The sequence below is a fragment of the Jaculus jaculus genome, chromosome 12, assembly GCF_020740685.1.
Source record: "Jaculus jaculus isolate mJacJac1 chromosome 12, mJacJac1.mat.Y.cur, whole genome shotgun sequence".
Taxonomy (NCBI): Eukaryota; Metazoa; Chordata; class Mammalia; order Rodentia; family Dipodidae; genus Jaculus; species Jaculus jaculus.
In genome coordinates this window covers 3,982,539-4,208,558 of record NC_059113.1, presented here as the reverse complement: position 1 = coordinate 4,208,558, position 226,020 = coordinate 3,982,539, and the positions used below count along the sequence as shown (strand labels likewise).

At 45.2% G+C, this 226,020-nt stretch overlaps 1 protein-coding gene across 1 annotated transcript; it reads left to right on the top strand.

Annotated features, from left to right (window-relative positions):
- Positions 1-2,276: 2,276 nt before the first annotated feature.
- Snx24 (sorting nexin 24) lies at positions 2,277-165,280 on the top strand. Its single transcript, XM_045131923.1, has 7 exons — positions 2,277-2,389; positions 87,229-87,312; positions 105,454-105,558; positions 155,527-155,621; positions 157,049-157,081; positions 157,918-157,982; positions 163,883-165,280. Exons 1-7 carry the CDS (start codon positions 2,330-2,332, stop codon positions 163,948-163,950), a joined length of 510 nt encoding a protein of 169 aa, XP_044987858.1. The 5' UTR covers positions 2,277-2,329; the 3' UTR covers positions 163,951-165,280.
- Positions 165,281-226,020: the final 60,740 nt, after the last annotated feature.

Genomic DNA, 226,020 nt, shown 5'->3' with positions numbered 1-226,020 from the left:
TTCATATATATATATATATATACATATATATATATAGTCTTTTTCTTTCATATATATGTATTTATACATGCTCTTTTTCTTTTGTTTGCTTTGCTTTTTTTTTAGTTTTTCAAGGTAGGGTTTCTTCACTCTGGTCCTGGCTGACCTGGAACTCACTATGTAGTCTCAGGGTGGCCTTGAACTCATGGCAATCCTCCTACCTCTGCCTCCCAAGTGCCCAGCTCTGCTTTGGAGATAGGGTCTCCTCACGTAGACAAGGATGGCCTTGAACTTCCTGTCTGTCTTCCCAAGTGCTGGACTTAGAGGTGTGCGCCACTGTGCCTGGTTGCTACTTATTTTTATGAATGTTGCTAGGAAATAATAGTTAGCTTATGTGTCATAGATTATAAAGTCAGACTAAAAGTACGCAGGAACAACAGAATGTTTGCTGTGTTCTCTTACTTTGGTGCTGTTTTTATCTTCTTTAGTGGTTGATTCATGGAATTTGGTTAGGAAATTAGCCAGTCATTTCATAGTTACTTATTTCTGAACCTTTATTTTGCCATATTTAATGGTCAATATTGTAAAAATACTAATTATGTCTGTGCTGATAGGCCTTGAAGAACACCTCACTTGTTCATAGCTTCTATAACTTTCACGCAAGAGAGAATTTAATTATACGTAGTTTTTACTGACACAGAAACAGCTTTCATTTGAACTACCTCTCAGGTCCTCCTAGACCTCCACATCTTTGTCTCCAAAGCCCAGCAAGGAACTAGTTGAGCAACACCATTTCAATACCATATGCATGTAACCAGCAGCTCATAAAAGAAGAAATGCTGTAGAGAACCCACATGGATCCATCAAGCCAGTTGACGCTCCTTTGGGGTCCTCCAGCTCGGCAGGCTGGGTGAGGAGGATGCCTGGAGACCAGGAGCCCCAGACCAGCTGAGTCACACAGCGAGACCTATTCAAACAAGAAAAAGAAAGGACAAACTAACCTAAACACACCAAAAACTTAATTAGCACCTATGGTTAAGGATGTCATGAGTATGTAGCCATGGGTTACAGGGCCTGCTTTAAGCAGTCTCTTGTTGGGAAGCAGGGGTTGTTGGCTATCATTATTTTCAAAGTTTAAAAGTAGAAACCTGCTGGAGAGGTAGCTCAGTTGGTAAAATGCCTGCCTGGCAAGCGTGAGGACTTGAGATGGACTCCCTGAAGCCCACATAAAAATGTGGGGCTTCAGCCGGGCATGGTGGCGAACGCCTTTAATCCCAGCACTCGGGAGGCAGAGGTAGGAGGATCGCCGTGAGTTCGAGGCCTCCCTGAGACTACATAGTGAATTCCAGGTCAGCCTGAGCTAGAGTGAAACCCTACCTTGAAAAAAACACCAGTGGGGCTTCGTGGACTTGTTTGTAACCTCACTGTTGGGAGTCAGAGAAAAATGGATCTCTGGGTCTCCCTCGGCAAGCTCCAGGATAGTGAGAGACCCTGTCTCAAAAACACGATGACTGAGGACAGTCACTCAAGGTTGACCACTGACCTCCACAAACACATGAGTGCGCGCGCGCGCGCGCACACACACACACACACACACACACACACACACACACACAAATTCAAAGCTGCATATGGGACTGGGGAGATAGCTTAGCAGTTAAGGTACTTACCTGCGAAACCTAAAGATCCAGGTTTGATTCCCCAGTACCCCCAATAAGCCTGACCTACAAGGTGACACATGCATCTGGAGTCCTTTCGCAGCAGTGGCTGGAGGCCCTGGTGTGCCTATTCTCTCTCTCTCTTTCTCTCCTTTTCTCTCTCCGTGCCTCTCTGAAATAAACAAAAACAAAATGCAAAAAATAAATACAAGATTTGCGTGCCTCTATTTTGTCTCGTGGTTAGAAAGTGATTTCAGTTTACTTTGCAGGCAGTATTTTAGAACCGCAGCCCAAATCAAGAATTCACAGTCCCCAGCAGTCAGCCAGTGCAGGACCTAATTCCCAGGTTCGAGGGTCCGCAGAGCCCGCAGAGTGTTGGGAAAAAAAGCAGAAGTTGGGAGGGCTTCCCTGTCGCCCGTGGCAGCCAGCGCACCAATGAGCGCGGCGCATTTCCCGGCTCCATCACTTTCTCCGGGTCGCCGCGCCGCCGCGCGCGGGGGGCCTGGGCACCGGCTGCGGCCCTGCGTGGGCGCCCGTCCCCGCGGCGGGCTCGGGTTTCCAGGCCCCGCCTCCGCCGGGCCCAGCTGATCGCGGCCGCCCACTAGGCCCGAGCGCGGAGCGGGCAGCGCGGAGCCCCGAGCGAGCTGCCCCCGGCTCCGGGCCGCGCAGCCCCGGGCCCGGCGGGCGCGGCCATGGAGGTCTACATCCCGTCCTTCCGCTACGAGGAGAGCGACCTGGAGCGCGGATACACGGTAGGCGCGGGCCGCGGGCCCTCCGCCCAGCCCCCCACGCCCGCCGAGCGCCCGCCGCCGCCCCGGGCCCTCCCCGGCGCCCGCCCGGCCCGGCCCTGCCCCCGCGCCCGGGACGGGGCGGGATGCGGTGGGCAGCGCGGCGCGGCGCGGGCACGGGCGCGGGCACGGGGCGGCGTGCGCTTTCGGGCACCCGCGCCCCTCCCTCTCCGTCCTGGCGCCGTCAGGCCGGCTTCCAAGTTCTGTAGGATTCCTGCAGAGGGAAAGCGGTGTACTTAAAATTAAAACGACGAATAGATGAAAACCGACATTTGTAGGGGCTTAATTGCCAGGGTGTTGATTTTTAGGTAGTTCTGGAGTTTTTCTCATGCACTTTACTTATTTATTTTTAGTTCTGCAGTAGCATGAAGAGCAAAATCAGGTGCCTAACTGAGCACCTGTCCCGTACCTAGAACTGTGGTCGCCAAGAACTGTGAGACAGGGCTCCTTTTCGGAGTTCGGGGCCAGCCCCGGCCAGCATGGACTCTGAGTAACAAGTTTAGTGCGTGAGCTGTTGGTTGATTTCCAGTAATGTGCGCATCTGTCTACACAGATACTGCTAAGGGGAGAAATGCCTAACATTGCATAAAACAGTACAACATGCGAGAGTTGTTTCTTTTCTTTTCTTTTTTATTAACTAGTTGTTGAAGAATACATAGGGTTCTTTCTATTTTTATTTTATTTTATGTTTCGAGGTGGCCTCTCAATCTATTTTTTTCCCCTACTGAATAAACTTAGTTCTCCCTCTTCCTGTCTACTATCAGTACCTGCATTCTTTGCCTTATTGCATTGGCTGGGATCTCTCACTGAATGCCAAACCGTGGCTGTGATGAAAGCTCCTGACACTGCTGAGAAGCTTCTCCTGTGCTGGGGGGAAGGGGCGTGCGGTGGGGCTGGGGGGGCCTTTAACACACTAGGATAAGGATTAGGAATAGGTGCATGGCTTTGTGATGCTCTTTCTCGGATCTGTGGAGAAATCTGGGTGTGGGGAAAGGTCCCAGAGAGCAGCCTGGAAGGCTGTTTTACCCACACCTCACTCCCTCTTAAAGCACCAACTTGATTAGTTTGGCGGAGTATGTTAACCCTTTTCCGCCTGCTACATACTGTTTGTATTGGGTGACAGTCTTGGGTAAACCCTTGAGCTTTTATAGTGAACACCACATCCGAATAGATGATATTTAAAGCAGTGATTGGAAACAAAAGAATCTAGGGTGCATATAGGTTTCTCCAGTTAAGCAGGCGGCTTGTTACCAGTGTCACAGAACAAGGCCTGAAAGTGCTTCTCGCGGTGAGGAAACCGCGGGGAAGGAGCTGTGTTCCACAGAAGCCCTGATGTATGGAAACCCTTCTCAGGATTTGCTTAACTATGCCATCTCTCCCTCTCTTTCTCTATCTTATCACATTACAGGGTGGATATGTGAACACATGCATAGCATGCACAAAAGACAAAACAACACAAGAAAAAGAAAGAAAGAACAGAAAAATCAAACTCATCTCAAGGAGCTTAAAACCTTGCCTTAGTCTTCCACGTCTCTTACTTTCTCTGTTATGTGTCCATGGAGCCTCGCACGTGGGAGGTGTGCTTTAGGATTCCTTAGGGACTTTTGTCTTTAGAGAGTCTAAGCAAAAATCCATTACCTGTATAAATATATACCTCACAGTAGATCACAAAGTTCATTCTTTGCTACTGATTTTATTTATTTATTTATTTATGAAATGGAGGCTGGCCATGAGTTCACTCACAGTGATCCTCCTGCCTCTCTGATGCTGAGATTACAGGGCTGAGCCAGTGTACCTGGCCCAGTTCTCTTTTACTCCAGCTTCTTTTCTTAAAACCTCTCTCCAGAGTTTTCATTTATCTTTTTATAGCTGAGTGAATATATTTGTGTCTTAAATTTAAAGCGCCTTACGTCAGCGTCTAACAAACTCAGTGACGGACAGCGAAGCAGGAAGGGCGAGTGAGGCCGGGAGGAAAGGTGTCCATACAGAACACAGCTCCCACGCCAGAAGGATTAAAAGGTCGTTTATGCTGAGCCAGAGGCTGTGTCCTGGGAACACGGGTTCAAATTACTTTGAAGGACGTGGTTCACCCTGCAAGTGGTGATGTGCACGTTTACTGTTGGAGAACAAAAGGCAGTCATGAACCCAGCATGCTCCAACTCCATCCGCAAGGCCGGTCGCTGGGAAGGGCAGAAGTCCGTGCTTCCCGACACTGTTGGATGCCAGTCTTAGCCTTTGGGTTGGTGAAAGGTGGGATTGGTTAATGCCCTCCCAGGTTCTTTTATGCCTCATGGTCAGCGGGCATCAGGCCAGGTACCGAGGTTCGCGTCGGTGGGAACGAAAGGTAGGTTTGGCTGTGGGTCTGCAGCATCTGCAGCCTGCCGCTGGAAGCCCTAACCAGCCGTCGGTCTGCAGGGCCTCCGGCGTGGACGTGGCCTTTCCAGGGAGCTTTAGTCCACAGTTCAGAGGCAAGGCCCTTGCATAGCATGCCAGAGGGCCTGGTTCAATCGGGTAGCATAGGTGGTTTCCTCCTCCCAGGCAGCCACAGTGCCCTGCCTCCAGAGAGTGTGGGCGTGGGGGCTGCGGAGACCTGGGACTTTCTCAGGAATCCCTTCCCTGGGCTCTGAAGACACATATATGTGCGTTTGTGCAGGATTGCAGCTGACCTGTAAGAGCCCTTTGTGGGGTAAACTTGGTGGTTTGAAAGCAGTTGATACAATGAAAGTTGATGCACTCTTTAAGAGCTTACTTTACACAAGTGTTTCTGAAGTGGTTTCCTCTGAGCAACAGGACTTACCACTGTGATTCACTCCGCAAACAGGGGCCGAGGCCTGCCCCGGGCTGCTTCTAACACCGTCGCAGGCTGCTTAAAGGCTCTTGCTCGTCAGTTCCCCAGGACCTACGAAGAGCCAGATGTACAAAGTGCTGCATGCATCTGGAGTTTGTTTCTAGCAATGAGAGGCTCTGGTGTGTTCCCCCCTCTTCTCCTCATAAAAAATAAGTAAGACTATTAAGAAAAATACATTCAAACCTTAGTGATTATGTTTCAAATTTTAGGACACATTACTTGAGACACCACCCCTCTCAGAGTGGCCAATGACGGCTAATGGTTGTGGGGAGCGGTGGGGAGTCAGGTCCATCAGTGGTGCAGCCACAGGTGAGTGGCCCATTCCACAGCAAACGACCTTCCACCCATGATCACACACACAACCTTAATTTAACTCAGTGTGTAAAAAAAAGGCGTAAAAGTAAAATGGGAATTAGTGAGGAAGAAGGGTGTTAATAGGAAGAGGATAAGAAAGGGTAATTGAGGGCTGGAGACATGGCTTGGCAGCTAAAGTGTTTGCCTGCAAAGCCAAAGGATCCTGGTTCGGTTCTCCAGGACACACATAAGCTGGATGCACAAGGGGGCGCACGCGTCTGGAGTTCATTTGCAGTGGCTGGAGGCTCTGGTGCGCCCATTCTCTCTCTCTCTCTCTCAAAAAATAAATAAAATATATTTAAAAAAAATTAAAAAATAAAGGGTAATCAAGGAGAATAAGATCAAATACATTACATACATGTATGAAAGTGTCAGAAATGAATGAGAATAAACAACAACAACAGTCCCCCCCCCCCAGAGCATTGTAACAAATTCTAGCACATGATGAAGCTTGAAGTAGAAAGGGACGCATTCAGTGATGACCTGTTGACTGGCTCTGGTTCCAGAGGGAAAGTTAGAGGTATGTTGTTAAAAACATGCCCAGAGCCATGGAGTAGTTGCACTTAGGGGCACCTCAGGGACTCATATATGTGCATGAAACGCCGTACATGCCATGCCCCCACCACGGCATAGTACACGTGCATGCACACACAAGCAAAACATTCACGTCACGAAGGACGGGCTGTGGCACGTGCCTGTGTCTGACAGCGCTAGAGGTTGAGGGGTTGTGTCAGGTTGCTCTTAGCTACGCAGTGAGTTCAAGGCCAGCTTGGGCTACATAAGATATCTCAAAGGGCAAAACGGGCCGGGGATATAGTTCAGTGGTAGAGTACAGCCATAGGTCCAATTCCCAGTACTGCAAAAATAAAAAAATAAATACATGAATAAATATTCTGTATTAAGATCCCTACTTTTGGTAATGAATAAGACAAATTTACTACAATTGTCACCTCATATTTTTTTTTTGAGACTGGGTCTCATGTTGTCCAGGCTGGCTTCAAACTGGCTATGTAGCCGAGGATGGCCTTGAACTTCTAATTTTTCCTGCTTCTGTCTCCTGAGCACTAAGATCACAGGCCTGTGTGCCACCGTGCCAAGTTTATGCTTGCTAAAAGTATATACAAATTTATGTGCAATGTGCAAAGGAATTTAAGTTAAACCAGTAAAATTGTTCCCTTTAAATGTGAACTTTTACCATAGCTGGATGTGATGGCTCATGCCTGTTGCCTTAGCACTTGGGAGGTGGGGAGAGTAAGATGGAGTTCTAGGTCATCCTTGGCTGCTAATGAGTTCCAGGCCAGTCATTGCCAGGAAGAAAAGACAAAACCAACATGAAAATAAGAAGAATCATACACCTTGGGCGTGCACTGTGTTGGGTGGGGAATGAAACTGGAAGGGTGTGATTTCACTATAGGGTTGTCAGATCATCTCGGAGCAGCTTGAAGCAGGCAGGCTGCCTGAGGGTCACTTCTGTTCTGAACTGAAGGTGCTGAGGAATGCTGACTCGGAAATCTGCTTAGATCTTTGCTAGCACGTGAGTTTTACAAAGAGGAAATGCAGGCAAACATGTCAGCACAAAAGCATTTTGTACTCATAGCTGCACCACATAAAACAAGTGAACTGAAAAAGTGACTTCAGCGTCCTCCATGGAGAAGTCGGGGAGGTGACCAGCATTAAGTGCAGATAAGGTCCAAGGTTGCTTCCCAGGGAGACTGTTCTCTCCTGACTCCTCCTTCCTAGATCGCTTCATGTCTCTGTCCATATGGGGCTGTGAGCTCTTTGGGGCTTGGAATAGTGTCTGTATCTACTGCTGTTTCCAGGTGCAGAGTTGTCACAAAATCAGAGTTCAGCATGTATCTGTTGGATAAGTGATGAGCTTGGATCCTCCCCTAGAAGAAATGCCATGGTGACCTTGGGCACGAGCAGCTCAGTGGATTAGACAGCGCTGGGTAAGACCGGAAGGAACTTCAAGTCATGAGCAGAGATTATGCAGAGATTCCTGAGGGAGGAGCACAGAGACCAGGCCACAGGCCAGAGAGCCATAAAGGGAGCTTGGACCTTAACCTCTACCCGTTGGAGCTGTTTAAGGAAGGAAGTAACATGATAACATTTAGGAAGATGACTCTGTCTGTCCCTTTGGGCGGCAATGACAAGAATACTGGTAAACTGGCATGTTCATAAATAACAAATGCGTTTTCCACACTTCTAGAGGCTGTGAAGGCCAAGATCAAGGTGCCAGGAGAGTCATTGTCAGGGGAGAGCTCATAGCCCGCTTCATAGCTGGTGCCACTGTGTTCTCACCTGTGGACGGGGCAAAGTACTCCACTGGGCCTGTTTTGTAAGGGCATTAATTCCATTTAGGAGACTTCCTCTCTCACGATTTCATCACCTCTAAGAGGCCCCGCTTCCTATCCTGCTTGCTTTCTTTTTTTAAAAGTTTATTTATTTGAGACAGACAGGGAGAGAGAGAGGTAGAGGGAGAATGGGCGTGCCAGGGCCTCTAGCCACTGCAAATGAACTCCGGACACATGCACCCCCTTGTGCATCTGGCTTATGTGGGACCTGGAAATTGAACCTGGGTCCTTAGACTTCGCAGGCATGCGCCTTAACCACCAAGCCATTACTCCAGCCCCCATCCTGCTTCCTGATACTGTCACCTTGCAAGTAGATATATTTCCTTTCTTTCCCTCCCCCTCCCTCTCTCTCTCTCTTTCCCTCCCTCCCTTCTCTGGTGGTTTGCCACCGATGTGCCTCATGTACTTATGTGTTTGAATGTTTGGTTCCAGGCTGATGGCAACTTGGGAGGCGGAGCTTTGCTGGAGGAGATGTGTTGGGGGCCAGGCTCAGGAGTGTTATAGCCACCTCCCCTTTGCTAGAAGCTGGCTAACTCTCCTGCTTGCCACCTGCTCTGGCAGAGGTGATGTCCAGCCTCCGCTCTACCATCTTTCCCCTGCCATCTTGGAGCCTCCCCTAGAGACGGCAACCAGAATAAATGACTTTCATCCCGTAAGCTGCTTTTGGTAAGATGTTTGTCCAACGACAAGAAGGAACCTGCAACCCCTCTCTGGTGGGGAGATGACAGACCATGCGCAGTTGAGAGGTCGTATTTCAGCGTACGAATTAGGAGAAGACAAAGATTCAGACCATAGCAATGAACGTGAACTCTTCATCATGGAGAGGCCTTTGAACGAGCTGGAGTTCAGTGGTAGAGCACTTGTGGAATGTGCTCGAGGCCTTGGGTTCAATCCCTGTCAACCAAAACAAAACAAAAACACACAGAAGCATGAACCACAGGACAAAACCGTGAGAGCTATTTTCAGATAGCCAGGATGGAGAGGAGGAGAGTGCGAGGTGGGCTTTGAACTAGGGGAGGAGATCCAGCTGCAGAATCTCAGGGCTTGGTGACCAGGCACGAGGCAGTGGAGTAACTCCCGTGGGTGCGGTGACATGGCACTTGGGGACCTGCTCAGGTTTGGGTGGTGGGTGCAGCTATTTGATTCTGGGCTAGAAATATGGCTGTAAGAGATCATTCAGCGTAGGGGATGCCTAACCTTGAACTTGTGATTGTCCTGCTTCAACCCTCCTGGTTTGGGGTATTTGGGGCTCACCAATCTAACCGGTGCCAAGATTACGAGGGGAACCACCTTGCAGTTATTTATTTTTAAACTTTTTTATTGTGCAGTTTTTTTGAAACATGACTGAAAAGTAAATACTTGGCAAGGTGGTCTTGGCATGGTGGCTCACTCTTGTAATCCCAACACCCAGGAGGCCGAAGCGGGAGAATTGCTGTGAAATCTAGGACAGCCTGAGCTGGAGTGATACACTGCCTCAAGAAAAAGCACTGGGATTAGCAGTGAGTTGTACTTTATCGTCATTGCCATTTTATAAACATTTTGAGCATGAGGCTGAGAGGTTGAGTGAGGGCGCCTGGCTTTGAGAGAGCAGCTCTTCTGTCTGCTTTGATCCACGCAGTAGATTCTACCTGGTGACAGAAGTTGAACAGTTTTCGTTTTCACGTATACAACATTCAGAAGTTAGGGCCCTTCCTAATCCTAAGGGTGCTTTTCCCCAGAAGCTCAGAACAAACCCATCTTCCTTCATATCTCGTTATCATTCCTGTTTGTCAGTCAGTCTTGATGTCAGGGGAATTCTGTGTGCTGATGGTTTGAGGCCAGGGTTCCCTGAAGCAGTCACCACCAGGCAAGGAGAGGTTAGCCCGAGGAGTGAGAAGACGGAGCCTCTCTGGAGCTGGGAATGGGGTCAGGCCACTCCTGCCGCAGCCCACCTCCTTCGGTGGGCTGGCCCTGGGTGGGAGGAGGGCAGAGGGCTGTCCCGAGACCACAGGGTCCACCACAAAGCCCTTCAGTCAAGCACTGTCCGCAGGCATGATGAAGGAGGTCTTTGTTAACAAGGACTTAGCTGGTAAGCTCACAGCAGAGGCACACATTAAACATTGGTTGAATGATTAACTCAGCATGTGTGAGCCGTGTTCCTCCCCTCAAGACAGAAAATGCACTTTAAAAGTTCCTGAACACTAACAAAGTCAAACATTCTTTTTTCTTTCTTTCTTTCTTTCTTTTTTTTTTTTTTAATTTTTTCGAGGTAGAGTCTCCCTTTAGCTCAGGCTGACCTGGAATTCACTCTGTAGTTTCAGGCTGGCCTCAAACTCATGACAATCCTCATACCCCCCAAATGCTGGGATTAAAGGCATGCTCCACCATGCCTAGCTCTTTGTTAAAAAAATATTTTTATTTATTTATGAGAGACAGAGATGAGGTAGAGAAAGAGAGGGACGGAGAGAATGGGAACATCAGGGCCTCCAGCCCCTGCAAACTCCAGATGCATGTACCACTTTGTGCATCTGGCTTACATGGGTCCTGGGGAAATAAATCTGGGGCCTTTGGCTTTGCAGGCAAACGCCTTAACTGCTAAGCTATTTCTTCAGCCCCAAACTCAAACATTCTCAATAGTCTTAAATGGGACTACTGAAAGCCTGGCCTTGTGGTGTACACCTTTAATTCCAGTACTCAGGAGGCAGAGGTAGGAGGATTGCCGTGAGTTCGAGGCCACCCTGAGAATACAGAGTTAATTCCAAGTCAGCCTGAGCTAGAGTGAGACCCTACCTTGAAAAAAAAAAAAAAGGGAACTATTGATATAGGTCAGTGGTAGAGTACTGGTCTAGCCTGTATGAAGCTCTGGGTTTCATTTCCAGCACAGCAAAACAAACAAATGAAGTAACAATAATCAAAGCTGCAGCATGCAGGGGTCCTAGGCTAAATCCCCAGTGCTGTAAAAAAGTAAATAAATAAAATAAAAAATACCAACACCAACAAAAAAACCCTGAAAAAATTGGTAATTGGGGATTGAACTTTGTAAATATGGTACTTAGAAATTGGGGAGTGTTTATTTTCATTGAGTTAGAACTACATCCTTTTTAAAACATTTATTTATTTATTTGAGAGCGACAGAGAAAGAGGCAGATAGAGAGGGAGAGAGAATGGGCGCACCAGGGCCTCCAGCCATTGCAAACGCACTCCAGATGCATGTGCCCTCTTGTGTATTTGGGTAACGTGGGTCCTGGGGAATCGAGCCTCAAACTGGGGTCCTTAGGCTTCACAGGCAAGCACTTAACCATTAAGCCATCTCTCCAGCCCCTACAACTATATCTTAATTTTATTATAACTATTTTCTGCTTTTATCCTTTTAAAACTAGTTATTTATTTATTTTTTTATCACGATTTCATCACCTCTAAGAGGCCCCGCTTCCTATCCTGCTTGCTTTCTTTTTTTAAAAGTTTATTTATTTGAGACAGAGAGGGAGAGAGAGAGGTAGAGGGAGAATGGGCGTGCCAGGGTGTGTGTATGGGCGCATGACGGTCTCTTGCTACTGTAAATAAATGCCAGACACTTGTGCCACTTTGTTAAGTTTTACATGGGTGGCTTCTGTTTATCCTTTAAACTAAACCTTTAATTTTAAAGTTTTTTTTTTTTTTTTTTTTTTTGTTGTTTTCCTAGGTAGGGTTTCACTCTAGCCTAGGCTGACCTGGAATTCGCTATGTAGTCTCAGGGTGGCCTTGAACTCACGGTGATCTTCTTACCTCTGCCTCCTGAGTGCTGGGATTAAAGGCATGTGCCACCATGCCCAGCGCTTAAAATACTTTAAAGGTCACTGAAAAGTTCTAACTTAGTACATAGAGTTCCTCTATATCTCCATCCAGCTTCCCCCTTGTAACGTACTGTATCACAGTGGCACATTTATGAAAACAAGCAGACTCGTGCTGCGACTACTGACTGAACTCCAGCTTTATTTGGGTTTTACCCCTCGTCCTAATCACGCCCTGCCTGTGTTTCAGCATACAATCCAGAACCTTCCAAGTGGCATTTACTATTGTCTACTCTGATCGATACTCGTTACTGTTCCAAATTATGAACACCCTGGCTAAAAAATGAGCACAGCAAGTTAAATGCTGATGCCTCTCCGATGCCTTTTGGGTGATTTTTGCCGTTTGGCCAGAGCGGTCCAAGTTTATGATGGAAGCTGGAAGCTGACCTCGTCCGCTGCAGAGCCACGTGCCTGCTTAACCCTTGTCTGCATCAGTCTTGCAGCACCAGCACCTGGCTGTGAGGCGGACGGTGCCAGCCCAGGGTAGGGTCTCCATAGCTAGCCCAGAATCTGACTCTGGCAGGTTACTTGACCTGCTTCCTTATTTTCTGGATCTGTATTTGAGGCTGCTATTGGTTTTTCTTTCTTTTCTTTTTTCTTTTTTTTTTTTGGTTTTTCAAGGTAGGGTCCCACTCTGGCTCAGGCTGACCTGAAATTCACTCTGTAGTCTCAGGGTGGCCTCGAACTCTCAGCGATCCTCCTTCCTCGCCTCCCGAGTGCTGTGAGGCTGCTATTGGTAATGGCTGCTGGATTGGGCTCATTGGAGGAGTGAGAGAATGTTTGCAAAGCGCCAGCAATCGTGTGTCTAGCTATGTTTGTGACTCATGGCTGTTATTTCAAGTAAGGACTGCCTTTGAAGTTTTAATTTCTTGTTTATTTAATTTTTTCTCTCCCACTTTCTCCTTCCCACCCTCCTTTTCATTTCAAGTAAGGACTGCCTTGAAGTTTTATTTATTTAATTTTGTCTTTCCCTCTTTCTCCTGCTTTGCTTTCCTTTCCTTTTCTCTCTTCCCCTCCCCTTCCTTCCCCTTCTTTCCTTCCTCTCCTCTCCCCTCCCCTCTTCTCCTTTCCCCTCTCCTCCTCCTTTCTTCCCCATCCTTCCTTCCCCTCCCCTCCCCTTTCTTCCTTTCTGCTTCCTTCCCCTTTTTTGCTTTCCCCTTTCTTTCCTTCCCCTCTCCTCTTCTTTCTCTCTCTCCTCCCTCCCTCCCTTCCCCCTCCCTTCCTCTCTCTCTCTCTCTCTCTCTCTCTCTTGACAAAGTCTCATACATTCCAGACTGGGTAGAACACACTTTGTAGCTGAGGCTAATCTTGAACTTCTGGTCCTTCTGCCTCCGTTTCTGGATTCTGGGATTACAGGCATGAGCCACCATGCTGGCTTGGCCTATGTGATTTGGGTGGAACCAGGGCTTTTGCTGCTAGGCAAGCATTCCAGCTGAGTCCCAGCCCTGGCCCCAGACAGCAGTGCCTGAAAAATCATTCCCTCTCTGCACATGATATTAATTACCCCATCTCATTTTATTTTGTACTTTTAAAAATTACTTATATATGTTTGTAGTACTGGGAATTGAACCTAGGGTCTCACATATGCTAGATAAGCACTCTATCACTGAGCTCTCATTTCTACTTTTTCTGTGTGTGTGTGTTTCACTTGCTATATGCCTTTTTAAAACAATATTTTTATTTACTTATTTGACAGAGAGAAAGAGAGAGAGAGAGAGAATGAGAATGAATGCAGGCACATGTGCCACCATGTGTATCTGGCTTACATGGGTCCTGGGGAATCAAACCTGGGTCCTTTGGCTTTGCAGGCAAGCACCTTAACCGCTAAGCCATCTCTCCAGCACTCCCCGCCCCACCCCACTCTCTGCCTTTTCTGAGAGTGTCTCTCACTGAATCTGGACCTCACCTTTAGCCAGACTAGCTAGCCAGCAGACCTAAGGGCTTCTCCTGTCCCCTGTACTGGGATCACAGATGCACGCCACCACCCCTGGCATTGACCCGGGTGCTGGGGATCCATTCGAGCTTGTGCCTACACCGCGCACCGCCCTCGGCGGGCATCTCCCAGCACATGCGGGTCTTGCTCGCAGAGGCAGATCTCCCGCAGCTGTGCGGCCCTTGACTTCTGAGCCAGTGAGCCTCCTCCACAGCCTGCTTACTGTCGGAGATTACTGGCCTGGCAAGGGATCTTTAAAAAAAAAACAAAAACCAACAAGAAAGTTAAAAAGTAAAAAAACACTAATTTCTGCCTGCGGTGGCATTGCACAGCTGTAACCCTAGTACTAAGGGTGGTGGACACGGAGGTGACGCGTGGCAGGCTCAGCTGGAATGTGCGCTCAGTTCCAGGCCAGCCTGGGCTCCGTGGGAAACCCCGCCTCAGAAACAGAAAGAGAACAAAACACCTTCGAGGAGCATTTGCAGGCTGTTAATGTTTACTGGAGAATGGAGAGGCCTTTGGTTCAGTGGAGTGGCCACTGGTAAGTTGTCCCAGTAGACAACCCCGTTAACTCACTGGGACACCAAAAAAAAAAATAACCCAAACAAACAAACAAACAACAACAACAAAAAACCAGACAAGAGAAGGTAACGGTGGGTGAATATGATCAAAATACACTCTATACATGTATGAAACTGTCTAATAAGTGAATTAAAAAAATAAAGCCAGAAAGTCCCAATAATTATGTTTTATCCTTGGATAAAGTTTGTACCTGATGCTGTCGATTACAGGGCGTCCCGTGTGCTCGTTGCAATCCTCTGTTTATGGCCTCCTAGCCCTCTTTCCTTCCTCTCTCACGCATTCCCATCTAAAAATAAGTAAGTCACCCATGCAGGCTGTCGCCAGCCATTCTACCAGTCATGAGAGGTTCTTTTCTCCTGTGATCAGAAGGACTTCCTGCTAGCGGCTTTATGGAACCAAAGGTAGAATGGAAAACGCACTGTAGTGTTTGCTATGTGAATAACGGGTTTATCCTTCCACTTGGACGTACGTTACTACATGGATGTGCGCTCCTGCTCAGCAGCACACGGCAGCATCTCCCTCCTCACTTCCATTCATCTGGTGGTGAACTCTGGAGAGTCTGAGGCAGTGGATACAAAGACGCCTCCGTTGCTGTAGCCACGTTGCTTTTCGCGTTGCTAGGGTGCAGTCAGCCAGCTTGCACAAGTCGTTTTCTTTTGTACTGCTTTTACCTTTGTTTTTAATGTGTGAGGCAGGGTTTCATGTAACTCTGGACTCTGGCTTTGAAACTCCTGATTATCCTGCCTCAACCTGCCAAGTACTGGGATTACAAACATGTGCTATGCATAGACCTTTATTTATTTAAGCTTATTTTATTTTATTTTTGGTTTTTCGAGGTAGGGTCTAACTGTAGCCCAGACTGACCTGGAATGCACTCCGTAGTCTCAGGGTGACCTGGAACTCACAGCAATCCTCCTACCTCTGCCTCCCCAGTGCTGGGATTAAAGGCGTGTGCCATCAAGCCTGGCTAGGCTTTTACTTTTACTGAGTGCATGGGCATGAGGTCAGCGACTGTGTGCTGTCTTTTAGAAATAGCAAGGAAGCCAACGGGGTTGGAACTAAAGAAGAAAAGGAGGGTAGTAGAACGGAGGTCCTAGGTAGTGGGGTGGGTAAAGGAAGAAGGGGTAATGGGGCAGGTGAGGCGTAGCCATTAAGTCACCCAGGTGATGACAGAGACATTGGTTTTTGCCCTGAAAAATGGGAAATATAGGGCTAGAGGGATAGCTTAGCAGTTAAGGCGCTTTTATGCAAAGCCAAAGGACCATGGTTCAATTTTTCAAGACCCACATAAGTCAGATGCACAGGGTGGCACATGCATCTGGAGTTCGTTTGCAACAACTGGAGGGGAGGCTCTGGTGCACCCATTCTCTCTCAAATAAATGGACAAATAAAAATAAAATATTTAAAACGTGGGAAATAAAGGCTTGATGTGATCCCACAAGTAGTTATTAAAGTCGGGCATGATGGCACATTCCTTTAATCCTAGCACTTGGGAGGCAGAAGTAGGAGAATGGCCATGAATTTGAGGCAAGCCTGGCACTATAGAGTGAGTTCCAGATCAGCCTGGGCTACAGTGAGACCCTACCTCAAAAAATTGACAAAAAGACACTACCTACACAAGACCATTGTAACAGGAGGAAAAGATGATGACATCAGAATAAAACAGAGACTGATTGAGAGGGGGAGGGGATGTGATGGAGAGTGGAGTTTTAAAGGGGAAAGTGGGGGAGAAGTACCATGGGGTATTGTCTATAATTATGGAAGTTGTCAATAAAAAGTAAAATGAAATAAAAATTATTGATAACCAATCCTGTGCCAACCACTGCGCAGATGCTGAGGCCGCAGTAGAGGAGAAAGGCGGTGATAACCCTCTGTCCTCCTCGGGCTCTGTGAGCTACATGGGTTGTTTGCTTGCTTGTTTGCTGCGTTGAGTAATTGTGACAGGGTCTTGTTGTGTCAATCAGGCTCACCTCGAACTTACAGTGTTGGGGTGTAGGAATGCAAACACCAAAGCCTGCTTATGGGTTGCATTTTAAAAGGATGACTGTCATTTTTCTCTGGACAGACTTGAGGCCTTAAGGAGGGTGGTGCACACAGCACCTTCTAGCCATCTTGGTAGCAGAAGGTGGTGAGGGCTTAGAGAAGTTCCGTGGTGGAAGTGGAGCCAGGTGAGGAGATTCCGGATCGGCGCTGAAGGTGAAGACCCCTCCCTTGCCTGTCGCCAAGGTGACAATCTAAACCAACCACAGTCTTTAAGGTGACAGTCTCAACCAAGCACTGTCTTCAAGGTGACAGTCTAGACCAACCACTGTCTTCAAGGTGACAGTCTTGACCAATCACTGTCTTTAAGGTGACAGTCTAGACCAACCACTGTCTTCAAGGTGACAGTCTTGACCAACCACTGTCTTTAAGGTGACAGTGTAGGCCAACCACTATTTTTAAGGTGACAGTCTCAACCAAGCACTGTCTTCAAGGTGACAATCTAGACCAAGCACTGTCTTTAGGGTGACAGTCTCGACCAAGCACATGCAAGGGTTAGCTCTGAGATGCAAGGAAAAGTGAGGAATAAGGTTGAGTGTAAAGTTTTGAGCTCAATCAGATGTCTGCTAATAAGTGTAAGGAAGTTGGTAAAGATTTTAGGAGAAAGATCAGATTGTGTAGAGAACAATCTTGCCTTGGTGCTAACCCCCGTGATTTGAAATGTTTGGCCAAATATGTGGGCATTGTAGCTCAGTGATATTTAAAGACAGAATTACCTCTAAGTCTAACCCTTCTCAGCCCAGCACCCACATGAAAATCCTAAACTATGGTTAATCTTCAAATAAAGATAATAACAAGGTCATAATTCTGTGTGATGTGGTACAGATATTCTGTGTGTAATGAGAAATGCACTAACCCCTTTCCTAGAACAGGAGATGGTGTTTTGGGGTGATTTTTACTCTTCTGATATCCCATAACCCAAGGTTTTTCTTCCTTTGCCTGTTGGTAGTAGGGAGTTTCCCAGGAGGCTGGAAGAAAGGTTCTACATGAGAGATGGGACTTCGGGCCCTCGGGCCAGTAGCATGTGACTCGTACTCTTGGCTTCATGGGCTGATCTCTGCATACACCACCTTCACTTGATGGGGGTGGTTGTGGGCGTGCCCACCTTCACAGTTTAGTGGGTCACATATCACAGTGTGCGTGTGGTCAGGTCAAGTTGCCATGGTGAAAGCGCCCAGTCTCTGTGAAAATGGAGACCTGCTAACCAGAAAAGTACTCCCCACCGAGACCGCAGGGCTGCACTCCGCAATTCCCAGGGCCTGTGAAATACTTGGCCTATGTGACCCTGCAGAGGCCCTGGGTAGCACCCCTGCCCACCACTGCCCCTGCCCACCTTTGTCTATACTGGACCACACGGCCTGATGGCAAAGCTTTTCTTCTGGCAACCTGGACCTGTGGCCATTGTGAGCCTCCCGCAGAGCTAACACCTGTCCAGGCCACTTTGTAAACGGGCTGGAGTAACATACCCCAGTGAGAAATACATTGTCTCTGAATTTTTCCTTTAAAAATTTTTTTTTTAATTTTTATTAACATTTTCCATGATTATAAAATATATCCCATAGTAATTCCCTCCCTCCCCAAATTTTTGTTTTTTTGAAGTAGTATCTCACTCTAGCCCAGGTTGACCTGGAATTTACTATGTAGTCTCAGGGTGGTCTCGAACTCACAGCGATCCTCTTACCTCTGCCTCCCTGAGTGCTGGGATTAAAGGCGTGTGCCACCACCTCTGGCCTGTCCCTGTATTTAAAGAGGCCTCCCCACATGATGAAAGCTGACTGCCTTAGTCTGTAGATTTAAGTTTAAATTTCATCCAAACATACCCCATAGAAACACCCACAATAATGTTTGAGCAAATATCTGGGCCCTGGATGGACGGACCAAATGGACACATTCAGATTCTGAAGGAGAAGTACACTCTCGGTTCATAAACATTGTATTTTTCTTCCTTTTTACTTCAGATAAGTGTGTCATTGAGAAAGTATGTTTTATTTCATATTTAGTTTAATTCTTACCTTCTTGCAGTTGGAAAGTTTTTCTTCAGTCAGCAGCAGTGGGTGTGAGCTGGAGGGAGACATAGTCGGCAGCATAGCCTGAGTTCTTTGCATGGTCTGAAATACATGCATTTGAAATACATGTAACAGCAACCTTTATAGCCAGTGTGAGTTGTGCTGGACTCTGGATTCTGGGCTGGCGAGAGGCTCTGGCCAAGCTCCACAGGGCAGGCCCTTTCCCTCTCCATCTACGTTCCTCATTTTCTCTTTGTCTTGCCTCATAGCTACAAATTTTTTTGTTCCAGTGCCCCTGAGTTATTATTGTTGTTCTTGTTGTGTTGAGATAAGGTCTTACTAGGTAGCTAGGCTGGCATAGAAGTTTCTGGGAAGCTCAGGCTGGCCTACAGCTCACAATCCTCCTGCCTCAGCCTCCAGAGTGCTGGAATTGCAGGTGATCAGAGGTATGTGCCACGTGACCTGCTTGGCATCCTAGTTTTTGAAATGTGATCCTAGTGTAGGGAATAAAAGTTTACAGGAGGTGTCTGTTTTCCTTGTTTATTAATGAACATTGGACCTCATTGTCAGTAAAAAATTGATGTCTTCACTTCCCAAACTAATAACCTGTGATAATAAATGCAACAGTTGTTCATACTTTAGTGGTAAATGACCTTTAAATGTAGCCATTTATGGAAGCTGTCCGTGGGGAACAACTGAACTTCCGAATGACACCCAGGAGTACGTGTCATCACTTAAATATGCTTCCTCTTGTCAATAACAGAATAACAAATACTAGTTGGATTTCTGATGTTGATTCAGATACCAGGAAACTGTTGAATAAATTAGTGTACATTTGATTTATATTGACCAAAACTTTTACTCTGCTGTGTTCCAGGTCAAGGTGACATGCATTTAAATGCACCGAAGAGCAGAGGTCATGCTTGACTGACGTGAATGCTTACGCTGTTTTTAATTAACTCTTAAATAGTATCCTTAAATTCTTTCTCAAGTTATTAGAAACAGGATTGAGTTAAGTTAGAAATTCATGGCGAGACTATTTTAAGAGTCAATAATCTTGATCTTTTTCATAAAAGTTATGAGAGTATATTATGGCTTTATTTTATCTCATAATTTGTATGGAAATGAGATCTTTTTTTTTTTTGTCAGACACTGAATTCATTGTCTGTGGCTTTTCTGATTACTTTACAAAAATAATCTGAGATAGCATTGGAATACAGCAAAATAGTGGACAGAGTCTTCCCCCCTCGGGAAGTAAATGCGTTTTAAGTGCTCTGAGGTTTTTTACTGATAATGCCCTATGTGGAGGGAACATTGTTTGCGGGGGGGGGGGGGGAGGGTGCGGATTAATTCTGCCAGCCATTCATTAGTATTCCACCTTGGTGTAGTGAGCGCTGTAGGAAAGCTTAGTTAATGACCTCTGATTTGCCCTTTGAGAGAGCATCTTGACACAGAATGTGGCTTTGTTTTCAGTGTTCAGTTTCTCATTTATGCCCAATGGAAGAATGTTTACATAATTCCAAAGTTCAGCCTGGAAATAAATTTTCATTCTTTATTTAATATTTTATTTTTATTTATTTATTTGATAAAAAGAGAGAGCGAATGTGTGTGTTAGGGCCTCCAGAGGCATGCGCCGCCATGTGCATCTGGCTTATGTGGGTCCTGGGGAATCGAACCTGGGTCCTTAGTTTTTGCAGGCAAGTGCCTTAACTGCTAAGCCATCTCTCCAGCCCTGAATTTTCATTCTTTTCTCAACCATGATGATGTTTGTGGTTTGTTTATTTGTGTGGGGGAGGGGCGGCATGGTATCATACACTTACAACCCCAGGGTTGCTTTAAGTTAGAAGCCAGCCTAGTGAACTTAGTGAGACCCTGTGTTGTTAAAAACCAGAATCAGGGCTGGAGAGAAGGCTTAGCAGTTAAGTGTTTGCCTGTGAAGCCCAAGGACCCTGGTTTGAGGCTCTGTTCTCCAGGACCTACGTTAGCCAGATGCACAAGGGGCCGCATGCATCTGGAGTTTGTTTGCAGTGGCTGGAGGTCCTGGCGCACCCATTCTCTCTCTCTCTCTCTCTCACATAAGTAAAAATTTCTCTCAAATAAGTAAAAATTTAAAAAACAATCAGAACAATCTTTGTTTTTGACGAAATGCTAAGTTTGGCTTTGGGAACTCAGGCTGACTGTAGTAATGATGGTTGCTGCATCTGTCCCTCTGTCAGCACCATGCCGGGCCAGCAGAGGGAAGGAGGGAGGCGGGCAGGAGGTCGCTTGGTAAGAGTTTCTAGGGGAAGAGTTGCGCCTAGGCCCAGCTACATGAGAGAAGTCATCACGGGTGACAGAGCGGGAGATGAGGCCTGGTCCTTCAGGTTCTCTGAGCAGGGAGGGGTGGTCTGGTCCTGTAGCAGGGTGGGCGTTTGCTGGGAGCAGGAAGGCTCCTAGATCAGAGAGTAAAGTTATAAGCTGAGGTTGCCTCGGCTCTGGCAGCAGGAGGCTGGACTTGCCCTTCTGGCCTTGGCCTGCAGCAGCCAGGCGGGGCTCTTCGAGTGAACACGTCTGCATTCGGACTCTAACCTGCACGTTGCGTTTGGAGGAGCTGCGTGTTTTCAGAGGGCAGCATGTGCTCATCAGGACTGAGGCAGGTGCAGCCTCCAGAGCAAGAGAAGCCTGTGGCTTCATGCCTACATCTGATGGATCCAGAACCATGCCAGCATTAGAAGTGGCAGCGTGGACAACTCACAAGAGAGAAGGAGACAGAGAGATTAATGAAAACGGCGGGAACCACTAGCCTGGCACGTGCCTCCAGAATGCAGAGCGCACGGCCTGACAGAGCTGGGGAAAAGGCTGACCACTGGGAAACATTTTCAGTGTTAGCACCAACTTAGGGGCTAAGGAGTAAGATGAGGAGGTTAAGGAAAAGTTTCACTGGCGAGGTGGTGATGTCACTGAAACGCCATTGCTAGGCCAGCTAGGGGCTTTGAGCAGCTGACCCTGGTGCTCAGACTTGGGAGGACCATGGAGAGCCTCTTGACCTGCTGATGCAGTTTGAGGGTTCTGGCGTATGGATTGGACATCAGACTTGCTGGGAGGAAGGGCCTTGTGCATGTTAACAAACGCTCTACCACTGAGCTACACCCTTAGCCCCACCGTGATTTCCAGCCAGAGACAAGAGCTCCTGGGTTAAGGTGTCCCAAGACAACTGTGGCCATCATTAAGGTGGATGACTTGCCCAACATATCTTAATAAGGCAGATAAGTGGTTCTTGGAAAACAGTTGCAAATACTGATTTTCTGGGCTTTGCCCAGGAGAGTCTCATGTAATTGGGGTTCATGCCATGGTACTGTTTAAAAGCTCTCAAGGTGATTTTAATTTGTAGCTAAACCTGCACATTATGAGGCAAGTGGCTTCTTATTTTGAAAGAGAGGTTCTGTAGAGCGTGTAGTTAGCATGGAGGAGAGATGCCAGCTTTGTTTTATGTCTTTGTAGGGCTGGTCCCATTCTGATTCAGCAAAAGTGGATCCTTGAGACTGGCTTCTAGGCAAATGAACTTCAGAAGAGCCCTTCTGACCTCAGCCTATTTGAGGAACTTCTAAGGCATGTGATCATTAAGCTCAGAAACCACACGGGCTTGGTTCCACAGCCCAGCTTGGTGGCCAGTGAAGGAACTTGCGAAAGTTATTTAGTCTCGCTGAGTCTCATTTCCCGCAAACTTCTCTTAAGGCTTTGTGTTAGTGGCAGGCACGCAGTAAGAACTTGCTTGTGAGCAGCTGTGGTTATTTCCAATAATGATAATTAAAATTTTGACAGTTGAGCTTAAGGTCTCATATATTTTATCTTTCTTCCATCTTGTATAGGAATTGTCTTCTTACCTTTGAATAGTTCCATATTTAATTCATTGCCTAAATGAAAAATAACTTTTTTTTTTTTTTGAGGCAGGGTGTCAGGTAGCCCCGGCTGGCTTAGAACTTGCTGTGTAGCCATGATCTGTCCTGTCCTGAACTTCCTTATTTCCTGCCTCAGCTTCCTGAGTGCAGGGATTACAAACAAAAGCCAACACACAGCCTTCAATGAACTTTTACTTTTCTTTAATTTATTTCCCCCCCCCTCCCACCACCAGGTAGGGTCTCACTGTAGCCCAGGCTGAATTAGAACCCTGGAACTCACTCTGTAGCTCCTGGCTGGTCTTGAACTCTCACGGATCCTCCAATATCAGCCTCTCCGTGCTGGAGTTAAAGGAGTGTCCTCCACCTTGCCTGACTTAAATTAATTTTTTTTTTTTTTTTGAGGCAGGCAGTAGCCTATGCTGACCTGAAATCCACTATGTAGTCTCAGGCTGATCTTGAATTCGTAGCAATCCTCCTACCTCTGCCAATTAATTTTTTAAAAAGAAATAATTTTAATTTACTACTGAGGAGGGAGACAGCTAGATGGAGGGAGGGAGAGAAGATGAATATGGGTGTGCCAGGTGCCAGGGCCTCTTGCCACTGCAAATACACTCCAAGTGAATGTGCCACTTTGTACATCTGACTTTATGTGGGTCCTGGGGAATCAAACTGAGGTCCTTTTGGCTTTGCAGGCAAGTGCCTTAACCACTAAGCCCTCTCTCCAGCCCCACAGAGTTTTGTTTTTTGAAGCTTTTTTTTTTTTTTCCAGAGCTTGCTCTTAAGAGTGAGTTATGGCTCTAAAAATATTCTGTGAAGTTTTTCTTTCTGTGGGCCAGAGATTACTAAATGCTGGGTGTGGAAGCTAGCACTGTTTAATTGGGAGCTCAGCTCCGTGTTCACATGATGTGCTGAGAGTCTGGTTGTGTGGCGGGTGCTTGGGGGGCTGGAGGGGCTGGCAGGGAGCCAGGCCGAAGTGCTAGGCGGGAGCTGTCACACGGGCAGTGGATGAGGACTGGAGAAAGCCCAGGGAAGGGAGCGTGAGACACACCTCTGTGAGCCCTGAGCTGGAATGTAGCTCGGTGACTGAGCACCCCTCTCACCACAGTCCCGCGTTTATTTAGCACAGCCAAAAATATATGTAAGTCATGAACATCAATATTTATTTAGAGTCTTTTTTTCCCAACTAGTAGTTCCTGAAGGTCTTCAGAACACTAGTACACCAGGCACTGTACTGGGTTCCTGGGAATGCTTTCGTGTTCAGGGCTTTTCTGAGATCCTCAAGAACTACCAGGACTCTCTTAAGGACTTCTTTCTATGAAATAATGCACACTAGATATTGTTTCACCCATTTATTGCTCCAGAGAGCTGAACATATACTTATGTCAGCAAGCATACACACAGTTAGGCCCAGTTCCCTGACCTTTAAGAAGGGCTACAAGAATCTCTAGCTGTTTTGGTTTATTTAATTAATTTATTTTTATTTGTTTACTTTTTTGATGGAGAGATTCCAGTAGGAGGCGCTTACTGTCACACCCTGTCACACTGGCTGACCACCTGGCTCTTACGTAGTTCTCTTGTTGCTTCGACAAAATATTTGACAAAAGCAACTTAAGGAAGGGAGGGTTTGTTCTGATGCCCACTTTGAAGGGACAGTTCCACCATGATGGGAAGGTATGGCAGCAGGAACTGCTCCCAAGGGAGCCGCTCACTTCGCATCTCGAGTCCGGAAGCGGAGCGTGAGAAGCGCTTGTGCTGGCAAGTTCTCTCCTTTCTGTCTGGCCCAGGACCCCAGCCCCGGAATGGGGTGCTAACAAACCAGGTAAGTCTTGCCATTTCAACTAATTTACTCTAGGAAATCCCTCACAGACGTGCCTGGTTATTTGTCAGCTCAGTTCTAGATCCCATCAAGTTGACAGTAGAGATTAACCATCACACTAACTCATAAGGTCAGTTTCAAGGTCACGTGCAATAGTCGAGGGGAAATACTTGGCCAGGGTCACTGTTACATTACAATCAGCCCAGTTATGACCAGCTGTGATTAGGCGGGTCTCTGCCTTTTACAACCTCGGCTGTGTCCCTGTAGGCCAAGTGTTGAGCTACAGTCAAAAGTACTATGCGAAGAGTGGAATAGCAGAAAAGCTGGGAGAGGTAACCTGGAGGGAGACATCTCCGGGGACCCGGGCAGGTGTGGTGTGGAGGGGACGGCTTGTGCGTGACCTTGGCTGCTGATCGTTTGGGGTGCCTAACAACTAGAGGAGTGGAGCGCACTCTTATTACTGAGAAGGAAACCACGGTTGAGCTCATTCTCCAAATGAATGGGGATAGCAGCTCCATTGAAAACTGAGGGCCTGGAGATGTGGCCCAGTGGTTAAGGCCTGCAATGCCTAATGACTGGAGTTTGATTCCTTAGTTACCCATGTACGTAGTGGCACATGCATTTGGAGTTTGTTTGCAGCAACTGGAGGCCTTGGCCTGCCCATTCTCTCTCTTTTTTCTATCTCTCTCTGCTTACATACATATATATATATTTATATTTTAAAGAAAAATGAACTTAGCAGGCAATGAGATCCTGCTGAGAGGTGGCTGGTCCTACTTGGGCAGGCAGACATAGGAAATAGCAGAGGAACCTGGGGCTCAGGGAGCCCACACACACCCTTTCCTAACAATGAAGCTCATGACCAGCTGGGAGCCTGGGACCCTCATTGCATCAAGCCGCCCGCACGCCTGCTTTAGACAGCGGGGGTGAAGTTCCTCCCGGAGCAGTGTGTTGGTAACGCCCATTTCTGTTCACACATCTTCCTTGTGCTTGTATCCAGGATCAGAAGGTAAGGGGCCAGTCTGGCTTGGACTGCTTTTGGGTGCATGTGCAAAAAGGCAAACTGTGTCCTCTTGAGTAATTTTTGGAGGAGAATTTCCTACTTATCATCACATGTATAATTGGGCCTACATATGATTAAAATCTAGTGGAAAGGACATGTCACATAGAGAAAAGCTTGCAGAGCCCAAGCCTGTCAATCAGAACAGAGAAACACCCAAACAAACCCTCTGGTAACCGGCTCTTCCTTCTTTACCATGCAAAAGAGGAGCCACAAGTGAGGTGTGGTGGTAGCACTCTGGAGGCAGAGGCAGGAGGATCACTGTGAGTTTGAGGCCAGCCTGAGAGCATAGCGTAAGTCCCAGCTCAGCCTGGGCTACAGTGAGACTCTCTACCTTAGGGGGAAAAAACCAAAAGACTCCCAGACACGTCGCAGGTCCTTCTGAGAATGCTGTCACTCAGGGGGCGGGTCTAGAGCATACGCTTCTTTGAACGAGGCACCAAGAACCCGGAAATCCCCAGACAGAGACCGCAGGGCGCAATGTGCAGGGCGGGGACTGCTTGCTCTCGGCCTGGAGCTTGCCTCCCTAGGCTGGAGATCATAGAGGCAGGGGTAACATCTCCTCCGTCAGGTGAAATGTTCCGAGTAAAACCCAGAATGCACAACTGGTCCTCAGATAGCTAGTATGGTAGCATTGGTCTTTGTTTCTAAAAATTATGTTTTTTTTTTTTTGAAACAGGATATCACGTAGCTCAGGCTGTGCTGTATAGCTCTACATACTCTGCCTTTGTCTGTTCTTCCTCCCTCCTTCTCTCCCATCCCTCCCTCCTTCCCTCTCTGCCTTTCTCCCAGGCTTGTCTTCAACTCAGAATCCCCCTCTCTTAAGCTCCTGAGGTTACAGGTGTGTACCACTATGTTGGGCTATGTGAGATTTCTTTAGTGAGGTCTCTGAGCTGGCTTTTGTGAGATTTTGTATCACGCACCTCATAAAATCTCCTCTTCTTCCCCGTAACGTCAAAACTGAACAACAACATCGATAAAGCTTTTTATAAACACGCGATAGAAATCCCAGGATGACACAGGGATTTGGGCTACATAAAACTGAAGTAGAATGTGATCCATGTTTATCTTATCTATGAACTGTTTACATTGGCTTCCTATGCTCAGTATAGACTGTTAAAACTGATTCATGATATGACTTTAGAATTTCAACAAATCAAATATATGATGCCATGAGGAAAGATGAGGCAGGACTCCGCAGAGCAAGAGCTTGACTAAGGGCTTCATGCATGTGGAGGAGGAATGACGGAGGTCTTATGGTCAGCCTGGAGGGATATGCAAACATCACCCTGTGTGGTTTGCCAACATTTTTCCCGTGTGTGTGTGTGTGTGTGTGTGTGTGTGTGTGTGTGTGTGTGTGTATACGCTCTGTCTACAGAGTGTGTAGCAGACAGCAAGGGCCCGACTGGGACGCTGACTCAGGTTCTGAACCTCCGTGGGCCTCTACCACCCAGTGAAGAACACGATCCCTGTGCAGGAAGGGTGTGCACTAAGACCAGTTGCTAGCCTGGGTCTACAGGCAGGAGAATGTGCCGTCTGTGTGGAAAGTGGGGTGTCAGGAGCACTTATTTAACCCTTTCTTTGTGTGTGTGTGTGTGTTCGAGAGTGAGTGTGGGCACACACGCCGTGGCACACGTGTGCCCAGAGGACAACTTTTCAGGCGTTGGTCCTCCCCTTCTAGCTCATTGGAGGCAGAGAATCTCATGGCTTTTCGCTGCCGTGTTGGCCAGGCTGGTCCGCTAGTGTCCCCTTGAAATGCTCTGGGGAGTTCTACCTCTGCCTCTGTCTCACCGTATCCTGCTCCGGCTGTAGAAGCCGTGGGGCTTCCTGCTTTTATGTGCATTCTGGGGATCTGAACTCGGGTGTTCATGTTTGTGTGGTGAGTGCTTTATCCACTAGGACATCTCCCCAGCCCCTTTTTTACCCTTCCCGTTGCAATTTCTTTCTTTTTTTAAAAATTATTTTTATTTATTTATTTGAGAGTGACAGACACAGAGAGAAAGACAGATAGAGGGAGAGAGAGAGAATGGGCGCGCCAGGGCCTCCAGCCACTGCAAACGAACTCCAGACGCGTGTGCCCCCTTGTGCATCTGGCTAACATGGGTCCTGGGGAATCGAGCCTCGAACCGGGGTCCTTAGGCTTCACAGGCAAGTGCTTATCCACTAAGCCATCTCTCCAGCCCTCTGCTGCCATTTCTACCTCTGGCCTGAGGCATCCCCCTCAGGGGCCAGAAGAGTGTTGGAATTTCGTTTCTGTAGAAGGAAGATACATGCAATTTAACTTGTGAGGTAAATTCCCGTGTTTCTAATGGCGTGAGATGCTCTTCTGCTGGGCAGTTATTCTGCTGGGCAGTTATTCTTACAAAAAGAGGGAGAGAGAGAATTGGCATGCCAGGGCCTCAGCCACTGAAATCGAACTCCAGATGCTTTCAACACCTAGTGCGCATGTGCGACATTGCACTTGCCTCACCTTTGTGCATCTGGCTTACATGGCATCTGGAGAGTAAAACATAGGTCCTTAGGCTTTGCAGGCAGTGCTTTAACCACTAAGTTATCTCTCCAGCCCTGGTAACCAGAATCGTAGCTGAGACAGGATCCCAGAGACCTTGCCTTGCTGTCGCCACAGAGAGGATCTGGTAGGTCCTGTTTAGGATGTTCTTGGTCATATAAGGGAGTCGGATCAGATTTAAAATATGAGCTCAACTAATTGAGAGTTAAGTATGACAGTAATTAGACTTTTCCTGTACTGTCACCAAACCCCAGAGAACTTAAAACTAAAACTGATTACTCAGGACGGTCTATGGGGCAGTGGCTTTGGTAATTTGAGGAAGTATTCTGTGATGTCCAGTAATGTCTCAAGTTGAAGGATGAGAAATGCCCGGGAGCCTCGTGTTTCCAGTGTCTCTCTATCAGCCGCGTCGTGTGGCTTCTGCGTCTCCAGCGAGCCTCGTGCGCGCAGACACAGCAGGCCTCGGCCGCTTTCCGGGAAGTCCGGTTCTGCACGGCAGCGCGTGTCTTCTCCACTGTCTGTTGTTTATTGGAGCTTTTCCTATCCACTTCCCTGTCCAGAGGGTGTCCACGGGCTCAGCCTCTCCTCTTTGGACATCTCCCTCCAAGGCACTGGCCCTCCGCCTTCCCTTTTTGCACCTCACTTCCGCTGGTCACTCAGAGAAGACCACAGTAATGAGGTGGCTGAGGGCCTAGGGGAGTGCACGGGAGGCTTCTGTATGTGAAACTGGGTCTGTAGACACTGGAAATCTTTAAAGATTGTTGTTTCCTTTGAGACTTTAAAAAAATAGTTTTTATGGTAGAGTGAGAGACATAGATGAAGAGAGTGAGGGGCTGGAGAGATGGCTTAGCGGTTAAGCGCTTGCCTGTGAAGCCTAAGGACCCCGGTTCGAGGCTCGATTCCCCAGGACCCACGTTAGCCAGATGCACAAGGGGGCGCACACGTCTGGAGTTCGTTTGCAGTGGCTGGAGGCCCTGGCGTGCCCATTCTCTCTCCCTCTCTCTATCTGCCTCTTTCTGTCCCTCTCTGTCTCTCTCAAATAAATAAACAAAAATAACAAAAAAATTTAAGAAAAAAAAAAGAGAGAGTGAGGATGGGCGCACCAAAGCGTCTTACTGTTGCAGACTCCAGACACGCTCTCCACTTCGTGCATCTGGCTGTAAGTGGTGCTGGGAAATTGAACCCAGGCTGGCAGGCTTTGTAAGCAAGCATCTTCAACCACTGAGCCATCTCTCCCAGCCCCATTATATTGAGCTGTGATATAAAGGCTTAAAAATAAAATAATTGGCATGGTGGCACATGCCTTTAATCCCAGCACTCGGGAGGAGAGGTAGGAGGGCCGCCAGGAGTTCAAGGCCAGCCCTGACACTGCATAATGAATTTTAGGTCAGCCTGAGCTAGAGTGAGATCCTACCTCAACCCCCACCCCCAAAAATAATAACAATAAAATAAAATAGACCATAAGAAGTGATACTGATGCTTACAGCTTTGAGAACTTTGTTGCTGCCGCTGATGTTTCACGGTTTTAGTCTGAAGTTCCTGGCGATCTATGGTACGTATTTTTACGCTTTTTTTTTTTTTTTTGTGACTCCTTCCTTCCCTTGGCCCTAACCATGCCTTTTTCCACCAAGCACAAATTATAAACTTCACTTATAGACTCCTTAGTATAATCTGTGGAGAACGTACAGAAATTAAATGCATCAGTCAGTAGTTTAGCTATCACTGAAAAAATATGGAAACCCTTTCTTATAAACAACTTACACAGAAGCTGAAGCGCTCGAGCATGGCAGTGGTGGTGGAAAGTGTTTGCTGTGCCTTTTAGATAGGCCGTGGTGGTGAAAAACTATTGATACACTTGTATGTATAAACTGAATGTTAGGTTATTTGAAAGGTTCATTTAAATACTTCTATTTCTAGCTTTTCCAAGTTCTCATTCCTTTAGCTCTCCTGGATCTATGCAAGAAGCATTTCACTGCACATAGTAGTTTGAATTATGTCCCCAATAGACTCAGGTATTTTTTTTAAGCTTGTCTCCAGCTGCCTGGCTGGAGGAGGTGTCGCGCCTCTGGGGTGGATCTGAACTCCAGCCGGAGGTATGCAGAGTGAGCTCGCCATGGTGGTCCCCGTGGTTTAGTGCTGGCTTGTGGCACTTGTGGTTTCTTTCTCCGTCTGGATCTGTGAAATGGAGCCAGCTTTTTCTGCCTTTGTGGAACTTCCCCTGGATCTGTAAGCCTGCCATAATCCCGTTCCTCCTGTAAATTGTATCTGGTTTGGAGGCTCTTCCCAGCGGTGGGGAGCTGGCTACGTTATATAATGGGATATTATGAAACCCTGAACTTTTCTCTTGAGTTTCTTGTGGTCCATTTTCTTTGGGAAGCCTCTATAACACAGCTCTTTGTTGTCCTCCCCTTTCTCCTCCTGGTGCTTGGGAGACTGAGGCAGAGGATTGTAAGTTCCAGGCCAACCCAGGCAACGTAACAAGATCCAGAGATACATAATATGATCCTGTTTCAACCTCCCTGGCCCCGAATCAGAAAACAAAACTTGAAAAAGCCCAACAAGCAGCCCACAAAACTGCCTGGAGCTAGTCGTTTAGAAGGTGTTAGTGTCCTGATTCCTGTCTGTCTGCCTTTCCCTCAGCATGCCCTGCCCGTCTCTGCGCTCCAGCTTAGCGCGTGCTCTCGGCCTGGGGAAGTCTAGTCCGCCCTGTGCCCCACGTTGGTTCACTTGCTTCCCTTTTCAAGCCAGTCCACTCCACGCTCACTTCCTCTTAGTAGAAGGCGGTGAGGCCTTCACTTTTGCTAGGTGGCTCCTCATTCCTTTGGTCATTGCCAGTGGGCAGTGATCCCACTGGACCCCTTCTAGTGGCCTTGCTTGAGTGGACAGGAGTCCTGAGGCTGCTGCAGGGTCTGTAAGCCCACCGCCCTGAGAAGAGGCTCGAACCCGTTCTGGCGTTTTCTGGACAAAGGGGATCCACGGAGCCGCGTGCGGCTTACCCGGGAGACGCGCAAACAGCTCCCCTCCCTAAGGTGCGAGAGCTCCAGGGGAAGGCGAGAACCACGCTCCTTGGAGCAGGGCTGGAGGTCCCAGGGGCGCGGCTGCTCCCTTTCCTGTCCACACCCCTTGTTCCTTTCCTTCCTCACCAGCAGTTGAGGCCCACCGTGGATGAGGGGATCCGGCAGCTTCTGGAGCTGATGGAGCGGCCGGAGAGCGAGGCAGAGGGGCCGTGAGGGATGGAGGCTGGCCGCGGAGGAGTCAGGAAGCGGGGAGAGAGCCAGGGCTGCCCCAGGGAGAGGCTAGCGCGGCAAGAAGGCAGGCTTTCTCTGGGAGGGACAAGGACAGGGGCTGCCTGTGGTCAGGGAGAGGAGGCAGTGGTGAGCCCCAGGGCTCCGAGGAAGATGGCAGTGCCAGTGGGAACGGGTCCTGGGAGCAGGCAGCTGTGTGTTGGAGCTGCCTTTCCTGGCAGGGTTGCAGGTTCATGTTGAGTTCGGAACAGCATTGCTTAATGGAAATGTAATACAAGCCCCAAGTGTGAGCCGCACAAGAGACTTTTCCAGTAGCCATGGTAAAAGAAAAAGGAAAAAAGCAGGTAAAATGAATTGTAATGGTATAGCTTATTTTAGTCAATTTATCAAAAATATCATTTCAACATATAATCAATATTAACAGTACTGATGAGATTATATTATTTTGTAATTCTTTGAAATTTGGTGTTTTAAAAATGTATTTTATTTTATTTGAAGGAGAGGGAGTTAGCGAGAGAGGAAGAGGCAGAGAGAGAGAGAGAGAGAGAGACAGAGAGGGAGAGAATGGGTGCGCCAGGGCCTCCAGACACTGCAAATGAACTCCAAATGCATGTGCCATCTTGTGTATCTGGCTTATGTGGGTCCTGAGGAATCAAACGTGGGTCCTTAGACTTAGCAAGCAAGTGCCTTAACTACTAAGGCATGTCTCCAGCCCTGGTATTTTGTTGTGGTTGTTTTGGGGTGGCTGCTTTGTTTTCTCACACTTCTGGGATAGCTTTATCTAGAGGAGCCGTGTTTCTGGTGCTCAAGAATAATGCATGGCCGAGTTTGCTGCAGCTGACAGGGAGACAAAGGGAGCAGGAGGGGCCTCTGAGGGCGGTGCGTGTCAGGAGGCAGGAGTGACGGCGCTCAGCTTCAGGAGCTAGGATCTCCAGCTGTAGCTGTTTTAATTTTTTGAGAAGGCAGTCTCACGTAGAATTTATCTACCCTGTGAACACAGTTCCCTATGGGTTCCTGGTTTCAGCTCAGGTGGTGTATATTGTGTCTGTGGTCACCTGGACTTTTAAGTACATGGGATTATGAACTACAGACACACACAGAAGGAGTTTTTTTTGTTGTTATTGTTAAACTCTGGATTCAGGTCACATTTCTATAATTTATTAGCTGTGAGACACTGAGCCAGTTACTTAATCTCAATGTACCCCAGTTTCCTTATCTTATGGAGATAGCAATAACAAATTTTTTTTTTTTTTGGAACATCATCTCATATAACCAAGGCTGGCCTTGAACTTGTGATCCTCCTGTGCTCTACCTCCCAAGTGCTGACATTACAAGTGTACCCTACTCCTGGTACTAATTTTAGTTAAATGAAATTCTTTATGATTATTGGAGAGTAATTGCAAAGATTAAATGTAGAAGACTTGAAATGGCCAATAACAACTCAAAGGGAAGATTTAACAAATATTTTAAGCTTTAAAAGAAAATGTTTATGTTACTTTTTTGTTTTGTTGCTTTTTAAGGTAGTATATCACTGTAGCCCAGGCTGGCCCCAAACTCGTGGTGATCCTCCTACTAAATTACTTACTTTGAATCAATGTTAATAATTACTGCAGATATTTCAAAAGAAGCCTTTAGGGACTAGCAGTTGTCAAAATATTAAACTGAGGCTGGGATGTACCTCAGTTGGTAGAACACTTCCATACATACACAAGCACCTGGTCTTCACCCCCAGCACCCCATAAGACTGGGCATGGTGGGACAGATCTGTGATCACAGTACTTGGGAAACGGCAGGAGGATCAGGAGCTGAAGGGCATTCTCCACTACATCGCAAGTTCCAGGCCATCCTGGGCTACATGAGATTCTGTGTCAAAGAAAAACAAAACCAAAATATGAATACCCAATTGAAAGTCAGGTGCAATGATACATGTCTATAATCTCAGAAGTAGGCCCATGAGGACAACAACTTGGTAGTTTGAGGCCATCCTAAAAAGTGACTTTCAAGCCAGACCCACTTAGCTAGTGGGACATGTCTCAGTGGGCCCCTCCTGTGGTGTGTGTGTCTGTGAACATGTGTGTATACATGTTCTATTAGAATGAAGCTGGAAGACAGGAGGGCAAGGGAATTATAAACCATCTGAAAGCTGTTGCTCGTATGTCCTTTATCTGTTCGTTAGTGTTCCATTTTTCAAATGAGCTTTTACACAAATCCAGATAGTTGGATCACGTCACCTACAGAGGATGTATGTGCCTGCCTGCTTCCGTCCAGCGGAACCCTTCTAATGGAGCAGGGCTGGTTTTTTTTTGTCTATAAAAATAGAAAATGGACCTGATAAAAATGTTTAGTCTGCAAGACCTCCTTTTATTTATCATATCAGAAAAGAACAATGTTTTGTTGTGCTGTGGTCAAAATAGAAGGCGACCTTGCGTGTTCACAACAGCTCAAATCCTAGAGATAAGGGGGCAAAATAATAGAGTACAATGGAAAGAGTGGAGGGTAATTATTTGTAGCTTGTCAAGTGAAGCCCTTTTAAGCCCCAAGTGATTCAAATCTGGGAACTCGGCACAATTCCGCAAACTACCTATAGGCAGCATCAGAGAAATCTCCCTGGCCTGCAGACAGCCTGAAATTGCCTCGGTTTGTCATGCACCAAACACGCCAGCCTCACATAATATCATTTGGTTGCAAATGGGCCTGGCCCCGGAGCCCTGAGACACGTCCTGTGGTATCTGACTCTTGGCCTGCGATTTGTCATGTCCCTGCTGCTATAAGGGTGCAGTAATTTTAATAGATTCTGATGGTTTCCTTGTCGAAGCACAAGATGTATCTGGTTGGGACGTAGGACATAGGAGGGACTCTTCTAGCCAAAGACAAACAGAAATGTGTAAAGGAAAAATGGAGATTCATTTTATTTCATTAAATATATACTTTTAGATTATAGAATAATATTTTTAAGTTAAAAATTAGGAGCACAGCTTAATATTTATAAAACACATTTTTTTCTTTAGTTGTCTCTTGCAGTATATTATTGTCAGTGGACTACACTGGACTTTTAGCTCTAAGACTGAAGTCAGTGTAACGTAATGGTTAATTTAGCCCTTTGAGATGTGAAATTGTAGTTTGTAGTTGTATGGTAAAACCCCTCTGCATTGAAAGGTGTAAACAACTCTTCCAGCTTTTTCAAAAGAAGTTGGGACACCTCATGAGAGAAGCAGCTTCAGGCCCTACCTGAGACCTAAGGCCACCCTTGGGCCGGCTTTGTGCACCAACCCATGTAAGGGGTAAAAGATCAAGGAGCAATGAGTTCCGTCTAAGCGGTTTCTTTGGGGTCTCATGCTTTGTGGGTAAGCCCTCACCTCAGGGTTGAGGGAGGAGCATTTGTGGGGAAATCCTGGGGCAGGGAGCCCCACTGAAGAGCTGCACTGTGTTTCCATACTCCCAACAGGGCCAAGGAGCTTGTGGAAGTAGCCTCTGGCAATTCCCCATCCAGAGGAGGGTGAGATTTCGTGGGCTCCCAATGCTGTGTAAGTAAGCCCTCATTCAAGGCTGAGGGAGGCACATCCAAGTAGTAACCTTGGCACAGGGACCCCCATCAGAGTGGCTATGTTGGGGGCCTACATACTGATAAATAACCCCTCTCCATGGTCTGTCAGTGATCCCAGTTCACTGAGCTGGTATTGGTGTGATTGTACTGTGGTCTGCCATCCGAGCCCCTCTCAGGGTGTGTGGGGAGACTTGTGTTCACATCTCCCCAGGAGAGAAGGTTCCCACACCAGGGGCCCAGCAGCATTGCTAAGGATGAGTTGGAGACACAAGCTCCCAGCTCCAACCCCAGATCTGCAGAAGCGTGCCCGCGTTCTCCATAAATCCGCAGAGAATCACATGCACGTTCATGTTTGAGGAACTTGTGGCCCAGGCTTTGCAGATCTGTGATGAAATCCGCTCTCAGCCTTAGTCTGTTTGACTTTGGGCACTTTGATCAGTCATGGCCAGCTTTTGGTTTTTCATCTACAGAGTGGGGATTATAGCAACTCTATAATGTGATTATTTTGAAGATTAAATAATGTTTGCTTTCGTCCCAGTACCTGGCAGACAGACACCAGACAATAAGTGAAAGATGTGTGTGTACTTTTAACTCCATGGACTTTGCCTTAAGAACATTAAAAATTGTGTAATTGGGTGAAATAATGCATCTGCAAATAATTTCGATGATACAGAGTCTGTGGGTTTTGTAGGTGAACTTTAGCCGTGACGGAAATTAATGGCAGGATGCCAACACTCCCAGTTGGTTCACTTTGCCCTCCAGCATTTTCTGTCAGGTTTCAGTTACGGCTGAGCCATGGCAGGGCTGGTTCCCTGCAGAGGCGTGTGGCGGGCAGCTGCTGACTCTTGGACCTGGTTCTCTCTTAGGATCGCCTACCTTCTTCTGGAGCCCTCCTGCCCCCCTGCCTCAGCCTAGCAAGACCTACGGGGCGGGAGGGAAACACAGGCGAAGAGGAAGGGCTGAGGTTGCAGTTGAAAAGGAGCAATGACTTCTGACTGTCTACAGCGCAGTTGGGTCAGCGCTGTTGATAACAAAATGAGTATTTCAAAACAGCCGTTCGCGGAATGTGGATATTTCCAAGAAAGAAATGATAAACGCCTAAGCTGATAGTGATGCCGGCTTCCCTGAAGGACCATTATGCATGTGTACGCTTAGTGACGTGTCACACCAACCTCTAACATGTGCAATGACTGCGTGTCAAAGTTGAGGTGCATTCAGAGTAGAGTGGATCTCGCCAGAGGCCAGAGAGGCTGGGAGCGGGTTAATCTAGATGCCACGTTACTATCAGTAGTGGGAGATCTGGGCGGGTCATTGGTCAGTAGGGTGGCTGTGCTGTGCACACAGCTGGAAGCAAGAGTTTGGAAGTTTGCATCATCAGGAAATGATGTGTTTGAGGAGACAGACTCCCGATGTATACATTGTATGATGTATACATGACATGTGTCGAAACAGTACATGGTACTCCTGTAAATATATACAATCTTAAGTTTACGTGTCAGTTAAAATAAATTTAAATTAAAAATTAAGAGGAATAAAGATAACTAATTTTTTCTTTCCTCTTTTTTCTTCAGTCTTTCAATCTCCAACCTGTCGGTCAATGAGTGTTTAGCTCCCTGGTTTGTTCATTATTTACTTATTTATTTTAGACAGAGTCCCACTCTGTAGTCTCAACTGGCCCTGAGTTTATGACCCTCTTGCTTCAGCCTCATGAATGCTGGATTTGGATGTGTGCGGCCGTACCTTTTTGACAGTCATTAGCCATGACTAAGACATTAGGCTAGCTGAGCACACTTGTTTGCTTTGAAACTTGTAACAGTTGAAGAAACGGGACAGAAGGACAGGTGGGAGAATGGGGACAGGGAGGAGTTGAGGAAACCTGGGACCCAGACACGAGGGAGTGTAAGAATGAACAGAGCAGTTAAGGAAGAGAAGCACAAAGAAAAGAACCAAAAGTACAAACAGCGAAAAAGGCTAGAGACCACTGGGAAGAATCCAGTTGTAGTTGACACTAATTGAATTGTCACTGTCAGTGGTGTGCTTGTGTGTGCTTGTGTGTGTGTGTGTGTGTGTGTGCATATGTGCATGTGTGGTTATGTGTGCACTCATGTACGCACTTTCTTTCCTTACCCTTCTCTCTCTCCTTCCTTCCCTCCCATTCCGTAGACATTCCAGGATGATTATACACTCCTCCCACATGTGCCACATTCCCAGCTTCATTTATTTGGTTTTTTAAAAAAATATTTTATTTACTTCCTTATTTGATACAGAGAAAGAGGCAGAGAGAGAGAGAGAAAGAGAGAGAGAGCGAGAGGGGGGGGGGGGAATGGGCGCTCCAGGGCCTCCAGCCACTGTAAACGAACTCCAGATGCGTGTGCCTCCTTGTGCATCTGGCTTACGTGGGTCTTGGGGAATCAAACTTGGATCAAATGCCTTAACCTGTAAGCCAGCTCTCCAGCCCCTGTTTATTTTTAAAAGATATTTTTATTAATGAGGAGAGAGAGGGAGAGGGGAGGAGAGAGTGTACGGGCTTACCAGGGCCTCTTGCTACTGTAACTCCAGATGGATATGTGCCACCCTGTGCATCTGGCTCCATGTGGGCGCTGGAGAGTCAGACCTGGGCCATTAGACCTTGTAAATAAGTGCCTCCCACCACTGAGGCTCCCCTGTGCTGGGATTAGAGGTGCACCCACTATACCTGGCTTTCACATGGCTACAGGGCATGCACCTGGTCCTTATGCTTGCACAGCCATCTCCCCAGCCCTTTACCTGCATTGCTGTAGGAGTAGCTTTTTGCTTCTTTTATTGCTATATCGAACTGCCTCCAGTTGTTTTCTCTCTCTGACAAAATACCTCATGTTATCAATTTCTTTCAGTAGTCATCCTCAATAACTACACCCTAATAGCAGTTGATGCACTTTACATTTTAGTGTTGAGAATCTTTATTTACATACTTTATTTATTTACTTATTTATGAGAGTGAGAGAGGGAAAGAGGCAGAGAGAGAAAGAGAATGGGTGCACCAGGACCTCCAGTCATTGCAAACGAACTCCAGATGCGTGCGCCACCTTGTGCATCTGGATTGTGTGGGTCCTGGGGAGTCGAATGGAGGTCTTTTGGCTTTGCAGGCAAACGCCTTAACCACTAAGCCATCTCTCCAGCCCCTGACAAGAGACTCTTAAGTATGCCAAGTAAACATTGCAAGAAAGCAGAAAGCTTCTCACAGACTCGTGGGGTGCGAGATGGAATAATGGGTGCCTGGAGCAAGGGCTCATGTGCCTGCTGAACAGAGAGCGTCTACCTGCCGGCTGAGTGTCTTTTCTGGGGAGAAGTTTGCAATCCCGAATGCAGGGCTAAAGCTTTCTACATTCCTCCTCAGAGTATCACAGTGCAGAAAGCAAGCCCACCTGTGTACACACTTCCGATGTCTGTATCAGGCATACACATACATCTTTAGAGACCCATTGGCTATTTTAGAGGCTTGTTTACCTCTATATTCTTGTGATATAAGCAGTTAACAACTAAGACATTTTCACTTTTCATTTTTGCTTTTTGAGTTGGTCTTCTGTACTATCAGCTGGCTTCAAACTCACAGTGCAGTTGAGGATGACATTGAGCCTGATGGTCCTACCTCCGTCTCTACGAGGATTCCCTGTGCACCGCCATGACCAATTTAGACCCGGTTCCCATTTATTTATTCATTAATTTTGGTAAGCTCTCACTCTAGCTGCGGCTGACCGGGAACTCTCTCTGTGGTCTCGGGGAGGCCTGGAGCTGCGGTGTTCCTCCTACCTCTGCCTCACTTAGTGCCCATGCCTGGCCTGAGCCTTGTCTTCTTACCACAAGGTCTTGAAATGTAACTGAGGCTTTTCGTACATTCTAGGTCACCTGCCTTCACTCCCCGCGTGCGACAGGCTTGTGTTGCCACCATGCCTGGACTTAATTGGACCCAGGTTCCATTCCCCAGTACCCTGGTAAAGCCAGATACACAAAGTGGCACATGCATCTGGAGTTCGTTTGCAGTGACAGGAGACCATGGCGTGTCGATACTCACTTTCTGTCTTCCTCTCTCAAATAAAAATATTAAAATAAGTACTTGTAATTTGGTTCTTGTTTTTATTTCTTATGTTTCTCTTTTGTTACACACACTTGTCCTTAATATATTTTTAATCACATGGTATCTTATTTCTTGTTTTTTTCTTTCATAAGTAAATAATACCATATTATATATAAGCTATAAATTTTTGTAATTTATTTTGCAAAAATGCAAATAAACTTCATATAATCAGGGATGGAGAGATGGCTCAGCAGTTAAGGTAGCATGCCTGAAAAGCCTAAGGACCCAGGTACAGCTCCCCAGAACTCACGTAAAACCAAATGCACAAAGTGGCACACGTGTCTAGAGCTCGTTTGCAGTGGCTGGAGGCTCTCTCTCTCTGTGTGTCAAATAAAATAGGCTCGGTTCCCCACGTCCCACGTTAGCCAGATGCACAAGGGGGCGCACGTGTCTGGAGTTCGTTTGCAGAGGCTGGAAGCCCTGGCGCGCCCATTCTCTCTCTCTCTCCCTCTATGTCTTTCTCTCTGTGTCTGTCGCTCTCAAATAAACAAATAAATAAAAATTTTAAAAAAATATTTTTGTTTGTTTTTTTGAGGTAGTGTCTCACTCTAGCTGAGGCTGACCTAGAATTCACTATGTAGTCTCAGGGTGGCCTCGAACTCATGGTAGTCCACCTACCTCTGCCTCCTGAGTGCTGGGATTAAAGGTGTTCACCACCACGCCTGGCTTAAATAAATATTTTTAAAAATTCATATAAACACTGGTACTACAAAGTATGGGACAGAAAGGAAGGGAGAAGGATGTGAACCTCTGTAAACTCTGCTAATACTCCCTCACCAAGACCATGACCCTCCCTCCCACAGTCAGCCATGGGCATAGTAAGCCACAGAAAAGGCCAGGGGTGACGGAAAATACCAGGGACATCAAAGCAGGAAGATTGGAAGTTCAAGGTTACCTACTACACAAAAGTTTGAGGCCAGCCTGGAATACATGAGACCTTGCCTTATTAAAAAAAAAAAAAAAAAAAAAAAAAAAAAAAAAATCTAAAGGGGGAGAACTTAGAGAAACATTTCTCATCACCAAAATCTTGTTTTAATTTTACGTCTTGCTTTTTTTTAAAGGATATTTTATTTATTTATTTAATTGAGAGACAGAAAGAGGCAGAGAAAGAGAGAGAGGGGAGAGATTGGGGCACGCCAGGGCCTCCAACTGCATGTGCACCCTTGTGCATCTGGCTTATGTGGGTCCTGGAGAATTGAACCCAGATCTTTTAGCTTTGCAGGCAAACGCCTTAACTGCGAAGCCATCTCTCCAACCCCGATCCCTTGCTTTTTTAGACTTCCACATTGTACTTAGATCACTGCATGGTAAAAGCAAACACCTGTGGCTCTGCGTGTCTGGGTGCCTTGTCTTTCAAGGTGTTTGTTGAGTTGTGAAATACTGTGTTGGGGGCCAGCTGCGGAGCGCAGGGGTCAGGAGGGTGGGGCTCCTGCGCTTCTGCAAGGTGCCGCTGGAGAAGCGCGCCGGAGCCGCCAGGGTGTTGGTTTACTTTTGTTAAAAAATTAATATGTAAAAGTTATGTCAGAAAAATATACAACAATAAACTAAACTAGATTTAGTAATTATCATATCCGTGATTAACTTTCTTGTTTCAATAAATTTTAAATTGAACTTTAAAAAATATTTTATTTATATTAGAGGAGAGAGGGAGAGAGAAAGAGGCAGGCATACACAGAGCGAGAAAATGAGTATGGGCATGCCAGGGCCGGCTGCCACTGCAAATGAATTTCAGCTTTAGTGGGAAGTGGACAATTGAACTTGGGGTAGTCAGGCTTAAGCTTTCAAAAGCGGAGCCAGCTTTCCAGCCCTATATGACACTTTTTTTTTTTTTTTCCTGAGGTAGGGTCTCGCTCCAGCCCAGGCTGACCTGGAATTCACTATGTAGTCTCAGGATGGCCTTGAACTCACAGCGATCCTCCTACCTTTGCCTCCCATGTACTGAGATTAAAGGTATGCACCACACCAGGCAACTTTTTTATTTTTAATTTAGTTATTTCTGAGGAGGAGGAGAGAGAGAGAGAGAATGGGTGGACTTGGGCCTCTTGTGGCCACAAATGAACTCCAGACACAGGTACCACTTTGTGCATATGGCTTTACGTGTTTACTGGGGAATCGAACCCTGCTGGTGGCAGTTTTGTAAGCAAGTGCCTTTAACTGTTGAGCCCAGCTAAGAACACTTTTTTTATTATTATTTTTTTTTTTTGAGGTAGGGTTTCACTGTAGCCCAGGCTGATCTGGAATTCAATCTGTAGTCTCAGGGTGGCCTCGAATTCACGGTGATCCTCCTACCTCTGCTTCCCAGGTGCTGGGATTAAAGGCATGTGCCACCACACCTGGCTCAAGAATACTTTTTTGTTTGAATATTTTTTATTTTTATTTATTTGGAGAGGGCAAGAGTGAGAAAGAGAGAAAGAGAAAAGCAAATACAGAGAGATACAGAATGGGCAGTCCAGGGCCTCCTTGTTGCTGCAAACAAACTCTATATGCATGCGCCACCTTGTACATCTGACTTACATGGGTCCTGGAGAATTAAACCTGGGTCTTTTGGATTTGCAGGCAATTGGCTAACCACTAAGCCATCTCTCCAGCCTTGTTTTATTTATTTTTTATTTTTTGAGGCAAGCCCTGCAGACTGCCTTTTAAAAATGTGTGTGTGTGGGGGGGGGAATTGGCACACTAGGACCTCCAACCCCTGTAATCGAACTCCAGGTGCGTGTTCTGCCTTGTGCACATGTGTGACCTTGCTTGCTTGTGTCACTGTGAGTTTGGCTTATGTGGGACCTGGAGAGTTGAAAATGAGTCCTCAGGCTTCACAGGCAAGTGCCTTAACTGCTAAGCCAGCAGAACACTGTTTTTTTTTTTTTTAATGTTTTGTTCATTTTTATTTATTTATTTGAGAGCGACAGAGAAAGAGGCTGATAGAGAGAGAGAGAGAGAGAGAATGGGTGTGCCAGGGCCTCCAGCCACTGCAAACGAACTCCAGACATGTACGCCCCCTTGTGCATATGGCTAACGTGGGTTCTGGGGAATCGAGCCTTGAACCAGGGTCCTTAGGCTTCACAGGCAAGCCCTTAACGCTAAGCCATCTCTCCAGCCCCAGAACATTGGTTTTGAATTGGTGTTCATTCATTCACTCATTTTGGTCAACTTTTAACATGAGCAATTTCTAGCTAGTGGAATGTATGAGAGCCAAATTTGGAACTCAAGTACTTTACTGGGAAAGCATTTACTACTATTTAGAGTTAGGACTCAGCTTCCTTTGTATTATTTAACAACCTTCTCTATCTTATTTCTTGGGCCAAGCGTGCAGGAAGACTTAGGTGCTGTTGGTTTGACAGAGTCGTACGTAGGCTGTGTTCTTTCTGGTAGAGGGTAGTGCTATTTTAAAAACCTTCACCTGGGAGTAATCAACCTCCTTGCTTAGAGGGGCTTCTGCACAGTGCTCCAGGAATTGCTAGCAGCCCTGCCTTCCTGGTGGTATGAGCTGCTTCACCTCTGTCCCTGGCTAATCATCCTGTCTCTGCAGCCACCTACAGGCAATCTCCATGTGAGGATTAACCTTGATTGTCAACTTGCCTGCATCTGCAATAACCTGGGAGGCAATCCCTGGTTATGTCAGAGAGGGAGCCACTCGGTTAGTTTAGTAGAAGTGGGCAGACCCACCCCAGCAGTGGATGCCGCCAATCCATGGCCTGGGTCAGGATTAACTGCAGAAAGGCAAGCTAGCTGGGCGCCAGCACTCATAGCTCCTGCCCTCGTCTCCCTCCATGGGGGCCATTTCTCTCAAACTAAGCTGGAATAAGTTCTTCCTCCCTTAAGTTGCTTCTTGGCAGATGTTTTGTCACAGCAACCATGAAACTAACGAGTACATCCCCCTTCTGTGTATCTGAGCCATTAATATGTGAGGATCTGTTTCCAAAAGAGATTTCATTCAGAGCGAAGAGTAAGCTACACAAATAAAAAAAGATGGGAATATGTACTCAGTTTACAAAGCAGAGAGTTCTGTTAGTTTATTTTTAATCTTAGAGTAACGAGGCTGCAGGCCACTGGCACATGTGTTCTCATTTCCCCTGTCCTAGATCCACAGCAGACGTCGCTAATTGATCCCAGCGCTGTTTTGTTGATTCTGCCTGGGAGACCTCAGTGGTAGAGTATAGGACAGCCCTGCTTGTCAGTCAGATTTGGCATGTGAGGCGCACATCCTATTCTTTTAAAATATATTTTTATTTATTTTAGAAAGAGAAGCAGAGAGAGAGAGAAAGCGGTAGATACACAGAGAGAAAATGGGTGCACCAGGGCCTCTAGCCATTGTAAGTGAACTACAGACCCACATGCTGCCTTGTGCATCTGGCTTACGTGGGTATTGGTTAATCGAACCTGGGGTCCTTAGGCTTTGCAGGCAAGCGCCTCATAACTGCTGAGCCATCTCTCCAGCCTATGCTTCTATGCATAAGGTCATTGAAATGTGCCAGCAAGTTGGCTTCAGAGGCAGAACTTGTCATACACGTTCATGCCACTCAGCTTGGTCTGGCTTGCCTAAGGCAGGTTTAGTTGCTGTTGGCAAAAGCTCACAGGTTCTGGAAAACTCTGGGCAACTGCCATTCCTGTCATCTTGGAACTTCCTGTCCTGTCTTGTCCCAGACGATTCTCTTTTAAAGTTAACTAGGTATAATTTACTAGATTTCTGTGGCTGCTCTACCCATTTACCCATATTTTTTCCAGCTGCTTGGCCTTGTGTTCCCTCGCTCTCTGTGGCTGAGTTCAGTAGTAGCCCAGGCGCAGTCAGGGGAGCGGGGAAGTCTTTCAGTCTTGCCTTGTTGTTGTGAGAGCCCACAGCTTGTTTATAATCAGCCACGGACTGTTTGTAAAGCAGCTGACCCTCCCTAACTTTCTTTTCTTGGTTTATATGATTTTTAAAAAATTATCACATTATGTGACCACCCTCAGCCAAACATACCGACCTCAGTTAGTCTGAGGCTTAGCAGGAACCACCAGACAGAAACGCTCACGGCTTTTGGAAATTGTGAATGGAGCGCTGGGGTGAGACCTCCCGACGTCGCGTGTGTCAGGCCCCAGCGTCAGCCCTCGAAGCAGAAAGGCCGACTTTCCCCCATTTCTTTCTAGTGTTAGTTAGGTTGTCAGGACATTTTAAAATACTATGCTTAAGGTAAACTGCCATAGAACAGACCTGTCTACGCGAGGCTTTTGCCTGTGCAGGAATTCCCCATCTTTATTGCCTCATCAGTATGCCAGTAGGTGTCACTGTGTACATTAAATGGAAATCAGAGATATGATTAAGGAAATTTCCGGAATTAAGCATTATTGCAGATTTTTCTAAAAAAGAATAAAAAACAAACAAAACAGCTCCCAACAATAAGCAAGCAAGAATAATTATACATATTTCCTTCTTATCTTTTTTAAATTGGCCTTCAGTGGCAGGTGCAAGAAAGTGTGACGTTGCTCTTTCTCTATGTTCTTGAGGCCTGGTTACCTGTGTGAGCACTCGTGTTCCTGGGAAGGATGGGTGCTGGCACCGCATAAGCTTCAGGACACAGAATGTGGACTCACCTGCTGACCCGAGGAGCGATCGCTTTGTCCCTGTGAACATCACGCTCCTCCTGTAGAAGTTTTTCTTAGAAACCTTTCTTCTGATAGGGTAGACTTCTTTACTACCAATCTTTATTGTGACAATTCAAGAGAATTAAAAAAGACAAATCAGTGAATAAGCTTGCTGTCTGAGAATGTTCTCTACATGCATTTTCATGTGTTCTATGTACTTATTAGATGACTGTTCAGATTTTTTTTAGTTTTCCCAAGACAGGGAAAAAAAGTATCTAATCATGTTCCATGATTCTAATCATGTTTTTTTTTTTTTTTTTTTTTTTTTTTTTTTTTAGTGGAACTGTATTTAAGCATCCAAGTGGTTTTGCTATGAGTTCACTGTCATCATTGTTCTTTCAAAAAAACTGTAGCCAGGGCTGGAGAGATGGCTTAGCGGTTAAGGCACTTGCCTGCGAAGCCAAAGGGCCCAGGTTCAATTCCCTAGAACTCACATAAGCCAAATGCACAATGCCTCTGGAGTTTGTTTGCAGTGGCTGAAGGCCCTGGTGCACCCAGTCTCTCTCTATATATATATATTTCTCTCTCTTATAAATAAATAAAATTTAAAAATGTTTCCTGTTGCTTTGAGGAAAGGTAGTGCTACGCTCACCCAGTTATTTCACCGTTAAGATAAGCAACCAGGGTAAGACTTTCCTCTGAGGTATTCTGGAAAGCTCTGTTTGCATGGGGAAGGGGAAGTTGGCACTGGAATTGTGATTTCTTAATGAAACACTTATGTAAGGTTTTCACTTCCCAACAAGGCCCTGTTCTTTTTGTGATGAGCCACTCAGAGAAGGTTTGTGGGCACTTAAGAGTACCTGGGTAAAGCTTCAGCCAGGGGCACCCAAACTTTTGGCTTTTCTGGACAACCTGGGTGAATAAGAATCATCTTGAGTCAGAATTAAATACAGAAGCACTAAAAAAAACTGAGGAGCAGAAATATAATTTTCATATTTAACACCACAGATAAGCAAAAAAGAAGTCCTCACATAATAATCCTAATTATGTGATAACTCATTTGGCAAATCTTTTGACATTGTTGAGCAAGTACCAAGTTTGGGTTCCTCATAAAGAAAATGGTCATACTAGGTAATAAACGTCACCCCTTGGCTTGTTTAGCATATAGCAAAAGGTCAACATGCAACTAGTGGGGTATTTGACACTGAATTGTATTCAATAAACGTTTGATAAACGAATGCACCTGGTTCTATGGAAGTAGCTGCAATTCTTCTAGATCCAAAAGGTGCTCATCAGGTGTTTTGAGATTTTTTTTCTTGTGTGGTGTTTGGGGCGGGTAGGTGTGTTTGTCCCCTTGCCGCACTTTGTGAACTCACCTGCAGGGGGTGCTGTCCCCGTCGTGCTCCACTGCTGTTGTGACTTGAGCTGGGATCGCTTACTGATCCTGGAGCTGGCTGTTTCTTCTCAAGTCCTGGCGAATCTCAGGCCCCTGCACCCCTATGGGACTGGTGTTACCACATTACATATTTATACATATACGTATTTATCATATGTATAACGTTTATTGATTTGTGTATGTTGAACCATCCCTGCATCTCCAGGACAAATCCCACTTAATCAGGGTGAATGATCTTTTTGATGTGTTCCTGTATTCTGTTTCCAAGTATTCTGTTGAAATGTTTTCTTAATCTATGTTCATGAGGGAGGTAGATTTGTAATTTTCCTTACTGGCTTCATAAAAGGATTATGGTATTATTCCTTCCTTTTTTTATTTTATGGAATAGTTTGAGAAGCCTTGGTGTTAGTTCTTCCTTGAAGGTCTAGTAAAACTCACCACGTAATCCATCTGGCCCTGGACTTGTTTTAGTTGGGAGATTTTTAAAAAATATCTTTTATTTATTTATTTGAGAGAGAGAAAGAAGCAGAGAGAGAGAAAGAGAGAGGGAGAGAATTGGCACACCAGGGCCTCCAGCCACTGCAAATGAACTCCAGATGCATGCGCCCCTTTGTGCATCTGGCTTATGTGGGTCCTAGGTTCTTTGGCTTTGCAGGCAAGTGCCTTAATCAGTAAGCCATCTCTCCAGCCCTCTTTATTTTATCATATTGCCAATGTTTAGCATTGAGCCCAGGTCTTAGAGCATTTTCAGTAAGTGCTCTACTACTGAACTACACCCTCACCTCTGTGTTTATTTGATTAGTTTTGCTAAGGGATTTTTACCATCATGTTTATTCTTTGAAAGAACCAACTATTTGTTTCATTGATTCTTTTTGTATGTAAAAAGCATATATTTATTTATTCAATAGAGAGACAGAAAAGGCAGACAGAAAGAGAATGAGTATGGGTACACCAGGCTCTCCTGCATGGATGTTGGGAAGTTGAACTCAGGCCATCTATCCAGCCCCAATCTTTGTATTTTTTGTTTGTTTCTATTTTATTAGTTTCTGCCCTGATCTCCATTATTTCTTTCCATCTACTGAATTTTGATATGGTTTGTTCTTCCTTTATCCAAGCCTTAAGGCTTGTCACTCAATTATTTACCTGTGACCTCTCTAATTTTTTTAAAAATATTAGTTGCAAGGAGAGAGAAAGAGAGGGAGAGAGAAAGCATGGGTGCACAAACTATTAACACATGTACCATATTGTGCATTTGTCTTTTTGTAGGCACTGGGAATTGAGCCGGGGGCTGTCAGGCTTTGCAAGTAAGGACCTTTAACCACTGAGCCATCTCCCCAGACCTCTAATTTTTTAAATATAGGCACTTAAAACTATAAATTTCCCTCTTTAATGGATTCTACAGGTTTTGGTATGTTGTGTTTTCAATATCGTTTAATTCTAAGAATTAATTTCAATGGCCCAGTGTCAATCAGCATTGTATTGTTTAATTTCCATGAGTTTCATCCTTCTTGCTGTTGATTGTTAGTTTTATCCCATTTTGTTCCTATAGAATACAAAGAATTACTTCAGTTTTCCTGTACTAAGATTTGCTTTGTATCCTAATATATGATCAATTTTAGAAAAAGTTTCATGTGCTGCTAAAAATAATGCGTATCCCATAGCATTTGGATGGGATGTTCCATAGATGGCTGTTAGGTCCATTCGTTCTGTGGTTTCATTTAATCTAGATGTTTCTTTGTTTATTTATGTTTTCTGGGATGACCTGTCAGTTGGTGAGGTTGGGTATTGAAGTTACAACTATTGTGCTGAGGTTAATCTGTGACTTCACATCTACGAGTGTCTGTTTAGTCAAATTAAGCGCACCCATGTTCAGTGCATGTGTGTTCAGAATTGTAATGTTGGCTTGTTCTCTTAATTAGTACAAAGTGACCTTCTTTATCTCTTCTGACTAATGGTTTTGTCAGACATTAGAAAATCTGCTTGTATTCTAGACCCATTTAATTGAAATACCACTTTCCATTCATTTACCTTAATATCTTAGAGTCTGTTACCTGTCTGTTATGAATAAATGAGGTTTTTGTTTTTGAGGAAACAAATAGGAACATTCTACCTTTTAATCTATTCTGCTAGTCCGTGTCTTCATTAATTAATTCAAGTTATTACTGAAAGGTGTGTATCAATTCCTACAATTTTTGTTAATTTTGTAGTGCTTGGTGTTTTTCCATTTATATCTTGCATTAATTATTATTCAAACATTGTTTACTTATTTCCTATGGCCCCATGAATGTGCTGTTTTTTTTCAGGGTAGGGTTTCTCTCTAGCCCAGAATTCACTATGTTGTCTCAGGGTGGCCTCAAACTCACAGCAATCCTCCTACCTCTGCCTCCCGAGTGCTGGGACTAAAGGTGTGCGCCACCATGCCCGGCTGATGTGTGTGCTTTTTTTTTTCAGTGTAGAAGTTTCCTGTTTTCTGTAGAGCTAGCTTAGTGGTTGTATATTCCTTTAGCTGATTTTATCATGGAGAGCTCTTCTTTCTCCTTCAACTATGATAGCTAGTGTTGCTACATGGTTAGTAGGGTTGGGCTGGCAACATGGGTTGGCAATTGTCTTTCAAAACTTGAAATACGTCATTGCACACTCATCTGCTTTCAGCGGTTTTGTTGGGAATCTGTGGTCGCTCTCACGGGCTTGCCCTTGTCAGTGGTCGGGTGCTTCTCTCCTGCTGCTGCGGTGTATTCTCTTTGGTCCGTGTATTTAGTAGTTTATACTATGACAAGGAGAGTCTGGACTTGCTCACTTAGTGTTCTAAACACCTTCTGTATCTGTATTGATGTCTCCCTAATTTAGGGAGGTTTTCTTCTTCAATGTTGTTGAAAATGCTTACTATGCCTTTAGATTGCAATTCTACCCCTATGCCTAGAGTTTTTAGATTTGATCACTTCATAGTGTCCTGAGTATCTTAACATTTTTGCTCATACCTTCTTATTAATGTATCTTTCTCCTTGTTATAATGTTCTAAATCCTCCACCTTGTCTTCAAGCTCAGTTACTCTGTCCTCTCCTTGATCCCATGCTACTGGTGAGACGTTATGCAGAGTCATATACTTGACTTACTGTGTTGCTCATTTCTAGATTTTCACGTTGTTTCCCCGCCAGCATGTCTCCTTACGCTTGTCTTCTCATCACTCTCCTATTACGTGTTAGCTACTGTCCTGTGCTCCCGTGGGATTCCTTCAGAAGTTTTTTGTCTTGTTTGACTCCTTTATTTTTTTTCTTTGATTTTTGAACATATTATAATCAATTTTTTTAAAATTCTCTGGCATTTATTCTAATTAGGTCTCACTGAAAGTCATTACTGTGGGATTCATCATTTTTGGAAGAGTTATGTTTTCTTTTTTTAATATTACTGCATTAGACTTTTGCATCTTAAGTTATTATTTTTTGTTTATTTCTTCAGCTTTATTCTTATACTTGTAGGTCAGAAGTAACATCTTCAGGGTAGGAACTCAAGGTGCCGGGTGTGACCACTCTATCACTCCCAGAGCCGAACGCTGACAGCAAGAGTGCTCCAGGCCGGGACATGCCTCTGTGCAAATGCACCAGAGCCAACTAAACAGCAAGGGTCCTCCGACCTTAGTGACTGTGGGTGGGTCGATGAGAGAGGCTGGTGGATAGATGGGAGGATTTTGGCCACTTAGCACCGAGAGGGTTTGGAGGGGGTTGGAATGAGTACTAGTGCTGACTTCGAAGGAGGTGGAGGCGACACACGTATCTGGGAGAGAAAATTGAGATATTGTTTGGTTCCATAGATTTTGGGGAGTTGTTGAGGCTATGAAAGGTTATAGTTTATGTAGAATAAGGCGGAGTAAAGAATGTGGAAATGAAGGAAAGAGAAGCAAAGTACAGGAGTCGTCTATAGGACTAGTAATAGTTTCCATCAGTACACTGGGTGGAGATAAATCTTCTGCCCTAATTTTAATTATTTCTTGCATATACTGGGTTTGGGACTGGTCTTTTGTTGTTTTTCTAGTATCTTAGATTCCATCATTAGTTTGTTAATTTGAAATCTCTCAGAATATTTAATGTTTGCACATATGGCTATAAACTTTCCTCTTGTGACTGCCTTGGTTATTCCTCACAGGATCGGGTGTGTTGTTGTTATCATTTTATTAATTTCTAGAAAATTCCTCATTTCCTTCTTGATTTCTTCAATGACCCACTGTTCATTCAAAAGTGTATTGTACAGTTTCCAGGTATTTGTGTCATTGCTCAAGCTTCTCTTACTGTTGATTTCTAGTTTTATTCTACTGTGGTGTGATAGAATACAAGGAATTATCTCAAAGTTTTTGTTATGGCTTGCTTTGTGGCCCATGAGGTGGTCAATTTTGGAGAAGCTTCCATGTAACACTAAGAAGAATGTGTATTTTTTATCTCTTGGGCAGAATGTTCTGTAGATATCTGTTAAATCCTGGTGTAATTTAGCTCTGAAGTATTTTTGCTCGTTTTCAGTTTTGTAGACCTGTCTAAGAATGAGTGGGATATTAATGTCTTCCACTACTATGGTATTTGGACCTTTGTGACCTTTTATGCATTTTAGTATTTGTTTTATGAAGTTGGGAGCCTCAATATTTGATGCATAAATATTTATAATAATTATATCTTTTAAAATATTTTTATTTATTTGCATGTCTCTGTGTGTGTGTGTTTGTTTATGAATCTCTTGAGACTGCAAATGAAGGCCCATCTGGCTATATGTGGGTGGTTGGAAAATTGAACCCTGGGCCCAACAGGCTATTCAAGAAAGTGCCTTACCTACTCTGCCATCTTCCCCAGTATCTTTTGTATCTTTTTCTTAAAGATTATTTATTTATTTACTTGAGAGTGACAGAGAGAGAGAGAGAGAGAGAGAGGAGAGAGAGAGAGAATGAGAAAATGGGCGCACCAGGGCTTTTAGCCACTGCAAACGAACTTCAGACACATGCACCCCCTTGTGCATCTGGCTAACATGAGTCCTGGGGAATCGAGCCTCAAACCTGGTCCTTAGACTCCACAGGCAAGCGCTTAACCACTATGCCATCTCTCCAGCCCCTGTATCTTCTTTTTAAAAAATATTTTAATATATTTATTTATGAGTAAGAAAGAGAGAGAGAGAATGTGGGCATGTAGAGTCTCCTGCCACTGTAAACACACTCTAGATGCAAGTACCACCATGTCAGTGTGGCTTATGTGGGTACTGGTGAATTGAAGCTATGTCCTTAGGCTTTGCAGGCAAGTGTCTTAACCACTAAGCCATCTATCTCTCTAGCCTTCTTTTATATCTTCTTGATGATTTGTTCCCTTTATTAATATATTGCATGCCATCCCTCTTTGACTCTTTTGATTACCTTTGGTTTGAAGTCTGCTTTGTCAGATAGAAGAATAGCTATGCCTGCTTGTTTTCTGTTTTCATGTACTTGTAGATTTGCTCCCTACCCTTTGGCACTCAGTTTGTGGCTGTGTTTGCCAGCTATGTGAAGTTCTTGGTGACTACAGATAGTTCGGTCTTGTGTCTTAATAGTTCATCACTGATAGCTATTTTCTTTGTGGGTGAATTGAGATCGTGGACATTTATGTTACTGGGGAGTTTTCCTGATTTTTTTTTTTTGGTGATTTTCTGGTTGTCTGGGTTGTTGGCATTTCTTTTTTCACAACCCCTGTTGTTTTGGCAGGGTGCTGGCTAGCTGTGCAAAACAGAGTTGATGCGTTCCACTTCTTTTCTGTTCCCCTAATTCCTCCTTTTTTCCTTTTTTTCTTTTTTTCCTTCTGAGGTAGGGTCTCACTCTAGCCCAGGCTGACCTGGAATTTACTGTCTAGCTTTAGGCTAGCCTTGACCTTACAGTGATACTCCTACCTCTGCCTACTAAGTGCTGGGTTAAAGGCCTATGCTACTACCCCCAGCTCCCCATTCCTTTGTTGGTGGGCATTCTTACACAAATTAATATGGATGAGACTTCTCACTCTAGCTTAGGCTGACCTGGTGACCTGGAATTCACTATGGAGTCTCAGGGTGGCCTCAAACTCACAGCGATCCTCCTACCTCTGCTTCCCAAGCGCTGGGATTAAAGGTGTGCACCACCATGCCTGGTTAAGACTGTTTTTTAACTTATATTGTATTCCTTTAAGAATTTTCTGGTTTGGTTGTTATGGGTTGCCTTGACTTATGCTTATCTTGAAACATCTTTATTTCTCTCTCAATTTTGAAAGATAATTTTCTAGGTTGGAAGTTCTTCACTTTCAAATCCTGAAATATATTGTTTAGTGCTGATTGAAAGATCTGAAGTTGCTTTGATGATTTTGCCTTTGTATGTGAATTGGAGTTTTTGACTTAGAGCTTTCGTTTTGTTTCTCTGCATTTCTGACATCTTGGCTGTGTCATGGAAAGGGGCTTCTCTGATCACGTGACACGGAGGGCCCTAGTGCCTCTTTTGTTTGCATGTTGACCTCTCTCTCTATGTGTCATCTCCGTTCCTTCTGCTAAAGTCTGTCCCTTTAACTGCATCCCCTTCTTCTGGTAGTGTTGGCCTTGAAGGCCAGGTAATGGGGCCTGTCTGCCACCTACCTGTACACACAGGCCAGCCAGCCTGTACCCACTGTCCTAGGGTTCTAGAGGTCTTTGTGGACTGGGGCACACAAGCCTGGCTACTTCTTGTTGATAACTTGCCTGATGTTATCTTACTTTTACATTATCTATTATGAAGGGTTTTACACATAATTTTTCTTGAAACTGTTTTTTTCTTTTGATTGATTGTATATGGGTACACATGCCATGATGCATGCGTAGAAGGTGAGGGACAACGTGGAGGTGTCTGTGTTCCAGTTTCTTTGAGACAGGGTCTCTTACTGCAAATGAACTGTTGGGCTGCCCAGGAATAGTGGGCTTTCCGTGGGCTTCAGACTCTGCTGGCTGTGTCTCCCGTTGCCATAGGAGCAGTATGTGCACAGATGCCAGTTTGCATCTAGCTTTACAGGGATGCTGAGGAATTGAACCCCAGCAAGCACCCTCAATCACTAAGCCATCTTTCTAGTATTGTACATACATTTTCTTGGTATCCTGTGAAGTGAGGCTTCACTGCACATGAGCTTTTTGGCAACAATTGCTTTATCTTATATTAATTTTCTACGTCCCTCTTTTATCTGCTGTCACCAGGACACCATCAGTTACTATATTAGTTATGTTGATAGTGGACAAGAAAAATCATATGAACATATTTTTACTGCTTCACATAGATCTCTTGACTTAGATGTGTCTTCTAATGGCATTAATGAGGCCATTTCCCTCTAATAAGAATGGAAAGGGCGGAGAAATGGCTTAGCAGTTAAGGCACTTGCTTGTGAAGCTTGAGGACTCATGTTTGACTCTGCAGGTCCCACGTAAGCCAGATGCACAAAGTGATGCAAGTGCTCAAGATCGCACATGTGCATGAGGGGCCACACATGTCTGGAGTTCAATCGCGGTGGCCAGGGATCCTGGCGTGCCAATTCTCTCTCTCACTCACTCTCTCACATTAAAATGGGCCAGTCTGTTGCACTTGCCTCAAAAAAAAAAAAAAAAAAAAGGAAACCTGAGCTGTGTCTGTAGCGTAAGTGGTGTCATCCATTGCCAAGTTAGTGACTCTGAAATCAAGCTGAAACTGAGCTGAAAGCTTCCTCCCTGCCGTCTAGCCTTCATAGCGCTAGAAAGTTATTACTTCACTAGTAGGAGAGAAGAATCGCTAATAATTTTACCCAGTAAGGACCCTGCGTCATATACTGCCTTCCAGGCAAAATACACCCACGAGTGCAGGAGTGGCATGCTTGATTTCGAGGGGGCAACCAACTGCTTTCTGACTGGATTTGAGACTTACTGTCACAAAGGGGAGCTCATGCCCCGTACTGCAAACATGGTCAAAAACACAGGGGTAGGGAGGACGTAGCCCGGGGAGGGGCCACCGCTGTTGTCGAGATAAACGTACGTGTTGTCAGTTTCCCTCTCAGCACGTGCATTAACACCGGCCATCTCCACACCGCCAACTGTCCTCTACACATTTATGTCTGCGTGTGTAGATGAGTGCTCCTCTCGGCCTTGGTCGGAGGAGCTTCTTCATGCAGTGGGCAGTGGCAAAAGTGGAGACCCTTGAGTGGTCAACGTTGTGAGACGTGCTCAGCCCGAAACACAACATCTGCACCACCACCTCCCAGGCTCATGGGACTGGTGGACGAGGGGCTAAAGAGTGTAAGAGCCAGAGGACAGGGGGGCGCTGTGACATGCCGTCTGCTGGACCGGACGTGGCTGCGGCACCCACGGGCGGCAGGTGTGATTAACCGCCTAAGACCTGCTCAAGACTCAAGACCGGGCCATCCCGTGTCCATCATGGAGGGGACTGGGACCAGAGGCCTTGCTCCTCCATGAGGAACTATTGGCAGTTGACATTGTTCAGGGGAGGGAGGTCATTTTCTTTCGTGGGTTCAGAGGGAGAAGAGAGGGTAATCGTGAATATTGTGAAAACACACTACTTGTACATGTGATTTGCATCAGTAGTTTTTCTTTTGGGGGGATTCTTCTTCCTTTTGAGACATTGTGGAGGCTATGCTAGGACTGAAAAATAATAGAAGACAAAGGACTATGTTTACTTTTATTCTGAAAGCAAAATGTGTTGAGTCAGGCTGGAGAGACTGATCAATAGGGAAAAGGCACTGGCTGGCAGAGCTCTGTGGCCCAGGTTCAGTTTGCAGGTACGTGCATCTGGAGCTTATTTACAGAGGCAGGAGACCCTGCTGTACCCATTCATTCTCTCTCTCTCCTTCTCTCAAATAAGTAAATAAAATATTAAAACAAAGAGCATAAAGTTCACTCAACACTTACTGGGACACCGCTCTGCCCACCACATCTCTCAGTGTGGAGTAGCCCATGGGTTCTAGGAGAAGCATATGCTGTTGATAATTCTCACAGAGCAGCGCAGGACTTTCCCCTCACAAACAGGAAAACTAAAGGCCTTAAGAGAAGGGTTTTTGAAATCTTGCTATCCCCTGTCATTTTTCCAGCTTTGTTGTGGTATAACTGACAATTGTATGTATTTAACATATACCGTATGATGCTTTTGATATATATTGTGATCCACAACCAAGCTAATTAACATATCCATTACCTTACATTGTTACTGTATGTGTGTGCATAAGCAATTTTTAAAATGTGAAATATAAAACCTCCAAAAATTAGGAACAGAAAAAGCAAGTCTGCAATGGAAAATATGCTCAAATTTCAAATTTCAGTTCTGTATGGCCATATGGAAATGGGTATGATATGGCACAAAAAAACCCCGCCATTGGGGAAGGATAAAATCTTGTCAAAAACCTGTTCCTCTACTAATATGAATAATGGTCCTTTTACCTTTAAAATTTGTTTTTAAAAAAACAGGTGGAGAGTGAAATTACAAAGACCAGAAGTTTTAAGTTAATTTATTTATTTGCAAGCAAGCGAGTGCGTTCACCCGCGCGTGAGAGAGAGGTAGAAGGAGATTGAGAATGAATGGGTGCACCAGGTCCTGTAGCTACTGAAAATGAACTCCAGATGCACGTGCCACTTTGTGCATCTGGCTTACGTGGATACATTGGGGAACTGAACTCAGGTCATTAGGCTTTGAAGGCAAGTACCTTAACTGCTGAGCCATCTCTCGAGCCAGACATGAATTTCTTCTTGTGGAGCAGACCTCAAATCCAACCAGAGAGCAGCTGGTTACCCCACAACCGTCAGGTCACTACTGCACACTTGGCACATCTCGCTTGACAAGTCAGTTGTACAGCACAGAGTCTGCAGCGAGCTCGTGACACTGGTGACGACTTCCTTCCCCCAGCAGCCTGCATCGGCCTTCCCAGCACCGTTAAAGTCAGTTGGCACGGAAGATGCTTTCTCCTTAATTCCGGCTGATGTCTTTTTCTTTTTTCCATTTTGGTTTTTCAAGATAAGGTTTCACTCTAGTCCAGGCTGACCTGGAATTCACTATGAGTCCCAGGGTGGCCTCGAACTCACAGTGGTCCTCCTACCTCTGCTGGGATTAAAGACGTTTCTTTTTAAGGTGGGGGGGGGTCTCGCTCTAGCCCAGGCTCACCTGGAACTCACTCTGTAGCCCCAGGCTGGCCTTAACTCACCATGATCTTCCAACCTCAGCCTCTGCAATGCTGGAATTATAGACATGAGCCACCACGCTGGTCTTCAACCTGAAGTTTCTGTGTCCCCCAGCTGAAGCACGTGGTGTCTTCAGCAACAGGGTCTTACTGTGTAGTTGTTGTGCAGGTCCTTGGTTTCGAACTCAGGTCCTCATGCTTGCAAAGCAAGCACTTTACCAGTTGAACTGTCTAGCCCCAGCCCCCTCCTCTCTTTTCTTTTCCCAAGACAGGTTCTTAAGTATCTTCAGCTGGCCTGGAACTCTCTGATCCTCCTGCCTCCACCTTCCAGGTACTGGGATCACAGAAATGTGTGCCACCACACCTGGTTTCTGTGATGCTAGGGACCGAACCCAAGGCTCTGTGCATGCAGGCAAGCACTCTGCCGACTGAGCTACATTTCCAACCCGCTCCGACTTTCTAACATCCAGTTCTTCTCCTTTTAATCCCAGCCGTCCCTGTCCTCAGAGGGGCTTCACTCACAGCAGCTGGTCAGTGTGACGGACACCGGTGTCCTAGCAGAGCTGGAGCTGGGTCCTTTTTTTTTTGATTTTGTCATTTCTTAGGCCTGAGAAACCCCCCAGCCTCTGGGCTCTCATGTCCACACTGTTACCAAAGAGCCCAGGCCCCCGCTCAGAAACTCGTCCCTGCGTGGGCAGGCTCCGGTGGAGCAGACGGCACCACTCTCGGAACTGTCCGGGACGCCCGCTTTGGCCCCTGTCTGCTAGTGTTGGTGACCCGCACGTCGTGTGCGGGCCTTCCCTCCGCTGGCCCGTGAGGTCCCAGCAGCAGAAACCCGCTGTCGCTGTCGGCGTTCGGTGACCTCGCGATGCCGGCGCTCACCAGCTCGTCTGCTCTTCTCTGTCAGATGAATGACGGGCCACGGAGAAACAAGGTTAAAACTGGATTTTGTGTGTGTGTGTGTGTGTGATCAACATTGATATAATTATTTTGAAAAACCTGATGTTTAATTTGACTTTTCAATTCCTCCTCTTTATGTGAGCTTTTGTAAAGTTCATTTTCATTTTGTACATGGTAATGTGTTCCGTAAGAAGACATCACACACCATTGTATGTGGCGTGTACTTCCCCTCACACACACCATCACTTTTCCTCATCCTCCTTCTCCCATTCATTCCATGTCATATGATTGCATGTGTCCATATAAAATCTAGTAAGCACAAATGAGAGAAAGCCTTCAGTATTTGTCTTTTTGAGACTAGCTTAATTCACTTAATATTGCTATCTTTAGTTGCCTCTATTTTCCTGCAAACGACAGAGCTTCATTCTTCTTAATGACTTAAAAAAAAATTCTACTGCTGGGCGTAGTGGTGCATGCCTTTAATCCCAGCATTCGGGAGGCAGAGGTAGGAGGATGGCTGTGAGTTCGAGGCCAGCCTGAGACTACAGAGTGAATCCCAGGTCAGCCTGGACTAGAGGGAAACACTACCTCGGAAAACTAAAAAAAAAGAAAAAAGAAAAAAAATTCTGCTTTGCGCGTATGCCACTTTTTCCTTAGCAACATCTTCTGTGGTTGGGTAGTTTAGGTTGGTTCCACACTTAGAGGTTGTGAATGGTGCTGCAGTTAGCATTAATGTACAAACATCTCTGTGATACGTTCACTTAAACTCCCTTGGGTCTCTGCCTAGGAGTGGTATAGCTGGATCGCATGGACATGGTAGTTCTATTGTTAGTTTTTTTTAAAAAAGTATTTTATTTATATATCTGAAAGACACACACACAGAGAAAGAGGCAGATAGAGATAGAGTGAATGGGTGCACCAGGGCCTCTAGCCACTGCAAGTGGTCTCCAGATGCGTGCACCACCTTGCGCATCTGCCTTTACACGGGTACTGGGGAATTGAAACTGGGTCCTTTGGCTTTGTGGGCAAGTGCTTTAACCACTGAGCAATCTCTCCCACCTTATTTTTAGATTTTTGAGGAGCTTCCACATTGATTTCCATAGTGACTGGACTAGTTTGCATCCCACAGACAGTATATAAAAGTTTACTTTTGTCCTTGCTAGAATTCCTTACACTCTTAATAACTGCCATTCTAAGTAGGTAAGATAAAATATCAGTATGGTTTTAATTTGCATTTATCTGGTGGCTAGTGAAATTAAACATTTTTTCATAAGTTTATTGACCATTTATATTTCATCTTTTGTAAACTGTCTGTTCATTTCATTGGCTCATTTATTCATTGAGTTTGATTTCTTGTTTAGTTTTTGAGTTATCTTTATATTTTAGATATTAATCCTCTGTCAGTATGTAACTAGTAAAGATTTTTCTCCTGTTCTATATGTTGTTTCTTTGGTCTATTAACTGTCTGCTTCTTGAAGTCCCATTTATCAATTGCTGGCTTTATTTCCTGAACAATTTGACACCCTACTCAGAGAGCTCTTGGTGATATCTACACCCTGAAGTGTTTTCTCTGCATTTTCCTCCATCAGTTCCAGAGCTCCTGGTGTTACACTGAGCTCTTTAATCCATCTGGATTTGTTTTTTTGTGCAGGTGAGAGATAGGGGTCTAGTTTCCTTCTGCACGGGGCTGTCTAATTTCCCCGGTACCACTCGTTGAAGAGGCCATCTTCTCTCCTGTCAACAGTCACCTGGCCGTGGCTTGTTTACGTCCGAGTCCTCTCTCCTAGTCAACCAATCTGCACCCCGGTTTCTGTACCAATGCTATGCCTGTTTGTTCCTGTGGCTCTGTGGCGTATAACTTGGAATCAGGTATGGCGATACCTTTAGCATCATTCTATGTGCTCAGGGTTGCTTAGTCTATCAGGATCTTTTGTGCTCCCATATGAATTTTAAGATTGCTTTTTTCCCCCTGGCATTGGGGTTTTGATGGAGATTGCTCTGAAGCTGAAGCTAGCTTTTGATAAGATAGTCATTTTCACAATGTTAACCTCTCTAGTTCACGAGCATGGAAAGTCCTTCTATCCACTGATCTACTTTTCAGGCTCTCTCTTGACTATACAGTTCGCTATGGAGGTCTTTCACTTCTCAGTGAGGTTTATTCCAAGGCATTTCTCCTTTTTTATCAGTGGCAATTATAAATAGGATTATTTCCTTATCTTCTTCCTTGGCACGTTTGTTACTGGCATGTAAGAAGGCTACTGATTTTTTGAATGTTAATCTTGTGTCCTGTCACTTTGCTTGACATGTTTATTAGATCTAAGAATTTCCTGGTGAAATCTTTTATATATGGAATAGTATCATCTGCAAATATGACTTCTGCCTTTCCTATTTATATCCCCTTGATTTGATTCTCTTGTCTTAGGGCTCTAGCTAAGACTTTCAGTACTATATTGTTCCTCATTTTAGTCGAAATACTTTAAAATTCTCTGAAGGTATTTGGCTATGTGTTTAATTTTCAGTTTTGTTTCTTCATCATCCTTAAATTTTAATTTAGTTTACTAAAACACTGTATGTACTATACCAACATGTTCTAAGTTATTTTCATATCTACCCCCATATGCCTGTAATTTAAAATATAATTACCATTTAAATATGTTTAGAAATGGTATTTAAATTTTTTTATGCATTTAAAAGTATGTACTTTTAATGTTGTTTTGCTACTTTTTTTTTGGTTTTTTCGAGGTAGGGTCTCACTCTGGTCCAGGCTCACCTGGAATTAACTCTGTAGTCTCAGGGTGGCCTTGAACTCACGGTGATCCTCCTACCTCTGCCTCCTGAGTGCTGGGATTAAAGGTGTGTGCCACCACGCCCAGCTATTTTGCTACTTTTATGATTCATCCCTTCATTATGAACTCTTGTTTCCTATTAAAATACTCTATTTATTATACCAATATGTTCTAAGTCATTTTCATACATATATAGTACTTACCAAGACCACATAACATACAGATATAAATATTATATCTATTAAAATTTAAAACAAATTTATAAGTATTACAACTAATTATTCCTAGACTTAAATGGCACAATAGATATAGGAGACCTTATGTTTATTTTTCTTTTTGAGATGGGTTTCACTGTGTATCCCAGGTTGGCCTTGAACTCATAGTAATCCTCCTGCTTCAGTTTTTGGAATGTTGGAAATATAGGCCTATTCTACCTTGCTTACCTTGCTTGGACTTAACATCTTTTTTCTGGTTAAAAAATATTAAAGCAGGGCTGGGGAAATGGCTTAGCAGTTAAGGTGTTTGCCTGTGATGCCTAGGGACCCTGGTTCAATTCCTCAGGACCCATATAAGCCAGATGCACAAGGGGGCACATGCATGTGGAGTTCGTTTGCAGCAGCTAGAGGCCCTGGCCTGCCCTTTCTCTCTATCTGCCTCTTCCTCTCTCTCTCTCTCAAATAAATAACTAAAATATTAAAAAAAAATTTAAGGCAGGTATAAGTGGTACACATCTTTAATCCTAGTACCATGGATGCTAAGCATTGTGACTCCAAGGTCAAACCGGGTATACAGTGAGCTCTTGTCTCACATATTATTTTTTGTCGAGGTAGGGTTCACATTATTTTTCAACTGAACCACAAGAATTGTACCTATTTATGGAATTCCATATGGTATTTTCATTCATGCACATATGGTGTCATGCCTTAATCAGGATAAGTATATATGTCTCCTAGAATTTTATCATTCATTCGTTTCTTGTTGAATTTGTAGCTTCTTACTAGTAATTTACATAGTTATTGGATAATTTAACTTGATGTATTTAGCTCCTGCTTAATATACTCTTAAAACACACGCACAAACACACACACACACACATCTGAACATGCTTAAATGCAAGTTCACATGCAAAACTGTACTGCTTATAGTAAAGCATCCCAGCTTGCCTCCGAAACACCGGACTGGAGATTTACCTGAATGATCTTTTTTAAATACTCTTATTCATTATTCATTTGCAAGGGGGAAGCAAGAGCGAGAGTGAAATCAAGATGGAGAGAGAGAGAGAGAGAATGTGGGTACACCAGGGCCTCCTGCCAAACAAACTACGGATGCAAGCACCGCTTTGTGCATCTGACATTATGTGGCCAGTGAGAGTAGTATTAATATATGACTATGAACATTGAGTGGAGTGCTTCCAGGGAAATTTGGTGAGAATAATATATGCATTTATCCAGACAAAAGTAGGCTTTATACCCCTAAGGCTCATTAGGTTTTCAGTACTAGGCATGTATTCCCTCCCATAGAGCAGTTCTTCAGTCCAATTAGAGAGCAGTTGGTTTCCCCCAGAGCAGACATGCCACTATTGCACCTGTTCAGTCATTTGGCCTGTCTGGCCAAACTTGAGGCCTCCAGTGTCCACTGTTCACTGTTCACCACTGATGACTTCTGTCTCCCATAGGGCTGCATGCAGTGCAGCTTTTCCCAGCTTTCAGTTAGCTGGGCTACAGAGGGGAGGTTTTCTGCTCAGCACCAGCTTGATTTCTCAGTGACTCTGCCAATCAGGCCTGTCTGCATGTCTTCAGCAATAGGGTCTTACCATCCCTTTCTCAGGGAACTAAGGCAGGCTCAGAGTCTTTAGCAAGAAGTGTAATTCAAAAATCACTCCGAAGTTGGGCGTGGTGGCGCACACCTTTAATCCTAGCACTTGGGAGGCAGAGGTAAGAGGATCACCTAAGTTCGAGGCCACCCTGAGACTACATAGTGAATTCCATCCAGGTCAAACTGAGCTAGAGTGAGACCCTACCTTGAAAAACAAACAAACAAAAATCACTCTGTTTTGTAAGTTCACCTTTTATTCCTGGTAAGTGACATTGGCTTTCTGTGTATGATTATGACATAAAAATTTCTTTAAATCATATTGAATTAAAAAGTCTACTTAAAGAAAATGCTAAGTGTAGAAAGGATGCAGATGTGGCTGAGTTGCATAATTGTAGTTTGAGGAAATCACTCAGGGGAGGAATTCAGGAGTAAAGATAAAAGCCGCCAGGCTCTCAGGTAGAGCTTTTCTGTATGTTCTACCTCCTTGAAGCCCAAGGGCCTGCAGTTCCGTTCCGTTTGTCCCCTTCCTTGTGTCTGAGGAAGTTCGCGGCATAACAGTAAGTCTGTCTGCTTTGATATCCTCTGCCATAGACATTTACTGTCTTTAACTGCATAGCCCTATGCCTGCATGGACAATGGAAATAGGAAGTGGTTTAGACGGTTGTCTTTAGAGACAACTAAATTCTGCTATTTATAAGTAGATTTTGACTGTATCTCAAATTATCACTTTTTTGTTTGTTATCCTGACAATGTCACAAGAGTGAAAGAGAAACCATTTAAACTTCTTTAGGCAGTGGTGTAAGTTTCCGCCTGACCAGTTGTAGCTCACTAAATGGTGATTCTATTTTTTTTTTTTTAAAGGCCATTGCAATTAGACTTTGGTAAGATTGAGACTTCAACATCTCTTGGTATATTTGTCGGGACAGATTCACAGGTAGTTTGCAAGTGTTCGTGAACAAATCAGAGGGGTGATACATTGATACCAGCACAAGTAGATTGTCTTCACCGCCGCATAGACAAAACAGCCGGGGGCCACGCTGGGCGCCGTGAGCACAAATGGCATGATATAATGAAGTTGTATTCCATTAGGCTCCTGTGTGTGGGAGCGAAATGTCATCACCTGAATGTGGCCGCATCTCTGTGATACAACCTCATCTGTTCCGTCAACTAGTTTTGCTGTGATCAATAAGCAGTTTTCTGTGGCCTTTCAGTGCTGTCAGATGTCATTGAGTGATGTAAATGCACGTCAGAAACTAGAAAGTGGACAGCTCGCCCTGAGTAGGCAGGAGAGGAGGGAAGCCATTGCCGCAGATGAGGTGACAGCTGACAGGGCGTCTCCGCGGGGTGACTGATTGGACACGGTGGGGTAGTCCCCTCTTTTCTCTCATAAGCTGAAGAGGAGGCTCTGTTGTGGGTAATAGACAGAGCAGATATTTTGCAGTAATCTAAGGGAAGAGCTACTTTTTTAAATGGTAGTGTAGAGATTACATAGGGTATCTGTGTAAAAGATTGCAAAAAGGGGTGCTTTTTTTGGCAAAGGGACAATTCATTCCCTTCACTACTCAAAGTATAACTGGGGATGTTCTTCAGTGATAAAACACTGTAGCCAGAAAGACTTCCGTTGTAACAGCGTTTGTGCCCCACTAGGAAGGGAGGTCGGCGTCTGATGTAGGAAGAGTCCACTGGGAGTGAAAATCAAGCGAGGCTGGTCGGTGCCCACTGTGACCATCCAGAAGGGCACAAAGCATAGCCGGAAGGGCCAGTTACCAGGGAGGGCCTCGAAGAGTGAGCGGAGGAGGCGGTGGGGGCCTTGCCTGGCAAGTTATAGGAAAGCTCTGTCTGTGAAGACATTTATTCCACTTGTGAAGTTCCCAAGTACTTGAGATGAACTATGTGTTTCTCTGCTACTAAGGACACATGTGCTGAGAGCGTGCGGTTCTAAAGTCAGACCAACTAGTGAAGTACATACTGTCGCCAGTGATGTTACTGTCATTAATTAGAATTCAAAGACACTTAGGCCCTGAAAAATACAAAACCTGTTTTTATTGAGTTCTTATTGTATATTAGACACTATACTCTTTGACTTGTCGATATGAACTTATTTAAAGCTTCACAGAGAAGAGTATTATGAACTCCACTTAACAAATGGAAAAGAAACCCAAACTAATGCTTGTAGAGCTTAAGTAATACTGTAGGTCATCTAGCCAGTAAATGAGCAAGTGGGATTTGAGCTCAAGTTTTCAGAACCCAAGGAGGAGTCCAGAGTGTGGAATAAGTGTCAGGCCCAGCCAGGCATGGAAGTTTCAGCTCTTAAGGGGTTGAGGCTAGATGACTGTAAGTTCAAGGCTAGCCTGGGCTATGCACAAGGTCACCTACGTAAATAAATGAACAAAAATTAAAATAAGGAAATAAAAGCTGGTCACAGTCCCTCCTCCACACATGTGCTTCGGGGACAGTTGCCTTAGCCTGGCTGTGCCATTAAGGGCGCACTGCGGTGTGACGTCTGGGGTGGTCCTTCATTGCTAGGCTTCTCCGCTGAGGTGACATTTGCACATTGTACATTGTAGTCATGGTTGCTTGTTTATAGCTGGTTAACCTGTGTCGCCTGCCTGAGTTCTGTGGAGCCAAGATCAAATCTGTGCTCCTGCTTGCCGCACCGAAGCTCAGCCTTGCCCAGAGAAAGTGCTTAATAAATACAAGCGGAAGGAAGGACTCAGCACTCCAGGCAGCAATGTCTTATAGCAGTGACAAGACTGCATTCCACTGGCGATTTTTCCACATAGTACTTGGTTGACTGATTCCTTCTAGTTCAGGCTTTTCACTAATGAGAAGTGCGGCCCAGAGGCCATGTGGATCAGGAGCTTGTAGCTTCTGAGTGAAAGGCGAGGTTATTTTATAAGTAGTAGGCCACTATTTACTATGAGCAGTAGGAACTGTAAAGAGAAGAGATTGGGAAATTAAGATCACCAGAGATCAAACTGACTTTGAAAATGGGAACCATAATTGAAACAACCCATTAGAAGGAAGTTGCTTCAGATCTTTGATTCTCCTCCCCCACTGCATTATTCAGGCAGAGGCTACCTCATGTCCTGACGTCTTGAGATCTCCTCCCTTCCAAACACTCTCCTGGGGTGGAGTCCAGGCTACTTCTCTTTTTACAGCCACCTCTTCCATGAACTCTTTGGTTTTCACTTTTTCTGTGGAAGTTGTTTTCCCACGTATTTAAGGGCCAACGGTATAAGAATAGAGAGAGGACTTCACAATTTAGGTCATCCCCTGCTGTTCCTACCAGGGAGAAACGGGCTTCTGAGGGTGAGCAAGTGAGCAGTGAGTGAGTGAGTGGGTAAATGAGTGGGCAGGAGGCATATGCATGGGCCAAGGCTGTTGAGGACGAGGCTCGACGGCACAGGGATCCTTAGATTTCCCTGCCACCTTTGCTGTGGTCAGGTGGAGGCGGAGGCAGACGGATTGTGACAATAGAGATGAGGAGAAGTGGAGACTTGCTTTGGGCATTACTGTTGCACCCTGCTCCTTCCTTCCCACAAGGCTGGCTGAAGACTCTCCTCTGACCTCACTCACCTTCCAGATGCTTCCTGCGAGCTCTGGCCGGCTGTAGATACACGTGCCCTGGAGCCTGGCAGCTTCTCCCACTCCTGCTTGGGACAGGAGACTCGAGCCAGGTTGACGCCTCCCTCGTAAGCTTCCCAATCCTGCCCACAGCCCAGAGGTGCAGCTCCCGCTGGAACCTGAGGTTGAGCATTCCCACAGGTGACCCCCAGTCACAGAGTTCATTGTTTCAACCTGGTGGACCTCACTTAGATATTGTCGCTTTACCCTCAGGACACCTTGGCATGCAGAGTTAATTTAGGGACCACACAGGTTCCCCCAGAACTGTCCTTTCTTCACAGGACAGCTGAAATTATTTGACTTATTTTGCAAAATTCCCTTCCTCGGTGGCATTGGTCAGTCTGGGACCCTGGTATGTTTTCCTCGTTTCCTTTTTTTAAAAAAATAATATTTTTTTATTATATATTTATTAGAGGCAGAGTGAGGGAGAGGAGAGAGAAAGACAATGGATGTGTCAGAGCCTCTAGTCACTACAAAAGAATTTCAGATGCATACATCATCATGTGCATCTAGCTTATGTGGGATCTGGGGAATTGAACCTGGGTCCTTAGGCTTTGCAGGCAAGCAACTTAACCACTAAGCCATCCCTCCAGCCCCCCTTTCTGTTTGTTGTAAGCAGTCTGCCACCTTCACCCTTGGCCCTGCTGACACTCCTAGCTTCTCACCTTTCTCTTTAAGCTGACCAGTATAGTATTCCTGCCCTCCTCCTTTTTGATTTCTTTCTTTTCTTCTGGGAACACATGCCAAGCTACATGGCTTTCTCTGACCTAAAGGGAGCACCCTGGCTATCTAGCTCTTTCCCTCTTTAGACCAGTACCCCACAGACTTCATGTAGTTCAGGCTGCCCTCAAACTCCTGGTCCTCCTGTGTCCAGTCCCCAAGTTCTGGTACTGTCGGTGTGCAAACCATGCCCAGCTAGAAGACCGTTCTTACAAGCTCCCAGTGACCACTCCTTCCCTCCCTCCTTCCCTCCCTCCCTCCTTCCCTCTCTCTTTCTTCTCCTCTCTCCCTCCCCTCTTCTTTTCTTGCCAAAGTCTTTCTCTGCAGCTCAAGACGGCCTGAACTCGATCTTTGTACAGTTCTGGGATTACAGGTGACTGCTACCAGGCCCCGCAACAAGACTGTTATCACTGGTTACAGTGTTTCCATCTTTGCAGCATAGGATTGCGCGCAGAAGTTATCAGTATTTTGTTTTTGTTCAAGGCCGGGTCTCACACTAGCCCGGGCTAATGTGGAGCTCTCTGTAGCCCCAGGCTGGACTCCCACTCACAGCAATCCTCCTATCTCTGCTTCCATCAAGTGCTGGGATTCAAGGCATATGCCGCCATGCCTACTGCGATTAGCATTTTTAAATTCTATTTTTATTTATTTATTTGCAATCAGAGAAAGGCAGAAGAGAGACAGATTGAGAGAATGGTGTGCATGAGGGCCTCCAGCTACTGCAAATGGACTACATGCATGTACCACTCTGTGAATCGGGCTTAGGTGGGTACTGGGGAATCGAACTTGAGTCCTTAGCCACTGATGGCAAGCTCCTTAACCACTGAGCCATCTCTCCAGCCCAGTGATCAGTATTTTTTTAAAACCAATTCAATAGCCTGCTACCATGACTAAATTCAGGAGTGAAAGTTTTATCCAAATGGCACGATCCTTTAACATCAGAATTAGAACAAAATCCGTAGCACTTTCCACTGTATCTGGCTTTTGTCTCTTCCCGGGTTGTCTGGGCTCCCACGTGGGATGGGTTCACTCTAATGGCAAGAGGAAATGTGCCCTGACTGCTTCCCGGAGCCTCGAGCCTCTGTGTCGCTGCGCGGTCTTTCCGTGGAGCGTGTTCTCTGGACCGCGGCCTGAGCTCCTCCGCGAAGCTCGCCACTGAAAGCCCACTTTGTTTCCTGGCATCAGGCAACTGGGAATTGAAAGCCTCTCCCTCTTCTGAATTCCCTCAGATGATGGCTTCGAACTTTCTGTTTCAATTTCCCTGTTCGTTTGTAGTTTAGAGGTGTTCATTCTGACCATTCATGCTGCTTCGTTGTCCAAAGTCTCTTCTCCTTTGGTAGCGTTGGAGGTTGAACCTAGGGAACTAACGGGCCAGGCAAGAGCTCTGCCAGTGAATCCTCTCTCACCCCTGAACCTCAAACCCTATGTCAGTTGTTTTCAGGGCTCCCTCACTGACACCCCTGCTATCACTGACTCACTTTAAAGAAAGAGGCTCCCCCGTCCAAGTACTAACCAGGCTCGACCAGGGCGCATGCCTTTAATGCCAGTACCCAGGAGGCAGAGGTAGGATAGTGCCATGAGTTCAAGGCCACCCTGAAACTACACAGTGAATTCCAGGTCAGCCTGGGCTAGAGTGAGACTCTGCTTTGAAAAACCAAAAAAGAAAAGAAATGAAATGAAAGAAAGAGGCTGTCCACCCGTCAGTGGACTGTGCTCCATCTTCCCTCATTACGGAATTTTTGCAGGGACTGGCCCGAGTACTAATCCTTCCTCACAGAGGCAGCTTGGGAATGGTCAGGTCAGTCTTTCCAACAAGGATTTGGGATGCAGGCTCAGTATGAATGCACGGCATGGTCTCTCAGGGTCTTTTATTTTCCTCAGCCCCAGTCTACAGAAAGCTTGCTAGCTGGCCTTAATTATTGTCTTCTATAAAACCTCCCTGTCCCTGTGGTATAAATAGCTCCCCAGCCCCTCAGATGCCACGGGGAGGAGAGAAGGCCTGGTCCCACTGGGCCGGTCCACCGAGAGGACTGCGTCATTCACGGTGACCTCCGAGGAGTGTGGCTTCCATCCTGGAACTGAGAACAGGTCGCCGTCCGAGTAAGCCTGGCGTAAAGGCTTCTAACCCCTCAGAGATCGCCGATGAAGCACGTTGCTCGCTTAATTCTGTTCCCCTTTCTCTCCCTGGCTTCACGTTTGACACTCAGGCATTTAAGAAAGAGGACGTGGAGGAAACCACTGTGGTGTGGCTTCAGATTCCCCGTAGTGGGGGCTCTTTACAGATCCCCAGGCGTTGTAATAAGGACCTTCCCCAGATTTCATTAGCACGGAGTCTAGAAGCCATGAAGCTGTATTCTTCAGGCAGCCGGGAGCCGTAGGACAGTGGTCAGCTCCTGGCACTCTCAGCAGGGTGCCCTCCCACTCTGCATGGTGCCCACAAGCCAGAGAGGCACGGAGGGCCACCGAGCTTCTCCCCGGGAGAGAGCAGCGCTCATCCGGCTCCGGGCTCCTCCCGCCGGCCTTGTCTAGAATCCCAGGGGACAGAGCACTGTTTTTCTGGGAGGCTTTTGAAAAATCTTTTCTTTTTTGGATCCTCCTTTAAATTTCTTGTTGTAAAATGACAATAGTAGACTTCTGCTGGCGTTGCTCCTGAGCTGTTCATTGACATCACAATAGTCAGGTCAGGTTGGCTAAATGACCGTTGCAGGACTGTAAATGGTGCAGAGGTATGTTTTCCTGGGGAATGGGTTGGTCAGCTCAGGCTGCCCTAGCTGGGGTGGTTTAGACAACAGGCGTCTGGAAGTCTGGAAGGCAGGTGTCCCCAGAGCGGCCATCCAGTGAGGCCTCAGGGTGTAGCCTTCCCCATGTCTTCACTTGCCTTAGACAACAGGCATCTGGAAGTCTGGAAGGCAGGTGTCCCCAGAGCGGCCATCCGTTGAGGCTTCAGGGTGTAGCCTTCCCCGTGTCTTCACTTGCCTTGTCCTGTTTACATTTGGAAAGAGCTGGATCTTTGTTCTCTCTTGGTGGTGACGGCGGCTCCTTTCCCTTCTCCTGTTCTTTCCTTGAGATGCTCTTGTTGTATAGCCCAGGCTAGCCTCACGTTTGCGGGCCTTTTGCCTCGCCCAAGTTGTGACCGTCCTGCCTCAGCCTCCTGAGGGTAGGAGCCAATACACTGGTTCTTCCTCCTTTTGTAAGGACAGCTGTCCCGTTGGATGAGGGCCCCTCCCTTACTACCTTATTTAACCATACTTACCTTCCTAAAGAACTTAGCTCTGCAACAGCTCCTTTGAGAGTCGGAGCTTCAGCCCAGGAATGGAGGGCAAGGTTGCATTCAGTCTGTGGTAAAGGATGGGGAAGAACCTGTGACCCACTTACATGGGCAGTTTGTGTCTCAGACCTTTTTTGGAGAAATAATTGGTTTATGTCATTAGGTAATTGAGAGAGACTTTCGTATGTTGCTTATTACATTATTGAAGTTATAACATAATATTGTAGCTAAGTACATGTTTTAAAACTGCTTCTTCTGTTTGTTTGTTTTCAAGGTCTCACTCTAGCCCAGGCTGACCTAAAATCAACTCTGTAGTCTCAGGGTGGCCTTGAACTCATGATTCGATTGGATACTTCTACCTTTGTTTTCCTAGTGCTGGGATTAAAGGTGTGCACCACTGCACCCGGCTTAGCTGTTTTGAGTCTCTTGAGGCTGTGTGTAAGGGTTGTGTTACTCTGCTTGTGTCTGACGTGGAATAATGCGGAGGTTAGTGATGGAATAAGTACCTCACAGACTTCGGGAGCTGGGCGAGTGTGTGCTTACACCCAGTTGGCATTCTGATGCAGGTGCAGCTGGGTGGGAAGGCGTTTGTTTCAAGGAAACCAGGTGTTTCCTGGAGTCCCATTCCTCAAGGGCAGAGTGCCTTTCTGAAACAGGCTACCTGCCCACACTGCCTGTGGGTCAACTTTAAGTGAAGTTAAAAGTTGTGACTTAAGAGGGGCTGCTTAGTATACTGTTTTAAATATGTCTGTCCCTATATAAATTCAAGGGTATATATGTGTACTCTATAGAAAAATTTATTTTATACTCAGTGCAGTTACAACTTTTTGCCACTTATTAAGACTTCAGAGATACAAACCAGTAGCTCTGTAATTGCTTTCTTGAATCTGCCTTTAATAATTACATTTAGTAAAGCTGTATCGAAAATTAGGAAGGCAGAGACTAATGGAAAACTAGATTTTTCACTGAATTAGAAAGCAGGACAATCCATATATTGACAACACTTCAAGTTGAAACAGATCAGGAAAACTGTTTTAGACTGTTTGTGCAGAGAGGCAGACCTGCGCCTGACGGCAGCGGCGCCTGCGTTTTGTGGAAGCCGAGAAACTCTAAGAGATTTCCTGTAAATCGGCACGTTGAGAGAAGAGAGTCCAGGTCTGATTTAGGCACCAGTCATTTGAATCTTTTAAACCTGGAATTTCTCCTCGGTACTAACAAAGAAGTAGAAAATAAAGAATTGCGTTAATGAAGTAGAAATATCTTTGAATAAGAAAAAAGTACACAGCTGACTTGGGGCTCACGTCATGAAACCAGATAGAAGCCTGAGCAGGGGATGACACTCTTGCTTACTTGGTAGTATTTTCATGGCCAGAAAAATGAGTCACTTTAGTTTTATTGCAGAAAGCATATTAGATCCCAGTAGCAGATCAATTCAGCATTGGTTACATATTAGGAGAGTTACTGAGGTAATCATCATAATTGAAAAAAAACAAACCCAAACACTGACATGTCTTACTCACCTGACGGGGCGGTGTGTTTGCCCAGCGGCCAAGAAGGCGCTCAGGGCCCCCTGCACAGCTCACACGCCTCTGGCCCATTGAGCCTTCCGTGAGCACGGTTATCCCAGAGAGTCAAGGCTTTCTCTTGGTGGCCCATTAGCTAAGTCCACTTCTTCCTGGGAATGCGTGTGAGCATTTGCTTTGGGCTCTGGGGTGTTTTATGTGTCCTTCCAAGGCACGAGAAAGCAAAGTAGAGCAGTCACGTGGCAGGCAGTCTTAGGAAGCGCTGTCACGTGACTCTGCGCTGCAGGAAGAGAGGAAAGAGGCAAAGAAGGCAGCGGATGAGAAGAGGAACAGACAGCATGTGGGAAGACTCTAGAATCACTTGTGGCCCAGACACACCGGAGTCTTCGCTCAGCTGGCACTGCTGATTTCACAACAGAAACTGCATCCAGGCAGAGGGGCAGAGCGGGCAGGCAGAAGAGAGCACGGGGTCTTTCCAGAGACCCGAAGTTGCTGGTGGGTGCTGCTCCTGGGCACACGTGCAAACAGCGAGGCCAGAAAGCAGTTAGGAAGGGTCGCTCACCGCAGCGTGTCAACCGCCACCACAGGACGTGCGCCTTGGCCACGGTCTCGGCTTGGGGCAGACTCACCCCTGATGAAGCGTACGGCGTCGTCTGACCTAGGGATGACGTGCAGAGGTGCAACCCCACCGCACTGCACACAGTGGAAAGGCACACGTAGAGCTGAAGCAATGACTTTCCTGTCTTTGTTGACAAATACGTGTTAAAAACATAGTACTGAGGATTTCTGATTCATAGCTATGTTTTGATAGAATATTGTCAGAGAGGTATATATTTCATATGCTGGAAAATCGGGAGAAAAAAAGAAAACTTTGAGAAGTACAAAGAAGGAAAGAGCCCTTACAACTCCTTTAAAATGTCTGGCAGTTTTCTTTCTTTCAGTTGTTTTCTCGGGAAGGGTGTATGAGTGAGCCTGTGCATGTGCACTATTATACACATGTATTTACTAAATTGACAAATGAGTGTACTCTCGCTGTAGCCTTTTAAAAAATGTTTGTTCATTTTTTATTTATTTGAGAATGACAGACAGAGAGAGAAAGGCAGATAGAGAGAGAGAGAGAGAATGCAAAGGAACTCCAGACGCATGGGCCCCCTTGTGCATCTGGCTAACGTGGGTCCTGGGGAATCAAGCCTTGAACCGGGGTCCTTAAGCTTCATAGGCAAGCGCTTAACTGCTAAGCCATCTCTCCAGCTCTTGCTGTAGCTTTTTTATAATTTAAAAAATTTGGTTTGACAGCCATGTGAACCTGACTGCAATACACAAGAAGCCATGTGTGGTGGCACATGCCTTTAATCACAGCACTTGGGAGGCAGAGACAATGCAATATCTCTATCACACCTTCCAAGGCTCGGGGTCCATTGTGAAACAGGTGGCGGAAAGAATGTAAGAGCCAAAGGAAGGATAGGACTTCTGACAATGTGCTCCTCCAGACACAAAATGGCCTGGGTATTCATGACCTCACAGTGCCTTACACTACCTACACAAGACCATCATAGTAGGAGAAAAAATCATGACATCAAAATAAAAGAGAGACTGATTGAGAGGAGAAGGGGATATGATGGAGAATGGAGTTTAAAGGAGAAAGTGGGGGGAGGGAGGGCATTATCATGGGATATTGTTTATAATAATGGAAGTTGTTAATAAAAATAATAATAATAAATTTTTTAAAAATTTGGTTTGATTTTTTTTAAATTTTTTGTTTATTTTTATTTATTTGGAGTGACAGAGAGAGAGAGAGAGAGAGAGAGAGAGAGAGAGAGAGAGAATGGGCACACCAGGGCTTCCAGCCATTGCAAATGAACTCCAGACACGTGTACCCCTATGTGCATCTGGCTAACGTGGGTCATGGGAAACTGAGCCTTGAACCAGGGTCCTTAGGCTTCACAGGCAAGTGCTTAACCCCTAAGCCATCTCTCCAGCCCTGGTTTGATTATTTTTGAGAGGATGTTAAAAATTATTTTCATTTTTGACATTTTAACAGATGTATGTATTTTTATTTCATTCTTTTTGTTTGTTTGTTTTTTGAGGTAGGGTCTCAATCTAGTGCAGGCTGACCTGGAACTCACTATGTAGTCTCAGGGTGGCCTTGAACTCATGGCAATCCACCTACCTCTGCCTCCTGAGTGCTGGGATTAAAGGCACGTACTACCACACCCGGCTTTATTTCATTCTTACCAATTAACTTCTCCCTCTTCCCCTCCCATGAATACACTTCTATTTTTGTTGTTGTTGTTGTTTTCTTTTTGTTTTTCGAGGTAGGGTTTCACTGTAATCCAGGCTGACCTGGAATTCGCTCTGTAGTCTCCTGGTGGCCTCGAATTCGTGGCGATCCTCCTACCTCTGCCTCCCGAGTGCTGGGTGAAAGGCGCGCGCTGCCGCCTGGCTTCTTTCATATTAATCCTAGGCTGACCTCAAGCTGTTGTCGTGGCTTAGCTTTCTGAATGCTGAGATTACAGATATGTGCTACCATGCCTGGGGTTATTTTAAACATATTCTTATTTAGTTACTTTCAAGGAGAGAGAGAGAGAGAATATGAATGAGAATGAAAGAATGAGAATGGTGTACTGCAAATGGATTCCATATGTATGTGCCACTTTGTGCATCTGGCTTTATGTGGGTACTGGGGAATTGAACCCAGACCATCAGGTTTTGCAAGCAAGTGCCTTTAACCACTGAGCCATATTTACAGTCCTTATTTTTATAAATGTGCTTCTGAGAGTCATTTCAATTTTGGTTTGAAAATAATATTCTGTGTTAAATAATTTATATACTTAATATATTATGTGACTATATGTTAGTTGAAAAATAATTACCTTTGATTATGTACTATTTCAGACAAACTTACTCTGGAGATCGAGCCCATGAAAAGCCACAGTAAAATGGTTACAGCTTTTCTTTCCTACCATCACTCCTATTTAAATTTGATCCACTCTCTATCTCTCTGGAAATTTCCTTTTTCTTTTCAGATTTTAGTTTTTTCAAGGTAGGGTCTCACTCTAGCCCAGGCTGACCTTGATCTCATTCTGAGGTTGGCCTTGAAGTCATACCAATCCTCTTTCCTCTGCCTTCCAAGTGCTAAGATTAAAGATATGTGCTACCACTCCTGGCTGGATTTTTTTTTTTTTTTCCTGAGGTAGGGTCTTGCTGTAGCCCAGGCTGACCTGGAATTTACAATGTAGTCTCAGGGTGACCTTGAACTCACAGTGATCCACCTACCTCTACCTCCCCAGTGCTGGGATGAAAGGCATGTGCCACCACGCCTGGTTGGAGGTGTCTTTATCCATTCATATTGGAGTGATATTGCGAATGTAAACTGAGTAAAGACAGGCTTGACCAAGCCATGCTGAGGGGTGGACTGCGCGGACCTGAGGCAGCAGATGAAGGAGGCCATCGTGGTTGGAGCTATTGCTTCTTCATCTTGTGGACCACTTTTGTCTAGAAAAGGACTTCATCAGAAGTTTTCCTTTGTGGGCTGGGGCACTTGCTTGCAAAGTGTTCCAGCCTGGGTTCCATTCCGCAGTACCCACACAAAGCCAGCTGCACAGTGTGGCACATGTGTCTGGAGTTAGTTTGCAGGAGCAAGAGGCCCTGATGTTCCTATTCTCTCTCTCTTTCTCCTTGCAAATAAATAAATAAGAATAAACTTCCCTTTATGTCTGTGTGCACTGACTCACAGGGAATGCTTAGCAGGAGTGTCCCTGTGCCTGCATGCGGAAACACTCTGGTGAGGAAGGGAAAGATGCTACATCCTGGTGAGACGGGAGATTTGTGATTGTGTAATGCAGTAAACTTAGCGGTAAGGCTTGTGGAGCGGGCTGGCCCCCTGCACTGGGGAAAGAGCTTTCCAGAGCTAGCTGCAGGTTCGATGCAGGCTTCTGGGATGGCCTGCATTGAAGCCTTCCATGTGCAGTTTCTCTAGAGACGCCACGTGTTGTATTGCTCAGGATAAGCATCCCTGCAGACAGCTGCAAAATGATTATGTTTTTTGCAAGTCAACACCTTTTCTTAAATCCATTGTTCTATTTTAAAGCAGTCTGACAAATTAAGTGATTATGATATACCATGTAACTAGGAGAATCTCTTTGTTTGGGGCAAAAGAAATCGATGGAAGAAGCTCTTTGAATTTTTTTTTTTTCCCATCTCTCTCTGTGTTAAGCAACTTCTCACATATGGGATTAGAACTGCTGATTCTTCGTAAAGAATGACAGTGATTCGTGCTGGGACCAACCCTCATTAGTCTCCTGACTTCTCTTGGAGTCTTTGGCATTTTATTTTGGTAATATAGAGCTGGAAGAGGTTGTAATTGGTTTAATACAGAGATTGAGTTGTAAATTTTTCATTAAATAAATAGAGTATTTAAGTGGTGTAGCAGTGTAGAGTTTTCTAGTGAGTGAATTTACATTTAAAGGAAACAGCAGGGCTAGAGAGATGGCTTAGTGGTTAAAATGCTTGCCTGGAAAGCCAAAGGACCCATGTTCAACCCCCCAGGGTCCGCATGAGCCAGATGCACAAGGTGGCACATGTGTCTGGAGTGCAGCGGCTGAAGGCCCGGCGTGTCCATTCTTTTCTCTTCAGGTGAGTTAATCTTTCTGAATTTTGGAGGCAGTCTAATAATTCTATGATCTTCAAGAGCTTGCCTTCTTCTGGCCAGAGGGCATTTTAAAACCATCAGTACATGCCCTTAATCCCTGTTTGTAGCTTAGAGAAAGCCATGTTCCCCTTATCAGGAGCCTGGGCCACCTTCCTGGGAGAGGCCTTAATTTTAGATGCCACTGCATTCCTTCATGGATGCAGAACCTGCCTGTCACCGCTCTGTCCATCTTTGGAGGTGAGCAGCAGAGCTTGGAAGCTGGCAGTGTTATGGTCAACTCTCTCTAATGAACTGTCCCTTCCCAGGGTCCCGTAAAAGCTAAATTCATCCAAGCAAGGGGGCACAGTCCTTTAGTCCCAGCACTCAGGAGGCTGAGGTCGAAGTGTCATTGTGAGTTTGAGGCTATCCTAGGGCTACGGAATGAACTCCAAGTCAGCCTGGGCTACAGTGAGACCCTGCCTTGAAAAAACAAAAACCAAACAACCCCCCCCCCCCCCACACACACACACAAGTTCAGTAAGATAGAAAACAAGCACAGCAAATACTAAATCCTGTAGCTCTACGTCTGGCATATGAGATCTCTGATGTGATGTTCTTTGCCTCCAAAAATCACAACTCCACCCCACCACTGTGCTGCTTGCTTTCCTGGCAGATCCTTCTCAGGCCAGAATGAACAGCTTTCCTTGGAGGCCATCCCCATGTCCTGACATCTTCAAAATCCCAGGGTCTCCATTTAAACTCACGGTTTATGTTCACAGCTCCATGCAGTAGAGCCGGCCTCCACCCAGAGACTATGAGCCTGCATCACATTGCTGCATCTTAGCAGCTCCTGGAACCATAGTTGCATTTTGTGATCTTATTTGCTGCATGTGTCATGCTTCTCAAACCAGTACCAGGTAGACATTGCCATCAAATTTGTATATCCACATAGGGATGATGTTTGCTCTTAAAGAGCAGAAACCTTCTTAAGTATTCTTTCATTAAGCCCCCTCTTCAAAAGAATTTACATTCTTACTAGCTTGAGCCTCTGATGGGCTAGGTTTCACCCTCAGGGCATCTTTCCCATTGTCCTCGTGAAGAACAGTTGGCCCATCTATAGTGGTAATCATCTTTTTAGCAATAGCCGCTTAGTGTCCTAATGTGACTCTCCCCTGAAACTTCAAACTAGCTTACATTTCTTTTTCTTTCAAACTTTACACCTTTCATATCATTTGCTCTGCATTTTATTTTGTTAAATACACCTTTCCATTACTTTTAAACTTAATTTTGCTCAAATTCTCAGTACATGGGCAGAACACAGGCAGCCTCTAGCCCAGACCCAACAAGGTCCTTTTTTCCTTGCCTAACCTCTTAAGCCAAACCCTCACAGTCCATATTTCTCTTCACATTTAGCTCTTTTAAACTCTCACCAGAATGTCCCATCAAGCTCTGCTTACAACACTGCAAGACTTCTCTGATCCAAAGCACCAAATCATTCCATGTTCCTCCCTCCCTCCAAACAGTTCCAAAAGACCAAAAGCCACATGGTCAGGTTCATTTCAGTGACCCCCACTCCTGGTACCAATTCTTTTCTTTTATTTCTTTTTAAATGGATTCAAATTTAAATAAAGTGAGCATAAGTTTAGATGCCTAAGTTACCAGGGACATGAGAAGGGGGTAGTTTGCTGTGATGGAACACTGTAGTATTTCAGTTTGTTGGTGGGCTTGTGGAATTCAGAGGACAACCTAGTGGCATTTGTCCTCCCACTTTCTGTTTTTCTTTTTTCTTTTCTTTCTTTTTTTTCTTTTTTCAAAGTAGGGTCTCACTGTAGGCCAGGCTGACCTGGAATTCAGGAATTCACTATGTAGTTTCAGGGTGGCCTCAAACTCTCGGCGATCCTCCTACCTCTGCATCCCAAGGGCTAGCATGGAAGGTGTGCATCACCATGCCCAGCCTCCTTCCACTTTCTATTTGGGACAAGGTCTCTCATTTTCCAGTGTTTGTGCCATTCTAGCTAGCCAGTAAGCTTCTTGATTCTTCTGGTTCTGCCTCCTGAGGTGGTCACTGACATATCCAGCTAATGCTGATTTTCTGTAGCAGTTATCCTCTCGTTGCTAGGACAAATACCCAGCCAGAAGCAGCTAATGTGATGAAAGGGTTTATCTTAGGCTTATAGTTTAAATAGTTCCAAGGTAGATTTCACCATAGTATAGAAAGCATAGCAACTAGATCACATACACCAGTAACAGAGAGAGAGAGAGAGAGAGAGAGAGAGAGAGAGAGGAGCAAGACACACAGAGAGAGAGGATACACAAGTGAGCAAGCTGTTTCTGAACATTCAGTGGGATGGACTAATAATCCCAGCATCTAACAACATAGCTCTAGCAAGGCTCCACCTTCCAAAGGAAGCTGAGCAGTGACAATTAGGAGTAAAATCACAAGAAATTGCACTGGAGCATAGGAGGTGTATGTATATTTCCTGAACATATCTCCAGGTGAATCAGCTTTCCCAAGGGTGGTCTTCTAGACAGATAACTGACGGGCCAGCTCAGTTGGCTCAACTCTTAAGGAAGTGGGCAATAGTAATATGATTTTGTAAGCTTGTGTTTTGCATAGCTTAGAACCTATCTGTCAACTCATGGCCAGAGGCAAAACTCAGATTATATTCTTTGATCAGGAGGGGCTTGCCCGTAATGGACCTTAATACAGCCCTGATACCTCTACTCTCCTCCCTGTTTTATGGTGTTTTAAATCTTAAGGAGAGGCAAAACTGATTATGACAGAGATCATAATCAATGGCCTTCAAGCCTGATAATACCTGTGTCTCTACCTAATACTACAGCCTGCAGTATGGTACTGCAGATACTTTGGGTAAAATATTATTATAATTTATACATATTTGGGGCAAAACTGATTTCCCCCACCATGCTGGACTTAAGTCTAACTATCCTTCATAATGATGCTATGGGATAATTTGTATTTTAAACTACTTGAAAACATGGATTTGGGGGATACCATGTGCTTGTTAAGTTTGGAATGCTAGTATTTCATTCTGTCCTGGACTCAGTGTTTTGGAGAGAATATTGACGAACTGTATTTTATCCAGATGGTGGTCAGTAATAAAAGATCTGCAAACTAGGTCATCTGGACTTCTCAGGGAGTGAAAGAAGCTTAATTTGGAGAAGGAATAATAGTAAAACAAAGTGGAGGCTTCTTGCTGCTGAAATAGTGAAACTGTAAATCTTGTAAGATCTAAATATTCCTAAACAAACTCCTTCCGTGGGATCAAATCCGGTCATGTGGCCTTAAAATAAGCTCGTATTCTGATGGGTCCCAGCTTGATGTTTGTGGCTTAAGACCGCCCCATGATGTCTGGACTTGGAGATTCAGTCCTATTCCGCATCTCTACTGGGCATCTTACTATGCATCTCACACATAACAGTACTGAGTTCCTGTTTGTTCCCATCAGCTGGTTAATAATCTCTTTAAAAAATATCCAAACTGGGTGTGGTGGCACACACCTTTAATCCCAGCACTTGGGAGGCAGAGGTAGGAGGATCACTGTGAGTTCGAGGCCACCCTGAGACTAAAGAGTGAATTTCAGGTCAGCCTGGGCTACAGTGAGACCCTACCTTGAAAAAACAAACAAACAAAAAGATGTAGAGCCCAAAATGATAGGTTTCATGATGACATTTTCATATATGTAGAGAGAGCAGTGCAATTTGTTCATAGCCACCCTCCATTACCCCTCATTCCTCAGTCCCTTTTACTCTGGTCCCCAGCTCCACTCAGATAGCTTACCTTTTAGTCTTCTGTGTTGTAGATGCCATGTGTGGGCTGGAGACATGGTTTAGTGGTTAAGTGCTTGCCTGTGAAGCCTAAGGACCCCGGTTCAAGGCTATATTCCCCAGGACCCACATTATCCAGATGCACAAGGGGGCATACGCATCTGGAGTTCGTATGCAGTGGCTGGAGGCCCTGGAGTGCCCATTCTCTCTCTCTCTGTCACTCTCAAATAAATAAATAACTAAATGAAGATAAAACAAAAAAAATGAAAAAAAGATGCCGTGTGTGTGTATGTGTGTGTGTGCATGCATGTGTCTTACATTCCATGTTTGAGAGCATGTGATGTCTTTTCCCCCATTACCATCTTGTTCCCCTTTCTCGTCTGACCCCTCCCCCATACAGTACCCCTTCTTTCATACCATAAAAATACGTGAATTGTGTGTGAGCGCTCATGGGTGTATAAATCTAGAGCTACATATGAGAGCAAATACAGTTTTTTTTAAGTCTGGCATATTTCATTTAACATAATCTACAATTCCACCCACTTTCCTGGAGATGAAATAATTTAATTCTTTTTGATAGCTAAATAAAGCTACATTGTGTATACCACAGTTTCTTTATCATTCATCTGCTGAAGAACATCTGGGCCAATTTGATATTTTGACTTGGCTTTTGTGAATAGCACTGCAATAAACAAGACTATACACGCATCTCTGGTATGCTGACTTAGGAGTTAGGTCATATTGTAATATTATAATTCTTTTTCTTATTTTTACGTGTGTGTGTGTGTGTGTGTGTGTGTGTGTATCCATCCACTGTAAGCAAATGTCAGACACCTGTGGCACTTTTCCCTGTTTATTCTTTTCTACTCTGGTCATAATTACCTCTCACCGCCCTCTCTTGACACCACTCGGATATTTCCCTCTCCGCTGAGTAGTTCTACTTATAGGGGTTCTTTTGTTTGTTTTTTCATTTTATGTGGGTTTCTTTTTTGCTTTTTTAAAATGTGTGTGTATTTATGTGTAGTGTGCATGCACGTGTGTGTATGTGTGTGTAGGCCAGAGGTTGGTGACAAATGTTGTCATCTATTATTTTGAAACAATGTCCCTTACTGAACCTAGGGCTCACTAATTCTTCTGGACTAGCACTGGAGATTCCGTCTCTCGCGTTGGGCCCACACCCAGCATTTTCATGTGGTGTTGGGGATCCAAATTCAGGCCCTTGTGCTTGGATGGCAAATGCTTTACACACTGAGTCATATCCTCAGTCCCTTTTTTATGTCCTTTAAGGAAACTTCATTGATTTCTGCAGTGGCTGTATCAACTGATGGTCCTACCAGCAGTGTGTCAGGGGGCTTGGCTTTTTTTTCTGAATCCTCACCCAAATTTGTTTGTTTTATCTTGAGACTAGGTGGAGACAGGAGGAACCCTGGGACTGATCGGGTGACTCTCAGTGTAATTTTGATTTGCGCTTCCCTAATGGCTAAAGATGTTGAACATTGCTTTCTATATTTATTTTCCATTTGTATTTTTTGAGGACTGTCTGTTCAATTTATTTTCCTATTTATTGGATGCTTGGGGAGTTTTCCAGTGTTTACTTTTTTGAGTTCTTTATGGATTATGGATATTGATCCCTGTCACATGTATAGTTGCAGAGACTTGCTCCATTCTGTAGATGCTCTTCTTTGATGATGGTCTCTTTTGCCATGCAGAAGATTTTTTTTTTTCATTTTATGCAATCCCACTTGTCAGCTCTTGGGGTGGTTTCCAATGTTGTTCTAGTCTTTGCAAAAAGTCCCGTCAATGCCTATAATCTTAGATCTTCTCTTATGTCCCTCCTCACAGTTTCAGATTTTTAGGTCTTGCATTAAGGTGTTTGATCCATTTTGAATGGATTTTTCTCCAGAGTGAGAGATTGGAATTTAGTTGTATTCTTATACATTTGGATATGCAGTTTCCCCAGCACCATTTGTTAAAGAAGCTGCATTCTTCCCAGCGCACGCTCTTGGCATTCGTTCTGGAAATCAGGTGGCCGTAGCCTGAATCATCTATCATCTGTAACTCTGAGTTCTTCCCAGCACATGCTCTTGGTATCCATTCTGGAAATCAGGTGGCCGTAGCCTGAATTGTCTATCATTTGTGTAACTCTGAGTCAGCTGTTCTGTCTCACTGGTCTAAATTTCCGTTTCTGAGCCATCACCATGTTGTTCTTGTTGCTGTGACCTGTGTATAACTTGAGGTTGGGCATTGGGACACCCCCAGCTGTGCTCTTTCTGCTCAGGTTTGCTTTGGCTGTTTGGAGTCTTTGGTGTTTCCATATGAATTTTAGGACTATTTTTGAGTTATATGAAAATTTTCATGGCAAATTTTTTGGGAATTGCATTGATTCTGTATACTGATTTTGGACATATAGTTATTTTCAAAATGTTAATTCTACTAATTGTTGTGTCTGTAAGGTCTTTCCTTCATGTAGATTTTTTTAATACTTCTCCTTTATAGCATATTTTTCCCGGAAGCAAACCCACAGTCTCAGCTTTTATGGTACTTCCGCTATGAAATTAGACAGTGAGATAGTTATCAAAGCGATTTATAACGTGTGTTAGCTACTGGTTCTGTTATTAATACAGTGCATTGCTTTGAAATAGCTCAATAAATATCTGTAGAAATACACAAATGAATTTCCTAAGACACGTATAGTTGTATTAAAAACAGGTAATTGAAGCCCGGTGCTGGCAGGCTCATCATCCCGGTGCTGGGGAGGGCGGGCAGGAGGACCGTGACTTTGAGGACTCCCTGAAGGACCCTGCACTTACATGCTTGTTCTTCACACAAAACACCTGACTAAAAGCAGCCGATGGGAGGAAAAGCTGCATTTTGGCTTACCGTTTCAAAGGGAAGGCTCTTGGTGGTGGGGAAGAATGGTAGAGTGAGGCCAGGCGTCATGTGTTTCCACATGAGGTGGAGGAGAGCAGCAGGAGTGAGGTTAGCCGGACCACTCTAAAGCGCTCCTAGCCAGCACAGCCCTCCACGGCAATGCTTCCCAAGTCGTTACGGCAGGGAACCAGCAGTAACATACATGATGCCATTAGGGACAGGATACTGTATTCAAACCACAACCACATGACCAGACATTGTCTCAAAAAAGAAAGTTGTCATCTACTACCTTTATTTTAGTGTAATTTAAAAACTCAGAACTTTGATTATTCCTTTCCTGATTTTATGTATATTTCTGTTATCTTTTTGTACATAATTTATGTAGTCGGGGTAGTATAAATTATTTCTTGCTGCGTAGGGGAGATGGGCAGCGGTTAAAGGCACTTGCTTGCAAAGCCTTCCATCCTTGTTCCAATTCTCAATACCCACATGAAACCGGATGCACAAAGTGGCACATGCATCTAGAGGAAACAAGAAGTTGGGAAAGGTGAATTGCACAGTTCATACAACAGTGACCTTCTAGAAGATTCCTTGTTTTACACGTGTGATTTATTACCACAACTCAGGCAGGCAAAGAGCTATCAGCCTTCATATTTTATTGAATATCTGAGTCAAAGTTAGAGGCTTTTGAAAGTAATGAAAGCTGTGTAGCCAATCAGCACATATGACCTGATGTATTTGAATGCATTTTTTCCTCACAACGAATTGATTGATTTGTTTTGTGTCATAATGATGGTGCAACCTAAGAGGAGAAGAAAAACAAAGACTTCCATAATCAAATAATCAGTCCGAAAGTGGCAGCTACAACTCGTCACAATGAAGACTTAGATTGAAAGCCTGGAGTTATAGATATCTGTAATCCTACAAATATCAATCAACTCAAGAAAGCTTTTTCTTCTAAGCTGTTCAGAAAGATTCCAGACATTCAACCTGAGTAGTGTCATTTTTAGGATGTCTCAAAGTAAAATATGCACCTGGGACAAATCAAATGGTACAGAAACATGAAAACAGGAAAATAAGATGCATAGAGCCTGACAGAACCAGAAGTTAGTGGGATGTTGTTTAAAACACCACGACTCTCATGTATCTTCATATCTCATGACTAAGTCTTTGAAAATCTCCATTGCCTCCCACTGTGAAAGATGAACTGTGTTAATCCTACCCATGTCATTCCTACCTTCCTCCCTCAGCTCTCACCAGGCCTATCATGTCGATTTCATGGAGTTTATTATCAATTTATCCCACTAGGGACTTTGCAACCTGAACCTCTTTCTGCATCTACTAACTTTTTATTTTTATTTTTTATTTATGCTGTTTTCAAATGCAGTTTAATTTTTGTTGATTCCCATCCCCCCACTTTCCCTCTCTCCTCTTACCCCACGGCCAACTTTTTAGCAGTGTCTTTTAATTATTAGTCACACCAAATGAGATAATTTGCACTTCAGTATTTTTTCACCCTATTCCTTTCTAATTCATTTTCCATCTTCTGCTTATTTTACCATTATTTTTTTATAATGATAAAGTTTTAAACTATTTGCAGCCTGGTATGGAAAGATGATGGCTTTCCATGCTGTGTAAATTGATTCTGAAAAGTAAAGACATTAATGAATATCTTTATATTCACCTATAATGTCTTTGTGTATCCTTTGTTCCTGCGAAGTCCTTTTCAAAGACAGAACCTTGAGACAATGAATAGATGATACTGTCTCCACTCCAGAATGTCTCTGGGTTTCTTCCATCTCCAGGGGAGACTTGGACTGTACGGGGGACAGTGTTGAGAGACAGTGTTGTGCAATGGGTAAGGTTAATGCTGGAGCCATATTGTAGGTTCAGAATACAGCTCTTTGGTAGTCAAGTTTTACAATTTCTTGGTTTCCTTCCTCAATCTTTCTCCTTACCAGCAAAATGGAGATCATGGTAGCTATTACATAGGGCTGCTGTGAAAATTAATCGAGTTGTCCCTGTCAATGAAGAACTTTGGCCAGGTGCGGTGGCACACACCTTTAATCCCAGCACTCAGGAGGCAGAGATAGGAAGATTGTTGTAAGTTCCAGGCTAGTCTGAGACTGCATAGTGAATTCCAGGTCAGTCTGGGCTAGATGGAGACCCTATTTTGGAAAAACAAAACAAAACAAAGCAAAAAAAAAAAAAAAAAAAAAGAGAGATGTTGAAGCAGTCTTTGCATGTAAGTTCTATGAAAATCTTTTAAAAATGTAATTTAAGTATATTTATATACATTAAGCCTTGGTTATGTATAATAGTTTTGTTTTATCTTTGTATGTGTGTGCACGTGCTTGCGCCTGCCTTTTATTCCCCCTGCCTGTGGATCAGATTCTTTTCTCCTGACTTTAAACAGTTTGCTTATGACCTGCTTTGAGTTTGTTTCATTTTTTTCTCCTTTAAGTTCTTTGTGAGTGTTTCCACTGAGCTTGGCTTTGTTAGGTTCATAATTTTCATTTAAACCCTGAAGCGTTTTAGCCGCCATTTCCCCAAATACAGTTCTCTTGCTCTCTAACCTTCCTCCTCCCTCAGCTCTCCTCTCCTTTGGGGACTCCAGTGTATACATCTGTTTACTGTTCCCAGGATCAAGAAAAATGTTTTATATTTTTATTGGTTATGTTGTATATACTTTTTAAAAAATTTTTTGTTTATTTTTATTTATTTGAAAGTGACAGAGAGAGAAAGAATCAGATAGAGGGAGAAAGAGAGAACGGGTGTGCCAGGTCCTCCAGCCACTGCAAACGAACTCCAGACATGTTTACCCCCTTGTGCATTTGGCTAACGTGAGTCCTGGGGAATTGAGCCTTGAATCGGGGTCCTTAGGCTTCACAGGTAAGCGCTTTACCACTAAGCCATCTCTCCAGCCCTGTTGTATATACTTTTTAATGACAGTGTAATACAGAGTTAAACTTTCCTTTTGTCTATATGCACCCTGCACTCGCTGCCGCCCACTGTGAATTTGTTGTTTGTGAAGAGTAATTGAAACTTGGTGATGAAACCATCTGACCAAGAGATGGCAAGGCGTGGCATTCCCTGAGGTAGTCATTGCATAATGTACTATCCTTGGACTTGAAAATGGGCTGCGTGGGGGCGACCAGTAGGTGGAGCCTTGCTGAATCTGTCCTGCGGATTCTGCAGCAGACCTGTCAATAAAAGCGATGGATTTGGCCTGGAGAATGGCTCAGTGGTTAAGCGCTTGTCTGTGAAGCCTAAGGTCCCCGTTTGAGGCTCGATTCCCCGGGACCCACGTTAGCCAGATGCAGAAGGGGACGCACGCATCTGGAATTTGTCTGCAGTGGCTGGAAGCCCTGGCACCCCCATTCTCTCTCTTTTTGCCTCTTTGTCTGTCGCTCTCAAATAAATAAATAAAAATAAACCAAAAAATGTTTTTAAAAGGCGATGGATTTTGTGATGCAGCATGAAATAACTAGACCCTGAGCACAACTTCATTTATTCATACAGCTTAGCTCATGGAAGCCACTTCTTTGTTACCACATTGTCCTGATGCAAGTCAGGAATCTGTTAATGAAGGCGGCTCTGGTGGGCATGGCGGCGCATGCCTTTAATCCTAGTGCAGTACGGGAGGCGAAGGTAGGGGGATTGCCGTGAGTTCAAACTCACGCTGAGACTGCATAGTGAATTCCAGGTCAGCCTGGGTTAGAGTGAGACCCAACCTCGAAAAAATTTTTTAAAAAGATGGGGAGGGGGCGTTTCTGGAGCCAGTGGCCCTGGTCGCCCGGTAAACTGTGTGGTTCCCATCAGTGTTCCTGCAGCGCGATCCTCCACCTCTTTCTGACAGGCTCTTTGAAGAAGAGTCCTTTCCCTTGGTGAATTAGTAAACTTTTTTTTTAAATAAAATGTCATGGATATAGATCTAAAACTTTGGAATATGATATATCTCTAGAAGAAAACATTTTCATTAATTCATCAAAGAAAAATATTAAGGAGAGAATACTCGAAGAATGAAATACTAATGAAAAATACGTTAAATTGGTAAACTCTCCTCACTCATCCAAAGACAGGTTATGTAAGCCAGAGTACTGAAAGAGTCTGTGAATGATTCAAAGAAGTATGATTAGACATTTGTTTATGGTTTTTAAAATTTGTATATTTATTTTGGTTTTTCAAAGTAGGGTCTCGCTCTAGCTCAGGCTGACCTGGAATTCACTATGGAGTCTCAGGGTGGCCTTGAACTCACAGTGATCCTCCTACCTCTGCCTCCTGAGTGCTGGGATTGAAGGCGTGCACCACCACGCCTAAACTCTCCTCACTCATCCAAAGACAGGTTATGTAAGCCAGAGTACTGAAAGAGTCTGTGAATGATTCAAAGAAGTATGATTAGACATTTGTTTATGGTTTTTAAAATTTGTATATTTATTTTGGTTTTTCAAAGTAGGGTCTCGCTCTAGCTCAGGCTGACCTGGAATTCACTATGGAGTCTCAGGGTGGCCTTGAACTCACAGTGATCCTCCTACCTCTGCCTCCTGAGTGCTGGGATTGAAGGCGTGCACCACCACGCCTAACTAGACTTTGTGCTTGATAATAATTTCTGACTTTCTAACATAATCATATTTACATCTAAAGCAGAAATGTAGGACTATAGGAATCAATTTTCACACTGAAAGTGTGTAACAGCCTCTTATGTCCCATTTGTTACATTGAGTAGTTCTTTTTTTCTTATTTTAGGCTTAAAGTAGGTATGCCTTTTACATTCCTTGATATCACATGACTTCACTATTACTTCTATGTTTTCCAAATGACAATTAAGACTGGAACTTGGGCCTGACAGGTTTTTTATTTTTTTATTTTTTGTCTTGCTGATTACAGCCTATCTCATAGCAAAACAAGTGGGTTCAAACTCTTACAACACCGGCTCTTGATTTCCTGCCAAGCATCCCCCTTTGCCCCTAATGCTAGATTTCCATGAGCAGTTCACAGTATTTCTCATCCCTGTTCCCAGTTTGACCCACTGACCCAAGAATCAAGAAAACGTCATGTTTGTGCCTACTAATTAGTGCACCCAAAGAGCCTCTGCATCTGGCCTTTCGACCCTCTGGAGGTGGGAGCCCAAGCTGTCACTTGCATCATGCAGGGAAAATGAGCCTTTGCTTGGGTCTCCCTGTTTTGCAAACAGCAGAATAGGCCCAGCTGAGGCAAGAGATGAGGATGCGGGCTAGGGAGAAATTAACCTAAAGGCACCGCTGTTGGCTTGATAGTCTCCACCGACTCGGCACTGCCTTCAGTGGAGCGCCCATCAGACAGCGGCTGGCAGTCCGGCCAGTCTGCTGCTTATAAGACCCACTGCGGTTCTGTGGGTCACGTCACCTGGTGAAGTCATTTTAAGGGCAGGCTATTCTCTGCATAAGGAATGAAGTAGCATTTTGGCGCATTGAGGGTTACCTTATGTTTAGACACGTTTTTTGGAGCATGCCGGACTTTGTTAGCTAGCACTGGGTTGTGTGCTCATTAATCAGTGCTATTGGGCCAGGGTCTCCTGAGCCTTTTGGGTTTGGGGAGAATCAGCTACTGTAATTAAAGGGATGAAATATATCATGGTCACAAACTCAGCACTTCAGATAATTGAAGGTTTTGAACTGGTAGAATTAATCTCTTTAATTTTTTCCTTAGGTGTTTAAAATAGAAGTGCTAATGAATGGAAGAAAACATTTTGTTGAGAAAAGATACAGTGAATTCCATGCCTTGCACAAGAAGGTAACCATTGGTTTTATTCTTCTCCTGTTTTCTCTACATGGCTGGGGGTCTCACGTTAAGAATTTGTACTATGATTCCAAGAGCCTCACTATGTCTTGTACATATGGTTTCTTTATTATGACATATGTTTCTTTTAAAAATAGATTTTCAATGTGTTAAAACTGAGTTTCTTGAGTAAATGGTTTCCTTTTAAAATTGTTTACATGTATATGCAAGTTGAGGCTGCAAGCTGTTTGCAGTAAATTACATTGGGCATTATAGGTTTAGAAAGAACAAGACCAAGATTCTGTTTGATCCATGAAGTACGCTTAATGGTGTTTAAAGAAAGGAGAGAAAAAGCACAGTGATCATTTATAAGAAATTTATAAGATGATTTATAAGAAACATTGTGTATTAAATTTCACTAACACATGTACATAAAAAGCACATGCGCGTGCGCTCTGAGGCTGGAAGTCACTCACAGCCTTTCTGTGAGCTGTAAAGGGTGGCGTCGCAGTGTGACGCTAGGACCCCTGTCATTGCGGTGGCAGGTGAAAGAGACAGAGATGCAAAAGAAATAAGCAACTTTCAGGCAGAAATGGTCGGTCAGGAGCAGGAGAGCAAGGGCTCTGGAGACGGCTCAGGTGTGAAGAGCGCTTCCTGAGCATCAGGCCAAGGAGGCCCGAGACTGGCACTGGCGGAATTCGAGTCTCTAGATCCCGCTTGAGCAGCTGGGCATGGCCCTGAGGGTCTGTAACTGTCCTGCAGGGCCGCAGAAACACAGGAGTCATCAGAGCCTGGACAGCTCTAGAGTCAGCAAGAGACACTGGGTCAAAACAAGACCAGGCAGGAAAGCCATGGATCTGGACGCCAGAGGTTCCGCTCCAGCCACCATAGGCAAGTGCTCCCTGTCACAGGCAAGCGTGGGGTCCCACACCACAGCACACACACCATACACAGCATGCTATAAGACACACCCTCACTCACTCACACACCCTACCACAGCACAGCTTATCATGACACACACAAACACATCACACCATACCACACTATACATCACACACACTCACTCACTCACACACGCACACATACACATACTGTTATAGTCAGGTTTGCATTGCTGGCAAAAATCACCTGACCAAGAGCAGCTTTTGGGGGAAAAGGGGTTTATTTTAGCTTACAGACTCAAGGGGAAGCTCCACGATAGCAGGGGAAACAATGGCATGAACAGAGGGTGGACATGACCTCCTGGCCAACATCAGGTGAACAACAGGAGAGTGTGCTAAACACCGGCAAGGGGACACCGGCTGTAACACCCATAAGTCCGCCCCCAACAATGCACTGCCTCCAGGAGGTGTCAATTCCCAAATCTTCATCAGCTGGGAACCTAGCATTCAGAACACCTAAGTTCTAAGAACACCGCACACACCGTACAACACCCCACCACACACACACACCACAACACACAACACCACAGTAAAAACGTGAATACTCTCTTATTTTCAACCTAACCTAGATTGTTTTGTAGATTGCATATTATTCAGGTGCTAAATTATTCTTAGTAACTAGAAATGTATCATGAGATTGCCTAGAACAAAATCACCACTTAAGAGTCAGCTCAATATGATCATTCTGCTTTCCCATGTGTGCCTAGTAGTATATCACGTATCTAGGAGATATGCACGTGCACACAATGCATGGCATAATTAGATTTCTTCATTTCTTTGTTAAGAAGTTGGGTGGTTACATGTTCTCTCTCATATGTGGATCCTAGCTACAGATGACTGGGCTTCTGCGTGAGAATGAAAATACTTAATAGCAAAGGCCAGTAAGTTGAAAAGGAGACATAAAGGGAAGAGAAAGGAAGGGAGGAGGGTACTTAATAGGTTGATATTGTATATATGTAATTACAATGATTGTAATGGGGAGGTAATATGATGGAGAATGGAATTTCAAATGGGAAAGTGTGGGGGTGGGGAGGGAGGGAATTACCATGGGATATATTTTATAATCATGGAAAATGCTAATAAAAATTAAAAAAAAAACAAAAAAATATGATCATAAAAGTTAAATTATTATGGCTAAGAAAAAAGAAAGACGTTGGGTGGTTAGACACGAAGTATGCATGTAGTAGCAGCAGGTAAGGAGAGCTCTGTCCTTTAGCTTACTCTACGCCTTCCCAACATTTCTGGGATATCAGTCCACAAGTAATGTCTAAGTGTTAATTCTGGATTAAAAAAATTCTTGGTCTGGAGAGCTGGCTCAGCAGTGAAGGCACTTGCCTACAAAACCTAGCAACCCAAGTTCGAGTGCCCAGTACACTCCTAAAGTCAGGTTAAACACTGACACATCCATCTGCAGTCTGTTTGTAGCAGCTATAGCTGGAGGCCCTGGCATGTACATTTTTTTTCTCTCCTATCTCTCTCTGCTTGCAAGTAAATAAATAAAAATATTTTAAAAAATAAAATAGAGCAAAATATATTTTTCAGCACTTTTTTAAAATTACATTTTCCCAGCTTATTTAATCATGAGAGTAAAGAATTGAGTATAAAATTAGAGGATATGAGAGATTGGTGCGCCATTTTCTTGTTTTATGGGGAGCTCTAAGTTATCTGTACACTTCCTTTTGGGGGATAGTTTAGTTAAATGAACTTAACTCTCCAGTTAGCATTTCATCAAGCTCCTGGTCACTCAGCAAAGCAGGCATGCAAGTGAGGACCGACAGAGGCCAGGCACTGCCAGCAGCGTCCCCAAGAGCCCCAACCTCAGGCCGTCCACGAGGCGCCCACCCAGAGCCCGCTCACTCCTGCCTGTGGAATTCTGTTTGTTCGTTTGTTTCCTTGCTCGTGTGGTTTTGGAGGAAGCAGACTCTAGGGATGCTGTTCCTAGATACCTGGTGAACTAGGTCCCCACAGGGAGCTTGAAACCAGTTCTCACCCCACCACCACTCAGCTCTCCCAGCCAGTCTGACCTGGGTGTCCTGGCACGCGCAGGTCCCTTCCCAACTCTCAAGACAACACCCAGGATTCTATATGACCTGACAGCCCAGCTGTCCTCTCTAGGTACTTGGGACTAACTCCATAAGAGGCACAGCAGGTGACTGCCAGTTAGATTGGCCCTGGGCATAAGTGGAGTGGAGGTTTGCTCACCTGCTGCTCTAGGACAATTGATTGTCTTGTCTCTCAGTGATCATTGTGACCATTGACAGGTCTTAGTTATGTGAGGTCCAAAAGATTCCTGGAATTTTTAGGACTTAGTCATCTCTCAATTTCTATAGTTCCATTAGTAACTTCATCCAGTCTTATATGAATAATGAGGCTGGCCAGAATTAATGTAGTAGACATTCTCAAATTGCTATTAAAAGTATTTGAGACGTCCTTCTAGGGCATGGAGATCACCACGGCTTTTGAGAGGCAGAATTGGTCAGGGGCACCATGTGACCCTCACTGCTGCTAGAAATCTGCTTTGCCTTCTCCATTATGGTTATATTAGATTTGGCCAACAGATAACTATAAGAGACAAATAGAAGTACAGGAAGGTATAAAAATAAATATCATTCTGTAACCTTGGCTGTAAAATTACATGCTAAGGATTAAAACCAATGAAAAGTGTGTGGGAACACTACACTGGCCTTACTGATGGCGGCTGCACCATGGAGCAGCCTTTTCCTCTTGCTTCTGTACATGAATTGTGTGACAGGCTGTGACAATGTTTACATGAAATGCTTTCCCTCTAAATATAATGGTGTCTATTGTCATTAATTTTCTCAAATATTAAACTTTCTACAGTGTATGCAAATTTCTCCTACCTGCCCTGATTTTTCTTACCTTTTGTATTATATTTCTCTCAATAAATATATTTATGCAGTGTACCCAACTTGAGTCCCAAGTAGAATGTAGGCTTTCAGCAAGTGCTTTTCAGTGCATAGCTACCCATGTGCTGTGGTTGCACACAGGTGCTTTGCTGTTGATGGACGTTGCTAATTTTGAGGACTAAATTATGTGACAGTTTGTCTAGTTAGTGTTAAGAAAGTCTCTGGGCCGGAGAGATGGCTTAGCAGTTAAGGAATTTGCCTGCAAAGCCAAAGGATTCTGGTTCGACTTTCCAGGACGCACGTAAGCCAGCTTGACAAGGGGGTACATATATCTGGAATTCGTTTGCAGTGGCTGGATGCCCTGGCATGCCCATTCTCTCTCGCTGTATCTCTCTCAAATAAATTAATTAAAAATATATATAAAGAAAGTCCTTAATGATTATTATTTCTCTTAACCTTCGGTAATTGATAATATTATTAAAGTATTATTTATTCTTTCCCTATAATTTCTTTCTATCTATGGACTGAGGTTTTTTTGGACAAATTTAAGAATTTTTTCTATGCTTTGTGTTTGGGGGGGTCAGGGGAAGGTATTGCTGGGGATCCAACCTTGTGTGAGCTAGGCAAGTGCTCTACTACTGTGCTAAAGTTTCTACTAGTCTGAATTTTTCTTTATTTTCATATTTTACTGATTGATTGATATGCAAGGAGGGAATTAGGGAAGGAATAAAGGGGGGAGAGAGGGAGGAGTGTGGGTGCACCAGGGCCTCTTGCTGCTGCGCGTGAAGTCCATATGCATGCACCACCTTGTGTGTCTGGCTTTGCATGGTTACTGGGGATTTGAACCTGGGCTGACAGGCTTTGACAGCAGGTACCTTAACTGCTGACCCATGCAGAGCATTATTTTCCTCTTATGGTACTTTTAGATAATCAAGATAACCCTCGAACTCACTCTGTAGCCCAGGATGGTTTTGAGTTCGTTGCAGTCCTTTGGCCTCTGCCTCCACCTCCGGAGTGCTCGTATTGTGGGCCTGAGCCGCCATCACACAGGGCACAAAGATAAATCATACAGCAAGTGGAAATGAGTGCAGAAAAAATAACCTGTTGTTATATATCAAACTCCTGACTATCTGGCTTCAGCCTCCTGAGTAGCTCAGATTATAGGTGTTTACCACCACATCTGGCTGTTCCTTCAAACTTTAAGCCAGATTTGTCATTTCATCTAGAGCTGTGATGAATGGTTGAGTCCATTTTCTTTGTAGATTTTTTTGTTTGTTTGTTTGTTTTTTCAAGGTAGGGTCTCACTCTAGCTCAGGCTGACTTGGAATTAACTATGTAGACTCAGGGTGGCCTCGAATCCACGGCCATCCTCCTGCCTCTGCCTCCCGAGAGCTGGGATTAAAGGTGTGCACCACCATGCTAGATTTTTTTGTAGATTTTAATCTTTAATATTATTGCTGTAGGAATTTATTTCACCATGCCAAGACCATTTTCTTTCACTTGTGGAAACCAAAGTGAAGATTTCCGGTTCTATCCCAGCCACATTGAGCAAGACTGTGATAGAGTGTGGATATCTCTGTGTGACGCCATCTGCCCACAGGAACTCTGTCATGTTGTTGCTTCTGAGGCAGGGTCTCATTCCAACTCAGGCTGACCTGGAACTCCCTCTGCATCCTCAGGCTGTCTTCGACCTCATGGCCATCTTCCTCCCTCAGACTCTAGTGTGCCGGGACTCCATACCGGACATGCCCGTAGTATTTTAACGCTGGTTCAACTTTGAGAATTTATTTTGTGTGTAATAAAGACATTATTTGGACAGCGCCCTCCCCACCTACCTCCATCACCACACAAAGCACAAGGTTTTGAACTGAGCATGTCAAGGTTCAGAATCCTGCTGGTCCTTTTACAGCTGCCATCTTCCAGAGCGTCACCGTGCTGCTGGTTTATCCAGGCACATTTTGGTGATAGGGCTCACTCAGTTTCGCCTTGATGCTCTCTCCATCCCAGCTCAGAGTCAGGCCACTTTGTATTAGCATTTCCACACCTGCCTGGTCTTTGATTCTTGTCTTTCTCTATGCAGGGCAGTGTTCCTAAAGCTCTCTTTACCTGTCCACATTCCTGCTGGCTATCACAAAGGTCAGAGTTGTCTATGGAGTCACAGACATTGACAGCAAAGGACACTGTTCTCAAGATGTATGTCAGTTTCCTAGTGATATAGTAACAAATTACAAAAAAAAAAAAAGGCTTACAACAATACACTTTTATTATCTTGCACTAAAGGGCAACAGGATTACATTTCTTCTGTAACAGCACAGGACAATCACTTCCCTGCCCTAATACAGCTCCCAGCGAATGCCCATATTTGTCATGACTCTTCATGCTCAGGTGGAAAACACATCTCTCCAGAGTCTCCTCCATCTCATCATCTCCTGTCCTCACATCCCTCCAGAGTCTTCTCCTTCTCAGCAACTCTTGTCCTCACATCCCTCCAGAGTCTCCTCCATCTCATCAGCTCCTGTCCTCACATCCCTCCAGAGACTCCTCCATCTCATCAGCTCCGGTCCTCACATCCCTCCAGAGTCTCCTCCATCTCATCAGCTCCGGTCCTCACATCCCTCCAGAGTCTCCTCTATCTCATCAGCTCCTGTCTTCACATCCCTCCAGAATCTCCTCCATCTCATCAGCTCCTGTCCTCACATCCCTCCAGAGTCTCCTCCATCTCATCAGCTCCGGTCCTCACATCCCTCCAGATTCTCCTCCATCTCATCAGCTCCGGTCCTCACATCCCTCCAGAGTCTCCTCCATCTCATCAGCTCCTGTCCTCACATCCCTCCAGAGTCTCCTCCATCTCATCAGCTCCTGTCCTCACATCCCTCCAGAGTCTCCTCCATCTCATTAGCTCCTGTCCTCACATCCCTCCAGAGTCTCCTCCATCTCATCAGCTCCTGTCCTCACATCCCTCCAGAATCTCCTCCATCTAATCAGCTCCTGTCCTCACATCCCTCCAGAGTCTCCTCCATCTCATCAGTTCCTGTCCTCACATCCCTCCAGAGTCTCCTCCATCTCAGCAGCTCCTGTCCTCACATCCCTCCAGAGTCTTCTCCATCTCATCAGCTCCTGTCCTCACATCCCTCCAGAGTCTCCTCCTTCTCAGCAACTCTTGTCCTCACATCCCTCCAGAGTCTCCTCCATCTCAGCAGCTCCTGTCCTCACATCCCTCCAGAGTCTCCTCCATCTCAGCAGCTCCTGTCCTCACATCACTCCAGAATCTCCTCCATCTCAGCAGCTCCTGTCCTCACATCCCTCCAGAGTCTCCTCCATCTCAGCAGCTCCTCTCCTCACATCCCTCCAGAGTCTCCTCCATCTCATCAGCTCCTGTCCTCACATCCCTCCAGAGTCTCCTCCATCTCATCAGCTCCTGTCCTCACATCACTCCAGAATCTCCTCTATCTCAGCAGCTCCTGTCCTCACATCCCTCCAGAGTCTTCTCCATCTCAGCAGCTCCTGTCCTCACATCCCTCCAGAGTCTCCTCCATCTCAGCAGCTCCTGTCCTCACATCCCTCCAGAGTCTCCTCCATCTCAGCAGCTCCTGTCCTCACATCCCTCCAGAGTCTCCTCCATCTCAGCAGCTCCTGTCCTCACATCCCTCCAGAGTCTCCTCCATCTCATCAGCTCCTGTCCTCACATCACTCCAGAATCTCCTCCATCTCAGCAGCTCCTGTCCTCACATCCCTCCAGAGTCTTCTCCATCTCAGCAGCTCCTGTCCTCACATCCCTCCAGAGTCTTCTCCATCTCATCAGCTCCTGTCCTCACATCCCTCCAGAGTCTCCTCCATCTCAGCAGCTCCTGTCCTCACATCACTCCAGAATCTCCTCCATCTCAGCAGCTCCTGTCCTCACATCCCTCCAGAGTCTCCTCCATCTCATCAGCTCCTGTCCTCACATCCCTCCAGAGTCTCCTCCATCTCATTAGCTCCTGTCCTCACATCCCTCCAGAGTCTCCTCCATCTCATCAGCTCCTGTCCTCACATCCCTCCAGAATCTCCTCCATCTCAGCAGCTCCTGTCCTCACATCCCTCCAGAGTCTCCTCCATCTCATCAGCTCCTGTCCTCACATCCCTCCAGAGTCTCCTCCATCTCAGCAGCTCCTGTCCTCACATCCCTCCAGAGTCTTCTCCATCTCATCAGCTCCTGTCCTCACATCCCTCCAGAGTCTCCTCCATCTCATCAGCTCCGGTCCTCACATCCCTCCAGAGTCTCCTCCATCTCATCAGCTCCTGTCCTCACATCCCTCCAGAGTCTCCTCCATCTCATCAGCTCCTGTCCTCACATCCCTCCAGAGTCTCCTCCATCTCATTAGCTCCTGTCCTCACATCCCTCCAGAGTCTCCTCCATCTCAGCAGCTCCTGTCCTCACATCCCTCCAGAATCTCCTCCATCTCATCAGCTCCTGTCCTCACATCCCTCCAGAGTCTCCTCCATCTCATCAGTTCCTGTCCTCACATCCCTCCAGAGTCTCCTCCATCTCAGCAGCTCCTGTCCTCACATCCCTCCAGAGTCTTCTCCATCTCATCAGCTCCTGTCCTCACATCCCTCCAGAGTCTCCTCCTTCTCAGCAACTCTTGTCCTCACATCCCTCCAGAGTCTCCTCCATCTCAGCAGCTCCTGTCCTCACATCCCTCCAGAGTCTCCTCCATCTCAGCAGCTCCTGTCCTCACATCACTCCAGAATCTCCTCCATCTCAGCAGCTCCTGTCCTCACATCCCTCCAGAGTCTCCTCCATCTCAGCAGCTCCTCTCCTCACATCCCTCCAGAGTCTCCTCCATCTCATCAGCTCCTGTCCTCACATCCCTCCAGAGTCTCCTCCATCTCATCAGCTCCTGTCCTCACATCACTCCAGAATCTCCTCTATCTCAGCAGCTCCTGTCCTCACATCCCTCCAGAGTCTTCTCCATCTCAGCAGCTCCTGTCCTCACATCCCTCCAGAGTCTCCTCCATCTCAGCAGCTCCTGTCCTCACATCCCTCCAGAGTCTCCTCCATCTCAGCAGCTCCTGTCCTCACATCCCTCCAGAGTCTCCTCCATCTCATCAGCTCCTGTCCTCACATCCCTCCAGAGTCTCCTCCATCTCATCAGCTCCTGTCCTCACATCACTCCAGAATCTCCTCCATCTCAGCAGCTCCTGTCCTCACATCCCTCCAGAGTCTTCTCCATCTCAGCAGCTCCTGTCCTCACATCCCTCCAGAGTCTTCTCCATCTCATCAGCTCCTGTCCTCACATCCCTCCAGAGTCTCCTCCATCTCAGCAGCTCCTGTCCTCACATCACTCCAGAATCTCCTCCATCTCAGCAGCTCCTGTCCTCACATCCCTCCAGAGTCTCCTCCATCTCATCAGCTCCTGTCCTCACATCCCTCCAGAGTCTCCTCCATCTCATTAGCTCCTGTCCTCACATCCCTCCAGAGTCTCCTCCATCTCATCAGCTCCTGTCCTCACATCCCTCCAGAATCTCCTCCATCTCAGCAGCTCCTGTCCTCACATCCCTCCAGAGTCTCCTCCATCTCATCAGCTCCTGTCCTCACATCCCTCCAGAGTCTCCTCCATCTCAGCAGCTCCTGTCCTCACATCCCTCCAGAGTCTTCTCCATCTCATCAGCTCCTGTCCTCACATCCCTCCAGAGTCTCCTCCTTCTCAGCAACTCTTGTCCTCACATCCCTCCAGAGTCTCCTCCATCTCAGCAGCTCCTGTCCTCACATCCCTCCAGAGTCTCCTCCATCTCAGCAGCTCCTGTCCTCACATCTCTCCAGAGTCTCCTCCATCTCAGCAGCTCCTGTCCTCACATCCCTCCAGAGTCTTCTCCATCTCATCAGCTCCTGTCCTCACATCCCTCCAGAGTCTCCTCCTTCTCAGCAACTCTTGTCCTCACATCCCTCCAGAGTCTCCTCCATCTCAGCAGCTCCTGTCCTCACATCCCTCCAGAGTCTCCTCCTTCTCAGCAACTCTTGTCCTCACATCCCTCCAGAGTCTCCTCCTTCTCAGCAACTCTTGTCCTCACATCCCTCCAGAGTCTCCTCCATCTCAGCAGCTCCTGTCCTCACATCACTCCAGAATCTCCTCCATCTCAGCAGCTCCTGTCCTCACATCCCTCCAGAGTCTCCTCCATCTCAGCAGCTCCTGTCCTCACATCCCTCCAGAGTCTCCTCCATCTCATCAGCTCCTGTCCTCACATCCCTCCAGAGTCTCCTCCATCTCATCAGCTCCTGTCCTCACATCACTCCAGAATCTCCTCTATCTCAGCAGCTCCTGTCCTCACATCCCTCCAGAGTCTTCTCCATCTCAGCAGCTCCTGTCCTCACATCCCTCCAGAGTCTTCTCCATCTCAGCAGCTCCTGTCCTCACATCCCTCCAGAGTCTTCTCCATCTCATCAGCTCCTGTCCTCACATCCCTTCAGAGTCTTCTCCATCTCAGCAGCTCCTGTCCTCACATCCCTCCAGAGTCTTCTCCATCTCATCAGCTCCTGTCCTCACTTCCCTCCAGAGTCTCCTCCATCTCATCAGCTCCTGTCCTCACATCCCTCCAGAGTCTCCTCCATCTCATCAGCTCCTGTCCTCACATCCCTCCAGAGTCTCCTCCATCCCAGCAGCTCCTGTCCTCACATCCCTCCAGAGTCTCCTCCATCCCAGCAGCTCCTGTCCTCACATCCCTGTCTCTGAGCTTTTATTTCTATCCTTCTACTCCATTAGGCCTACCCCAGTGCTAATCCAGGAGCACCTATCCATTTCACAATCCTTATTTTATGTCCCTTCATAAGACCACCATTCTCATGTGTAGGATCACACTCATATGTTCTTGGGATTAGAGGTTATTGGACGTCCATGAAGGTTCCATTCTGTGCAGCTATGTACTTCTGGGCAACCTATTTTTTCATGGCTTCTTCTGAGAAAAGGTAATGTGAGCCACACCTCCACGTGTCCTGAGAATGTCTCCTCCTCCCTGTCTTGGCAGGCTGAATCTCTTTCCTTTCCTGTGCTCACAAGATGAAAGGAGACATTTCTTCTTACATGTTAGCTTCCATTTCCTCCATCAAGGCTCCACTTCCTAAAGAATCCTAAAGTACAAATTTCCCCCAAAACACTGTTAGCTGTGGAAGTGGTTTATTCAAATGCATGAGCCTGTGGGAGATGTTCTTCATTTAAACCACAGCCCACGGCCGTCTTTTGCAGCTTCTGTGCTGTGTGACTGTCGGGATCACATTCAGCACATCGACTCTGGTCAGTGGGTACTTGGAGAACACAGCACGTGTCTGGTGAGGGGCCTGGCATTCGCTGGAGGCTGGACCTCTGCTCCCAGGCTTCTGGCTCCTTTGTAGCTGTTTCTCTGCTCAAAGCAAGTGGGAAAATGCCCTCTGCACTGGAGCAAAGCAAGACCCCTCATGTACCTCACTGTGATAGGGGCCCCTTTGCAGCTCAGCCCAGGTCTTATGGTGGGGTGAATCTTGAAGCATGTAAAAGGGCTCCATTTGTGCCCCAGCCGCCCCCACCGAGTACTAATGTATTACTTTCAGTGGCCGGGTGCGCAAAGGGTCCTTCCGCAGGCCGGGACCTCACGCGCAGGCAGGAAACCCTTCCCTGTACGCGCTGCTGAGCGTCTTGTCTCTCTGGAGCCTCTCCAGCTGTTTTCTGTCCGTTCCAGCCCACCCCTGTGCTCACAGCGTTTTCAGTGAAAAACCGTGCTGGTTCATTTTAAAATGAACTGAGCTGTTCTCATTTTTGTTATTGCCTCCTTTGAGTTTGAGTCAAATACTGCATTCCCCTTCTACTTAATGAAATACACATTTCAGTCGAGCCAGAAAATGGCCGCCTGGGCTTGCACCAAGAGAGCAGCAGCCTGTGCGCTGCTCCTGGAGGACCCTGCGATCAGGGGCGCCCTGCACCGAGGAGTGTTCCCCGCGGCTCACAGTCATTTCTTCTCCATTCTTTCTATCCACGTACTTAAAGTTCTCATCTTCCCTATAGGAAATGATGGGGTTTCCTCTCCACTGTATTTGCTGGCAGATCTGTTTGATCTAAGGTCTGTGTGAGCTCTTATGGCATCAAAAGGAAAGGGGAATGATCACACCCAGGACAGGGGATTGTGTGTGTGTTACCGTGGAGTCTGGTACTTATCTGTGCCCATCGGAGAGGCCACTTGCCTGGACACTGCATGGCCCGGACAGTTAATCACCAGACGAAGTGGCAGAACAGTATTTATCTTGTGAGCGGCTGAGTCCTGCTGGAAACATATTGTCTTGGGTTTGTCTCCCATCTCGAGCCATTCATTACTCACCTCCCAACGTGTCACCGGCCCTCAGCTGGGCTGCCCCACCTCCTCCACACTCTACATGCAAAACGAAAAGGAGAAATGTCTTCAGGGTCTTGTCTTTCAAGAGAAGAAGGGAAGGAGACACGTAACAGCTGATTTGCTACTCTGTGGGGCGACACATGATTCAGTCGTTTTAAAGGATTTTTTTTAAATTTAAGTTCAATTGAAGTTTAATATGCTTATTACCATAGAATATATAGCACTTGCCCTTGTCCCTATTGGGAAATATCTCAGTATGTATGGAAGTGACACATACATGTGCATTCCCTCACAGACCCTTCCACCTTGACTCTCTTGGATTTCAGCTCCCGCCCCCAGCGTTGGACCAGGCACCTCATAAGTGAGCATGCAGCAGCAGTTTCCTTTAACAAGATAAATGCAGGGTTTGGCCGCACGTTCCCTTTCCTGCCCATCATGTTACACAGCTTCTCTTTAGATGGCCTTGACGGATGAGCTTCTTTCCCCACGCCCCCTCACCATTGCTCAGTGCGGTCCCACCACCCTTCCTCACACACTGTCCTGAGGGAACTCTCCCTCACACCGTCCTCACTACCCTGCCCCTCGGGTGAATGTGAGCTTTGGTCCTCACAGTTTTTCACTGTAGCATAATAAATGACTAGATCCATGCACTTTTTTTTTCCTCCTGTGGCTGCAGGACTGAGGACCCTCTTGCTGGTTGCTGGCAAGGGCAGCTCTCAGCTTCTAGAAACTGCTCTCAGGTACTAGCTTTGTGGCCCTCTCGTAGCATCATAGCTGAGCTCTTCAGGGTCAGCACTGCTAAGACTGAGGCATACAGACATTGTTGTCATGAAAGTGACTCTGCTGCCACACTGAAAGGCCCAGTCTGCACCTCAGGCGGGACGTTTGAATAGGTGTGAACTCTAGGGTGCCAATGTTTGAGTCCTACTTACGATAGCCGCTTTTCTGTATTAGACCTAACTCCCAATATTGTCTTATTTAGTTCCATATCTTTTAATTTTTTTGCTTATTTATTTATTTGAGAGTAAGAGAGAGAGAATGGGTGCATCAGGGCCTCTGGCCACTGCAAATGAATTCCAGATGCATGCGCCACCTTGTGCATCTGGCTTATGTGGGTACTGGGTAATCAAGCCTCAAACTGGGGCCCTTAGGCTTCACAGGCAAGCGCTTAACTGCTAAGCCATCTCTCCAGCCCTAGTTCCATATCTTTAAATATTACTTACACTGTATTTGAACTTCTAAGTTTAAAGAATCTTCCACATTTGCTTGCACATCATCTCCACGTGGATGCCTAGCAGTGCCCCTGGCTCGAAGCACAACAGTTGATTTGCTGTGGTCTGGTCTGCCCCTGTTGTGCCCCCATTTTCTTCCTGCTGGAATGGGAGTGTTTATTCTGTGTCCTTCTATGTTGGAAGTGTGTAGCTTGTGTTTTGGTTTTTATGTAGGGGTTACAATTAAGAGACTGCCTTGAGTCACCCATGAGACTTTTGAATAGAATTGGAACTGTTAAAGGCTATGAGGATGTTTGAAGTTGAACTGGATTCATGTTGCATTATGAGATGGCCATGGAATTGAGAGGACAAGGGATGTCAGGCTATGACTTAAATGTGTCGAGTTGACAAGGAGTAGACCTGTGATGATTTATGTTCCCTGCCATGATAGACTGCAACTGCAAGTTGAAATAAACCCTTCTCCTAAACTAATTTTTTTTTTTTCAAGGTAGGATCTCACTCTAGTCAAGGCTGACCTGGCATTCACTATGTAGTCTCAGGGTGGCGTCGAACTTACAGCAGTCCTCCTACCTCTGCCTCCTGCGTGCTGGGATTATAGGCATGCACCACCACACCCATTATTTAAACTGATTTTTGTCAGGTGTTTTGTCCCAGCGAGGAGTTGACTAATATACCCAGCCTGTCCATACTATGTTCTGTATGAGATCAATCTTCCTGGGGAAGGTTTGCCTTTGCAAAATCACTCCCCTCAGCCTCCAAACCCCGCTGACAGTCTTCCAGACCGCTGGGCCCGGCTGTCCGTGGAGCTCCCTCCCCGACCCCGCTGGAGTGGCTGTGAGTCCCCATGCCACTTTCCCCCGACCTTGCTTAACCTCTGCTTTCTCAAATTATTTCTTCAATTCCCCAGAGTAAATGAATGCAAGGAAGAGAAATTTCTTGAGCCCTTAAAAGTCTAGAAATATCTTTGTCCTCTCACATTGGAGTGGTGGTATGACTGGCCATCTGTGTAACCCAGTGTGGCCTTGGACTTTCAAAGTTCATTTTCAAATTTGATCTGTGAAGCGTTGACCTTCCAGCACCCACGGATGCTGCACACAGTTGTTGCTGCAGTTTTGTTACCTTTGTGTGACGTCATGTACCTCTCTCTGTTGTTGATCCAATGGTCTTCTGAAGTCTCAGCAGCCAAAGGCAGGTGAGTGTAGATCTTTAAAAGAAGTGCATGCGTCTGTGTGCATACAGGTAGATACAAATTGTCATTTGATGAGCTCTTACTCTGAAGACATACGTGTCTTTGTCAGAGTTTATGAAAATAATGTCATCAGGGCTCTAAGAAGTTCTTTTATTTACTTATTTTTAAGAGAGAGACAGAGAAAGAGGCAGACAGAGAGAGTGAGTATGGATACATCAGGAATTTCTGCCACTGCAAAAGGACTTCAGACACACGTAGCACTTGGTGCATCTGGCTCTACGTGGGAGCTGGGGAATCTAACCCAGGCCATCAGGCTTCTTAAGCAAGTGCTTTTATCCACTGAGCCATTTCTCCAGCCTGAAGTTCTCTTACTCTTAAGGAAGTCCTTATTGATTTTCATATTAAACATCCTGAATTATCCCCTTTGTATTTTTCATTTCTGTTTCCTTTTCTGTCTTTGTTCTACATTCCCAAAGTTTTATATAATACCCCTTTAAACTTTTCACTTGTATCATGGTTTTTAACTCCCAAAAGCTTCTTCTTCTGGTTCTTTTATTGCAGCGACCTGTTCTTGTTTAACAGAAGCAGCGTCTCTGAATGTTTTTGCAAGTGTTAGGGAGACATGCTAACGGTCTCTTTTTGTTATCTGATGCATCTGTCTACATTGGGATCAGTTGTGCCATTGGTTTTTCTTGCCATTTTTTACATTGTTGTATTTTCTATGAGGCTGAACCTTGAATACCATTCTTGATCATTTTGGGTAGATATCATTGGCATCGGTCCCTCTGCCTTGAGTGCATAATTCTGGCCCCTCTGTAGGATGTGTGGAACGGAGGGCTTCTGGGTAGGGAATGGCAGGGAGAGTTGTATTGAGGCTGGGGTCCCAGGGTAGAGGCTCTTGCTTAGCCCACACACTTGGTTTTCACTGGAGTCACTGGCCCCTTCCTGTAGATAGGTTGTGAGTGCGGGGAATAGGCACGAGCTGCTGTCATTCTGCTAAGGAGAATGGTGGGTGAGGGGCCACAGAAATTATCCCCATGCTGCCTCCTCACTCCCGTACAGCCCTGTTGCCCGTGGTCCCTTCCAGTGCTGTCCTGGGAGGGGGCGGAGCTTCCTCCCCTGGACTTTCTTCACTGATGCCCTCTTGAGTGGTGCTTTCCCCTCCTTGACCCTCTCCTGCGTGCTTTGGTCTCATCATTGTGCTGGGTCTGATTTCCCACAGCTCCTTCCTCTGTTCCAGTTTCTTAAAACTATTAATCAAGATTAAATTCAGGTATAAAAAAGTCCTGATAACAGTAACCTTTCAAAACGTAGGGATCACCAGACACTGTCCACAGGAAGCCTGGAGACGGGTGAGAGGCTGTGGTCGCGAGTCCCCTGCCTGGCATCCTGGCTCTCTGCTCGGAATCCCTCGTAGGTACAGATGGCTGCTATCGTCAGGGTCACATGCCAGGAAGGAAGAAGGCTAAAAGCTCGTAGACAGCAGGGATGGCACAGAGTCTGCTGCACTGTTAAAGGGTTTCTAGTTCACTTCTTCACCGTCACTTCTGATCACAGTCACTGGCTTCCGCCGTCTGCAAGAGGAGAGGGAAGTTTGTGTCTTAGCCAGCTGTCGTGGAACTGGGAGCTACTCCCAGTAACCCAGGAGCCCGGGGGGGGGGGGGGTTGCAGCTGCTTCTCCCCCTCCAGCATCAGTGGGAGAACACATAGGCTCCTCCCAATGGCTGGAGCTGGTGGTTCTGCTCTTCCGAATGCAGGCTCCTTTGTGATGCACTCCAGGGTTCCGCCTAGAGTGGTTATAATGAAGATTTCCCAAAATGGACAGTTTTTATTGCCTTTTGGGGACATTGCTTTACTGAATATTACGTTGCTTTGAATGTTTTATGAAGAAGCAAACTTGGTGTGTTTCAAGCTCCTAGTTAGGACATTAAGATTGATTCTAGAGCTGGGTCTAGTGGCTTTTGCCTATAATTCCAGCACTTGGGGGGCTGAGGTAGGAGGATTGCTACAAGTTCCATGTCAGCCTGGGCTACAGTGAAACCTTGCCTCAAAAAACAAAACAAACAAAAAGATCAGTTCCATGGGTAGAGTCCAGTGTCCCTTTACAAGCCCTCTTGAGCCGAGTACCAGAAACTGAGCAGCTTAAAACAGTACAGCTTTCTCTCCACATCCTGCCCAAGTGTGGTTCCCTGGGCTCCAGGCCAGGCGGTCAACAGCATGCGTTCTTTCTAGAAGGCACTGTGCAGATCCTGTTCGGCTTCTACCAATTGCTTAAGCCCTGATCCTTTCTTCTGCCATCAAAGCCAGCCACCTTCTTCCATTTGATGACGAGATTTAATTATTTATTTTTCTTTTATAATTTTGTGATCTTGTGCACCAAGCCCGGGGCCTTGTGCATGCTAGGCACGTGCTCTTCCACTGAGCTACGTTCCCAGCCTAGAGCAGCCGCCAGAGTATGGTCCTCTTGCCTCAGCCTCCCAGGTGCTGGTATTACAGGCATAACTCCAACGTGCCTGATGCTTTTTAACCTTTTTTTTCTGAATTTGGTTCTCTTGCCACCCAATTGTAAGGATCCTTGTTGATTTAATTGAAATATGCAGAGGGTCCAAGATCATCTCTCCATCATGAGGGCACTCATGGAACCAGATGAGCGGCCCCTCTTACATGAAAGGTTGACTTGGGGCTACTCTGGAGGTGATTTTGCACACTTATGCGTCTCTAACTTAACTTTGAATGGTTTTTGTTATGTTATTCCCTAAAACTATTTCCCAGAAAATCCTAAGAACTTCCATTCAGTCTGCATGAATAAACTTTGCACCTAATAATTAGGAGTGTTATTAACAGTAGCTTCTTCAACCTCCAGAAAAATAACTTTTTTTTTTTTAAATAAGAAAAGCAGAGCAGGGCTGGAGGGATGGCCTAGCAGTTAAGGCACTTGTCTGCAAAGCCAGAGGACCCTGGTTCGATTCCCCAGGATCCATGCAAGCCAGTTGCACAAGGTGACACTTGCATCTGGAGTTCATTTGCAGTGGCTGGAGACCCTGGCATGCCCATTCTCTCTCTCTACTTGCTCTGTTTCTCTCTCTCAAATAAATAAATAGATTATATACATTAAAAAAGCAGTTCAAAACACTTTTGTTAGGCTGGGGAGGATGGCTCAAAGGTTAAAGGTGCTTGCTTGCAAAACCTGCCAGTTCAGGTCCAATTCCTCAGTACCCAGGTAAAGCTAGACTCACAAGATAGTTCATGTGTCTGAGGATGGTTTGCAGGAGTCCTGATGTGTGCATAATCTCTTTCAAATAAATAAAAATGCTTAAGGAAAACACAAAAAAGCTTTTGTCGTATTGATTTTGTTTTGAAATAATTGATTATGAAACTATATGCTTTTCTTTTTAACTCAATAAAAATAACTTTAATCTGAAATATCCATGATTGAAATGGAGTGTTATGGGCTTAGGAAATTTCTTAAACCCGAAGCCCTAACCACTGAGCAATCTCTCCAGCCCTCTTCTACTTTCTTGAGTTGGCATTCTTTCTCCCAATTATGCCGTTATTATTAACATATTTTTTTCTTGTTTCTGTCTTTGAAGCTTAAGAAATGTATAAAAACTCCAGAAATCCCATCTAAACATGTTCGGAACTGGGTCCCAAAGGTGTTGGAACAACGACGACAAGGCTTAGAAACGTATTTACAGGTAAGATATATTTAGATCCTCAGTTAATATAACTTAAATAATTGTTTCTCTCTTATTGTTTATCTCAGTACATAAGATTGTGATACCAAATCCTTACCAAGAAACCAAAAGATACATACCATTTTAAAATTATAAATATTTTATTGGTTGGTTCATTTACCTTTAATTGGATGCTTATAAAATTGGTTTATGAATTGGGGAAGTGAAAGTGTAGTACAATTGGAAAAACAATACTGATCTATTTCTTTCTTTTTTAAAAAAATAATTAATTTATTTGAAAGAGAGAGAGATACAGAAATAGGCAGGTAGAGAGAGGGAGAAAGAGAATGGATGTGCCAGGGCCCTCAGCCACTGCAAGTGAACTCCAGATGCGATGTGTGCGCCCCCTTGGCTTATGTGAGTCCTAGGGAGTTGAACCTGGGTCCTTTGGCTTTGTAGGCAAGTGCCTTGACTATTAAGCCATCTCTCCAGCTCAGGATCTATTTCTTAGTTCAACTGTTCAGATTACTTTGTACTTTAGAATAATTTTGTTTTCTGTGTTTAGGTTTGGGGGCTGGTTGGTTTCGTGGTAGGAAGTAGATTTTTTCGTGATAGGAAGTGTGCTCTGCTGACATGCTGTGGCTCATTGAGGATGGGGGTGGACGTTGCCTATAACAAAGTACAGCCTCATGAAAATTGGGATGCATTTCTCAAAAGAATGCAGCAGAAGCTCTTTCTGCAGCTGAGAGGGCAGCCTGAGGCGTATAATGAATCTCTCCACCAGGTGACAGGGTGTGGGCGCACCTTCTGGTTGCTGGCACACAACTCTCAAGCAGAAGTAGTTGAGGATAAAGGAAACTTACGTCTAGGGAGAGGTTGCCTCCATTGCAGCGGGGAAAGCAGAGCAGGAAACAGGCTCACGTCGCCACATGTCACCAAGCTGGTAACAGAGAGCGCGCGCTGCGCCGGGAACTTCCAGTAGATGAGGCTGATCAACCTCAGGGTCCAGCCCTGGTGGCACACCTCCTCCAGCAAGCCACCACCTCCCGAATTGCCACCAGCTGGGAACCAAGTGTTCAAAGCCCATGGGCTCTAGGGGACACTTCACATTCAAGCACCACAGAAGGCAAAGGAGAAGGTGGCATCAGCTTTTCTGAATGATCCCGTCCTACCCACCCCCCGCCCCATGCTGAGGCCTGGTGACTGTTGTGTAAGTCGTCACGAAGTCCACGGGCACTGCTCAGGTAAGGAAGGCCCAGCCATGCACTACACCTGAGAGGAGACGTGCAAGAAGGCTCACGGTCGATACAGCTGTGGTGGACAGGGGCCGCACTTCTCGAAATCATCATGTGTACCCAGTGGGGCACATCTGCAATCCCAGAGCTTGGGAGGTTAAAGCAGGAGAATCAATAATTATAAGTCACCTTGATGAACTCAGGGAGATGCTATCTCACAAAATAAGCTGGGCGTGGGAGCACATGCCATTCATCTCAGTTCTAGGGAGGCAGAGGTAGGAGGGTCGCCATGAGTTCGAGGCCACCCTGAGACTCCATAGTGAATTCCAGGTCAGCCTGAGCTAGAATGAGACCCCATTTTGAAAAACCAAAATAATAACAATAACACATGTTATAAATAATGAGCAAGCAAAATAGAAAGGAGGAGGAGAGGATGATGGCGATGTGGAATTCACGTACGAGTTAAGAATCCGTGACTGATCCTTCTGAGGTGGTCACGTCGGGGAATGTGGCTGCCTGACAGTGTCTGCTCTGGTGTCTCTGTGGTCCTCTAAGAGGTATCAGCCTTGGGCGGAACCTACTGGGAGCTGTGAAGCTGGCGTTATTGTCCTGCTCCAGAGCTCTAGCGGAAGGTTGGCTGTGAGGCACTGGAGACTGATGCCAAGGAGAGGTTGCCCCCACAGGCCTGAACACAGTCCAAAGAATGATGCCAGGAGTCAATGCCAAGCTTGCTTGGTGTTCTGATCTCTACAGTGTTCAAAGTGGAAGGTGGCCGGCTGGAACTGGCCAGGGCTCGGGGAGGACCCCGTTTCTGCCCTTTTGCTTTGGGGCTTAGTGGAAGGGCTCTTCACTGTGTCTTCCTGGGAGCGAGAGTCCCAGGAATGGGACCACAAATCACAGGGATGTGTGTGGCCTTCCTTGGGAAGTCTTACATGGAGCCGTGAGACTCTGTAGCTTCAGGCAGCCCTTCATAGCAAGCACCAAACCAAAAACCAGAGAGACTCAAGACGTATGCGAAGGGGGAAATGCACGCTCTCTGTAATTAAATGGAATAGGTAAACAGTGCACTTTCATTTGTACGCCAGATTTTCCACAGATATTGTGTCTGTTCAAACTTCAGTTCTGAAGAAAGCTCCACTCACCCCTCCCCCACTGCCTTTGACACATGACTTCCATTACTACTCAGTGTAAACGTTTTAAGTTGTCTGTACTTTGTATATAAATATGTGGATAAAATCATCTGGCACAGGAAGGAGTTTACAGTTATACTCAAATTGAGCTTAGAATTTTCTATTCTCAGAAACGGGGCTTGGAGGGTGTGGAAGGGCGGTGAGGGCTGGCCTCCTGGGGTGCATTTCTTGCTGTTTGCTGCCACTCGGTCCAGCCCCGTGCAGGCCCTTTTCTTCTCTCCTGTCCTCTGCGGGGAGCGGAGCTGGGCGGGAGTCACAGGGAGATGCGCTGGTGAAGACCGACCCGGCCTTGGTGCTTTCTTGAGTCTGAGCATTTCAGCAATTTTTTTTTTTTTTTTTCCCCAAGGTAGGGTCTCGCTGTAGCCCAGGCTGATCTGGAATTTACTATGTAGTCTCAGGGTAGCCTTGGACTCACGGCAGTTCTCCTACCTCTGCCTCTCCCCCCCCCCCCCCCGAGTGCTGGGATTAAAGGCGCCACCACTGCTGGCTTTATTTCAGCATTTAATGCAATGGATAGTCCTGCCTTTTTCCACCCTCTTTTCTGCAGTGCTCCTGAGCCTTGGAGAGGGTGCTAGAGACATCTCACTTGTGCTCAGCCCTCCACTGTCACTCACCCGCAGTGCTCTGACAAGCTTTGAGCCCCCCCCCCCCCCGCAGTCACACCATCTGCCAAGAGAAGCCTCTCTGACCACAGGTGAGAGCCGTGCACATCAATGGTCAGACGCATAAAGATTCAGAGGTCAGTTTGATGGGAACAGCATATTCATTTAGCCAGACATCAGTACATCTTCCCCACGAGGGCCCATGACCTTCCCAGCCATAGGATTTGGACCAGGTTTTCTGTACCAGGCGTGAATGAATTCCTTCCTCTGCAGTATACCTCAGAGTGTGCCCATCAGAGAGCAGTTGGTTACCTCCACATGACAATTATGTCACTATTGCACCAGGGGCCATCTCTTGACTGGCTGGCTGGCCAGCTGTGTAGCTCCCAGCAGCCACTACTGATGCAGACTGTGGGTAACTCTTCTCCCGCAGCCCGCGCCACGCTTGTCAGCGCTGTGACCGCTGGCCAGCAGGAAGGAGGCTTCCGGCACCATTCCCGCTTGATTTCTCAGGAAAGCATCCATTTCCAACGTTAAGTTTTTCCTTTCTTTAATGGTAAACAAAAGAAGGACCCAGCCTACCTTGACAACTGTGTTTTAAGTTCTTTTCCATTTCTTTTCTGGCCACCAGTAGTTTGACAACGAGAGTCAGAGAAAACCCACATTTACTGTTTATTTGTCTATACCTCAGAAGTCATCACAGAATATTAATTTATGTGTACTTTATAATTAAAGGCTTTATAAATTTATAATTAAATTTAATTTAAGTATGTTAGTCTTTCTAAAAAATAATATTGTGGCAGAGATGTTGGATTTAATAACCTTTCCTCCTGGAAATTTTAATACTTTTTATTTGAGGGGGACAAGTGAGAATGAACTCCAGATCTATGCACCACTGTGTGTATTTGGCTTTACATGGGCACTGGAGACTGGAATCTAGGCAGGCAAGCTTTGCAAGCGAGTACCTGTAGCTGCTGAGCCATCTCAGTTCCCCCTAGTGCCGGGCGTTTGTGTTAGTTGTCCCAGAGCTCCAGGAGGCCGAGACAGGATCCTCACTTAAGTCCAGGATGCTGATGTCAGCCTGGTCTAGCAAGAGAGGATGGGAAGGGAGGAAGAGAGAGAAAGATGGAGAGAATATTAGAACAAGGAAAGAAGCCACTTGATTATCCCACATCATTTCCTTCTTTTTTTTTTTTTTTTTTTTTTTTTTTTGAGGTAGGGTTTCCAATCTAGTCCAGGCTGAACTGGAATTCACTAGTTTCAGGGTGGCCTTGAACTCACGGCGAACCTCCTACCTCTGCCTCCTGAGTGCTGAGATTAAAGGTGTATGCCACCATGCCCGGCTATTTCACATCTTAAGGAGGAGCAAAGTCAACATATTATGATGGTCAATGCCTGATTGTCAATCTGACAGTATTTGGAATTACCAAGAACGTCAATCTGTGGAGCATGTGTGAGGGATTGTCTAGATTAGATTAATTGGCATGGGAGGATCTACCTAACTGTGGGTGATCAACCAGATTCTATTCCTGCCGCCATGCCTCCCTCCCCCATGGCTGGGCGGAAATAAACTCTTCGCTCCTTGGACTGCTTTCTTGCTGAGTATTTAGACACTGCACTGTGGGTCTCTTGAGCGCACCCCCTGTAAGCAGTCTGCTTCTTTTGTTGTGGCTTCTGGTTTTGCTTATTGAGACAGTATCTAGTTACACGTCCCTGCCTGGCCTCCCCATCGCTGAGATGGTAGACACGCCCTTCTGTGCTTGGAGAATAAGATCTCATCACGTCAGCCTCCTGCCTCGCCGTCTCCAGTGCTGGGATCTAGACATGAAGTTCCATGCCTAGATCTTAATTTAACTTTCTAGGATCATTGTAGGGGTACTGAAGGAGAAATGTCGGAGCGCTTACTTACCGTGTTTCATAGCTCTTCCCTTATGTAGTGCACTCCAGCAAAACTGGGATTTACAAGTGGATGTTTTGTTGTGTTAAAGTAGACTTGAACAAAAGAAGATCTTTTGTACATGAATGGAAGAAAACAAAATGGTTTTCATTCTAAGAAAAAATGCATGCCAAAATGTTTTTTAGCAACAAGCTTTTTACTTCCCAACTCATAAAGTTGTACTTCAAGTTAGAAAGAGGTCATATGTTGAGAACCAACTGCAAGTTGAAAATTCCATGAGTGAAAGCCCACTCAGTACCACAGCTGAACACCTCAGCTGATCACATCACTAGAGAGTGCCCCCCCCACCGAGAAAATATCAAAACCCAGGGTTTAAGGTATGATCTCTACAGAATGCCCACGACTTTCATACCATTATAGTTACATAATCTCAAGTTGAACTACCATAATGGGGCATCTGCACCAGAAATTTGTCTGCTTTGGGGAATATCTTAACTTAAAAATTTAATAACAATCTTAATATTTCCATGCATGCACATACATCTATACATAGTTTGCTTTTATTTATTTATTTGTTAGAGTTAGAGAGGGAGAGAGAGAGATTGAGAGAGAGAGAGAGAGAGAGAGAGAACGAGAGCAAGAGTGAGAATGGGCATGCCAGGGCTTCCAGCCACTGCAAACAAACTCCAGACACGTGTGTCCCTTTGTGCATCTGGCTAACGTGGATTCTTGGGAATTGAACCTGAGTCCTTTGGCTTTGCAGGCAAGTGCCTTAACCACTAAGCAATCCTTCCAGCCCCATAGTTTGCTTTTTATGATGAGCATTCATCAAGCCTTGCAAGGTTTGAGGCAGGAGGATAAATCTAATTTCAGAGAAGCCTTGAACCCAAGTTGACTAGTTGGCTGGTCTCTCTGTTTTACTTTCCATGGTGTGATGGTTGTCAACTTGATTGGATTTAGACGCTCCTAGGAGACAGACCTCTGGGCAGATCTGTGAGGTAGTGTCTAGATGAGGTTAAGAGAGGAAGCCGGGCGTGGTGGCGCATGCCTTTAATCCCAGCACTTGGGAGGCAGAGGTAGGAGGATCGCCATGAGTTCAAGGCCACACTGAGACTACAGAGTTAATTCCAGGTCAGACTGGACCAGAGTGAGACCCTACTTTGAAAAAAAAAAAAAAAAAAAACAGAGGACCCACCCTAACTATGCCTTGGGCTGGGGTCCCAAGCTAAGTGAGAGGGAGCTAGTGGGTGAGCGCAGCGTTCATTGCCCCTGCTTCCGAGCCGCACGTGGAATGTGGCCAGCTGCTCTGTGCTCCCACCAGGACGGGCTGTCCCCTTCCGACCTGTAAACCAGGATCGGTCCTTCTCTTTGCATTTGCTTCTTGCCACTTCCAAGGAACTCCAGATTCATGTGTCCCGTGGATTCTAAGGTATAGAAACTGGGCAGTCAGGCTTTCCAAACAATTACCTTTAACCACTGAGAAATCTCTCCAGCCCCAAATGATCTTAGTAAAAGAGAACAAAGTGTTCAGAAGATGAGTGAACAAGGAGAGAGCAGCTGTCGGAGGCCTCTTCTGAAAATAATGGTACTCCATTTGTGACTAGAAACACACTTATATATGCATTATATACATATGAATAAGCCCCAATGAAACCCACTGTTATATGAATTAATATATACTAATACTTTTTTTTTTTTTTCGAGGTAGGGTCTCACTCTAGCTCAGGCTGACCTGGAATTCACTATGTAGTCTCAGGGTGGCCTCGAACTCATGGTGATCCTCCTACCTCTGCCTCCCAAGTTCTGGGATTAAAGGCGTGCGCCACCACGCCCGGCTTGCTAATACATTTTTAAAGGCAAGGAAAAGAGACAGTACTCGAAAAGGTTGAGGGAATTTGCCATGATCTCAAGAAGGCTGACATTTTGTGACTAAGGGTGCTTGTCTGTGGTACCCTCATACAGCCAGCGCACACAGTGATGTGTGTGTGGAGCTCGTTTGCAGTAGCAAGAGGCCCTGGCAAACCCATATGGGCCCTCTAAAATAAATAAATAAAAAATAAGGGCTGGAGAGATGGCTTAGCAGTTAAGCGCTTGACTGGGAAGCCTAAGGACCCCAGTTCAAGGCTCGGTTCCCCAGGTCCCACGTTAGCCAGATGCACATGGGGGCACACGTGTCTGGAGTTCGTTTGCAGAGGCTGGAAGCCCTGGCGCGCCCATTCTCTCTCTCTCCCTCTATCTGTCTTTCTCTCTGTGTCTGTCGCTCTCAAATAAATAAATAAAATTTTAAAAATAATCTAAAAGTGTACAGTAAGTATTGTCCGTTAGCTAATATAGTTTATTTTTATGATTTTTTTTTGTATTCCCTCATTCTGTTGTCTTATCATTTGTCGTTTATGGTGTTCATAAGGAGTGAACAGTGAGCCCGCGGACAGCGGTCACTGCAAGCCGGGCAGAAGTGACTCGTAGAAATGCAGACTGGGGTGCCCTGAGCTCACGGTGAAAGTTGTCCTCAGAGTTCCAGCGAGCTGGTTTGTGTCACAGCAGTTGATGCAGGTCATTGTCTTCAAAGGACCCTGTCGCCTGAGCAGCCAGCCGTTCTTTAAGTCAGTGTGCGGGGATGTTCACTGCATCAGCAGCCTGCAGTGAGAGAGTATCTTATTCTTAGATTTCCAGCAATACAGGAAACATTTGCTGAAGTTGACTGCATGTGTTTGAAGGTGTGTACTATTTTTTTTTTTTTAATTTTGGAGTTCAGTAAGCCATATATAATTGGCTCACGGTTGCTAAGCATACTGTTTACATTTCTCCCATCTTAATTTGGCTGCTTGGTATAGGGAAAGATGAATTCAAGTAACCGCCTTGAAATATAGTATTGCTGATATAATTTGGCTTAGTTCAACCATCTTTGCTTTTCATTAATCAATCTTTTTCTGTGACTTTTTTTCATTTTAGATTAACTACAGATTTTCCCCTTTTCCTGCGCACACACATTTATGTCTGTTCTTTTAGTAGTTACCTGTTATTTTCCATCTGAACTTTAATAATTTCTTAATTCTGACCACCTTTGATATGACTCTGTGGGCTGATGGTTCTTTTCTCTCAGCACCTAAGAAATACTGTGCTTTTCCTACCCATATCCCTGGTTTCTGATAAGAAAAAGCATCAACTGCCATGTTACTCGTTCTTCCCCTGTGTATGAGATCTTGTTTTAAAGCACAATCATCAGGGCATCATCCCTGCATTTTGTTTCAGAATTTTTGAGGTTTTCCCCCTTTGAAGTTCTCTCAGCTTCTAGAAGACACGGGCTTATGTCTGTTGCCGGATTCAGAGGTTTTTGGCCCACTTTCGGCTTCCATGCCCCCGCTCGCTCTCTCCTGCTCACAGGATTGCAGGGATTAGGCAGCTTGGAGCCCTGCTCCTGCTTTTTGAGGTCTTCTCTCGCCAGAGCCGAACCGAGGATTCATCTCTGTCTTCTGGCTCACTGATTCTCTGCTCGGCTCTTCCCTGCTTCTGTGGAGGCCAAACACTGATGGGTGTTGCTTTCAAGTTCTAAAATTCCCCTTCACTATTTCTTTGTATCTTTTAGTTTTTTGCTGAGACCCATGTTTGCTGAGTCATTCTCTTTTTCACTTTCAAATGTCTTCATAATCATTCCCTGAAACATTTTTTATGGGAGCTGCCTCCAAATGGCTTTCTAGTAAGCCTTTCTTCACGGGGCTTGTTGACTGAATTTTCCATTTAGTTTGATATCTGCTTTGCCTTGGCATACCAGAGCAATCCGATGGACTCTGGCCCGTCTTGTGTTCTGGGGCTCTATGTCTTACTAACCTTTCTGGGGTAGCTGTTTTTCTCTAATAGCTCTGCCGAAAAGGCACCACCTTGTTTTTGTAGGTTGAGGTGAAGACCATCTTCTCCATCTGGATAGGGGTAGGGCACGCTCCTTAGTACTGCCAACATGTAAATGCAGTCTCTACTCCTACCAGACCTTCTTTGATGCCACCATAGCAGGACTCGGGAGGAGCATGTAGCTGCTGCCAGGTGGCTGTGGAAGTCCAGGCTCCTTATAGGATCTTTGCTGCTTGGGCAGGCGGACACAGAGTGCCAGGTGGCGGTGGAAATCTGTGGCCTCTGGCCAGAGAAACTAAGCTTAATGGGGCTTGCTTGGTTCATTCACTCACTTATGATTACATTAGGGAGATCTGACTATTTCCTTGTTTCTAACTTTTCAGATTCAAATCCTGGGTGTGGGAGCTGGGGACATAGCTCAGCAGGACAACAGCTTGCTTGGAAGCATGAGGCTTCGGGTTCCATCCTCAGTACCCACGTGGCGATACACACGTCTGATCCCCGTGCTGGGAAGGCAGAGGCGCCCGCTAGCCTGACAGTCTGGCCTAATTGGTAATCAGACCAGTGAGAAGCTCTGCCTCACACAGAAAGGGGGACAGCGTTCCTGAGGATAACACGTGACACTGTCCTCTGGCTTCCACATGCAGACAGATCTTGAATGTGCGAGGCAACACGAAATAAAGACGAGATCTATGTCTCTTGGAAACTTTGCCTCTTTTTCTGGAGCCTTTTGTAACCTTCTTAATTTTTTTTTTTTTTTTTTTTTTTTTTTTGGTTTTTCGAGGTAGGGTCTCACTCTGGTCCAGGCTGACCTGGAATTAACTCTGTCATCTCAGGGTGGCCTTGAACTCACAGCAATCCTCCTACCTCTGCCTCCCGAGTGCTGGGATTAAAGGTGTGTGCCACCATGCCCAGCTCCTTAATTTTTGTTTTATGCACAGTGTCCAGTGTTTGCTTGAACTGGGGAGAAGAACAAGGTCATGCAGGTCTAAGCCGTCTTCCCAGCCTTTTGCTGGACTGTCTCCCTTCCCTCCCTCGGGCCCCTCCTCTCTGCGTTGAGTTCCTGTGTGCGGGCTCCTTAGCGGCCGGAGGTCCATGTCAGCACAGAGGTGTTGCTCCTACACTGTCTCCTTGCTCCTGCTAATTGTTTCCTTTGCAACCACGCAGCTTTTTGGTTTGATTCAACCCCGTGTGTCTCTATTTGCTTTTGTTTCCTGAACTTCGGGGTCTCCGCTACATAATATTACACTTCTGCTATCCTCAAGCATCTCGCCTGGGTTCTCTTCTCGTAGTTTCCTAGTTTCAAGTCTTACACTTAAGTTTTCTCACGTTCGGTTTGGTGACCGTGACCACATTCGTCCGCGCAGCGCCATCCGTCTTCCGGGAAGTCATCTTCCATGCGGAATCCTCATCCCTGCGCGGAAACTTGCCGTCCCTTCGCTCGGCCCTTGGCGACCACCACTGCATCGGCCTCTGTGGCCCTGCTGAGCCGGCACTGCGAGCAGGTGGGGTCCCACAGTGCCTGTCTTTGGGGTAGCTTATTTCACTTAACACGGTGTCCTTACGGGTTATCTGAGTTGCAGTGTGTGACAGAACTTCCTTCCTTTTAAAGGTCGAATAATACTCCGCTGTTCGTGCGCATCACGTTTTGCTTACCCAGCGGTGGACATTTGCATTGCTATGTCTTGGCTGTCTTAAGCATCGGTCAGCATGGATCCAGGTGCTTCTTTGAGACCCTGCTTTCAAGCGTGTCATTTCTTGTGGGGGCTTTCTACATCCCTTTCATTACAGTGCGTCGCTTTCTCTGATGAAACTAATTTGAGTGTGAAGCGTCCCTCACAGGGACGTGTGTTGGGGCACTTGGTCACCAGATGGAGGTGCTGTCGGGGAAGGCTCTGGATCCCATAGGAAACGAGGCCCAGCTGGTGGAAGGGTGCTTCTGGGTGCCGGCTTCATGAAGCACAGCCCTCACACTTTACCGCCCCATGTCCCCCCTTCTGCCGGGTGACACGCAGCTCTCGCTCCCCTCCCACGGAGCCCCCCCCCACTTCTACATGACCATGGGGTATGCCCCCAAACCGCGAGCCCAGATAAACCTTCTCCCTCAGTTGTTTCTGGTCAGGAATTTGGTCAGAGCTATGAGCAGAGTAACTAAAGCAGTCCCCTTCTTTTGCAGGTTTGTTTTTATTGCGAAGGGACACTGAAATTTGACATGTGCTCTGTTTACTTTAATTGAAATGATAGTTTTTCTCCCCTTAGTTGGTATTTTGTTATTTTAAAGTTGTTTATTTATTTATTGGAGTGTGTGTGTGTCTTGATGCTACCAATGAATACCAGGTGCTTTCACCAGTGTGCATCATGGGTGCTAGTGAATTGAATCCAGGTGGCTGGCTTTGGAAGCAGACACTTAATTTTTTTTTTATTTTTATTTATTTATTTGAGAGTGAGAAAGAGGCAGATAGAGAGAGAGAGAACAAGTGGGTATGCCACGGCCTCTAGCCACTGCAAACAGCAGATGCATGCGCCACCTTGTGCATCTGGCTTATGTGGGTCCTGGGGAATCGAGCCTCAAACTGGGGTCCGTAGGCTTCACAGGCCAGCGCTTAACTGCTAAGCCATCTCTCCAGCCTGGAAGCAGACACTTTAGCTGCTAAACCAACTTTCTAGCCTATTAGCTAATATTTTTATGTTGGACTATTCTTATATTTCAGGAATAAACCTCCCTTGGGCATAGTTTATAATCTTTTGAATACTCATAGTTTGATTTCTATTATCTTGTGAAAATTTTTGTATGAAAGTTCATAAGGGATTTTGTAATTTTATTTATTTATTTAAGAGAGAGAGAGAATGGGCATGCCAGGACCTCTTGCCACTGAAAACAAACTCCAGATGCATGCAACACTTTGTGTACCTGGCTTACATGGGTACTAGGGAATTGAACCTGAGTCCTTAGGCTTCACAGACAAGTTCCTTAACTGCCATTCCCATCTCTCCAGCCCTGTAGTTCTCCTGCATTGTGAGGTCTTTATCTAGCTTTGACAGGAGTACAATGCTGGTCTTATATAGTGTGTTAAAGAGTGTTTCTGCCTCTTACAGTTCTTTGGAGGATCATGAAACAGATCAGTCTTAGTTGTTGAAATGTTTGATAGAATTTTCCAGTGATACCATCAGGTACAAGGATTGCCTTTGTCAGGAGATTTTATTGGTTTGATTCTTGCTGTTTTGTGGGTGTTTGTTTAAGACAGGGTCTTGCTATGTAGCTGAGGCTGGTCTATAACTCTCTAGTCTCTTGCCTTAGCCTCCCAAGTGCCTACTGTCAGGAGATTAGTTTCTGCGTGTGCATGTGTGTGAGCGTACATGTGCACGTGTGTGCGCCAGAGCACGGAGGCCGGAGGCTGACGTCACGTGTCTTCCCAAGTGCTGGGATTAAAGGCGTGCACCACCATGTCTGACTTACTTTTGAAAGTTTTTGATAGTTAATGATTAATTACAGAAATGGAGGCATGATTACAGAAAATTTGGGGGCTTTTCTAGAATATTTTTATTTTTAGATTTGCAAATACCTACTAGCATAGATAAATGAAATTTTTTCTTTTATATTAGTGTTCTCCTCTAGTCACCTTTCTGTAGAGTTTTAATAAAGCAAAGTTATAGATTTCTCAAGTATATTTTGATGTACAAATATTATAAGAAATAGTATTATTTTTGAGACAGGGTCTTGTGTAGCACAGGCTAGCCTCTGGCTGTGTATCTGAGGCTGACCTTGAATTCTTTTTTTCTTGTTTTGGTTTTTTGAGGTAGGGTCTCGCTGTAGCCCAGGCTGACCTAGAATTCACTATGTAGTCTCAGGGTGGCCTCGAGCCCACGCGATCCTCCCACCTCTGCCTCCTGAGTACTGGGATTAAAGGCGTGTGCCACCAGGCCCGGTTCCTAACATTGAGTTCTTGATCCTCCTGTCTCCACCTTACAAGTGTTAGGAATATAGGCATGTACCACTGTGCATGTCTAGTGTAGATGATTTAAGTTTTTCTGAGATAAAGAAGCTCTTGTTAGTTTTACAGATCCAAGAAAGCACCGCAATGCCCTTTCCCTCATTAATTTTACCTATAGAGAAAATCCCTCCATGATCTGATCATCTGAAGTCTCATGATCTGAGATTTTGCAGCTTTACTATATATTGTAATAATCATATGTAGGTATGTTGCACTTGAATGTGTATAGTTTGAATCAAGAAATTCTGTAAATATAAAACCACAAATTTCAAAATTTTAGTATAAAAAATGAATGTCAACTACTTTCAATTATGAACTAAACAGATGCTAAACTAATATTGTGTATATATTGGCTTAAAGCATTTTATTAGTTAGCTTTACCTATTTTTACAAATAGAACTGCCTAATTTTAAAAAACTTTACATTTTTTATTTACCACAGGCTGTCCCTGTCACTACTGGAACCTCACAGTTTGCCATTTTAGGATATTGCATTTCATTCATGAGAATGAGCAGTGACTTGTAATGTCAGCTTCAGTTCTTCTTAACTGAATATGAAGGAAAGCACAAGACCTTACATGTTAGGAGAAAAGAGTTTGCTGGTAGGAAGAGAGTTGCAGCTTGAAATTCACAAAATCACCATACAAGGGCTGGAGAGATGGCTTAGCAGTTAAGGTGCTTGCATGCAAAGCTAAAGGACCCAGGTTCGAATCCCATGTTAGCCAGCTGCACAAAGTGGTGCATGCGTCTGGAATTCATTTGCAGTGGCTGGAGACCCTGGCATGCCCCTCATCCTCTATCTCTCTCTCTCAAATAAGTAAATAAAAATAACTTTAAAAAAATCACCATGGAAACATATAGAAGTGACACTGCCTAGGAAGACCCCACTCAAACACGAGACAAGCTGTTCTTTGTTCTGGTTAAAGACCGTGAGCACTCTGTTAAATAATATTAATGGCTGGGATTGTCAGTACTTAACAGTACCTTCCTTCTACAAGTGATTTTATTGATCGATGCAGACTCAATGTAACAGGGGCAGATTATTTTTACTGATTTTATCGAAACCTTAACCAAGTTTGTTAGTGCACCACATATCTTTAAATAGATCTAGATGATGATGTAGATTAAGAAAAGCAAACCACCATCCATCTCTTTTTGATCTGTTAATAACTTAAATCCATCATTGCTAGCAAGTGTTTTCAGATTCCGTTGTGTGTAAACGTTTCTGCCGTGCGGGGTTAGATGTCCTGTAGCCTGCTCCCAGTGGCTGGTTTTCATAGAGGACGCTCTAACCACTAATCTAGGATTTGGCAGATCAGTTTATCAGCACAACTGGTGAAATGATGGCCAAAAGATGAAAAAGTGAAAGACTGCTTTACAAGTTTGTTCTTTGAATTTAGTTTTGGTAGGTAATCTGTATCTCTGCAAATTTTTATAAATCTAAATTTCTATCAGTTTGGCAGGTAGATGTATGTAGATTCTTACATTCTATGATAGTTCTATGAGACTTTTTTGTGTTAAGTTGGAGGTACAATTTGTCGTATTTAACTTATTTTTAAATTTTCTTTTGTGTGTATGGGTGTGGTGTGTGCACTATGGTGTGTGTGTGTATGTGTGTGTGTTTGTGTGGTGTGTGCACTGTGGGGTGTGTGGGTGAACTGTGGGGTGTGTGTGTAGTGTATATGCGTGTATATGGCTGCATGGTCCCCATGTGTGCATGTGTGGAAGATAAAGAAGATTTCAGGTGACCTCTGATATCACTTGGCCACATGTTTCCTTGAGATCATTGCTCACTGAACCCCCAAGCTGCCATTTTTGGTCAGACTGGGTGATCAGTGAGTGGTCAGCCTCTGCTCCCCACAGGACTGGGGTGACAGGTACACATGACCATGCCCAGCTTCTCACTTGGGTGCTGAGGAATCAAACTCTGGGAGGCTCAACACTCTCAGGTCTTGCTTGTGCAGCGAGCACTCTTAGCCACTGGGCCACCTTCCTGCCCTCCTCTCGTGTTTTAAAGGCGTGTGTTGAACTGCGGAGGACTGGAGTGTCGATTGCAGACTCATTTTATTTTTCTTTGCTTTCCTTTGATCTCAAAGTGATACAGACATCATTTGTCGTTCCGAGAAGCTCTTACAGCTTCTAAAACCAGCCACAGGAAAACTGTATGCTTCCCCTTTCTAGAGACCTGTTTGTTCATGCGCACACTGCTAGACATCGAGCCCGGGGCCTCATGCAGGTCAGCTAAGCACTGTGCCGCCAAATTGCACCTTCAGCCTCTGAGGCGCTGCTTTAAAAGTTCAGGTGATCTGGTTTCTGCCAGGTACGGCACTAACCCCCCAGTTTGCCATCTTTCCAGCCCATATGGAACTTCTCGGTGAACCGAATGTCCAAGGCTCAGCTCAAGCAGACGCCCAAGCAGTGGGACATGAAGACAGGGGTCAAGCTCAAGGGAGGAGTTCGCCCCTCAAAAGCAGTAACTCCCAGCTCCACGAGAAGGAAGGAATTGGGTTGACAAGAGCTTATTTCCCACCTTATGCAGAGCTGAGCCCCTCTGTACAGTTAGTAGCCAATGGGAAGGTTGGGTGCACCCCAGGTTCCATTTCTGCCACTGGCATACAGTTCTCAATTTGCCTAATTCCCTTAGTTTCATACACACACACACACACACACACACACACACACACACACACACACACATATACAGGGTCATTTCTGTAAGGTTTTTTAAAATTTCTGATTGCTTTATAAAAAATTTTTTAAAGGTAGGGTTTCACTCTAGTCCAGGCCGGCCTGGAATGCACTATATAGTGTCAGGATGGCCTCAAACTCATGGCAGTTCTCACATCTCTGCCTCCCAAGTGCAAGGATTAAAGATGTATGCCACCACGCCTGGCTGCATTTGTTTTAATGTTAATTTCACTATTTTAGCTGCTGCACCATACATTTGTTTTGTACCTGAGTAAGGAGCTAGTTTTGTACCTGAGTAAGGAGCTAGTTCCTTCATGCTGGGATGCAGGTGTGCTTTGAGAGTTCTGAGCTCTTTAGCCTCAGGCTGACTGTGACAAATACGCACTGTCCCTCCCTTCCCTTTTGTGACCTTGGAACCTGGGCTGATGCTGAGGAGCCTCGTGCCAAACGTCAGCCCGCAGCAGCTCTGTCCCGGCCACCGCCTCTGGTTTCCGGGCTGCTGCTTTAGGATGGTGGTTCACAGTAAATAAGCCTGTAAGCACATCCGGGTGACGCATCCTCACCCATCCTGGTGGCAGCTTAGGCTACAGAACTGCAGCTCTGGAGCCGTCAGAGATCAGCAACGGTGGCCTCAGTAAGGAATGGCCGTTGAAAAGCTTCAGGAATCTCAAAGAATGTTTGTGGTCTCACAGAGAAGACTGTGAATGGAATGGAATGCATTGTGGCTCCAGAATTTTCATCAAGGTCCAAACTTAAAGCTCAGGGAGTTTTTGAGCCAAGCGATGATCACATGTTGATCATCAGTTGGACAGTGTGTAATGATATAAACCAATCCTCAGCAGACGTTTGTTAAGGTTTCATTTCCTAACCCTGAGCCCTGGCTCAGATACCATGAATATCTAAGGCTGAACTCTCCTCTAGTTCTGGTGAAAGCGTCAGGGCTGGTGGCAGATACCGTGCATGTTACAATCTGCCCCTCTCAAAGCAGGTAGGTGCTGATGCCACTTCATGTATGTGAAGAGAAAAACTACATACGCCATTTCCTCTCAGTCAAGCCTCTGTTCAAAAGGAGATGGTCTGGGAGCCGGGGATAAGACCGCCAGCACGAAAGCCTGAGTTCAGTCCCCAGCAACCACATCAAAAGAAGCCAACCACGACTGCCTGTCTGTAAGCCCAGCATTGAACAGGGCTGAGGCAGGAGAAACCCAGCGTTCCCTGGCACACACAAACAAGTGGAACCTTTTAATAAAGAACTTGGTAAATATATATATATTAATATATATATATATATATATATATATATATATATTAATTATATGGTTTTGTCTAAGCTGGAGAGATGGCTCTGCAGTGAAAGTGCTTACCTGCAAACGCTAAAGACCTGAGTTCCACTCCCCAGCAGGCACATAAAGCCAGATGCACATAGTGGCACATGCATCTGGAGTTCATTTGCAATACCTAGAGGCCCTGGTGTACATTAGTATTCTCTCTCTCCCTCTCTCTGTTTGCTCTCTGCTTGTTTCTGCTTGAAAATAAAATAAAATGGAAAACTGAAAAATACTTAAAAAACCATCCTGCCCTGAGCAAGAATGCTTCTATGAATATTGGTCCCTTTGCTCTTTCCTCAGTTTTGCGGGGTTTCGTTTAGAGAAGATTTTAGGAAGGCAGACATTATTCCTGAGAAACTTTGGGTTAGCACTTTGTCAGGTTTGTGAGATGGAATCATATTTCTAAAGAATAACCTCTGTGGTCAGGTGGCTTTTAGCTTGGTGACTGCTGCCCGGCCAGGGAGTGAGCCCGGCACGTCTGCTGCACGGCCGCTTGCTGCATGACATCAGTTGTCTTTTCTTCACGGTGCCTGCAGGGATACTTTCACAACAGTATGTCTTCTTCTCCTTCTGACTTCTCGTAGATGTGTTCTCGTATTCACACACCTTGACAAAGGGCACACGTCATCTGCACAGTTCATCCTCTTTGATCCGTGGTTTTGAGCCATTGCTTCACAGGGATCTATCTGTACTGAGGCGGTTGTGGGAACGGGCTGTGGGCCGGTAGCCGGTAGGAAGGCGCGAGCTGTTTGACGTCCTGTGCCCAGCGCACACCTCCAGCGAGGATCGGGTGTTTGCTCCCGTAGGGGCAGGTTAAGGAGCTGACTCACACGGTTCAGGGTTGGGTGGCATGTTTTTTTGCCTTGTGGGCATTTGTTAAGTCGTGTGTAAGTGGGATTTTTGTTTGTTTGTCTGGTTGGTTGGCTGATTGGATTTTTGAGTTATGATGTCACTGTGTAGCCCCGGCTAGCCCCAAAATCACCGATGCAGACTCGGCTGCTTTCCGGTGTGCAGAGATCTTCCTGCGCCTGATTCTCGAGCTGCCACTACAGGCATGGGCCACCACACCCACTCATAAATCCTAGTTTTTAAAAAATATTTATTTTGTGTGTGTGTATGAGAGAGAAGAGAGAGCTAACGCGGGCATGTCAGGGCCTTTTGCCACTACAAATGAGCTCCAGAGACATGCAGCACTTCGTGCATCTGGTTTTTCTTGGATACCTGACCAACAGGCTTTGCAAGCAAGTACCTTTGACAGCTGAGCCGTCTCCACAGCCTATAAATCGTAGCTTTAAAATGTTCACTGTCACATTTATAATGCTTTCTAAGCTCTTCTTTCAATTAAAATGTCATAAGCATTTATCATATATCAGTTTTTTTAAGTCTTAACATTTTGTTATAGAATTTTTTAATATATGAAAAGCCTAAAGAATAATGGAATCCCAAGTTGCCATCTCCACCTTCAATAGGCACCAATGCAGAGGAAATCTCATCTGTTTCCATACTTTTCCCCTCTCTATCATTTTGAATATATTCCCCCGTATATTTTCAGCCACGAACATTTTGGTATGAATCTGAAACATGGTCTTAGTAGTGACCACACAGTGTTCTGTCTTGTAGCTATAATGAGCCTTTGAGAGCTTGTTTGAATTTCAGGGATGTTTTTAGTTTTCCCTCGGAATCTCTCCTTTTGCTTGACTGGGGTTGTGGCCTCTTTCCTCATGCTCTCCGAAAGGTGGGCCGTCCCTCTTCCACAGGTGAAACAGAACGTGTGTAAACGAAGCAAGGCAAAATGAGCACAGGCCTTTAATTTCATTAAACACTGTGTAACCGGGAAAGATTAATGTACATCTCTTGCTAATTCTTTCCAATTACTTAGTTCATATAAATCCCCCAGCCTGGTTAATTATGCTGAAGTCAGGTAGCAATTTTGCGCCTCGTTCTGACAACAGGGAATTTTCCTGGTGTAACCTTGCCCTCCTTCCCAGGCTCTCGGCAGACCCGGCCCTCGGCCCCCAGCCCATTCGTTTTCTACTCAGGCCTAATTGGTGCCGACTGGCTGCCACAGGTACCCGGATAGCCTGTGTCTAAAGAGGCAGGGGCCTCAGAGAACAAGTAAGAAAAGATTAATTGTTTGCTTTGTTCCCTCCCAAGAGAAATGTGGGTGCTTAATCAAGAAAAATAATTTCTTCTGTTGATTTGGCTTATTTGGAGGAAAGATAATTGTGTAAAGATAGGTGCAAAGCGATGCCTTTTATGAGCGGTATTGCCACTTGCCTACACAAGAGACAGGACATGGGAGATAAGCGTCCGTCGCAGACACAGGGGCTGGGGATGGCACGCGTTTCTCATGGTAAGCGCCCCGGCTGCCGCGCTCTCATTTGTACCAATAGTCCTGGCTAGTATTGCCATTTGTTTTGTCTGGATCTTCGGAAATCTAATCAGGGAGACAATGGTGTAAAAAAAAAATCAACAGCACTTTTCCAAATTGTTCTTAATTGCTAGAGTACAAAGTGAGGTAAATGCTGTGATGTTTCTAATTAAAGGACCTGTTTCCAACAAGCACTATTAAATCTATCTATCTTTCCCAGTCTGATAAATAAGCTATCAAAGAGCAGGGCAGATTAATTGAGAGCAATTAGTTCCAGATTTCTTATAATAAGGAACGTGAACCAACATTATTAATGAATCTGATGAATTTTGGCATGGAAACTGTTACTTGTACCTCTAGCTAAGAGAAAAAGAAAATTGACTAAACACTATCATTCTGCTTAGAATTTTAGTACCCAAACCATTTTCCTTCCAAAATCTATATTTATATGAGAAGGATGTTTCATGTGTTCTAAATCAAAGTTGAACCTTGAGTTTGGGAGGAGAAAGTGATTAAATTAAGGGTGATAGGCTTTGCCACTCTAGCAGGAAGGGATAGACTTGGAACAGAGTGTGTCTAGAAGGCAAGAGTTAGCAAACTTTCTACAGACGTCCAAGTGGACTGCAAGTCATTTGGCTCTGTTACAGCTGCTCCGTTCTGCCTTTGTAACATGAAGGCTGCCACAGGCAACCAGAACCAAAGGGGAGGGCGTGCTTCAGAAAGCCTTCCTTTAGAAAGGTGGGTAGCCACACCATGCAGTGGAGGCTGCTGGTAGCTTGGGAGGAGGAAGCACTGGAGAGCTGGCATGAGGAGTGTGGCCATGCATCAGGCAGACATACAGGTGTGGAGTTCTGAGCTATTCCCACTCTCTGTATAAACTAAAGCAGCTCCATACCTTCTCCGACTGCTGGTCACCTTTCCTGTGAAAGAGGAATAAAAAGATATAGCTCGCAGAATTGTTAATGGTGATTCAAAGAACCAGCATATATACATCATCCAGGTCCTGAAGTTTCTCAGACAAATGGTAAAAAGCATTGTTTCCCCACAGATCTGGGCAGTGTATGCCATATATGTCTTATCCACATTTCCTCCAAATCCCTGAGCATCCCTGGGATTCTAGGAAATCACAGGGATTAATGCCTAACCTTAGTTATTTAGCCATGAAAATTAAATTGGAAAATATTTTCTTCAGGCACCATCTGAGCAATTCAACTGAAACCATGACTAACGTAAAATGCTGTTTGGGACCAGACAAGGCAGAGATTTTAAACACAACACAGAATGCTGTAAACAAAGTTCTAATGAAATCTTTTATCCATTCATTCACTCATGCACTAATTCACAAGTGGCCCTCTCTCAGGGATGGTTCTCTTGGCATTTTCTCATCTTACGCTCACCACCAGGCTGGCTGCCCAGTACCCTTAGTCAGCCTAACGGAGGGCCATTTTCTTTAGTGCATGCACTCATCCTACTGACGAAGGTCTCGCTTTTCTTTACAAGACAACATAGTTGTGACCAGCCTCAAATCCTTTGAATTTGAAGACCTTGGCCACCAGTGGAGCTGATGACGGGAGAGCCGGGAGCTGCTGGCCGAAGGAGCAGCGCTGGCTCCAGCATTGCAGGTGCCCGAGGTGGAGGACAGGCCTGCTGGCCGAGAGGCTGTGAAGGAAGTTGGCTGTTGCTGGAGTTTACACCGGTGTGTCATGACCGTGCCCAGAACCAGGAGCTGGACCCTGGGTCCTGACTCGCTTGTGTCTTGTAGTCTACTGCAGTTACAGAACCCAGTTAGGTGGGGTTACGGTCTATGGTGCCCGTAGCTAACCCTCAGTGGACGGGTGCCAGGTCTCCGCACTGCTGCTGTGACGATGGCAGCAGACCCTGGACGGAGTCCTCCGGGAGCCGCGCTGGCACGGTGCCGGTGCGCCAGGCTGGCTCGTGCCTCGGCAGCCCCCTTTCACACACCCCGTCGCCCGAGGAAAGGAAGAGGACGAGGACAGAGGGACAGCAAGTGGCTTTAAAAAGAGCTCAAGTTTAGAACATCTCGAGCATGGCCGTTTGGGGAAGTCGCTGTTGTTCTGAGTCTTGAGTGATGTGTGTAAATCTGTACCTGGAAGCTGAGGTTTGGAGCCTGTTCAGAAATCTTTCATAGCAAGAGTTTCAGCTGGTCTTTGACGAAACGTTTATTAAGTATAGCATTTTCCCGTTGTTCTGTGACTGACGTCAAGCAAAAGGGGGATTTCCTGGCCAAATCTCATCAAAGAGTCTTTGCATTATTGGTGAATGGGACTGAAAAAAAAAAACCACTCTGATGATTTAGCGAGAGCAGCTGTTGAGTCAGTTTGCCTTGGTGGAATACAGTCTTCAGCACGGCAGTCGCGAAAACCAAATCTGAGTGAAAGAAGCGGGGCTCTCAGTCACCTTTCCTTGTGAGGCAAGCCCAGGAGACTGGCCTTCGTTTTAAGAGAGAGACCAAAAGCTAGAGCGAGAGTGAGAACTGGCACACCAAGGCCGCCAGCGGCTCTAACTGAACTCCAGGTGCGTGTGCCACCTTGCACGTGTGGCCTTGCCCACGTGCCACCTTGTGCATGGCTTATGTGGGATCTGAGGGGTCGGACAAGAGCCTTAACCATGGAGCCATCTCTCCAGCCCCTCAGTCACTTTTGAGGACAGTGAAGAGAAGCTGCTGTGTTCCAGTCTGCTGGGGTTTGCAGCACCAGTGGCCACATGTTAAGAGGCCACCACTTTGTCGTTTTAAGGCAAGCGACCAGGTGCTGAGGTGGAGAAGACGGCTCGGGAGGTACAGGCACCTGCTTGCAAAGCTGCCCACCCAAGTTCAATTCCCAAGCCACCCACATTAGCCAGATGCCAGAAAAGCGGTGCAATGGCCAGTGTTCGTTTGCAGCAGCGTACACACGCAAACAAACAAATAACCATTGAAAGAAAGTGGCAAAGAGCTTTATCCTACTACTAAGTATGAGACAGGAAAACTTGCTTTTTACTTTACTTAATAATATATTTATTTGATCTCTATATTAACATTTTTTGAATCATGGCCTCACTATGTAACCCAAGCTGAGCTGGAGCCTCACGATCTTCCCATCTTAACCTCCCGAAGACCAAGACTACAGATGTGCCCCAGCGCCACCTGGACACACTTTATGTGCATACGCTGTATGACACATAACAGGCATGGCAGGACCTTTAGATCAAATATAAGTAAATAAACGTCTGTTAGGATAAGAGCTCAACCATTCTTCCTGTGAGAGGTGTATGTTAAGGAATATTTGGGAAACACTGATCCAAAAATGCTCATTCTGAGTCAGTCCACCAACTCACCCATGCAACAAGTAGTCTTTAAATAGGTGAGGCAGGCTGGTGGCGTTTTGCTTAGCGCTTTTAAGGAGGTGCACAGTGTCCAGTGACATTCACACTTCATTAGATAACATGTTCTATTCTCCTCATACATGCCAGGCAGGGTTTCCACTGTGAGTTACACACCCAGCCCATTGAGCCCTCAGTTCACAAGCCCTTGTCCAGGCTGTGCAGGCAGTGCACACCTGCAGACACACTACTCTGGACGCAGAGCCAGGAGGGTTACAAGTTCAGGGCCCATTTGTCCTATATGGTGAAACCTCACCCCCAAAATATAAAGAAGAAAAATTCACAACTTGCAAACTCTCATGTGTGGGAAAAGAATGGTAGTTATTTGAGGCTGGATGAAGGGCCACACTTCTATGTGTCTGAAGCCAGAGTGAACTCGAGCTGTGGCCATGGAGTCCAGATCTTAGATCCGGCTGCATCTAAACATTCCTTGTTTTTTTGTCTCCTTTGCTTTTTCCTGCCTCCATTTGCAGAATGGGTATCAGTTTGTTTGTTCTTATCCCGGTGGCATTGTGACTTCACTCATTTTCCTCTGGTCCCCAACCTTTGCACTGACCACGGATGGCTTGCCGTTGTCATGGCTCCAGAGTGCCCTTCACCAAGCAGGAACGCAAATCCACTTTCTCCTTTTATCTCTTCTACACCTGAGCAAGAGGCAGGGCCCTTGCATTAGAGCCATGTAATAAGGTGTTGGGGTCTAATAGTCTTTCTCCATTATTATTATACCATTCATTGGGAACTAACCCTGGAAGCCTCAGCTTCCATTGAGGCCTTTTCTGTATTTCACATTCATAGCCCAGTTCAGCATCTTCCTGCCCAGGCTACTGCTCTCGGCACTCATTTGTGAGACATTCCTGCCTCACCACCTCCCTGTGAAGACTCTGCACACAGGCCCTGTGGACATTCCTGCCTCACCACCTCCCTGTTGAAGACTCTGCACACAGACCCTGTGGACATTCCTGCCTCACCACCTCCCTGTTGAAGACACTCCACACAGACCCAGTGGACATTCCTGCCTCACCACCTCCCTGTTGAAGACACTCCACACAGGCCCAGTGGACATTCCTGCCTCACCACCTCCCTGTTGAAGACTCTCCACACAGGCCCTGTGGACATGCCTGCTACTTGAGAGAAATATGGGTCCTTTCTAGACTCCTTTATGCAATCACTGCCTTCAACAGAACTGTGCCCTGGAAGTCATTTGTGATTTGGCAAAGGAGTGCTTTCCTTCCGTGTCACACCTGTGTCGCTGTTGACAATGGCCTGTTCCCATGTCCGGGAGTGGTCCATGTTGGCTCTGGCTGTGCTCGTTCACCCTCGCTTTCTCTGAATAGTCAGCACAGTTCAACTTCATCTCTGGCCTTGATGCCTTCCTACCAGTAAACAATCATATGGCTCCCCGTCAAGTACCAAGTTGTGATGCCTTCAGCCACCTAGTCAGAATCCAAGAATCATTTGTGTGACTATTGTCTGCCCCACTAGCTTACTGTCCCATGCTTTGGCCCATGTGCTGATCATACCCAGTCATGTCATGAGAGACCCTACCTAGGAAAACCAATAAATAAAACTGGAAAAATTTACTTATTCTAAAAGTAATTATCAATGTTCAGTAAATCAAGGGAAATATACTTAATTAATCAGAAAGTGGTCAATTAAAATAACATTTACTTTTAGATCCAAGAAGGTCAAAACACAACCCCTATACTCATCATTGGCCAGGGTGTGAAGAAATGAGTATTCCCATATCCCTTGACAAGGGCTTCAAATTGCATGAACATTTTGGGAAAACAATTTGGCAACTCCTTCTTTCAATCTTAGTCATAATCACTCTTCCATAATTTGGCTAGGTAGCATCTAAGGTATTTTCATTGCAATATAATTATAAAAGTTGTCCAGTGAGAAGGGAGTTGATTAAAAATGTCCACCCAGGGCAGGAGAGATGGCTTAGCCATTAAGGTGTTTGCCTGCAAAACCAAAGGATCCTGGTTTGACTCTCTAGAACCACATAAGACAGATGCACAAGGGAGCGATGCATCTGTAGTTTTATTACAGTGGCTGGAGGCCCTGGCATACCCATTCTCTCTCTCTCTTTCTCGCTGCCTCTTTCTCTCTCTCAAGTAAGTAAATAAATAATATTTTTCAAAATGTTAAACAAAATGTCCACACAGTAGAAACATTTATGAAGTCCTCCATAGTGGTTCAAAAGAATACTTAACTCTGTGTAGCTCCATAGGAAAAGATATCCAGCCCTCTGGACTGTCACAAAGAAATGTTGAAAGTCCCCCAAAGATAAGTCTAAAAACCACTGTGTCAGTAACTTTCACAATACCTAGCTCTTTGACAGCCTAAATGCAGAAAGATTTTGAAATCATCCAGTCATAGAAATTGGGCAACTAAAAGATATTTTTAAATCTTTTAATGGTTGGAGTTTTTAAAGTATGAATTGCGTCTTATTTTGCTCTCAAAATCACATTTTTCTCACTGGTAAGACAAATCACATGAAGTTAGCAACCCGTTTGGATTGTCATTACTCAGAGAAGAGGGTTTTCTGCATGGGTGTGAGGCTAAAAGTGCTCCTGTGTGTTGCTGCTATTTCTTTTCCACTGGCACACACGAGGTTGCTGAGCACCTCTGTCAGGTCTCCCAGGCTTCTACGCCAGTAATTGCATTGTCCATGTCTTTATTGAGAAACCTTTGTCAGTGAGTTTTTGGGAGGGACAAGTGTCAAGGAACAAAAGACACAACGCAGTCCCAGTGATTGAGCCAAGCTTGCACGGCTCGGGTCACGCTGCAAAAACTTGTCAGTTTGCTGCCCCCAAATAAATGCCTAGGGTGTGTAAAACGCAGAGCACGGTGACCCCAGGAAGAAAAATCAATTGCAATTCATATTTCATATGTCTATAATTGCTTGGGAAAGCCTGGCAGCGGTTTGCAGGCCACTTTTCCTCCCTGTTGTTTCCTTTCTTTCCGTATTTCTAATGCTGAGCCTTCCTCAGGCCCCGGTCTGCAGCGAGGTGGAATGCCTTCTTTCTTCTGGTCCACATTACCACTCCTGTTTCCGGTGCCATGTCCTGACTTTAATAAGCGCACTGGGCTGTGGACAGCCACCGGCCATGCACCGAAGATGGCTTCCTTGCATTGAGATTCTTGAAGGTTTGGGCCGTGTACTTTGGTTTGCTTTGAAATGAGGAAGTGGGATGTAAAGGGATTCATCTTTCATTAGGACAGGTTCTTTATTAGGGGTTTAAATACCAAATATGGATTTTCATTCATGGCTATGATGGTAAATTTTTTTTTTTTAATTCAGATAAGGGATTCTTCATTCTCGCTAGTTTTGAAAATGACCCAGCCTGTCTATCCATCTGACTTTCTCACTCCAGGCATGCCATCTCCCCCCGCCCCCCGACACACACACACACACTGCAGACACACATGCTCGCTGTTTCTCACACAAAGCTACTTTTGGATTCGCGGCCCTTCCGTGGACTGAGATGTCATAGGGATAGAGAAAATGCTGCTCGCTTTATGGATTACTGTTAGGTCAACAAAACTTTGGCAGCATTGATTAACTTGACAGTGAGTATAGCAGTACATTTATCACTTATGGCTGTGCTGTAGAAAATCTAATAAGAGGCAAACAATTCCCTTTAGAGCAGTAACAGGTTCACTGTGGCTAACGGTGCATGCACTGGAAATTTCTGCCTTTAAATTATACCCTTGCTGCTGGTTGGGTCATTGGCTCAAAGCTACTGCACTCCTGTGGTCATGCTGCTAGTATTAATTTCATCACAATTATTTGACTTAAATATATATATTTAAATTTTCATTTGTGTATAGTGTTTTTAATATCTGAGTAGATGACTTAGGTATAGTTCTGTAATGATGTTTTTAAAATGATATCTAGACAGAGGATCCCATTGTTGAGATGTCGTGAAGCTAGGAATATCACAAGGAGATTCTATTCCATAGTCAATGCTTTCACATTTGACCTGCTTCATAATGAAGGTTGAGAAAATTGAGTATCAGTTAAGTATGATGTAATGAAAGGGATTTGTAATAGTATTTGATGGGAATTGGCATGTGAGTATAAATTGCTAAAATTTGGTGCTATATTCTTGTTGCAATGTTTATATTAATATTTACTTAATACTTGAGTAAATTATATTAAGTATACCCTGGCGGGGCTTTGCAGGTTCCCTTCCTTCTGCCTAAAGACCAGCACTGTGCCTTTCCCCACAAGCCACCTGGGCCTTCAACGGTGCGCTTGGGTATCCGCGTGGAGGAAAGAGGGTAACGGATTGCACGCAGCGTGGAGAGGTGTTTACAGCTGCAGGGGATTCAGCCGGCAGTGAAAAGCATGCCGAGCGCCGGCTTCTCAGCAGTGCTCTGTGGCGATCGGGCACCGCGAGGCGTTCACTCGTCGAGTGAACAGCAGCCTGGGCGCAGCACAGGGCGGTCTGAAACCCCGCCCGAGGAAGAGCCAGCGGCTGGCGCCCTGCGTGTCTCCTGTGGCCAGGCCTGTCTTTGTGGGCCTGCTTGCTTGACTTTCTAGGAAGACACCCCACTTATTCTAATCTCATTTTTATATTCCTGTACTACACTAACGTTCATAGTTCAGCGCAGGAGATGCAGTGCAAGGGGGTACACTTCCCAGCTCATCAGGCGCTTTGCATTTTGCTGACGACCAGCCTTGAGTGGCGGCTTTGGCGCTGGGGCACGTGTGCCATGACGGAGTTTCCTTTGTTGGGAGAAGAGCGCGCTCCCTGAATCAACTGTCAGGAGGGTTAATGCAACAAGGCAGCTTGTGGTATGACTACCAGAAGCATGTGCACAAGAAATTCCCACGACACTTTGTTTTGAGAAGAAAAACTGAGTTCACCTGAAACATGAATACATTGAAACCGAAGACTTAATAAGGCAGTGTGCTCAGGCAGGGCAGAAAGGGGTGCTGCCCGGAGGCGCACGTCAGGTTCTCATCCTGCGCTTGTCTTTGAGATTCCAAACAGCAGAGGAACCAAAATTACTTTTTCTTGAGCTTTGGGAAGTACTGGCCTGCATCCATAACATTCAAGCCTGTTGATGTTCATGTTTTGATTGAAGTTGGTCAGAATGTATTCTGTTTAATCTAAACCTCCCTGCATCTCTCCCCCCTTTAAAGCAGCCTTTTCTGAGGGAGCTCTGTCCACTGCCCCAATCTTGCAGGTTACAATGAGAGTCCCCCACCCCTTGCCCCAGTGAGCAGAGGCCAGGGATTGATTAACTATCACGCTGGCATCAGAACTACTCTTAGGATTCAATTTTTTTGTTGTTTTGCATATTTTATTGATCAAAGTGGTAAATGAGCATCAAGCGTGCAAGAAGACGATGAATTGTTTACTTGCATAAAATAACCTTTCAATAAGGGAAGATGCATGGCTCACACTTCGGCTCTGTTCTGCGGCCCGAAGCAGATGGCATTCAGCTGCTATTGATCTGCTTCCATAGTTAAGGAGCAGCCTGCAACCCGGCGTGCCCATTGCATTGTGAAAGGGTGCAGATTTGGGGCCAGAGTGGAAGCCAAGCACTGAGTGATCTGCCTCAAAATCTTAAGGAAAAAAAAAAATCTTTGGAAACCATACATATGCGTTTAAACTAAAATGTGAATTAATATAATCGGATGTGATAGGACTGCTATATGCCCTCCTGCTTTTAAGGGAAGAACATTTGTGGCCATTGCTGATGCAGATGTCTCCGGTGAATAGCAAATAGAATAATAATCCCAGAATACTAATTTTGAACATGTGGCATTTAAAGAAAATTAAGTGAAACCTTTCCTCCTGCCTTTAGGGTAAGCTTAGGTAATGTTCAGCTGTGTCACGCAATGCCCGCTGTTGAGCCCGCTGACCCGAAGTCCAGTGGACAGACGGTCCTGCCGGCAGCCCACCTCTCACTTGCCAACTGCCCCATCCCGTCTTGCCCAGCTCCCCCGTGTCCTCTGTTGGCAGTCACATTTGGCTTTAAATGTCTTTTCATAATAGGTAGTTACAGATGTTGAATTTATAAACATTTTCCCTGAAGCTGTGTCTAACAATGACTTTAAATCATAAAAGCCAAGAATAAGGGGCTGGGGGGCGCCGCACAGTGGTTAGTCGCTTGCTTGCAAGCCTGCTGGCCCAAGTCTAACTCCTCAGCACCCACGTAAAGCTGGCTACAAAGTGGCACACATGTCTGTGATCCCAACACCTATGGCAATGGGAAGTTCAGCCAAGAGAATCCCAAAGCTCATGGGCCAGCTAGAGTAGTGACACACACACACACACACACACACACACACACACACACACACACACACAGCTTGAGTAACACACACCCACACAGCTACAGTGAGACACACACACACACACGGTGGCTCAGACAACAAGGACACCCTGTCTCAAAACAATAAGACAAAACGAGAGGACAAGCACCCCAAGGTTGTCCTCTGACCTTGCATTCTGGCACACACACACACACACACACGCACACGCACACACTTTTATAAAAACTAAGAATTGGGGCTGGAGAGATGGCTTAGCAGTGAAGGGGTTTGCCTGCAAAGCCAAAGGTCCTCGGTTTGTTCCCCAGGACCCATGTAAGCCAGGTGCACAAGGGGGTGCATGTGTTTGGAGTTTGTTTGCAGTGGTTGAAGGCCCTGGCACTCCCATTCTCTCTATGTCTCTTCTCTCGCTCTCAAATAAATAAATAAAAATACAGCTTAAAAAAAACAAGAAGAAACTCACCTACTGATTATAGATTGTTTTTGCCTCTCTCAGACTCATTAAATACTGAAAACCTCTTGTCAAAATCAATATAAACAATTATAGATATATTTACATAATAAAACATGTTCATTATCCATGAATACACAGTCATGCTTATATAACAGAAATTAGTTAAAATTTATATATATCTATATATCTATATATCTATATCTATATCTATCTATCTATCTATCTATCTATCTATATGTATTTGTTTCTTTTTTTTGGAGGTAGGATTTCTCTGTAGCACAGGCTGACCTGGAATTCACTATGTAGTTTCAGGGGGTCCTTGAACTCATGGTGGTCCGCCTACCTCTGCCTCCCAAGTGCTGGGATTAAAGGCATGCACTACCACTCCCAGAAAATTTTTAATTAATTTAAGTTAATTAATTTTAAATTAATTAATTTTTAATAAAGATACTCAACCATAACTTTATAGTGAAGCTACTTGCCTATAATCACAGATCTTCAGTAGGTTCTTCTCTCATTAACTGTTTTTAAAAACGATTGTCTTAAAACTATATCCATAATAGTTTTCTTTTATAGTAAAAACATTTTAAATTTTTGTTCTCCTTGCTTGTGGGACAGAGTCAAGGCCATTTGCTTGGTTCCAGGGGACTATTATCAGTGTCTCCAAGTCTCTTCCCTCTCTGGCATACCCAGGCTATACAGGCTCTGTGGACGAGATGTCACGTCCTCGCTTCCGCGTCAAAAATGAGTTCTTGATATTTCTTTCTCTTCTCTTCTAGCCCAGGAAGATCAGCTGATTTCTCAGACCTTTGTTTCTCACAGGAGACAAGTTTAGAGAGCTGAGGGCTGGAGGGAGGTGGCACAGTCCACGTGCTGGTGTGTTGAGCTGGGGGCTTGTGCCCAGCTGCTCTGACTTCCTTGCTCTTTGTCCTTCCCCATCTAGCGTGGGGCCGAGAACGTGGCGAGAGCAGCCCTTCACCACTGCTTCTTGTGTGGGGTAGAAACTGGGCCTCATGGGATTGGCAATACTCATGCCTTGTCTCAAGCAAACAAAAGTTTTGCCCATGAGATCAGAGGCTCAACAGGCTGAAAGCGCAGATGGCATTGGAGGGTTGGTACCTGAAGCTTGAGAATCCAGCCTGCAAGCACTCATCGACACCGTGCTGATAGTGAAAATATAAAGCAAAAGTATTATGGCTGGGTCAGTTCACTTAGGTAATGAGAGGCTGAGTGACTAAAATCTGATTTTTTTTTTCCAGTTTCTCATTTTGGGGGCTTGCAAATTTAAGCAAAACATGTCATTTGAGCCAATTTAGTAAGTTTTGAGTAGATAAGAGTCCTAGATTGACCTACAATTAAATTAAAAGTGGTGTGCTTTTCATCAGTCTTTCCTGCATGGTGGTGGGGGCGGGGTCCCCTGGGCGGGTCCCCAGCCCACCCTCCTGACAGCACACACTGACCCTTACCTGTGTTCAGCAGTCCTTCATTGATCCAAGAAGTACTTGACCTGTGTCTTCTACTACTTACCCTAATAAGCTGGCAGCTCTCAGGAAGCAAAAACTGAAAAGAAAAAGAAAACTACCTTTAAAGGAGCTTAATTAGGTTACATTTACATACCATGAAGTACACACACAGTGTTTAATTCAGACTTTTAAAAAATAAATTCATAGTTGTATGACAATTAGCACAATCCAGTTGCAATAATTTTATTATAAATTTGAAATTTTAAGACTAAAATATATGCTAATTGCTGTTTTTCTATGTTCTTATCCACCATTCTGTCTCCATTGGCCCATCTCAGCTTTGGAAGGTGTCTTATCACTGAAATGCACTTAGACTGAAAGACTTTTTTGTTTGTTTACTTTTATTTATTTATTTATTTATTTGAAAGCGACAGAGACAGAGAGAAAGACAGATAGAGGGAGAGAGAGAGAATGGGCACGCCAGGGCTTCCAGCCTCTGCAAACGAACTCCAGACGCGTGCGCCCCCTTGTGCATCTGGCTAACGTGGGACCTGGGGAACCGAGCCTCGAACCGGGGTCCTTAGGCTTCACAGGCGAGCGCTTAACCGCTAAGCCATCTCTCCAGCCCTGTTTGTTTACTTTTTGACACAGGGTCTTACTCTAGTCCAGGATGCCCTTGAACTCACTCTGTACCCCAGGTTAGCTTGAATTCATGGCAGTCCTTCTCCTTAAACCTCTTGCATGCTGAGATCATAGACATGAGCCACTAGCTCAGCCAAAACAAAAACAAAAAAAAAACTGTCATTTTTGTCCTATTGAAAACTGCATTTAAAAATGCGGATTTTAGATGCTATACTTCCTAACTGTCATAGAGAAATAGATAGAAGACAGAAAGAAAGTAATTTAATGTTCATTCTATTTATCTTTTAGTCATTCCCTTGGAAAATATATTTGGTTTTCAGGGGACAATGGCCAGTAGATAAGAGAAACATTTTTCTGTATTAATTTCATCACTAACTCCCCAGAAGTACTGAATGCAAGGCAGAGAGGGACTTGTAGAGCTGTTACTAGATTGCTAGAACTTCCTACTCATGAAGGAATAAAGAACTATGTTATATTCCATTATTACTTATTCATCTTTGTTTTTAATAGTTTTTCTTTTTGAGGTAGGGTCTCACTCTAGCTCAGGCTGACCTGGAATTCACTATGTAATCTCAGGGTGACCTCGAACTCACGGCGATCCTTCTACCTCTGCCTCCCAAGTGCTAGGATTAAAGGTGTGCGCAACCATGCCTGGCATGTTTTTGGTAGTTTTTTTTTTTTTAATAGGTATTTAATCATACCTCACCTAACATGGAAGATGTGTTTTGTGACAAGAAAATAGGTTATAAAAATTTTTTATTATTTGAATGTAATTATTTGAGTTACTGGATAAAAGGGACTTGGTAATGTATGACGATTTCATATGTGAAAGGTATTCCCCATGAGATGAAGGTTTATCGGACTAGAGGGCATGTTGTCCCCATGGCAGGAGGAAGGTGCCAGTGGTGACTGGACATCACATGGCTACTGGGGAGTTGCTAAGCACAGAGCAAATTCCTTAACATAGAATCTTGGCCTTTGAGGAACGTAGGTTGTCCACTCACCTCCCTAAACTAATGACCACAATGCAATGTGTCCAGTGAAAAGTGTTTGGGAGCTGGAGAGATGGTTCAGCAGTTAAGGCACTTGCTTCTAAAGCCCAACAACCTGAGTTCAATTCCCCTGTACCACGTAAAGCCAGATATACAAAGTGGCACATGTATCTGGAGTTCGTTTGAAGCAGCCAGAGGCCCTGAAAATGAACTTTCTCCCTCCCTCTCTCTCTCTCTCTCTCTCTCTCTGCCTGGTGTGGTGGTGCATGCCTTTAATCCCAGCACTCGGGAGGCAGAGGTAGGAGGATCGCTATGAGTCTGAAGCCAGTCTAAGACGGTATAGTGAATTCCAGGTCAGCCTGGACTAGAGTGGGACCCTACTTTGAACTCCTCCTCCAACCAAAATAAGAGAACAAGAGTGTTCCATCATGCCTACATCCTAAAAGCATATCAGTTTGGTTTGTTATATGGGAGAAATTACTTACTTCTCCCCAAAGGGTTTTAGCAGATTCAAAACTGACATTAAATTTAAATGTAAGAATTAAAAAAAAGTCAGCCATTGCCTATTTTCTTACGCTATCTGCAATAGATGAAACATTAGGTATTGCCTGCACTTTAGACATTAACTCCCTTTGTAAAAGCTACTTCAGGATTTCCCCAGGTTTGGAAGCTTTTCTCCCCTTTCTTCTCTCTTCTCTCTTCCCTCTCTTAAAATAAATCTGTCTTAATTTACCCTTGAAAAGAAAAGGAAAGGAAGGGAAGAGAAAGGAAGGAAAGAAAAGGAAGGGAAGGAAGGGAAGGAAAGGGAAGGGAAGGTTGCTTCACCAACGGTGCTGATGATGATACAAGTTCAGTGATAATGTGCTTAGTGATCTCTGAATAAAAATCTGAATATTTACTTCCAAAATGCACCTGTCTGGGGCTGGAGAAATGGCTTAGTGGTTAAGCGCTTGCCTGTGAAGCCTAAGGACCCCGGTTCAAGGCTCGGTTCCCCAGGTCCCACGTTAGCCAGATGCACAAGGGGGCGCACGCATCTGGAGTTCGTTTGCAGAGGCTGGAAGCCCTGGCGTGCCCATTCTCTCTCTCTCCCTCTATGTCCTTCTCTCTGTGTCTGTCGCTCTCAAATAAATAAAATAAAATAAAATATTTTAAAAAAAATGCACCTGTCTGCTTCAGAAGTTCAGGATATCAGATGAAAGGTTCTATTTTTTTGTTTGTTTGTTTGTTTTTTGTTTTTAGAGGTAAGGTTTCACTTTAGTCCAGGGTAACCTGAAATTCACTATGTAGTCTCAGGCTGGCCTCGAACTCTTGGTGATCCTCTTACCTTTGCCTCCGAGTGCTGGGATTAAAGGCATGCACCACCACGCCCAGCTGAAAGGTTCTATTTTTAACACATGGCATTCTCTTCTCAGTATTCACGAGTATAGAATTAGTCCTAAATACAGAAGCAAATGTGCCTCATGGCCATTCTCAAGTAATTTTTTGGACATGGCCAGCAAGTGCGTCCATTTGGTTGTGTTTTGGTTATTTCACTTCCATTCTCTTTTTCTCTTAAGTGAAATATATGAGTTTGGCATGCTCATGTTGGCTTTTGCATCTTATGGTTTCTTTTCTCTGTCTTTTTCCACCTTAAAGCAATTAGAACCTAAGGTTTTTAAACGCTTTTAACTATTTAGCCAAGCCATGTACCATCTACCATCTACATAAAATATAAACCATTTACCTTGGGCTCTGTGTATCTATCTCAGAATCACACAGTCACTGGTCAAGGCAGGCTTCAACCAAGACTGGTAGTTAGCTTATAGAGTTGGAATGACTGGTGAGTCAGATCCCAGGAATCTTAGGTTAGCTCAAAGCAGTGAGCGACTGCTTTCACATTCTGGTGGAGTGGCTTGTGGGCAGAGTTACAGTGAGGCTGGTACAACCTCCCCATCTGCTAAGTGTTTGCGTGAGCCGTTGAGGTCAGCCATCACATCGGTGACACTGACAGGGGCGCCACAAAGCCGTGCTGATCAGCACAGCATCAAAGTGCTTCTGCGGAGGAATCTCTCAAAAGTGCATCACTGGTGGGCAGGGCCAACCCAGACACGAACCTGGGCCCAGGCCCATCGCCACCTCTCTGCAGCCTACCCCCCCCCCACTTTGTGTGACCAGTACAGCCATCCGCTGAAGGTTCTAACTCGAGCATCTGGGTTTTCCCCTCAAAGCATGATGCGCCGGTTTGTTTAGAAATGCTCAAACAGGGCTGGAGAGATGGCTTAGCGGTGAAGCGCTTGCCTGTGAAGCCTAAGGACCCCGGTTCGAGGCTCGGGTCCCCAGGTCCCACGTTAGCCAGATGCACAAGGGGGCGCACGCGTCTGGAGTTCGTTTGCAGAGGCTGGAAGCCCTGGCGCACCCATTCTCTCTCTTCCTCTATCCGTCTTTCTCTCTATGTCTGTCGCTCTCAAATAAATAAATAAATAAATAATTTTAAAAAAAAAGAAGAAATGCTCAAACACTTCAGAGTGCATTCTTACCACTGTGTTGTAAAATTTTTATTTTGATTTATCAGATTGCCCCTTCTTTTATTTCCACACAAATGACACAGTTCGTGGAGAGGGGTATGTAAGCCCAAAGAAGCTTCTGAAACGCAGAGCATTAACCCCAGGCGCCCTGGACTCCCTGGCTGTCCTGTGTCCTCCTGTTCCTAGTCAGAGTGGGCACCTGCTGTTTAAGGTAATTAGTTTCAGAGGGAATGTCAGACCAGCCCTCAGGAGTTCACTCTGACACGAAAACCCTCTCAAGGAAGTAGCTGGGAGACAAAACAAGCGAGGTTACAGCGATGGGGCGCTTCCTCTCGCTGCATTATGCAGGGTGTGTGTTTAGGCCTCTTTTGCTGCCCATGTCATTGCTTTCCCATTTGCAAAGTATTCTCAAGACAGAATGCTGTGGCAAGTACGTTTTCCAGAAACGAAGACATGGTGTGTTGCATTTTTAAAAAAAATGAGTAAGCTTCTGGAAATTTAACATTAATATTTATCACTATCATGACTAAAAAGAAAAATTAGGCTAGTTGATTTTCAACCTGTAGTTTTCCCCTGTACTAAAGTGTGTGGAACAAGGCTCTTTCCGATTCCCCCTCGTAGCCTGAAATTCAGATTGTAATAAGCTATAATGAAGGTCCAACAAGAGACTTCACTGGGCCCCGGGCTAAGGCTGACACCAGAGGAGAGCATCTCGGCTCTCCCTGGCTTACCTCCCCAGGCTTACTGGGCTGCCACACCGGCTCCGCCCCACCACCGGGTCGTGGGTCCTGTCTGTTTATGCCCCTCTGTTTTCCTCCTCGGTTAAGCCTTGGTCTTGGCTGTGTCCTAGAGTCTCAAGGGGTGACGTGGAGCAGTGAGTCTCGCAGGACCAGAAGATGGTGAGAGAAGGACCCGTAAGTGTCTTTCAGGAGAAAGCAGGAGCCTGGGATCTGGGATCAACTGCCCGAGAGACGGACACCGTCCACCCAGGAGGGCCGGGCTGGGCTTTGCCGAGTCTCCCTCCAGCTGCACTCCGCGTCCTCTGAGGTCTCCTCACCCGAGTGAGGAGTAAGTGGCCAGTGTCCGCGAGGCCTGTTAGCGAGCCGTAGAGCATCCCCAGTGGCACGCGTCACTGTTTACCCTAGCAAGTACCTGTTTCATCTCCTACCTGTCTGTGGACCCTTGCTTCAGCACTCCTATGACCTGAGCCTCCAGCTGCTTTTGGTCAAATCCTTTCTACAAAGATATTTGTTATTTTCCAAAACATAACATTCCATCTGAAGATTTCCATTAGTTTCTCTTTGTTAAGGAAGCCAAATTCGCCTGTTCTGTTCACCTTTGTTGGCCTTGATTCTGCTTGCAGTAACCCTCATGCATTCAGCACTTTCTTTCTCTTTTCCTTCCTTCCTTCCTTCCTTCCTTCCTTCCTTCCTTCCTTTTCTTTTGGGGGGTCAGGGTCTAACTATATAGCCAAGGATGACTTCAAACTGGCTCTCCTCCTATCTCTACCCTCCAGAGTACTAGAATTGCAGGTGGGTATGGGATTGCAGGTGCACGTGCCACTTTGCACCCAGCTTTCCATGGTGCTAGGGGACGGAACCCAGCAGTCAGGCTTTGCAAGCATGTGCCTGTGACTTAACGTTGAGCCATCTCGCAGCCCCAAGAGCTTGACTCCTAAGTTGAAGTAGTAAATGAGGCTCTCAGTGCTGCCCCGTTGGAGTTGGAGCTGCACAGACAAAAACCAAGAGAACATGTGTTCACATCGTACGGCTTCCTCACTGTGTTCATCAGCTTGGGTAGATGCATGCCTAGGAGAGTACTGGGAGTCAGCCTGAACAGGGGGTCAAGATTAGCAGAAGTCAGGGGGCTGATGGCATTGGGGGTGTTTCAGGTGGTTAAGTTTTTTTTTTTTTTTTTGAGGCAAACCCTACAGACTGGCCTTTTGTTTTTGTTTGTTTTGTTTTGTTTTGTTTTATATTTTGGTTTTTTGAGGGTTCTCACTCTAGCTCAGGCTGACCTGGAATTCACTATGTAGTCTCAGGGTGGCCTCGAACTCATGGTGATCCTCCTACCTCTGCTTCCCTACTGCTGGGATTAAAAGTGTGTGCCATCACACCCGGAAGACTGGCCTTTTTTAATGTGTGTGTGTATGAGAGAGAGAGAAAATTGACATGCCAGGGCCTCCAGCCACTGTAATTGCACTCCAGTCAACTGTGCCACGTGACACCTTGTGCGTTTGCATCAGTCACCTTGTGTCTGGCTTATGTGGGACCTTAGAGAGTCAAACATGGGTCCTGAGGCTTCACAGACAAGCACCTTAACCATTGGGCCATCGCTCCAGCTCCAGTGGGTTAGTTCTTATGGTCACCTGAGATCCTTAAGGTGCAGGAGAAGGGCAGAGAAGTTGGGGGGCGGGGAGCGAGACAGTAGTGGGTCAGAAGCCCGGAGAGCCCACTAGTAGCCAAGTTCCAATGCCTGGGCAAGAGCTGAGCCGTATCTGAGCCCACCGACCCATAGAAGCCGTGCTTGGAGGGCAGGTTGCATGCTAAATGTGTTCTGTATGAAAGAGTCTGCAGAGGGCTGTGGAATGGCTCAGTGGTGAACGGGGCTTGTTTGCAAAGCCTGCTGGCCTGGGGTTGGATTCCACAGTACCAACATAAAGCCAGATGCACAAAATGGTACATGCATCTGGAGTTCGTTTGCGGTGGCAAAAGTGTCTGGTGTACCCAGATTCTCCCTCCTCTTCCCTTCCCTTCTCTCTCTATGCAAGTAAATATATTTTGTTTTTTAAAAAAAATGTCTGTGGAACAAATGCAGTCTTTGGCCTGTGTGCACACAGTAAGGGGCCAGGAAGTTACAACATAGTTGGATTACATGCAAAACACAAACATTATAAAGAAAAGTTAATGATAATATAATTAAAACCATGTGAACTGTTCCTTCTCCTCACTTCAGCTTCTGTAGTAGGTTTTGGTCCACTAGTAATAGTACTTATAGTGCATACACATTGAATATGCCAAGCGTTTGTGCTTAAATCTGTGTATTTGTAAGAATCCATGCTACTAGAGTATTACCATGCAGCAGGCACTGCTGGGCGTCGGCAGATTTGCGGCTAATTTCATCGTGATGCTCCCCTCTGAGGAGACAGGGTTATTGATCCTTTGTGTAGATAAGGAGGTTGAAACACTAAGGGCCTAACAAACTAGCCTAAGATTAATCTCCACTGGTTTAAGTAAATAAATGTTCATAAGTGCATAAAATTCACCAGTTCTTGTAGACCGAGCTACCTCCCTCCCTGTCGCCTCTCAGCAATGGTAAAGTCATAAAGGTTATCGATTGCTGGGTGCTCTGGGGTACACACACCCTGCTGAACCTTGAAGCAATGTGCGCTGAGAAGCATGTGGACCGGAAGCAGGAGTAAGCCTTCCAGATAACTTCCTGCCCTCTTCTGCGCAGAGCTGAGCCCCGACACAACTCCCAGGACGGGTGGTGTGGCTGCCTGGAGTGTCCGGATTGTCCTGTCCTGTCCTGCCCATGGTGTGCGCTGTCCTCCGGGGCATCTCCTGAACCTCTGCCCAGCACGCCATGCCTGTCCAAAATGTTATCTTGAGACACCAAGATGCATAATTTCTGGCTACTGTGATTTCTCTCTCCTTTTTGCTTTTAGTTTTTTGTTTTGTTTTGTTTTGGTTTGGTTTGGTTTTTGGTTTTTCGAGGTAGGGTCTCACTCTAGCTCAGGCTGACCTGGAATTCACTATGGAGTCTCAGGGTGGCCTCGAACTCATGGCAATCCTCTTACCTCTGCCTCCTAAGTGCTGGGATTAAAGGCGTGTGCCACCACGCCCGGCTTGCTTTTAGTTTTCTAGTTAGTATTTTGCGTGGTATGTATGTGGTCAACATGGGGCGTATGCACATGGGTGTGTTCATACATGCGCTTTGTGTGCAAACATGCAGAGGCCAGAGAAGAATCACGCTCTGTGATGCTTGCCTGAGTCAGTGTCTCTCTGAATCTGACACTGCTGTTTTTTTTGTTTTTTTTGTGGTTTTTTTTTTGTCAGACTGGCTGACAAGTGAGCCCGGATGACTCTCCATTTTTTTGTCCCCCTGAACAATGGGGTTGTAACCATGTGCAGCCACGCTTGTGTGTTAATGTGGGTGCTGGGGGCAGAACTTACATTGTCATGCTCAGAAAGCTACCTCTTACTTAATGACCCATCTTCCCAACCTTTTTTCACATTAAAAATAAATAAATAGGTAAAACTGGGCTGGAGAAATTGCTTAGCAGTGAAGGGGTTTGCCTACAAAGCCAAAGGACCTCGGTTGGATTCCCCAGGATCCACGTAAGCCAGATGCACAAGGCGGCACATATGTCTGGAGTTCGTTTGTAGTGGCTGCAGGCCCTGGAACACCTTTCTTTCTTCCTTTCTTCCTTTCTTTCTTCTTTTTTCTCTCTCTCTCAAATAAATAAAAAATAGAAAATAAAAATAAAACTCTTTCTCCCATACACTTACCTCATGTCCTCTAGACAGAAAACTTGAAATCGCTTGAATACGTGTGTGTTGTCTTCTATTAATTGCTCTTGATAGAAAACTGTTGAAAGGTCCTAAAATCTTGGATGAAAAGGACCTAGTAAAGTGGAATTGTATTTTCATTCTCCAGCCAACGCTAAGGGGATCCTTGTGGCTCATTCTACACTGATTTGGAGAATCTTCTGTAACATTTCCATAGAGATATAATCCATGATTTGTTTAAAAGATCTGTTTAGGAGGATGTTTTTCTAGATAATTAGCTTATGTTTTTCTTTGTATAGCTTCATATCATTCACTATGAGCTTGATTTCTGTCTTGGAATATGTCCTTAGGACCTGTTGAATTAGTCATGAGCATGTTTCATGTATCAGCTCTTTTCTTTCTTTTTATAGACAGTGCAAGCCACATGTGAATCCTGTTGCTTTTTCATTTTTCATACACTATTCCTAATGTTAGGGAATTTTTTAAAAAGTAGATTTGAAATGCAATATTAAGTTTTTTTCTTTCAAATTTTCTACTCAATACCAAGGTAGTAAATTAAAAATTGAGTGCCAGAATTGGGTTAGTCTCTCTCTTCTTTTTCTTTGCCTTGTTTTTTCACCCAGCACTCTGCTCTGTGAGCCAAACACGAGCTTTACAACCTGCAGAGGCAAGGATCATACATATATCAGTAGGGACTTGTGTTTTACCAGAGATCACAGCAAAATAAAAAGGCTTAAGCAAAACAGGTTTATCTCTCATGTGGTGGGAAGTACAGTGGTCAGTGATTTAGGTTTTGATTCATTGGCTCAAGATTATAATGGATTGCAATTGTGTTCCTTTTGGACTTTTCCTTATAACCATGAAATTACAGGTAAGTTCCAAGGCCGTGCCTGCCTTCCAGCAAGAGAGGCCGGAAAGGGGAGAGAGAGGAAAAGAGGCAGAAAGCGGACTACTAGACCCTGGCCACCGGTGACTTATTGTTTCATTGTTGTTTTATTTTTATTTATTTGCAAGGAGAAAGAGAGAGAGAAAGAGAACAGGTGCACCAAGACTTGTAGCTGCTGCAAACGAGCTCAGATGTGTGTCCTGTGCATCTGGCTTTATGTGGGTCCCGAGTGCTGGGATTATAGGCATGCGCCACCACACCCCGCAAGGTTCATTTTTAACTTTAGATGGAGACCCTACCTCCACCACGACCACTTTTCACTCCTTGTGCTGTTTCTCTGAGGACTTACTACGGATCTGGAGTTAAGTCACATGTCACACTGAGCATTTCCCACTGTGTTCCCACTAATGAGTTTCTAAAATTCATGGACAACAATAATTGCATAACTAATGTAGCAGTTAGTTGGGCAACTCCATGCAGTGTTCATAATTCTATGAATATGAAATGGAGTTAGAGGTCTTCATTTTTCAAAAACTGACGCCTACGCCTAATGCACCTTTTGCCTTATACAGGACAGTAGGCATGTATATGCCGAGGTAGGCCCAATCTGTTTACATTATGTCACTTGAAACGTGTACTAGAACTGGGTCTGTTGGAGGAATAAGTCAAAGACTTGAGAGGACAAATTACTTTCAACATATCAGTTCATTAACACACGTGGCTATGCTAGTTATAAATCTTCATTGCTAAGCCAGGCGTGGTGGCACATGCCTTTAATCCTGGCACTTGGGAGGCAGAGGTAGGAGAATCGCCATGACTGAGTTCGAGGCCACTCTGGGATTACATAGTGGATTCCAGGTCAGCCTGGGCTAGAGTGAGCCCCTCCCTCTAAAAACCAAAAACAAGAAAAACAACAACAAAAACCCCACCACCACCAAAAGACTTTCATTACAATCTAGCCTCCCATGGCTGCCTTCAGGCAGCCTCTTAAACTCTAGTGATTATTGCTTGTTCTTTAAAGGACTGACAGTTTCTCCATCAACATAGTCCATAACTTGTACTTCAGTTATTTCCTGACCAAGTGATTCAAGTCAGCTTTTGGCTTGCTTTGTAGCACTGTCTTCCTCAGACACACTAGTTCCCAAACCTTAGTTTTGACTTACAGATGAGTAGCCAGAATTTGTTTGCCTGTTTGTTCTATTGCATCATCAAGAACATGCCACATAAATTCTGGTGTAATCCGTAATGTGCATGTTTGTTTAGCAAGGCACACATGCGTACAGGTGCATGTGAACATACGTGTTCATGTGTGTGGAGGCCACGTGTCGATGTCAAATTGTCTTGTGCAGTTTCTGTCCAGCTTATTTTTTGAGACAGGGTTTCTTGCTGAACCTGGAGCTCATCAATTAGGCTAAAATAGCTACCTTGAAAAACAAAACAAAACAAAAGAAGAATCTAAGAACAGCAGAGCAGGTAGATTTAAAAAGGGATCGAGTAGGAAATGAAAATCAATTGATAACATTTCTCAGTAGATCCACTATGAAGTGTTCTAGAGACAGCCAAAGAGAGGGTCACATTGATGGCTGTTAGACCTGAAGAATGTTTCTGCTGCTCCGATTGTAATAAAAATATGTCAGATCTTGTCACAAATGCCTTGGTATCCCCCCTTGGTATGTCCAATTTCTCGATGGCCCACACATTGACCAGTAAAAATCCGTCCCGTACCCCAGAAGCCTACTTGGCCTTTGCATAACAAGTTCTTAATCTCTGCTCCACATTGTTACTGTTTTCAGGCCACTTTTCATATTTCTTTTTTTTAATTAAAAAATTAATTAATTAATCAACTACCTTTGAGCTATTTTAATATCAGAGCTTTGATATTAAAATAGCTCAAAGGTAGTTGATTTCCAAGTTTTTACTGTTTTGTGGTTGATCTCTTATGCCACATCAAAAATTTTCTTCAGTCAGGCATAACACATATCTGTAATCTCAATATTTGGAAGACAAAGGCAAGAGAATCAGGAGTTCAAAGCCAGCTTAGGCTACATAGCAAAACCTTCTGAGATAGATGGATGGATGTAGTTGATTGATGGGTATATATATATAGATATAAAATATATTTGGCATAGATATGTATTTCTTTTCCCCAAAATAATTTTAGCCAAGTCACATTGCTTCTTAATATATTTATTTTATTTTATTTTTATTTATTTGAGAGAGAGAGAATGGGCATTCCAGGGCCTCCAGCCACTGCAAATGAACTCCAGACACATGCACCCCCTTTTGTATCTGGCTTATGTGGGTCCTGGAGAGTCGAACCGGGTTCCTTTGGCTTTGCAGGCAAATGCCTTAACCGCTAAGCCATCTCTCCAGCCCCCTCACATTATTTCTTTACATACATTTTTCATCACTTAAATAGCCCCTTTCAGCATTCAGCTTTTGGTGCAGGTTTTTGAATTTCATGGAAGATAGTCTGTGAAGCCCTGGGAAGCCATTGCCAACATCTGCTGGAATTCCATGAGCAGTGCAGTTGTCCCTGAGACACAAGGTAGACGTGTCTCGGGGGAGGGGGGTGGCACATCAGACGGAAGGGTGCGGTGGGCGGTGAGTTCTTGAGAAGCACGCTTGCTTTATGCTTCCTAGGTAGTCACGCTCCTTCCTAGACCTGTTTACTGGCTGGTGCCCCTTTGCCGATCGGACCGTGGCTCATTTTGTGAAACTGTGATCTAATGGTGGGACGTGTTTAAGTGGGAGGCTGATGGTCACCAAGCCTTGCTGAGCTGATGGGCTTGGGTCCCGGCAGACAGTGACACTGCAGCCCACTCACTGCACAGAGGAGGCATTGATTTTTCTCCCTTCCTTTTCCCAGCTGCACCTGTGAAGTAGGTATGATACGAAGCATCTTTCTGGTGAAGAGAGGAAAAACTGTCCCAGTGAACTCTGTCGCCTCCAAATCAGACACTTCAAACCAAACTAGGATCTGAAAGGACTCCTGAATGTCTCCTGACTTAGTGCCATGCCCTAGCTTTTAAACAGAGCGGTTCTCTGCAGTTATAGAAACCTTGCCAGACAATGGGGATGGGGACATGTGTGTGTGTGTGTGTGTCTGTGTACATGTGTGTGCATACATGCATGTGTGTATATGTATGTTTTGAAAAGAAAATAAAGGACCAGATCAGTGTGTGTGTGGGGGGGGGGGAACATAGCTTTTGTGCAGTGATCGCGGAAGGTTAGCAACGCGGTCTCTCCAAGTTTTCAACAAGATGTTCCGTTCCTGTTATAATTGGCTGCTGGGTAGGTTTGGACCTAACTAGAATGCCAGCGTTCGATTTCACCGTGTCCTCGGTGGTGATGTGTCACCATTTATGCTCGCCTTAGTGACAATTTTCTAAAATGGAAACTCGTGGGAAATCATTACAGTGTTTATATGTCTCCCTCATCCAGCGGCATTCTCCTGTGATATTTTACCAGTGTTTTCTGCCGCATGATGGCATCCTGTGAAGGTTAAGACAGAACAAGTCCCTCTGTAATTCTGTGAGTACATTTTATGTACTGAAGAAGAAAAGATAGCTGACAATTAAGTATTTGGGATGTCGCAGAAAGAACATGTGCAACTAATCAATTCTGTCCTTTGGGAACATGATTTTATAAAGCTGATAAGGTGGAAAAATTGGAATTTTGTGATTTGTGTTCCATGACGATAATTGCATGTTTTCAATAAAAACGACATTTCTCTTACAGTACACACTGAGCTTGGGGGGCTTCCGTAGCAATGCTATTGCTTTCTGCCCCTTTCACCATTTGTCCTTTACTGATTTAGTGGGGTAGGAGTGTTTACCCACCTACCTCATTTATGTTTTTTAAGAAGTATCTGGTCAATTTTAAGGAAAGTCATTTATTCTTGCAGAAATGAATATATTACACAGAGAATTGTTTTGGGCTTTTACAAGATGCATTGAGTTGCTGTTGTAAAATTTATTGGTGTCAGATGCAGTGATATCAAAGTATGCCATATGCTATATAACACTCTTGTTATAACTCTTTGATTTAACCACATTCTATGTTGTCTTAATAATACAGCATATGTTCCAGCTATTCTTAGTGATAAGCTGGGGGGATAAAAGTTACTGTGGAGCCCTTTTCTGTTAAGTCATGGGGTTTCCCATGGGCATGTGTTCTGAAGGATCCGTGTTACTTAGCTGCCCCTTGGTGCCTTCTCTTCCCATACAGAAGACATTGTTGCTAATTTTTTTGGGGGGAGGGGTGTTGAGGTAGGGTCTCACTCTAGCCCATGCTGATCTGGAATTTACTGTGTAGTCTCAGGTTGGCCTCGAACTCACGGTGATCCCTTTACCTCCTGAGTGCTGGGGTCAAAGGCATGCACCACCACATCTGGCTATTGCTAGCTTTATTTTACAGGTTTCAGCTAGAAATAGACTTCTTTGGTCAGTTGGAATAGGACTTGTTTGAACCTGTGTAATGACCACTGGGCACCCTCCTCAATAGAATTAACTAATTTAACAATCTTCTTTTTTTTCTACCAAGACCAGGGGAGATGCTCAGTTGATAAAGCGCTTGAGAGTTTGAATTCCAGAACTGTAGACGTTGGGGTGCGGTGGTTCTAGAGGGGAGAGCCTTTCTGAACAATAAGGTAGAGAACTGCAGAGGGAGGCTGCTGATGTCAAGCTCTGGCCTTCATGTGCATATGCGTGTGCACGCCACACACCCTTGCACCCTGCACATGCACACACCCGCACAAACCTGCACATGCGCACCCTTTCCTCCTTGGCCCTCCGCTGTCTCCTTCTTTGCTTGGGCGACCTCTTTTGTGGACACTGACGTCTTTTAGCTGTTCTCATTGCTTGCCTCTGCCTCCTCCTAGGTTTCTTCTTTTTCCTTCCTTGGGGCCGTCACCATCTGCATTAAGGGGAGCGGGTGTGTTACCCCTCAGTTGACGCTGTATGAAAGCAGGACTTTGTGCTGACCTACCTACCCCTTGAGACCCACAGCACTTGCATGAAAATTTAGCCACTGTCCATCTTGACTCTGTGTAATTAATTTGGCCTCTTACAGTATTTTACTCCGTGCTTATACTTGTATAATTTAATGAGTTTTATTTCCAACTTTTCTTCTAAGTCGTCACATTCATTTTGAATTCCAGTGTCTTCCTGCATACATTAGTCACTGGACTTTGTGCCAGTTTGCCTGCAGGAGTGGACAAGCCATAGCAGAGACCCAACCCCCAGGGATCGGTTAGATCGCTCTGGGCCTGGGGCCCTGCACTCGCCTGACCTGTTGGAGGACCAGTCCTAGCCAGCTCTCATCCTGCTATAGGACAATTCAAAATCCTGTTTTCCACAACATTTTGTCAAGGTGGGAAACCCTCCACACCAGGGATGTTGCACTTTTCATTACACATAGAAGACACAGAACACAGACGCATGAATGGGAATGACTGTCTTCACCTCGTGAAGCCATGGGCTTTGGTCTGTTGGGAAGAATCCTTTATCTCCAACCACAGACCAGAGCTGGAGATGCTGATGAATCCAAATAGGAAAGCAGCACATACTCCTGCAAGGTCTTCATTGACAAGGAGACAGAGAAATGAAATCGGATGCCTGGCCTCTGGGAGCTCGTGGGCCACACCAGCTGGGCTGGGTGTGAGGTTCCCAGCAAGATGTATTTGCCCAGCACTGTGACTGCTAAGGCCAAGCTCAAAGCAGGTGACCTCTGCTGGGCCCGCAGAAGTTTGAGAACGTCCTGACTCTGAAAGCACCAATGTGTGTGTGTGTTTAAGCAAGTAAGATGCTTAGCTTTTATCTAATTTTCAAAGGATCCATGAATCATAGAGGTCTAAGAAGGGCAGATACTGTATGGGTGACAATCCTTCCAAAATGGATACAACAAAAGGAATTTTCAGTCTCTCTCTCTTCCTCCCTTTCTGTCTCTCATAGGATATGTGTGCATGTGTGTTCATATGCATATGCCTTCATGTGTGTACATGTGTGTGGAGACCAGAGATTAATGTCAGGTGTCTCCTCAGTCATTCACCATCTTATTTTTTGAGTCAGGTCTCACAGATTCAGCTAGATTAGCTAGCCAGCGACAGGAATCTGCCTCTGCCTCCCCAGTGCTGGAATTAAAGCAAACAATACTACACCAGCCACTTCATGGTGCTGAAGATCTGAATTCACGTCCTCATGCACAGCAGGCGTTTGCTGGCTGAGGCATCTCCCCAGCCCCAGCAACACTCTCTTTCTCAAAGGAAACAGTGAGCATGTCTTGAATGCTAATTGTGTGCCACAGCCTTTTTAGGTCCGCAGAGGACTAGAAACAGACTTACTTGGAAGCCCGCATGCTTCATGCACCACATTGCCTCAAAAGAATGAAAATAATAACCATCAAACACTAGAGGAGATGAGCAGTGTGAATCAATGGGGAAATATGATTTGGTATCCAAAATTTAGATTAGTTTATCTAGGGAATAAGATTGGGTGGTTTAAATTGGGCCCTGAAGGTTTTGGATGAATCGGGGCCCAGCTTTGGACAGGGACGCCCCTTCTGAGCAACAGCTTGTCAAGGTGTAGGGATGGACATGGCGTGGCTGGGAAGCACCACTTGTGGTCCGTCTCCTGAGTGAGGTCATGGGTTGGACTAATGTAATTCCTTTTTGGCATTGCTGCACTAATTAATGACGGTTTTTTCATTTGTACATATTATATTCAATTATGTAAATTAGTCATCTTTGTTTGCACTTAAACATTCATTCTTTTTGAGGTTTCTTAAGAGTTTAGGAAACATACCTGCTCACATAACTCAGTTGCTTAACCTACATCCCCCAACACACACCTGGTCCTGCAGTCTATAACTAAGTCCACAAGAACATTTTAGTCATTATTTTCTGGAAAATATTAATTGAGAATATTGAGGGAACAAAAATAAATAGACATTTCTAGAATTTTTCTATATTTCTTTTTGCCAGTATGTCTTACCTAAAACAGTGTGATCATCTGTTTGGAGAACTCCAGGGAGGCTGGGCAGGATTAATTCTTGTCCCTGTGTTGCCGTGTAAACAGCTTTTTGCCTGTCTTTTGTCATTAATGATCATGCTGTAGATGTAGCCAGTGCATTGTAAGCCAATCTGTCAAGGCAAATAAACAGTTCACCTTGTTAAAATTCCCTAAATCTTGCATTAATAAAACCAAAGTAACCTCCCGACACTCAAGAGATGTCTTCCTCCATACTGCCATGATGGATGGTATGCCTAAAGATCCTGGAAATTAAGTAGTTCAGGTCATTAAAAGTGTCCCACACTTGTTATTGATTTAATTTATTTTAAAAAGGTGGGGGTGGAGATAAGAATGCTGCGCCCTCCCCACTTTGTGTTTTACCCTGAAGGCTTCCTCTTGCACACAGGAAGCACTGTTGCTGGGGTGGCGACTCCTCCCTGTGACAGTGTTTTATGATGCATGTCAGTATTGTGTGTCCTCTTAAGCAGGTAAAATCTAGACACAACTCAATCATGGTAACTTGCATCATGACGAAATTTCCTTGGGATTTCTTTATTTTTAATTATTAGAGAGAGAGAAAGAAAGACAAAGAAACATATAGAGAGAGAATGGTCATGCCAGGGCCTCTAGCCATTGCAAACAAATTCCAGATGCATGTGACACACATGCATCGGGCTTATGGAGGTACTGGGGAATCAAACTTGGGTCCTTAGGCTTTACTGGAAAATGCCTTTACCACTAAGCCATCTCTTCAGCCCTATTTTTTAAAATTTATTTTTATTTTATTTATGAGAGAACCAGAGAGATAGAGAGAATAGGCTTCTTAGAATTTCTTATGTGTTCTCATTTCTGTAACTTTTAGAAGTACTGAAGTAATGGCCTCTGGGCATTCAGATTCCCTTGGGAGGCAGAACTCAAGATAAATGTTAAATATCTGAAAGAAACGAACTGTAATTATATAAAATCCTGTCTCTGGCAGAGAGGTTCCTCCTTCACACCTTGTATTCTGACGTCTGTGTTTTTTCTGCTTCTGTAAATAGAGAAAGAGAAAATATTTTCTCCGTACAAGGTGGGCGGTTGACTGGAGGGCAGGGGCAGTGGTCTGATTTTTCATCACAGGGCTCTAAGTCAAGTTTAAGTTGTGTGTTGTTTAACTTACCCTCCACTCCCTGCCATATCCTAGCACCTAATAAAAGAGGTGCCCAGAGGCCAGGCATGGTGGCGCACGCCTTCAATCCCAGCACCCGGGAGGCAGAGGTAGGAGGATCACCGTGAGTTCAAGGCCACCCTGAGACTACACAGTGAATTCCAGGTCAGCCTGGGCTAGAGAGAGCCCCTACCAAAAAAAAGATGCCCAGAAAATTTTATTTAGTGAATAAAGTAAGAGTTTCCAATCATTTTTCTTCTCTCTCTCATTCCTGGAGGTCATTGTGGATTAGTACCTGGTGTGAGAAACAGTGACCACACTGGCTTTCTAGGTGGGGCCAGCCCAATAGGAATGGCAGCCAGGCAGGCCTTGCAGTGAGAACCGAAGTCACCTCATGTATAAATTGTGGTTGAAATCAAGCTAGAACTACCAACAGCCGTCGTGTGACCTGACTTTGTCTCTGGTCATGAGCCCTGGGCCACGGCCGGCACAGCTGCCGCTGATCTGCTGCCAATGCTTCACTGCGTCTCGTTGCTAGACAGCATGTGCTCCCAGGAGAACATTTGTCTAGGTACGTTATCGAAAAGAACCCTTAAGAATACGTAAATGCTGGGTGCGGCAGCTCACGTACGTAATCCCAGTACTGAGAAAGCTGAGGCAGGAGACTTGCGGTAAATTCAAGGCCAGCCCGAGAGAGCCTCTCTCAGAAAACATGACAAAGAACAGTTATATTAATATCAAGAGCTTATTATGCAATCTTCAGTGCTTTTCCCTTATGGTCTTTGTGGGAGGGAAAGAGCAGATGGGAAATGCGTGATCAGATCACACACAGTGGCAGACTCTTAAAAATACATAAATATGAAAATGCACTCAGTAGTCTCCATCAGATTTCTCCTTTAAGTTGCGTAATTTGGATCTCAGAGGACTGACATGGTTACGCCATTATGCCCGCTATTTAGTAGAGCCCTTTAAGTGGAAGAACTCTATAGATTTTTTTTCAATATATACCCTGATTTACACTTAGTGGTAAAGTTGTCACTGACCCTCTAAGTGGAGCTGTCCAGATGGCAATAAATGTCAGCTGGTCCTAGTATAGAAACAGGTGCAGCCTTTAACTCAGCCTTCCAGTTAGCAAAGCTGTAGTAGTGTCGTGGTCTCTTGTGGAAATGTGCCCACACTCATCAGGCCGTCAGTACAGAAAAGTTTGGTTGACATATCGTAGCCGTGGTAGAGATGTGCCCCAGTTTTGGAAGGGACCATAGCTAGTGCTTCTCTGCTGTCCTGTCCACCGTGACCATTTGAGAGCAGGAGGCGCCCTGCTGGCGCAGGATGTGTGAGGGGGTGAAGTGGTGAAGGGCGAGGTCTACTCACACTCCCGAGCCTGTGTGTCTGCCCGAGGGTGCACTCGGCGAAATGGGGTGTACCCCGCTATCGGCTGTGAGGAATGCTACTGGTAAAGACTTTGATAGACAGTTATGACTTTTTGATATAGCTCCCTTGATTGACTGCCTAGCAAAATTCCCTTCAGTTTCTAATTCTGTTTTCTGTTTTCACAGGCTGTCATTTTAGAAAATGAAGAACTTCCCAAACTCTTTCTTGATTTCCTGAATGTAAGACACTTGCCCTCTCTACCGAAAGCAGAAAGTTGTGGGTAAGAACTGTTGTTTACACTGTAGATGTGTATTTTAAGTTACTCTTCAATAACTGATGGGCATAGCAAATATCTCTGAGTGGTGCCCAAGGAGTGGTCTGGCCTCGCCCGATCTCCTAGTTAGAACCTCACCTGCTCCTCTGCGCTTCCAGCGAGAGAAAGCTCATCAGGCCGTCACCTGCCTCTTGCAGCAAATGCCCAGGCATGTAAGGAGCTGACCTTTAAGCAAACATTGACCCTGCAGGTTGGTAATTAGGGGTGCAGAGAGCATATTGGGGGACAGTCTCTTCGCTTGTGGATACTTGAGCCAAGTACGTATCCTCCTTGTGTACATCTTCATGTGATTTTAAAGCGATACTGACCTTCGAGATGATAGCGCCTCCTCGTTTTGTAGCTGGTCAGAGGCATGGGACGTGACTGTTCCACACCAGGTCTCTGCAGAGCCCAGGCCTCCCAGAGCGAGTGTGCTGTCTCCTCTGGCCTGCTGCTTCTCTCACAGCTAGTGACTTGCGCACCCTTGTCCCCGTCAACTGTGGGACACAGAGGCTAAATAGCACCAGCAGTTGGGGGCTTTCTCCTGAAAAATTAACTCTGAAACAAGCCACTTGCACTTGGACCCTCAGCAACACCTTTGCCTGGTAAACTCATCCACAGAGAAGTGAGGCGCTCAAGCCCCGGCAGCAGGGAGAGCTCCCCAGCTCCCAGGGTCAGGTCCAGACGAGCTGCCGGCAGAGTGAGATGGAGGGACACCTAACCTTAGCACAGCGACTTACTCAAGGCCACTCGCCACTCACCCCAGAGCTAGAACGAGATTCCATGCGTACCAAGTAATCTATGTGGGCAGTGTGTTCTGAGCCAGCCTGTGTGTGTTTCTTGGGCGGCTGGGCGCGTGGTTTATGTTTAAGAAGTATTAACAGGGCTGGAGAGATGGCTTAGCGGTTAAGCGCTTGCCTGTGAAGCCTAAGGACCCCAGTTTGAGGCTCGGTTCCCCAGATCCCACGTTAGCCAGATGCACAAGGGGGCGCATGCGTCTGGAGTTCGTTTGCAGAGGCTGGAAGCCCTGGCGCACCCATTCTCTCTCTCTCCCTCTATCTGTCTTTCTCTCTGTGTCTGTCGCTCTCAAATAAATAAATAAATAACAACAACAAAAAAAAAAGAAGTATTAACAATGACAGTGAGTAAAGTCGTTTCTCCACCTACCCCAGCCTCAAATTAGTAACGAACATCCGTAACACTTTGAAGTTATCTTTAGGAAACTGGAATCTCAAGAATCTTCCAGTTTGAGATTCTATATGTTGAATCACAGCATTCTGTAGCTCAGTGCAAACTCACCCCCAACCCAGTGCTAAAAGTACTGACTGTTCTTTTTTTGTCGTAAACATTGACCCAGATTATTTGATCTTTCTTTTTTTTAAATAAAATTATAGGTCTTTCGATGAGATGGAGTCTGAAGAGTCCAGGTAAGAACTAATCCTAATCAGTCAGTTTCCCACAGAGCAAGACTGGGACCATGAAGTGGTTGATGTCTGACTGCCCATGCTATAAGTGTTTGAGGTCATGTTTCTCTTGAAAACCATGGTTGGATATTGGTTTTAAGACTTTAACTATTTGATAGGAAATTACAGGAGTAATAAGTTGTAATCAAGATCGAAAGAGTCAGAGTGCCACTTGGTTTTAGGCGAGTAATAAGATACTGTGGGCTGCAGCGATGGCTCAGAGGGTCAGGTGCCTGCTGGGCAGCCATGAAGCCCTGAGTTCAGATCTCCAGGACTCAGGTAAAGGCAGACACGGCGGTGCATGACTGCAGCCCCAGCATGCCTGTGACAAGCGGGGAGATGGGATCAGGGGGCTCCCCGGGGGCTCTCTGAACAGCCAGCCAGTGTACGTAGCAACAAACAACCAGAGACTCGGCCTCAAACAAAGTCAAAGATGAGGATGGACACTGAGCTTGTCCACTGGCCTCCACATGCACACTGTGGCACACACGTGCTACACTGACTTTCACAGAAAAAGAATCGTTTCACTTATATTGCAGGATCTTTAAGAAAGCACTCCTCGGCCATGATGTATTGTGTAAATTGCACCTTTGCTTCAGACCCCACACAGAAGTGTTGGGAAGATGAGTGTGGTATCCGTGTGCTCCCTCACACTCTTTGCTATTACTCACCCACACGGGCAAAGACAGAAACCCTGGGACATCCCCATGCAGCAGTTTGATCCCCTCAAAGCTAGTTTGTAGTGTTTTCTGTTTACCGTCGTCCCCTGATGCTGACATGCCTGTTGTTGACCTTTCCAGCAAACTGTCCCACCAGCCGGTGCTGCTGTTCCTCAGGGACCCATACGTCTTGCCTGCAGCCAGCGGTAATCAAACCTGTCATCTGCTAACAGCTCTTTACTGATCTGCCCCTGCACCACATAAACCACGTTTGTAATGCGGGTCTAACAGAGTGACATCGGTCCAGGGCTTAATCATCTGCCAATAAACCAGTGCTCTTGGTGTAAGAGACATTTAGAATTTTAATTGGGGCCAGCCTTTCAGGAGGAAATGTAATTTTTCTTTCTCTCTTCCCAGCCTATTTTGAATTAGAGAAGGAAGGGGTAAGAGGAAAAGGTATTTATTTCCTTTAATTTTTGTGTGGTGGTGTTTGGGCCTCAGCTTGTTTTTGTCTAGATGTCAGGGTTCAGATTCAAAGCTCTCATCCTTTTTTAAAATGCTCTTCCCCAAACCCGTGTACATGCATGGCAAGTGTATCTGCATTTCCATTTAGCTTGCAGCGTCTTGGATGTTTGACTGTGTGCTTCTTAAAGTTGTATATTTTAAACACACCTAATTGACTTAAGAATAACTGTAATCGATATTTTAACCAGCGTCCTCTTTTGGCTGCAGTCCCCTGAGTCCTTCTCAAAGTGTTCTCTTGTGTAGCTCTCCATGAGGCATTTCCAGACATTATCTCATTTAACTTTCTGAACAACCTTATGAAACAGACTGGGCAAATATTATCACGGACCTCATAAGAAAAACTGAGATTCCAAGAGGCTGTGACTTGCTCACATGGCTGGTGGATGGACCCCAGAGGCCCGACGGGTCCTTCCACACTGCTTGCCCAGTGAATTCCCAGCCTGTGAGAATCACTAAGTAGCACACGTAGACAGCCTACATAAAGCAAGCACTGAAGCCATTTCTTATTTCCAACAACAAAGCCTTTCCATCGGCCAGGGAGAGGGGACTCTGTTCAGTAGCAAGGCATTCGGGCTCAGATCACCCACTTAGCTGCCACCTCCAAAGAAAGATGGCCAGGGCACCCCAGGTGACCCCTCCCGTCTCTGACCTTGGCCAAAGAGAGCTGCCTCTCCCATTAAGACTATGGTCTCACGTATAGTGTCTTTCCTTTAAAATCCTCACAGTGAGGAGTAACCACCCTTCTTAAGCACCCGCTTCTCATGTTTTAGAAGGACGTGTATTAAAATCTAATAAGTTCCCTCTAAACCTTAAAAAATAAATATGTATATTAGTTGGTGTTATATCCAAATGTTATATTTAGCAAATGTAGTGCAATTAGCCGAGATTAAGTAATCATGTGTTATCTTCTTTTTTTTTTTATTTTTTAGTTTTTTGAGGTAGGGTCTCACTGTAGCTCAGGCTGACCTGGAATTCACTGTGTAATCTCAGGGTGGCCTCGAACTCATGGTGATCCTCCTGCCTCTGCCTCCCGAGTGCTGGGATTAAAGGTGTGCGCCACCACGCCCAGCCGTCATGTTATCTTTTAAAAAATGGTTTCATAAGTGATTTTCCAAGTAATGCTTTGCTCAGATATTTCATCAGCCTGACCAAAACTCCCACAGCAGTGGAGACAACAGCATGGTCACTGGAGACGATTGCCAAGATGCTTAGGGGAGGAGGGGAATATTTTATAGCCCTTAAACCTGGCTCTTTTTATGTATTAAGCAGTGTCTGCTGTGTGGTATAATCCACCTCGACAGTGAAGACAAGCAGCATTTTGGCAAGGCTTGTCTGGAGCCCACGTGTAGACCAGGAATGTTAAGGAGTTCCTAGTGATGCCGCATGAAAGCTTAAAGGGAATAAGTTGAGCGTGGAGCGCCACCACGCCCAGCCTGTTTACACAGCTAACATTCAGACTCCTCTTCAAGGACTGGGGAGATGGCTCGGCAGATAAAGGTACTTCTTATGAAGCCTGAAGGCCTGGATTTGGTTCCCCAAAACCCACACCAAGCAGATGTGCAGAGTGGCACACGCGTCTGTAGAGCGTTTGCGGTGGCATGGGGCCCAGCACTCCCATTCTGTCTCTCCCTCTCTCTTCCTGCAAATAAACAGGAAAATCAAGGTATGGTGGTGCACGCCTTTAGTCCCAGCACTCGGGAGGCAGAGGTAGGAGGATCACCATGAATTCGAGCCTACCCTGAGATTACATAGTGAATTCCAGGTCAGCCTGGGCTAGAGTGAGACCCTACCTTGAAAAACCAAAATAAATAAATAAATATATCTAAAATCCTCTTAGAAAATGCTGATCAACATGGTCTTGGTTTATCAAGAGGACAGTCCTCTGAACAGCAAAAACCATGTGCTTTTTGTTGTTGTTCTTTGCTTTAATTTTTTTGTAAAATTCAAAATGACCTCTGCGGCTAAGCACTCTGGACGTCTTTATTTTTCTCCTACGTGGCCACTTGCCGGCCGCACGTGTGCTGACCACATTCTTCCTTCAAGCACTGGGCTTTCACTGCCAAAGACGAGCCTCTTCTCAGCAGCTTTCTGCGTTTTTGTTGTTGTTTGTTTGTTTGTTTGTTTTGATTTTTCGAGGTAGGGTCTCCCTCTAGCTCAGGCTGACCTGGAATTCACTGTGTAGCCTCAGGGTGGTCAGGGTGGCCTCGAACTTGCAGTGATCCTCCTACCGCTGCCTTCTGAGTGCTGGGATTAAAGGCGTGCGCCACCACGCCCCGTTCTCAGCAAGTTTTCTGTTGAATACCGTTGCTCGTGAGCTTGACTGCCCATGTGTGCAGCTGAGAAACAACACTGAGCTTCCAACACAGACTCTCTGTGGCTTTAAGGCCTCCACCGAGCCAGCTCATGCTCCCGTCGCATGCTCTGCTCCAGCCACCTGCACTGGGTTCTGGGCCTCCGTGCGCCACACCAGACGTCTGCGGCAGCATCCTCCTGGGGCCTTCCTCTCTGCCCGCTTGGGGGTCCTTCTCCTCCCCCAGGTCTCTTGCTGAATGCCACGGCTTGGCAAGCTTTGCTGACCTTCTCTAGAGGAAGGTTCCTTCATTGTCCTTATTCAGACGAAAGTTTATTAGATCAGTGAAATCCAACAAAATGACAGCTCAAATCGTATTCCTTCTGAGCTGTCAGTAGGCAATGAGGCGAGGGCAGGGCTTTGAGGAAGTTAAACAATAACGGACGTCGTATTAAATCACATCTACGATGAAGCCAAGCTCCGAAGTGTCATAATGCAAGAAATGAAGGGGGGAGGCAGGAGTATAATTAATTATCTTGTCATTGGTCACTACTTGTTACAAATACCACCATCCCACCCAGTTTCCTCGGAGCCCCTCTTCCCTCCCTTCATCAGAAATGGTCGCGGGTGACTGTGCTGATGGACGGTCACCCCAGACACCTTCACCCTCCACCCAGGTTTCGGCTCAGCTGGCCGCTTCTCTCGGCACCTTTTCTCCCTTTTCCGGCCGTGCCCCATGGCTTTCTTCCTCACCTCTGCACGGCTGTGTGAAGTCCTAGCAACTCTGTGGAGTCACTGCTCAGACTGAGTGAGCTGCGTTCTTTGTTGTGGTGGAGGTTACTCTTTTGATAAACTTCATCAGATCCACTTAAGCTAAACACATTTATGACGTAATTTAACTGATATTACGGTGACTTCCAGATTTTGGATAGCAATGGATAAAGATATATGTCCTCTTTCAATGCTTTAATGAAATTAATCAATGGCTATACTTACTGCTGTTGGTTTCAGTACATACCTATGTAAGAGAAATAAATTGGGAATTAAAATTAACTTATTATCATTGCCTCAAATATACCTGTGTGTGGCTTAGCGTAAGCTTTTAAAGTTAAATTCTATGAAAAAGTAGGTTACTTCATGTGACCATAAGAAACCAAATGTCATCCACCACAAGTTACTGAATACTCATATATTAGTAGCATCTTAATTCTTTTTGGTCACTCAGTGCATTGAATTAGTGCTGCTTGCAGGAACACAGATGACGGTTGGGATAGTTTTTAAAACACATTTTTGTGTTTGCACATTTGATTCCTACTTCAACTTGTATGTGCTGATTGGTGAGGCGGGGACTGATTTGCTTAAATTTCTAGTAATGAGAAGGGTGGCATGTAACAGTAGCTGCCACACAGAGGTCTCTTAGTAAATGTTTATGGAGGTGAATTTGTCACTGTATGCAGCTGCTCACTTGATTCGCCCATGGCTAGTCTCAGAAGTGTATCAAACTACTCGAGTCCAAAACTGAATTATCTTCTATTCTTTGATTACTTGACCCCATCCACCACCCTCTGTCTGCAAGCCAGAAACCCAAGAGAAGCTTCTCTCTCTCTCCCTCTCTCTTTCTGTCATTCTCCCTCCGTCTCTCTGTGTCTGTCTGTCTGTCTCTGTGTGTGTCTGGCTCTGGCTCTCACAAGACAAGATTTCGCTGTATCTTCTTACTGAAGAACTCAGGATCATACTTGAGCATGAACTCGAGGTCCTGCTTCCCATGCTGGGGTGCAGGCATGCATCGCCCCACCCAGCTTAATGCTTGACTCCTTTCTCCCTCTTGCCCGTAGTCACTTCTACTGTGTCACCGGGTACCTTCATTTCACTGAGATTCATCTACTTTTCTGCTTCCCGTGTAGTGACCCCCCGTGAGGCGCCACAGTGACTGAACAGATCTCCCCGTGTGCACGTCACGCTTGCTTCTGTCCGTTCTCTGCACGGCAGCCAGTCATATTCTCAAAACGTGGTCCTGCCTTGCTCCACTTAAAGTCCCTCGATAGCTTCTCATTGCATTTCAGATAAACGCCACAATTCCCGAGTTCTTCCCAGAGGTGTGACAGGGTTACCCCTGGCCTCCTCACACCATTCCCTCACTGCCTAACTTCCACTGAGGACACACTGAACGCTCTAGGTTCCCGCCACCCACAGGCTGTCACGTCACCTCTCTCCGCCTCCTCTGCCAGAGTCCTCCTGCCTTCCCAGTGAGGCCTGGTCCTCTTTAGCAATGTCCTGTCGTAGGAACTCTAGAGTGAAAGAACTCATCAAATTGAACATTTCTGGTTAGGCTACTTACACAGTGACTACACTTACATTGCTCAGCTTAGCGTATTCCTGGGTATAATTGTGTAAGATGGAAGCTTAGAACTTAAACATCTGGACCATGAGACAGCCCGGTTTCCTGTTCCGTTCACCATCGCCCACTCTGACAACTGGGATGTGGTTCGGAAGGCACTGTGCACCTCTCTTGAAAAAAAAAGGGGGGGGGCTGACTTTTCAAGTTTGACAGGATAGCTTTGGTTGGCAAAAAAAAAAAAAAAAATTGTCCTGTTCAGTTAAGAAGACAGGCCACATCTCTCTGTCTCTAGAAGCTTCTGCAGTAAAACAAGTACACTTCGACAACTTGGACTACATGCTGCCGTAAACCTCAGTGGAAAAACCGCAGCAAGTATTCCCAGTAGAAATCTTGGAATTCCTTCAAGTATATTGAGATTTTGTTAGAAATTGAATTGCCAGTGTAATCCATCTTCCTTGTGAGAAAACATTCCGAGAAAGAGCCGGGGCTCAGCAGCATTAACCATTAGAACATCCGCTAAATCAATACGCTACAAATCTGACCGCACCGTCCTGCAGCGCCTGGAGATAGTGCAAGTGCCGTCAGCTGCAGAGCAGAGTGACAGCCAGCCACCCTGACCAAGGGCACAGGGCGTGGCTGTGGACTCCAGGGACACAGCGGCCCTGACCCTCTGCCTTTCTGGCCCTGGTCAAGGACAGATACCATGTCCAGGGTCTCTAGAGAAACAGTGCCTGGCCCTCTGACCATCTCTCCCTGGTCAGAGGCAGACAGCACAGCCATGAATTCCAGAGAGACGGTGGCCCTGGCCTTCTGTCCTCGCTTCCTGGACCAAGGGCAGATGGCTTGGCCGTGGGCTCCAGAGAGAGGGCGGCTCCGACCCTGTCACGGCCTACAGAGCATATCTATGTTTTATTCGTGCCCGTAAGTAAAGCGCTTCCCCTTCTGTTTTCCAGGGTTTCCAGATGTGGTTATTGACGGAGTTCTTCACGGGCTCTTCTGTCCCCACGTGCAGCCAAGGTAGAAATCCTGCGTGGCTCTGGGACGCCGAAGCGACTTCCAACATCGTAGGCGTGGAAATCAATTTCTACCAAATTAACCGAAACTCCATGACACAACAGCTCTGGCCAGTGGGAAAATTCATAGTCCCAGCTTAATTCAGGGCAAGGACGTTTCCATTAGACGGTGCTTTTAAAACTAGAGCCTGAACGTGGGGGGAGGGGTCAGGTTAAGGCCAAGGGTGCAAGGTGGCCGGCAGGGATCCTAGAACAGCAGCGTCTGCAGGCAGAGCCGGGCTGCGCCTCGGCACGGTGTCTGCTGATTGGACGTCACACCCGGAATCTTACTGACACAGAGGAAGTCGGGGGCCTTCCGTTCCAATCTCATGACACACTAATCCTTGCACTGTGAGCATCACCGAGCTGCGTGTGAGGGAGAATCAAACTGGAGATCACTTATACTGACAGGAGTGCACACTGAAAAACCGTGGCGTCTCAAGGCTTCTGTTGTGGCGGAGTTGTGTCGTGTCCAGAAGAGAGCTTCTCAAGACGGTGTGCGGGATGAAATGGGTATGGGGACAGTCCTTGAAATCCCTGTAGAAAGACACTATGTGGCATGTCTGAGCTCTACTGGCCTTTTCTGTAGTGTCGTCAGAAGATGTGTGTTCTTTCAAAGGCCAGCTGACAGTGCTGGTGGCTTTTCTGGGGCCATGTGGCATAAAAGACCCATCCTTTGAGCATTAGTCACACTGTAGGGTCTTGCCTAGTACGAAGTGCGCTTGAGCGGACCAGGACTGCAGCTGGACCGGGCGGGCCACATTCGCTGGGTCTCCCCAAGGGTGTGCGTCTGCGGATCAGGGCTACTGCCACGGGAGTCCACATGACTGCTGTCATGGGCCCCTTCCCTGATGTTCGGGTTCATGTGCATGACATGTGTTTGTGCTGTGATTCCACTGGGTGTTACACAGAAGCATCTCTTGAGCAGCAGAGGGTCAAGGCGTACATGTCTCCTGTGCACGTGTGCATCCGTGGGCATTCCAGGAAAATGAGTTGGCAGTTAGCCGAGGCATAGTCGTCACGTCTGGTAAGCTTCAGCGCGGGAGAACCAGGTTTCAAAGTGAAAGTGATAACCACATCGTGCGCTTCTGACTAGGATTCAACCTACAGGTTGAGAGCCTGCTGCGAACTTTTAAGATAGGTTTCCATGATGGATTATGTTATTACATGTAGGGAGTAAGAATGAGGTAATTCAGTGTCACCAACCAAAAATAACTGGATAGTCATGTATTGGAGATACTTTTTAAATGTTTTCATGTTACTAGATATTTTGATTTAAATAAAAAGGAAAAATTTGAATTTGTCTAATCCTAGCATTTTGTCAGAAACATAGATTATGTCTGTCACACACACATATATCACACCTCTCCCATGCAGACATTCACTTCTAATGGGATAGGCTATCAAATGGCCTCACCTATTATTAAACCAATGGGTACTCATTAAATACTTGATGACTGACCAAGTAGAAAGAACTTTAAAATAAAAACCAAACATGTATAGTGGTATCCTACTCAAATCTGTTTGCAAAAAATTAATTGGTTTATAAAAGTTGACCTTCACTTTTTTTCTCTCACCCTTGCCCAGGCTGACCTGGAATTCACTATGGAGTCTCAGGGTGGCCTCAAACTCACAGCAATCCTCCTACCTCTGCCTCCCGAGTGCTGGGATTAAAGGCGTGCGCCACCACATCTGGCTGACCTTCACTTTTTTTTTTTCTCAGTTTCTTTCTTTCTTTCTTTTTATTAGTTTTGTACTCAGTGAATACAGTCAAGTTGTACCATTGTTAGCCTTGTCCATGCCCTCCCCCTCCCTCTAACCCCTCCTTGTTGGGGTGTATGGGTCATGCATTGTGGAGTTAGCCCCCAGTTATAGGTAGGAGGAAATGTCTCTGAGTATCATGACCCAACGTGCGGCTCTGACATTCTTTCTGTCTGTCCCCTCTTCCACAAAATTTCCCAGAGCCATGTTGGGTTCATTTTGGGTCTGCTTCAGTGATGAGGTCTTGGGAGCCTCTGTGTCTCTGGATATCTGATTTGGTAGGAGTTGATTGTTCTCTGTGTTGCTCTCCTTCACCCTTGTGCTGGTACCCGGTTCACCAAGAAAACAGCACACTTGCTTCTTTCGCCAATTATTCTTAGTTTTCGCTGGTGCCCTTTTGAGGTATGATAGGGTGGCTCTCTCCTTAGGATCTGCGTGTATCTGAAAAAGAGAAGCAGATTCCCCAACAGAGAGTAAAGTGCCCTTCACTTTTACATGCACTTGACAGTTGAGTGTGTGATCTTGTCAGTCAGGGTTCTTGCAGGAACAGGATGTTGCTCAGGGCTCACAGCAGAAAGCCCGTGTACCTGAGGCTGAGTGCCTGCAGAGCCTCTCCGAGGCACATGTGGAAGGAACTCTTGGGGGTCCCAGGAATGCCGTCCTGAAAGCTGCAGTCCCTGGCACTTGAACTTGCTGCGCCTTATGGAGGAACTCACAGAGGAAGTTGCTGGTGGAGCTAGTGAGATGATAAGCGTTGCAGGGCCTGCGAACCCAGGGGTGGGAAGTCGTTCTGGTCACCACAGCTGCCTCCAAATAGCACCCCAGAGGCTGAGCCCCAGAGGCTGAGCCCCAGAGAAGTGTCCAGCTGTTAGTCCTTTGCGCCAGTGGCCAGCCACAGCCCAGAGCGCCAGAAAGACAGCATTCACCACTGACGTCTTCCACTCCGTTTCCCATCAAAGTTGTGTGTTGTCCCCGTTACAAGGGAGTCTGGGAAGGAGCTGGTGGCCTTCTGGTCAGCACGGCTCAGACACATTGGGAAGATGATGTATAGAGTGCTATGGCTGAAAATACAATTTTAAAAAAGTAAAGGGGACATAATATTAAAAAAGAAATCCAGGCTGGAGAGATGGCTTAGCGGTTAAGGCATTTGGCTGCAAAGCCAAAGGATCTCAGTTTGATTCCCCAGGACCCACATAAGCTAGATGCACAAGGTGGCACATGCGTCTGGAGTTCATTTGCAGCGGCTGGAGGCCCTGACATACCCATCCTCTCTCTCCTCCCCCACCCCTGCCTCTTTCTTTAAAAAACAAAAATTAAAAGGAAAAGAAAAACAGTAACAACAACAAAAAGAAATCCTCGTACCCCATCTCATATATGCAAGTCCTCTCCCACGGGCAGCCGTGACGTTGAGTTTCTGTATATGCTGTTTTGAGAGCTAGTCCATCCATATGCAAGCAGATGTTGTTCATCAAGTGTGCACATATTCCATTTTCCTCCCCGTGTGCAAAAATGGCAGCCTATGACCCCGCTGCTTTACGCCCATGTTCGGGTAATGCACCTTGGCTGCCTTCCCCATCAATACGTAAAGCACGTCATTCTTATGGTTGCATGCATGTGAGCAGTTCATGCAACCGGTGCTGTGTAACTGGGTGTGTTTCCATTTGTCTGTTATAAAAATGCCAGACAGTAACTGTGTGTATATACATGTACACACCACATATTTTAATAATTTTCAAAAGCAATTATAAAAAGGAAGTAGGGATGGAGATATTGCTCAGTGGTTAAGGCACTTGCCTACAAAACCTAACAACACTGGTTTGATGCCCCATTACCTGTGAAAAGCCAGACACACCAAGTGGCACATGAACCTGCAGTTTGTTTGCAGTGGATGAGACCTGAGCCTGCCCATTCTCATATTCTCTCCCTCTCTCTCCCTCTCTTCTCCCTGTCTCTCTGCTTGCAAATAAATAAATAAATAAATAAATATTAAAAAGAAGGGAATTCTGGTATGTTGTACGGGGATGGACATTAAAGACAAGTTCAATAAGCCAGTCATAAAAGGGCAAATAGTGTATGATTGCGTTTATGAGTTACCTAGTCACATTTCCCAAGACAGAAAGTAGAATGGCGGCTGCCAGGGCCCGGAGGAAGGAAACATGGGGATTAGCACTTTGTTGGGTTCAGTTGGGAAACACCATGGTTCTGGAGAAGTGTGACTAAACAGTGGGAGCTCACTCAGTGCCACAGTACTGTGCACTGAAAGTGGTTCAGATGATCGATTTCCGTCTTGTATATTTTACCTCAAAAACAAAACTCAGCGTCAAAGGCATTTGAACGGAGTGGTCTCTTGGTGCTTTCCACTGCGGGTACAAAAGGTGTTTCAGCACACACACCAGTTGCCACTCTCATACCCTTGGCATCTTCTAAGATTCAAAAAGAGTAGTTGTAAAGTAGAGCTCTGCATCAGAATACTGTAGGGTCTCAATCAGTCCTTCCGATCTGGGCCTGTCTTTGGGTTGAGAGAGCAGAGCACTGCTCAGCGGACTGAGTTAGGCCCTGCTCTGAGGGACATGGTCCATGAACGACCTGTACCATCTTCAAAGACTTCTTTTTCTCCTTCTGTCTCCTCTTTTCCTCCTCCTCCTATTTGCCTTGCCCCACTTTTCTTCCAGGGTCTCTTATGTTGCCCAAGCTGGCCTTTAACTCCTTGTTTCAAGTTATCCTCCTGCCTCAGCTGCCCAAGTGGCTGGAACTGCAGGCACTTGCCCCCACGCCTGGCTGAATGATTGTTTTTAGATTGTTGACTCCTTCTAAACACCATTGTGTGTGGCCACAGGAAGGGGCTTTGGTAAAGTATCAAGGTTGATAGGTTTGAGGAGGAGGAGGAGTCTCATTCAGCATGCTGTCCGCAGTAGGAAGGTTAGAGATTGAGAGACTGCATTCATTCAGTGAGATGCATTTGAGCTCTTCCAGTAGATAAACGCTCCTGGGCAATCATCGAGGGAACAGAGACGCAGTCTGCACTGCCGATTTCCCGCCCTCGTGTCTTTCCAGCCTGCTGAATGGGGACATATGGTTCAGTCTGTCTGTCTGTCCTTGAAAGTCACCCTCCTGCCATCTTGGCTCTGGTTGTTTTTCATCTTTGATGACAACTCTACTTTTGAATTCAGCATTGGAAACTCAGCAGCCACCGACTCCAAGCTGGCGGGCCTGTGATTCAGAGCACGTGTGGGCCTGGCCTGTCAAATGTGCATTGTTTTCTGTAGTGACATCAGTGATCCCAAGTATGATACACTCCAGAGCTTCACCCAGGTGTAACATGTTGTGGGACTAGAGTTTTACATACTTTATCCCACTAAGTTATTTAAAGAAGAAATCACATGTAAATATTATCTCTTACCTGGTTTGCCAATCAGAATCAGTGCATATCAGGATTTGGTAGGCACCTCCAGAGGCATTCCAGCCTTTTTTTTTTTTTTTTTTTTTTGTCCTGGGGTAATGAACTAGACCAAAACACGTGGACAGTACAAGCAAAAAGAGATTCTTGGGCTGGAGAGATGGCTTAGTGGTTAAGGTACTTGCCTTCAAAGCCAAGGGACTTTGGTTTGATTCTCCAGAGCCCACATAAACCAGATGCACAAAGTGGTGCATGTGTCTGGAGATCGTTTGCAGTAGCTGGAGGCCCTGGCACACACATTCTGTCTTGTCTCTCTCTCTCTTTCTGTCTCTCTCTCTCCCTCTTTCTCTCTCTATGGGAAAAAAAGAGAGAGAGAATCTCACGCGGGAGAGATGGCTTAGTGTTTATGGCACTTGCCTAAAAAGCCAAAGAACCTAGGTTTGATTCCCCAGGATCCACATGGGCCAGATGTACAAGGTAGTGCATGCATCTGGAGTTTGTTTGCAGTGGCTACAGGCCCTGGCATGCACCCATTCTCTCTCTCTCTCTCTCTCTCTCTCTCTCTCTCTCTCTCTCTCCCCTCTCTTAAATAAATAAATAAGTAAATAAAATCTATGAGCTGAGCATGGTGGCACATACTTTTAATCCCAGCACTTGGAAAGCAGAGGTAGGAGGATTGCCATGAGTTCAAGGCCACCCTGAAACTACATAGTGAATTCCAGGACAACCTGGGCTAGTGCAAGACCCTACCTCGAAAAACAAAAGAAAAGAAAAGAAAAAAGAAAAGAGAGAGAATCTATGAAGAAAGAAGACACTTCCACAAGAGGAAGCAGGCTGGAGCAGAGAAAAATTTTAGCTCACTGATTTTGTTTTCCTACCTGTTTGTGCATGTAGCATGTATATGCACATGTATGCACCCTTGCAGCGCCTCATATACTTTGGCTACAGAAGGGGTCACTAATATGCAGTGGCCCCAGATGGGAACTTTGCTCTTCCACCTAGTCTTATTTTCAACCCAAATCTCTTTTCACTGTTTCCAGAGCTTGCAGGACTCCAAGGATTCTAGGATCTCTGCTCCCCTGAGGGACCGAGGTTCCAGGAATGCATGGCCATGCCCAGCTGTTTCATGTGGAATCTAAACATGTGGCAATCTCATGTTCCCCTAGGGCCCTCATGTAGCTTCAGGAAGGACCCTCGGAAACATCTCTCCAGCCCAGGGCTGCTGCTACTGCTTCTATTTTTTTATTTTTTTTTTTAAAGATAGGGTTTTGCTTTGTAACCCAGGCTGAGCTAAAACTCATGCATGATCCTCCTGCCTCCACCTCCAAGGTGCTGGAATTGCAACCTGGAGCCTTTAAGTTCCTTATGAAGCAGTTTTTGTTTGTTTTTTTGTTTGTTTTGTTTTTTGAGGTAGGGTCTCACTCTAGCTCAGGCTGATCTGGAATTCACTGTGTAGTCTCAGGGTGGCCTCAAAATCATCGTGATCCTTCTACCTCTGCCTCCCGAGTGCTGGGATCAAAGGCGTGTGCCACTACACCCGGCTGAAATAGTTTTTTTTTAATACCCTGAATTTATTAGAGAATAAATTGAACACTAGAGAAATGTCTAATGCTAAAAGGAAGCTAACAAGATTGAGCAGGCCCTGGAGTGAGTCCTGTTTGTAGATAATGCCATGGAGGCCTCACAACATCGGAAAGAGCTGTGCTGTGCTGAAGGAGACCTGTGACCAGAGCCACTGGGTAACCCAGGGCACTGGGCTTGCACCTGCCATCTACCAGGCTCAGGCTAATCCACTCCCCAGACAGCCTCACCTGAGTAGGGTTAGAACATTCCGGATTTAAGTGCCTTTGTTTTTTCTGAGACAGTGCCCTGCTATTGTAGCTCAAGTTGGCTACTTCTCTCACCTCCTTTCTTCCTGCCAGGCCACTACTGTCATGCTCCTTAAACCTCAACTCAGAAAATTAACTGAAAAAAAAATTGTTTAAGATGAACTTTGAAAAATAGTAAAACAGCTGAAAGATGAATACCAGCGCTTGTCAATCTATGTATGCCCTTGAGATGGTGTAAGTACCTCTCCGTGTAAATTCAGGCACCATTAACGCATGTATTGAGTAGACGTTAGTAGGAAACACTTTGCAGGGGTATATTGGAATAAGATCGACCTCTTGCTCTCGAGATTCTAGCCAGGGAGAGATGGACACCCCCCCCCTCCGGCAGTGAGTGGTTAGGACTTGGGTGGGATGCTTCCAGGAAGGCTTCCGTGGGAAGCGCACTGAGCCCTGAAGAGTGCTTCCGCAGTGGAGATGAGATGAGACGGCACCAGGAGCTCCAGTGGTCACAAGAGCTGTGCTTCAAGCCGGCGGGGGTCGATCACATCTTGAGCTTGAGCGTCTGCTCTAGGCTGATGGTCTTCACTCCCGGTGACTGTCAGTTTCGAAGTCTCCAGACGCTTGCCCATCTTTCAAAACCAGATGGGAGAAAAGCTTCAAGTGTTCAATAGAGATGGGTACCAAACAACAAGGGGCAGTACCCCTGCTTAGAGGGGAGTGGTAGCTTTCAAGTTCCAGGATGGTCTAGGAACAAAAATCTTCCCAACCCGAAAAGTTAGGGAGCATGGAAACTTGGATGCCTCCTTATAAACTTCAAAAGTGAGTGGTAGTCCCCAGGGATCTTTTCTTACTTGGACCCAGCAGGAAGAGGAAGGGTTGTTCGCGCCCACACTCACAGGCGTGCCCGCTCCATGGTGATCTTCCTCAGGGGCTCCCACCCCACGGGCGCTCGTCCTCAGGCGTGCCCATTCCGCAGGTGATCGTCCTCAGTTGTGTCCATTCCGCAGGTGATCGTCCTCAGGCGTGTCCACTCCCCGGGTGATCGTCCTCAGGCGCGCCCAATCCGCGGGTGATCGTCCTCAGGCGCGCCCAATCCGCGGGTGCTCGTCCTCAGGTGCGCCCAATCCGCGGGTGATCGTCCTCAGGCGTGTCCACTCCGCGGGTGATCGTCCTCAGGCGTGCCCATTCCGCAGGTGATCGTCCTCAGGCGTGCCCATTCCGCAGGTGATCGTCCTCCCGTGCGCCCACTTCCTGGGTGATCGTTCTCAGGCGCGCCCACTCCCCGAGAGATCGTCTTCAGGAGCGCCTAATCCGCTGGTGCTCGTTCTCAGGCGCGCCCAATCCAGGGGTGCTCGTCCTCAGGCGCGCCCACTCCCCGGGTGATCGTCCTCAGGAGCGCCCAATCCGCGGGTGATCGTCCTCAGGAGCGCCCAATCCAGGGGTGCTCGTCCTCAGGCGCGCCCACTCCCCGGGTGATTGTCCTCAGGCGCGCCCACTCCCCGGGTGATTGTCCTCAGGCGCGCCCACTCCCCGGGTGATTGTCCTCAGGAGCGCCCAATCCGCGGGTGATCGTCCCCAGGTGCGCCCAATCCGCGGGTGATCGTCCCCAGGTGCGCAGACAGTCAGCCACGTGCTGAGGACCAGTGGACTCCAACTGTGCACGCTGATAGCAAGTTCAACAAAGCTGTCTAGACCAAAGGAATAAGGAATATCCCCTATCGTATCTATGTGCTTGTCCAGAAAACAATGGGCATGAAGACCCATCTCAAGCTTTACACTTCGGTAACCTATATCTCTGTCACCCAGCCACCAAAATCATAGTCAATGTGGATGAGGACTGACCTCTGAGCGTCAGGTATAAACTAGAGGGGGGAAGCATGGATATATTAGATCCTCCAAACTTAAGACTCTCAAGCATTCTGACTTAAATGGTGCTGGGATAAAGATACCATCAATGGACTTTGAAATACATGCTCTTTTTTCTCCTAATATTTGTCACACAGACTTTCTTCCTGCCACTATTGTTGTTACTAGTCACTCCAGTTCTGCATTAATTCCAGCTGGTCTTCCAGCACTGTAGCGCATCAGTAACACTGACGTGTCTGAGGCCAGGTTGTGTCACTGCGAAAATGCACACTTCGCCCAAGTCACAAGTCCATGAGATGAACGGCAGAGTTGAGTCAAAGCCTCATACCCCCAGTGACACGAGAGCTTTCCACTACAGATACTGCTTTACTCTTCCTTAACTTGAAGGGAAATGAGTGCCTTGAGGGGTCGTTGAATTTCCAGAACTTCTAGATCAAAGGTTTCTTCGCCTGTCTGAATTAAAAGAATGTTGAAAACAAAAACAAATCCTTTCCTGCTATAAAATCCTTGCCATGTTTTTGCTTTACATAACTCAAAACGGCTGAACTGAGAAATGAAGGTGATTGAGTCTTATTCAAAATCTGAAAATTCATCAGAAGTGAAGTAATTGATAATTGTGGAAGTATCATTCTAACTAATCTGACCCCAAAATAAATTTTACTCAATTCTTAGTTGATGGTCCAGAAAATTGCTAACACTCATAGAGAATAAAATAGATGACGGCAAAGGATTTCAAAATGTCTTAAATTGTTTATTGAAGGGATTTTAGACTAAACTGTAATCATTTGGCCTTGGTGATGGTGTCCAGTGTAATTTTTCTCTGATCCCGCACCCACCCACAGCTACACATGTGCTCCTATAGCAATAGGATCAACAAAATGGTGAATATTTGTTTCCAAAGCTTTTGCAGAGCACTGGGTTAGAGCGAGCATCCGTTCCTACCTTCATGGTCGCCAGCCCGCCGCTGCCTCAGCACGGAGCCTGGCCCTCGGCGTCGGAGAAATAAACTCCTCTGGGCAGGGCGGGGGTGGATGTCATTGGCTCATTAGTCACCTGGTGTAATCAATGACATAATAATTCGTCACCAGTACACTAATGCTCTCAGAATTTCAACACTTCCAAAGTGAATTAGTTTTTGCTTTGTCACTGGAGAGGTGTCACATTCATACTCATAAAAGCCTCGATGGCGAATGCGGTACACGGTGCATGTCCCTCGCCATGGGGCAGTGCGGCTGGAGGCTGCGGGCAGTCTGGCATGTAGAAGAGGTCCTTTGTTGTTCATTTCCTCCTGTGTTACCTTTACTTAAAATAAAGGTTTATTTGTTAGTTATTAAGTGTAAATGTACCCTAGAGAGTAATTGGAAACCCCTCCAAAGGCTAGGCACGCCAGTGAGTAGAAAGGCCTCACCCACCATCTGCGGCACTGCGGGTGGAGTTACTCTGGTTTCATTTTCCTTTCTTCTTCTTCTTCTGTTTTTTTTTTTTTTTTTTTTTTTTTTCCCTCCCCTAAGGCAGAGTCTTGCTCTAGCCCAGGTTGACCTGGAGTTCAGTCTGGAGTTCCAGGCTGGTTTCAAACTCACAGAGATCCTCCTGACTGCTGGGATTAAAGGTGTGCACCACCACCCCTGTGGTTCATTTTCTTAATGCCATGTACTTATAATTGGAGTCCTGCTGTGAACAGAATTGTTAATGTTTAAAACCACTCTTAAGAGACTGGGGGATAGAGCTCAACTTGTGAGAGGTGCTCATGCAGCCCTAAACTCAATGCTCACACATGTTAGATGGGCACGGTGGTGCACGCTGGCCATTCTAGTTCTGGGGAGGGGGAGGCGTGGGGAACAGGAGTTCAAGGTTTACATAGTTACCTATCTGTGTTACGTAGTGACCTCAAGGCATGGCGGCCTGGTTCAGAAATAAATAAATTAAAAGAACCCCAATTAATATTGGTCTTAATGAACACATATTATTTAACTTTGGAGATTCAAGTTGCTTCCAGTATTTTCCTATTTTGACTCTACCCTTCACATCTTTATACATAAAATGTTTTCAATATTGCTGCATTAGACAAATACTTTAGGCTGCAAGTCAAAGGAAATCAATTTTCCCTGGCTTTAGCAAAAAAAAAGAGGTGTATTGGCTTAAACAGTGAAAAGCTAGGGGTGGATTAGCATCAGACATAGAAGCTAAGTGATGTCTTTAGAAGACCTCATCTTTTATTACTTTTCATTAATTTTTTTAGTCAACATATAAGGTAATGAGTTTCACTTTGACACTATGACATATGTGTGTGTGTGTGTGTGTGTGTGTGTGCATATATTATAGAGTATATAATTACACCTTGTTCTTATTCTCCTTTTTACTGTCCTTTGCTCTCCTAGACAAATAATCTCTTCTGTTTCCATATCATATATAAGGGACTCATCTTTATGTCTTCTGGACCAAACTTCTTAGAGGATTTCAGATTTTTTGTTGTTGTTGTGTGTTTTTATTTATGTTTATTTTTATTTATTTATTTGAGAGAAAGAAAGAGGCAGAGAGAGACAGAGAGAATGGGCGTGCCAGGACCTCAGCCACGGCAAACAAACTCCAGATGCATGCGCCACCTTGTGCACCTGGCTTATATGGGTCCTGGGGAATCAAGATGAGGTCCTTTGGCTTCTCAGGAAAGCACCTTAACCACTAAAACACCTCTCTCCAGCCCCCCCTTTTTTATTTTAGAGAGAGCAAGCTAGTGAGTGAGGGAGAGAAAGAATTGATGCACCAGGGCCTCAGCTACTGAGACTGGACCCCAGACTCGTGTGCCATGTAGCGGGCATGTGCAACCTTGTGCTTGCCTCACTGTGCATGTGGCGTATGTGAGATCCGGAGAGTAGAACATGGGTCCCTAGGCTTCACAGGCAACTGCCTTAACTGCTAGGCCATCTCTCCAGCCCTGTTTTGTTTATGTTTATTAAAGTGACTTTATTTAAAATTTTGCATAATCCCCTCACATCACTCTCATGCCCCTCCCCCGCCCCTCTACTGAACCCTCTTTTCTTTCCTGGTACTGCTTCTTCTGTTCCCCCCTCTTCTATCTCAATATGATTTTTGGGTTTTGCCCTCCTCCACCATCCATGACAACCTGCTGATGGCCCCAGTGTTACGCCAGTGTGGGGCAGGTGGTGACAGCCGCGAGCAGGTCACTGTGGGTCTGGAAGACAGCATTCCAGAGCTCTGCTCCCCATCCTTTGGCCCTTACATTCTTTCAACTACCTTCCGCTGCAGACCCTGAACCTCTGGGGAGTCCAACAGAGATGTGTCAGTCAGTGCTGAGCACTCAGCCGTCGCTTGTCCTCAGCACTCTGAGTTTCCCGTGTCCCAGCCATTTCTGCTGTCTGAAAAGAGAAGAAGCTTCTCTAACCAGAAATGAGAGCAGCGCACATCTATGGGCATAAATGTAAGTATTTAGAGGTATATATACTCATGCCACCAAGCACCAGTAGCACCTTACCCGTTATGGGCTTATGACCTTCCCAACCGTGGCTTTTTGGCTGTGCTTTCAGTATCAGGCATGAATTTCCTCCTGTGGAGAGAACATCAAATCCAACCTGAGAGCTGTTGGTTAGCCTTGTGACAAGACACGGCACTACTGAACTTGTGGGCATGTCTTGCCTGGCTGGTCAGTTGCATAGCGTGCAGCGTGCGCTGCTGGGTAGGACTCTTACAATTTTTCTCCTATAGCAGGCTGCATAGGTCTTTCTAGCATCCTGACAGCCTGATTTCTCAATGTCCTGTAACCAGAGAATCTAGTATCTTCAACAGGCTCTTGCCATCTAGTTCTGGTGGGCAGCCAAGAGCCTTGGCAATAGTCTGTACTGTCTTGGGGGCCTCAGAAGCCTTCCTACCCAACATCTCACTGGGAGGTATCCCACTCCTGGCGCTGGGAATCGTCTATAACAACCTATAGCTTCTGGGCGCAGCATTATCCGCCCTGAGAGCTTCTGCCCAAACTCTCTTCCTTTTTAAAACTTCTGTATTTTTTTAATTTGCTAACAAACAAGTAGATTTCCATATGGCTTCTTTTTTAATTTTTTTTTTTGGTTTTTCGAAGTAGGGTCTCACTCTGGTCCAGGCTGACCTGGAATTAACTCTGTAGTCTCAGGGTGGCCTTGAACTCACGGCGATCCTCCTACCTCTGCCTCCCGAGTGCTGGGATTAAAGGCATGCACCACCACGCCCGGCTCCCCATATGGCTTCTTAATGACATCTTTAGTTTTGATTAACCCTCATCCCAAATCCTCCTCCATGCCCCTCTCCTGACCCTACTTAGATCATTCCATCCCCCCAGGATCCTATCTGCTATCTCTTTCCCTTAAGCTCTCCCCTCTCCTTCCTCTCCAATGGCCCCTTGCTAGCTTCCAGGCCTCCACTGCTGAATCTTAACACAATTTCACATACAAATTTAAAATTTGAAGCTAGGACCCACATATGAGAGAACATGCAGCATTTGGCTTTCTGAGACTGGGTTACCTCACTGAGCATAATCTTTTCCAGATCCACCCATTTTCCTGTAAGCTTCATTTTGCTTCATAGCTGAATAAAGTTCTTCTGTGTGCTTTGACCACACCTTCATTACCCGTTCATAGGTTGATGGGTAGCCAGGCTGATTCCATTTCCTAGCTATTGTGAATACAGTAGCAGTAAGTGCGGTGGGCAAGAATCTGCACAGTAAAATGTAGAGTCCTTAGGGCCTGTGCCCAGTACTGGTATAACTAGGTCATATTGTAGAGCTTTCTTGAGCCTTTTGAGAAACCACATTGATTTCCATAATGACTGTACCAGTTCACACTGCTACCGACAATGGAGAAGGGTTTCTCTCCACACCCTTGCCAGCATTTACTATCATTTGACTTCTACTTCTGTCTCTATTTCTATTCTGAGTAAAGTGGAATCACAAAGTAGCTTTAATTTACATTTCTGTGATAGTTAAGGATGTTGAGCATTTAAAAAAAAATATTTGTTGGCTGTTTGTATTTCTTTTCCTGAGAACTCTATTCAGTTCTATAGCCTATTTTCATTTTTTAAATTTGTTGGTGTGTGTATGGGTGTGCTAGGGACTTTTGCTGCTGCGCACGCGCACCAAACGCCAAATGCTTATGCCACTCTTTTGCATTTGGCTTATGTGGATGGCTTGAGAATTGAACCATGGGCTAGAGGCTTCACAGACAAGCGCCTTCAGCCACTTAGCTGTCCTCCCAGCCCCACAGCTCCCTTTGTGGCTGGTCCCCTCAATTTCTTGTTATTTAGTTCTTTGAGTTCTTTGTATATTGCAGATGTATAGCTGGAACGCTATTCTGCACGCGGCACCTCTGCTGCATTAGCAATGTCTTTTACTGGCCTAATGCCTTGTTTCATAAGGTCCCGTGTATTGATCAGTGGTATTCTTTCCTGACGGACTGCATTTCTACTTAAAAAGCCCTGGCACATGCCTTCATGTTCAAGTGCTTCCCTTACTATTTTCTCCAACGGTTTCACAGTTTCAGCTCTAAAGTTAAGGTCTTTGATCCAATATGGTCACTTCTTTTGTATGCAGAGAAATAAAGATCTAGTGTCAGTTTTCTGCATATTGGTACTCAGTTCTCCCAGAACCGCATGTTAAAGAGGAGTCCAGTGAAAATTTTTGGCATTTATGCCAAAAAAACAGACAGGTTTATATCTGGATGCTCTATTTTTTTCGGTTGATCCATATATCCTGTCTGTTCTTGTGGATGTAGCATGCTGCTTTTGTCACTGTGGCTGACAGCGCACAGTTATTGGTTACAGTGGCACCTCATGCTGAGTTTTGTTTCTCAGATTCACTTTGGTGATCTGGCCAGGGTGCTGGGGGGTGCAGGGAGGTTTTGCTTTCAAGTGAATCTTAGAATTTTTTCTATGTCAGTGAAGAATGGCATTGAATTTTGATGAAGATTCCTTAAATCTGTAAATTGCTTTTAGTAAGATAGCCATGGGAGGAGAACAAAAACATGTCTCCTTACATGTGACACGAAAGGAGAGGGGATCATATGGGAGGAGAATAAAAACATGTCTCCTTACATGTGACATGGAAGCAGAGGGGTCATCTGGAGGAGAATAAAAACATGACTCCTTACATGTGACATGGAAGCAGAGGGGTCATCTGGAGGAGAATAAAAACATGTCTCCTTACATGTGACATGGAAGCAGAGGGGTCATCTGGAGGAGAATAAAAACATGACTCCTTACATGTGACATAGAAGCAGACGGGATCATCTGGAGGAGAATAAAAACATGTCTCCTTACATGTGACATGGAAGCAGAGGGGTCATCTGGAGGAGAATAAAAACATGTCTCCTTACATGTGACATGGAAGCAGAGGTGTCATCTGGAGGAGAATAAAAACATGATTCCTTACATGTGACATGGAAGCAGAGGGGTCATCTGGGTGGAGAATAAAAACATGATTCCTTACATGTGACATGGAAGCAGAGGGGATCATCTGGAGGAGAATGAACATGTCTCCTTACATGTGACATGGAAGCAGAGGGGTCATCTGGAGGAGAATAAACATGTCTCCTTACATGTGACATGGAAGCAGAGGAGATCATCTGGAGGAGAATAAAAACATGACTCCTTACATGTGACAAGGAAGCAGAGGGGTCATCTGGAGGAGAATAAAAACATGACTCCTTACATGTGACATGGAAGCAGAGGGGATCATCTGGAGGAGAATAAAAACATGTCTCCTTACATGTGACATGGAAGCAGAGGGGATCATCTGGAGGAGAATAAAAACATGACTCCTTACATGTGACATGGAAGCAGAGGGGATCATATGGGAGGAGAATAAAAACATGTCTCCTTACATGTGACATGGAAGCAGAGGGATCATCTGGAGGAGAATAAAAACATGACTCCTTACATGTGACATGGAAGCAGAGGGGATCATCTGGAGGACAATAAAAACATGACTCCTTACATATGACATGGAAGCAGAGGGGTCATCTGGAGGAGAATAAAAACATGTCTCCTTATATGTGACATGGAAGCAGAGAGGATCATCTGGAGGAGAATAAAAACATGTGTCCTTACATGTGACATGGAAGCAGAGGGGTCATCTGGAGGAGAATAAAAACATGACTCCTTACATGTGACACGAAAGGAGAGGGGATCATATGGGAGGAGAATAAAAACATGTCTCCTTACATGTGACATGGAAGCAGAGGGGTCATCTGGAGGAGAATAAAAACATGACTCCTTACATGTGACATGGAAGCAGAGGGGTCATCTGGAGGAGAATAAAAACATGTCTCCTTACATGTGACATGGAAGCAGAGGGGTCATCTGGAGGAGAATAAAAACATGACTCCTTACATGTGACATAGAAGCAGACGGGATCATCTGGAGGGGAATAAAAACATGTCTCCTTACATGTGACATGGAAGCAGAGGGGTCATCTGGAGGAGAATAAAAACATGTCTCCTTACATGTGACATGGAAGCAGAGGTGTCATCTGGAGGAGAATAAAAACATGATTCCTTACATGTGACATGGAAGCAGAGGGGTCATCTGGGTGGAGAATAAAAACATGATTCCTTACATGTGACATGGAAGCAGAGGGGATCATCTGGAGGAGAATAAACATGTCTCCTTACATGTGACATGGAAGCAGAGGGGTCATCTGGAGGAGAATAAACATGTCTCCTTACATGTGACATGGAAGCAGAGGAGATCATCTGGAGGAGAATAAAAACATGACTCCTTACATGTGACATGGAAGCAGAGGGGTCATCTGGAGGAGAATAAAAACATGACTCCTTACATGTGACATGGAAGCAGAGGGGATCATCTGGAGGAGAATAAAAACATGTCTCCTTACATGTGACATGGAAGCAGAGGGGATCATCTGGAGGAGAATAAAAACATGACTCCTTACATGTGACATGGAAGCAGAGGGGATCATATGGGAGGAGAATAAAAACATGTCTCCTTACATGTGACATGGAAGCAGAGGGATCATCTGGAGGAGAATAAAAACATGACTCTTTACATGTGACATGGAAGCAGAGGGGATCATCTGGAGGACAATAAAAACATGACTCCTTACATATGACATGGAAGCAGAGGGGTCATCTGGAGGAGAATAAAAACATGTCTCCTTATATGTGACATGGAAGCAGAGGGGATCATCTGGAGGAGAATAAAAACATGTCTCCTTACATGTGACATGGAAGCAGAGGGGTCATCTGGAGGAGAATAAAAACATGACTCCTTACATGTGACACGAAAGGAGAGGGGATCATATGGGAGGAGAATAAAAACATGTCTCCTTACATGTGACATGGAAGCAGAGGGGTCATCTGGAGGAGAATAAAAACATGACTCCTTACATGTGACATGGAAGCAGAGGGGTCATCTGGAGGAGAATAAAAACATGTCTCCTTACATGTGACATGGAAGCAGAGGGGTCATCTGGATAGAATAAAAACATGACTCCTAACATGTGACATAGAAGCAGACGGGATCATCTGGAGGAGAATAAAAACATGTCTCCTTACATGTGACATAGAAGCAGAGGGGTCATCTGGAGGAGAATAAAAACATGTCTCCTTACATGTGACATGGAAGCAGAGGTGTCATCTGGAGGAGAATAAAAACATGATTCCTTACATGTGACATGGAAGCAGAGGGGTCATCTGGGTGGAGAATAAAAACATGATTCCTTACATGTGACATGGAAGCAGAGGGGATCATCTGGAGGAGAATAAACATGTCTCCTTACATGTGACATGGAAGCAGAGGGGTCATCTGGAGGAGAATAAACATGTCTCCTTACATGTGACATGGAAGCAGAGGAGATCATCTGGAGGAGAATAAAAACATGACTCCTTACATGTGACATGGAAGCAGAGGGGGTCATCTGGAGGAGAATAAAAACATGTCTCCTTACATGTGACATGGAAGCAGAGGGGTCATCTGGAGGAGAATAAAAACATGTCTCCTTACATGTGACATGGAAGCAGAGAGGTCATCTGGAGGAGAATAAAAACATGACTCCTTACATGTGACATGGAAGCAGAGGGAGTCATCTGGAGGAGAATAAAAACATGACTCCTTACATGTGACATGGAAGCAGAGGGGATCATCTGGAGGAGAATAAAAACATGTCTCCTTACATGTGACATGGAAGCAGAGGGGTCCGCTAGAGGAGAATAAAAACATGACTCCTTACATGTGACATGGAAGCAGAGGGGTCATCTGGAGGAGAATAAAAACATGACTCGTTACATGTGACATGGAAGCAGAGGGGATCATCTGGAGGAGAATAAAAACATGTCTCCTTACATGTGACATGGAAGCAGAGGGGATCATCTGGAGGAGAATAAAAACATGACTACTTACATGTGACATGGAAGCAGAGGGGATCATCTGGAGGAGAATAAAAACATGACTCCTTACATGTGACATGGAAGCAGAGGGGGTCATCTGGAGGAGAATAAAAACATGTCTCCTTACATGTGACATGGAAGCAGAGGGGTCATCTGGAGGAGAATAAAAACATGACTCCTTACATGTGACATGGAAGCAGAGGGGTCATCTGGAGGAGAATAAAAACATGACTCGTTACATGTGACATGGAAGCAGAGGGGATCATCTGGAGGAGAATAAAAACATGTCTCCTTACATGTGACATGGAAGCAGAGGGGGTCATCAGGAGGAGAATAAAAACATGACTCGTTACATGTGACATGGAAGCAGAGGGGGTCATCTGGAGGAGAATAAAAACATGACTCCTTACATGTGACATGGAAGCAGAGGGGTCATCTGGAGGAGAATAAAAACATGACTCCTTACATGTGACATGGAAGCAGAGGGGGTCATCTGGAGGAGAATAAAAACATTACTCCTTACATGTGACATGGAAGCAGAGGGGTCATATGGAGGAGAATAAAAACATGACTCCTTACATGTGACATGGAAGCAGAGGGGTCATCTGGGAGGAGAATAAAAACATGACTCCTTACATGTGACATGGAAGCAGAGGGGTCATCTGGGAGGAGAATAAAAACAAGACTCCTTACATGTGACATGGAAGCAGAGGGGTCATCTGGAGGAGAATAAAAACATGTCTCCTTACATGTGACATGGAAGCAGAGGGGTCATCTGGAGGAGAATAAAAACGTGTCTCCTTACATGTGACATGGAAGCAGAGGGGATCATCTGGAGGAGAATAAAAACATGTCTCCTTACATGTGACATGGAAGCAGAGGGGTCATCTGGAGGAGAATAAAAACATGTCTCCTTACATGTGACATGGAAGCAGAGGGGATCATCTGGAGGAGAATAAAAACATGACTCCTTACATGTGACATGGAAGCAGAGGGGATCATCTAGGAGGAGAATAAAAACATGACTCCTTACATGTGACATGGAAGCAGAGGGGATGATCTGGAAGAGAATAAAAACATGACTCCTTACATGTGACATGGAAGCAGAGGGATCATCTGGAGGAGAATAAAAACATGTCTCCTTACTTGTGACATGGAAGCAGAGGGGTCATCTGGAGGAGAATAAAAACATGACTCCTTACATGTGACATGGAAGCAGAGGGAGTCATCTGGAGGAGAATAAAAACATGACTCCTTACATGTGACATGGAAGCAGAGGGGATCATCTGGAGGAGAATAAAAACATGTCTCCTTACATGTGACATGGAAGCAGAGGGGATCATCTGGAGGAGAATAAAAACATGTCTCCTTACATGTGACATGGAAGCAGAGGGATCATCTGGAGGAGAATAAAAACATGACTTCTTACATGTGACATGGAAGCAGAGGGGATCATCTGGAGGAGAATAAAAACATGTCTCCTTACATGTGACATGGAAGCAGAGGGGATCATCTGGAGGAGAATAAAAACATGTCTCCTTACATGTGACATGGAAGCAGAGGGGATCATATGGGAGGAGAATAAAAACATGTCTCCTTACATGTGACATGGAAGCAGAGGGATCATCTGGAGGAGAATAAAAACATGAGTCCTTACATGTGACATGGAAGCAGAGGGGATCATCTGGAGGACAATAAAAACATGACTCCTTACATATGACATGGAAGCAGAGGGGTCATCTGGAGGAGAATAAAAACATGTCTCCTTATATGTGACATGGAAGCAGAGGGGATCATCTGGAGGAGAATAAAAACATGTCTCCTTACATGTGACATGGAAGCAGAGGGGGTCATCTGGAGGAGAATAAAAACATGTCTCCTTACATGTGACATGGAAGCAGAGCGGTCATCTGGAGGAGAATAAAAACATGTCTCCTTACATGTGACATGGAAGCAGAGGGATCATCTGGAGGAGAATAAAAACATGACTCCTTACATGTGACATGGAAGCAGAGGGGTCATCTGGAGGAGAATAAAAACATGTCTCCTTACATGTGACATGGAAGCAGAGGGGGTCATCTGGAGGAGAATAAAAACATGTCTCCTTACATGTGACATGGAAGCAGAGGGGTCATCTGGAGGAGAATAAAAACATGACTCCTTACATGTGACATGGAAGCAGAGAGGTCATCTGGAGGAGAATAAAAACATGACTCCTTACATGTGACATGGAAGCAGAGGGGATCATCTGGAGGAGAATAAAAACATGTCTCCTTACATGTGACATGGAAGCAGAGGGGATCATCTGGAGGAGAATAAAAACATGACTCCTTACATGTGACATGGAAGCAGAGGGGGTCATCTGGAGGTGAATAAAAACATGACTCCTTACATGTGACATGGAAGCAGAGGGGATCATCTGGAGGAGAATAAAAACATGTCTCCTTACATGTGACATGGAAGCAGAGGGGTCCGCTGGAGGAGAATAAAAACATGACTCCTTACATGTGACATGGAAGCAGAGGGGTCATCTGGAGGAGAATAAAAACATGACTCGTTACATGTGACATGGAAGCAGAGGGGATCATCTGGAGGAGAATAAAAACATGTCTCCTTACATGTGACATGGAAGCAGAGGGGGTCATATGGAGGAGAATAAAAACATGACTCGTTACATGTGACATGGAAGCAGAGGGGGTCATCTGGAGGAGAATAAAAACATGACTCCTTACATGTGACATGGAAGCAGAGGGGTCATCTGGAGGAGAATAAAAACATGACTCCTTACATGTGACATGGAAGCAGAGGGGGTCATCTGGAGGAGAATAAAAACATTACTCCTTACATGTGACATGGAAGCAGAGGGGTCATCTGGAGGAGAATAAAAACATGACTCCTTACATGTGACATGGAAGCAGAGGGGTCATCTGGGAGGAGAATAAAAACATGACTCCTTACATGTGACATGGAAGCAGAGGGGTCATCTGGGAGGAGAATAAAAACAAGACTCCTTACATGTGACATGGAAGCAGAGGGGTCATCTGGAGGAGTTAAAAACATGTCTCCTTACATGTGACATAGAAGCAGAGGGGTCATCTGGAGGAGAATAAAATCATGTCTCCTTACATGTGACATGGAAGCAGAGGGGATCATCTGGAGGAGAATAAAAACATGTCTCCTTACATGTGACATAGAAGCAGAGGGGTCATCTGGAGGAGAATAAAAACATGTCTCCTTACATGTGACATGGAAGCAGAGGGGATCATCTGGAGGACAATAAAAACATGACTCCTTACATATGACATGGAAGCAGAGGGGTCATCTGGAGGAGAATAAAAACATGTCTCCTTATATGTGACATGGAAGCAGAGGGGATCATCTGGAGGAGAATAAAATCATGTCTCCTTACATGTGACATGGAAGCAGAGCGGTCATCTGGAGGAGAATAAAAACATGTCTCCTTACATGTGACATGGAAGCAGAGGGGTCATCTGGAGGAGAATAAAAACATGACTCCTTACATGTGACACGAAAGGAGAGGGGATCATATGGGAGGAGAATAAAAACATGTCTCCTTACATGTGACATGGAAGCAGAGGGGTCATCTGGAGGAGAATAAAAACATGACTCCTTACATGTGACATGGAAGCAGAGGGGTCATCTGGAGGAGAATAAAAACATGTCTCCTTACATGTGACATGGAAGCAGAGGGGTCATCTGGAGGAGAATAAAAACATGACTCCTTACATGTGACATAGAAGCAGACGGCATCATCTGGAGGAGAATAAAAACATGTCTCCTTACATGTGACATGGAAGCAGAGGGGTCATCTGGAGGAGAATAAAAACGTCTCCTTACATGTGACATGGAAGCAGAGGTGTCATCTGGAGGAGAATAAAAACATGACTCCTTACATGTGACATGGAAGCAGAGGGGTCATCTGGGTGGAGAATAAAAACATGATTCCTTACATGTGACATGGAAGCAGAGGGGATCATCTGGAGGAGAATAAACATGTCTCCTTACATGTGACATGGAAGCAGAGGGGTCATCTGGAGGAGAATAAACATGTCTCCTTACATGTGACATGGAAGCAGAGGAGATCATCTGGAGGAGAATAAAAACATGACTCCTTACATGTGACATGTAAGCAGAGGGGTCATCTGGAGGAGAATAAAAACATGACTCCTTACATGTGACATGGAAGCAGAGGGGATCATCTGGAGGAGAATAAAAACATGTCTCCTTACATGTGACATGGAAGCAGAGGGGATCATCTGGAGGAGAATAAAAACATGACTCCTTACATGTGACATGGAAGCAGAGGGGATCATCTAGGAGGAGAATAAAAACATGACTCCTTACATGTGACATGGAAGCAGAGGGGATGATCTGGAAGAGAATAAAAACATGACTCCTTACATGTGACATGGAAGCAGAGGGATCATCTGGAGGAGAAGAAAAACATGTCTCCTTACTTGTGACATGGAAGCAGAGGGATCATCTGGAGGAGAATAAAAACATGACTCCTTACATGTGACATGGAAGCAGAAGGGGTCATCTGGAGGAGAATAAAAACATGACTCGTTACATGTGACATGGAAACAGAGGGGATCATCTGGAGGAGAATAAAGACATGTCTCCTTACATGTGACATGGAAGCAGAGGGGATCATCTGGAGGAGAATAAAAACATGTCTCCTTACATGTGACATGGAAGCAGAGGGATCATCTGGAGGAGACTAAAAACATGACTCCTTACATGTGACATGGAAGCAGAGGGGATCATCTGGAGGAGAATAAAAACATGTCTCCTTACATGTGACATGGAAGCAGAGGGGATCATCTGGAGGAGAATAAAAACATGTCTCCTTACATGTGACATGGAAGCAGAGGGATCATCTGGAGGAGAATAAAAACATGACTCCTTACATGTGACATGGAAGCAGAGGGGATCATCTGGAGGACAATAAAAACATGACTCCTTACATATGACATGGAAGCAGAGGGGTCATCTGGAGGAGAATAAAAACATGTCTCCTTATATGTGACATGGAAGCAGAAGGGATCATCTGGAGGAGAATAAAAACATGTCTCCTTACATGTGACATGGAAGCAGAGGGGGTCATCTGGAGGAGAATAAAAACATGTCTCCTTACATGTGACATGGAAGCAGAGCGGTCATATGGAGGAGAATAAAAACATGTCTCCTTACATGTGACATGGAAGCAGAGGGATCATCTGGAGGAGAATAAAAACATGACTCCTTACATGTGACATGGAAGCAGAGGGGTCATCTGGAGGAGAATAAAAACATGTCTCCTTACATGTGACATGGAAGCAGAGGGGGTCATCTGGAGGAGAATAAAAACATGTCTCCTTACATTTGACATGGAAGCAGAGGGGTCATCTGGAGGAGAATAAAAACATGTCTCCTTACATGTGACATGGAAGCAGAGAGGTCATCTGGAGGAGAATAAAAACATGACTCCTTACATGTGACATGGAAGCAGAGGGGATCATCTGGAGGAGAATAAAAACATGTCTCCTTACATGTGACATGGAAGCAGAGGGGATCATCTGGAGGAGAATAAAAACATGACTCCTTACATGTGACATGGAAGCAGAGGGGGTCATCTGGAGGAGAATAAAAACATGACTCCTTACATGTGACATGGAAGCAGAGGGGATCATCTGGAGGAGAATAAAAACATGTCTCCTTACATGTGACATGGAAGCAGAGGGGTCATCTGGAGGAGAATAAAAACATGACTCCTTACATGTGACATGGAAGCAGAGGGGTCATCTGGAGGAGAATAAAAACATGACTCCTTACATGTGACATGGAAGCAGAGGGGGTCATCTGGAGGAGAATAAAAACATGTCTCCTTACATGTGACATGGAAGCAGAGCGGTCATCTGGAGGAGAATAAAAACATGTCTCCTTACATGTGACATGGAAGCAGAGGGATCATCTGGAGGAGAATACAAACATGACTCCTTACATGTGACATGGAAGCAGAGGGGTCATCTGGAGAAGAATAAAAACATGTCTCCTTACATGTGACATGGAAGCAGAGGGGATCATCTGGAGGAGAATACAAACATGACTCCTTACATGTGACATGGAAGCAGAGGGGTCATCTGGAGGAGAATAAAAACATGTCTCCTTACATGTGACATGGAAGCAGAGGGGTCATCTGGAGGAGAATAAAAACATGTCTCCTTACATGTGTCATGGAAGCAGAGGGGTCATCTGGAGGAGAATAAAAACATGACTCCTTACATGTGACATGGAAGCAGAGGGGTCATCTGGAGGAGAATAAAAACATGTCTCCTTACATGTGACATGGAAGCAGAGGGGATCATGTGGAGGAGAATAAAAACATGTCTCCTTACATGTGACATGGAAGCAGAGGGGTCATCTGGAGGAGAATAAAAACATGTCTCCTTACATGTGACATGGAAGCAGAGGGGGTCATCTGGAGGAGAATAAAAACATGTCTCCTTACATGTGACATGGAAGCAGAGGGATCATCTGGAGGAGAATAAAAACATGTCTCCTTACATGTGACATGGAAGCAGAGGGGATCATCTGGAGGAGAATAAAAACATGTCTCCTTACATGTGACATGGAAGCAGAGGGGTCATCTGGAGGAGAATAAAAACATGACTCCTTACATGTGACATGGAAGCAGAGGGGTCATCTGGAGGAGAATAAAAACATGTCTCCTTACATGTGACATGGAAGCAGAGGGGATCATCTGGAGGAGAATATAAACATGTCTCCTTACATGTGGCATGGAAGCAGAGGGGGTCATCTGGAGGAGAATAAAAACATGTCTCCTTACATGTGACATGGAAGCAGAGGGGATGATCTGGAGGAGAATAAAAACATGTCTCCTTACATGTGGCATGGAAGCAGAGGGATCATCTGGAGGAGAATAAAAACATGTCTCCTTACATGTGACATGGAAGCAGAGGGATCATTTGGAGGAGAATAAAAACAAGTCTCCTTACATGTGACATGGAAGCAGAGGGGATCATCTGGAGGAGAATAAAAACATGTCTCCTTACATGTGACATGGAAGCAGAGGGGTCATCTGGAGGAAAATAAAAACATGTCTCCTTACATGTGACATGGAAGCAGAGGGGGTCATCTGGAGGAGAATAAAAACATGTCTCCTTACATGTGACATGGAAGCAGAGGGGATCATCTGGAGGAGAATAAAAACATGTCTCCTTACATGTGACATGGAAGCAGAGGGGATCATATGGGAGGAGAATAAAAACATGTCTCCTTACATGTGACATGGAAGCAGAGGGATCATCTGGAGGAGAATAAAAACATGACTCCTTACATGTGACATGGAAGCAGAGGGGATCATCTGGAGGACAATAAAAACATGACTCCTTACATATGACATGGAAGCAGAGGGATCATCTGGAGGAGAATAAAAACATGTCTCCTTACATGTGACATGGAAGCAGAGGGGGTCATCTGGAGGAGAATAAAAACATGACTCGTTACATGTGACATGGAAGCAGAGGGTGTCATCTGGAGGAGAATAAAAACATGTCTCCTTACATGTGACATGGAAGCAGAGGGGTCATCTGGAGGAGAATAAAAACATGTCTCCTTACATGTGACATGGAAGCAGAGGGGGTCATCTGGAGGAGAATAAAAACATGTCTCCTTACATGTGACATGGAAGCAGAGGGATCATCTGGAGGAGAATAAAAACATGTCTCCTTACATGTGACATGGAAGCAGAGGGGATCATCTGGAGGAGAATAAAAACATGTCTCCTTACATGTGACATGGAAGCAGAGGGGTCATCTGGAGGAGAATAAAAACATGACTCCTTACATGTGACATGGAAGCAGAGGGGTCATCTGGAGGAGAATAAAAACATGTCTCCTTACATGTGACATGGAAGCAGAGGGGATCATCTGGAGGAGAATAAAAACATGTCTCCTTACATGTGGCATGGAAGCAGAGGGGGTCATCTGGAGGAGAATAAAAACATGTCTCCTTACATGTGACATGGAAGCAGAGGGGATGATCTGGAGGAGAATAAAAACATGTCTCCTTACATGTGGCATGGAAGCAGAGGGATCATCTGGAGGAGAATAAAAACATGTCTCCTTACATGTGACATGGAAGCAGAGGGATCATCTGGAGGAGAATAAAAACATGTCTCCTTACATGTGACATGGAAGCAGAGGGGATCATCTGGAGGAGAATAAAAACATGTCTCCTTACATGTGACATGGAAGCAGAGGGGTCATCTGGAGGAGAATAAAAACATGTCTCCTTACATGTGACATGGAAGCAGAGGGAGTCATCTGGAGGAGAATAAAAACATGTCTCCTTACATGTGACATGGAAGCAGAGGGGGTCATCTGGAGGAGAATAAAAACATGTCTCCTTACATGTGACATGGAAGCAGAGGGATCATCTGGAGAAGAATAAAAACATGTCTCCTTACATGTGACATGGAAGCAGAGGGATCATCTGGAGGACAATAAAAACATGACTCCTTACATATGACATGGAAGCAGAGGGGGTCATCTGGAGGAGAATAAAAACATGTCTCCTTACATGTGACATGGAAGCAGAGGGGGTCATCTGGAGGAGAATGAAAACATGTCTCCTTACATGTGACATGGAAGCAGAGGGGTCATCTGGAGGAGAATAAAAACATGTCTCCTTACATGTGACATGGAAGCAGAGGGGTCATCTGGAGGAGAATAAAAACATGTCTCCTTACATGTGACATGGAAGCAGAGGGATCATCTGGAGGAGAATAAAAACATGTCTCCTTACATGTGACATGGAAGCAGAGGGGATCATCTGGAGGAGAATAAAAACATGTCTCCTTACATATGACATGGAAGCAGAGGGGATCATCTGGAGGAGAATAAAAACATGACTCCTTACATGTGACATGGAAGCAGAGGGGATCATCTGGGAGGAGAATAAAAACATGACTCCTTACATGTGACATGGAAGCGGAGGGGGTCATCTCGAGGAGAATAAAAACATGTCTCCTTACATGTGACATGGAAGCAGAGGGGATGATCTGGAAGAGAATAAAAACATGACTCCTTACATGTGACATGGAAGCAGAGGGATCATCTGGAGGAGAATAAAAACATGTCTCCTTACATGTGACATGGAAGCAGAGGGATCATCTGGAGGAGAATAAAAACATGACTCCTTACATGTGACATGGAAGCAGAGGGGATCATCTGGAGGATAATAAAAACATGTCTCCTTACATGTGACATGGAAGCAGAGGGGATCATCTAGGAGGAGAATAAAAACATGACTCCTTACATGTGACATGGAAGCAGAGGGGATGATCTGGAAGAGAATAAAAACATGACACCTTACATGTGACATGGAAGCAGAGGGATCATCTGGAGGAGAATAAAAACATGTCTCCTTACTTGTGACATGGAAGCAGAGGGATCATCTGGAGGAGAATAAAAACATGACTCCTTACATGTGACATGGAAGCAGAGGGGGTCATCTGGAGGAGAATAAAAACATGACTCCTTACATGTGACATGGAAGCAGAGGGGATCATCTGGAGGAGAATAAAAACATGTCTCCTTACATGTGACATGGAAGCAGAGGGGATCATCTGGAGGAGAATAAAAACATGTCTCCTTACATGTGACATGGAAGCAGAGGGATCATCTAGAGGAGAATAAAAACATGACTCCTTACATGTGACATGGAAGCAGAGGGGATCATCTGGAGGAGAATAAAAACATGTCTCCTTACATGTGACATGGAAGAAGAGGGGATCATCTGGAGGAGAATAAAAACATGTCTCCTTACATGTGACATGGAAGCAGAGGGGATCATATGGGAGGAGAATAAAAACATGTCTCCTTACATGTGACATGGAAGCAGAGGGATCATCTGGAGGAGAATAAAAACATGACTCCTTACATGTGACATGGAAGCAGAGGGGATCATCTGGAGGAGAATAAAAACATGTCTCCTTACATGTGACATGGAAGCAGAGGGGATCATCTGGAGGAGAATAAAAACATGTCTCCTTACATGTGACATGGAAGCAGAGGGGATCATCTGGAGGAGAATAAAAACATGTCTCCTTACATGTGACATGGAAGCAGAGGGATCATCTAGAGGAGAATAAAAACATGACTCCTTACATGTGACATGGAAGCAGAGGGGATCATCTGGAGGAGAATAAAAACATGTCTCCTTACATGTGACATGGAAGAAGAGGGGATCATCTGGAGGAGAATAAAAACATGTCTCCTTACATGTGACATGGAAGCAGAGGGGATCATATGGGAGGAGAATAAAAACATGTCTCCTTACATGTGACATGGAAGCAGAGGGATCATCTGGAGGAGAATAAAAACATGACTCCTTACATGTGACATGGAAGCAGAGGGGATCATCTGGAGGACAATAAAAACATGACTCCTTACATATGACATGGAAGCAGAGGGGTCATCTGGAGGAGAATAAAAACATGTCTCCTTATATGTGACATGGAAGCAGAGGGGATCATCTGGAGGAGAATAAAAACATGTCTCCTTACATGTGACATGGAAGCAGAGGGGGTCATCTGGAGGAGAATAAAAACATGTCTCCTTACATGTGACATGGAAGCAGAGCGGTCATCTGGAGGAGAATAAAAACATGTCTCCTTACATGTGACATGGAAGCAGAGGGATCATCTGGAGGAGAATACAAACATGACTCCTTACATGTGACATGGAAGCAGAGGGGTCATCTGGAGAAGAATAAAAACATGTCTCCTTACATGTGACATGGAAGCAGAGGGGATCATCTGGAGGAGAATACAAACATGACTCCTTACATGTGACATGGAAGCAGAGGGGTCATCTGGAGGAGAATAAAAACATGTCTCCTTACATGTGGCATGGAAGCAGAGGGGTCATCTGGAGGAGAATAAAAACATGTCTCCTTACATGTGTCATGGAAGCAGAGGGGTCATCTGGAGGAGAATAAAAACATGACTCCTTACATGTGACATGGAAGCAGAGGGGTCATCTGGAGGAGAATAAAAACATGTCTCCTTACATGTGACATGGAAGCAGAGGGGATCATGTGGAGGAGAATAAAAACATGTCTCCTTACATGTGACATGGAAGCAGAGGGGTCATCTGGAGGAGAATAAAAACATGTCTCCTTACATGTGACATGGAAGCAGAGGGGGTCATCTGGAGGAGAATAAAAACATGTCTCCTTACATGTGACATGGAAGCAGAGGGATCATCTGGAGGAGAATAAAAACATGTCTCCTTACATGTGACATGGAAGCAGAGGGGATCATCTGGAGGAGAATAAAAACATGTCTCCTTACATGTGACATGGAAGCAGAGGGGTCATCTGGAGGAGAATAAAAACATGACTCCTTACATGTGACATGGAAGCAGAGGGGTCATCTGGAGGAGAATAAAAACATGTCTCCTTACATGTGACATGGAAGCAGAGGGGATCATCTGGAGGAGAATATAAACATGTCTCCTTACATGTGGCATGGAAGCAGAGGGGGTCATCTGGAGGAGAATAAAAACATGTCTCCTTACATGTGACATGGAAGCAGAGGGGATGATCTGGAGGAGAATAAAAACATGTCTCCTTACATGTGGCATGGAAGCAGAGGGATCATCTGGAGGAGAATAAAAACATGTCTCCTTACATGTGACATGGAAGCAGAGGGATCATTTGGAGGAGAATAAAAACAAGTCTCCTTACATGTGACATGGAAGCAGAGGGGATCATCTGGAGGAGAATAAAAACATGTCTCCTTACATGTGACATGGAAGCAGAGGGGTCATCTGGAGGAAAATAAAAACATGTCTCCTTACATGTGACATGGAAGCAGAGGGGGTCATCTGGAGGAGAATAAAAACATGTCTCCTTACATGTGACATGGAAGCAGAGGGGATCATCTGGAGGAGAATAAAAACATGTCTCCTTACATGTGACATGGAAGCAGAGGGGATCATATGGGAGGAGAATAAAAACATGTCTCCTTACATGTGACATGGAAGCAGAGGGATCATCTGGAGGAGAATAAAAACATGACTCCTTACATGTGACATGGAAGCAGAGGGGATCATCTGGAGGACAATAAAAACATGACTCCTTACATATGACATGGAAGCAGAGGGATCATCTGGAGGAGAATAAAAACATGTCTCCTTACATGTGACATGGAAGCAGAGGGGGTCATCTGGAGGAGAATAAAAACATGACTCGTTACATGTGACATGGAAGCAGAGGGTGTCATCTGGAGGAGAATAAAAACATGTCTCCTTACATGTGACATGGAAGCAGAGGGGTCATCTGGAGGAGAATAAAAACATGTCTCCTTACATGTGACATGGAAGCAGAGGGGGTCATCTGGAGGAGAATAAAAACATGTCTCCTTACATGTGACATGGAAGCAGAGGGATCATCTGGAGGAGAATAAAAACATGTCTCCTTACATGTGACATGGAAGCAGAGGGGATCATCTGGAGGAGAATAAAAACATGTCTCCTTACATGTGACATGGAAGCAGAGGGGTCATCTGGAGGAGAATAAAAACATGACTCCTTACATGTGACATGGAAGCAGAGGGGTCATCTGGAGGAGAATAAAAACATGTCTCCTTACATGTGACATGGAAGCAGAGGGGATCATCTGGAGGAGAATAAAAACATGTCTCCTTACATGTGGCATGGAAGCAGAGGGAGTCATCTGGAGGAGAATAAAAACATGTCTCCTTACATGTGACATGGAAGCAGAGGGGATGATCTGGAGGAGAATAAAAACATGTCTCCTTACATGTGGCATGGAAGCAGAGGGATCATCTGGAGGAGAATAAAAACATGTCTCCTTACATGTGACATGGAAGCAGAGGGATCATCTGGAGGAGAATAAAAACATGTCTCCTTACATGTGACATGGAAGCAGAGGGGATCATCTGGAGGAGAATAAAAACATGTCTCCTTACATGTGACATGGAAGCAGAGGGAGTCATCTGGAGGAGAATAAAAACATGTCTCCTTACATGTGACATGGAAGCAGAGGGGGTCATCTGGAGGAGAATAAAAACATGTCTCCTTACATGTGACATGGAAGCAGAGGGATCATCTGGAGAAGAATAAAAACATGTCTCCTTACATGTGACATGGAAGCAGAGGGATCATCTGGAGGACAATAAAAACATGACTCCTTACATATGACATGGAAGCAGAGGGGGTCATCTGGAGGAGAATAAAAACATGTCTCCTTACATGTGACATGGAAGCAGAGGGGGTCATCTGGAGGAGAATAAAAACATGTCTCCTTACATGTGACATGGAAGCAGAGGGGTCATCTGGAGGAGAATAAAAACATGTCTCCTTACATGTGACATGGAAGCAGAGGGGTCATCTGGAGGAGAATAAAAACATGTCTCCTTACATGTGACATGGAAGCAGAGGGATCATCTGGAGGAGAATAAAAACATGTCTCCTTACATGTGACATGGAAGCAGAGGGGATCATCTGGAGGAGAATAATAACATGTCTCCTTACATGTGACATGGAAGCAGAGGGGATCATCTAGAGGAGAATAAAAACATGACTCCTTACATGTGACATGGAAGCAGAGGGGGTCATCTGGAGGAGAATAAAAACATGTCTCCTTACATGTGACATGGAAGCAGAGGGGATCATCTGGAGGAGAATAAAAACATGACTCCTTACATGTGACATGGAAGCAGAGGGGATCATCTGGAGGAGAATAAAAACATGACTCCTTACATGTGACATGGAAGCAGAGGGGCCATCTGGAGGAGAATAAAAACATGACTCCTTACATGTGACATGGAAGCAGAGGGGATCATCTGGAGGAGAATAAAAACATGTCTCCTTACATATGACATGGAAGCAGAGGGGATCATCTGGAGGAGAATAAAAACATGACTCCTTACATGTGACATGGAAGCAGAGGGGATCATCTGGGAGGAGAATAAAAACATGACTCCTTACATGTGACATGGAAGCGGAGGGGGTCATCTCGAGGAGAATAAAAACATGTCTCCTTACATGTGACATGGAAGCAGAGGGGATGATCTGGAAGAGAATAAAAACATGACTCCTTACATGTGACATGGAAGCAGAGGGATCATCTGGAGGAGAATAAAAACATGTCTCCTTACATGTGACATGGAAGCAGAGGGATCATCTGGAGGAGAATAAAAACATGACTCCTTACATGTGACATGGAAGCAGAGGGGATCATCTGGAGGAGAATAAAAACATGTCTCCTTACATGTGACATGGAAGCAGAGGGGATCATCTAGGAGGAGAATAAAAACATGACTCCTTACATGTGACATGGAAGCAGAGGGGATGATCTGGAAGAGAATAAAAACATGACACCTTACATGTGACATGGAAGCAGAGGGATCATCTGGAGGAGAATAAAAACATGTCTCCTTACTTGTGACATGGAAGCAGAGGGATCATCTGGAGGAGAATAAAAACATGACTCCTTACATGTGACATGGAAGCAGAGGGGATCATCTGGAGGAGAATAAAAACATGTCTCCTTACATGTGACATGGAAGCAGAGGGGATCATCTGGAGGAGAATAAAAACATGTCTCCTTACATGTGACATGGAAGCAGAGGGATCATCTAGAGGAGAATAAAAACATGACTCCTTACATGTGACATGGAAGCAGAGGGGATCATCTGGAGGAGAATAAAAACATGTCTCCTTACATGTGACATGGAAGAAGAGGGGATCATCTGGAGGAGAATAAAAACATGTCTCCTTACATGTGACATGGAAGCAGAGGGGATCATATGGGAGGAGAATAAAAACATGTCTCCTTACATGTGACATGGAAGCAGAGGGAGTCATCTGGAGGAGAATAAAAACATGTCTCCTTACATGTGACATGGAAGCAGAGGGGGTCATCTGGAGGAGAATAAAAACATGTCTCCTTACATGTGACATGGAAGCAGAGGGATCATCTGGAGAAGAATAAAAACATGTCTCCTTACATGTGACATGGAAGCAGAGGGATCATCTGGAGGACAATAAAAACATGACTCCTTACATATGACATGGAAGCAGAGGGGGTCATCTGGAGGAGAATAAAAACATGTCTCCTTACATGTGACATGGAAGCAGAGGGGGTCATCTGGAGGAGAATAAAAACATGTCTCCTTACATGTGACATGGAAGCAGAGGGGTCATCTGGAGGAGAATAAAAACATGTCTCCTTACATGTGACATGGAAGCAGAGGGGTCATCTGGAGGAGAATAAAAACATGTCTCCTTACATGTGACATGGAAGCAGAGGGATCATCTGGAGGAGAATAAAAACATGTCTCCTTACATGTGACATGGAAGCAGAGGGGATCATCTGGAGGAGAATAAAAACATGTCTCCTTACATGTGACATGGAAGCAGAGGGGATCATCTAGAGGAGAATAAAAACATGACTCCTTACATGTGACATGGAAGCAGAGGGGGACATCTGGAGGAGAATAAAAACATGTCTCCTTACATGTGACATGGAAGCAGAGGGGATCATCTGGAGGAGAATAAAAACATGACTCCTTACATGTGACATGGAAGCAGAGGGGATCATCTGGAGGAGAATAAAAACATGACTCCTTACATGTGACATGGAAGCAGAGGGGCCATCTGGAGGAGAATAAAAACATGACTCCTTACATGTGACATGGAAGCAGAGGGGATCATCTGGAGGAGAATAAAAACATGTCTCCTTACATATGACATGGAAGCAGAGGGGATCATCTGGAGGAGAATAAAAACATGACTCCTTACATGTGACATGGAAGCAGAGGGGATCATCTGGGAGGAGAATAAAAACATGACTCCTTACATGTGACATGGAAGCGGAGGGGGTCATCTCGAGGAGAATAAAAACATGTCTCCTTACATGTGACATGGAAGCAGAGGGGATGATCTGGAAGAGAATAAAAACATGTCTCCTTACATGTGACATGGAAGCAGAGGGAGTCATCTGGAGGAGAATAAAAACATGTCTCCTTACATGTGACATGGAAGCAGAGGGGGTCATCTGGAGGAGAATAAAAACATGTCTCCTTACATGTGACATGGAAGCAGAGGGATTATCTGGAGAAGAATAAAAACATGTCTCCTTACATGTGACATGGAAGCAGAGGGATCATCTGGAGGACAATAAAAACATGACTCCTTACATATGACATGGAAGCAGAGGGGGTCATCTGGAGGAGAATAAAAACATGTCTCCTTACATGTGACATGGAAGCAGAGGGGGTCATCTGGAGGAGAATAAAAACATGTCTCCTTACATGTGACATGGAAGCAGAGGGGTCATCTGGAGGAGAATAAAAACATGTCTCCTTACATGTGACATGGAAGCAGAGGGGTCATCTGGAGGAGAATAAAAACATGTCTCCTTACATGTGACATGGAAGCAGAGGGATCATCTGGAGGAGAATAAAAACATGTCTCCTTACATGTGACATGGAAGCAGAGGGGATCATCTGGAGGAGAATAAAAACATGTCTCCTTACATGTGACATGGAAGCAGAGGGGATCATCTAGAGGAGAATAAAAACATGACTCCTTACATGTGACATGGAAGCAGAGGGGGTCATCTGGAGGAGAATAAAAACATGTCTCCTTACATGTGACATGGAAGCAGAGGGGATCATCTGGAGGAGAATAAAAACATGACTCCTTACATGTGACATGGAAGCAGAGGGGATCATCTGGAGGAGAATAAAAACATGACTCCTTACATGTGACATGGAAGCAGAGGGGCCATCTGGAGGAGAATAAAAACATGACTCCTTACATGTGACATGGAAGCAGAGGGGATCATCTGGAGGAGAATAAAAACATGTCTCCTTACATATGACATGGAAGCAGAGGGGATCATCTGGAGGAGAATAAAAACATGACTCCTTACATGTGACATGGAAGCAGAGGGGATCATCTGGGAGGAGAATAAAAACATGACTCCTTACATGTGACATGGAAGCGGAGGGGGTCATCTCGAGGAGAATAAAAACATGTCTCCTTACATGTGACATGGAAGCAGAGGGGATGATCTGGAAGAGAATAAAAACATGACTCCTTACATGTGACATGGAAGCAGAGGGATCATCTGGAGGAGAATAAAAACATGTCTCCTTACATGTGACATGGAAGCAGAGGGATCATCTGGAGGAGAATAAAAACATGACTCCTTACATGTGACATGGAAGCAGAGGGGATCATCTGGAGGAGAATAAAAACATGTCTCCTTACATGTGACATGGAAGCAGAGGGGATCATCTAGGAGGAGAATAAAAACATGACTCCTTACATGTGACATGGAAGCAGAGGGGATGATCTGGAAGAGAATAAAAACATGACACCTTACATGTGACATGGAAGCAGAGGGATCATCTGGAGGAGAATAAAAACATGTCTCCTTACTTGTGACATGGAAGCAGAGGGATCATCTGGAGGAGAATAAAAACATGACTCCTTACATGTGACATGGAAGCAGAGGGGATCATCTGGAGGAGAATAAAAACATGTCTCCTTACATGTGACATGGAAGCAGAGGGGATCATCTGGAGGAGAATAAAAACATGTCTCCTTACATGTGACATGGAAGCAGGGGGATCATCTAGAGGAGAATAAAAACATGACTCCTTACATGTGACATGGAAGCAGAGGGGATCATCTGGAGGAGAATAAAAACATGTCTCCTTACATGTGACATGGAAGAAGAGGGGATCATCTGGAGGAGAATAAAAACATGTCTCCTTACATGTGACATGGAAGCAGAGGGGATCATATGGGAGGAGAATAAAAACATGTCTCCTTACATGTGACATGGAAGCAGAGGGAGTCATCTGGAGGAGAATAAAAACATGTCTCCTTACATGTGACATGGAAGCAGAGGGGGTCATCTGGAGGAGAATAAAAACATGTCTCCTTACATGTGACATGGAAGCAGAGGGATCATCTGGAGAAGAATAAAAACATGTCTCCTTACATGTGACATGGAAGCAGAGGGATCATCTGGAGGACAATAAAAACATGACTCCTTACATATGACATGGAAGCAGAGGGGGTCATCTGGAGGAGAATAAAAACATGTCTCCTTACATGTGACATGGAAGCAGAGGGGGTCATCTGGAGGAGAATAAAAACATGTCTCCTTACATGTGACATGGAAGCAGAGGGGTCATCTGGAGGAGAATAAAAACATGTCTCCTTACATGTGACATGGAAGCAGAGGGGTCATCTGGAGGAGAATAAAAACATGTCTCCTTACATGTGACATGGAAGCAGAGGGATCATCTGGAGGAGAATAAAAACATGTCTCCTTACATGTGACATGGAAGCAGAGGGGATCATCTGGAGGAGAATAAAAACATGTCTCCTTACATGTGACATGGAAGCAGAGGGGATCATCTAGAGGAGAATAAAAACATGACTCCTTACATGTGACATGGAAGCAGAGGGGGTCATCTGGAGGAGAATAAAAACATGTCTCCTTACATGTGACATGGAAGCAGAGGGGATCATCTGGAGGAGAATAAAAACATGACTCCTTACATGTGACATGGAAGCAGAGGGGATCATCTGGAGGAGAATAAAAACATGACTCCTTACATGTGACATGGAAGCAGAGGGGCCATCTGGAGGAGAATAAAAACATGACTCCTTACATGTGACATGGAAGCAGAGGGGATCATCTGGAGGAGAATAAAAACATGTCTCCTTACATATGACATGGAAGCAGAGGGGATCATCTGGAGGAGAATAAAAACATGACTCCTTAAATGTGACATGGAAGCAGAGGGGATCATCTGGGAGGAGAATAAAAACATGACTCCTTACATGTGACATGGAAGCGGAGGGGGTCATCTCGAGGAGAATAAAAACATGTCTCCTTACATGTGACATGGAAGCAGAGGGGATGATCTGGAAGAGAATAAAAACATGACTCCTTACATGTGACATGGAAGCAGAGGGATCATCTGGAGGAGAATAAAAACATGTCTCCTTACATGTGACATGGAAGCAGAGGGATCATCTGGAGGAGAATAAAAACATGACTCCTTACATGTGACATGGAAGCAGAGGGGATCATCTGGAGGAGAATAAAAACATGTCTCCTTACATGTGACATGGAAGCAGAGGGGATCATCTAGGAGGAGAATAAAAACATGACTCCTTACATGTGACATGGAAGCAGAGGGGATGATCTGGAAGAGAATAAAAACATGACACCTTACATGTGACATGGAAGCAGAGGGATCATCTGGAGGAGAATAAAAACATGTCTCCTTACTTGTGACATGGAAGCAGAGGGATCATCTGGAGGAGAATAAAAACATGACTCCTTACATGTGACATGGAAGCAGAGGGGGTCATCTGGAGGAGAATAAAAACATGACTCCTTACATGTGACATGGAAGCAGAGGGGATCATCTGGAGGAGAATAAAAACATGTCTCCTTACATGTGACATGGAAGCAGAGGGGGTCATCTCGAGGAGAATAAAAACATGTCTCCTTACATGTGACATGGAAGCAGAGGGGATGATCTGGAAGAGAATAAAAACATGACTCCTTACATGTGACATGGAAGCAGAGGGATCATCTGGAGGAGAATAAAAACATGTCTCCTTACATGTGACATGGAAGCAGAGGGATCATCTGGAGGAGAATAAAAACATGACTGCTTACATGTGACATGGAAGCAGAGGGGGTCATCTGGAGGAGAATAAAAACATGACTCCTTACATGTGACATGGAAGCAGAGGGGATCATCTGGAGGAGAATAAAAACATGTCTCCTTACATGTGACATGGAAGCAGAGGGTATCATCTGGAGGAGAATAAAAACATGTCTCCTTACATGTGACATGGAAGCAGAGGGGTCATCTGGAGGAGAATAAAAACATGTCTCCTTACATGTGACATGGAAGCAGAGGGGGTCATCTGGAGGAGAATAAAAACATGTCTCCTTACATGTGACATGGAAGCAGAGGGATCATCTGGAGGAGAATAAAAACATGTCTACTTACATGTGACATGGAAGCAGAGGGGTCATCTGGAGGAGAATAAAAACATGTCTCCTTACATGTGACATGGAAGCAGAGGGGTCATCTGGAGGAGAATAAAAACATGACTCCTTACATGTGACATGGAAGCAGAGGGGTCATCTGGAGGAGAATAAAAACATGTCTCCTTACATGTGACATGGAAGCAGAGGGGATCATCTGGAGGAGAATATAAACATGTCTCCTTACATGTGGCATGGAAGCAGAGGGGGTCATCTGGAGGAGAATAAAAACATGTCTCCTTACATGTGACATGGAAGCAGAGGGGATGATCTGGAGGAGAATAAAAACATGTCTCCTTACATGTGGCATGGAAGCAGAGGGACCATCTGGAGGAGAATAAAAACATGTCTCCTTACATGTGACATGGAAGCAGAGGGATCATCTGGAGGAGAATAAAAACATGTCTCCTTACATGTGACATGGAAGCAGAGGGGATCATCTGGAGGAGAATAAAAACATGTCTCCTTACATGTGACATGGAAGCAGAGGGGTCATCTGGAGGAGAATAAAAACATGTCTCCTTACATGTGACATGGAAGCAGAGGGGGTCATCTGGAGGAGAATAAAAACATGTCTCCTTACATGTGACATGGAAGCAGAGGGGATCATCTGGAGGAGAATAAAAACATGTCTCCTTACATGTGACATGGAAGCAGAGGGGATCATATGGGAGGAGAATAAAAACATGTCTCCTTACATGTGACATGGAAGCAGAGGGATCATCTGGAGGAGAATAAAAACATGACTCCTTACATGTGACATGGAAGCAGAGGGGATCATCTGGAGGACAATAAAAACATGACTCCTTACATATGACATGGAAGCAGAGGGATCATCTGGAGGAGAATAAAAACATGTCTCCTTACATGTGACATGGAAGCAGAGGGGGTCATCTGGAGGAGAATAAAAACATGACTCGTTACATGTGACATGGAAGCAGAGGGGGTCATCTGGAGGAGAATAAAAACATGACTCCTTACATGTGACATGGAAGCAGAGGGGTCATCTGGAGGAGAATAAAAACATGACTCCTTACATGTGACATGGAAGCAGAGGGGGTCATCTGGAGGAGAATAAAAACATTACTCCTTACATGTGACATGGAAGCAGAGGGGTCATCTGGAGGAGAATAAAAACATGACTCCTTACATGTGACATGGAAGCAGAGGGGTCATCTGGGAGGAGAATAAAAACATGACTCCTTACATGTGACATGGAAGCAGAGGGGTCATCTGGGAGGAGAATAAAAACAAGACTCCTTACATGTGACATGGAAGCAGAGGGGTCATCTGGAGGAGAATAAAAACATGTCTCCTTACATGTGACATAGAAGCAGAGGGGTCATCTGGAGGAGAATAAAAACATGTCTCCTTACATGTGACATGGAAGCAGAGGGGATCATCTGGAGGAGAATAAAAACATGTCTCCTTACATGTGACATGGAAGCAGAGGGGATCATCTGGAGGAGAATACAAACATGACTCCTTACATGTGACATGGAAGCAGAGGGGTCATCTGGAGGAGAATAAAAACATGTCTCCTTACATGTGACATGGAAGCAGAGGGGATCATCTGGAGGAGAATAAAAACATGACTCCTTACATGTGACATGGAAGCAGAGGGGATCATCTAGGAGGAGAATAAAAACATGACTCCTTACATGTGACATGGAAGCAGAGGGGATGATCTGGAAGAGAATAAAAAGATGACTCCTTACATGTGACATGGAAGCAGAGGGATCATCTGCAGGAGAATAAAAACATGTCTCCTTACTTGTGACATGGAAGCAGAGGGATCATCTGGAGGAGAATAAAAACATGTCTCCTTACATGTGTCATGGAAGCAGAGGGGTCATCTGGAGGAGAATAAAAACATGACTCCTTACATGTGACATGGAAGCAGAGGGGTCATCTGGAGGAGAATAAAAACATGTCTCCTTACATGTGACATGGAAGCAGAGGGGGTCATCTGGAGGAGAATAAAAACATGTCTCCTTACATGTGACATGGAAGCAGAGGGGATCATCTGGAGGAGAATAAAAACATGTCTCCTTACATGTGACATGGAAGCAGAGGGGTCATCTGGAGGAGAATAAAAACATGACTCCTTACATGTGACATGGAAGCAGAGGGGTCATCTGGAGGAGAATAAAAACATGTCTCCTTACATGTGACATGGAAGCAGAGGGGATCATCTGGAGGAGAATATAAACATGTCTCCTTACATGTGGCATGGAAGCAGAGGGGGTCATCTGGAGGAGAATAAAAACATGTCTCCTTACATGTGACATGGAAGCAGAGGTGATGATCTGGAGGAGAATAAAAACATGTCTCCTTACATGTGGCATGGAAGCAGAGGGATCATCTGGAGGAGAATAAAAACATGTCTCCTTACATGTGACATGGAAGCAGAGGGATCATCTGGAGGAGAATAAAAACATGTCTCCTTACATGTGACATGGAAGCAGAGGGGATCATCTGGAGGAGAATAAAAACATGTCTCCTTACATGTGACATGGAAGCAGAGGGGTCATCTGGAGGAGAATAAAAACATGTCTCCTTACATGTGACATGGAAGCAGAGGGGGTCATCTGGAGGAGAATAAAAACATGTCTCCTTACATGTGACAAGGAAGCAGAGGGGATCATCTGGAGGAGAATAAAAACATGTCTCCTTACATGTGACATGGAAGCAGAGGGGATCATATGGGAGGAGAATAAAAACATGTCTCCTTACATGTGACATGGAAGCAGAGGGATCATCTGGAGGAGAATAAAAACTTGACTCCTTACATGTGACATGGAAGCAGAGGGGATCATCTGGAGGACAATAAAAACATGACTCCTTACATATGACATGGAAGCAGAGGGATCATCTGGAGGAGAATAAAAACATGTCTCCTTACATGTGACATGGAAGCAGAGGGGGTCATCTGGAGGAGAATAAAAACATGACTCGTTACATGTGACATGGAAGCAGAGGGGGTCATCTGGAGGAGAATAAAAACATGACTCCTTACATGTGACATGGAAGCAGAGGGGTCATCTGGGAGGAGAATAAAAACATGACTCCTTACATGTGACATGGAAGCAGAGGGGTCATCTGGGAGGAGAATAAAAACAAGACTCCTTACATGTGACATGGAAGCAGAGGGGTCATCTGGAGGAGAATAAAAACATGTCTCCTTACATGTGACATAGAAGCAGAGGGGTCATCTGGAGGAGAATAAAAACATGACTCCTTACATGTGACATGGAAGCAGAGGGGTCATCTGGGAGGAGAATAAAAACATGACTCCTTACATGTGACATAGAAGCAGAGGGGTCATCTGGAGGAGAATAAAAACATGTCTCCTTACATGTGACATGGAAGCAGAGGGGATCATCTGGAGGAGAATACAAACATGACTCCTTACATGTGACATGGAAGCAGAGGGGTCATCTGGAGGAGAATAAAAACATGTCTCCTTACATGTGACATGGAAGCAGAGGGGATCATCTGGAGGAGAATAAAAACATGACTCCTTACATGTGACATGGAAGCAGAGGGGATCATCTAGGAGGAGAATAAAAACATGACTCCTTACATGTGACATGGAAGCAGAGGGGATGATCTGGAAGAGAATAAAAACATGACTCCTTACATGTGACATGGAAGCAGAGGGATCATCTGGAGGAGAATAAAAACATGTCTCCTTACTTGTGACATGGAAGCAGAGGGATCATCTGGAGGACAATAAAAACATGACTCCTTACATGTGACATGGAAGCAGAGGGGGTCATCTGGAGGAGAATAAAAACATGACTCCTTACATGTGACATGGAAGCAGAGGGGATCATCTGGAGGAGAATAAAAACATGTCTCCTTACATGTGACATGGAAGCAGAGGGGATCATCTGGAGGAGAATAAAAACATGACTCCTTACATGTGACATGGAAGCAGAGGGGATCATCTGGAGGAGAATAGAAACATGTCTCCTTACATGTGACATGGAAGAAGAGGGGATCATCTGGAGGAGAATAAAAACATGTCTCCTTACATGTGACATGGAAGCAGAGGGGATCATATGGGAGGAGAATAAAAACATGTCTCCTTACATGTGACATGGAAGCAGAGGGATCATCTGGAGGAGAATAAAAACATGACTCCTTACATGTGACATGGAAGCAGAGGGGATCATCTGGAGGACAATAAAAACATGACTCCTTACATATGACATGGAAGCAGAGGGGTCATCTGGAGGAGAATAAAAACATGTCTCCTTATATGTGACATGGAAGCAGAGGGGATCATCTGGAGGAGAATAAAAACATGTCTCCTTACATGTGACATGGAAGCAGAGGGGGTCATCTGGAGGAGAATAAAAACATGTCTCCTTACATGTGACATGGAAGCAGAGCGGTCATCTGGAGGAGAATAAAAACATGTCTCCTTACATGTGACATGGAAGCAGAGGGATCATCTGGAGGAGAATACAAACATGACTCCTTACATGTGACATGGAAGCAGAGGGGTCATCTGGAGAAGAATAAAAACATGTCTCCTTACATGTGACATGGAAGCAGAGGGGATCATCTGGAGGAGAATACAAACATGACTCCTTACATGTGACATGGAAGCAGAGGGGTCATCTGGAGGAGAATAAAAACATGTCTCCTTACATGTGACATGGAAGCAGAGGGGTCATCTGGAGGAGAATAAAAACATGTCTCCTTACATGTGTCATGGAAGCAGAGGGGTCATCTGGAGGAGAATAAAAACATGACTCCTTACATGTGACATGGAAGCAGAGGGGTCATCTGGAGGAGAATAAAAACATGTCTCCTTACATGTGACATGGAAGCAGAGGGGATCATGTGGAGGAGAATAAAAACATGTCTCCTTACATGTGACATGGAAGCAGAGGGGTCATCTTGAGGAGAATAAAAACATGTCTCCTTACATGTGACATGGAAGCAGAGGGGGTCATCTGGAGGAGAATAAAAACATGTCTCCTTACATGTGACATGGAAGCAGAGGGATCATCTGGAGGAGAATAAAAACATGTCTCCTTACATGTGACATGGAAGCAGAGGGGATCATCTGGAGGAGAATAAAAACATGTCTCCTTACATGTGACATGGAAGCAGAGGGGTCATCTGGAGGAGAATAAAAACATGACTCCTTACATGTGACATGGAAGCAGAGGGGTCATCTGGAGGAGAATAAAAACATGTCTCCTTACATGTGACATGGAAGCAGAGGGATCATCTGGAGGAGAATAAAAACATGTCTCCTTACATGTGACATGGAAGCAGAGGGGTCATCTGGAGGAGAATAAAAACATGTCTCCTTACATATGACATGGAAGCAGAGGGGATCATCTGGAGGAGAATAAAAACATGACTCCTTTCATGTGACATGGAAGCAGAGGGGATCATCTGGGAGGAGAATAAAAACATGACTCCTTACATGTGACATGGAAGCAGAGGGGGTCATCTCGAGGAGAATAAAAACATGTGTCCTTACATGTGACATGGAAGCAGAGGGGATGATCTGGAAGAGAATAAAAACATGACTCCTTACATGTGACATGGAAGCAGAGGGATCATCTGGAGGAGAATAAAAACATGTCTCCTTACATGTGACATGGAAGCAGAGGGATCATCTGGAGGAGAATAAAAACATGACTGCTTACATGTGACATGGAAGCAGAGGGGGTCATCTGGAGGATAATAAAAACATGACTCCTTACATGTGACATGGAAGCAGAGGGTATCATCTGGAGGAGAATAAAAACATGTCTCCTTACATGTGACATGGAAGCAGAGGGTATCATCTGGAGGAGAATAAAAACATGTCTCCTTACATGTGACATGGAAGCAGAGGGATCATCTGGAGGAGAATAAAAACATAACTCCTTACATGTGACATGGAAGCAGAGGGGATCATCTGGAGGAGAATAAAAACATGTCTCCTTACATGTGACATGGAAGCAGAGGGGATCATCTAGGAGGAGAATAAAAACATGACTCCTTACATGTGACATGGAAGCAGAGGGGATGATCTGGAAGAGAATAAAAACATGACTCCTTACATGTGACATGGAAGCAGAGGGATCATCTGGAGGAGAATAAAAACATGTCTCCTTACTTGTGACATGGAAGCAGAGGGATCATCTGGAGGAGAATAAAAACATGACTCCTTACATGTGACATGGAAGCAGAGGGGGTCATCTGGAGGAGAATAAAAACATGACTCCTTACATGTGACATGGAAGCAGAGGGGATCATCTGGGAGGAGAATAAAAACATGACTCCTTACATGTGACATGGAAGCAGAGGGGGTCAACTCGAGGAGAATAAAAACATGTCTCCTTACATGTGACATGGAAGCAGAGGGGATGATCTGGAAGAGAATAAAAACATGACTCCTTACATGTGACATGGAAGCAGAGGGATCATCTGGAGGAGAATAAAAACATGTCTCCTTACATGTGACATGGAAGCAGAGGGATCATCTGGAGGAGAATAAAAACATGACTGCTTACATGTGACATGGAAGCAGAGGGGGTCATCTGGAGGAGAATAAAAACATGACTCCTTACATGTGACATGGAAGCAGAGGGTATCATCTGGAGGAGAATAAAAACATGTCTCCTTACATGTGACATGGAAGCAGAGGGTATCATCTGGAGGAGAATAAAAACATGTCTCCTTACATGTGACATGGAAGCAGAGGGATCATCTGGAGGAGAATAAAAACATAACTCCTTACATGTGACATGGAAGCAGAGGGGATCATCTGGAGGAGAATAAAAACATGTCTCCTTACATGTGACATGGAAGCAGAGGGGATCATCTAGGAGGAGAATAAAAACATGACTCCTTACATGTGACATGGAAGCAGAGGGGATGATCTGGAAGAGAATAAAAACATGACTCCTTACATGTGACATGGAAGCAGAGGGATCATCTGGAGGAGAATAAAAACATGTCTCCTTACTTGTGACATGGAAGCAGAGGGATCATCTGGAGGAGAATAAAAACATGTCTCCTTACATGTGGCATGGAAGCAGAGGGATCATCTGGAGGAGAATAAAAACATGTCTCCTTACATGTGACATGGAAGCAGAGGGATCATCTGGAGGAGAATAAAAACATGTCTCCTTACATGTGACATGGAAGCAGAGGGGATCATCTGGAGGAGAATAAAAACATGTCTCCTTACATGTGACATGGAAGCAGAGGGGTCATCTGGAGGAGAATAAAAACATGTCTCCTTACATGTGACATGGAAGCAGAGGGGGTCATCTGGAGGAGAATAAAAACATGTCTCCTTACATGTGACATGGAAGCAGAGGGATCATCTGGAGAAGAATAAAAACATGTCTCCTTACATGTGACATGTAAGCAGAGGGATCATCTGGAGGACAATAAAAACATGACTCCTTACATATGACATGGAAGCAGAGGGGGTCATCTGGAGGAGAATAAAAACATGTCTCCTTACATGTGACATGGAAGCAGAGGGGGTCATCTGGAGGAGAATAAAAACATGTCTCCTTACATGTGACATGGAAGCAGAGGGGTCATCTGGAGGAGAATAAAAACATGTCTCCTTACATGTGACATGGAAGCAGAGGGGTCATCTGGAGGAGAATAAAAACATGTCTCCTTACATGTGACATGGAAGCAGAGGGATCATCTGGAGGAGAATAAAAACATGTCTCCTTACATGTGACATGGAAGCAGAGGGGATCATCTGGAGGAGAATAAAAACATGTCTCCTTACATGTGACATGGAAGCAGAGGGGATCATCTGGAGGAGAATAAAAACATGACTCCTTACATGTGACATGGAAGCAGAGGGGGTCATCTGGAGGAGAATAAAAACATGTCTCCTTACATGTGACATGGAAGCAGAGGGGATCATCTGGAGGAGAATAAAAACATGACTCCTTACATGTGACATGGAAGCAGAGGGGATCATCTGGAGGAGAATAAAAACATGACTCCTTACATGTGACATGGAAGCAGAGGGGCCATCTGGAGGAGAATAAAAACATGACTCCTTACATGTGACATGGAAGCAGAGGGGATCATCTGGAGGAGAATAAAAACATGTCTCCTTACATATGACATGGAAGCAGAGGGGATCATCTGGAGGAGAATAAAAACATGACTCCTTACATGTGACATGGAAGCAGAGGGGATCATCTGGGAGGAGAATAAAAACATGACTCCTTACATGTGACATGGAAGCAGAGGGGGTCATCTCGAGGAGAATAAAAACATGTCTCCTTACATGTGACATGGAAGCAGAGGGTATCATCTGGAGGAGAATAAAAACATGTCTCCTTACATGTGACATGGAAGCAGAGGGATCATCTGGAGGAGAATAAAAACATAACTCCTTACATGTGACATGGAAGCAGAGGGGATCATCTGGAGGAAAATAAAAACATGTCTCCTTACATGTGACATGGAAGCAGAGGGGATCATCTAGGAGGAGAATAAAAACATGACTCCTTACATGTGACATGGAAGCAGAGGGGATGATCTGGAAGAGAATAAAAACATGACTCCTTACATGTGACATGGAAGCAGAGGGATCATCTGGAGGAGAATAAAAACATGTCTCCTTACTTGTGACATGGAAGCAGAGGGATCAACTGGAGGAGAATAAAAACATGACTCCTTACATGTGACATGGAAGCAGAGGGATCATCTGGAGGAGAATAAAAACATGACTCCTTACATGTGACATGGAAGCAGAGGGGATCATCTGGAGGAGAATAAAAACATGTCTCCTTACATGTGACATGGAAGAAGAGGGGATCATCTGGAGGAGAATAAAAACATGTCTCCTTACATGTGACATGGAAGCAGAGGGGATCATATGGGAGGAGAATAAAAACATGTCTCCTTACATGTGACATGGAAGCAGAGGGATCATCTGGAGGAGAATAAAAACATGACTCCTTACATGTGACATGGAAGCAGAGGGGATCATCTGGAGGACAATAAAAACATGACTCCTTACATATGACATGGAAGCAGAGGGGTCATCTGGAGGAGAATAAAAACATGTCTCCTTATATGTGACATGGAAGCAGAGGGGATCATCTGGAGGAGAATAAAAACATGTCTCCTTACATGTGACATGGAAGCAGAGGGGGTCATCTGGAGGAGAATAAAAACATGTCTCCTTACATGTGACATGGAAGCAGAGGGGGTCATCTGGAGGAGAATAAAAACATGTCTCCTTACATGTGTCATGGAAGCAGAGCGGTCATCTGGAGGAGAATAAAAACATGTCTCCTTACATGTGACATGGAAGCAGAGGGATCATCTGGAGGAGAATACAAACATGACTCCTTACATGTGACATGGAAGCAGAGGGGTCATCTGGAGAAGAATAAAAACATGTCTCCTTACATGTGACATGGAAGCAGAGGGGTCATCTGGAGGAGAATAAAAACATGTCTCCTTACATGTGTCATGGAAGCAGAGGGGTCATCTGGAGGAGAATAAAAACATGACTCCTTACATGTGACATGGAAGCAGAGGGGTCATCTGGATTAGAATAAAAACATGTCTCCTTACATGTGACATGGAAGCAGAGGGGATCATGTGGAGGAGAATAAAAACATGTCTCCTTACATGTGACATGGAAGCAGAGGGGTCATCTGGAGGAGAATAAAAACATGTCTCCTTACATGTGACATGGAAGCAGAGGGGGTCATCTGGAGGAGAATAAAAACATGTCTCCTTACATGTGACATGGAAGCAGAGGGATCATCTGGAGGAGAATAAAAACATGTCTCCTTACATGTGACATGGAAGCAGAGGGGATCATCTGGAGGAGAATAAAAACATGTCTCCTTACATGTGACATGGAAGCAGAGGGGTCATCTGGAGGAGAATAAAAACATGACTCCTTACATGTGACATGGAAGCAGAGGGGTCATCTGGAGGAGAATAAAAACATGTCTCCTTACATGTGACATGGAAGCAGAGGGGATCATCTGGAGGAGAATACAAACATGTCTCCTTACATGTGGCATGGAAGCAGAGGGGGTCATCTGGAGGAGAATAAAAACATGTCTCCTTACATGTGACATGGAAGCAGAGGGGATGATCTGGAGGAGAATAAAAACATGTCTCCTTACATGTGGCATGGAAGCAGAGGGATCATCTGGAGGAGAATAAAAACATGTCTCCTTACATGTGACATGGAAGCAGAGGGATCATCTGGAGGAGAATAAAAACATGTCTCCTTACATGTGACATGGAAGCAGAGGGGATCATCTGGAGGAGAATAAAAACATGTCTCCTTACATGTGACATGGAAGCAGAGGGGTCATCTGGAGGAGAATATAAACATGTCTCCTCACATGTGACATGGAAGCAGAGGGGGTCATCTGGAGGAGAATAAAAACATGTCTCCTTACATGTGACATGGAAGCAGAGGGGGTCATCTGGAGGAGAATAAAAACATGTCTCCTTACATGTGACATGGAAGCAGAGGGATCATCTGGAGAAGAATAAAAACATGTCTCCTTACATGTGACATGGAAGCAGAGGGATCATCTGGAGGACAATAAAAACATGACTCCTTACATATGACATGGAAGCAGAGGGGGTCATCTGGAGGAGAATAAAAACATGTCTCCTTACATGTGACATGGAAGCAGAGGGGGTCATCTGGAGGAGAATAAAAACATGTCTCCTTACATGTGACATGGAAGCAGAGGGGTCATCTGGAGGAGAATAAAAACATGTCTCCTTACATGTGACATGGAAGCAGAGGGGTCATCTGGAGGAGAATAAAAACATGTCTCCTTACATGTGACATGGAAGCAGAGGGATCATCTGGAGGAGAATAAAAACATGTCTCCTTACATGTGACATGGAAGCAGAGGGGATCATCTGGAGGAGAATAAAAACATGTCTCCTTACATGTGACATGGTAGCAGAGGGGATCATCTGGAGGAGAATAAAAACATGACTCCTTACATGTGACATGGAAGCAGAGGGGGTCATCTGGAGGAGAATAAAAACATGTCTCCTTACATGTGACATGGAAGCAGAGGGGATCATCTGGAGGAGAATAAAAACATGACTCCTTACATGTGACATGGAAGCAGAGGGGCCATCTGGAGGAGAATAAAAACATGACTCCTTACATGTGACATGGAAGCAGAGGGGATCATCTGGAGGAGAATAAAAACATGTCTCCTTACATGTGACATGGAAGCAGAGGGGATCATCTGGAGGAGAATAAAAACATGACTCCTTACATGTGACATGGAAGCAGAGGGGATCATCTGGGAGGAGAATAAAAACATGACTCCTTACATGTGACATGGAAGCAGAGGGGGTCATCTGGAGGAGAATAAAAACATGTCTCCTTACATGTGACATGGAAGCAGAGGGGATGATCTGGAAGAGAATAAAAACATGACTCCTTACATGTGACATGGAAGCAGAGGGATCATCTGGAGGAGAATAAAAACATGTCTCCTAACATGTGACATGGAAGCAGAGGGATCATCTGGAGGAGAATAAAAACATGACTCCTTACATGTGACATGGAAGCAGAGGGGGTCATCTGGAGGAGAATAAAAACATGACTCCTTACATGTGACATGGAAGCAGAGGGGATCATCTGGAGGAGAATAAAAACATGTCTCCTTACATGTGACATGGAAGCAGAGGGATCATCTGGAGGAGAATAAAAACATGACTCCTTACATGTGACATGGAAGCAGAGGGGATCATCTGGAGGAGAATAAAAACATGTCTCCTTACATGTGACATGGAAGCAGAGGGGATCATCTGGAGGAGAATAAAAACATGTCTCCTTACATGTGACATGGAAGCAGAGGGGATCATATGGGAGGAGAATAAAAACATGTCTCCTTACATGTGACATGGAAGCAGAGGGGGTCATCTGGAGGAGAATAAAAACATGACTCCTTACATGTGACATGGAAGCAGAGGGTATCATCTGGAGGAGAATAAAAACATGTCTCCTTACATGTGACATGGAAGCAGAGGGTATCATCTGGAGGAGAATAAAAACATGTCTCCTTACATGTGACATGGAAGCAGAGGGATCATCTGGAGGAGAATAAAAACATAACTCCTTACATGTGACATGGAAGCAGAGGGGATCATCTGGAGGAGAATAAAAACATGTCTCCTTATATGTGACATGGAAGCAGAGGGGATCATCTAGGAGGAGAATAAAAACATGACTCCTTACATGTGACATGGAAGCAGAGGGGATGATCTGGAAGAGAATAAAAACATGACTCCTTACATGTGACATGGAAGCAGAGGGTCATCTGGAGGAGAATAAAAACATGTCTCCTTACTTGTGACATGGAAGCAGAGGGATCATCTGGAGGAGTATAAAAACATGACTCCTTACATGTGACATGGAAGCAGAGGGATCATCTGGAGGAGAATAAAAACATAACTCCTTACATGTGACATGGAAGCAGAGGGGATCATCTGGAGGAGAATAAAAACATGTCTCCTTACATGTGACATGGAAGCAGAGGGGATCATCTGGAGGAGAATAAAAACATGTCTCCTTACATGTGACAGGGAAGCAGAGGGGATCATATGGGAGGAGAATAAAAACATGTCTCCTTACATGTGACATGGAAGCAGAGGGATCATCTGGAGGAGAATAAAAACATGACTCCTTACATGTGACATGGAAGCAGAGGGGATCATCTGGAGGACAATAAAAACATGACTCCTTACATATGACATGGAAGCAGAGGGGTCATCTGGAGGAGAATAAAAACATGTCTCCTTATATGTGACATGGAAGCAGAGGGGATCATCTGGAGGAGAATAAAAACATGTCTCCTTACATGTGACATGGAAGCAGAGGGGGTCATCTGGAGGAGAATAAAAACATGTCTCCTTACATATGACATGGAAGCAGAGGGGGTCATCTGGGGGAGAATAAAAACATGTCTCCTTACATGTGACATGGAAGCAGAGGGATCATCTGGAGGAGAATACAAACATGACTCCTTACATGTGACATGGAAGCAGAGGGGTCATCTGGAGAAGAATAAAAACATGTCTCCTTACATGTGACATGGAAGCAGAGGGGATCATCTGGAGGAGAATACAAACATGACTCCTTACATGTGACATGGAAGCAGAGGGGTCATCTGGAGGAGAATAAAAACATGTCTCCTTACATGTGACATGGAAGCAGAGGGGTCATCTGGAGGAGAATAAAAACATGTCTCCTTACATGTGTCATGGAAGCAGAGGGGTCATCTGGAGGAGAATAAAAACATGACTCCTTACATGTGACATGGAAGCAGAGGGGTCATCTGGAGGAGAATAAAAACATGTCTCCTTACATGTGACATGGAAGCAGAGGGGATCATGTGGAGGAGAATAAAAACATGTCTCCTTACATGTGACATGGAAGCAGAGGGGTCATCTGGAGGAGAATAAAAACATGTCTCCTTACATGTGACATGGAAGCAGAGGGGGTCATCTGGAGGAGAATAAAAACATGTCTCCTTACATGTGACATGGAAGCAGAGGGATCATCTGGAGGAGAATAAAAACATGTCTCCTTACATGTGACATGGAAGCAGAGGGGATCATCTGGAGGAGAATAAAAACATGTCTCCTTACATGTGACATGGAAGCAGAGGGGTCATCTGGAGGAGAATAAAAACATGACTCCTTACATGTGACATGGAAGCAGAGGGGTCATCTGGAGGAGAATAAAAACATGTCTCCTTACATGTGACATGGAAGCAGAGGGGATCATCTGGAGGAGAATACAAACATGTCTCCTTACATGTGGCATGGAAGCAGAGGGGGTCATCTGGAGGAGAATAAAAACATGTCTCCTTACATGTGACATGGAAGCAGAGGGGATGATCTGGAGGAGAATAAAAACATGTCTCCTTACATGTGGCATGGAAGCAGAGGGATCATCTGGAGGAGAATAAAAACATGTCTCCTTACATGTGACATGGAAGCAGAGGGATCATCTGGAGGAGAATAAAAACATGTCTCCTTACATGTGACATGGAAGCAGAGGGGATCATCTGGAGGTGAATAAAAACATGTCTCCTTACATGTGACATGGAAGCAGAGGGGTCATCTGGAGGAGAATAAAAACATGTCTCCTCACATGTGACATGGAAGCAGAGGGGGTCATCTGGAGGAGAATAAAAACATGTCTCCTTACATGTGACATGGAAGCAGAGGGGGTCATCTGGAGGAGAATAAAAACATGTCTCCTTACATGTGACATGGAAGCAGAGGGATCATCTGGAGAAGAATAAAAACATGTCTCCTTACATGTGACATGTAAGCAGAGGGATCATCTGGAGGACAATAAAAACATGACTCCTTACATATGACATGGAAGCAGAGGGGGTCATCTGGAGGAGAATAAAAACATGTCTCCTTACATGTGACATGGAAGCAGAGGGGGTCATCTGGAGGAGAATAAAAACATGTCTCCTTACATGTGACATGGAAGCAGAGGGGATCATATGGGAGGAGAATAAAAACATGTCTCCTTACATGTGACATGGAAGCAGAGGGATCATCTGGAGGAGAATAAAAACATGACTCCTTACATGTGACATGGAAGCAGAGGGGATCATCTGGAGGACAATAAAAACATGACTCCTTACATATGACATGGAAGCAGAGGGGTCATCTGGAGGAGAATAAAAACATGTCTCCTTATATGTGACATGGAAGCAGAGGGGATCATCTGGAGGAGAATAAAAACATGTCTCCTTACATGTGACATGGAAGCAGAGGGGGTCATCTGGAGGAGAATAAAAACATGTCTCCTTACATGTGACATGGAAGCAGAGCGGTCATCTGGAGGAGAATAAAAACATGTCTCCTTACATGTGACATGGAAGCAGAGGGATCATCTGGAGGAGAATACAAACATGACTCCTTACATGTGACATGGAAGCAGAGGGGTCATCTGGAGAAGAATAAAAACATGTCTCCTTACATGTGACATGGAAGCAGAGGGGATCATCTGGAGGAGAATACAAACATGACTCCTTACATGTGACATGGAAGCAGAGGGGTCATCTGGAGGAGAATAAAAACATGTCTCCTTACATGTGACATGGAAGCAGAGGGGTCATCTGGAGGAGAATAAATACATGTCTCCTTACATGTGTCATGGAAGCAGAGGGGTCATCTGGAGGAGAATAAAAACATGACTCCTTACATGTGACATGGAAGCAGAGGGGTCATCTGGAGGAGAATAAAAACATGTCTCCTTACATGTGACATGGAAGCAGAGGGGATCATGTGGAGGAGAATAAAAACATGTCTCCTTACATGTGACATGGAAGCAGAGGGGTCATCTGGAGGAGAATAAAAACATGTCTCCTTACATGTGACATGGAAGCAGAGGGGGTCATCTGGAGGAGAATAAAAACATGTCTCCTTACATGTGACATGGAAGCAGAGGGATCATCTGGAGGAGAATAAAAACATGTCTCCTTACATGTGACATGGAAGCAGAGGGGATCATCTGGAGGTGAATAAAAACATGTCTCCTTACATGTGACATGGAAGCAGAGGGGTCATCTGGAGGAGAATAAAAACATGACTCCTTACATGTGACATGGAAGCAGAGGGGTCATCTGGAGGAGAATAAAAACATGTCTCCTTACATGTGACATGGAAGCAGAGGGATCATCTGGAGGAGAATAAAAACATGTCTCCTTACATGTGACATGGAAGCAGAGGGGTCATCTGGAGGAGAATAAAAACATGTCTCCTTACATATGACATGGAAGCAGAGGGGATCATCTGGAGGAGAATAAAAACATGACTCCTTTCATGTGACATGGAAGCAGAGGGGATCATCTGGGAGGAGAATAAAAACATGACTCCTTACATGTGACATGGAAGCAGAGGGGGTCATCTCGAGGAGAATAAAAACATGTCTCCTTACATGTGACATGGAAGCAGAGGGGATGATCTGGAAGAGAATAAAAACATGACTCCTTACATGTGACATGGAAGCAGAGGGATCATCTGGAGGAGAATAAAAACATGTCTCCTTACATGTGACATGGAAGCAGAGGGATCATCTGGAGGAGAATAAAAACATGACTGCTTACATGTGACATGGAAGCAGAGGGGGTCATCTGGAGGAGAATAAAAACATGACTCCTTACATGTGACATGGAAGCAGAGGGTATCATCTGGAGGAGAATAAAAACATGTCTCCTTACATGTGACATGGAAGCAGAGGGTATCATCTGGAGGAGAATAAAAACATGTCTCCTTACATGTGACATGGAAGCAGAGGGATCATCTGGAGGAGAATAAAAACATAACTCCTTACATGTGACATGGAAGCAGAGGGGATCATCTGGAGGAGAATAAAAACATGTCTCCTTACATGTGACATGGAAGCAGAGGGGATCATCTAGGAGGAGAATAAAAACATGACTCCTTACATGTGACATGGAAGCAGAGGGGATGATCTGGAAGAGAATAAAAACATGACTCCTTACATGTGACATGGAAGCAGAGGGATCATCTGGAGGAGAATAAAAACATGTCTCCTTACTTGTGACATGGAAGCAGAGGGATCATCTGGAGGAGAATAAAAACATGACTCCTTACATGTGACATGGAAGCAGAGGGGGTCATCTGGAGGAGAATAAAAACATGACTCCTTACATGTGACATGGAAGCAGAGGGGATCATCTGGGAGGAGAATAAAAACATGACTCCTTACATGTGACATGGAAGCAGAGGGGGTCATCTCGAGGAGAATAAAAACATGTCTCCTTACATGTGACATGGAAGCAGAGGGGATGATCTGGAAGAGAATAAAAACATGACTCCTTACATGTGACATGGAAGCAGAGGGATCATCTGGAGGAGAATAAAAACATGTCTCCTTACATGTGACATGGAAGCAGAGGGATCATCTGGAGGAGAATAAAAACATGACTGCTTACATGTGACATGGAAGCAGAGGGGGTCATCTGGAGGAGAATAAAAACATGACTCCTTACATGTGACATGGAAGCAGAGGGTATCATCTGGAGGAGAATAAAAACATGTCTCCTTACATGTGACATGGAAGCAGAGGGTATCATCTGGAGGAGAATAAAAACATGTCTCCTTACATGTGACATGGAAGCAGAGGGATCATCTGGAGGAGAATAAAAACATAACTCCTTACATGTGACATGGAAGCAGAGGGGATCATCTGGAGGAGAATAAAAACATGTCTCCTTACATGTGACATGGAAGCAGAGGGGATCATCTAGGAGGAGAATAAAAACATGACTCCTTACATGTGACATGGAAGCAGAGGGGATGATCTGGAAGAGAATAAAAACATGACTCCTTACATGTGACATGGAAGCAGAGGGATCATCTGGAGGAGAATAAAAACATGTCTCCTTACATGTGGCATGGAAGCAGAGGGATCATCTGGAGGAGAATAAAAACATGTCTCCTTACATGTGACATGGAAGCAGAGGGATCATCTGGAGGAGAATAAAAACATGTCTCCTTACATGTGACATGGAAGCAGAGGGGATCATCTGGAGGAGAATAAAAACATGTCTCCTTACATGTGACATGGAAGCAGAGGGTATCATCTGGAGGAGAATAAAAACATGTCTCCTTACATGTGACATGGAAGCAGAGGGATCATCTGGAGGAGAATAAAAACATAACTCCTTACATGTGACATGGAAGCAGAGGGGATCATCTGGAGGAGAATAAAAACATGTCTCCTTACATGTGACATGGAAGCAGAGGGGATCATCTAGGAGGAGAATAAAAACATGACTCCTTACATGTGACATGGAAGCAGAGGGGATGATCTGGAAGAGAATAAAAACATGACTCCTTACATGTGACATGGAAGCAGAGGGATCATCTGGAGGAGAATAAAAACATGTCTCCTTACATGTGGCATGGAAGCAGAGGGATCATCTGGAGGAGAATAAAAACATGTCTCCTTACATGTGACATGGAAGCAGAGGGATCATCTGGAGGAGAATAAAAACATGTCTCCTTACATGTGACATGGAAGCAGAGGGGATCATCTGGAGGAGAATAAAAACATGTCTCCTTACATGTGACATGGAAGCAGAGGGGTCATCTGGAGGAGAATAAAAACATGTCTCCTTACATGTGACATGGAAGCAGAGGGGGTCATCTGGAGGAGAATAAAAACATGTCTCCTTACATGTGACATGGAAGCAGAGGGATCATCTGGAGAAGAATAAAAACATGTCTCCTTACATGTGACATGGAAGCAGAGGGATCATCTGGAGGACAATAAAAACATGACTCCTTACATATGACATGGAAGCAGAGGGGGTCATCTGGAGGAGAATAAAAACATGTCTCCTTACATGTGACATGGAAGCAGAGGGGGTCATCTGGAGGAGAATAAAAACATGTCTCCTTACATGTGACATGGAAGCAGAGGGGTCATCTGGAGGAGAATAAAAACATGTCTCCTTACATGTGACATGGAAGCAGAGGGGTCATCTGGAGGAGAATAAAAACATGTCTCCTTACATGTGACATGGAAGCAGAGGGATCATCTGGAGGAGAATAAAAACATGTCTCCTTACATGTGACATGGAAGCAGAGGGGATCATCTGGAGGAGAATAAAAACATGTCTCCTTACATGTGACATGGAAGCAGAGGGGATCATCTGGAGGAGAATAAAAACATGTCTCCTTACATGTGACATGGAAGCAGAGGGGTCATCTGGAGGAGAATAAATACATGTCTCCTTACATGTGTCATGGAAGCAGAGGGGTCATCTGGAGGAGAATAAAAACATGACTCCTTACATGTGACATGGAAGCAGAGGGGTCATCTGGAGGAGAATAAAAACATGTCTCCTTACATGTGACATGGAAGCAGAGGGGATCATGTGGAGGAGAATAAAAACATGTCTCCTTACATGTGACATGGAAGCAGAGGGGTCATCTGGAGGAGAATAAAAACATGTCTCCTTACATGTGACATGGAAGCAGAGGGGGTCATCTGGAGGAGAATAAAAACATGTCTCCTTACATGTGACATGGAAGCAGAGGGATCATCTGGAGGAGAATAAAAACATGTCTCCTTACATGTGACATGGAAGCAGAGGGGATCATCTGGAGGAGAATAAAAACATGTCTCCTTACATGTGACATGGAAGCAGAGGGGTCATCTGGAGGAGAATAAAAACATGACTCCTTACATGTGACATGGAAGCAGAGGGGTCATCTGGAGGAGAATAAAAACATGTCTCCTTACATGTGACATGGAAGCAGAGGGATCATCTGGAGGAGAATAAAAACATGTCTCCTTACATGTGACATGGAAGCAGAGGGGTCATCTGGAGGAGAATAAAAACATGTCTCCTTACATATGACATGGAAGCAGAGGGGATCATCTGGAGGAGAATAAAAACATGACTCCTTTCATGTGACATGGAAGCAGAGGGGATCATCTGGGAGGAGAATAAAAACATGACTCCTTACATGTGACATGGAAGCAGAGGGGGTCATCTCGAGGAGAATAAAAACATGTCTCCTTACATGTGACATGGAAGCAGAGGGGATGATCTGGAAGAGAATAAAAACATGACTCCTTACATGTGACATGGAAGCAGAGGGATCATCTGGAGGAGAATAAAAACATGTCTCCTTACATGTGACATGGAAGCAGAGGGATCATCTGGAGGAGAATAAAAACATGACTGCTTACATGTGACATGGAAGCAGAGGGGGTCATCTGGAGGAGAATAAAAACATGACTCCTTACATGTGACATGGAAGCAGAGGGTATCATCTGGAGGAGAATAAAAACATGTCTCCTTACATGTGACATGGAAGCAGAGGGGATCATCTGGAGGAGAATAAAAACATGTCTCCTTACATGTGACATGGAAGCAGAGGGATCATCTGGAGGAGAATAAAAACATAACTCCTTACATGTGACATGGAAGCAGAGGGGATCATCTGGAGGAGAATAAAAACATGTCTCCTTACATGTGACATGGAAGCAGAGGGGATCATCTAGGAGGAGAATAAAAACATGACTCCTTACATGTGACATGGAAGCAGAGGGGATGATCTGGAAGAGAATAAAAACATGACTCCTTACATGTGACATGGAAGCAGAGGGATCATCTGGAGGAGAATAAAAACATGTCTCCTTACTTGTGACATGGAAGCAGAGGGATCATCTGGAGGAGAATAAAAACATGACTCCTTACATGTGACATGGAAGCAGAGGGGGTCATCTGGAGGAGAATAAAAACATGACTCCTTACATGTGACATGGAAGCAGAGGGGATCATCTGGGAGGAGAATAAAAACATGACTCCTTACATGTGACATGGAAGCAGAGGGGGTCATCTCGAGGAGAATAAAAACATGTCTCCTTACATGTGACATGGAAGCAGAGGGGATGATCTGGAAGAGAATAAAAACATGACTCCTTACATGTGACATGGAAGCAGAGGGATCATCTGGAGGAGAATAAAAACATGTCTCCTTACATGTGACATGGAAGCAGAGGGATCATCTGGAGGAGAATAAAAACATGACTGCTTACATGTGACATGGAAGCAGAGGGGGTCATCTGGAGGAGAATAAAAACATGACTCCTTACATGTGACATGGAAGCAGAGGGTATCATCTGGAGGAGAATAAAAACATGTCTCCTTACATGTGACATGGAAGCAGAGGGTATCATCTGGAGGAGAATAAAAACATGTCTCCTTACATGTGACATGGAAGCAGAGGGATCATCTGGAGGAGAATAAAAACATAACTCCTTACATGTGACATGGAAGCAGAGGGGATCATCTGGAGGAGAATAAAAACATGTCTCCTTACATGTGACATGGAAGCAGAGGGGATCATCTAGGAGGAGAATAAAAACATGACTCCTTACATGTGACATGGAAGCAGAGGGGATGATCTGGAAGAGAATAAAAACATGACTCCTTACATGTGACATGGAAGCAGAGGGATCATCTGGAGGAGAATAAAAACATGTCTCCTTACATGTGGCATGGAAGCAGAGGGATCATCTGGAGGAGAATAAAAACATGTCTCCTTACATGTGACATGGAAGCAGAGGGATCATCTGGAGGAGAATAAAAACATGTCTCCTTACATGTGACATGGAAGCAGAGGGGATCATCTGGAGGAGAATAAAAACATGTCTCCTTACATGTGACATGGAAGCAGAGGGTATCATCTGGAGGAGAATAAAAACATGTCTCCTTACATGTGACATGGAAGCAGAGGGATCATCTGGAGGAGAATAAAAACATAACTCCTTACATGTGACATGGAAGCAGAGGGGATCATCTGGAGGAGAATAAAAACATGTCTCCTTACATGTGACATGGAAGCAGAGGGGATCATCTAGGAGGAGAATAAAAACATGACTCCTTACATGTGACATGGAAGCAGAGGGGATGATCTGGAAGAGAATAAAAACATGACTCCTTACATGTGACATGGAAGCAGAGGGATCATCTGGAGGAGAATAAAAACATGTCTCCTTACATGTGACATGGAAGCAGAGGGATCATCTGGAGGAGAATAAAAACATGTCTCCTTACATGTGACATGGAAGCAGAGGGATCATCTGGAGGAGAATAAAAACATGTCTCCTTACATGTGACATGGAAGCAGAGGGGATCATCTGGAGGAGAATAAAAACATGTCTCCTTACATGTGACATGGAAGCAGAGGGGTCATCTGGAGGAGAATAAAAACATGTCTCCTTACATGTGACATGGAAGCAGAGGGGGTCATCTGGAGGAGAATAAAAACATGTCTCCTTACATGTGACATGGAAGCAGAGGGATCATCTGGAGAAGAATAAAAACATGTCTCCTTACATGTGACATGGAAGCAGAGGGATCATCTGGAGGACAATAAAAACATGACTCCTTACATATGACATGGAAGCAGAGGGGGTCATCTGGAGGAGAATAAAAACATGTCTCCTTACATGTGACATGGAAGCAGAGGGGGTCATCTGGAGGAGAATAAAAACATGTCTCCTTACATGTGACATGGAAGCAGAGGGGTCATCTGGAGGAGAATAAAAACATGTCTCCTTACATGTGACATGGAAGCAGAGGGGTCATCTGGAGGAGAATAAAAACATGTCTCCTTACATGTGACATGGAAGCAGAGGGATCATCTGGAGGAGAATAAAAACATGTCTCCTTACATGTGACATGGAAGCAGAGGGGATCATCTGGAGGAGAATAAAAACATGTCTCCTTACATGTGACATGGAAGCAGAGGGGATCATCTGGAGGAGAATAAAAACATGACTCCTTACATGTGACATGGAAGCAGAGGGGGTCATCTGGAGGAGAATAAAAACATGTCTCCTTACATGTGACATGGAAGCAGAGGGGATCATCTGGAGGAGAATAAAAACATGACTCCTTACATGTGACATGGAAGCAGAGGGGATCATCTGGAGGAGAATAAAAACATGACTCCTTACATGTGACATGGAAGCAGAGGGGCCATCTGGAGGAGAATAAAAACATGACTCCTTACATGTGACATGGAAGCAGAGGGGATCATCTGGAGGAGAATAAAAACATGTCTCCTTACATATGACATGGAAGCAGAGGGGATCATCTGGAGGAGAATAAAAACATGACTCCTTACATGTGACATGGAAGCAGAGGGGATCATCTGGGAGGAGAATAAAAACATGACTCCTTACATGTGACATGGAAGCAGAGGGGGTCATCTCGAGGAGAATAAAAACATGTCTCCTTACATGTGACATGGAAGCAGAGGGGATGATCTGGAAGAGAATAAAAACATGACTCCTTACATGTGACATGGAAGCAGAGGGATCATCTGGAGGAGAATAAAAACATTTCTCCTTACATGTGACATGGAAGCAGAGGGATCATCTGGAGGAGAATAAAAACATGACTGCTTACATGTGACATGGAAGCAGAGGGGGTCATCTGGAGGAGAATAAAAACATGACTCCTTACATGTGACATGGAAGCAGAGGGTATCATCTGGAGGAGAATAAAAACATGTCTCCTTACATGTGACATGGAAGCAGAGGGTATCATCTGGAGGAGAATAAAAACATGTCTCCTTACATGTGACATGGAAGCAGAGGGATCATCTGGAGGAGAATAAAAACATAACTCCTTACATGTGACATGGAAGCAGAGGGGATCATCTGGAGGAGAATAAAAACATGTCTCCTTACATGTGACATGGAAGCAGAGGGGATCATCTAGGAGGAGAATAAAAACATGACTCCTTACATGTGACATGGAAGCAGAGGGGATGATCTGGAAGAGAATAAAAACATGACTCCTTACATGTGACATGGAAGCAGAGGGATCATCTGGAGGAGAATAAAAACATGTCTCCTTACTTGTGACATGGAAGCAGAGGGATCAACTGGAGGAGAATAAAAACATGACTCCTTACATGTGACATGGAAGCAGAGGGATCATCTGGAGGAGAATAAAAACATGACTCCTTACATGTGACATGGAAGCAGAGGGGATCATCTGGAGGAGAATAAAAACATGTCTCCTTACATGTGACATGGAAGAAGAGGGG

What these genes read in the sequence shown, in the direction of transcription:
- Snx24 (XM_045131923.1), top strand. Translation starts at nt 2,330, where the DNA reads ATGGAGGTCTACATCCCGTCCTTCCGCTACGAGGAGAGCGACCTGGAG. An exon ending in CCGAAAGCAGAAAGTTGTGG is followed by an intron (nt 155,622 to 157,048) that starts GTAAGAACTGTT and finishes ATAAAATTATAG; the next exon opens with GTCTTTCGATGAGATGGAGT. An exon ending in CGTCTTGCCTGCAGCCAGCG is followed by an intron (nt 157,983 to 163,882) that starts GTAATCAAACCT and finishes TCTGTTTTCCAG; the next exon opens with GGTTTCCAGATGTGGTTATT.